At 38.3% G+C, this 230825-nt stretch overlaps 6 protein-coding genes across 9 annotated transcripts; 3 read left to right on the top strand and 3 right to left on the bottom strand.

Annotated features, from left to right (window-relative positions):
* Window positions 1-9016: 9016 nt before the first annotated feature.
* LOC124171001 (collagen alpha-2(I) chain) lies at window positions 9017-148501 on the bottom strand. 3 transcript variants are annotated; one of them, XM_046550114.1, is made up of 15 exons: window positions 148389-148501; window positions 145535-145641; window positions 145346-145440; window positions 145158-145272; window positions 134138-134233; window positions 100582-100636; window positions 99039-99226; window positions 75321-75852; window positions 55554-55655; window positions 47191-47462; window positions 36441-36635; window positions 27593-28001; window positions 26427-27512; window positions 12912-13110; window positions 9017-12778 (listed from the first exon to the last, which is right to left on the bottom strand). In XM_046550114.1, the coding sequence occupies exons 1-15, from the start codon at window positions 148411-148413 to the stop codon at window positions 10303-10305; spliced, it is 5952 nt and encodes a 1983-aa protein (XP_046406070.1). In that variant the 5' UTR covers window positions 148414-148501; the 3' UTR covers window positions 9017-10302. The 3 variants fall into 3 exon arrangements, with proteins under 3 accessions (XP_046406070.1, XP_046406071.1, XP_046406072.1); XM_046550115.1 differs by having other exon boundaries at window positions 27827-28001; XM_046550116.1 differs by lacking the exons at window positions 99039-99226; window positions 100582-100636; window positions 134138-134233; ... (2 more) ...; window positions 145535-145641; window positions 148389-148501 and adding an exon at window positions 89430-89521.
* A 494-nt stretch (window positions 148502-148995) lies between these two features.
* Window positions 148996-150278, top strand: LOC124171002 (microtubule-associated proteins 1A/1B light chain 3B-like). Its single transcript, XM_046550117.1, has 3 exons — window positions 148996-149130; window positions 149246-149408; window positions 149488-150278. The coding sequence occupies exons 1-3, from the start codon at window positions 149088-149090 to the stop codon at window positions 149651-149653; spliced, it is 372 nt and encodes a 123-aa protein (XP_046406073.1). The 5' UTR covers window positions 148996-149087; the 3' UTR covers window positions 149654-150278.
* A 9203-nt stretch (window positions 150279-159481) lies between these two features.
* LOC124170911 (protein PXR1-like) lies at window positions 159482-189143 on the bottom strand. The gene is made up of 4 exons (XM_046549960.1): window positions 188852-189143; window positions 188402-188524; window positions 166571-166730; window positions 159482-161272 (listed from the first exon to the last, which is right to left on the bottom strand). Exons 1-4 carry the CDS (start codon window positions 188922-188924, stop codon window positions 159694-159696), a joined length of 1935 nt encoding a protein of 644 aa, XP_046405916.1. The 5' UTR covers window positions 188925-189143; the 3' UTR covers window positions 159482-159693.
* A 2585-nt stretch (window positions 189144-191728) lies between these two features.
* Window positions 191729-193928, bottom strand: LOC124171636. The gene is made up of 8 exons (XM_046550839.1): window positions 193795-193928; window positions 193565-193717; window positions 193112-193252; window positions 192959-193024; window positions 192783-192848; window positions 192443-192705; window positions 192027-192216; window positions 191729-191912 (listed from the first exon to the last, which is right to left on the bottom strand). Exons 2-8 carry the CDS (start codon window positions 193680-193682, stop codon window positions 191788-191790), a joined length of 969 nt encoding a protein of 322 aa, XP_046406795.1. The 5' UTR covers window positions 193683-193717; window positions 193795-193928; the 3' UTR covers window positions 191729-191787.
* A 5545-nt stretch (window positions 193929-199473) lies between these two features.
* LOC124170973 lies at window positions 199474-201731 on the top strand. Of its 2 annotated transcripts, XM_046550065.1 has the most exons (5): window positions 199474-199654; window positions 199863-200045; window positions 200340-200417; window positions 200997-201042; window positions 201159-201731. In XM_046550065.1, exons 2-5 carry the CDS (start codon window positions 199949-199951, stop codon window positions 201397-201399), a joined length of 462 nt encoding a protein of 153 aa, XP_046406021.1. In that variant the 5' UTR covers window positions 199474-199654; window positions 199863-199948; the 3' UTR covers window positions 201400-201731. The 2 variants fall into 2 exon arrangements, with proteins under 2 accessions (XP_046406021.1, XP_046406020.1); XM_046550064.1 differs by having other exon boundaries at window positions 199474-200045.
* Window positions 201732-201804: 73 nt separating this feature from the next.
* LOC124170861 lies at window positions 201805-203686 on the top strand. Its single transcript, XM_046549870.1, has 2 exons — window positions 201805-202527; window positions 202619-203686. Exons 1-2 carry the CDS (start codon window positions 202222-202224, stop codon window positions 202664-202666), a joined length of 354 nt encoding a protein of 117 aa, XP_046405826.1. The 5' UTR covers window positions 201805-202221; the 3' UTR covers window positions 202667-203686.
* Window positions 203687-230825: the final 27139 nt, after the last annotated feature.

Here is a 230825-nt window from a genome sequence, read left to right as displayed (position 1 = left end):
ATATAAGGAATACAAGACACCATAAAATTTTCAAAACATGAGAAAAGGTTAGCTAATCACAGGTTGAAATCAAAATGGAATAATGAAGGAAACAGAATTACTCACACTTTCATCACCAAATACATTTCATACCCACGCAATTTAGCAATAACCAAGATCATTGAGACTCGTATCCTTCATCGAGCACATTCCAAAATCGTAAGGGACACTGTAAGCAATAAAAAAAGTCTGCAGTTAACACTAATGACTATCAATAAGCCTCAATATCACGTTTGTTTACAGCGAGATTCAATATGGCAGCCCCCAGTTCGTTACTGCTCAGAAAAACAGGCTACACCAGCGCCTCTATGTTGGGTAGGCCGTTGGACCACTGGGGCTCCGGAAAAATCAAAACAAAAGAGGTTTTCCATACGATATATCGCAGTTTTGTCGCCCCCTTGCTGTTACGTTCATGAGTGAATCGTTCATTTTGAACGATTCAAGGGCATGAGCCGAATGAATTGAATCTACGATTTCCATTCAAATCGTTCACAATGAACCGCCGAATCCAAATCGTTCAATATGAACGAAGGCGGTGAATTATCATTAGGTTGACGAATGACCATACAAGTTGGCAATAAAAATGAACTCTTCACCATAATTACTATTGATTTGACTCGCAGGTATATTCGGTATGTATTTTAATGAGACGGAACTAAATATAAACTGATGTCGTAGAACGTGATAAAAGCTTCTGAAATAATTGAAATGCAGTAAGTTGACAGATTCTCATGGATTCAAGCATGACTAATACATTACACACATAGGCGGATTTTGGGGGGAGGGCACGGGGGCACGTGCCCTTTCCCAGACGCTTAAAAATAGACAAGGTTTTTAACACGGATATCATTACTTTCGTTTTATTTTTTGTATTACAGAGACTCGATCATTTAATTTCATTTTAATAACTTTCATATAAAAATGAATAGGATATTACAACAGTAATTGTTACCCCCCAGCAAAAAATCCTGGATCCGCTCCTGATTAAGCATACATAATGGATACATATTCTCTATGGATTCAAGATTCACACAGATTCTAGATTCAGATCCCTGATAAAAATAAACTCCTCCAATGTGGGGAGGTCTACCCTCCTTTGAGGGCAAGGGAATGATAGGTCTACCCTTCCTATACCCTTCAGCAAGGGTAGATGAAGGGTATTTTAGAACATTGATGGGTAGAACCTCTCCTTCCTGGAGTGTAGGGGAAGGGTTGGGCCAGCCTCAATGAAGGGTAGAGGAAGGATAGGTCTACCCTTCCTATACCCTTCAGCAAGGGTAGACAAAGGGTATTTTAGAGCATTGGTGGGTAGGCCCTCTCCTTCCTGGAGTGTAGGGAAAGGGTTGGGCCAGCCTCAATGAAGGGTAGAGGAAGGGTAGGACTAATACAAAAACTAAAAATACATAAATTAATATGAAAATTAAAAAAATCGCCAAGCAACTAAATAAAACAAATAGGGATGAGTTGTATCAGTGATTTCTAATATTATAAGACAGAAAAAAAGTTAGCCTTCAAATGGTCTTGAACCCATACCATACATATTGGAGGATGATGAAGTAGCACCATGGAAGAAGGAGCACCCTCCTTCTTCCATGGTAGCACCTTAACAACCTCAGCTATCGAGGTACTCATGAGTTGATGATTCTCAACAGGACTTATACAACAAAATCTTTAGATGAGATTCGCACCTGGGCCTATGTGGAAGAAAGCTGTGACTTTTTCCTACCATACCTATTTCGTTTCAGAAAATAAGATTGGCATTCAAATATCGAACATCACTCTTGCGATGTCTCATTGTCAGCCACACAAATAGGTTACATCCTAAAAATGTGAATGAAAGAACTTCTAAATGAGCTTTTTTCACACAATTATAGAAACTATTGTGTACAGTGGCGAAGCCTTGAATTTCGTTTGGGTGGGGTTCAAAACCAGGTGGGGAAATTTTTGAAAAACAGGATACTAAGTAATGGGTTTTAAACTAATTCAAACACTTTTCATAATCGAAAAAACTTCAATAGTTAAAGAAATATTTTTTAAATTCATTATTTCTCATTATTTTGTTTTCTTTAATGAAGGAAAATGATATTTCGGGGGGAGGGGGGAAGGGTTCGGACCCCCTGGACCCCACCCCTGGCTACGCCACTGAATATGTGTATTATTGCTTTCCTTAGGGGAATTTTAAAGATTAGTTGTGCAGCCCGTCTATCTTTACTTTCAAAGACTGCTTACGTTCTTGTACAGAACTCAATACTCTTTAGCAGGTGAAAGTAGCTGAGAAGAGACTTTCAGGATTTGTTTTCCTCAGCAATTAATGCTAAGTCCCAAGGAAGGGTAGGCGAAGGATATTCCTACACTTCCCTTACCCTTAATGGTGGGTAGAGGAAGGGTAGGCGGATGGTAAGGGAAGGAGTTCCAAGGCAGGGTAGACGAAGGATTTTTCTACCCTTCCCTTACCCTTAATGGTGGGTAAGGCGTGGGTTGTGCAAGGGTAACTACCCACCATGAAGGCTACAGTTTATTTTTATCAGGGATGGATTCGATATTCACATGGATTCGAGGTTCCCACGGTTCTCCCTACTGAGAGTAAAAAGTTTACCTAATTTAATACAAATGTAAACGCCTATATCTGGTGTACAGCAAACCTAATGATTTCCCATGTACCAAATGTAGATGTCTATCATTAGTGTGCTCAGGCAAGGACATTCAAGCTCTGTAAATTTCACCTGATTGCCAGACAACGCAAGATACCATAGAGGTCCTTCAGGTCATGGGTTCTGTATAGGGTTATAACGTCCCCACATGTTAAAAGAAACTGAAATCAATGAAACAAACGATAGTCTAGAATGATGGACTGATAATAGAATATGACTTTGGGTATCACTTGCAATGAAAGATACAGGAATTGTAACATGGAATATGATTTAACCTGGAAAATTGAAGAAGCAAATGAAATAAAATTCAATTTCGACTTGGGATACTTCAAGAAATTAGATAGGAAGGAAAAATTGATAAATCAAATGCAAATGTGCAATGAATATTTAAGATACCAGAGGGAATGACCTGTACGTGCAGACTTGAATAGAAAATGAAAGAAATAGACAAAGCAAAATGGAATTCGATGCCATTGGAGAAAAGACATGTAGAATAAGGCTAACAATGAGTGCAAGATTTAGGGAAATTAATAGGAATCACAGAAACACTGATTGAGAATAAAATTGGATGTATTTTCCATAAAATAATAATCGTGATGTTATTTAGGTTTACTCATACAAATTCATTCTCATTCTCTTCAGAGACGACTAAATCACTCACTTTGTCCATTGAAACTTCTACTTATATTAGATATGCCACAATCTGAAAAAAATATGCATATCTATCAAAATAATAATGAAGAGTTTAAAAATTCCACAAAACAGTCTGTTTAAGGTAACATGATTTTAGGAATGCCAGTTTTTTAAGAATTACCAAATGAGGTCAATGCCTTATTTTTGTTAGAAGCACACAACTTATTTTAATAAACTGCTACAATCACAAGTGCATATCACAAAAACATAGTAAATGATTAACATATAAAAGCAATCCCTAGCAACCTAACAAGGTTTCCATGTGAACCCTTGACAGAATAAAAACCCTACGTAGGGTTTTTCTTCTGTTAGCAATGAGTGAGGGGTACCTATGCCAACAAGCACAATTTCCCCTAGATTCATGAGAAACTTCAATTTTCGCTGACCATCTCCACAGAAAACCTAATACACTTTCTGAAGGCAATACTATTTACTAAGTTCAGGGGAGGCATTAAAAGGAAGAATTTTTCTTACTACTTCACTTGCAACTTGGGCAAGGCTTTTATTGTAATGAAAGCAAGTACAACAAAGCATATTTTTATGCAAGCATATCTTTAACCTCAAATGTAAAGGTTGACGGCCCACAATGGACCCCAATTAAAAATTCCCTTAGTGAGGTGCATAGATGGATGCTATAGATCAGTGGTTCCCAAAGTGGGCACTACCGCCCCCTTGGGGACGTTGCTGTAGTCTAAGGGGGTGAAAAGTGCCAAGGGGGCTGCAGGGGGGTACCTAAATAGAAATTTTCATTACAGAATAACTGAGGTGGAATTATGCGCAGTATTTCTACGTGGGTAGCAATGAAAAATACCTGGCATAGAGGTGACTGGGTAGCTGCCATACTGAGGGAGGTTTTTGGGGAGGTAAAATTCTATAGAATGCAGCCTAGACGACCAGTGAACAAGAAGTTCACACCCTCTTTTCTACATATTGTGAAAGGTAAGATATTTTCTACATGAAGTACGCAAGTAATAATATTAGTTTCACTGTGATAATCATTGTTTGTTTTATAACCAGTACACAACAGAAATTTTTTGGCACAAGCTGAATACAAAGACTACTCTAGAAGAAGAAATTATTAGTATGGGGTCCTTCCCAGTGACGTAACTATGGGGGGATGAGGGGATAGATCCCTCCCCAAAGCCTCATAGAAATTAAAAAAAAAGTATTTAACACTATTGTCTGGTTTTAACATACAGGGTGGTATCCAGAAGTAGTAGGACTGATTTTTTTCCGCGCGGGCGGAAAGATTGAGGGGGGTCTGCAAGATTGGATATTGTGGTGGGGAGTCTTGGGAACAATTTCCGACATGCGGCAGTCGCCTGCGTGCATTAGTTGAGTGTGGACTACTGTTTTAGTGACCTCCTGTTTTGACGCCTCGTCGTCAGCTGCGATGGAGCAAAATTTAGAGCAGCGGTACGCCATCAAGTTTTGCTGCAAAATTGGGAAATCCGCAACCGAAACCAAGAAAATGCTTACACAAGCCTACAAGGATGACACCATGAGGCGTTCTTGATATTTGAGTAGCACAAGTTGTTTCGGGATGGCAGGGAGTTCGTCGAGGACGACCAATGCCCCGGGCATCTGTCAACCTCAAAATCAAAAGTGTAATCATTGTTGATTGTATTTTTCGACCGTCATGGAATTGTCCGTAAGGAGTTTGTACCTCCTGGACATTCTGTAAACGCTAGATTTTACGCGGAAGTGCTGCGAAATCGGATCACACGCGTGCGACCAGACCTGTGGTGCATTGGAAGCTCCACCACGACAATGCACCGTACCACGGCGCGTGGATTGTGAGGGATCTCCTGGGCAAATTCGGCGTTTCCATACTGCCTCACCCCCCTTTACAGCCCTGATGTGGCACCACCGAACTTCTTCCTGTACCCCAGGATCAAGAGCCAGCTCAAGGGGTACCATTTGGTCACGGTGGAAGCGGTCCAAGCGGCGACGACGAGGGCACTGAACAGCATTCCGGAGGACGACTTCCAGAAGGCCTTCACGACGTGGAAGACTCACTACCAGAAGTGTGTGGATTCCCAAGGGGTCGGTTTTGAAGAGTATTGAGTCGATGTATCAAAATGTTCAATAAATTAATTTTTTTAAAATCAGTCCTACTACTTCTGGATACCACCCTGTATAATAACTGCATCCGCCTAAAGTTAAATTTCAAGTACTAAAATGATGTAAAATGTATTTTCAGGCATATCATTTTTCAATAATTTTCCCGGAACCCCCGTTGTCTGGGGGAGGGGGTTCCCACTCCAGGCCCTTTCATCCCCCCCCCCAATCATATTCTAAGTTACGCCTGTGGTCCTTCCTATCAGAGCAGGCCACAGACATGGGTTGCCTAAGAGGTTTGGCAGCAGAGCCAAGCCTACCAATGAGGGGCAGTAAGACGCGGCACCAGAGGTCACACTAAGCATGGGCCAGTGCTTTTTTTTTTAAAATGATCCTATTTGAGAATTCATGGTCTCAAAATGTGCGAATTGGTGAGAAAGTTATTACAATGAGAGTTGCAGGGGTTTTTGCCATTCCCTTTGGGGTATTATTAAAAAGTTGTCAGTACAGATAATAAAGACTTTTTACTTTTCCAATAGCCCTTATTTCCAGTATGAGAGGTACCTTAGTTCACTACCAAACTTTAAACAGCATCTGCATCACTGTTCTGGAGTGCTACCTAGCGTCACGTATCTCCGCATGTGGCAGAATATCACCCTCCCTCTCATGTTAGCAGTTAATTGCATTCCAACCTCTTGAGATACGCTTGTCCTTCCATCAGCCTCTCAACGCACTCTGAAGACAAGATGGAAGAAATTTGATGCATAGAAGTTTTTACTTGGGATGTGCGAGTAGTACTTTTTGATCTCGAGTGACTTGAAAACTACTCGCCAGTATCAAGTCAAGCCTGGTAATTTCTGGACCTGCCAATACCACAGTGCATGCTCCTACACATTCTTCATTTTTCCGATCCCCATGTAAATTTTTTATTCTGGATTCTTAGCCTGATGTAATTATGGATGTAATAATAAAGCTATTAATTTAAAAAATAATTAATAATAATGGAAAAGACAATGGGGAATGTTGATGATAATTGAGTCAGGATTAGGAGATGAATATTTGTCTTAAACAATTCCTCAAGCACAATTGAAATGAATTTAACCTCTAGTCGACAATTTGATCAATATATGCATCCAAACTGTTAGGAAAAGCCCTGAGTAAAGGCATTTTCACAATTGTAATAGAGATTATACACGTTAATGAATCATGTTATAATTGATACATACTTCCAAATTCTCACACAGGAAAAAAAACAACTTTTCTACATACTCGGGCAGCAGGTTTTGACATGTTATAGTGTTACTGCCTGCAGAAAATTAACTTTTGCTGTGCACTTGTGTGGTTGGAAAAATACTTTCTTTCCAAAATTTCAAGGTTTGGGAACATTTGGAAATTTTATTACGATATTTATGGATCTTGAATATCAACGGAATTTAAGTGGAAACTCAGCCTTGGCTTGGTAGATAAAAAAGTTTTCTTTATTTATCTCACTTCATTAAAACAACCGTAGCAACTCTGTTTTTTAAGTTCAAGGAGGAAACTAACTGCAACAAAGAAATAAATGAAAATTAAAATCAGACGTCGGTAGTTCTCAAAGAGGCAAAAAGTTGGCATTATTTGTAACGTCATGCACCGGGAAAAACTGGCATTGTCCGCAAAAACCAAAAAGTTACACATTTTTTTCATAGAAATCTGAACAATTTTAATGTATTCCCTTGGAGTTTAAGTTAAGCAAGTAGGGTAGGGTATAAAAGTATCACATTAGAAGATATAAGCCATGCAGCCACTCCGATTACTCAAAATACACAGCTGGGTCGGAAGACAGTCAGCTGTCATGGATGACAGTGGCCGATCACCGCCGAATAAACCATGGATGGCAGATCGAGAGTGTGAATGAAACTGATATATTAGCTCCACCTTTTCTCAAAATATTTACTGTGGTGTTAATACACAAAACTTAAAAAAATGAGCCAGGAGAGAATCAATGCTAAAGTTTAAAATTAAGAGTTTATTAAAAGTAATTAATTAGAGTAATTAAAATTAATAAAAAAATTATTATTAAAAGTTCTTTCAATGGATCATTACTTATTCCAAGATCACTAAAATATGTGAAAATACAAGGAATTTTAGGGGAAGGAGTATCTCCAAATCTTTCAACATCAATGCAAAAGACACATATGTTTCGTACATTTCCATCACCACTAACGAATCACATATGCCCTGAGGATACCTGAACTTTGCCCTAAAATTTTTTTCTTTGGCTCCCTTTGTTTGCGCTCGGATGTTGCTTTCCCCCCTCTTTTCTTAGCCCCTTTTACTGCTTTTAACTTCCACATCCGAACAATTTCACTTCAATACCTCCACAGTTTAAGTTTTACTTCATGAATACAAATTTCTTCAGAATCTGTACGAGACTGCGGTAACAATTTTTGACCAAGAACTTAGCCACTATGGCACTTAAAATATTCATGATGGGCCTAACTTCATCCTTACCTTTTTCCCACAAACAAATCTTTTTTACACAAAATTTTCACATATAGGTAGTTGTTTGTATTTTTGACATTTCACAAACAGTGTATATTGTATATCCTTTGCATTGTTAATGTTTTCTACCATTTTTTAATATGTTTGCATTGACACTATCGAGGGGTTAGGTGGAAGAGGGGACTTCTTAGTCTCAACCTCGCCCAAATAAAGGCATTTTATTATTATTATTACTTATTCAACAGATATATCACAGCTAATCATCAGAACCACAATAACTATGTATTCAACCACATTGGGCATCAGGTATATTTTCTTAGCCATTAAAAATTACTTTGTTTTGATCTAAATAGGCAAGTGACAAACAGGGTACATTTCACAAGGGTTACCAGAGGGCACTTGAAGGTAACCCAGGAGCCCCAACGGAAAAATAGATATATATTATATATAAGTGGCGGCAGCTTAAAGTAAAGAGAGAAGGCAATGACGGGGCCATATTCGCTGACTATGCATTCCTTTCTAGACAGCAGTAAAACCGCAGTAAAGGACCAAAACAGCCTAATTCAAGCTCGCCTCTTATTTAATTTCAGTCCACATTTTGAAATAGAATCAACAAGTATAAGAATAACTCCAATTGACACCATTACAACTTCTGAGACATGTTTATTATTACCTCTAGTGACATGAATCATAGGTGTTGGAGGCTTTCTCATTTGCTCCCCACCTCCGATGGAATCTGCATCAACATCAGGTTAAATTTTACCATCAAAAGTACGGGCAACTAAGGCACTTAACACACCTCCAAGCCAATTAGGCACAATCACATCATGATAACCATGACGAGTGCCATCAATTCTGTGTCAATGATTCTGACATCAACCACAATTAATATCCATGCAAAAGCACACAATCACTCCAAAGAAAGGACATTACCACAGCATCATTGGCACTGATGAACTAAATTTTAAAGACTTGTTTGTATTTTCATCATTAAGAAATGGAGATAAAGGGACATATGACAACAACAAAGAAATTGCTTGAATAGACCAACTACAGCAAAGGAGATTTTAAATGAAGATGAACTTGGGTATGATTATACGAAGGTAATCATGTGTGTCAATTTATTAGCATAAAAAGGTAGAAATTCCATCTGTTAACACAGTTTATATAGGCATTGTACTTTTTCAGAATAGAAAAGTCACCTTAAAACGATTGATGTCAAAATACAATAACAGTTACTCAGATATCCTGAGCAATAAACAAATAGGCCCGATTGGCACTAAATACTTGCAAAAAGACAAGTTCACTTACAGTCTGTCAAGTCATAAAATAAGTGAGCAACCTCCCCTCACTGAGATAAAAATAAAGATGCAAGAGGTAGCACTAATATGCATTCAAGATCCAATTGTCAAGTGAGCAGAAATCAGTCATTTTTATGTACATCAGTATTTACACATTTACACGATAAAAATTTTTTATACTCCAGGCCAAATGAAAACTCTGACTTTGAAACTAACGTTTTGGCTTTAACCCACCAATACAAATTTTAATTCTGCACTTGTTACACAATATAATCTGCTGAACTCCAGCAGATGTCATTAACATTACTTCACAGGATTAACAGGTGTTAAACAATCCATATATTTACAAAATTACACAAGGGTTGATAGAGAAAATTAAGGCATGCTTAACTCCAAGTCTGAGTGATTCATATAAATGTGATCATGCATTCTTACTCTGCTTTTGCACGTCAACTCAGCAACACCCACATGACACTTGGACACTTTACACTTGGAAATGATAGCTATCTGCTTCACCCAATAGTCAAAGAGCACCAAAGATCACCTTCTAATGAGGTAGAATTCCACTGTTTGATACCTCATCCTCAATTAGAGCCTGTATTTTGAAATAACGTTAAAAATTTAAACATTTACAAACAAATTCTTGAATATTCAGATCGCAGGTATTAGTTTTTGACGGCTGCATTAAATGTTTAGGAGGAAAACTACTTATGCTATTAATTCAATGAATTTAAATACTTTTACCGATGTGATATGCTTACAGGCCAAAACTATTAGAAATACTACGTGGAAAAGTCAATGGGATGATAAGAAATCAGCACTCATCATTCCCAGTTATTTGTCAATATTCACCACAGGTCCTACCATGTGCTGCACTTCATTTTCATCCAATAAATGAATAAAACAACATTCTCACACAACTCAAAGGGTCACTTGGGTACCATAAAATAACATTTGTCTTTTCATACAATAATTACACTTATGACGAATTGAAAAAATACATCTTTGACTGATAAGCATTCAAAATGCTAAAGCCCAATTAAAAATCTCAAACTGTCTTTAAAGACATCACATCACTTTCCACCAAAAAAGGACTGGTTCGACGTCATTGCTTGATTGTTCATTTGACTCCTTGTATTGGTGGCATACAATTGTTGCTGGAAATTATGAAACTGCTGAGCGTAATTTGGATCGGACGTAGTGGGACCAATGAATGGAGGGCTCTTGAAATTTCCACTGGGGCCCATGGAGGGGGGCAGGGGCTGGCTGGCATCAGGGGCCAGGCCCATGGGTGAAGATTTTGCTCCGGGCACAAAGAGCTGAGTGTTGGGTGCCCCTGCCATCATCTGGCCAGACATTGGACCAAACACTTGCTCATTGCCCACCCCTTGCCCAGAGCCCCCAAACATGGGCCCAGCCATGTTGGGCCCACCCCTCATCATAGCACCGTGAGTCCTGGGCCCCATGGGTTGGCCCACCATCGAACTTCCCATCTGAGAACCCATTGGGCCACCCCGTAAAGGACCCATCACACCCATTGGACCCATCCCCATGCCCCCGGGATTCATTGACATCCCTGAATTCATCGGACCATTGACCATTGACATGGACACATTTGGGCCCATCATGGGGCCACTGGCTCCACCCATGCCACTGCCACCCACTGCATTGCCGCCGACCCCCATCGAGCCCCCAGGCCCCATCGAGCCACCCGACACACCCATGGGCCCACTGGGGCCACCCATTGGGGCCCCACCCATTGGGCTGCCTAATGGTCCCCCCATGGACATTCCCATAGGAGGCCCGCTCATGGGCCCACCACTAACACCCATGGGGCCACCCATGGGCCCCATTGAGCCACCACCCATGGCCATGGGCCCACCCGAGCCCCCCATTGGATTGCCCATGGGAGCATTGGGCCCACCAGCCATCTGCATGCCACCACCACCTGCATGCATTGAGCCTCCAGATGAATTGTTGGGCACGCCCATTTGCCCTCCACCCATTCCACCACTCGGTCCACTCATCATACCCATGCCCATCTGATTACTGTGACCCACTGAACTGTTCTGCCCATCCACGGGTCCATTCATTGAGCCCATATTGCTGGGGCCCATCTGACTACACAGCGGGCCCTGAGGCCCTGGCATCATGCTGCCCATTGGATTGCCCATGCCTCCCATTGGTCCCATGGGTCCACTCATAGAAATTGGCACATTCGATCCCCCGACGGGATTGTTAGCTTGAGAACTGTTGGGGAAGTACTGGAGATTGTGAGTGGGCACCTTGTTGTCCAAGTTGGAAAGAGGATTAGCATAGCGTTGTAAAAATTCTAAACTTGGTGGGCCTCGCGGGCCTGAACTGGTTTGGGGCCTGGCTGGAAGATACTGAATCGTGTTTGGGGCACTTGGCTTCACTTGGACATTGGCTCCATTGTAAGGGCCAGGTGCTTGGGGACAACTTGGTCGGGGCCCTGGGGGTCGACTTTGCACCCTCTGGCTGCTCATGGCTGGGGGTGAGTAGGGAACCATGGGAGGTGAGCCACGGGGTGGGGCGCCCAGCACCGATTTGGGCGAGCCCATTGCGCATGAGGGCATCATGCCCACTCCACCACCCATCATCAGTGGACTGCCACTACCTTGTGAAGTCACAACACTGCCTCCACTCATTGGGCCATATGTGTGCGGCCCGCCAAACTGGCCACCAGGGTGGCTCCCAGGACCTCCACTACCAGATGTTGGAGGGCAGTGAAGAATACCCTCTGTCCCGGAGTGGAGACTCGAGTCAAATGGCATCATCTGCGCTCCACCTACGCTTCCCATTCCACCCATCATGCTCCCATTCTGCCCAGGAGAGCCCCCCACCCCACTTGTCAGCTGCTGACTCATCTGTGCCATGGATGATATGGGATCAAAGTGTGACACCTTACCATCACTAGATCCACCACCATTCCCATCTGGATCTAGGGGCAAGTTATCTGGACGAGATCGGTTGAATGCTGGCCCAGTGGGTGAAATGTCAGCGGATCCTTTGGGAGGAGAGACTTCAGGGAAATGTGACGAGCCCTTTGACATGTTGGAAGGGCCAGGGACAAAGTTCTGCTGGGCAGGATTTCCAACCATGGGTGGAGTACTAATCGATCCAGGGTGCCCTGGTGTCCCAGAACCACTGCCACCAGAACCAGGAAATCTCGGAGGCCCCATTCCATCTCCACCTTGCGGACTTGTACTGGGGAAGCGGACCACACCATCAACAGATGATGCTGATGTTTTGGAGGGTAAACACGATTCAATGCCAGGCGTCCGCGAGCCCTGACTCTGAGGGCTACGGCCAGGGAAGCGCTGGCATTTCTCTGGTGGGCCAGGGGTGTGAGGGCTTGGAATGGGAAATCGATTCATATCAGTGGGTGTGTGAGGAGTGTGGGGCCCACCGTATCGGTGGCTCACATCAACAGATGACGGAGTGAGAGGTGTGCTTGCTCCAGAGAGGCGAGGCCCACTTGAGTCAGGAACTGTGGTTGGCAGACTTCCATCCAAATTTGAAGTTAATCTAGAGAGGAGAATTAAATTTAATGTAAACAGCAGGTTAAAAAGTTAAAAATGAAATTGTCAATCTAATCAAAAACATACAAACATTGCATTTCAGTCAATACTAAAATCAAGATAGGAATAAAGACACCTACGTAGGAGACATAATGTCTGTATCCCCAAGGCTAGTATTAGGCTGCTTTTGAATAGTAAGTTCTTGTCCCTCAAAAGTATTCAAATACTGAATTTGCTGAGGGGATGGAACAGGCATTAGATTTGGCTCCTTTGTTTGATTTGTCTGCTGCTGCTTCTGTTGAGCAAATGACTGAAGAGTTCTCCCAAACATTCCATCCACTAAAATGAGAAAGAATGTAATGCTTTAAACATTTTAAGGAGACGAAGTGCCAATATGTGACAAATAAATCTTTCTTCAATAGATCAAGCCCAACCATACAAAGTAAAATATTGCTCCTCTAATAAAAATCACCAGTTATTTCACATACACATTTGTTCAAAACTAATTTTACAATAAATTTAGATATTTTCATGACTGCTAGGATATGAGAAGTTTTTCAGTAAAGCAAAGCAAAAAAATCTATTCCAAATAAAAATTCTTAAAATAAAAAATATATGATTCACCTTATTAATAATAAAGACAAAATGACTTCCTATCTTCCCACATTCATCAAGTTTTCTACACTACAACTTTTGACACACAAAAGACAAAAAACAAAATTCCTTGTAAGACTCCATATGGTATGATTGAAAGAAATGTTCCACATCATACCCTATACATAACTTTATGTCCCTTTATTATAATTAATGTTTTGGAATGAGCTACTGCAGAGGTGATCCATCTATTTCACACCGATATTCATGCTGTGGGAGCATATTACTTTGAGTCAATTACTTTAAAGATCTTGGGGTTATTTTTAATTCAAGATTGTGTTCTGATTTATATATTTCAAACATAACATCCAAGGCATACAGAATGTTGGGTTTCATTTGCCGTGCATGTAAGAATTTTAAAAACATCCACTGTCTACGGTTATTATATATGTCTCTAGTCAGATCAATCTTCCAGTACTGCTCAATAGTGTGAAATCCATTTTATGGGGAATATGAATCATCCATGGAGAGGGTCCAACAGAAATTGTTAAGGTTTGCTTCAAACAAGTATTCTATTTCCAGAAAGAAAGGACAACATGACAGTGTAATGAATTACTTAAACCTGAACAGTCTCCGATGTAGAAGAAAACAATTTGGTGTTATATTTCTATACTATGTTTTGAACAATTACATGAAGTGCTCAACTTTATTATAATTTCTCTCTTTGGTGTACCTTTGGTGAATATCAGACAGAGAAATTTGTTTAATGCACCTACTGAATAATTACTCTTTTTACATGCCACTTTACCGTGCAATGAGAGATGCAAATGAAATCTCAAGGGACATTTGACCTTTTTGTCTCCTCTTCAAGAAACTTCAAAAGATATGAGAGAAGCAATGTTTCTTGGATGTTTTGCCCTTTTTATATAATGTAATATCTATCTTCTTATTTAAATTTGTCTCATGTCAGTTGTTACTGTTGCCATGATACTTTTATTTGAAGTTTTTACTTTATGCCCTTGATGTGCCTTTTTTTCTTTTTACTTTGAATACTTGTAATCAATGTACAACAATATAAAGGGTTTTCTATTAACCCATTAAATAAATATATTATTATTATTTGAAAACATAAAACTTCCATAATTTAGATGGGAAAACGTTGCTGAAATATATTGCATCAAATAATTTTAATTGTGTACCTAAGCACTTATGCAATTTTATAGTTTCAGCAGAAATAAAGATCAAAGTAAAAGATTGGTTAATTGGCACATTAGGAATTGTTAATCCTAATATAGTTTTGTTGCTATATTTATGATTATGTTATAATTTTTCATGTTGTTATACTTATTGATATGATTTGATATACTTATTAACATAAATCAAATGTGTACAATTAATAATGTAACTATTTAACGACTTGCCGATACATATACTATGGTTAACTAAGTCACGTTGTTTGCTGCAGCTGAGCAACAGGTCACAATTAAAATCACCAGTAAATGCCCGGACCACAAAATGTTTACATGGATTGAGAAGGATGGGAATTCTACTACACAATCATCTACCATTATCTTTTAAATCGCTGAATGACAAATCTTTTAAAAGACAAGTGAAAGATCTTCTGCTTAATAAGCTGTATTACAATGTCAATGAGTTTTTAGCTGATCCCTTGTAATGTTTACTTTGATTTAATGTTAATTATTGTTTGTTTGGTGTTGGAATGCTGTCCGCTTTGTAAATAGTTTCTACTATTATAATTCTTGACGTGCCTTATATTGTGTACAAACCTTGTAACTCAATCACTGGGCAAATAAATATATTATTATTATTATATGTATACGAAATAAACACAACCTTCTGACTGTGGCTTTAAGGGGCCACAGATATATGCATGAAATTAAGGCACATAATTCAATGGGAAATAAGCAAAACCTATTCATGAAAAAAACTTAATTTTAGCGACATGATTTCAACTGGGAAACAAAGAGTTGAAATTGAGGTATCACTAGGCATCTTTTCCTCTGCCTAGCAAATTAGCAGGAAAACACAGGAAGATTGTTTACAAGGCAAGGTTTTTTCACTGAAGATTATAATTTCATGCCAATGTTTTGGCAGCATATACAGCATGTGAGCCAAAATCCACATAAAAGAGGAAACAGAAAATAGCAAGTACTACACCACATGTCTGAAAACTTTCACTATAATGTGGCGGCCCATTCCCATGGCACAAGGCAGGGCACCTGAGCAAGGGTTTTCAGATCAAATTTTGGTGCAGCCACCTGAAACCCCAAGAAAAAAACACTCAGATTCGCTGACTATCAAAACTTATATGACTGGAGGGACAGGGAGGTGAACTAGCCATTGTACTGTTGAAGAAATAAATTCACATGGAAATGGCTCACAAGTACATTAAATCAATCCAAACCAATAAAACCAACCATTTGTTGGAAATGCCTAGCAAGTGATTAATACTATCACTGTAAAATTATTCACATAAACACTTTCCATGTATTTTCCTGACATGCCATTCCCTCAAATAAATTGTCGGAGTTAGAGGAGTGTTATCTGCATATGTATTGAACATACAGCACAATGTAGATTGAGTCTCAAAGATTCACTTAGTTCTAACAAACTTCCAGCTTTACCACCTTCACTAAAACTGTGGATCCACTCAAAACTCTCACATCATCTCTTTCTTGGGCAGCTGACCAAGGGAAAATCAAAAGAGAAAGATAGCACATAGTTCACCATGCCCTTTCCAAGGCATTGAAGTACATGGAGTTATTATAAACTATTGATTCAAAACAAAAAAATAGGCTCTGCAATGCAAAATTAACAGACTACTGCCAGTGCAGATATTATGTGCAATAGAGTTTGAACACTAAATTATGATGAGGATGAAAAACCAACCACATCTGTATATTTCTTATCCAATATTGTTGTTTCAAACAAAATTTTTGCTTTAGAAATGCATTTAATAGTTAATATTAGGGATGAGTCGATTCCACTTTTTTTCGATTCCGATTCCAATTTCAATTCCTTCAAATCGATTCCGATTCCATCGATTCTTGTTCATTCTAAGAGGTGGGATTTTGATTTATCTGTAGCATCGCTGTCATTAAAATTTAAGAATTGAATGGAATAAAATAACTAGGGATGGACGGATCCAGGATTTTTGGAGCCAGATCTTTCGAATCGGATATTTTCGAATCCAAATGCATTAAATGCTGCCACTAAATAAAGTCATTATTCAAGTTTATTGTGGGTACATACAATCAATGGAATGCTTCTTAGATTTTCATACACATTTTTATATTTTTATAAATTAAAAATTATTTTATGGGCTTTCAAGTTGTTTTTTAAAAACATCTTCACATACTCAGGGCCTAAACTGTTACACTTGGGTTTGGAAATGAAAATAGGAAAAATCTTAGGATGAACCACTGACCAGTGGCGTAACGAGAGGAATATAAATATAAAAACACAATTACTTTCCTTCATAAAAGGAAACAAAATATTTAAAAATCATGAATTTACAAAAATGAAAAAAATGAATCTTTGAAAAATGAAGTTTTTCTATTTTGAAGGGCGTTAAAATTAGTTTGAAACCCTCTCCTTTGTACCCTGTTGTTTAAAAATTTTCCCCCTGGTTTGGATCCCCCCTTAACAAAATTCCTGGGTACCCCCCTGCCATCGACTGAATTCCAATTTTCCTCACGCACGTTTCCCCCGAATTTTACTTTCTCATCACTTACGGACTTGTGTTTCATCCGAAAATGCTTCAGTATGGTGAGGTGGATTTAGCACATCCTCGGGATAACTTACGCCACAGTGCACGCACATGGCATTCATTGGTTCTCCTTATCTCAGTGGAAATGTTTACACGCAAGACATTTTTATCGGCGTATCATTAAATTGAATTGCAACTGTGCAATTAGCAACACAATTAACTAGGGATGAGTCGATTCCACTTTTTTTTCGATTCCGATTCCAATTTCGATTCCTTCAAATCGATTCCCGATTCTCGATTCCATCAATTATTACTCCTTATAGCAGGTGGGATTTTGATTTATCTGTGGTATTGCTGTCATTACAATTTAAGAATTGAATGGAATAAAATAACTAGGGATGGACAGATCCAGGATTTTTGGAGCCAGATCTTTCGAATCGGATATTTTCGATTCCAAATGCATTTTCGAATTCCTGCCATTAAACAAAGTCATTATTCAAGTTTATTGTGGGTACATACAATCAATGGAATGCTTTTTAGATTTTCATACACATTTTTATATTTTTATAAATTAAAAATTATTTTATGGGCTTTCAAGTTGTTTTTTAAAAACATCTTTACATACTCAGGGCCTAAACTGTTACGCTTGGGTTTGGAAATGAAAATAGGAAAAATCTTAGGATGAACCACTGACCAGTAGCGTAGCGAGAGGACCCCCCAAAATATAAAAACACAATTACTTTCCTTCATAAAAGGAAACAAAATATTAAAAATCATGAATTTACAAAAATGAAAAAAAAAAAATGAATCTCTGAAAAATGAAGTTTTTTCTATTATGACGTTAAAATTAGTTTGAAAACCTCTCCTTTGTACCCTGTTGTTTAAAAATTTTCCCCCCTGGTTTTGGACCCCCCCTTAACAAAATTCCTGGCTACCCCCCTGCTATCGACTGAATTCAAATTTTCCTCACACGCGTTTCCCCCGAATTTTACTTTCTCATCGCATACGGACTTGTGTTTAATCCGAAAATGCTTTAGTATGGTGAGGTGGATTTAGCACATCCTCGCAATAATTTACGCCATAGTGCACGCACACTGCATTCATTGGTTCTCCTGTTAATGGAAATGTTTATACACAATGAAAGACATTTTTATTGGTGCATCATTAAATTAAATTGCAACTGCACAATCAGCAACACAATTAAAAGTATTTAAAACGGTAATAACGTCACGTGCGACGAGGTGCTCAACCGCTCAGCATGAGGAAGGAGTGGGCAGCAAAAGCGTGTAAAGGAGAGGTGGAGGGGAAGGAGCAGTGGCGTAGCCAGGAATTTCAATTGGGGGGGGGGGATCCAAAACCAGGGGGGAAAATTGTTGAAAAAACCGGGCACTAAATAATGGGTTTTAAACCAATTTTAACACTTTCCCAGAAAGTCACTCTCCTAGCATTTGTAGTCTAGAAACGGAGAATTGAAGCAGGTAGGCCAAAAAAGGTCAGTTGGTGAGACGAGGTAGGGATGAAACACGCTTCAATTGTTTTCGTGTGATTTGATATTTTCCTTAGAAGACAATGATTTTTGGTCCGTGTGATTTCGGATGCAAAAAAAAAAACAACAGAGGCACGGGCTGATGGACGGCCGAGGGTGGTTTTCTGAAATCTGCGACATAGTTACTTTTGAAATGCTGAAAATCCTGGCCACGGCTGAAATTCTACTTGCAACCTCTGCGAGAGCTTTCAAACAAAACAGTTCATGAGTAGGACAAGAATCGCATGCGACGGTGCATTCGAAGAGAGAATCTGAAATCTTTCCACTCTTATTTACGCGTTACATTCACTGAAGCTATTATTTAAAATTTCCGATCCAGATCCGATGTCTTCCGCGACTTTGGATCGGATGAAGGGCAATATCCGCGGGTATTTGGATCTGAGGTATCCGATCCGACCATCCCTAAAAATAACAATAGCCGCAGTGGCTACATTCTCGTTTGGCCGCGGTGGCTAAACAATAATGTAGCGTTCATGGCGTCGATACATACCAGAGCAGCCTGGCGGGTGCGCGGTGGTGGCCGAATGCAACCCGTCGAGTCCGCCCGGAGGCCGCGGCGGCTTATGCCAAGCAAGTATAAACTTCCTCAAGGGTTGCATTGATGAAACTGGGCTATACAAATGCGAATGTGTCTAATTTTTTTTATTATTGACGCAGGCGCGTGTTAGTCTAAAAAAGTTACGTATATAAAAAAAACCGCTCTCAGCGCGTATTTATAAGAAACTTTTTTCACAGAAAAACTCGCTCTCTGCACGTTTTTATTATCATCAGACTTCAAATATCATTCGAAAGTAAAAAAATATATTTCGATCTATTATACTTTAAAATTGGTGGTCCAGATGAATTCTCCGAATGTGATTCATAATCGTAACAATTTGATTTGCCGTGACCAGCGGTTAATAAAAGAACGGAAAACGCATGCGTTGCTTCCCGATCCCGTGGTTTCCAATTTTTTTTCTCTGAGAGTTGCTCATGAACACTAGGTATTTCAGGGTTCGTCGGTTTGTCGCTCTTGCCGACATTTTCATGTTTCCGAGGCCACTTAGGTATGTTCGTCGCAGCACCTGCGTGCGGGGCGTATCCTCCGCGCGGGCAAGGCTGACACCGCGGCCGCTTAGGTGTGTGGCAGCATTTATGCCCCAAACTTATAGTCTATGCTCAAAACATTTATCTTCCTGGAATCGATGGAATCGGGATCGACTTTAGGCGATCGATTTTCGATTCCGATTCCGTGCCCGAGAATCGGTGGAATCGAGAATCGACATTTGGAATCGACTCATCCCTAGTTAATATCACAGTTGTAATGAAAACATAACCCATTTTAGAGCACGTCATTTTTTTAGTATTTTCTCTAGAATTTGTTTGTGACATACTAATAAGTATCTCTTGTGGGAAATGAGCTATCATCTATTTTTTATTATCCAGTTAAAGAAATTTGAGCCACAGAATTTCTTTTTGATAATGTCTTTATACCCATGTCCACAGCATTACAAATATTTAGTTGTTGACAATGTCAGTCCATGTATTTCACTTGTATGGATTGGAATTCACCTTGACCAGAATGGGTGCTTTTGGCAAGAGACCCTCTTTGGTTAACGGTATCACAGCAGAATTTTCAACTTTCCCCACTTGCAAAGAGCCTTGAAGACCACAATTACCCTGAGACACACAGCTTACCGAGCAACCCAAATTCAATGCAGGTCAAAGAGCATTGCCAGCAGCAAAACTCATTTCCCTCCGCATAAATATCAATCTACACAAGTTACTGACTTGCAGACTTTAGGGACTACTAAATATTTGTAATGCTGTGAAAATGTGAATTCCAACGCTGCTATGAATGCAATTCTTCCACTCCACAATCCCGATTTTCTCACATTTTACAAATTTCATAATAGCTCTAAAGTAGACTCGTTATTACGAAGCAAATCATTGGTCCCGACAAAAAGGCCTATCCAATCTATAGTAAAAGAAATGCTACTACGACATTTTCATTATTATAAAATTACAAACCTCAGTCCCAGTCCCGACGGTTACAAAATGAACTTTAAAACTAAGATCCAGAAATAATCAACGGCATTTATGCGGATATACACTATGCTATGTTTTAATAATTGTGCCACGCTGAAGTTCTCCTCGTGTACTGTGCCTAAGACCGTCAATAATGGTTCTTTCTTCAGTTTGCACACAATATCATATAATAAGCTTCATTCCTGTGGAATCGTGGTGACTCACTGATTACGGCTCATATATTGGACTTACAGTTAATCCTCTCCCTAGGCACATTCAAATTATGAACTTTCAGAGATACGAACATTCAAAAATTTCAAATTTGGCGCCTTTCAATTTGGCCGATGCGATGCACTGTGGAACTCACACTTTTGGGTATAATCTGAACCAAGCATCGTTGCATCCGGTGTGAAGTTAGGAATTTTTCTGCATTTTGCCCATTCTTCCTTGCCGTGGAGAGCTACTTTTTTCGCCTCCAGCTATGTCGCACGCCCAGCTAGATCAGTTCATGACAATAGTGAGTTAACTCACCATTGTGATGCAGTGTTGCATTCCTTGCATACAGTCCTGCCGGCAAGAGTTGTCCGATAATAGCACAAAAGGAGGGGCAGAAAACCCTGCGCCAGCACAGTTTGCAGCCAATCGCTGTCCCCCAAATTCATCTCACACCCTCGCCTAGTCATACAATGTTGCCACATGCATATGGAGCACCGAAACAAGCCTGAGCCCTTTCTTCGAATCACCAGAACATGGGATTCTTCCCTGGGGTCCTTCACACTCGTCATCCTTTCCAGCTCTTTTCTTCACGGAACCCTTTTGTTTCCAAGTGACGTGGGCGTTTCCCTTTCTTACCCGGCACCTTGCCCGCTATCCCTAACTAGACCCTTCTGCCTGTCATCGGACAACTCTCGGCAGCCGCAGTGTGGGTTTATCAACTTACGAACAAGGTCTCGGAATGCATCTAGTTTGTATATCGAGGACTTACTGCGTTTGGGAAGATATCAACCCTCGATTGTGTCATGCCGCATTCTTCTATTGAGAAACTGAAACGGATTTTCTTGTTTCTATACACAAATATTATACACTGTTTTTTTTTCCCCAATCATTCCTAAAAGAAACATGCATACGAACTTCGTTATTAAGAACCTTCGGTTTTTCTGTCCCGTGAACTTCGTAATTGCGAGAGTCTACTGTATTTCTCTGAAAAATAAATGTAATTGAAACTTAAAAGCATGGATAGCATTGATACATATCTAAGAAATACTCAAATTTGAAAGCACTGCATGATACAAGTGACTTTGTATGTAGTCTTGTACATGAGTTTGCTCTGAGAAAATTGCTTGATGGTGTAAAAACGCCTGACTGGCAATTGGGACATCTGGGTTTGTATCCCAGCTAAGTCAAATACATTTTTCATTGCAAACATTTCACTAAAATTTGGTAGCACAAAAATTACCTCCTGAGTTACGGGTGCCAAGTTACCACAGTGGGTGTTGGTACTCAATGACCTCAAAAATTTACACCTTTTTCATTCAAGCTGTTAAAAAAACAATCAAAATGCATTTTTTAAAGTTATTGTGCAGAGTAAAACAATGGAATAATAGACAAGGAAAATAATGGCGTGATTGTATTTTCTGAGTCCCTTTTTGTAATTTAGCAATCTAACTTTGAGTGCACATAATGTCTTCCCTAACAGAAAGTGCTTAAATATTTCCTTGATTTTGAAACCTCATAGCATTAAGAAACAATGAGGAAAATTGCATTAAAACATGAAAAGTATTACAGAGTCGCCAAATCAACAATCACTTCTCTTATGCTTCCCACTATGTATCTACAGAAAGTATGACCTCTAACTACTTTTGGGCCATCTTCATTGTAATAAGTTTATTCATTTACAATGAAGCTATTGTCCTCAGATCCACAGTCAGCAAAGAAAGAGTGATTCTTGACGTAGCTTGTCCACTTGTTTTTGACATCGGTTTCAGCATCGACAGAAGACCATTGCTTACAATACATATTAGTATCAAATTTACAGTCTCTCTCTCATCCTTCCCTTCAACAATCCTGCAGCAGTTAAGAATAATGCTCAGTGCTTGCCTAAATATGCAATTTTTTTACGGGTTCACACTGGAGCTTCCAGAGACAATGAGGACTACAGCTTCAATCCAGTAAACCACTTTGTTATTTACTCCAGTGCTCTCTCAACTATTCTCCTTAAATGGTTCCCTTAGTTAAGAATCCTCAAGCCATGTAAGTGTAATTGGCTGAAAATGTTGCCTGACATGCAACTATGAACCATTACAAATGAATTAAAAAAGAGGATGATATATAACTACCATTATCCCAGGACATCAGACAAGAGTAAGATAAATTTTTTCAGCTATAATATGAGATATTCATGAAACGAGATAAAAAATTAATCTAAATATTCAAGCAGCATTGTGCAATATCATGATAGCCCTAGTAATATCAGCCACATGAGGACCCAAGAATTAATTACACAGTACCTCTCATTTAACATGGAATTTGCTAAATACAATACTTTTTAGGAACCTATCTGTCAAGTTTAGCAGGGGTAAACTGCACCTCAATACATGAAAGGGTCCACAAGGTATCCATTTACCTGGAATATTCTAATTCAGCTCACTAACCATTCTGGAGAGAGTCTCGATCAATCTACAAGTTTTACTTAAATAAAATCCAGCTCATATTTCATGCCCCTCTCAGATTATATGGTGACCATGCAACATTTTTCTAGGCAGCACTGAGAAAATTTGAAAAAACATTCTTAATTAGTTTCTTTCACAGAAATATGCCCTTTGTCAAAGGTATGAGCAGCTGATACAAAAACTATGACTGCCAATATATGAGGGAGTACAATAATTGGAACAGCTTTGAAAGCAATCCTTGACCGTGAAAGGCAAGAGCATATAGGGCCCCATGGTGGAGCCATGGCATTAAAATACTGTTTTAAAAGATCAAAACTTGCAGCTCCCTTCAATATTGAGGTAAATAAATGAGTTTTGATATAACAACAGCACATAGCTTTCTTAAAATTTCATACACCAGATATACAAGCCAACAAGGTCAGAAATGTACCGTACAATCAAAACTTGGTGGCCCCTGAATGTGCAGAAATCCGGGCAGTAGAGGTGAAAGTGGTTGTTGTGAGGGAGCTTCAGAGGGGAGCCAAAGCACATTGGACTGTGAGCCAAGTCCCAAGCAAATATATGTATGGCCATTTTAACCAACACCTCCATGTAATGGTACTTCTTCAAAATAGCACACACCTCTATTCAGGGGCAACCAAGTTTTTAACTGATCATAACTAATCACATTACCACTTTCCACCTTGCAAGACCAAAAATTTTATGTCATTTAGATATTTACATCATTATAACAATATGAACATGTTAGTGAAGGACTGATAACCTTTGTTTCAGAGCACCAAGGTACCTAGTTCATTTTCAGTATCGCACACAGTTACCATATGAGATAAAAACTCTTTTAAAAATAAAACAATGAAAAAAAGTTCGGGTTAAAGGTACTATAGTTATCATCATTATAATAATTGTAAATTGGAGATGAACTAACAACTTGAAATGGTAGCACTGGAACATTCACTCCATGCACCTGGAGGCCAATTCAATATTTCCTGTCATTTGTTTGTTTAGAGTGAGAGTCATGGAGTGGAGCAAAGGTTGAGAAAGGTAGAGACATATTTATGAACTGGACAAGAAGTTTGAGATTGTTCAAGATTTCAGTTGAGCAGGCCATTTTGGGAGCAGCGGACAATAAGTTTTACGTAGGAAAACCAAAGGTTATTTTCCATCACCTTTTCTGTGACCCCAATAATCATCCTAAACATTTTCCCCTCTTCTTTGTAATTCTCAGTGTTGAAACATGGCACATATTGCGGAAGTAAGTTAACAGAGAGAATAATGAGGAGAAAACCTTATTTTCTTGGCCAACTTCCCCAGCCATGCAAGGGAGAACACTCCTTACATAATTTCCTCAACTGACGACCACTCATTATTTCATTCAATAATGACCCGGAAGTTCAATTCACCCGTGGAGCTGACAGTGAAAATTAAAGGACACAAGAATGGCACTTGAAAATATTTACAAAAATTAGTGGCTCTTATTATTCCCAGAGCATTCTAAACCTTAGCTCAATAGATAGTCTCCATTAATGGGTTAGATATAGATTAATTTAACATGATACAATACAATCTACTACATTTTCTTGGTCATTACAAGCCTCCAATTTTATGCTGTAAGGTAGTTAGAATTTCACATTGTAAGGCTCATATTGCAAGTATGAACTTGTTTGTCATCATTACTATACTTCCACATTTTTAAAATATGTCTTCACGTTGTTTTGTGGTTTTTACCCACTTCAGCCAAATAAAGTTCTTTGAATGTGATAAAACGAAACAATACCACCATGATTGATGACTTTAGCAACTGTAAGCTGTTTTTAATACTTTGTTTTCTGTCTTTCCAGAGATAAAAATGGTAGTGCCACCAGTCGCATTAATACTAACAACATAGCAGGAAATGGGCTACTTAGTAGACATTGTAAACATTACCTATATAAGAAAGGCATCTTCTTTAACTCCAATTTGTCACTCTGTGGACATAATTTTCACCTGTATGGCATCCTTGTTGGCAATAATTATTTTACAAAATTTATATCCTTTTTTTAATTTTTGACATGAGAGGCATTCTCAAAAACCAGTATATTTTTTTATCTGTATATAATGATTTATCGAAGGTCATTATGAATCTATGAGATGAGTGTAATCGTTTTCTTCTGATAATAATATTTTATCCTATTAAGGTATATTTTAAATGCAATGAAATTTGAGCCACATAAAAACTGTATGACATTGGAGATGGAAATATGTTGTGAATTCTCGCTGATGAGCTACAACGATTGTTTACAACCATGGATGGCAGACAGTGAAGCGCAGTGCTCTTCCATCATATATTATTAAAATGTTGAAAAGAAAACTATCCAGTCTTAGTTCAGCAAAAAAAATGGTTTCTATTTGCTTTGAAATAATTTTCATGCCAACAGCATGGGTAAAAGAGTGAAAGATGACGACAATTACATTGAAATTGTTGAGATTTGAAAGAAAACCCCTCAACTTGTGCAATAGCATTTGCAAATTTTTGCATGCTCCCATCCATGGCTCATTAATCAGAAATATGATCATTGGTGATGGGGATAATTCTTTGCAGACTAACCAAGATGTTTCTAAAAAGAACGCAACTTGGCAAAATCTAATAATTCGAGGATCTATAGCTGGCCAAGAGGTCCTGAATTTTTTGTCCTGTTCTGAGTTAGTTCCACAACTTTTATTTTCAATGAAACTTTCAACAGTTAGAAAAAATCAATCTTTCCAAACTGCCAAATTCATCAGTCAAGCAGTTCCTCTCCTCATCAGCATCTTATATTTGGAGCAACAAATGCCTCATATTGCAGATACTTTGAGAACAGAACAATAATAAATAACCATAAGCTACAAATAATCACCAAATTTCAGTTCCATACATCATTTTTCTAACACACTTATGCTATACGAACTTTGCCAAGGGTATGTTTACTAATATAAGTGGGCACACAATGGCAATGCCAACCTTTAGTGCTGGTAAGAAGTTGAACCAGTAATTTTAATTGACGACACATAAAATGCTCCATACATGAAATAACCTGTCACCATGAAGGAAAACTTCTCTCTATCACAAGGTTTCTTTGGATAGTTCACATACCTTGAGGCTGGGGACATGTTGCAGGTGGCTGTGCTCCAGATGGCTGAGTTGACGGAGGAAAATCCCCACCTCCATTTGGACCACTGTCTTTGCGGCAGGTACTTGGTGAGGGGTGGGCTGAGAGTGGTGTGCTCGGATTACTGGGATTCAGAGACCTTCCCGCATTTGGTGAGCCTAAAGGTGTGTTGTGTAAACTTGTCGGACTGGGGCCAGGCAACCTGGGATTTCCAACCATTTGAAAATGACGAGATGGCTCGGCAGGGGAGTGGAGGCCCGAAGAGGCCCTCGGAGAAGGAAGAGAGAGGTTTGACGTGGGATTATTTGGAGAATTTGGGGTAGGGCTGGGCATGGCAGTAGGCACACTGGCAGACCTTGTTGTCTGATGATAAGGTGGAGGTGGACCATGCATTCTCACTGGGGCCACTCCTCGAGGGCCTAAAGAACCTACATTCACAGAACTTCCCACGGGTCCACCCGTCCCAAGAGGTACATTTTGCCCCACTGACCCAGGAGCCATCACATTGCTCGAGGGAGTGGGCACCCCAGTCGAGCTGGGCCCACTCAGAGGCCCAGATAAGCACATGTTGCCCGTGGGAGCCATTGGGGAGCCCCCAATCACTGGACTTCCACACCCAAGAGGCACATTCCCAGAACCACTCGGCACTTTCTTTTTCCTGTCTTCATAAAACTGTTGCTGCAACTTCTGCCACTCTGCCTGTGCAGCTGGGCCAACGGGCGAGCCTTGATTCGAGCCACTGCCCATGCCCATGCTCACACCCTGGCCCATGGCCTTTGAGCCACCACCATCACCCAAAGGACTTGTCCTTAAGCTATGGGACCCTTGCCCAACTAACATATTTGGCTGGCCCGGCATCATCCCTTGAGGGCCAGGCATCATTGTCTGTGGGCCAGCGGCACTCATTGGGGGCTGCTGGCTGCCTGGATTCGATCCAGGATTCAAACCGTCAGGGTTGGCAAGCTGATGCTCAGGAAAAAGCATCTGCTGCATCTTCCTCAGCGTAGCAAGCTGCTCTTCTCGATGCTGCCTTTGCTGGGGCGTGAGATTTTCATCGGGCACCTTCACTCCTAGATAAAATGTGATCATGTCACCATAAGACACTTGAATTATAAAACGGAAAGCAAAGAACTTCATGTAAAATAGCTACCTGTTAATGATGGCTGTGGATGCCCCATCAATGGATTTGAAGAGCTAACTGAATTCATCAGAGGTGAGCAATCTGAGGTACCCTGAATCAAAGCACTGCTGGCAGGGGGTAAACTAGGACTAATTGGGCCAGCAGTGATCATTGCATTACTACTGGCAGTATTCGGTACCGAACTAGTGGGTGAACCACTGCCCATGCTAGAAGTAGTTTGAAGTAAAGGGCTCCCAAGATCACCTTTAATTGGCCGTGCTGAAGATACAACGGTGCTATTACTATTGGCATTCGCTTGTGACATTGGACTGCCCACAGAACAGCCTGTCATTACATTATTAGCACAAGTCTGCATCAAAGTATTCCCTCCAGGGCCGACAGTGTTGACATTTGTCATTGATGTTATAGGGCTGTTACTCTATAAAAAAAGGTGAAAAGAATACATAGATTAGCACAAAGAGATAGAAATGGGAAAAATGGATACATGTGAAAGAGAGAGGAAGAGCCCATATCATCTCAAATTTTCAAAAAATGTAATGTAGTTTTTTTGTATGTTTTAAAAATATTTTATAAAGGTTACCTTAAACTCATTAGTTTTCATTCACAATTTTAGTAAATAAAATACGAGGGAAGATATGAGATTAGAAATTAGCATTTGTAAAAGCACATACCAGAAGGTTCCCATTTCTTTAAAATCAAATCAAGCAGACAATTTATGGCGAGACTTACATATTAGTTTACAACTCCTGAAGTTTTCATATCCCTGAATCTTCACAAATAGTCAGCAATTAAATTGTAAATGGAATCTACTCATCTCATAAGGAAATAATTCCATGAAAATCTGAGATTTTCATAGTATATATTGCATTTTTCCCTCGTGATATATTCAATGATAAATATAACAAATTTTAAAGCTCACCGAAAACTCCCTACCCCCAAAGCCTGTAGCAAACGCAAGAAGCCTGTGGCTCCGAGCCATTTGCAGAAATCCTGGAGACTTTTCAAAGAAAACTGCCATTCATCTATGGAGATCACACCAACGCAAGTATTGAAATTGACCAATACGTGTAAATTATGTGAAAAGCCATCCAACTAGGGATATGTTGTTACAAATATTACTGATTCACTTGATATTATTAAGACGACTGTTTAACACTCGAGTTTGAGCCCGAATTGGTGGATTTTTTCCTGAGCTGGAAATTTCAGTCTCGTGGGAAAGAAATAAAAATTTGCTTGTGCAATATTTGTTTGCATACAAATTGATTATTTTAGTAAAGGTTACTATTGGGGCACTCATCTCCAGTTCTGAGTTATGCATATTTGAGGATGAGTTGGTTCTTAAATTAATTCGCTTCTCGATACTCGGTTCCAAGAATGAACTACAGTCGGATCCGGATTTAACGTCTTCGCATTTAACGTTTTTCCGCATTTAGCGTTTATTTTTTTGGGTCCCGATTCATTCCCTATTAGGACAAAGTAAAAATTATCCGTATTTAGTGTTTCCGCATTTTGCGTTTTTCCGCATTTATGGTCGTAAAAATTTGTCCCGCTCAAGATTTTTTTGCCCGATTTAACGTTTTTTCATGACGGTTCATCCAAATCTTCGAATTTATGCTCATCAACAAGAACAGTCTCATGAAAGTTTACCAAGAGTCGATAGAATCTACCGGGGAACGCTTCTTCAACTGCTTTCTTCCGCGAGCGCAGCGCTGCGACCTTCAACTCGCAAGTTGGGTGATTTATCTTCTCGTAACGTTTCGCTCCCCTTCTGATCCAAACACCAGGCACTTACTTTTTGTATCAGATCCGATCTAATGGAGCAAAGTCATCCCTTAATAACCTCGAACTACCTTATCCTTCACTTCTTGAACCTGACCTCGATGATACGTGACGACTGATGACACGAGTTATCCTCTGAGGGCCGCTACAATAATGGTTTTCTCGTTATGTTTTCAATTGATGGCTTATGCCCCTTTCAACTCTACTCACTACGGGTAGTCGATTATTAGCCCAATATTTTTTCAGTCGGCTACTTTCTCTTTTCAAAAGAGGAGGCCCAATATCAATTGCGCAGTTCACTAGAAGATTCTTTCTATAATCCATTCCAAGGTCAGTTTCCACGGAGGAACAGCGAAAGAACAGAGGAAGTGTTTCCCCTGTCATGACCGTGAGTGAGAGCATTCTTTCCCTACGGAACAACATTATTTTACATCGTAATTTAGATATCCCGGAGCCAATTTATCGACATGCGGCTGGTTGATATCGCTGTCGATTCAAAAATATTTATCTGGTGCTAATTAATGTCAAAAGAGAATGACAATCGGAGTTTTGACGAACTATCACGGTCCATGACTCTAAATAAATCGCTCATGCTGGAAAAAAAATCACCCCATATTCACGGTAGAATAGATGAGCGCGGAAAAATACGAAAATCCGGCAGGTATCCCTTGGTGGTTGACTTCGACATCATAACCCTGACGAAATTGCCAAACTCCAGAGGCACTGACAATTTTTCAGATGAAATCCAGTTCTGTTGAAGATTAAACCTTTTCACTTAACAGAGTTTAGCTAATCGTTATTCAAGGTCCAACCAAATTTTATTAAAAGCTGCCGAGAAACAAGGCGAGTCGGAGTCAAGGTGATCAGCGCGCCGCGTAAGCAACTTCTCCCGGCTCCATTCGACCTGCATAAGGCCGCGGATATATGACAACGAATCTGGTGTTATCATCGATTTGAATCACCATCGACTTGACGCATACTAAAATAAGATTCTACTTTTTTGGATGACCTCGAAATCCAAAATGTGCGCATAGGAGGCTTTTTAAAGGCTCATAAATCCCTTGTTTTGCCGAGGCAACAGAAAACGTTAGGTTGGCAAAATTCTAGAAAACCTCCCTTTTACAAGATATTCGGTAGTTGAGTATTCGGGATTAGTGATCTTCTGCTGTCCCTTTATTTCACTCATTCCTCATGATTTTTCGAGTACCTACTTACACCTTTTCTTATTATATTAGAAATGCAATAGTCACCTACATGTCACTTTTACAGAAAAAATTCTAAATTTCATCGAGACCACTGAAATATGCATTAAAATGGAATCACTAATGTCCATAATAATAATCTGTGTGGGAATGCTTTTAAGTTGATGTTTATTAGAATTTTCTTAAAATATTTCATTAAAACAATTGTCATCCTTTCATTACTTATTTTTACTACCCATTTTTTTAGCTGATTCCTGAAAAGTATTATCCAACCTTCATAGGGCAGAGAACATTTCATTTAAGAATTTTTTGCTGCATTCAGCACCTTTTAGTTACTTAAAATAATATTTTTTTTTCATAAAAAGCCATTCCAATCCTTACAGACCCTAAAACCTGAAAAAAATGCCAGGTCCTCATTTAGTGTTTTTCCGCATTTAGTGTTTTAAATTTTGTCCCCCCTGAAAAACCTTAAATCAGGATTCTACTGTATTATTATCTGAATTAATGGCAAATTTAAATGAACAACCACAAGAAAAGGGAAAATATTTTCACTAAAGAAGTAAATTAGAAGGAAAGCTATGTAAAAAAAATCTTAAGATTGTCTCCATAATTTTATTTACCAAGTAAAATGGTTTAAGTATAACATTGTTAAAGAATGCATGATTGACCAATATATGTCACATTACATCAGGCAGCCACCAGTTCTTTCTCCAGGTTTTGATGTAAAAAATTCAACAATTTAACTAATTGGAAAAGAATGCATTCTCATTCATTCATTTTCAGGGAAGGAAAACCTGGGTCAGGTTTCAAGGCATTTAAAGACTAGCTGCTAATGACTCGGAGGACTTCAAATTAAAATGATTTATCATTCATAAACTCCGCTAGCTATGAAATGGCATTCAAAGTAGCATTTGCCTGTAATTTCGATGAGCAACAAAAGGACCTGGGTGACACAATAGTTGTTTTTAGACTAGTTTGAAAAATCGTCAACTGCCGGCAATGCATTACGAACCCCTGAGATAGCATATGTTAGCCCACCCACACAACAGGAGGGAATTTCAAAAGCACGTACAAATAACACAAATTAAAGTCTTTGAATACGTGCCTACTATTTTTAAAGATACTTTAAACTATAAAATTTACATAAATATGGTATTCTAAGGCTATTTATGGGAATATATATGGTTTAGAGGAAATTAGATACCCAACACCTATGCTACCAGGAACCCAATGTTAAAACGCTCTCGTATAATGCAAATTCGTATAGCACAAAGACCCCAAGGAATGCATCCCTTGCGCTATACAAGGCATGGGTGTAATCCCTTACCGGCGGCAATATTTCAACTAACTTCGCTCCCACCCATGGAGACAGAAATACTCAAACGCATTGCTACTTCCACTTGTACAATGAAAATATTTCATGAATTTACCATGACTCAAAATAAAATAAATCCAGTTTTGCAATTATTTTATTCCCATTATTCCCTGAGCATTATATTCTTACTACCGCCTTCATAATTTTTTTGAACGATCACAGTTCACAATTTACTGGGCTTAGTGACAGTCATATTTCTGGCCTGCGTATTCATACCACAAAATCTGACTCTTCCGTTGGGAGCCCGGGAAGTCAATTTGTAGCAATTCTGAACATCACTCTACTCATGGTAATGCTAGGTGTGGTAGACAACTAAGTAGCTGATATTCGGCACTGAAATTTCTTTACCCTCGCTCAGCTCACCCAACATTCTCGCCCGTAATTCACTTCATTTAGAAGACACAGCTGATTTTCTTCGGATCCCTACGTGCGTTGTAGTTTGGCGAGAGGGAATTAGATGAAAGTGTCAAAAGTATGCTCAATTTATTGCCCAATTTTTGCAGTAGTTACGAGTTTATTTATTTTTATAATCTTTAACATGTTGTATGTTATAAAAATGATAAATAAATTTTATTACGGACATTTCAAGTATTTTCAATTACTTGCCGTAAAATATGAAAATTGCTCGATTACTTTAAGGTCAATGATTGATTCGACAAATAAAAGAAGGCAGCTACTTGACATGAACACAAAATTAGCAATCTTCCGAGCCATTGACAAGGGCAAGGTATATTGTGAGTTACCGGAAGAGATGGATGTGGAGGAAGAAGTTGATAACGAGGAATCAGTTACAGCTCCCACCAAAAAAGAGGTTCAGGAAGCTTTGAACCTCAAATTTTTTTTTAAAGCATAGAGGAATGCAAAAATGATAATATGACCTTATTCAATAGGATAGAAAATATTATTTCAAAAGAGTTTGAAAAAAAATTTAAGCAAACCCTTATCACTAAAAATACCTCTTGAGCAAGTCACTTTTTCCCTCGTGTAATCATGAAATTGCAAATAGATGTTCACTAATGCATGCATGTATGCTTAAACACATAAATATGATGGTTTAAAAGATGGTAGTGCCGAATGATATGAAAAAATAGTGCCCATCACTAAAACCTCTCCATAGTGAACCTCCATACATCAAACTGCCTAAATTTTGGTCCCTTCCATTATGATTTAAAGAGGTTTTACTGTAGTCCATATAATAGCTCAGGCAAAGAGGGCTTTCTACAACAAAAAAAAGAATCTCCTTAAAGCTGAAAATACAAGCATATAACTAAGGTTACAATTCATCAGATGGAACATTTTTCTATATTAGATAAATGCTTGGATGTTGACAGCAATAGAGAAGTCAAGAGTGGAAGCATTCAAAATGTGTTGCTACCGAAGAATGATGAAGATAAAATGGTTCGACTGTGTAAGTAATGAGGAAGTGCTAAGAAGAGTGGGCGAAAAGAGAAGCCTCCTAAAAACTTTAAGCAGAAGATAGGACAACTTAGTTGGCCACATTATGAGACATGATGGCCCCAAATGAGTTACATAGTACTGGTTATAAAGGATGTAAAAGAGAAGAAATACGTCGCTACGAAAAGGCTGGTGGATGTGAGAGAGGAATGGAAAGCTGCGTCAAACCAATCTTAGGATTGTTGACAAATGATGATAAAAACCCTAGCAACCTTCCTAAGCCAGCAAGCTAAGTTTATTCAACTACTGAGACTGATTCAAATACAACAAGATTGAAGATCGAAGAATAATAGCCACTTGGTACAGTCGACTCTCGTTAATACGAATGTTATTAAGAAGTCCTCATTATTACGAAGCTAATATATGGTCCCGATAAAAAGGCCTATCCAATCTATAGTAAAAGAAATGTCCTTACGAAATTTTTGTAACTGTGAAATTACGAATGTCAGTCCTGGTCCCTGCAGTTACAAAATGAACTTTATTAGGAAGTTCCACGAAAAAGCAATGGCGTTTAAGTAGATATACACCACACTACGTTATCATCATTGATCTTCGTTTAAGCTCTTCTTTTACTATGCCCAAGAGCATCAATTATGGTTCTTTCTTCAGTTGGAGATACTTCAACATGCACGCAACATCATATAATAAGCTTCATTCCCGTGGAATCATGGTGACTCACTCATTAATGCCCGTAAATTGGACGCACAGTTAGTCCTCTTCCCTTGCACATTAGATTTATGAACTCCCATAGATATACGGGCATTCAAAAAATTCCATCACGCCTGAAATTTTAAATTTGGCACCTTTGGAGTTTGCCAATGCGACACGACATGGCGTTGAGAAACTCGCACGTAGGAGATAATCTGAAGAAAGTATCATTTCATCCGGCGAGAAGTCTATTCTATCTTCTCATGGAAAGCGATTTTTTCCGTCCCAGCTACGTTGTAAGCTAGATCAGTTGGTCACAATCGCAAATAAATATGAGATATTGATGCAGTGTTCTTCGTATATCGAGGACTTGCGCATAATTTAATCATGTATATTATAAACTTGACTCTGAAGATTATAAGTGCGGGAGATTGAAGAGACAAGAAATTCTGACAAATTATGTTTTATTTTCTTTCGATGATTCCTAAAAGAAATGCTCATTTGAACTTCATTATTACGAACCTCTGGTTTATCAGTCCCGTGAACTTCGTAATAACAAGAGTCTACTGTATCCTGACATAAGCAAATTTTTCCAGTATGAACTATCCTCTGGCAGCCTACAATGCTGTTTAAAATATTACAGCCATGGGGCCTAAATACCACCCAGTGTGTAACCCTTGGGTCAGATTGGTATTGTTTTGAGGCCATAATTTTGACTAAAAGCCTTACTAATGGCCTACGTTGATGCATGGCTTAATTATGCGATTATGAAAATAGCCCCTAAATAAAAGCATATAAAGCTAATAAAACACCGTATCTGCAGGGTCATCAGCTATCTGGCTTCATGATTCAAAATTTAATCTAAGATAGCTACTCAAGAATCCTCTTTGTATATCTCAAGGGTCACCAGGGGCAAGCAATAACTTCAGCTACAAAGTGATGCTAATCTAAAGCTAACAAAATATGGACACCATTTAATGACACCATTCCTGAGAGGCAATGGTAGGTGAGATGATGTTAAACCAAGGGGTATGCAACTCTGAATATTGGCATATGCATAAACAGAAACAGTTCAAATATGGTCAGAAATGGTAATAAAGGAAATGTCTAGCCACTGTCTTAATGCCCACAAGACTTCATCAGGGCAGCTAGCAAGTTGGCAACATAAATGACAAAAAAATTCTTAAGTCTGAATCATAAAACCATTTTTTCCGTCCCTAATGAGCAATAGCTCCAGTGACCACTCCTATCATGGCAGAAAAATGGTAATTTCACCTGTATTCACTTTTTGTGATGGCTCCAGGGAGAGGAGTCACATCCTTATCTCCATCACTCAGCACCCTTTCCTTTTTTCCCCACTGCTGACACCATCGCTGACACCCTCTTTCAGCCAATCACAACACTAGCAGCCATTGTAATACCGTGTTTGGCTATTAATGGAGTGACAGTTGTACACACAGTAAACAATGGAAAAAGTGATAAGGATAAAGGGACGCCAGAATGACCTTGCGATACACACAATGATGGGTCAGGCAATCACTTTTTAGGTCACTGAATCGCTAGTGCAATTACTCTGACGGATGTAAAACATGATTGAGGGATTCAGGCTTAAGATATGTCCGATTTGCGACCAAATAACTGGCTCTCAGGAGATTAGGGGAGGCACAGGTCAAAGTTAAAGTCTTGGCTGCTCCCATCTTATCCAAGGCATTCCCTTGGAGCTAACTTATTGTTCAGAACTTAGTGGGCATTGGAGGGTAGAATTTTATTCCAACTTTTCAAACTGTTCCAAAACACAGGATAATGAGAAGCAATGAACCAAATTCAAGGAGACATCAGGAAAACTGTCATCACAAACAGACGGAAAGGGACAAAAATGGATGGAAATAGGTGGAGGGGCCAAACAGGGATAGAAATGGATTCATGGAGTACATCTGGATTAAAAAGCTGTGTATCACTTGCTTTCAACTAAGCATTAAATGTTATATCTATGATAGTACCCATGTGAACTTTGTTAACTGAAATGGGTACTCTCAAAATGGCTAGCATGTAGTTGCTAAGAAAGTCAACTACAACTGTCATTTACAATGCAACATGTAAAATTAGACTACACCAATCAACATTGACAGCAGTGGAAACATTAAAATTGGTCCAAGTTCCATTCTGATTATTCAAATACCTCTCACTTCATTACAAAAGCACTTTCTAAATAACTTTCCAAATCCTGTAACTCAGTGAGCAGTCACAAAGGATTACTTTCATTCCATAGGTCCATAAAAAACACTACTAATTAATTAATAGAATGAAACCTTTCATCAAAGCACTTTTTAGCTGATTAACCACCATAATACACAAGGTTGCTAATCATGTTAGTTTAAATTGCTTAGAGTAACTTTACCTGACTCCAAGTAGGTCCTGTATTCATCTCTCCAATCAGAGGCCCAGTTCCCCCAGAAAACCCAGTGGCAGGAGCATTTAGTGCATTCATATTTTTCATGTTTCCTGGCCCACCCTTCTGCTTCATTTGTGCTAAATTGTTTAGCCACTGTGCAGGATTTTGGCGTATGAACTGATTCATTTTCAAAGGATGCTTCTACAATGAGAAAAAAGAGATGATAGAAGACAATGCAATCCTACATTTAAAGACTACCCCACAAGTCCGCCCAATGGGCATGAGGTGATGAAGTTAGGACACCAGCAGTGGACAAATAGGAAATGTGCACATTAAGTTCCCCCTAGCATTTACATAAGTCCTTCAATGTTCAAGTTATTCTAAATTGCTCAAGCATTTTAAGCCTAGCACATAGCCTCAGAGCCTCAAGTGGCTCCCAACTAATTCATTTAGCATCTGTATAATACTTTCTATGCACCCATTACAGTTTTTGACAAATCACACAGCTTTGCCCAGTATTTTATCAAGTTCATGGATAAGTCTTTCTGCCCTGGATTCCATACACTTGCTGTACATTCAAGGTGTGGCCGGATGAGTGTGAAGTAGCATCTCCCTTTTACTTTTCCATCCTAAAGTCTAACCACAATACGACGAATCCCAGCCTCGTCAGGACTCTGCCACAAGTATTTCTTTTATGTGTTCCCCATGATAGGCTCAAAGCTGATTTACCTTTCAGACACTTCCTCTGTCCCATTTGTGTTAGCACCATTCACAACATATACATGGGCATAGTTGGACAACTGATGCAAGAAATGTACCACCATGCATTTGTTCCGATTAAGTTCTAGTTCCCCCTGTTGATTGTATCTGATGATAGTTTCAAAGTCAGCGTGATCACTAATTTTTCTATAGATGATAGCATCATTAGCAAATACACCTATTTCACTGCTAATTCAGAAGCAGAGGTCATTTATACATACAATGAGCAAAGGGAGGCTGATTATGATTCCTTGTGGTACACCTGATGTCAAAAACCACATCAGAAAATATACAGTCAAGAACTACAATCAGAATACTATCATTCAGAAAGTCACATATCAAGTTTACCACTGAATTGTGTAATCTGGATGAATGTCACTTGCAAGTTTTTTTTGGGGTAACACATGGGAAGTTTTTTTAAAAGTGAAGAATAATGCATCAACTTGTCTTTTCGATTCACCAGATTTGAGAATATCGTGAAGAAAAAATGCTACAGGAAAATTTCAATTATACAAAGTCTGCAGGACCGGAAAGTAGGCACTTCATAATATTGAGTTTCTTAAATTCAAACCTTTTGACTATGTCACAAAAAAATGTTTGCTTTCGTTCCCACCACCACTTTTCTGTCTTAAGTGGCCTAGTTTAACGTTTTCGATGGCTATTAAATGGGCTGCTTTTAAATTTCTTAGGCGTTGGAAACAAATATCTATCTTATGTGCGTAGACAATAGCTGCTATTTGCTACTATGACCACAAAATTCTTAGATTGAATTCAAATACAAGGTTTTTCAAGATTTTATTTGATTACGTTTCCTAAAATGGACGGAGATTTCTTTAGCACTAAGATCGCTGATATTTAACAATAAAGAATGGGAAGTCTAGGGTTGAGTGATTTTTAACTTTCTTTCACAGAATAAAATCAATAAGAAAGAGCATTTTAAAAATCATATCTTAGATAGCCATTTTATATTTTCTGTACTTGATAATGGAGTAACAGCCGAAACCAGTCAAATAATAGGAATTTTTATAAATATTTTGTGGAAGCAACAAAGTATTTGTTATTGATAAAATAGAGCCCTTCCACCACATACAAGTTTCAAGTTTCGATTTGAGCAACTACCTTATAGTCACTAAAATTGCCGCCATAATGGAATAAATAGTTTGTGAAATGCAGTTAGGAAAGACAAGGACCACAATATTGTTTTCGAGACGAAAAAATTCACAACGAAGATGCCGAGCTTGTGGCAGCCAAATGATTAGTGTGTGCCAAAAGTGCAATATTCATTTACATACTGATTGCTCTTCTAAATTTCATGGATAACACAAAGTTTAATCAATATTTTGAGTAAATTATATACATTGGTTATAATAATTAAGAATTCTAGAGTTAGGAAAAAAAACGAATGTAACGGCTCATTTGATCCGGGGAACTCCCAATGTTGCGTACACACAATGTTTCACCAACAGCAAACTAAAAACAATAAAAATTAGAGATGTGCGAATAGTATCCGCGAATACTCGAATACCTCGAATACTAGAAAGTATTCGATATTCGAGATTTCGAATAGTTATGCGAAAAGTACCGCCTCGAATACCTCGAATACTTTGAATTTCGCGTCATACACTGTCGCACGCACGTCGTTGGTAGTGACTCGGAAAAATGTAGAGAACTGTTGTCATTTAGTGCTCGCAGCGCCGTTTTACGCAAGTTGACGAATTGCATCAAATTCGTGGATTTTAGCGGTGAAAAGTGTTCGACGAGGGGAACCGAAAATAGTCGGGTGAAAAAATCCGAAAATCCCAGATTCCCCCCACCAGGAGAAACTCAGTGCCGTGGGATAGCAACCTTAGGGCATTTCCCACGATCCTCTATCCCCCTCCATTCAGCACTCGCCTCAACCACTCTGACGCTTTCCTCTTCTCCGAAATCAAACAAAAGGTCCCAGCTCGCGCAGGGATCGCATTACGAAGACCCCTGCTTCGAAAAAAATATCGAGTTACGAGAACAATAAAAACTTGTTTCACGCCCTCCCCCCTTTTCTCACCCACTGACCTTTTTCTGGCTACCTGCTTCGAAGTTCCCCATTTCTGGAGGTCAACTGCTGTGTGAGTACCGTGGGATACTTACATTAGCGCATTTCCCAAGGTCCGGTATCCCTCTCCATTCAGCACTAGCCCCCCCTCTGAGGCTTTCCTCTTCTTCAAAATAAAAAAAAGGTCACAGCTCGCGCAGGGATCATATTACGAAGACCTTAGCTTCGAAAAAATACGCGAGAACAATAGAAACGTGTTTCGGGCCCTCCCTTTCCTCCCCCACTGACCTTTTTTTTCCTACCAGCTTCGAAGTTCCCAATTTCTGTGGAGGTCAACCGCTGCATGAGTCATCTATTAGCACAAAGGGTGTCTAAGAATGACTTTCGTCAATTGATGTTACACCTTTATTGAATTGAAATATTAGTAATGTGCGCGTAATTTCAAAAAGAATAAGACCAAACACGACGTATTTCTGAGTTTATTTAAGCATTTTACGCAAAGAAATAAATGTCAAAACACGACGGAGACTTAGCATTCTGGCGAAACTCGATATGAGCAGCAGAGCTTCTCGGAAGTTGATGCGGTATTTTTTTTTCGAAAACATATATCAAGTTACAATTTATGAGTGGTGCTATAAATCTTTATTGTTACAGTCACAGACAAAAGGATATTTTCTCAGAATATTTGGTTTCTCCCTGATAGCAATTCCAATTCATCTTCTTATCTCGTGAGAACTCCCAAAGATGGACTGAAAATAATTGAAGAAAATCCGGTGGAGAAGAGCTTGTATTTTGCAAAATGCCTCAGATTGTCAGCTAGCACTTGGCAGCAGTAGTGGGGGTAAAGCGATGTTAGTTGAATTAATTATATGCCCAATTGTTTCCATAAAATTAAATTATTCATTAATCAGCTAAATTCCTGTTCGAATCATTTTAAGGAAATCAAAATTACTTCCCAAAATCTTGTGTTGCCTGCTGCATAGGCAACCGAGTCAAACATTCCAGCATTCATCATTTAGTATTCGAGGTATTCGAAATTCGAGGTATTCGAATATTCGAGCTATGATTTAATATTCGAATTCGATATTCGAATTCGAGAAATCTGCTATTCGACCCATCTCTAATAAAAATATAGAAATCGATAATTTACCTTATTTCAGTCTGTTTTATAGCTAATTCATCAAAGTATTTGGAATTTTACAGATATTCACATGCTTGGGATTTAATGGGTTAAGATACTCCTCCTCACTTTCATCTTCTTCGTTACTGCTGTCATGTCTAGTCCAGGCCCCTGCTTCTACTCCACTGTTTGCTGCTTAGACACTCGCTAAGCACCGACTGAATCCCTTCACACATTCTCCCATGAATTTAGTTCAAGCCAATACCTTATGATTAAGCGCTTCCACGAAGAAAGACAGCCAGACACCACCTTATTCTTTTTTAAATTACGCGCACATTACTAATATTTCAATCCAATAAAAGTGTAATATGAATTGCTAAAAGTCATTGTTAGACACCTTTTGGGCTAATAGGTGATCATGCAGCAGTTGACCTCCAGAAACTGGGAACTTTGAAGCAGGTAGGCTAAAAAAGGTCAGTGGGTGAGAGAAGGGGGGGGCGCGAAACATGTTTCTATTGTTCTCGTGTAACTTGATATTTTTTTTAAGCTAAGGTCTTCGTAATATGATCCCTGCGCGAGCTGGGACCTTTTTTTTTATTTCAGAGAAGAGGAAAGCCTCAGAGGGGGGGCCAGTGCTGAATGGAGGGGGATAGCGGATCTTGGGGAATTCGCTAATGTAACTATCCCACGGACGGTACTCATGCAGCAGTTGACCTCCAGAAATGTAGAACTTCGAAGCAGGTAGGCAGAAAAAGGTCAGTGGGGGAGAAAGAGGGAAGGGTGAAACACTATTCTATTATTCTCCTGTAACTTGATATTTTCTTTTGAAGCTTTTGATTTATGGTCTTCGTAATACGAACCCTACACTACGCCTAAGCTGGGGCCTTTTGTTTGATTTCGGAGAGGAGGAAAGCGTCGGAGACGCTGATGGATGGAGGGGGTAGAGGATTTTGGGAATTGTGCTACGTAGTTACTATCCCACGGCACTGAGATTCTCCTGGTGGGGGAAACCAGGGATTTTCGGATTTTTTCACCCAATCATTTTCGGTTCCCCACGTCGAACTCTTTTCACCGCTCTAATCCGCGAATTTGATGTAGTTCGTCAACTTGCCTATAACAGCGCTGCATGCACTAAACGACTAGAGTTCTTTACAGTTTTCCGAGTCAACTATCAACGACAGTGTGCGACAGTGCATGGCGCAAAATTCTAAGTGTTTGAAGTATCCGAGAGCGTACCTTTAGCATAATTATTCGAGACCTCGAATATCGAATACTTTCTAGTATTCAGGTATTTGCGGATACTAATCGCACATCTCTAATATTAACAAAGAATAAGATTTGAGGCAAGAAATACTATTAATATGCATAAAATGAGAGTAATTTCTACTGTACTTAGCGCAAGTTCATGTTTTATCAAGTCTGTTAAGGTTATTTGATTAGGCTAAGCAACATTGGGATGTTTCCCTGGGGAACAGATTTGTGCTGTTTTCTAAATTGCACTAATCGAAATTGCTCTAAGCAAGGCATGAGTGTACTGTATTTGTTCATAATTTAATCACATATATCATGCTAATGGTTATGAAAAGTTAAGACCTAATAAGGAAAAAATACTTTTTTGCTAATATAAATATTGCTATATAAAATAATTACTACATTTGAAGACAAGATTCACTAGAAAAACAGAACACTTAAAGGGATTATTTTCATTAAATTATGCCTATCCTCGATTTACATTTTTTTCATTTATCCTCCTCAAAAGTGTAAAAGAGGGGTTTTATTTTATAAGAATTAGGTGGGCTTATTCAACAACTTTGGATGTAATGAGCACACGATTTAGGGAGCAATATCCGAGGGATTATGAGCACTGAGCTTCCACAGTATGGTATTCCACAGGGAGGTATGCTTTTTCTGACAGCCACTGAATTTTGGCATACCCCTTATATATGGTGCCTGGTACTACTAGGTAGGACCTTTAGGTGAATGATTGTAGCATTTTTCAATCCCTGAAACCAGCTTATGGTTTTCAGCAATGTTTACATTTATCTTGGCTTTTTATCACGTATATTATACTATTGTGATTCAGTGTTGCATTCTGCAGGATAGCCACTCTCCCCGATACCTAGTATAGGTTTATCAACTTACAAGCAAGGTCTCGGAACGCATCTTCTTTGTATATCGAGGAATTTTAATTTAATCGTGTACACTATACACTAGACTCTCAAGATTGTAAGTCCGGGAGATTGAAGAGACAAGAAATTCTGACAAATTGTTTTTTTTTTTCTTTAGATGATTCCTAAAAGAAATGTTCATTTGAACTTATTTATTATGAACCTCCGGTTTATCGGTCCCGTGAACTTAATAATAATAACGAGAGTCTACTGTATGAGACCAGAATGCTTGTAAAATAATCCTATTTCAGCCAGGTCATCAAAATTGTACTCCAAATTCTGAAAGTAATCTACTCCATTTGAGCATACAAATATGAAATACTCATCTCTTCAAATATTTTAAGTCTGACAGGTGTTTTGGAGAAGTTTGCAGGAATTCAATTCACAGGTCAAGCACTAAAATACAGTGCACTCATATACAGTGGAACCTCGTTAAAGCGAGTACGGGCTATAGCGAGACCCCCGCTATTACGAGAGTTAGCCGATGCACCGTCAATGGACCCTATTATACGCATGTTAAAAAATTCGTTTTTACGAGGCCCTTTTGGTGTTGGCTCTCGCCATAGCGAGGGTTTCACCGCCGGAATAAAATTACATCAAGACTCCTTCATCTCTGTAATTGCTAGCAATCTGTTAGAAATGAAGTTAATGGAGTGCTCAGTCTCAAAGTTATGTGGTAAACTGTCGTTCGATAAATAAGTAGTTAATTTTGTGATAATATTGTGGCATTAGCATTCGCGAATTCTTGATCTTCTTTTGTTCCTCGGGCGGCAGAAAGCAGTCGGCAGCATACCCGCACGTTCGTGAGTTGCGTGAATAGAAAGCATTTGATGGCAGACACCATGGCCAAAAAAACAACAAACACGTCTAAGCGAGAAAATAAAAATAAAGGAGTAATATGAGAGTATCGAAATTAATTTATCTTCCTATTCGCTTTTCAGGATTAAAAAAAAAAACAAAAGCGCCCAAGGAATGCAGACTATGTAGAATTATAAGGAGCTTTGTTCGGGTGGTTTTGCCCTCTCCAATCTGCGGGAACTTCTGAGAAAGGGGCTACGCCTAAGCCTAAAGCGAAGTACAGTGGAACTTGGTTAGTACGTTTCTGAAGGGACCACGAAAAATGAACGTACTAACCAGGAAAACGTACTAACGAGGAAAGTAAATAATAGCAGTCGGGGTTATTGCAATCAGTGAAAAAGTCGTCATAATTACAATTACTATCGGTAGTTCTCATAGGATCGCCTTCCTGAACTCTTTTCACATTTAAAATCAAGAAAATGAGCGCTACATTGAAAAACAATACCATGTGAATAAAAATCGCAATTTTTCATAGATTTCCGAAGACGATTCCATGATTACGGCGTCTATCTCCCGTGATTTATCCTATATATATTTACAGAACGAGGACGAGTGAAGCTCAGACAAGCGAAGACAAGTCATTTTTCTTTCTCACAGCGTACTCGGAGAATATAACAACAACCCGGAGTAAGTCAACTGGTTTTTTAAACATCATTGGGCAAAAATATATTGACTTTCAAATTACGGCAACAGCCGTAGACATTCGCTTCTGGAATGATACCATTTCGATTGTAAAATCGATCGATATATCGACTGATGACACGCAAGATTATTAGATTACGACGTAATTACAAGAAAATTTTATATTAGACAGTTGAAATTTACTTTCAAAACTTGTCTAATGTCGTCTGCTTTCGTTCCGAGATCAAGTATTTTTAAGCTAAGCTTCGCGTGGAGATCCAGAGGACCGTCTGCTCCCGCAACAGTAGTCAAGTAAATACGCACGACGTCGAGTTTATGGAGCAGTACTGCTTTAGATAATGTGGGAATTGTCTAATACCGTTAAGACTCATTTCTTCATCATGATAACTCGTGCAATAGCAACAATTGCCCACTCGCGAAATTTGTGCGCAGCGGGCACTCCAAAGGCAACAGAAGGTGAGGAGCTCGGGGTGGGGAAAATTGGGGCTTCTTATTGGCTGTAGTTTTTCGTAGTCAGACATTCCCGAAAAATGGGCGCATTTTATTTTTCATCACGTCACAAGAATTCAGAAATGCATTTGGATAAATTACGGTAGAAGAAAGAGATGTGGAATGAATGGAAGAATGTTAATGGCTAATAATAATAAATTAAATCATGAATTCAGACGTTTGCGACCCTTAAGAAGACACTAGAGAACGAATTGCGGGTTGCGTCACGGCAAGCAATTGAGCGTACTAACCAGGAAAGCGCAATTTTTTCAAACGTACTAACCAAATTCTTTTACCTGTATTTTGTTCGGATGGTACCGGGACCGAGGGAAATCGCCGTACTAAGGAGGAAAACGTACTAAGGAGGAACGTACTAACCAAGTTCCACTGTATTTAAGGATAGATTGCGAATCAAGAATTTCAAGAGTGAGGAAGGTTGATTATACTAATGCAAAGCACCAAAGCGTTATCTCTCGTCATAATTGCTGGTGATGCTGGCAGTGCAAACCCAAAGTCGTGGAAGAATCACCAATAATAATATACATCAATAAAATACACCAATGGAAACATTTGAGGTATTAAATAACCACGATACGGTTTTATCAGTTAATTTTTGAATATTCAGTGGAAAATACCAAAATAATAGAATGATTACGTAGATGCACTAATTAAGTGCATAGAAAAACGGCTTCGTCGGTTGTGCATTGGTATAATGAGACAAAACCATGCCTTGCATGATTTTTATTCAGTACGGCGCTTATAAATTGTTTGAATAGTTAGTCGTTGTTTGAGTAAGGAAATTTAGTGATGCAAAAAAAACATCGCTTTTTGTCTCGATTTATGCTTACGTTTATCGGATAGAAACTTCTTAGTCGCCGCACCACTCCTGTTCCTGTACAACTGTTTGCAGTAGGTATATTGGCTATTATTTGCTCAACCTCCGGTAAAGCGACAATTCGCTATAGCGAGTGTTTATTGGTGCACCGTGGGGTCTCGTTTTATCGAGGTTCCACTCTACACTATATTATATACACTAATGATGGGGAGAGGCGGCACGAATAATCGGAAAACACGGATATAATGCAAACTTTAAACAGGGTTTTCGCCCCTCCTTTTGTGCTGTCATCATACAACTCTCCCCAGCTGGACTGTATGCAAGGAATCGAGGAGTATGGCTATCCTGCACAATGCAACCCTACATCAAAATTGTGAGCTACCTCACAATTGTGACAAACTGATCTAGCTGGGTGTGCGATGCACCCAGAGGCGAAAAAAATAGCTCTCCGCGGTAAGGAAGAACAGATGAAATGCTGAACAGCTCCCAAATTCACACGGGATTCAACGATACCTTGTTCAGATTGTGCCCGAAGTGCGAGTTCCTCTATGCCACACCGCGTAACATCGACCATATCGAAAGGCACCCAATTCGAAATTTGATCTCTGCAAGTTAGTAAACTGAATGTGAGCAGGAAGAGGTACGTCTAATTTAGGAGCGGTTATGAGTGGGTCACCATGACTCCACAGGAATCAAGCTTATTATATGATGTTGCGTGTACTCTGAAGAAAGAAACATAATTGACGCTCTTGGGCACAGTACACTACGAGAACTTAAACGTGGTGTGATTATTAAAACATGGCGTAGTGTATATCCACCTAAATGACAATGCTAATTCATGGAACTTTGTAATAAAGTTCATTTTGAAACCGCCGGGACCAGGACTGAGGTTCATTATTTCGTGAAAACAAAAATTTTGTAATAATGTTTCATTTACTACAGCTTGGATAGGCCTCTTTGTTGGGACCAACGATTTGCCTCGTAATAACGTTGTTCGTACGAATGAGTCTAGTAGTCATGCCTCGCACAAGTTGCCCTAAATGCAACTGCTGGACGACACAAATCTGTGACCACTAAGCCCGATCCTACACAGTGATGTTTGGAAAAGAGGAGCCCAGAGCTTTCGTGAAGGCAACGGGTGCAAGATCACACAATCGCGCAGTAGCAGTTATAGGAAAAAGGCAATTTGTCTACGCAGGCGAGTGCCTGGCTAAGACTCATGCTATCTCTACTTCCACTACCCCCTGCTGCTTTAACTTCTATTCCCTTCCTCTCCAGTTTGGCCTTGACTGGTATGGCGTAAAGATGCCCGAGGGTGACGTAATATCCAGAGACCACAGCAATAATTGCGCATTTGCTATAAAATATACAATTAAAGATCGTAGGTAACTTTTCTCTGAATTTGCGAATGATTGAAGAATCTTCTAAAATTTATCAAGAGTTTTTCCCCACTACTGATCTTCATCTACAAGGCTAGAGCAGACGTCCAAGCAAACTTAAAACATTCCTTATCAGCAAGTAGATCAAATAATTCCACCTTAAGAAGGGGATTTTAATGGAAATAATTAGCCCAGTGAAGCATTTTCTTTTTAAACATGCAAATATCAATTGGGTGCTTCAGCGTCCAATTTTATTTTTCTATAAATGTAGCAGAAAACTTTTAAGGACGGTGAACTCATGCACAGATAATCTGCAACCTGGATAAACCGCAGCTGGATAATCGGGAGTCGGCTGTATAGTAATAGGAGTGGAACTGTTTAGGCCACCTCATAGGATAGATGATAATAAAAATTGCATTAACAGAAGGCAACATTAATGTTATATTGGTTTACGGAAAAATATAATTTACCAACCTCAAGATACTTTTTTGTCCCAGGTTGAGCACAGTGGTAAGCAATGATTGATGGAAATTGCCCTTGTAAAACAGATTCAGCAGCCTTGTTTGCTAGTGTTGTAGAAAATACAAATATCTGACTTTGTTGCTGCATGTATTGTGCCTCCATAGTTCCAGGTTGCTTGTTGATGACATTACTTGGTAAAGGCTGGACACCATCACTTGTTGGAATTCCTGCAGCAGGCGTGGACATTGGAACACCCAAGCCTCCAATGGATTGGTTAGGATGATCTAAACGGAAAATATAATCCATATATACACAAACAAAACTTCATAAATCAACAAATTAAAACATCCTTCAATCCTTCATAGGTGAGAGAATAAGGCTAAGTACAGTGAGTCCTCGTTCTACGTCACCCCGTTTAACGTCATTTCGCGATAACGTCACGAAAATTTTACGACCGTGATTCGTTTATCGCCCCTTCGCTTCGCGATAACGTCACGTATTTTAAATTTCGCGCGAGAAAAAAGGCGAAGTGGCAGGCGTTACAGGTTGTTTGTTTCGTGGGCGGTAATACGGTCAGTCTATTCAAAGTGTAAAACGGTGTGTATATTGTTAATTGCGATTACGGTTTTGGCAAATTTTAGCATCAGAGACATTTCCACGACAATGTCCAAGAAAACAATGTTCACAATAATTTTGGTTCCTGTCACTGCGACGATGTTTCAGCGATGATGATGCCCAGGCGACGCCCGCCCGCCTCAATTCGCAATTAAAACCATCTCTTCGATTTCATAATCCCAGTTTGCCCGCCCTCGCTCATTTGCGCCATTTTGATTTCGCTCCTGACCGGTCCGAAAAGAAATTCTCGTAGCGAGGGTAGGGCCTATGGACCGGAGCACCGGATCCCCGGTCTGTAGCGTCTGGTAGCATTCACTGGACCGCACTATAGCGAAGCCGAAAAGCAAATGCGGGAAGATACAAAAATGGAGAAGGATTTATGTCACTGCTGCTATTGTCGTCGATGAAGACAGGAACTCGTATTTATGCCATAGTTTGGCATTCCCATCGTAAAAAATGCCCCAGATATGATACGCTAAAATTTTTTCGCATAGGAATTGTGAGGTCTAGGAACCGATATTCAATTTTTACATTGTTTTTATGGGATATTATGCTTCGATTAACGTCATTTCGTTTATCGTCACATTTTTCAGGAACGGTAGGTGACGTTAAACGAGGACTCACTGTAGTCCACATATTCCAAACATAGAAAAAAAACACTCAAGAGACGTTAATTCAGTGAGTGCATAGCATCAGCCATACCTCAGTTCACAGACAAAATAAAATGCAACGAGTACATGTCAGAACATACTTCACCAGGTGAAGAGTGGAAAACGAAGCCAGAAAAAAGGAGATTCCCAGAAAAAAATGATTCCCACTTGGGGTTGAACTGAGAGCACTAATTTGGAAAGCCCTGCCAGCAGCCTCAATTTTACAATGCTACATCTCCAAACCATGTCATTCATTGTCACTCATTCACCCAGAAAACGTATTCACTAGGATAGAGCTCACTGAACAGAGAATTTAAAGTCCCTTAGCCCAGCGAAGTGTGCAAAACTTGCTTATGTGTTTCATTATTATTTGAAGTATTCTCCCAATGAAGGTAGGTTTTAGCGAAGCATTTTTTAACTACACCAGCTAGTCACTCCTCCCAAATTGGACTACAGTCTTCAATTCACAATAAAGTCTACTCCCTTTCATTCCATTCATAAACCATACCTTCTTCCTCCCACTCCCCCTCATTAACACTCTAGCATCACCTTTTAAACCGAACTGATTTTCAACCAAATAATCCCTCCCAACCAATAATCCCAGACTCCTTATTGAGCAATAATCCTCAGCACCAGAGAAAATGTGTCCTCGTGGCCTATGACTGTAGTAATGCATTAGTTAACAACTGGCATATATCATAAGAGTATCAGTAATAAAAACGTTAACATAAGGTGCAAAAAATAAAAACTCAACACCATAAATTAAAGATGGAAAATCAAGGATCAGCAAAATTAAATTTTATCCTCAAATGTAGGCCCTTCCAAGTAAAAATTACCTGCAGCTCCCTTTGAGTGCTAAGTGGCCAAAGTTATCCAAGGCCAAGGAATAATCATGATCTAAGAAGTTCAACATCATGCAAAGAACATTTTTCACAGCTTCTGAATGCGGAGACTTCAGAAACAACCAAAACCAGTAATAGGATAGAAAACTATAAATGAGAACCAGCAGGTGTATTTTTCTCATGCTTGTAATTCATCCTTCTCCCCACATGGACTCAAAAAAGGGCCGTTATTCCCCTAGTGGAATGCAGAGGTATATGGAATAAGAGTTGGTGCTGAGTTGTCACATAATGTGAGGCAGGCTTTTTGAGGTAAGTTCTTCTTTTTGCCACGCGAAGGTGGTTCATTTTTGTGTCCAGGACTTTACTTTCATCATCTTCCACCACATTCTGTGGACAAAGAATAAACCTTCCCCTAATACACCAATTTAAGCAAGGGATGTCATGACAAGGTACATGCTGAGGACTCCAAGGATCAGGAGAAGTGTGACCACTGCATGAAAAGGGACAGATCTAGTCTGCAGTCCGAGGGCCCGAAATTCCACAGAGATCATTGTGACATTTTTTTTGAACCACTCCCATCTCCCACAGTGGACATCCGCTCTCATTTTCTTTCATTGTCACTTGCGACCGAGTTTGAAGCAATCTCATCTTTCCATCCATTGCCTACTCTCTATTTATGGTAAAAATCAATGGCATTTGCAGAAAAGTTGATGGCTCATTACTGCCCGAGTGGCCTGCCACCTCTGCAAATTCTAGACCTCACCCGTTGACCTTCCATGGTTCATTGCTCGTTTGTCACTCAACATCTGTTTCCCTCAATGAGTGGTTCTCGCTGAATAATAACAGCCAAAATACTAACAATGCCATCACCCAAAGAAAAGTGGGTAGCAACATTCAAGTTTTTCTACTTTAAAATTATGAGCGAATGAGCAAAATTTGTTGTCACTAGTTAACTACCTATCAAATTCTATCAATAAAGCAATATTTGCAGTCTGTGAACAACCCCATTACTGCCAAAGGGAAAAATCAACAGGCAATTCTCTCCTTCAAACCTTTTATATGAAGACTTCTCTGCCTCCAATCTTCCACTAAGCAAGCCCTTAACACTTCCCCCTCCCTGCTCCTATTGCAACTAACCGGCCCCTCTCCTCCCCCATTCCGTTGGCATGCATGGACAGAAATTAGAAGGACACGTTCCTAAGTGGAATATGCAAATGAGCTTTCATTTAGAACAGCAAGGAAAATCTCCAAACCTCAGCAGGGCTATTCAGTAACCCTTTATGCGGTCGCAAAGACGAAAGATTTCGTTTACATGGTTTTGCCTTGTAAACATTCAAAGATGCGTAATTTGCTATTCAGTACGCTTCAGTTAAACCTTTTCGTGCCTTCCTCTCCGAGTAGTGGGGGAAGTCAAAGATACCCGAAGTTTTCCTACAATACATCACAGGGAGCCAATCAGAGAAAATCGGCATGCAATTGTCTTCAAAAAGCAAATATAGAGCGAGATTCTGCAATGCTATTATAAATTACTACGTTGATTAATGAAAAGTATGTTGTACACTTTTGAATTTAAGTGAGAGCACAACGTGTATACATATTAATGTTGAAGGTGAGTTTGTCGGAAATGTGTATGCGTTTAGATACCAAAGATTACAGTGAATAATTGAGATAAAAACTAGTAAATGAGAGGAATTTGGCATTTGCTTATACCCAGCGCCTCTTCGATGGACGCGTTTTAATGATAATGCAAGTACCTATTTGAATTGAAGTAGTCAGTTTCCTCATATAGTTTCTTGCCGAATTGGCTAGATAATTAGTTATAGGCAATCAAAATAGTAATGTAAACAGTCCTCATGAGTGTGGTAAAATGTTTTGAAAATTATTATTAATGGCCAGTGATGTCCTAAGGATAGTTTTCCTAATTATTGGAGGACTGTAGGTAAGAAAGGATAACTTTACGGGATAAGAGCGGGTAACAGGGCACTAAGAAGACAGAAAATAAGGTGAAGAACTAAACCCCTCAAAATAAATAAAAACAAGTATCTATTTACAACCGACTGCCTATCATTACGTTGCAACCCTGACTTCAATGTTCACAATTTGTATCCTTGCATTAACATTTTAGAGCTATGCTGCTGCCGAAATGCACCACAACGTCGCTAACGTATATAAGTACACCAACTTTTTTAGAATAGCAGTGACATTAAGTTCATATTTTTATTGAATAAATCCAAGTCTTCTTCACTTTGAAGTAGTTTCAATTTAAGAGGTACCCTGGGAATGTTTAAATTATATATAAAGTCAAGTGAAGGAGTTACTACCTCATAATTTTGGATGCTTAAAAATCAGTCATGCAATAATATCATAAAGGTAGCAAATTTGCAGCATCTCAAGTCATCAGCACACCTAAAAATATCACTTTTTTACTACCGTTTCTAAGAAAAAGGAAATACTGCCATGGTAGCAATTGAAATAACTGAGCTATAGTGATGTCTGTTCTACTTTTACCCTGAAGTACCTCTCAATCAAGAAGGATAGAGATCCAAACAGTGATAATTCTTAAGGGAAATTTCTACCGGGTGGAAGAAATTAGATGTCTTCTGCAAGTAACAGAAAAATGCATGAAACAAATAATGGATGAAACATGACCTATTGGTAATATTTCTTTTCTCACTTTATTTTAGACCATCCTAATGAGTCATGTTGATGAGGTTGGTGGCAAATACAGGGTATTCTTTCTACAAGGGAACACATGATTAATTTTGAGGTGGAAAACCGTAGTTTGACCACCAACAGCAATGGTAGTGTATCAATTTGTAATTAACCATTGCACTAGGTAACCTGTTAATAATTGCTTTTCTAATAGTTCTGGCCTTGTTTACTATGCCTATTTCATTAATTAGGGACTCTGCATGAGATGGGACCTCCATAATAATCAGCCTCCTCTGGGAAGGGAAAAACAGTCCCTACAAACATATTATGAAGTGCAACACAAGAATTGATAATCAATCCTGATTTTATTGGTGTACACTCCAGCACTCAATGTTTCCACAAACATTTGAACCTAGAGTTTATAACCCCAATGAACCTCTCAATAGAATTTATAACCAGTACATCGGCTTCAGTTTCATAAGTTTTAGGGGTACTTGGACTGTTAGTATTCCAATCTGGGGCCGGTGGTATTTTGGGTAATCTAAGCCACCTGTCATTCGTTACACTGTTTTTAATATATTCAATGCTTAAGGATACAGTTATGATATAAAAATTATTAAAATTAGTAAAAAACTTGTCGCTATATGATCAAAATGAAAACTACAAAATATACTGCCATGACAAAGTATCGAACCCGGGCCCCCCATGTGAGAGCCGGTCGAGCTTACCACTAAACCAACTAACCCTGTTGGAGGAATGGTGCTATTTTGGGATTATGTAAAGCTTGTTAAATATACCACTTGGAAAATAATTAATTACAGCCAAACTAAAGCCCATTCAATGGAGCCATTATCAGTTCAGATATGTGTTCGCCATTCCGAATTCATTAAAAATACGGCATTGAAAAAGGCGGAGCAAGGTACGTGGTCTCCCCTTGTTAGTTATGATGAAATGCCACCTAAAATTTCAAAAATTGAAGAAAGCCATGAAAAACATAACGCAGATAGAAAAATTGAATGTCAGCATCAACTGGCTTTTAAAGATGATGTAGAAAAAAGAATAGGGGAGGATACGACCAATAAATCAGTGGAAGAGAGTTGGAAAACCATTGGAAATGGTCTGCAGAGCTCTTGGTAAAAGAAAAGTTATGAAAAAACTATGGATCACACAAGAAGTATCAGATCTCATTGAAGAAGAAGAAAATATAAGGCTGCGATAAGAGGAAGGGCAGATTTTTGCAAGAATTAGTAACCAGATGTAGTAAAGCAAGGATTGCTAGAGTGGATGAAAAATATCTGTGAAAATGTACAAAACAATCTTGTACAGTGGCGGAAAAAATTAATGCAAAGCTCGTAGGCGTCAGAGAGTGGCCAGTTCAGGAACTACTTGTCTTCCAAAATTTTGCCCTCGTAATGCTCTCATATAACCGGGAGTTTTAAAAGCAATATATCCCTTATACCGGGGAAATAATCATACCCGTCACATTATGACAAGGCGCAAAAGCTACGAATTCTTCGCCATATTCTCCGAAGTATGCTTCGCCCTCGACTCACCTACAATGGAATCTACTCTCGTCGGGACATCGTGGACACAGCCGACATATTGGGCATTGAGACTGCCTTAGAACCCAATCGTTCCGGTGGTGTAGTGGGTAAAGTATCATGCTTCGAATCAGAGGTTCCACGGATCAGGTCCCAGATAATTTCGAACGAATGAGTTAATATCGTCACTGTGGATTTCCAATGATAAATAAAGAGTAAATCATGTTATATTCACTCATATAACTTATCTAATCTCCTTGGATATGACTACTGCGTTGAATGCTATCAGGACCCTGAACTTCCCATGCTGCCATCACTTCTCCTATTCCCTTCCCCTCCAGTTTGACCTTGACTAGTCGCTGCACGAGGGCGACGAAATCTCAGGTTCCCTTCAGCTGATTTCAACCACATGCGAGGCCACAGCAACACTTCCACATTTGCTATATAAAGTATGCAATTAAAGATTGCAGATAACGTTTCTCTTTATTTACCATTGAAAAATCTTCTAAAATTAATCAAGAGCTTTTTCCTGCTGCTGATCGTAAATATAGTAATTCCATTTTATGAAGGGGATTCTAAGGGAAATAATAAGCCAGGGATAGCCTTATATTAAAATGCAAATATCCTGGTGCTTTTGCGTCTGATTATATTTTTTTCTAAAGATTGTGGAAATCGTCAAAATAGTGTGAACTCGTGCACGGATAATCCACAACACGGATGAACCGCAGCCGGATAATCTGGACTCTGCTGTATTTGTATGAGGACCAATTCCTATTCAGAAAAAGAAAAGGTACAAGAGAAGGAATATTGGCCCTTAGACTGCTCATAGAGAAGAGAATGGAAAAGAACAAGCCAACGTTCATTGTGTTTGTGAACTTTGAGAAGGCAATTGACAGAGTAGACTGGAACACAATGCTTGGAATCCTAAAAGAAATTGGAGTACTTCACAATATCTGAAGAATCATCCACGGTTTATACAAAAAACCAAGTAGCGGTGATAAAATCAGGGTCTAGCAGGGAAGAAGCAAGGATTAGGAAAGGAGTAAGACAAGGCTGTGATTTGTGACTTGTAATTTTCAACGTTTACATCAAGAAGCCATTAATAAAATCAAAGAAAAGACCTCGGGAGTAAATATCCATAGAGACAAAATTAGTACGCTAAGATTTGCTGATGACATAGCCCTCATAGCAGAGAGATAGAGATGGATTTGAAAAATGTTCTGGTTAATATGAGTAGGGTAATAAATAAATACCAGCTGAAAATAAACACAAAGAAAACCAAGACATAAGTATGCAGCAGAAGAGAAGAAGTAAAGGCTAACATTAAAATATGGAAGCAAAAACTGATAGAGGTGGATGAATTAATTCTGTTATATGGGAAGTATGATAACTAGCAACGGGAGAAGCAAGAAAGAAATTATCAGCAGAATAGCCCAGGCGAAGAGAGCACTCCACCAAAAGAGAGATCCGCTCACAGCGGGAAACTTAAATATGGAAGTAAGGAAACAATGCATAAGAACCTACATTTGGAGAAGCCTGAGCCTTACAAATGTGATTCTATTCATGAGAATGATGATGATTAAATGGATCGACCAAGTTAGTAATGAGGAAGTGCTAAGAAGAGTGAGAGAGAAAAGAAGACTCGTGAAAACCTTAATAAGAATACAGAACAACATTACACACCACATCTTGAGACATGATGGACTAATGAAGGCAATCGACAAGTGAATGGCAAGAATGGAAAAGGAAGACCTTGAACAAAATACATGGAACAGATAAAGAAGGATGTGAAAGAGAAGAAATACGTAGGTTTGAAAGGATTAGCTGAGAGGAGCACTGAGTGGAGCTGAGTCAAACCAATCTTAGGATTGTTGACCAGTGATGATGATGAGTGGTATTAATACTTAATGGTAAAAATTCCAGTTAATTATATTCACCATTCTAAACTAAACAAATAAACTGAATAAATTGTTCCTTTTAGTCAGGTTGGTATATCTATACGAATAACAAGTGAAATGAATGTAATGAAATACAAGAAATGGGTAGTAAATGGCTTGAACCTGAATCAGACTCACCACTGTTGAATTCATGATTGCTGGCAGCATTAATTGTTTCTTCAGTCTTCACAGAATCACAGAGTACCTGAGTGTCCGACATAATATTCTCCCCAGGTTTGGCTACATGAAAATTGAAAAACTAGGTGTTAAACTCTTGATATCAAATCTTTCATAAATACCTATTCATTTTAAACACTGCAAACTTTTAAAATGACAAACCACTATTCAAGGCATAGCATTAGTTAGACTACAATAATTTAAAAAGATGACATAACGTACGCAGCATTGAAAAAAAACTTTCACTTAAATTTTCTCTAATGATAATTTTGGAGCAGATATGCAGCTAAAAGATTATTGCTATTAATAATCATCACACAAGAAAAGAATAATCTATCTTCGCAGTCATGACTGCTAAACTTGGTTAGCTTATTGCAAGTCATCAAAGTCTTCTGCACCATATTCTCACATTGGCCGACTCATTTTAGTTATAACCGAATTGATTTAGGGAGAGTAGGGATGGGTTGGTTCTGGTACCCGGTTCTCGGTACTACTGGTTCTTGGAACCGGTATCGAGAACAAATCGCATAAAGTCTGTACTTTGGAGCCGGCTCGTTATGGCGGCAAGGATTTGACTTTGGCACCCAAAGCCAAAATGGTCTGCAGCATATTCAAAGCCAAAAAGTGGAAAAAAAGAACAAAAGAAGCATATAATTCTTTCCAATGGCGTGGCATCCATGCTGTTTTCTTTTGAGTTGCTTGCTAACACCCACATTTAATGGTTTGTCAGTTTGTCGCTCTCGCCAACATTGTAACATTTCCATAGCCACAGCTGCTTTCAAACAAGCTGACTTTTTGCCTGCTGCCGTCCACGGCATTCTTTCAACTCACCATAGGTCTCTATATCAAACGAGTCAAATCTCGCCTTGGATGGCATGGTACCCATTTCAATCCGGCCCAGTGATTCGCCGCCTATGACGTGAAATACAGACAATGCTACATTGAGGCCACTTTCAGATACCTAATATGACTTTTCACTGGCCACCATATGCGTGAAATTAAGGCGACTTTCAGACGAGACGACTCTGTAATGCCGTGTACCATGTCATGAATAGCTGCCAGCGGAAAATCGTTTCGTCTGAAAGTGGTGTTATGATTGAATCATGTACATATACAGTAATTCTTTGACATATGAGGAAGATGCATTTTGAGAGCTTATTCGTAAGCTGATAAACCTTTATCTAGTGTGTCACTATACTGGCATGTTGAGCAGTTTATTGTTGAGGTTATAAGAACTGTGACAGTGACACATGCGAATAAGTCGTCAATGAAAGTAACAATTTAAGCTACATCAGAGAATACAGAATATATTTTGATCCGACTCACAAGTTACAACAAATTAACGGAAGATGTCATCAGAAGTAAAGGGAAGAACTATCTCTATTCTCTATCAATCCTGATGCTATGCAGTGTGTAAACTGTGCTCCAAGCATACTTCGCACGGCCCTTCAAAATCAACAGCAACCACTACTGTTTTCAGTGAACACATCTTCAGTACTGCAGGCAATATTTCTGCCAAAAAAAGAATAGATTAGACCCAGATAGGGTAAAAATATTGAATTTTTTAAATAAAAACCTGGAGGAAGAACCACTGACTGCCTGATGCAATGTGACATATTGGTCCATCCCTAGCATTCTTTAACAATGTGTTATTTTGACTTTTTTACTTGGCAAATAAAATTATGGAGACGATCTTAATTTTTTTTACAGAGCTTTCCTACTAATTTTACATCTTTAGTGAAATTATTTTCATTCACTTCGTGTGGTTGTTCATTTAAATTTGCCATTAATTCAGATAATAAGAGTTCATTCTTGGAACCGAGTACCAAGAACCGATTGGGGAGAACCGAACCGGTACTGAGAACCGAAAAAATTTAAGAACCCACTCATCCTTAAGTAAGAGTAATAATAATAATAATAATAATAATAATTTATTTTCCCTGGTAGACAATATACAAAGTAAGTTATACAATAGCTCACAATTAGTAATTGTATAGGGTACGTCAAGATACAGTAAAATAAAATTCACTTAGGCAACTTTGTCTGTCAGAAATTCTCTCAGTGAATAAAAAGATTTCATTAATAAATATTTTTTCACCTTATTTTTAAAGCTATTGCTACATTTGGTAGATTTGATGCTCTCAGGGAGCGAGTTATACATTTTTGTCCCCATTGCAAATACACTATTGCTGGATATCCTTGAGTTGTGGTGTTTTACATGGATAGCGTTTTTATTTCTAGTACCATATGAATGGATGCTATTATTGAACATGAGGAGATGAAGGTTATTATTTACAACTACAACTGTGCTGAAAATATACAAACATGGTACAGTTAAGATGTTTAATTTTAGAAATAGAGGTCTGCAAGGAGCAGTGAAGTGGACTCCCATCATGCTTCTTATCATCTTTTTCTGTACTAAAAAAACTTTATTTAGTAGGCTCACAGATGATCCCCAAAATATTATACCATATGACACTTTGGAGTGAAAATTGGAGTAATAAATGGATTTTAGAACTCCTATGGAGACAGAATCTCGGAGAAATTTTGCTTGGTAAATGGCAGAATTCAGTTTGGTAATTAAGTTGCTGACATGGAGGGACCAGCTGCCTGAATGCTGAATGTGTAGTCCTAAAAATTTAGTATGTGAGGTGTAGGATATATCAGAGGAATTTAGAGACAAATTTTGTAAGTTGTGAGTGTTTAGTTGGTTGAAGAAGAGAGCCTGTGTTTTGCTGCAATTTAGATTCAGTTTGTTTTCATTACACCATTTCCATATATTATCAATTAAATGATGTGAATCATTCAATAAATTATATGCTATAAATTACCCTGATAAATGTGTCCCCATTAACAAATATTGCATGTAAAATTTAAATTTATTCAATGCAAGCTAAGAAGCTGCTTCAACCTCCTAAGTACATGTCGACACCACCTGGCATTCTATTCGTCGTGTTTTTGAATCTTACTTGGGTCAAGAGTGCTAGTCATTGTGATTCTGTAGTCTTGGAAGACATTCTACGTTTCGATGCGGTTGTAAGAAAATTCTACGAAGATATGGCACTTTAATTACAAGAAACATATTTTAGGCCAGAAATTGGACATTGAACTGGCAACATTTTTTGCAAAACGAATTTGAAATTAAGATTTAGAAAATCTCAGCAGGAGCAAAATTTCATGAATAATACATGCATAACTTCAGGGACTAAAAATTCTCCCACAATTCCTGGTTTTCCCGGTTGCTGGAGACCCTGAGCAAGCATGGCACACAAGAGAGTGTTTTTTGAGGCTGCCAACGCACAGTTGGGGAACCGCTTCACTCATCACAATGTGATTGTTTTTTTATAGCATGGGGCCTTGTTTGCAGTCATGTTCAGATAAATTTGAGAGAATTCTATCTCACCTCCAAAATAATATGCTTAAGCCTTTAGTCTCATTCCTGCAATAATGAAAAGCATTAACTTTTTTGAAATATCTGCTTGGATTCCATTTGTGCTCGTGCCAGAATTGGATCTCCTGAAATCACCTATCTTCCACTCTTGGTGATATGAGCACTTGATTATTTGCTTCAAAATTCCTCATGGTTAACGTAAGTACATGATTTTTTCCTTTACGTAAATTTCAAATCTTTTTAACATTTATAAAATAACAGGACAATAACTTCTCCCTTTCCAAAATATTTTTAATAACTGCTATGGCACTCCTGTTTCAATGTGGAAAAGTAATATGAGTTCAATTCGACAGACCTATGTCAATCATCCTGGTGTGTTCTGCTAGCTTGTGGGTAACACACATTTAACCCTTTCGTGCCGAATTCCGCACCTGTGCGGCGAGGATTTTTTTTCCTCAACTACGAATGCCACACCAGTGCGTCCTGATTGTTCTTACCCTAACCAACGAATGCCGCGCCTGTGCGGCACAGGTCGAAAAAAGTGACCGTGGCGGACACAATAGACCCATGGACGAGGTCGCCCCTTGTGATCCGCCTTAGTGCGAGCCCAGCCCCTTCTTCGGCCGCTCAGGTCGACCCTTTCCTATCCTCTCCACGCGGTCAACAACTGTTATTTGCAGTGTGTTTTCCAAAAAAATATTTGTTGCTTACTTTTGAAATCCAATGCTAGAAATGAATTCATCTTTTTTTGCTGACCACATGGAAATTTCAAACGAAATTCTAACGTTAATATCAACAGAGTTATAGAACAACTAGTAAATATACTAAATCCGTCTGTATAAACGTTAGAACTTCGTTTAAAATATCTGCACGCTCAGAAAAAAACACGAAATTCATTTTGAATTTTAAAATATCAATACGAGCAACAAGTATTTGCATATATTCTGCGTTAATAATTTAGCTAGTTGACCGCGGACTCGTGCTAGGAAGGGGCTTTTAATCCCTCTAGGGTCTGGGACAGAGGCCGAGGAAAAGGATCAGCGCCCCACCGAGTTGGGTCCAAAAATGTTTCGGGAGGGACCCAATGCCTTTAGTCGACGCGGAAAGGCTTCACACAGAGGAGTAAAGAAAACTTTCAAGAGACTCGTATTGAGGAAGAATTTCCTTCAACGAAGGTCCGGCGCGAAAGGGTTAAAGCAAAAAAAAAAAAAAAAACTGCCACTGGCTAAGTAAAACAATATGCATATCATGGATATTTCAGGGTTCAACTAAGTGATCCAGATTGGGCACCGCATACAGCGTGCAAGGAACCTGTGGAACATTTATGAAAGTGGGCAACTAGTAAAAGGAAATTCAGTGTACCTATGGTTAGAAACCTTTGAAACACATTGATGACAGCTATTTCTGCATGGTGAAAATCAAATGAGTAAATCAGAATAATCATAGCAAGTAGATTGCAAGATGCCCAGTTCCATTCACTGATGAAGTCTGAATTCTGCAGTTTTGCCTGCTCCCAGAGCTCTCTGAGAATGCAAATAAAACTTCCGATACAAATACAGTAGAATCCTGATTTAAGGTTTTTCAGGGGGGACAAAATTTAAAACACTAAATGCGGAAAAACACTAAATGAGGACCTGCCATTTTTTTCAGGTTTTAGGGTCTGTAATGATTGGAATGGCTTTTTATGAATAAAAATATTATTTTAAGTAACTAAAAGGTGCTGAATGCAGCAAAACATTCTTTGATGAAATGTTCTCTGCCCTATGAAGGTTGGATAATACTTTTCAGGAATCAGCTAAAAAAATGGGTACCTAGTAAAAATAAGTAATGAGAGGATGACAATTGTTTTAATGAAATATTTTAAGAAAATTCTAATAAACATCAACTTAAAAGCATTCCCACACAGACTATTATTATGGACATTAGTGATTCCCTTTTTATGCATATTTCAGTGGTCTCGATGAAATTTAGAATTTTTTCTGTAAAAGTCACATGTAGGTGACTATAGCATTTCTAATATAATAAGAAAAGGTATAAGTAAGTACTCGAAAAATCATGAGGAATGAGTGAAATAAAGGGACAGCAGAAGATCGCTAATCCCGAATTCTCAACTACCGAATATCTAGTAAAAGGGAGGTTTTCTGGAATTTTGCCAACTTAACGTTTTCTGTTGCCTCGGCGAAACAAGGGATTTATGAGCCTTTAAAAAGCCTCCTATGCGCACATTTTGGATTTCGAGGTCATCCAAAAAAGTAGAATCTTATTTTAGTATGCATACAAGTCGATGGTGATTCAACTCGATGATAACACCAGATTCGTTGTCATATATCCGCAGCCTTATGCAGGTCGAATGGAGCCGGGAGAAGTTGCTTACGCGGCGCGCTGATCACCTTGACTCCGACTCGCCTTGTTTCTCGGCAGCTTTTAATAAAATTTGGTTGGACCTTGAATAATGATTAGCTAAACTCTGTTAAGTGAAAAGGTTTAATCTTCAACAGAACTGGATTTCATCCGAAAAATTATCAGAGCCTCTGGAGTTTGGCAATTTCGTCAGGGTTATGATGTCAAAGTCAACCACCAAGGGATACCTGCCGGATTTTCGTATTTTTCCGCGCTCATCTATTCTACCGTGAGTATGCGGTGATTTTTTTCCAGTATGAGCGATTTATTTTGAGTCATGGACCGTGATAGTTCGTCAAAACTCCGATTGTCATTCTCTTTTGACATTAATTAGCACCAGATAAATATTTTTGAATCGACAGCGATATCAACCAGCCGCATGTCGATAAATTGGCTCCGGGATATCTAAATTACGATGTAAAATAATGTTGTTCCATAGGGAAAGAATGCTCTCACTCACGGTCATGACAGGGGAAACACTTCCTCTGTTCTTTCGCTGTTCCTCCGTGGAAACTGACCTTGGAATGGATTATAGAAGGAATCTTCTAGTGAACTGCGCAATTGATATTGGGCCTCCTCTTTTGTACAGAGAAAGTAGCCAACTGAAAAAATATTGGGCTAATAATCGACTGCCCGTAGGGAGTAGAGTTGAAAGGGGCATAAGCCATCAATTGAAAACATAACGAGAAAACCATTATTGTAGCGGCCCTCGGAGGATAACTCGTGTCATCAGTCGTCACGTATCATCGAAGTCAAGTTCAAGAAGTGAAGGATAAGGTAGTTCGAGGTTATTAAGGGATGACTTTGCTCCATTAGATCAGATCTGATACAAAAAAAGCCTGGTGTTTGGATCAGAAGGGGAGCGAAACGTTACGAGAAGACAAATCACCCAACTTGCGAGTTGAAGGTCGCAGCGCTGCGCTCGCGGAAGAAAGCAGCTGAAGAAGCTTTCCCCGGTTGATTCTATCGACTTTTGGTAAACTTTCATGAGACTGTTCTTGTTGATGAGCATATTAATTCGATGATTTGGATGAACCCTCATGAAAAAACGTTAAATGGGGCAAAAAAATATTGAGCGGGACAAATTTTGACGACCATAAATGCGGAAAAACGCAAAATGCGGAAACACTAAATACGGATAATTTTTACATTGTCCTAATAGGGAATGAATCGGGACCCAAAAAAATAAATGCTAAATGCGGAAAAACGTTAAATGCGAAGACCTAAACGCCGGATCCGACTGTAGTTAGAGTAGCAGTGATTACGAGGAAACATGATCAAAGCCAATATGTTTCACTCATGATGAGTTTACAGACCTCGGCAGAGATCTCAACCTTCAAAAACCAAATATTGTCCTTCACTGAGTAAAATATTACTCATATAAATTAATTATAGAGCTTGATGCTAACTAGCATCTATGAATTAAAAAAAACATTATTTTTTCAAGTACAGTAGAAGCCAGGTTTAACGAGGGCTCATAATCCCTTGGAATTACTTGCAAAAATGAGCACTCATTGTATCCGAATGTGTTGAATAAACCCACCGAAATCTCATAATCGTTTGGATTTACTGTTTTTCTTTTGTTTCTGTGGTATTTAACAAAGTTAAATATGTAAAGAGCCATTATCAGGCACAATGTAGTTGATTATCAACATATATGAAGAAAGAAACGGGGGATTTTCAATTATATAAAAAATTATTTCCCCTAATTTCAGTGATTTTATTCCCATTCTAATATTTTTTGATCGCCGAAGAAAACTGTGAAAACAGGGTAACTAGTCGGAACCAATATGTTTGGTATGCAGAGGAAGTTATTGGATAATTTTCCGAATACTTCATGCTGAAAATATCAGTTTTGTCGAGTTTTTGAATGTTTAACCAGTAGATCAGTCAGTTGGGAAAATTGGCCGAAAGGTTCATTGAAGTATGGCTATGGTAAAATGGTACAGCAAATTAAATATGGTGGTTGAAGATGTTTCTCCCCATTGGAAATGTAGTCAACTTTCGGTTTTAACATTGCACCGTTTATGGACAGTCCTGTAGACCTTTGCTCACAAAACCACTTGAATAGCGCAGATTCCATTTGCGGATGTTCTCCTTCCCGCAAATATTTTTACGTCTAGGTGTTCCTAGTTTGTTTACTGCTGCACAAATTTTTTCTTTCTTTAATATTGTGAACAACCTAAATGATGAGACACCAAACCGCCTTCCGATAACAGCCAGCCACTTTCACACTCGTTTACAATTTTAATTTGGTTTTAAGGTCCAAAGATTAACGTTTCTCGGACATGATGCACTCGCACAAACCACCTGATACTACTAACTGATTCAGCTATGGCTGATTCGTTACGTTCTACCTTCAAGAAGCTGCAGCAACATCAAGAGATTATATTGCCCTAGACGATTGCCCTAGATTTATCTCCAGGCTTGCGACGATGTGACGCCGGTACCTGCGTCAGAAGAAGCAGTGGCCGGGACTAGTCATAATAGCAGTGACGACAAAGATGAAAGTGAGGAAGTAATTTCACTAAATAAAAAAGAAGTACACGCTGCCCTCCAAACATTAAGATATTTTGATGTGGCTAACGATTTGGACCCCCAATTTAATTCCCATTCATGCAAGTTCAAAACCATGGTGAAAGCGGGATGGAGAAGGACAACAAGCAAAAAAAATAACAGATTTTTTTGGGTAATGTCTTTTCGTGTATATATTAGCATTCCTGAATAAACAACTTAATCTTAAGTATTGGGCTCCATTTACCACCAACTTATTTTTCAGGCTACTTGTAATAAAGACGCACTTCCAACTCTAACCATGAACTTTCTTCTCGCACGCCTCCCCGTTCTCCCATGCCGAGAGATCTTTCTTTCCAAAGCCTTTGTTTACTCCCTCCTGCCCCCTTTTGCTGATCTTGCTGACACCCACCTTACGCATCCCAAACCCCTCCTTGATGGCATTTCCCATTCACTCCCTCCCTAAGGGGACGGAGCTTGAGAGCGTCGTGAAAAATACGGCCCCCAAACATAGCCCGAGGCAGAGCTGAAGGCCCTTTTCCCACCCTTCTTTCTCCTGCCCCCTTCACCATTCGTTATGCTGACCACACTTCTTCACTCAGGCAATCCCCATCCCACTCTTATACACTCCACCCACTGGGAACGTTCTCAGACTGTGGAGAAGGGCATGGTTCAACTTTAGCAGCAACGGGGGTAAGTTTTTAACCAGAGAGAGGCTTACGATTATGGTGCTACTATTTTTTAGAGCTAAACTAAGACTGAGAGCCAAGGGAACGGGCTTGGAAGAATCAGCGGGGAAAGAAGACCCTGCACTAAGAAAACCTTTTCTCTACGTCAATGATCCTTTGCATAACTTTCAATACGGCAGAGGAAGAAACATGAAAACTAAATGAGGTTAAGGTACAGGTTTTTGAGTATCATTTTTGGAAATTCACGCAAGTGAACCAATACTTCACACACGTTCAGAAATGAAATAGCGTCTCTTGTAGGAAAACAATCAATATGGATAATAATGTTTCTCTCTTTATTTCTCTGATAATGGAAGATGTTTCTCCTGTCGTTTTCCCACTGGAACCTTGCTCCTGTCAGCATTAAAGAAGAGAGACATACTATATGAACATGGCACCTCACACCCGGTATGAAAAATATGGTCCTGATGAAGAATGAAGTCGTTTATAGCAACATCTGCAAAGATGATGGAGCACAGTAGCCGGACGGAGAACTCAAACAGAATTTACTTCTAATAATCGCCAGAAGATAATCATATCCTACGTAATTTATTATCGTAACTCAATCTCAATGAAAATAACTAGTTGAAAAGATAGCATATTCAGCAGAAAATACGGAGTAACTAGAAATATTAACTTACGAAGGTTATTTTGGAAATGGGCTAAGACCCTTGTTTTTCTTTTCTTCTCTCATCACTGAGCGATAGAGGGCGACATAAATGGCAGCTAGGCCACCTGCTGCTAAAATTCAGTGGTTGCTGGAAACAAATATCTATCTTACGCGCATTTAATAGTTGCTATTCGCTCTTTACCATACATTTATGACATTAAATTCTTATCATAAACTTTGCAATTCATTATTTGATTACGTTTTCTAAACTGGTTCAGAAAGCCTGGTGTCCTAACACCCCATGCCACACGCCTTTTAGGCGGCTTGCGGGGTATTATGTAGATGTAGATGAATTTCAGGTGTACTGTTCGAACGAGTGGCAACGTTATCATCCATTTTTCTGATAACTAAAACATGCGAAGTGAAACGCTTGTATTTCATAATCCCGATGCCGGATTATTAATATCCCAAGTAATAATCTAGGCACAATAGCAATAGGAAAACTTGCCCAAGAATAACAGAACAAAATAAAGTGACGATGAGCGGCTAAATACTCCCTCAAAACAAATTTTACACCATGCGCCCAGCGTATTTCCCAACTCCCTACGGTTGTTTAGGCACCTATGACGTCACGCCTGGCCTCGGCAACGCTCGGGTGTCTTCGCGCAGTGGTCGGGTCAGAAATTTTTCTTGATTTAAAATGCAATTTTTTAATTTCTTTTGATGTTGAATGGGGAAACTGAAGGTATTTTTGCGAGCTAATGTATCCATTTGACTTATTCAAAATAGTTTTTAGAGCAATCTACGACCCATGCAAGTTCCTCATTAAAGTAGATGGTCGTTAATCCGGAATTATGAACTACGGAATATCTATCCTCAACAGAAGGTTTTCTAAAATTTAGCCAACGCTATGTTTTCCGTCATCCCAGCGAAATATAATGGCGAAATGAGCCGTTAAAAATCCTCCCTTGCCAAAATTTTGGCTTCCAAGGTGATTCAAAAGAGATAATTGTACTTCTAGTATGGACGTAAGTCGATGGTGATTCAACACGATGGTAAAAGCAGCATGCGTTGTCTCATTCCCCGGGCTATCCCCACATCTGCAGGACAAATGGAGGCAAGGGAAAGTTGATTGCGCGGCGTGCTTATCAGAGCTGACTCAATTTGAATCTCATTGTCAGTGGGATTAAATGAAACATGGTTGGAACTTTAATAGCTAATAGCTGAACTCTGCTAGGTGACAAGCGTTTATTTTGAACGGAACAGGAGTTAATGCCCTCAGAGAATAACTCGCGTCGTCAATCGCCATGTAATCATTGAAGTCAAATTCAAGACATGAGTGATAAGGCAGTCCCTTTAAACTCAGGAATGGCTTAGCACCATTAAATCAAAATACAAAAAGTGTCCACTGTTGTTATCAGATATGGGGAAGCAAAATATTACGTGAAGATGAGTCACACTGCTTGTGAGTCGAAGGTCTCGGTGCTGAATTCGTGGAAGAATGCCGACAGAGAAGCTATACCCGGTAGATTCTATCTACTAATGCTAAAATTTCATGGGAAAATGCTTTTTTAATGCGTAAAGAGGGAAAACTGTTCCGAACTGTTAATCATTTTTTTATTCATCACTGGCCGCATGATGGTAGTTGCGAGGTTATTTAAACAGCTCACTTAAAATAAGTGATCTAAACACTGGAAAAATCTTAATTTCCGAATATCCCGGGTCCAGTGTGCTCCGTATTATCTATGGTATGCTATTTGGAAGGAGGCAGCCGTCAGCTGGGGTCATTAGCGCCATGAAGTAAGGGCTGGGGGGAACCCTATGTTGGCATTAGACAGGTTGTAATAAAGGGACCAGGACTGAATGTCCCATCTGCTGGACAGAGTGGTGCGCTGGAAGTGCCCTGGCCATATTACTCTCAAGTAAGGATAGGGCCATCTCTGATAAGTTTCTGCTACTGCCAGGACTTGAACCCAGGCCCACAGGGTGTAAAGCCTTCATGATGTATTAGCAAAATTTTGCTCCCTGTTCATAGGGTTTGTTTGGATGACTATCCTCAGATACCTCATTTCTTCAATCTCCAATCTTTGTTTGTCTGCAGGTGGTTAAATGGGTTACTTGAAAATTGCTTTTAATGAGATTATTTTCAAAAATTAGCTTCTCCACAACCTTATCACCATTCCGACAAGTATCACCATTCCGAAATTTCTCCTGGGTAACAGAAATAATCTTAGTGCCAGAAATGCAATGTTTTTTCTCTTAAGGTAACAAGTCATCTGTGGTGTTGCTTGTGAGAAAAGAAGATTATTAGGCTTCATTTTCTTGCCTCCAAATGAGTAATTGAATCCGGGAAACATATATATGACACAATTGAAAAGTATTTCATGCTCCTTTACCGTGAAACCTCACAAATGAGAATTTTTCTGGTTCTGGCTTAAATCAGGACTATACAAAAGTGTATGACTAAGCATTCTAAAAATAATGCGAAAGTGTTATCCTGAAAACTATACTCCTCCTCAAGACCAATTCTTGATTTTACACAGTGCCCATATTTCGGTCCCTCCAGCTGCATAAAATCAAAGTTTTACTGCAATAGAGTAATTACTCTCATATTAATATGAGAATGGCATAATTCATTTATCTTCCTATTCGTTCTTCATGATAAAAAAAAAAAACAAAAGCGCCCAAGGAATGCAGACCATGAAGAGTTAGAAGGAGCTTTGCTTGGGTGGTTTTGCCCACTTTAATCTGCGGGAACTTCTGAGAAAGGGGCTATGCCTAAGCCTAAAGCAGAGTATTTCAGGGATAGATTGCAAATCAAGAACTTCAAGAGTTCAGAAGATTGGTTATACTGATTCAAAGCACCAAAGCGTTATTTCCCATCATAATTGCTGGTGATGCCTGCGGTGTAAACCCGAAATCGTGGAAGTAAGGACTCAGTTCCTAAGTATCTTAAGAAGTATTCCCCACGTGATAAACATAGATGAAATGGAACTCTTTTACAACCTACTCCCCAACAAAACCCTCGCAGTATGAGATATTTCTTGCAATGATGCTTCTAGAGGTAGGTAGTGTGCCTTAGCAATGACGTAGGATGTACGATAAAATGATACTCAGCGTGAATTGTCCGGATGGGTGTATTTATTTTCTGTCAATAGTCACGATCACAATGTACTATTCACAAGGGTGAACTATTCACATCAGTGGTCGGAGTCGTACTGGCACTCTCTTCCATCACCTGGGTAGCAGAGCATCCCCTGGTGGCCGTTGAAAGAACTCACAGAACAACTGACTCTTGTTTGGCTCCATGTCGTATGCATTCGGCGCCACCACAGAAGGCATATGTGAAGAGCTGATGCTGCGCTTTGAGTTTATTTAATTTAAAAAATTCTGCATTCCTTTTTCATGTTTCTCAGTCACTATTGAGAATGTTAAATCAATAAATTCATACTCTTAAGTTTTTTTGGCCTGAGGGTCGATCAGATGCATATGCCTCTCCGTTTCTTTGTCGCAAATATTACCCATGTGAGTTACATTCGTTGCAGTTTCTTGCATTCTGCTTTTGTTTTACTAAGTGAAATCAGCAAAATATCTGCGTTATATTTTTTCGTGAAATAATATCACATTAATATCTTTTCTTATATTACCAATTTTAATTCAAATCGTTTTTATTGCAGTGCTGCAGTAAACTCAGTGTACTATTTCAAATATATCGTGAGCGTAAAACTCAAAAAGGAACTTTTTTTTTAACAATGGCAATTTTAATCACATCATTTTGCATGCTTAACAAATTTTAACCGTAGATAATGAAGACATTACATTATATGATAGAAAAGGTTTTCTGAGGTAGGATTGTTATACAATCTTCAATCGTTTTCGCCTCCAGAAACAAATGCAATACGTTATTTCACTTAACCTCCGCTTGACGTACAGGAACAATAAACAAACACCAATGGAAGCATTTGAGGTATTAAATAACCTCCATACAGTTTTATCAGTTAATTTTTGAATTTTCAGTGGAAAATACCAAAATAATAGAATGATCACGTAAATACACTAATTAATTACATAGAAAAATGGCTTTGTAGGTTGTGCATTGGCATAATGATTGACAAAACAATGCTTTGCATGATTTTTATTCAATACGGCACTTATAAATTGTTTGAATAGGTAGTTATTATTTAATTAAGGAAATTTAGTGATGCAAAAAAACATTGCCTTTCCTCTGGATTTATACATACATATATCGGATAGAAATTTCTCTGTCGCCAAACCACTCCTGTTCCTGTACAACTGTTCGCAATGGGTATATTGGCTATTATTTGCTCCACCTTCGGTAAAGCGACAATTCCCTATAGCGAGTGTTTATTGGAGCACCGTGGGGTCTCGTTTTATCGAGGTTGCACTGTACATATGTAGATTAAAGTGGCTTGGCTGGTTGTGCCTTGGGATAAGAACAGGTATTGGAGCATAAGGCAGATAATTTTTGCATGTTTTGGAGTCTGTATGGAGCTTATGCTTCGAAGGTTAGTTGATGAATTAAGTAAGGTAAATTACCATTAAAAGTTTTCCCTTCTTTTGGCATTCATGCCAGTTCCCTCAATGGAAGTAATTCCACGACGAAACCAATTTGGCTCGTAAAAAGGACAATTGTTGACAATTGGTTTCATGCACATTAATTGCTTCACGCCCAGTAAGATGATAATTTGTCATTGTGATGGATAATTTGCATTTTTAGCGAGGGTATAACTTTATAGAATTTCCACTGTAGGCATAAACCAATTTAAGCTATTTTTGCAAATATTTATTTTTCTAAGTTTTTAACAAGCTTTTCAAAGCTTTCTGGGATGGTAAAAGAATGACTGGCTGAGACTTTAATTTAGCCTACCAAAGTATGTGATAAGGTAATGTAGCATTGGCTCCATCAATTTAATGAGCTAACATAAACTAAGACAATGCCGAATCCAATAGATGAAAATGATACATTAGGTTGCCATGAAGAGACTCCCTAAGCACCACCTCAAAAATGATCGTAAAATTGCCTAATAGTCAATTAGAAACTGATATTGACATGAAATGCACCATATATAGGTCAATTTCAAACTTGGACCCCATGAGAGGAGACTCTTAGTAGATTTTTAAAGTATTAAGTTTGTTACAGAAGGTGTCCATGCATGCAGAGGGTATGGACAGGTCCCAAGGTGGGCCGAGTTGAGAAGAGTTCTTTACGATTAAGTTACAATTACACATTCTATTTATAGAGCACTGTAGAGTGCTTACTGAAAATCTACATGAAAAGAAAATGAAAAATATTTCTAAAATAAATCTGCATTTGACGAATAAAACATTTTAGACTACCTTTGTTATCTATAAAAGAGCATGAGCATATAAAAAACATGGTCTTTTATTATTAAATAAAACTTAAACAAGACCAACATTTTATATTAAAAAAAAAAATATACCCTGCTGCTTTTACTACTTTCCCAGGTTTTCATGAACACAACATCAGATCATCATTTATGCAAAGTTACATCAACTGAATACTGAAGGTAAGAATATTACAAGATTTTCCTCACAAATTAACATTTCAATTCAGTCACTTCTCCATGTTTAATGCTAATGGTGCAGCACTCAGGATGAGTCAGGCTTCGTAAAGTACAAAAAATATTTATAATCCTTACCCATACTAGTTCCATAAATGTTTTAAAAATGTACAGCACACTCCCAATTATCCAGGCTAATGATGGGGAGAGATGGCATAAACAATCAGAAAACACGGATAACCCAAACTTTCACTCTATTTCTTATAATGTTCATAATTTACATAAAACAAACAATATATTATTATTTATGCAATTACTCTGTTATTTTAGAGTGCTTCCCGGACTCATTAAGAGCTTTCTTCACCAGTTTGTGATCTTTTTAGCGGCGATAACATGGTTGTACTCGTATTCTTAATGCCCCATGTAAGACCTGGTTTAAAAAACCACACATCCAGGGCTTTGTGATCACGGGTACAGAAAAGTGGTCTGCACGAATGATTCAAAACCACGGCTAGACGTCAGAAACTACACTGTCAGGCACCACGCCACCACTCTAGCCTCTTGCACAAGTTGCCTGGGTTGCAAATGCTGCGGGACGTGTATCCATGACCATGGAGCACAGTCGTGCACTGCGAGGCTTGGAAAACAGGAACACAGTGCTTCCGTGAATGCAGCTAGTGTGCGATCCCTTCCGTTTTACTAAGGGGATTCTAACGGAAATAATAAACCCGGTGTATCCAAGCATTAACCCTTTCGAGACGGCGGAGTTTTCGTATAAGCATGACTGCTGTACTGAGCCCCAAGAGACTCTTCTTCCTCGTGGTACGGAGCATTTTTGGAGGGCATTCGTTAAGAAGGGTCTCGCTGAACCTTTTTCCACCCCTCCACACAGGGACTTCGCATTATCACACAGGGACTTCGCATTATCACACAGGGACTTCTCATTATCTCGCAGGGACTTCGCATTATCTCGCAGGGACTTCGCATTATCTCGCAGGGACTACGCATTATCTCGGACTCCGAGAGTAGTTGTGCTCCCTCCTTTCCGGGTTTACGACCATACCTGCGGCATTATTTCGCAGTCAACTTGTGTATTGCTTATATGTATTTAGCAAATGGATAATTGTTGCTTTCACATAAATTGCAGACGTTGAATTGAATTCCTCATTTTTATCTTAGCATTGTCAAATTTTAAACTAAGTTCTAAGGGCATTATTAACGCATTTAATGCAGCAACAATTTCCATGTTGATGTTTATACATAACTCGAGATATAAGTAAATATTTATCGTAGAATTTAGTTTAAAAATTGTAAACGCTGCTCAAAAGACAAATACAGTAAAACCTCCATGTAGTGAACCTCTTTACATCATAAACCTCCATACATCATACCACCCCAACATTTACATGTAAATTTATAGGCAAACCTCTATGTAGTGAACCTCTTTATATCGTAAAACCTCCACTTATCATACCAAGGAGACACCCCCGAGACGGCCTAACTACCTCCGCAACTCGTGCTGTGACAACTAGAGACCATTAATGCAGCCACGATTACAGACACGGGATGACATTTTCAGCAATAAATGTTTCACGTTTATTTTTTTTCTTATACACCTTTAATATGCTGTAATTTTCACGTTAATCATTAGTAGTGGCCATTTTGTCCCATATGAGAGAATACTTAACAGTAAATAAGAAAAAAGGTATCCAACTATCCTAATCATTTTAAGTGACTGTTAAATTAAGAGAGATCACGTCGTCTTCTATCGAATCATGGTAAAAATCATGTGATAGCACTAGCTTTCTGTTATTATTTAATAATAAATATAAGTTCATTAATTGCATGCATGTTTATTTAAACACGCAAATACAATGGTTTAAAAGACAGTATTGCGTTTCATTTCCGAAGGATATGAAAAAATGGTGCCTATCACTGAAACTTCTCTATAGTGAACCTCCATACATCAAATCGCCCGAATTTCGGTTACCTCCATTACGATGTCAAGAGGTTTAACTGTAATTCAATTCTTAGTTTATTTTTCTTGAGAAATGAACAGATATATATTTCGAAACCTGACTGGATAAACAATTGAATGACTGCTGTCCCTTACTGCTAAGAGGGGTTATAAAGGCCGAAGGGTCCGGGTACCTGCTCCCGGATTCCTAGGGTAAATCCTAAACCCCGCAGGGTTGGGTCCCGAAACAAAGACGTCGTAAACCTGCGACCGTCCTAAAAGGGAGAGAGCTAGAAAAATATATGGCTTTCGTTTTCCTGGCTAGCAAAATCTCACACGTAAATATATGGCTGTCGTCTCCCGGGTCAGGAAACGTCCACGCGTATACAGTAGAACCTCGTTAAAGCGAGTACGGGCTATAGCGACACCCCCGCTATAACGAGAGATAGCCGATGCACCGTCAATTGACCCTATAATAAGAGTGTTAAAAAATTCGTTTTTACGAGACCGTTTCGGTGTTGGCTCTCGCCATAGCGAAGGTTTCACCGCCGGAAGACTTTCATCAAGACTCCTTAACCTCTGTAATTGCTAGCGATCTGTTAGAAATGAAGTTAATGGAGTGCTCAGTCTCAAATTTATGTGGTAAACTGTCGTTCGATAAACATAATGATTGACGAAACAATGCTTTGCATGATTTTTATTCAGTGCGGCGCTTATAAATTGTTTGAATAGTTAGTCATTATTTGAGTAAGGAAATTTAGTGATGCAAAAAAAAATCGCCTTTCGTCTGGATTTATGCTTACGTTTATCGGATAGATGTTTATCTGTCGCCGCACCACTCCTGTTCCTGTATATCTGTTCGCAACAGGTATATTGGCTATTATTTGCTCCACCTCCGGTAAAGCGACAATTCGCTATAGCGAGTGTTTATTAGTGCACCGTGGGGTGTCGTTATATCGAGGTTGCACTGTATATACGTGTATAGTAGGGAAAAGGTTAATACAGTAATTCTGGTGATTTTGCGTCAGAGTTAATTTTTTTAATAAAGATCACAGAAAGTATTGAACGAGAGTGAAAATCATTCACGGATAATCCGTAACACGGATATACCACAACCGGATAATCGCGAGTCTGCTGTAGTAATTTATAGGATGTTATGCATAATAAAAACTTAGAAGTTGGAATTATAGAAGAAAATGGAAAAATCAGCAGTGGTAGAGCTTAACTGCATCATAGTTATAAAAACCCTTTACTCATTAGTGCATGAAGTCATCATGGCTTTAAATTTATTATAAACTACACCACATGCATTCCAAGGGAAAATAGTTTATGATACATGGTAAACATCAAATACCATAAAATATTACTCGATGTTCACAAAATAACCATTCTAAATAACTTGTCACCGGACCAAGCCTTCAATAATCCAGTGAAAAACAGATATTCCTCGGTACACAATGGAAGTAATTCAAGTAGTATGCAGTCTATCTCATAATTACAAAAAAATTCAATTCATAAGTGAATAACATGATTTGTAAAAATAATTCACTTCATTAATTTACCCGAGAGGAGACACCTAAAAAAATCTCAAATACTCCTATATATAATGTATTCTCTTTTGCCAAGTACTCCGGAGCAAACATGAGGATGGCTAATGAGCAGTGCCTAACACCTACTGTTTATGACATATACAACCAAAGAAGATCAATTTTCACAACCAGGGCAGATTATTACCTTTCAATAATTACATGTAACCTGCTACTTAAGAAAATAATTTCATACCAAAGAGTAATCTGCTAATGCACGATATATTTCTGTTTTGGAGAGCAGTCATTATTAAGAAAATAACAAGCACTGTTAGCAGAAAAATGCAGGCCACTATGTACATCACAATAGGATAAAAAGGCTTGGGTTCCTATAATTCAATGAAATCTTCGTGATCAAGGCAATAGAAAAACACTCAGGGTTGTTAAAAGATTATCAAATCCAAACTCCCTGACCATTTGCTAACAAAGTTCTCAATTTCCCCTAACTAGCAATATCCTTTTAATTATTATCAACCATTTTTGCTCCGCTTAGCCAATGATGGCCAACTTCACCAACGATTCAAGTTTGCCAAGGAAATAGAAACACATCTTAGCTCCCTTAGGTTATCCAGAGTAGCTATCATAGGAGTTAAATTTTCAACGAGAGAAAAATGGCAAAGCTAAGTACGAAGAAGATAAATTTACTTCTAGAATTAGCTGGAATAAAGAAAGAACAACAAATATCTGTCCAAAACGCATTCACTAAGCCATGCAATGAAATGTTATCAAAACCTTAATTTTCCTAAAACAACTAGTGAAATAGTTTAAACCCCAACAGATGTTTTTACAGAGGCAAATTTACCATATATTTCCATGTAATTGAAGCAAGTCCTCAGCCAGCAGGCACGATGGCACTTCTTGATTCATGACAGAAATTTCCCTCACCCATTTCAAATCACCTGACATTTCCCTGACCTGTAACAACCCTGATGCAGTACATCTTTGCAATGCACAGAAAGCAACCAGAAAAACCTACTAATGGTAAACACACATGCATACCTTCTCTGACTCCATCCAATGGGCACATTTCCGTCTCAGGGACAGCAGCACTCGAGTCCACGGTTGCCGCCACCACAGTGGGTAAGCACACGCCTGCCCCACTCGACACCACATCCTTTGCAGCATCAGCCACCGACACTGAGCTCCCAACAGGGGTGGCTGGGCCAACCATCTCCGAACCATCGCCATCTGCCGAAGGTGCCAGGGCGCTAGTGCCCTCCGCCGGCGCAGCATCCACACCACCTTCCTCCTCCAGAGTGACCTCTTGCGGTGCAGCCACTGCTGTTGCCGGTTGCGGGGTGGCAGGCTGCGGTGCTGCCGAGGCTGTTGTGGTGGGCTCGCTGGCCAACTGTTCCTCACACTCTGGTGCATCCACTTTAGTGCTCAACGAGCTCCCATTCTTCTTGTCCCTCTTCTCTTTGGACTCCTTTATCATGGCGACGCTTGCTGCCACCTCCAACTCTTTATGCTCTCGCTTCACAAGGTCTTCGTTGTTGGGGAGAAGACCCCTGCGACCACCCTCCCCAAGCTCCTGTGAGCACACAAAACATCCAGACTAAGTCATAGGACAAATACCCAGCAATAACCACCTAACATGGACAATACCACCACATATTTCATGAGGTACATGACTGCCAATGAGAATGGAGAATTTTTCCACTGACTTTCAGCTTACCTAACAACCACTTAGTTTTGGTTTCATCAACATTAAAGCACAAATTTCTATTACCAATACCGAGTGGTTAAAGGTAGCAAACACCAAATTAAAATAAGCAAAATAAGATAACTTAATATTTTACCAGACCCATCCAGCATATGAGTCAACACGCATATATCATAATTATTGAGCCAGTCCCTATAACATATTGAAGCCAATGGTTTTCCTAATTTTACCATTTTAAAATGATAACTGTAAAGCAAGCAATTATAATTATAAAATCAACATGGAAAATTGCAATATGCATGTCTTTACCATAAAATAAAATGACACATAACAATGAGAATTCACTAATGAAACTTGCAACATGAACCGACAGGATTTTCATCACAAGAAAAAAAATAAACGCCTCAATTTTTTCTTAGTTAGGTGAATTATACACTTGAGAGTCAACAGTACTGTGAATAGGTAACAGTAAACAGATGATGTTCAATGCAAGACCAAGATACCCGTGATGATCATTTCAGAAATCAACTCAATTCAAAAGTGACAAGAAACTCAAACATTCAGTACTCTTTCATCACTAACACACACGCAAAATATTACCTGAAAAATGCTGACAGACATTTTCAAGCATCCCTTAGTGCCATCGTATGTGTAAGCCATGACTATGGCCCTACAAACTGGCAATCACACATCGAATGGAATCTCACAGTGTAGTTATTCAAATTTTGGCTGCAAGTAATAATTCACTGGCACCACTTCAAAATTTCAAATGGAACTATGCATGCTACCTTAACACATATGTACATCTGTACAGTCAACTACAGACGTCGAAAATAATGAGTGCTCAGCATCTATGGATTATCATGCTAAAACAAAAGATTCATAAACAAAGTTTCCTGTATCGCTGGTACTAGTAGGATAGTATTTACGAGAAGGCAATAAGAATCAATGCCTAATACACATAAAGTTGACATTCCAGCTCCTTGCACACTCCACTTCCCCAATTCATTACTGCTAATCTTCCAACTATTCGATAAAGATTATCATTATTATCAGCTATTATAAAAAGAAAAAGGGATATTTTTTATAGTTACAATAACCAAATGAAGCGAGTCTTAGTACACTCGCAAGATGTTAATTGTTTCAGAATATTTTAAGGAATGTGAACCACACCTAGATATTTTTACCATAACGATGACTATAACTTGATGCTAATATTAGGCTAGATACAGAAACTCTATCAAGTAAGTCTAAACATGAGAAGGAATATACATGTGACGAAGGTTTGCTCAGATTCCTTAACCCATTATTCCTCAGACTGTATGTAGGGCTTTTAACTTCGGTTTCTTAGAATATTCCTGTTTATTTTGGCCTAATGAAGATGAATTTTCAGTAAAAAAAAATATTTTCACCATAATATATGATTTTCATAATGTTGCATTTACGCGACGCTGGGAAAACTGCGGTAAATAAAATTAAATATGTAATAAGTTTTTAAAACTTAGGTAGTATCTTTTATTTTTCATCGTGATTTGCACACTTGACATCTTCGCTGGGAGTTATCATAGAGCACATCGAGAGCACATAGAATAGAGCATTCCTTTGGACGAAATGCCCTATTCTGCCTTTACAGACATGCTGGGGTATGTTCTTTTTCCCAAGGCAATCCGCATGTGCACACTGATTTTTATGCATAACTTCATCAGTTTCTATATTGGAAACCTCTTTCTACCTCAGTAAAATTCTTAAAATCTCAGACCGGAAGTCTAACTGAGGAATTGCTTTGCCTGTGATCTACGTGCAAAATCACCACGCATTCACCACTGCTCTATCAAGCCCATTTATTAATAGAGTCCACCACCATTTTTTGCCCCTAGTCTGGGTACAGTAACGTTCAACAGAGTTACCGCGTAAATCAACCCCTACCATTCCCTAAATGTAATCGTTGATGACATCTGCTTGCGGAATCAGATCACTTTTCTTCAGCCTCCGTTTGTGCCTTTTCGTCCTTACTATGGGTTCAATATTCCTGCAGTTTGAAGCTATGGTGACGACAGAATTATCATACCATCGTAATAAAAATTATTTTTTGACCTGTCAAACGAATAGTCAAATGGTTTTTTTTGTCAAATCCCTTGGAGACGTGAGTGCGCAGTGTCCAGTTCTATTTTCTTTTTCTTTTCCCATAGCAAGAAAGTCATTACCACTTAGTGGCTAATAGACTGTAACTGTTGAAGATATTGTCAAAATACAAGGCACGATGTGTTGGACACTTACAAAAATTCAACAAATTTAGAGCATCCCTTTCTCCAAGAGGTAATGAACTATCAATTTCTGGCTCGGCCCCTCCATTAGCAAAAACTGATAAAGATAGCCTAGAGATAAGGCTAGACACCATAATTTATATCCAAATCTAATTGTATTCCCTCGGATGAACATTTTAGCCGAGAGTCCCCCAAAATATGGAACCATCAATGCACAACTTGTTAGAAATAAATCAAAAGTGAATAAAATTTGGTTTAGTCTATTGAGAAAAGGCCTGAATTGTGAAAATTCATCACTCTTGACTAGTTGACAATTATTGGAGAGGCGTAGATATTTTTTAGTCTCATCAAATCTATTCCATGTTATACATAGCCTCACAATTGGGACAGAAATATCCTCTTGGTTTGTCCAGTACAACTTAGTGTGTGGTAATGTATGGTACCCTGACTATTTTAGCATCCTAATGAATTTTATTATATTTCCCTTACTCAGAGTAAACATATGGTTACTTTTCTCCTTAGCATACTTATTTGAATGGCTAAAAATTAATTCAAGTAATTCTTCGCTGAGAAATAGGTATTTGAAAGATCTAATTGGTGAATGACCTTTGTTCTGAGTAATGAGAGTTTCTATTGCTTTTTTCTTTCAGAAATTTGAGGATCAAATGGAAGTTCTCTGTTTCTCCTGTTGGTTTTGGCCATCTTTTCCCTTCAGATGAAAAGGAAAAGATGCCCAGTTTTGGGCATCTTTCCTTTTCCATCTGAAGGCAGGGGAATACCACCGTCATTTGTGACTATCCCCACATTGTCGGTTATTTCTTCACCGGTGAGGTCACCAACTTCAGCTGGGAGTATCACCGCATCAACCTCATCACTTCCTTCACTAAGTTCTTCCAGTGCATCCAGTATTTCATCAGCTGTGGTGCACCTCCTGAAATTATCCATTTCTGAACTACTGAGATACTGTAATCTTCATTGCAGTTCCCAAGTCTAGGAAACATTATAAACGACCTCTCTTATTTATTATTATTCAGTTACCTTCTAGACACTTCCTCCATAGTAACCATCTGAGGCGTAGGCATAATATTTTCCTCACTTTTCCAGCTGGATGAAACCCCTGGATGGTTTTTCTTACAACAAACCAAGAAGATAATATTGCAGTTTTATCGATATTATTACTGGAAGAGAGATAAAGAGTAATTTCGAAGGACTATTTAACTGATATCTACCCATTTGAAGCTAATTTCTAAGCCTTACACCACCTAAGCACTAGTATAAAGTATTGTATGAACTTACAATTGCACTGAGCAAACTCTTAGGAGCAACTAAAGGAACACTCCACCTACTGTCATGACCCTGATTCAACTAATGCGTTTCTCCATTTCACATTCTATGATCTCTAAAATTTAATACATCATCAGCTGAATTTAATGTCTACTAAGTAAGACTTCCATTCAACGACACGGGAATGACCTTGTCCTACAAACGGTTTAAATGTATGAAGTACCAACTCGTAAAGATCACCAGCATGGAATTCCAAATGCCATTCAGGCATTACATTGTTTACTCCCAACCTGAGAGTAGCAAAAATGCAGCTAAACTGTCACCAGAAGACTACGTGGTCCCATTTAAAAGCTATATTGACTAGCTAGCTGCTTTCGCTTAGAGAAAAGCCTCGTGGTCTACCAGAGAATTCCCATCATTGACCAAACGCAACATTATTTACATCAACTAGATTTTTCCAGGCAACCATGAAAGTGAACGACAAAAATAAACATGATGAATAACAAAACCTAGAACTAAGATTAAACATTACCAATAGTATTCCTCAAGAAATCTTAGTAAAAAATAATTTACAATTTATAGTGCTTCAATTCCAGAATAAGGCAAATTTTGAATTAAAAAAATATAATTATAATAATGAAAAAGACAAAATAAGAACTTGAGATATTTCAAAAAGTCAGTGAACCTGAAAAAAATTAATCTGAAGAAAAGGTTTGTTCTGGGAATTACGATTCAATAATGCTGCGTTTACACAATGCTGGGGATAAGTGGGTCAAGTATCAAGTAAAATGAAAAATAATTTTCAAGAAGATACACTAAAATTCCATGAAAATAAATCTTAGAAAATTTTGGCCAAGAAAATTTAGCCCACTGCCACCAAAATAAAAGAAATTTAGAACTTAAATTAGGGACGGATGGATTCAGGATTTTTTTTGGATCCTTGATTTTCTGAGCAGGATTTTTCAGATTGGAAATGCATTTTCAAATTCCTGCTATTAAACGAAGAAATTATTCAAGTTTATCCTCACGATAATTTCACTCCACAGTGCATGCACATGGCATACATTGGTTCTCCTTATCTCAATAGAAATGTTTCTACACAATGAAAAACATTTTTATCAATATATCATTAAATTAAATATGCAACTGCCCAATCAGCAACACAACTAACAGTATTTATAACAGCATTAACGTCACGTGCGACAAGGTACTCAACCTCTAAGCATGAGGAAGGGGTGGGCAGCAGAAGCGCATTAAGGAGAGGTGGAGGGTAAGGAGCACGCTCCCTGCGTATTTCAAGCAGTGAGGCTACAAATGAGGGAGTCAAGGATGAACACGTCAGATCTTGCTTCAGTGACATCGTTAGTGAAGCCGGGTGAGCTACATGATATATGCAGTTGGTGTTTCCAATCCATCTCTACTTGTTTGAGGGGTTAATAATGCGCTTGTTTCTTTGAAAATTGCGCTGTTTGGATAATTTTGCAAATTAGCATAGTCTAATTTTAAATAGAAAACTTAGTGACAATCAATTAGAGCTGAAAAATAAACAGAAATATCATCAGGAATGCGTTGCATTTGGTCTAATTCTTATTTTAAATCTCGTGCATGTCATCTAATTGTCAAAGCTATCAAGACATCTTCGAACCCAGAAAGTCACTCACCTAGCATTTGTTGTCTAGAAACAGAGAATTGAAGCAGGTAGGCCAGTTGGTGAGATGGGGTAGGGATGTAACACGCTTCAATTGTTCTCGTGTAATTTGATATTTTCCTTAGAAGACAATGATTTATGGTCCGTGAGATTTCGGAAACAAAAAAAAAAACAACAGAGGCATGGGCTGATGGATGGCCAAGGGTGGTTTTCTGAAATCTGCGACGTAGTTACTTTTGACGTGGTTATTATCATCCGTTGCTGAGATTCCCCCGATGATTGTTCGATCTCTTGGGAAGAGTCACACTATGAGCCAGTCGTATTTTGCCTTTATTTTCCACAGCTGAAATTCTCCTACGTAACCTCTGCAAGAGCTTTCAAACAAAACAGTTCATGAGTAGGACAAGAATCGCATACGACGGCGCATTCGAAGAGAGAATCAGAACTCTTTCCACCCTTTTGCATTCACTGAAGCTATTATTTAAAATTTCGGATCCAGATCCGATGTCCTCCGCGACTTTGGACCCGATATATCCGATGAAGGGCAATATCCGCAGATACTTGGATCCGAGGTATCCGATCCGACCATCCCTAATATTAACCAAAACAAGCAAAGTAAATTCACTATCATGACTGTTCCCACGTAAGTGAATTTGTGTTGTAAATATTTTGACAATCTACTGAAGCTGTGGTGAAACGCATAAAAAAAACTTGATACAGCCTAGAACTGTATTTTACTCCCTGATTTCTAAGGCAGGGGCCTTTTGATACAGAAACATATTACAGTCAATGCATCTGAAGTTTTGTTGTGTTGGTATATAATTCTTGCGGCCAACACCAGCTATTTTCACCAGTAAATCTTTACCATAGGTACTTTCTGAAGAACCCCCAAATATTATCAACAAGTGGGTTAAGTAATAAGTGTTTTGACCTAAACATGAAACTAGATGAAAATGGAATAAACCAAATGGTACATGCTATGAAAAAGCAATGAAGCATGGAACATCCCTATAAACTGAGAAAATTGAGGCATTCATGCATAATTAAACTGATCGTTATCCTCCAATATTACAAGTGTGTTTTACGTAGTGATTTTCCACTGATGTATAGCAATAATTTGTCATCACAAATTCCTTGAGGGTCGTGGCATCAATGTCAGGTATACCATATGAACGAGTGGCAACATTATCATCCATTTCTCTGATACCTGAAATACGAGGTAAAATGCTTGTATTTCATCATCCCGATGTTGCATTTTTAATGCCCCAAGTAATAATCGTGGCACTATAGCAATAGGGAAACTTACCCAAGAATAACAGCACAAAATAAGTGGCAATGAGCGGCAAAATACACCCTCAAAACAATATTTACAGCATGAATTCAGTGTATTTCCCAGCTCCCAACAGCAGCTTAGGCACAGATGACATCACATCTAGCTTCCGCTGAGCTCAGGTGTCAATGGTCGGCTCGAAGAAGTTTTGCTCGATTTTTAAGTCAATTCTTCTATCTCTTTTGATGAGGAATCGAGAAACTTAAGGTATTTTTGCTAGCTAATACATCCATTTTACCTGTTCAAAATAGTTTTTATTGCAATCGACCCGCAAGTTTTCCATTACATCTCAACAGCCTCTGACAAAGACTGTTTAGACTACATTCGCAAGTAATGAGCAAAAATTTCATCTAACTGGAACTTGGGCTGGCTATTTAATCCCAAGATCAATAAACAAGAAGTTTCTGATCTACATTGAAACTAAGAATACATTGGAGATATACCCATTCTCAAGTAGGTATAACTTTCTTTTGTTCATAACATCTGTTTAACTGGTTTAGCAATGGTTTTGCTGGGGCTACCTAGCATCTCTGTCTGTCAGCCACCAACAACACAACCATTGTAATCCTTCCCTAACTCACTCATCCTTAATACTGGACTCCAAAGCAGAAACCCACCCTTGCGGACACCACGACTATTTCTATTTCCTACAATACCATGCATAACAGACTACAATGGGTTTCTCCCCCAACATATTCAAATTGCTATTAAGTTGATTTTTAAATCAACATGCTCTTTCAAGAATACTTGCTGTTAATTGATTTTCAACAAAATTTAAAATTTTTATCCACAAATATCTATCTACTTGGCCCCCATCATTTGGAATTGTCCCTAAAAAAACTGCCTAAATTGTCATCCTTATGGAACCACACACAGTGGTCCATGAGGATGGGTCCTCCTTATGGGTCTAAACCACAGTGGAATTTGAAGTATTATTTTTCAATGTGAAATGGACTACACCAAAGCATGGATATGAACTTCCACATAAAAATCTTTCCACTCTGCATCAATTTCAAAACTAAATCCAATCAAATAGGCACTGCAAAAACCAAAAGAATGTATGGTTCACAATTTTTTTTCACTACACTCAATGATTCTTGTTAGTTGTGCACCAATGAAAATATTTTAGCTTTCAAGGAAATGATGATACAGGATAAACATTATACAAATTTCACTTTAAAATGCTTATTTACAAGAGTTCCAACATATACTGTGGCAACTAAGCTTGCCAGCATGTTTTTTGTTTTTCTGCTATAAATTAAGTTCATGGCAAGATCTATTTATCTTTAAAGGAGACCATGAGTTTCTTTTTCCCCTATGTTTGTTTCAATTGTTGATTTATTTGTATTTTGTAATTTTTGAGTAGTGCGAAGTGAATTTTGATGTGTATGAGTGTGTGTTGCTTTTTAAAAATGACTCGAAAAGCGCGTGCAAGATGCACGATAAAGAAAAAAGAAGGAAGAAACGATAAGTGAAGTATTCAGAAAAACAGGTGGCGCTGAAGTAATACACCAAGTGTAGTTTCCCGTTCCCCCCCTCCCTTGTCACGAGAACCACAGGGAGGAGCGATCGAGAAGCGATCAGAAAGAGTCAGAAGAAGCAGGCGAGAGGAATGCGAAGTATAGATGCCGCAAGAGTTGCCACCGTGGAGGCGATATGAGACCGCGAGCCAAGGACGAGCCCTGCTGATCTGCTCACCAGCCTATGGCCAGGTTATCCCTTTTTCACAAGAGCCTGATATCTGGGTTTACTCGTGAATTGCTGAAGGAGGGCAGGTCAAGCCATCCATTGCCAGACAGCCCTTTCCGGAACCTGGAAGTTGTCTGAGAGTCTGCACCGCACCTTTCGATGAGGCCCATGAGCAACCACCATGCCCTTGCCTGCATTATCAACTCCTAAAGTAAGATCGGAGACGACATTCCCACTCAACGACCCCCCCCCCCCCCCGATTTCCTCCCTTAGTTTCCCATCAGCGCACACATATTCTTTATCAAGAAGAAAGACATAACTTTCGTAGCGCCATGTTATTTTGTGAAAATAATTCTCACAGTGTCGCCAATATTTAAATAATTTACGCGGAAGAGACTAAAAATTGCCAAAAAAGTTATTTGTGTTATGTAATTGATTGAACATTGAATTTTCATTTTTTTTTTCTTTTTTACAAGTTGCTTTTTGTTACTTTCTTTACAATCACATATTTTATTGATGCAGATATTTTGTTAATAGATTTAAGCCCCCTTACTAACCATTTCATGAATAAATCTTGCTTGCTATAAATAAAGTTATAAATGTGTTTTGGGATTTAAAATTCGAGAACGGAGGTTTCCTGGTTTCCTATCAACCGCTTCATTAGTCATAACAAGCCTATTTTTACATCGACCAGCCTTGACGTATCGCCCTCTAGCTTCCGACTGTCACATATTCGGCTCGCAACTCACGGCCCGAAGCAGACTCACAATACCTTCCACATGTCCTGAGCATAAAATTAGGGAACGGTTTTATAATGTCTGGTTAATGCTAACCATAAGATGACACTAACTTCAACTTTGCCCTGAGGCAGTTGAAAGTTCCGGTTAGGTTCTGTAAAATATCAGACTTCATGCTAACCAGAACATTCAGCCACCACCAGGAAAAGAGGAAGGCTGTATCATCTTATGGTTAGTGATACCCAGACATTATAATACCAGCAATATATGTTGTAACCTGGGTCGCAAATGACCAATTCAAAGTGAAATTTGCACAATTTTTTATATTGCCATCACGAAAATTTCACGTTAGTTTCCCTGGTACCATTCACTTTATTTTTAAGAAATATTTAGTTTCTTTCATAAATATATTAAATAACTTCATAATACAGCCATATAAGGAAAATTTTCCCAATAAGAAACCCACATTTCATTTAGGAGGCTCTATTTCCAGCACATTATGAGAGAAGGGGCGAGTTCGCCCAGGGAAAGAAACAGGTGCCCCTACCCTGAATGAGTGAAATTCACATGCCTGTGGCTTAGTCTGAGGTGAGCTCAACCACAACCTATGCAAAACAACCTAAGGGTCAAATCAATGAGTGAGTTGAATACAGAATAGCAAAATATCATTAATGGTTCAATGCATATGTTAGAAAATGCAGTACACCCATGCCTCATATAGCGCAATTTTGATAATGTGCAAATTTGTTCCTCAGGGAAATATCGCAATGCAGTGTAGCCTAATCAAAAAAATTTAACACACTCATGATAAAATGCGAAATAGCGCTAAGTAGACACGAAATTGCTATCATTTTATGCATATCAATAGTATTGCTCGTCTTAAATCTTTTTTGTTTTTATATTAATCGAAAACCATAGTTGCGCAATCGCCAAAAGCATTACTTGTAACTGGGTCCAAATAGCCAGCCTACCGAAGTAATTTATCTTGTCTCCTTAACAGAATGACAATGGTTAATTTAGATTATTAATTAAGCGTGGAGCTAGTGGAAATGGTTTTTTTTAAGAAATCCAGTTTGCGACGTAATTTTTGCCGTCATAGGTTATCGGGCGATTGACTTCCAGGTAAAGGGTCTATGCTAAAGCCTTCAAGGTCATTGGTATTCACAGGTGAGAAATATGGAGCGGTGGCCGAGTTGCGTATGAATAGCATCAACACATACAAGGGTCCACTACAAAGTCTCGAACACAATGACTTCATTCCCTCCCAGCAGTCGTAGGCCCTCTGCGTCTCAGGAACACAGTTCAGCAGTAGAGGGTGATTTTGATAGAGCCATACAGAGTAAAAACCAAGAGAGTAATGGCAAAAATAGGAATGCGGGTAGAAAAATCAAGAATTTATCACGGAAAACCATAAACCTAGAAGAGAAATTGAAAGAGGTCAATTGCTTTGAAAATGGAGAGCGTCAAAGCGATATTGCGCGGAAGTTAAAACTCACGTTGCTAAAATAGCCAATGCTACAAGAATTACGGTATTTCTCCAAATAAACCCCTGGCCTAATTTTTAAGCTTCAGCTTAGGGGAAATTTTAAGATATGCATTTAAATATAGTCCCCACTTTACTATTACCATGGGCATTTTTGGGAAAAAAGGGGAGCCTATATTCGGATAAATATGGCATTTCCAAATAATGGAGGAAACATAATAATGCACATAGAGAAAAAATGCAACTGAAAGAAGAAATCAAGTCTCCTCCAAGGCATAGCGTGGCACCCTGACAAATGGCGCAGCTGAGTTGGAACCCAGTTACTTCGAGCATTACCCACCACTACTTCCTTGGGGAAAAGTGCATCAAACCATGCTTTGATGCACTTGGATTACAATGACCCAACAGTAGTCCAAGTTTATAACAAGGCACTAACAGAAGTGCATGTCTATATACGCATAAAAGAAAGTAGAAAATTATGTTAGTTTAACCATTTATAACTCATGAACGACAGTATCGATTTTAATGATATTTGATTTTTTGGATTTGTCTCAGCCCCAGACAACAGAATAAACATTAAAAAATAGGAAGTGTTGACAAAAAAATTAATCTTTTTCGTAAGGGTATTTTTTGAAAAATTGGTAACACTGCAAAACTAGAAGATTTGTTTTGTTTCTACCAATTTATTGACTGAGCTTCTTAACAATATTTAAAAAAATAATTGTTAAACCATAATAACAATATTAAAATTGTATTAAAAACATTTAATTCGAGCTAATCCCAGCTTGATTTGACTTGTCTTTACTGCATTTGTAAACGAATCTCCAAGCAATTGTTGACTATCAGTAATATCCTGTTTCCTGGAGCAGTTTGATTTTATTTCTTCAGAATTTTGCAAATTCGTTTCATTGAAAGGTGAGCTCATCAACAAAGTCTTCCTGAATATGATTGATCACAAAAAAATTCACAATTGGTAGAGTGAGCGAGCAATTGTGGCGGCCTGGAACAAAGGTGTGGTCTCAAACTAGGCAAATCAGGATCATATAGTAGTTACTCTGCATTGATTCAAATCTATTGACTGTGTAACAAATGAAGACAAAGTCACCAACTATCTATCTGAATTTATAAAGTCCTTGGATGTACTGGGCTTACCACGGCACAATTGACAGCTTCAGGTAGGCACAGTGTTCATGAACTTTCGAAACAAAAACCAATAAAAACCAACAAAAACCATGAAACAGAATGCGTTTGGTGTTTAAAAAAGCTGTTAATGAATGTGATTCATACAACTACATTCAAAGGAAAATTCAAAGATGAGGAAGTTCTCATTCGCAGGATTCCATGATCCCAAATTATAAGCTCTTTTGAGCTTAAACCAATTCGATTTCCAATTCATGATGACGATTAACAAATCACAAGGTCAATCTTTGATTGTTTGTGATTTTTGCGCTAATTAGCTCATGAAAAACCCATGATTTTATACTTGGTATGTTCACGAGTAGGTAAATTATCTGCTTTCTCTCTCTAATCGCTTTGCTATATTTATTTCCCTTCATCTGCTTTATCTTACACCTGATAAAAAAACAAAAACCGTTGTATATCAGAAGGTGCTTGACTCAAGAGATTAAACCCAAATGTATAGGGTACACCATGGTATGTTTGTGCAGTGCACTTTTTCCCAACCGAGTTAATGGTGGTAATCGAATTACTTTGGTGTTACAGATGCCAGCCACTGACGGGTGTGTACACAAGTCTATACCACCACTCTGCCGGAAAAAATGCTCAATGGAAAGATGTGTGCACACACGATGCATGTCTCGAAAACCTTTGAGCTGAATCTTCACCACACGGAGTAAGCCTACATAAGGATAGAATGGAAGTAGTCTGGCAATGTGGCACAATGATTTCACAATCCAGCAAATAAGGAACCCACCACAATGCAGAGAATATTTTTTTGACATGACATCTGTTATTTTGAGAGCAATGCAAAACAACAGCAACAGATACATTAAACAAAAATCATGAGTCTCCTTATTTTATGCATGTAATTGAAGCTAATTTTTCAGACCTTTGATATTGAACATAAATTAAATTATTATTATCCTCAAAAGGGTCATTCATTGTCCTGATGGAAAGCACCAAAGGGCAAGTGGGAGCCAAATATTGCACATAAAAATGGCCAAGTCTAACAAGACCTTTAATTGCCAGAAATGAATCTATCCCAAGCTCTAAATAAGGATTGACTAAATGTAACTGCATGATATTAAAATTTCAGTATTGATCATTCAACAAGCCAGAAATCAATCGCCTGGCTAAAAAAAATCTGATATCAATCAAGGCTGTAAATAGGCAAAAAAATTTAAAGCAGCACAAAAATTAGCCACTGCAGTGAAGCATTGCTAGAAAAAAATATTCTCTCCAGCAATGTTAATTCCATCAAAACAATGATCTTTTCCACTATGCTTCAGGGTATTTCCTAAAGAGTCTGATTAACTTGTAATGCATGTCCTGAAAATAAACCCTTGACCTGGCACAGAACACAAATGTGAAATCTGAAAGAAAATTAACAAGAATGATAACAGATTAAAATGGGGGAAAATAACTTAGAGCACAAGTAACAATAATAGACACGAGGCCAAAGGCTCCAAATAATTCATTAATCATGCTGGTAACCAGAATATTGAGAAAATGTCATCATAGACAGGATACCATGAAGGCAGTGCCCATATAGCATTACACTTAAACCAACTGCTAATCACGAGAGGAAAGGTAGCAGGATTACAGTTAAAAATTAAATATACGTGGTCTATACTAGAATTAAAGACATGATAAAGTACATGAACACGTAAAATTACAATGATTACCTTATGACACCTTTAAATTAAATACAGGAGTTGTGTACCCCTAAGGAACTAAGGAAAAAAAGGTCAGTTAAGATCTAGCTAAACTAATGCCATTACTATGTATTCTTTAGCACAGTACGGGCAGACCTCGTATTTCTGGACTTTACCTTTCACTTTCAATGTTTTTCTTGTTTCTTGAATAGCAACCAGCTTCTCATTTTGTGACCTCATGCCCCCTTTGTTCATGGCTAAAATCATGGGAAAGGTTACACGAAGCTTTTAAACACAGAAGGAACCAGCTTTTGAGCCTGACTTAATGATGAGTCCTGAAAAATACTATCATGACATCATAAAATAATTACAAAGAATATTTATAAAACTGTAACCACAAAAACTATACAACAGCCAATGTGTAGACGTAGTTCGGTCAACATACTATACTTCAGCAAATTTATTCAATCACACATTTCATATGCTAGGAGCAATTGAACGAAAGCATTCCAAGTACCAGTTGCTTAATGCTCACACCTATTTCCTCCTCAGGAATGATGTGCACTGGTAAAATTTAGGGTGAGCTGATAATATAAATCACTTAAAAATATGTAGTTTGTTTTAAGAATTTTATTTAATTCGCAGGGAGGGCTGAATATCCACATTGGTAAAACGAAAAAGCGTAGCAAGTTTCCTCATAGCTGCATGAAAGTGCTTCCATAATGACCAGTTTCAGTCCATAGCACTACTACTGTCACATAATGCCTCAGAACACTAAAGCAATGAGTGGTATACAGTAATGGCATGTTATGAAAACAATGCAAATATTCACCAGTGGATTTTTTAACAATATTATAATTATAAGAACTTTTTAACTAATAAGAATGCAAAGAATGAAAGAGAAACATTTAGACAATGCTAACAGGGAGCTGTAATTTATTTTAGAGGATTATTTAAATTAATATCAATTCTAAATATTATAATTTGGAAAAAAATAATCTGCATCACAAATAACACTGTTACCACTGAAATATTTGTAGCTGTGGCACCCCTGTGTGAGTCACTTAGCGAGGGTTGATGGGCTCACCAATAGAGGGAAGCTGGTAGATACCCATACGTCAAGTCCAACAGTAGCCATCAAAAACTTACAGAAGAGGAATTATGAATGCATATTATTGACAAGGTATAATTTGTTGAGGCTTTTGCCATGCTGTTCCCTTAATTTACAGAATTCACCTAAACTGAATTCCTTAGCACTACCTTGTTGCAGTCCATGCATAAATATAATTTGCAACATGTCTCACAGTTGGCATCACATACCACAAGCTACCATGGACAAGAGATTTATTTCCTTTTGATTCTAGAGAGATAAGTTGGGCTCCTTATTTTAAGAGATTTTAATGAATACTTTTCAGTTTTCACACCATATTTACAATTTTAGGCTTTCAATAAGCCTTTTTCTATGTTTTGAAAAGGTCTTTCAATCTATCTACTGCTTTCCAAATTTCAAGCCACTAACAAGCTTTGTTTGTACCAATTTTGTGATATGAAGTTCAAACTAAGGGCTAACACACTGGATTCTCCACACTGCAGCATTATGCCACATCAAATATACACATACAGCGCCTTCTTTCAATGAATATTCAGTTCTAGAAGCCTACCTAATTAAGTTTTTAAATTCAATACTGTATAGAGCCCATCGTTACTTGATTTTTCAAAATGCTGCAGTGCACCACACTTTCTGCAGTTTCCTTTGTTTAATGAAGGTTGCATTTTTTGGGTATCATCAAATTGTTGTTGTGGTAGAGACAACAGTTTCTCCTGCATTCAAGCAGGTATCTTCAGGTTGAAGTGCTTGATGCTGTTTTGGCTACCCTTATATAGGCAGCCTGCTGATGTGGTATGACAAGACTCATGACATATTAAAGAGCGGCAAAAACATGGCATCAAGCAATTTTACCTGAAGATGCCTGCTGGAATGCAGGAGACACTGTTGTCTCTACCACAACGACAACATGGTGAAACCTGGAAAATACAGCCTTCATTATTATCGCACTGTAAAAGTCTTCATATTAACTTCCTTTCCAGTTGTTCACCACAGTACCAGGGATATTTTTCAGGCAAATTTTTTGATGCTTTGGTGATCTAGAGGCTAAGGCGTGGGTATTAAGCAAAATCCATATTGCGAAGCATGAATTTTTACCAACTGCAATGCCAAAAATCACCAATGAATTTACTCTTATAGATGAGTGTGCTGGAGAAGTGATTCATATTTTTGACAGGGAAAATAAAAAACCAATTGTCACGCATAAATTCTGCAACAGTAGGATAGGATGGATTCAGAAGGTTTTCTGTCAGAGGAAACTAGCCACAGCTCTACACGCAAGCAAGAAAGGTTTCCCAAGGAGCTGGACCATTCATACAACAGATTTCATTATGAGACCATTTCATAAAATCAAACTATATAGAGAATAGTCCAACTTCAACAAAACCAGGAGCATTTAATATGGCCAATATACTATTGGGCAATACAAAAAAACCATGATTTACGAAGCTTTCTCAATTATTTGGGATTTGTAGGCCATTAATTTTCGGAGATGGAAAGTTATCTAAAGTTATCTAAAAATAAGGGGAGTGAGGTAGCCAAGTGGGTTGAGTGCTTGTTCGATGATCTAAGGGTACAGGTTTAAAATCTTGGGTGAAACCTTTGAGCATTCCAAATCAAAATCCTCTAAGTGCAAATACTACAGGGAAAAGAACGGACCCCCCACCCCTGATCTGAGAAATTCAATTGCCTGTGGCTCAGTCTGGGGGAGCCAATGACTCAGAATAGAATTTTTCGGGGCTGAAGAAGTACTGTGTCTACGACAAACATGAAAAAGACAACATTTTTATTGTTTTGACTAGGCATGGACGGATTCAAATTTTTTTTTCAAATCCCGATCTGATACTTGATTTCAGGTGTCGGTTCTTTGTATATTTTCGGATCCTAATGCATTATTAATGGCCTGCCTGAAGTAATAATTCAAGTTTCTTCTTGTGCATGCGATCAAAGGAACACTATTTAGATTTGCATACACATTTTAATATTTTTACAGATTAAAAATAATTTTCATAAGTTCTCCAGTTCTTTGACAGTATCAAAATTTTCCTTACGCACATTTGCCCTGAATTTTATCACTTCCTCATCGCATGCTGACTTGTTTTCCACCAGAAAATGCTTCAGTTGAGGTGAGGTGGATTTTGTACTTCCTCGTGATGGTTTCCGGCCATACTGCACGCACATGGCAGATGTCAATAAAAATGTTTCCACAAAATGAAATACATTTTTATCAACATATCATTAACATTTTATCATCATAAATTGCAGCTGCGCAATCTGCGACACAACTGACAATGTTTAGAAAAACATTGACTTCATGTGCGATGAGGTGAGGGAACAGGACGACAATACCACTCAGCGATCTCGAGAGGAAGGGGTGGGTAGCAGAAGGGTGTAAGGAGAGGAGGGGAAGGAGCGTGATCCCTCTGTCTCCCAAGCAATGAGACCACAAATGAGGGACTTATGGACGAATATGTCAGATTTTGTGATGCGGTGGCCTTCAAAGCAAAGCCAGGCAACCGAGCGAGCTACGTGCTATATCCAGTTGGCATTACCAGTCCGTCTCTACTTGCTTGAGGGGGCTAATGCTACACTTGTTTCTTTAAAAATTGTGCTGTTTGGACACTCTTGAATATTAGTATAGTCTAGTAGTAACTAGAAAACTTGGTGGCATTCAATTAGAGCTGACAAAAACTAAAATATCGTCAGAAATGCATTGCGCTTGGGTCTCATTCTTTTTTAAAACTCGAACACGACATCCAATTGCCAACATCTTCAAGCCCAGAAAGCCACTCACCTAGCATTTATCCTCCACAAACAGAGAATTGAAGCAGGTAAGTCAAAAAAAAGTCAGTTGGTGAGACAGGTAGGGATGGAACAAGCTTAGATTGTTCTCGTGTAACTTGATATTTTCCTTCAAAGAAAATGATTTTTGGTCTGGGTGATTCATGTGCTGACGTGGGTTCGACACCCACCTGGATAGGTTGTCCCTAACCAGAGAATGGTTGAGTGTAATAGTTGTTTTTTACATGTTATTTCCCCCAATGTGAGAAGCCTTAAATGAGCTGTTTCTGGGACGATGGAGATAAAGAAACAAATTGCCTTGATCTAATGGTAACGATTGTAAATAACAAATAAGATTTTTCCAAAATAAGGTCTCTGGAGAAGTATTTTTCATTTTGAGGGAAATGAAGAGGAAAACTTTGCTATCCACATTCATTTGGGAAACACAATGGGCTTTTTAAGTAAAAGTGTAACAAATTCAAAACAAGAGTCCCACAATGGATGAGCACAATGTATTAAAATCCACAAAGGGCACATTCCGAATCCAGCTACATCTCCAATGAATGATAACACCTGTCCTGCTCACACCTCCCATTCCAATGTGAGTCACACCCTCTCTTGGCCTGGCCTCAACCTCCCCCACAAGCCCTGCGAAATTGCCCAGATGCATCACCACAATTAATCAACCAAGCATTCATCACCTCCCCACCTCATTCAGAAATTTACCATCTCACCCTCATCTTTCCTCCTTTGCTCACTTTCAAAGTTACTCCCTCACTCTCTTCCCCAGATGGACCTCATACATGGTTATTTGTCTCGTATCTGTACGAAGATGCTGCACTGCATAGTAAATTTGGTTATGCTTCATTTTTCAGAAAGTTTTTTTGCGGAATAGCAGAGATTCATTTCATCTTCTCCACAATTAAGTTTGTGCAACACAATAAAAAATACCAAATGGAGTAAAATGATAATTTATCGTTCAAGCACTTAGTATTAACACAGGCACACTTCGAACTATGAACTTGCTTTCACTTGCAAAATAAGATGTCACACAGGACAATTAAAATTGTCTTGTCACCTGTCTTGTTTTTTCATAAACCTAAACTGTTTTAATGAGAAGTCCGCTCACTCTAACAAAATAATTGTTCCAAAGGATCTGAACAGGGAGCAATATATCCGTGCGAGTCTTTATGATGGAAAAAGACGTATGTAACCCATGAAGTCGCCGATAAGTTATTTGCCGTGTGCACCTTCACATCCTTTGAATAATTTAACCCCTCACACCACGGACACTTCCAAGGATTGCCAATTCAGGAGGAATCCTCTACCCTCAACCACGCTTTCTTGATCTTATTAACACGTTGCAGACCGGTCCCGGAGATCTCCGTGTTTTGCGTGCCGAACGCTGAGGACCGGCCACGGAGATTTCCATGTTTTCACATGTGATAATAAAACTTACTCTGCTTCTTTTAATATTAGTAACTTATGTCCGCATTTGCTTGTAGTGTATTTAAGAAGGTGCTATCATTGATTTAGATTAGTTTTATAACATTCAAATTATTGATTTATAAATATTTTTTCAATGAACGTAATCCACTTTTAGAGATTACTAATGTATAGGAACAAAATGTCACTAAGCCGTAACGTGTGAAAAAACTCGATTAAACATTCAATTTTCTGTAACAGCAACTCTCTAAATTCTACGATGTTCTGAAATTATGAATTATTATATTTTAGATGATAAAGAATAATTTTGGTCGGATTTCTTCAGTCCTTTTCATTTGGCTCTAACAAAATCTATTGTCGGTAATTCTCTCATCGCCTACTTTGCGCCATACATATGTTTGGCAAAAAGTGAATAATGCATATTTCACATCTGGGTGCATTCAGCTGTCTTTCACACGTGCCATGGTCTGGATTCTCACAAGACATCCTATCTCCAGCGCTCAACGTAAACACATCAACGAGTCTCGAGGGCCAAGGACTATGAGGGTCACTTCAGTGGGACCCTATCTTTTGGTCCTTGATAGAAAAGGACCAGATGGCCACAACGCTTATCTTTGTTAGTCTCTAATGTTTCTCTTTGCTTAGAAATCATATTAGTCTCCTTTGGGACGTTCTTGTGTTCTTTACTCTCTTCGTTAGAGATCTGAAGTCACGTTGTTTAGTGAGGAATCATTTCCTTGGATGAAAGTTTGTGTACGTTTACCCTGTGAAAGTATATGCATACGTAGCCTACGTAAATTTCATTAATTTCCAGCAATAATTCCTGCGTATCTTGTCAACCAAAAAATTACTCCAAAAACAATAAGACCTCATCTATAGTAATGGCGTCAACTAGTGGTGGTGCTTGCGGGATGACGGAGAAGGATATATACGAAGAACTTTGTGTTGATGCATTATCAGACGTGCCAATGATTGTGTAGACGAGTGTGAGAGCTCAGATAGTGAAATTGGTTTTGATATTGGTGGAAGACAACCTAAAAGAAAAGCTGCACAGTAGGTTTACACTGATGATAGTGACTCGGATGCAAGTGATAGCGATGGTAGCTTAGTGAAAGACACCTCGGTGACATGGAATAAAATTGACCTTCCAAGAAGTTTGGAAGATTTTCAGGGAGTGGCAGGAATCATCAATGCTCCTGATAATTTTGAATGTGTTTTAGGGGGGGGAAAATGTTTTTTGGAGAGGATCTTCTCGAAATGATGTGTAATGAGACCAATTTGTATCGAATGCAGAACGAAGGCAGATACAAGTCTTTGCAGAAAACTGGGAAGTGGAAAAATGTAACAGTGGGAGAGATGAAAGTTTTCTTAGCAATTATAATTTTGATGGGAAAAGTCAGGAAAGATTCAATCAAGGAATATTGGAGCACTGATGAATATATCAATACACCCATTTTTAGTGATTTGCTCAGCAGGAACAGATTTGAACATATTTGGAATTCTTGGCATTTCAGTGATAACGAATCAAATTCTGAATCTTCCGATAGGCTACATAAAATTAGGCCAATGCCATCATATTTAGAAAAATTTAAAACTGTGTATATGCCTAAACGTGATCTCTCCCTAGACGAAGGAGTAATACCTTGGAGGGGAGACTGAGATTTAGAACATACAATCCAGGGAAATTAGTGAAGTACGGATTATTGGTGCTAATGGTGTGTGAGAGTGAAAGTGGTTATATTTGCAACATAGAAATATATACAGCTGAAGGAAAAAAATTAGAGGAAACCATATTGACCCTTCTAGATCCGTATTTATGCCGTTGGCATCATGTGTTCCAAGATAATTATTACAATAGCGTACAAATAGCTGAAAATCTTCTAGCGAAAAAAACTCGAGTTTGTGGAACCATCCTTGCCAACAGGGGGCTTCCCTCTGAATTTAGGCATGAAATAAAAAGTATGAAGAAAGGTGACTACACATTCTGTAGACGGGGGGAAGTTCTGCTGCTTGCGTGGAAGGACAAGAGAGAGGTGAGGATGATTTCCACAATCCATAACTTGAGTATGGGCGAAGGAAAGCGAAACAGATGGACGGGACAGATACAGAAAAAACCGATTTGTATTTTGGAGTACAATAAGTACATGGGAGGAGTAGATAAAGCTGATATGTACTTGGCTTACTTTTCAGTGCTAAGAAAAACTATGAATTGGACAAAAAAAGTGGTGTTGTGGTTGATCAATTTTGCCCTATTTAATTCTTTTGTGTTATACAAAACATTGAACACTTCTACCCGTTTGACCTTCAAAAAATTTGTTTTGGAAGTAGCCAAGGGCTGGGCTAAATGTGAGGAGGGAAGAAGTGAGTCTTCCAGCGATGATGACACAGAGGGCCAGATAGAAAGGCCGACTCAGCGAGCGCCTCGGCAGGATAACCCGGCAAGGCTAGCAGGGGGAATGATGAAGCACACTCTAGAGAAGATAGTGGGGCAAGGGAAGACGAAATATCCGTCGCGGATGTGTCAAGCTTGTACTGCTAATAAACTTAGGAAGGAAACTCGGTATATCTGTGGATTCTGCAAGGTTCCCCTGCACAAAGGAGCATGTTTCACCAAATACCATACAAAAACTAATTACTAGCTGGTAAGTAAACGCTTCAAATTTTATTAAAATGCGTTAAAAATTAAACATTTTATGAGGGTTTTCGTGTAGAAGGGTCATTTAGGTTAAAGCTCCTTTGAATGCCCGGTCCTACCCGATGAGATTGGAACTAAATACCCGGTCCGCAGCGTGTTAAGTATCCTTTGCTCGCCCTGAAATTTTAGGGTACTTCATCCATTAGGCCTAACCAACTTCACAAGCTTTCCTATTAACTTATTCATAATTCTGGACCCCATCAAAAATTTGCTATACTGAGTCCTCTCTAATTGGCTTATTCCTCACTCTTGTCTTGAATACTACATAGAACTACGTGTCAAGTAAAAAAAGCTAAAATTCGACCCAAATTATGAAAATAAATAAACATCATTGCACTGGTCTAAGAGCCTGATCAGACTATAATTGACAAGCTTAATGTACAAAAATAATGATAGGAGGCAAGGTTTTTGCTATACCTTGAAAGAGGTAAAAAATGACAAGTGATAATGATTTAACAAATACAATAAATAGAGGCAAATGAAAAAGCATTTTCAAGGGAGTACTAGGATGCAATTCTGATTTCATGCAAAATACAATGGATGGCAAGAATCATGCGGCAGATAACAGCTGGAGGAATCTGTGAGACTTATACAAATCCAGCTAACACGAATCCAGAATGCCCGCATATCTCATCAATTATTATCCATAGATGTGATAAATCGACTGTAAATGAAAAGCTAAAAAATAAATGCAAACAAAAGCTGGAGCTGACATACATGGTAACTCAAACAGCATCTTACTATGATTAATTCTGTGACCAGCAACTTACTTTTCTCAGAATTACAACAACTTACATTCATAAAATTCTTGATAGAAGACTGAATACAGTTGAATAATGAAGCATATAAGAAGTTGTGAATGAATGACCCTTCTTCCTGAACTAAGACTTCCGACAATGACTGGGGGGACAATGATAGAAAACATGAGCATATGCAGAAGAACAATTAACTTTGGGCGTTACACATTAAAATTATGTTTTAGCATTGTTATAGAACTAATCCTCATTTCCAGAATTCAATAAAACTCAGACTTATATAAAAATATAATAGGCGAAATCAGGAATACTGGCAACAAAAGCACATATCATGCAAGGATAATTTGATGACGTATACTTCCCTACACTTTTCAGTAAAGTTTTTGAAGCACAATTACGACAGGTCACTTGAACTCTTAAAACAGAAAAACATTAAAATATAATCTTCCTCATCCCTATTGATTAGAACCAAATAAATTCACCCTTCAAAGCACATAGATTCACCCACACTTCACTACTCCTTAAAAATTGCCAGCAGTCTAGTCTTCTGGAGCTATCTTTATCTCCCAGGATTAACTGCAAACAATCTTTCAATTTGTATGATGTGGTAAACAGCCCAAATAAAAGTACAAGGTCTGCCAGTACTGAATTCACATTACATCAATAAAATAACAGCACCATGTTAAACCATAGCATACAGCTTACTCTGACAAGTTTAAAGAAAAACTACAATACTGCAATTTAACTATCCTATAAGTGAATATATACCAGGCTCTATAAATAATTGTTTCACAATTTCAGATGCAAAAAAGGTAACAACAAAATACATATTTAGTAGGTAAAAAATACAACACTATAGTAATCCCAACACCAAACTGAAGTGCCTATAATCATAGTGATAAAACTCAAAGCTTAGGGTAACAACACAATGTAAAAAACTAAGAAAAATTAAAGCCTACATCAAATGACTAACAAAAACAGAAGAAATAATAAAAATACTTACTCTTAGTTGGTTCTCAATTAATGGAAAGAGCTCCAGATTAAGATATGTATATAACTCCTTTTCTTGAGGATTGTTAGTTTTGCGAAACTGCTTCAGGAAACCAACCCAATCTTGCAGGGTCACACAAACACATTCCCAGTCTTTCTTGCTGGCCTTCTTCACATTGTTCTCCCGGTACAGTCGCAAATCTGCACAAAAATTAAATTTACCAAGGATGAGTCATTAAGGAATTACCAATATGCAAGCAACTTCTAGAGCAATAGGAAAAATTGAAGTGATAATAAATAGACATAAAATCAGCTAACAATTCATTACATATCATTGACTTGGGCAAAAAATGAAAAATGAATGCAAGTTAATATGCATGATTTAAAGCACAATTTCTTCAATGCATACGGATACCTGATTCTAAATGTTCATAAAAATCAAGATCACATTAAAATGAGGTTTCACAGTGAAACTCAATTCTAAGGGTTTAAACCACACCAAGTAACTTTCCTACCAAGTAGGAAAAAAACAAGAAGAGAATAATAATAGCTAACAAAATGATGGTGTCACATAAGTACATATCTGTATTTCCCATTGTCCAAGTACAGATGTAACACTGCACAGAGCACAGAATGACCCTCATCATGCCATTATATATATTATTCCACAATAAAATGGAAAATTTAAATAAAACATGGGTGTGATTGGAATTAAATTGCAACCAATGACAACTATCCTTTAGTAGTAATACTGAAGCAGCAAAAATACAATGGTAATCATTATATCTGATGACTGTAAAACTTATTATTTCAACAAGAACTTCATACTGTGGTTTTTGCATCCAACCTTTTCAGAAAGTTAAAATACACAAATTACTGATGATGAGCGCCACAGATAAAATGAATTGAGGTTTCACTGCATAGAAACTAAAAAGTACACTTAAATTAGGTTAAACAAATTATATTCAGTTAGTTTAGGATTACATTATATTAGAAAAGCAGCAATTAAAAGTGTAAGGGGGTAATACATTATGCTGAAAAAATAATCTAAATTAACAATCCCGTACCGGAAACTTTCACACAAAATGATGCCCGCAAGACCTATAACTATTCTTCACCTCTAATTGGGAGTAATGGGTGGCACAGAGGAACCACTGATTATAATCATATGCACAAACTATATACTTTAATTGCATATGCATAGATTATGACCACATGTTATACTATTGAATTGAATTCCCAGATTACTGCATGCCAAAAATATGAACTGAGATGTTTATAAAACAAAACTTCCGAGCCACCCAAATGAACAGGCAAAAAACACCATGCACAAAACAGAGAAACTTAAGAGAAAAATAAGCGAGGTGGCAGCAAACAAAAAAGAATACACAAGATCCAGAGAAGGCAGCAATGCCCAGGAGTGGAATGAGGGGAAAGAGAGTGTGGGATAGGTTGGGCTAGGTGAGGGCCACAGAGCAAAAGCAAGCTAATCATGCAACCACTCAGCACAATCACTTAAGCAGCAGGATGATGGAGGAGGTAAAGGAGGAACTCACCATCCAAATACCAGTACACGTTATTGAAGGCATCCTGCCCAGCACATAGGCCGCGCTGAAATGGAACACCACAGAACAATTGTTTACGACTAAGTAAGGAACTCAATTACTCATGAAGGAGTTCCTTCAGGATGACTTAGAGAGCAAATTCATGGAAACTACTTGAAAAGGTGTTAAGAATATTGTAAGAGAAGACCTGAGAACAATAAAACTGCCTGTAAGTGAATCTTTGGATTCATCTTAGTTCAAAGATAGTCACACTCCTCATTGTATACATTAAGCTAATTGTATAAAGCTACAAGGTACACTACCGAACAAAAATTAAAAGCCATAGTTATTCAAGACATTGTTTAAAATTGCATTAAAAATAACATGACACACAAAAAAGCACAAGTGTAAACAGACATGCTGAAGAATTCATTTCCATTATGATTACAATCAAATTAGAAGGCTTCAACTCAGTATGTAAGTTTACCATCAAAACTTTTAATGATTGTAATACATGGTGCACTTGCATTTCCACTCAACAGCACAATTTTATACTACAGGAAATTTGGTGACTAAGGGAGAAAAGGGTTCTGATGTTTGTTATTTCACTGTCAACATTTTTCCAAATAATACACCCGTGAAAATCATAAAAAGGATTAAATTACTTTGAGAAGATGAAGAGATGAGCAGACTGAAGACATGGCAAGGAAACCCGCAAACCTTAACAGAACTTGCAATAATTTAAAATGTGTGCTGTTTCTAAAAAACAACTGAGAAAATTTAGGCCACATGTATACTGAAATAGTAAAAAATGTCACAAAAACACAGGTCTCACAATAGTTATGAAGCAAGAGGCCTCCAACAGCTTTGATTAACTTCTCAATTTATAAGTTATATTTTTGATGAATACAATTTTGTAATAAAGAGAAAATTCAAAAATTGTAATACAAAGCTGTAATTATTAGCAGTTTGCACAACCTAAAATATTTAACACATTTCTCTAAAGGACAATTTAGGTATATTCATTATCAACTCCCATTTGCCTTGAGGAAAATTGCCACCATACAAAATAAGTACTGACACTAAATCAGAAAAAAATACAAGTGAATTAAGTGGTTAGGACAAGTTTTCTGGAATAAATAATAGAGTGTAACCTTCTCTTTCTGAAGTATGTGGCTGATTGCTGATCTCAAATTTTCAAACTTAGATCGTACAAGCCCTGAACAACAACCAATCAAAGTCACAAAATCCTTCATCTTTCCAAGAGGAATGAATTACCAAGTTCAAATTATATTATGAACAACTTTTTTAAAAATTTTCCAAGCACAGAGTATATGTGAACTCACCGCTGCATGGAGACAAATGTGCCCAAAAGAGTTAATTTACCTAATTCATACAATATGCAGTCATATTTGGTCATTGTAAATGACTTAAGTTTTAATTTTAACTGATAATCACAAATGAGTCCATCACACTCAACACAGACTAACACGTATACATCCATCTAGCATGGAAAATTATGATAAATACTTCTACTAAAACATCCCCAAACACATATATTCACCTTGATGCTCTCCTCAAAAAACTAGTAAAATAGTATATCTAGAGTAAGTATTACCCAGCTAACTTGAAAAAACACTATGAAACATAAAATTATCTTAAGTAAAACCATTCAGAAACCTAAAGGAATAACTTTTAGAAAAAATGACCCAGTTTCATCAACGCATTCCGGGAAATGTAAGCCTAGCAGGATCCAATAATTAGAAAGATATATAACACGATATTATTACTTCTGCAACATTATCATGTGTCTGTGCATCTACCATCATATAATCATGAGCATTGATAACAAATCAATATTAAATTCTAATAAAAACAATTTAGCATGCAAAAAAAGCCTTTTTCTACCACCACCATGGACAACATGAGAAAAAAATAGCAGTAACAAATGAAAAAGTGGACATCTCTCTCTCACACACATTCTCATCATGCACTTAGCAGGTACATTAACTTTCAAAACATGCTATTTTTATAATCTAAAACCAAACAAGCATTTACAACATAAACATTACTACTTGGACAATATCCCAACTAGGCATAATAAGAAATACTAAATCTTTTTCATATTAATTGATTGTGTCACCTAACAGAGAACAATGCTGAGAGAGGAGAAAGGCCGTTTGAGGTAGTCCCCCAACCCCCCACCCAGACTCACATTTTGAACAAGAGCATTTTAACTGGCCAACAACAAGACAGACAAGTACATGTCATTACTAACAAAAAATGCCAATAATTTCTCATAAAAACATACCAGAAAGCAATATTTGGAGCGCTCCTAGGCTAATTCTCTCAAGCCAATGATGCAGCATTTGAAAACACTAATGGATCCAAGGTTATTGATCACAAATGTAGCATAACATTACTGAAGTAACACACTTATACAATCCAAGATGATTAACCAATTTCTTCCCAACGTTGCGTGAACGCAACACAAATTTTGCGTTTTTTTTTCTCCCTATTTGTTATTGATAAGTAGTTAATATTTTTCACATAGGTAGTTCAATGCTTTCTAAAATATTATGAATTTTTTCACGGAAGAATTTTAATAACTTTTGTTTTTACAATGGCCTTTTCATTTATATGTAAGTCGTTATTTTAGGTTTTCTTCTAAGTTTACATATTATGTTAAATCTGAGACAGTTGATGATTTTATCTCTCTGCAAATACAATGATGCATTTGTATTCTAGGCCATTGCAACAAATTGGGTGAATTTGACTAAGTGGTTTTCAAATTATTTAAGAATAAAGCAAGTGTAGCATTCACGCAATGTTGGGAGGACCCCGGTAATCTAGGGAAACGGTGCGCCGCGGCGGTAGTCGTGTAGAGCGTTTCTTTTTGGACAGAAAAATGAAAAGTTTATCAAGAATATGTTACCTTTATATGGTGAAACTTTAGTTTCAGGCAATTGTACAGTATTTTAGTCCTAAATATACATCTACATAAGTGTAGAAGGGTCTTTACTAGAATGATTGGCAGGTGGTGAGTTTTCACCGAGTTGTGACAGTTTGATATTTTTAACTTCACGTATCGAGCAAGATTAAATCAGCGTTTACATGTGCTATGGTGGAAATTTACTGTGACCTAAACAAAGGATGCTTAAAAACTTTGCTATAGAGTTGTCCAGAAAATATAATGATTTCTGTAGGAGTCTGCAATTTCAAGATATACTGGCATCCAAAGGTAAGAAAGATCTGCTTATCACAGTTGACAAGTATGCAAAAAGCAAGTGAGTATGTGAGGGTTAGCAAATAGATCGTAAATTCGTATTTACGTGGTGTTGTTGACTAGGATCCAAAGGGAAGGTAGTGGAGGGTAAAAAGCATAGCTAGGCTGGGCGGGGATATCGCGGCACCAATGGGTCTCCGTGCACAGCGGGGGTGGCGAGTGAGCAAAATGAATGGAGAGATAAGAGGGATCACATTATCGCAGTGTTTTCTGAGAAATTCATGCCCACTGGCCGCTGACGATAATGAGCTGGTAAGACTCCAAATGAGGGTGCAGGTCATTTCGAAAGAAATTTTTTGAGAACTATGAGTGACTATGAATGCACTGGGATTCCAAGAAAAATATTTCTTGGTATATTTTCTCAGGTAAAGGGCTTTATGGGTATTACGGTATATAGAAGGGGCGATGTCCCGTTCCATCTGCTTTTTCTGTATCTATGGTAGTCTGTTGAACAATCGTTCCCTCCAAATAACCTGAACTCACATTTGCAGCCTAAGTTGTTCACTATCGCCAGTGGTAATAGTGCGTGAAATTCTCAGAAAATATTCCAATAGCGTGGTTTTTCTTCTGTTCTGATGTTTAGTGGTTATTACACCATAGCAAAAAATATTACTGGAGTAAGGACGCGTTCCTAATGTGCGTCAAACGATGTCCCGGAAGCGTTTTGTTGAACCTAAAATGTTCTTACGCCTGACTGGTAACAGAAGTTTGGACCAGGGGGATAAGTTTTCTAAGATACGTCCATACTTTATATACATCGGTTCACTGCCTAAAATTCAAGTTAATGACGTAGAAATAGATTATTCTGAAAAGGTTAAAAATTTAGGCGTTATTCTAAATAAAACACTAACTTGGGACGAACACATAGCATGCATTTCTAATAAGGTAATTAAATCTTTGCACCAATTAAAATGCTTCCGTAACCTAATGCCAATACCATTGAGACTCAAACTAGCGAATGCTTTGTTGATTCCTCATATTGATTACTGTTCTTTGGTGATGTCGAACATTAATAAATGTCAGATATCTAAATTACAGAAAATACAAAATTGTATCTTGCGTTATGTGTGTAACATTGGATATTATGAGCATGTCACTCCATATTATGAGGAATTAAAAATTTTAAAAATTGAAAAAAGAAGAAAATTTCAAATGGGTCTATTTATGTATAAACTTTTAAAAACTGAAACTCCCTGTTACATTTTCCAGCCTTACATAGATAACTTTATGAAAAAAACAAGATTTACAAGAAATAAAAATAAATTAATTGTACCTATTCATAAAACAACCATGTACCAAAATTCATTTTATATTAATTCATGTCATGTATGGAATTCGATTCCTCAAGAGTTAAAAAATATCTCAACATTTAATAATTTCAAAAAGTCTTTTTCTTTTTATTTTTATGATACCTAAATTATATAAGCGTCTGCAACTTGCAATTTTTGGGTTTGTATGTTTTTTGTATGGTTTTTGATTTTGTTTTATGACTTTGGAAATCTGTATACAGGTGGTTGTTTGAGTTGGTTGGTTGAGTGTTTCATGATTTCTCCTTTTTTTTATGTTAACCTTCTCAGCCTGAGTGTTTATGATTATGTATTAATTTAGGCTCCAAAGGAAAGGATTCCTAGAGCCAATAAAGTTTATTATTATTATTATTATACTTTGCGAGCTCAACCAAATATTTCTACGGTTTGATGCAATTTCTCATAAATTATCTTTTGACGAGAAGATGATGCCATATTTTGGCGAAAGTGAAGGAGCAATTACTCATTATCAATAGCAGATACTTTGTTATTTCCACGATATTAAAATTCCTATTATTTGACCGGTTTCTTTATATTTTCTGTACTTTATAATGGTGTAATAGCCGAAACCGGTCAAATAGTATAAATTTTTATAAATACTTTGTGGAAGTCACAAAGTGTCTGTTATTGATAATATGGACCTTTTACCACGTACAAGCTTCAAGTTTTGATTTGAGCAACTACACTTTTAGTCACTAAACTTGCCATAATATGGGACATAATGGAATAAATAGTAAGCGAAATACAGAAAGGAAAGGCAAGGTTGGCCACAATATTGTTTGTGACGAAAAAATTCACGACGCAGATACCGAGTTTGTAGCAGCCAGATGTTTAGTGATTACCAAAAGTGCAATATTCATTTACATACTGATTGGTCCTCTAAATTTCATGAACAACACCAAGTTTAATCAATATTTTGGGTTAATTATATATTTGGGTTACAATAAAAGCGAATTATTTGCAAAAATAAAAGAGTTCCGAAAATAAAAGCAAAACGGCTCATTTGACCCGGGGAATTCCCAACGTTGCGTACACGCAATGCTTCACCAACCGCAAACTAAAAACCATAAAAATATAAAAATCGATAATTTGCCTCATTTGAGTCTGTTTTATTGCTAATTCATCAAAATATTTGGAATTTTTAAGTTAATAACATGCTTGGGATTTAATGGGTTAAATGAGAGACCAAATAGACAAGAAGAGAGAGAGTCTTTGAAAACGTGCAGGGCCCAACACACACTTCATTTCTCCCGACTTTACCGCCCACATATCCCTAGCTTGACATCAACAGTAAAGCAGTCAGTCATGTATGGGGATTACATGGAAAATGCAGCATGGAATGAAATTGTAGTCAAGCAGTATTAGAAGTAACAGGAATAAATTCCAAGAAAAAAAAGCAGAGCTAAGTCGGTCCCACACAGCACATTGTTGCCAAAGGACGTCCGCTGATCGTCCGGCGTGACCTCTCCCTTTCCGCAGATTTTCAGGACAGCCACTGGACGACCAGCGGCCATTTTTGCTATTCGTCCGCACACCATCTGACCTCGTACGTCCAATTAGTGTCCCATCTGTACAAAAGTTTTGAGCACACTTGAAGTCAGCAAGATCATAACTAATGTGGACAGTTTTTGTGGAAGTATTATTCAGGTCATATCCATAGGTGCGGAAGCATGAAAACTGAGTAATCCAAAAACAACTGCTAATTTATCCTTTTTTATATAAAGAATTTACATAGTGCTTATTTTCGGATCATCAAATAAAATATAATGTCACAAAGTGAGATGTTAAATGCAAATATTATGGACGTCTTGACAATAGTGTAGTTTCCTTCATCAAAGAAAACGAAAGGCATTGATTGCCATTCGTACCCACCACTAGTGTATTCATAATATAAAAAAAATTTTTGGTTTAAGAAATCCCAGTTTAGACAAAAGTTAATGGTCAATTTTAATCTCACTTAAAAAAGGACAGATTGGCGCCCATGCAATGCCACTCCACGTGACATCACAGGGACCCAGATGCTACACGAGCAGTCTGGTAATCGCGTATGATTGTGTAGTCAGGGCTCCGGGTGGTTGGAGCTCTGCAATAGTTCATAGCCTCTGCTAGATGGTAATGACGTAAGAAGCTTTCCAGGCAATCCAAGGTCGACTTTCGTCCTTTGTAAGGAGCGCCAAGGGAATGATGCAGCGATGGTGTATATAATGTTCAGGTTTTGAAAATCCTGACTGGAGCAATATGAAGTTAGGTTATTTATTCATCTCAATGAGTTGAAAAAATGAACACAAGAACGGTTGAAATGATGTTGTGCTGTTGAGCGTGAAACTGAAAATATCGCGAATCTAATTATTGCTTCCCCCCTGCGGCCTCTTGGCAAAATTTCAGGCTCCTTTATGAACACGATTATCGCTCTCAGTTCAAATTTGCCGTAGAAGGATATCGAAGCCAAAAAAACAAGACAATCACCATGTATGCTTCACTACTTTTGATTAAGACAAATGATCACTGGAGATGTGAACATTATCACGAAAGGTCCATATAATCAGTGATACCACTTGTTGCTCTTTCTTTGTTTTACTTTCCTTAGAGTGGAGACCTACCGATGGACGACTATTCTAGATTCAAGACACAGCCGCAGCGCCACTTATCGATCGACGTTGCTTACAAGATAGTTATTGTAATTACAGTCGATGGTCGTCAATCCCGAATTATGAACTACGAAATATCTATCCCTAACGGACGATTTTTTTAGAATTTTGCTAATGCTATGTTTTCCATCCCCACAGCGAAATATAATGGCAAAATGAGCTGTTAAAAATCCACCCGTGCCAAATTTGGCTTCCAAGGTGATCCAAAAAAGATAGTCGTATTTCTAGTATGGACGTAAGTCGATGGTGATTCAACACGATGGTAAAAGCAGCATGCGTTGTCCCATTCTGATGGCTAACCCCACATCTGCAGGATGAAGGCGAGAGAAAGTTGCTTACACGGCATGCTTATCAAAACTGACTCAACTTGTATCTCATTGTCAGTGGGTTTAAATGAAACATGGTTGGAACTTGAATAGGCATTAGCTTAACTCCACTAGGTGGCAAGCATTTATTTTTAACGGAAAGGGAGGTAATGTAAATGCCTTCGGAGAATAACTCACATCGTCAGTCGTCATGTAATCATTGAAGTCAAATTCAAGACTTGAAAGATTAGGCAGTCCCTTTAAACTCAGGAATTGCTTGGCACCATTAAATCGAAATATAAAAAGTGTCCGGTGTTGTTATCAGATATGAGGAAGCAAAATATTACGTGAAGATGAGTCACACGGCTTGTGAGTCGAAGGTCCCGGCACTGAATTCGCGGAAGAATGCCTACAGAGAAGCTATACCCAGTAGATTCAATCTACTAATGCTAAAATTTCAAAGGAAAATTCTTTTTTAATGGGTAAAAATTATTAAGAGAGAAGATAGTTCTGGACTATTAATCATTTTTTTATTCGTCACTGGCGGCATTGATGGCAGTTGCGCGGTTATATTAAATAGCTCACTTAACCTTTTCCCTACCGTACACGTATATATACGTGTGGACGTTTCCTGACCCAGGAGACCACGGACGTATATATACGTGTGAGAGCTTCCCGGTCAAGAAAACGAAACCCGTATATATACGTTTTCTAGCTCTCCCCCTTTCAGGACGGTCGTGGGTTTAGGTCGCCTTTGTCTCGGGACCCAACGCTTCGGGGTTTAGGATTAACCCTCGGAATCCGGGAGCAGGTACCCGGACCCTTCGTCTTTTTTCATCCCTCTCAGCGGTAAGGGACAGCGGTCATTCAATTGTTTATACAGTCAATTTTAGAAATAAATATTTGTTCATTTCTCAAGGAATATACACTAAGAATTGAATTATTCGTCTTTTGAGCAGCGTTTACAATTTTTAAATGAAATTCTACGACAAATATTAACTTATATCTCGAGTTATGTATAAACATAAACATGGAAATTGTTGCCGCATTAAATGCGTTAATAATGGCCTTAGAACTTAGTTTAAAATTTTACAATGCTCAGATAAAAATGAGGAATTCAATTCAAAGTCTGTAATTTACGTGCAAGGAACAATTATCCATTTGCTAAATACATATAAGCAATACATAAGTTGACCGCGAACCAATGCCGCAGGTATGGTCGTAAACCCGGAAAGGAGGGAGCACAACTACTCTCGGAGTCCGAGATAATGCGGAGTCCCACCGTGGAGGGGTCGAAAAAGGTTCAACGAGACCCTTCTTAACGAATGCCCTCCAAAAATGCTCCGTACCACGAGAAAGAAGAGTCTCTTGGGGCTCGGTACAGCAGTCAAGCTAAGACGAAAACTCCGCGGTCTCGAAAGGGTTAAAAAAAAGTGATCTAAACCCCGGAAAATATCTTAATTTCCGAATATCCCGGGTCCTATGTGCTCCGTATTATCTATGGTATGGTATTTGGAGGGAAGTAACCCACAGCTGGGGTCATTAGCACCATGAAGTAAGGGTTGGGGAGATAGAAACCCTATGTTGGCATTATCCAGGTTATAATGAGAGGCTCCAAAGGGACCAGGGCTTAACGTCCCATCTGCTGGACAGAGTGCTGCACTGGAAGTGCCCTCCACATTACACTCAAGCAGGGATAGGGCCATCTCTGATAAGTTACTGCTACTGCCAGGACTTGAACCCAGGCCAACAAGGTGTGAAGCCTTCATGATGTATTAGCAAAATTTTGCTCCCTATCAATGGGGCTAATTTGGATGACTATCCTCAGATATCTCATTTATTCAATCTCCAATCTTCATTTGTCTTAAGGTGGTAAAACGAAGTCCTTGAAAACTGCTTACTGCTTATTGAGAATATTTTTTCAAAAATTAGCTTCTCTGTGAGCATTTAGTATCACCATTTCGAAATTTCTCCTGGGTAACAGAAGTAATCTTAGTGCCACAATTCAACCATGGGAAACATTGTTTCTCTAAAGGTAACACATTATCTGTGGTATTGCTTGTGAGTAAATAAGATTATTAGGCTTCATTTTCTTGCCTCTAAATGGGTAATTGAATCTGGGAAATATATATCTGACCTGATTAAAAAGGATTTCATACTCCTTTACCGTAAAACCTCATATATGAAACTTCCTCACTTATGAAACTATTTCTGGTTCTCTCTCTTATTGTGTCGGAGAGCTCTCATTACGTCGACCCAACGCAGAGCTGTGAAGGCACCCCCAATCGACTGAGGTACTTACTAGTGTATATAAATACCGTATAAGCGTGTGTAAGAGGCGCACTACTATTTTGAGCATCGAAGCTATGAAGAAAAACATTTGCGGCATTTTTTTATACTATCGCGCGGTGTTGCAGACGTATGCCTGGAATTTCGACAGTTATTGAAATTTCCTCTTTTATACTAATTGAAAGAGGAAATTTTTTACTAAAAAATTTTAATACTAATTGACATAGGAAATTTTGATAACTGCGGCGGTAACAGCGGCATAAGAGGGAGTAGAAAGAGTTCCCATCCTTTCTTCGCATACGCCTTTGCTCTACGATGCTTGTCCTATTCACGAACAATTTTGTTTAAATGCTCTCGCAGGAGTGTTGCAATAGAATTGCTGCTGTGGAAAATTTTAAGGCAAAACACGACAGGCACATATCATGAACCTTCCCAAGAACTTGGACAACAATTGGGGCAATCTCAGCGCCGTAGGATAATTGCCACGTCGTAGATTTAGCGAAGCCACACTCGGCCCTCCATCAGCCAATGCCTCTGCCGTTTTTTTCCTTTCCGAGACCCCACAGGAAAATATCAAGTTACAGGGGGACAATGGAAACATGTTTCATCCCTACCCCGTCTCACCAACTGACCTTGATCTATCTCCCAGTTTCTGGAGGCCAAATGCTAGGCGAGTCATCTACTGAGCCCGAAGATATCTCGATAGCTTTCAATAATTGTATGACACGCACGAGGTTCAAAAAAAGAAAGAGATCTAACGCGACGCATATCTGACAGAATTTAAGTTTTTTAAGCTCTAATTGTTTGACACAAAGATTTATATTTACAACAAGGCTAGTAATATTAAAAATAGTCCAAACAGTACAATTTCAGAAGGAACAATCGTAGCATAAGCGCATTCAAACAAGACGAGACGGACTGAAAACTTCAGGCAACGCAAACTGCGTATATCACATTTCTGCGCCTTCACCCCTTCGCTTTGAAGGCAACGACGTCACATGCAAGATCAGACATGTTCGTCCCTTGCTCCTTCGCTCGTAGCCTCGTTGCTTCGAAGACGGACGGATCGCGCTCCTTCCCCTCGACCTCTCCTTCCGCGCTCTTCACTTATAAGCATTTCTGATTTCTTCTATCCACACTTTTGTCCAACAATGAACACACTCGTTCGATTTTTTTTAAAGCGCAGGTTTTGACACCAATATAATTTTCAGTCGCAATAATCCTCATATTAGCGTCTGAAGATGACTTTTGAAAAATCAGGTCCTCAAAGTAATGTAAATTACTCGGCAAGGCAGATATTGACTATTAACCAGGTATGTCCTTCAAAACTACGCGTTTCTCTACGTTTGATAAGCGATTACTATATGCAGTATAAATGCCGCGAGATACCCACTCGTGGCAGTAAATTTAGCGCGCCCTCCTGAGCGAAAAACCCCGCGCGATCTTTTCCATGTTCACCTCTGGGGTACTGACGTGACGGCGCTATGCTTACAAAAAAGCAAACAGGAGCATTTTAAAAATACGTCACTAAGGGAGAAACTCCCCTGCCTGCTGCTTGTTTTTGACCTAGGGTTTCAGATGACTGACTCACGCGGAAAACCAAGGCCACTCAGTTCCCCTTGGACTTGCGACCGGGAAAGGGGAGGGGGGAAGATAAGAAGTTTGTGTAAGAGGCGCACCCTCATTTTCGGCGGCAATTTCTGGGAAAAAAGGTGCACCTCTTACATGCGCATATACGGTACTCAACGGCACTACTTTGCGAGAAGCTATTGAATTTGAGTAATACAAACTGCTGGGAGTAGGTGACTTAGCGAGAAATATCTTCGACCACCAAATCATTCCGTATTCCAGTGAACATTTCGGCCAATTTTCCAACTGATGAATTTACTTGTTAACATTCTAAAACTGGAAAAAACTGATATTATCATCTTAACATACTCTCAAAATTATCCAAAAACTTCCACCGCATACCACATATATTGATTCAGACTAGTTGCGCTGTTTTAGCATATTTCTTCGGCGATCAAAAAATATAAGAACGGGAATAAAATCACTGTAAATCTGGAATAAAATCCCCAGTTTATTTCTTTATATACATTGATACTCAACCAGAATGTGCCTGACAATGGCACCTGTTTAACTTTGTTAAATAACACGGAAATAAAAGAAAAACTGTAAATACGAACGATTATGGGACTACGTTGGGTTTATTCAACACTTTCAGATGCAAAGAGCACTTGATTTTGCTAGTATTTTCCGAGGGATTATGAGCACTCGCAAAACCAGGCTTCCACTGCAATTTCTTCACAGAATCATGTCCTTTTTTTTTCAATTCAATCAGAAAAGAGTTGAATGTATGAAGTACTAAGCACAAGGTTATACTTCTTTCTAATCTCCACGCATGAAATTCGATTTTATCTTCAGGTTGGAACCAAAACCCATTTTTCTTAAAGAAAAGTTTCAAAAATATTCAGGGCCTACTATGGACAGGTTTCACAATCTTAACTTTATGATTTTAATACTTTAAGTATGTTATTCCCTAGAGTAATGAGGCTGTAGCTTCCTTGTCGTATCATATCAGCCCTTTATCTACAAGAGACGATTTCCTACTACAATGCCATAATTATATAATTCATCATTACAAGAGCAGTGCAGGAGAGCACTGCCCCTGGAAAAGATGTAGAGGTGGCCTTGAGAAATTTGATTAGGCATGCCAAGGAGTGCTTGCAGGGGAAGAAGAAATATAAGCCAATATTTCTTGTGTTACCTTCGCATATCAAACATAGAGAAACACGTAGTTTTGGAGGACAATACCTGGTTAATAGTCAACATCTGTCTTGCAGAGTAATTTCCATTACGCTAAGGACCTGATTTTTCAAAAATCATCTTCAAACGTTATTATGAGGATTATTGCAATTGAAAATTATATTGGTGTCAAAACCTGCAGTTTAAAAATTCGAACGAGTGTGTACCTTGTTGGACTAAATAGCGAATGTGATGTAGTTGCCTTCAAAGCTAAGGGGCGAAGGCGCAGCAATGTGTTACATGTAGTTTGCATTGCCTGAATTTCCAGTCCATCTAGACTTGTTCAAATGCGCTCATGCTATGCTTGTTTCTTCTGAAATGGTCCTGTTTGGACTATGTTAAATATTAGTAGCCTTGTTGTGACCATAAATCTTTGGGTCAATAAATTAGAGCTTAAAAAAAATTCTGTCAGATATGCGTCGCGTTACATCTCATTCTTCTTTGAACCTCGTACATGTCATACTATCATACAATTGCTGAAAGCTATCGAGATATCTTTGAGCTCAGTAGGTGACTCGCCTAACATCTGGCCTCCAGTAATTGGGAGAATAGAACCTGGTTGACTGAAAAAGGCCAATTAGTGAGAAGAGGTAGGGATGAAACACGTTTCCATTGTTCCCATGTAACTTGATATTTTCCTTTGAGGCGAGTGATTTATGGTCTGTGGGATCTCGGAAAGGAAAAAAAATGCAGAGGCATAGGCTGATGGAGGGTTGAGTGTGGTTCTGTGAAATCTACGATGTGGTTATTACCCTACAGCGCTGAGATTCCCCTGATTGTTGTTCATTATCTTGAGAAGGTTCATGCTATGTGCCTGACGTGTTTTGCCTTAAAATTTTCCATGGCTGCAATTCTATTGCAATACTCCTACAAGAGCTTTTAAACAATTGTTCGCGAGTAGGACAAGCATTGTAGAGCAACGGCGTATGCGAAGAGAGGATCGGAACTGTTTCTTGCTCTGTATTATGGGACATTGCGTTCACGAAAGCATTGATTTAAAATTTCAGATTCAATTTCTTCGACAAATTTGGATCCAGAGTATTAGTTGAAGGGCATTATCTGTGGATATTTGGATCCGAGGTACCCGATCCAACCATCCCTCGTAAGCATGATAAGGTTAAGACTACAAGTGAATACCTACATTTCTCCGAGCGTCATACATATCCTGTAAATTTAGCTAAAAAAATGCTGCATAAATTTTTAGTAATGAAAGAGGAAATTTTGATAACTGTCGAAAGTCCAGGCATACGTCTGCAACACCATGCCATAGGATAAAAAAAATGCAGTAAAATTTATTTTCTTCAGCTTCGATGTTCAAAGTATTTCAAGAAGTTCAAAGTAAAGATGCTGACTGATGGGATACACTGACTGGAGATGTGCCTCCATAACTGCACTGCAAGCCATAGATAATGAGGGGAGCCCATTATTGTAGAACACATTTTCAACTATTAAGATAATAATGATATCAGTAAATGCAAAAAATATATGATCCACTTCAAATACTTTTTTTCCAAACCCCACAGTGAACTCCATTCTCAACATCTATGAGAGCATCTTCCCTCCATCCTTTAATGGTACTATGTATTTATTTTACTATAATGGCGTGACTAATTTTCAGTGCTAACATAAAGAAAATCTTTTCTCTATATTAATGATATTTTGCATCATTTACAATACAATGGAGAAAGAAACATGATAACTACACAAGGTTAAGGTACACGTTTTGGGGTATCATTCTTGGGATTTCACGCAAGTGAACCAATAATTCACCTAAATATGTAGAGAAATGGTAAAACGTGTGTTCTAGGAAAAAAATGAATGTGGATAATAACGTTTCTCTCTTTATTTCCCCCATAATGGAAGATGCTTCCCTAGCTTTTCTTCAGTCTTTGCTCCTGTCAGCATAACAGAAGAGACATAATATACTAACATGACACCTCACTCCCAGCATCAATGGCCTTGATCAAGAATATAGTCTTAAATTTTAAAATTCACAAAGATGATGGAGCACGGCATCCGGACGGAGAACCCGAAAAGAATTTACTTCAAATACTCGCCAATAGAAAATCATATCCTGCGTAATTTACAATCACAACTGAATCATAATGAAAATAAATAATTAAGAAGATTGTACATTCACCTGACAACTCGAAAGGAACTACAAATATTAACCTACAAAGGTTATTTTGGAAACAGGCTATGACCCTTGCTTTTCTTTTTTTCTTGTCATTGAGCAATAGAGGGTGTCACAAATGGCGGTTATGCGGACTGCCATTAAAATTTCATAGGCGTTGTAAACAAATATGTATCTTATGCATAGATAATATGTAGTTGCTATTCGCTACTGACCACAAAATTCTTAGATTAAATCCTTACAAAAATTTTCAAGTTGTTAATTGACTTTGCTTTCTAAAATGGCCGGGAATTTCATTAGCCCTGAGATCGTCGATATTTAACTACAGGCATCCCCCGAGTTAGTATGTCTCGACCTATGTAGATCCGTACTTACGTAAGTGATAACCGTATTTTAAATGATTACATTAATTTTCGAATGCGAGTGCAAAGAAGTAGATATTTGCTCGTACAACCCATGGTAGAAAAATATCGATTAGTTATAGAGTTTTTTACATGCTAAATATAACAAAGTGGCCCAATCATTTCATTTCTCGAAGGAATTTTCATTAATTTCTGTAAAAACATCGCTTGTAAATCCCAAGTCAGCAATCAACGTGAAAATTTGCAGTTCTAGCGATGGAAGTGGTTGCGCTCACTCCTGTAAGATACAGCTTGTTATACAGCATACACACCCTAACTCCGACTTTCAACTATTTAAAAATTGTATCCTTAAGTTTGGACATTTCCATCAGTGGAATTAAAAGAAAATGAAGTTCGAGCAGAAATCTTAACTGCGGAAAAGAATTGTTTAGTACCCACGTAACGGCATTGAAATTTTGAGTGTTGACAATGAACGCTGCGAAAAAGTTAAGAAAAAGTTGACACACGATATTAAGTGCATAATTGTTTACATATTTCTGGCAGTTATCGTGTTGTACTTTGCAAAGATTTTATTAAGCTGCATTTTCTCCTTCTCTCATATTGTGTGCAAATGTAAATGAATATTGCGTCATTGAAAGCTTTTCCCCACTAATTTTGTTGCACATTAATGACTGAGTTGGCTGAATAAAAGCTCACTTTTAATTAGCTTTGTGCATTGGAAATACTCTTCGATGTTTCCAGCGAATTTAATATTCAAATGATGATATTTTCACGTTATTTTATTGAGATAAGAGAGAATGAAAGTATGTTTGCGTGTGTGAAAGATTTAGTGTATGTGCGTGTGGATGTATCTAAGATTATAGTAATTTACTGGTATTTTTTGTGTGTATTTGCTCGTAATCCTAGACTGTGACAGTGAATTAACTGTGACAGTGAAACCACCTGATTCATCAATCAACGATATATATGAAAGGCAGAAGATAATAATGATTAAAGGTAGGTAGACAATGCATTCTATGGGCCCTTAGATCGCAGTATAACATAATGAATCAATTTAAGTATTCAGTTTAGTAATGTAGCGTTGAGATACCGTACTTTCCCGAATCCACACGATCGGTCAACTCGGGGAATAATATTACGCATTTTGATTGGCAATGCTGGAGATGCAACTCTCAGACTAATAATGTTATTGATTTTGCATCTAATAACGTAAGAATATGCGGAAGAGTTAATGAATGTCGCAGTGAATTGAATGAAACTTCACCGAGAATTAACAGCGCATTTCTCCACTGATAATTTCACTGCGCCGATCGAAATCTCTGAAGCACAAACGCAAAGGTTTGACTTACTTAAATTTCGACTTGCGCAGGGTCTGACAGAACGCATCTCTTACGTAACTCGGGGGATGCCTGTATAAAGAATGGGAAGTTTAGGGTCACGTGATTATTAATGATCTTTCACAGCATAAAGTCAATTAGAAAGGCATTTTTTAAAATTCTATCCCAAATAACATCTACCCAAAACATTCAACAAATTCATTCACTGAAGACAAAAAAGGGTGGTGGGAACAAAAGGAAACATTTTTTTGCGACTCATTAAAAATGTTTGAGATTACGAAACTCAATATTACGAAGTGCCTATTTTCCGGTCCAGCTGACTTTGTGTAATTGAGAGTAGGACTCGTTTCATACAGAGACTTGGATCATGGAAATGAACTACACATCAGCAATCGGCACTTATGCCCTGTTTGCCTCTTTAAGCCTTCAAGGTCCAATTGGAAGAAATCTATACATGCATTAACATCTCCCCTGAATTGATACTTTAGGAAAGGCACTCATGCCGCATTCCCAACAACATGACCACTAACTGTCTATGATGAATGCTTAGCTTCTCATGTTATTCATGATACATCGTCGAATTCACAATTCTCTCTCCACTGATGTTACCAGCTGGTATACATTTGCTAAACCTAAGGATCACTTTGAAGCTTGTATGCACTTTCTTGCGTAGTTAGTAGCAGCAGGCACGAGTCACAAAAACATCTCTGGGCATCTGGCCCCATTACACGGTGGGTTAGATTCATAGGGAGTTTCAATGGTAATATGAATATTAATGAAATAACGACAAATTAGCATGCAATAACTTACTTTTGATCTATAACTGACACCATATGCATAGAGCTTACAAATATTGATTTCATGAGTAAATGCTACTGCATTGGGGTATGCATGAAGCAATACTGAGCAAAGGCCAGAGAGGGGTGACTTCCAAATTGTGCTACAAAGGAAGTGGGATGAGCAGAATGCGCCAATCACTCAATGTCCACTTTCCAGAATGGAAGTGAGCTATTTCAAAATGACATTCCAAAGTATTTTTTTGAATTAGAGGTTGGGGCTGGTCACAAATAAATTGGCTGATGGCAAAAAAATGTGGCCACAGGCCTATGAAAGAGATGGCTGCAACAAAGAGGGAATTCACATAGCTCACGAGGGAATGCATAGAGTATATGGGGAAAATGGCCAATTGTGGAGGTGGGTGCTCGTGCATGTGTCAATGCATTAATTAACATTTAGCATGCACTACATTACATATCATAGATACACTGGGTAAGTTACACTTCACCCAAAGATAACATTCAAAATTTATTTACACACAATCTTCACTTCAAAAACCAAATTCTTACGACTATTTACAAACTCAATAAAAGTGGTATAAGTAATCACAATATTCTAGGTGATCATGGAGTACATTCATTTCGGCAGAAATTTCTTGGGCAAACACTGGATTCATACTCCTAAAGATGGGACTCAATCAGGGTTGCTAAAACAACCCTAAATACTAATTCCCAGACTTTTTCACTCACTCTTTTCAATCATTACACAACATATTTGGAAAGTAAAAAAGTATAATTATTTAAAATAATTTATAATTAATACAAATTCATTTTTTTCACAAAAATTTCAAAATGAATACAAAGAAAAGCAATAAATTGTTAAATAATTTCAGTCAAATACAAGTAAAAAAACTCAAGTCCAAACCCAGTCAACAGCTCAGCAGTAACTTTGACTTGAGCATCAGCATAAGCTTCATGCATAAGACTCTCCGACCCATTTCCAATTCTCTATCATTACCCTGATTTGTAACAACCCTGATGCCTCATGAGTAGAGGTCCGTGAAAGTGGTTTTATTTTTTGCTAAAATTCGTTTTAAAACCATGTGATTTCAGTGTTATAGAAAATCTTGGTGGTGTTATTATAATGCTACAATTTTCCCACGTTTATAGGCGTTTTATTATTTTATGGTACATGTTTCATGAATACTTATACTTTTATTAAGCATTTTAAATAACATTTAACACAATTTCAACTGTACAAAATTTCTGATAAATCTAAATGAAAGAAATGGTTCCACTTATATTGGTTCAAGGTATATGAATATGTAGTTCAAGTATGTAGTCTTGGTGAATACAATCGGCAAACGGCAAATCCCTACTACCATATATGTGTATACTTCGAGAGCCATTCCAGAATTTTTGGATTGTCAAGTTTCTCTACACAAAATAAAGCCTTTAAAAATGCTTCAGGAGTAGCAACAACAATCTCCTCCTTCTCTTTCTTTGACTGAGCAACTGTATGTTCAAATGATAGCTGTCGTTTTGCGGGTCCCCTTTCTTTCGCACGTTTATGTGTATCGCTGCTTGGTATGAACAGTATCACTAGCTTTTGGTATTTTAGAATTCCTATCCTTCATTCAATATTTAAAGCTGGAACTACGATAAAAAAAGTCCAACCGCAAAACACAACATATCATGATGGTGTTTTCAAACAGAGTGCTGAGTAAATACAGTATAACCATAGTACTGTAAACTTACAAATCGGCCATAATGTTTCAAGTCGTGGGTTCCCTTTCGATACCCCTCACCCCAGTGGCGTAACTATTGGAGGAATGAGGGGGATAGATCCCCCCCAAGGACTCTGAGAAATATGAAAAAATATTTAAAACTATTGTCTAGTTTTGACATGTAATCACTGCATCTGCTTCAAGTTAGATTTTAAGCGACAAATTGATATGAAATATATTTCCGGGTATGTCATTTTTTTTTATTTCCGGACATCTTGTTGCCAGGGGGGGGAGGTCGCCCTCCCAGGCTCCCCATTCCCCCCCCAAAGCTTATGTCTGGTTACACCACTGCCTCACCCTGGTGTTGAGGGAAGGTAGGACAGCAGCTAGATACAACAAAATCACTTAGTTTTGATTACAGCTGTTGCTAATCGGTCAGGAAAGGCAGTGAAAGAAGAACACAAAACTACACATAATTGGATTCAAAGAAACTTGAAAAATTATTTCCCATTTATCGATCCTGAAACATCTAGGATGGGACGCTTTCTCACCTGAAGAATTAGATATTAGATTTGGCCAATGTCGAAATGATTTTTTTTGCATTGAAGCTCAGTGGAGAGCCAAATATCCGACAATCCATCCGCTGATAAGGAGAACCCCCTCTCCCCTTATCCTTTCTGTTCCTTCCTTTCCTTCCCCCACTGCTAGTGCCTGTGCTTTCAAATAACCATACGTTTCCATGGATGTCTTTAAACGAATCGAATCGCGCAGTTGACGACACGGCACCGCTGACGGCCACCGTGGTAACCACGGCACCCATTTCACTCCAGCCCGGCGGTACGCCGTCTGCGGCGTGAAATACAAGCAGTGCTACATTGAGGCTGCTTTCGGACGAAACAACTCTTCACCAGCCGCCGTTCACGTCACGACGCCATGAAATTCAGGCCGCTTTCAGACGAGACGACTCTCTGCCACGCTGTGGGCCGTGCCGTGAACGGCGACCCGTTCCCAGCCAGCGGCCGTGTTTAATTCAACAGAACTGTTACATTAAACCCACACTCAAGGTTTTCCTGCAACAAGTTATCCAATAACACTGTCTAATGCGTCGCGGTGAGTCATCGGAATTACTTCTCGGCATTGACGCATAACAGGCGCGTGAGCTTGTATTTCCGTTCTTCCGCGGCCGCGTTAAATTTCTTTCCGCACATTTTTAATTCATAATATCAAATTCTTCAGGTGAGAAAGCGCCTCATTCTAAAAATTTCAGGATTGATACTTGGGAATTGAAGAGAAAGGCTGTGATAAATTTAACGGCAAATTCTGGCGGATATATCACTACAGTGCGCGATATAATCCGTATGCGTTATGCGCGAGACTAAACGAGCCAATTGACCTAGGAATCGTAATGAGAGAGAGAGAGAGAGAGAGAGAGAGAGAGAGAGAGAGCAAATGAACGTCGGCAGTGTTAAACAATGAAGGCTTAGGCTTTAAAGATTATGACTCCTTAGATGTGATTTTTCCGCTAATCCACCTAAAATCGCCTGAACGTGAAATTTCATTTTTATTTACCAATTTCGCTTTATTTCGTGTTATTTCGCGTCTCACGAAATTCACAGACCTCTACTCATGAGGCATGACTTTTGAATGTGGAAAGCCTGAAGACAACTATCAAGGGAAATGGAAACACTTTAACACAAGAAACAAGCAATTTACATATCTCATTATATACCTCTTACATAGGGAGCCAACAAGAAGGGTTAAGAGGGAATTCAAAATTGGGGAAGACAGTGGCAATAGATACAAAGAAATCCTAAAATTCAGTTATGAATTCAGCTATGATGTCAAACCACCTCAATTCAAGAACATTTGACCCTTATGGTCTCGTGATTTGATAATTTCTGAATGGGTTCATTATCCTCTTACATTAAGAAACCCAAAACCACTTTTCAATAACTCTACTTATGAAAAGGAAATTCCAAAGATTCAATTATGCCTAAAATATTCGTGCGAACTCCAACCCTGGTGTCTTAACACCCACTGCCACACACCTTTTAGGTGGCTTGCGGGGTAGTAAGTGGATGTGGATGAACCCTTTCTAATGTAGTATTCCTATCTCCATGTTGAGAATAAGACTGCTCAAATACCAAAAAGCCATTATGACGATAAAAAATGTCTCCTCCAGCCTAGGCCTATGGCTGCAATTGAAATTAAATCAAAACCGGGAAAGAAAATGAGGAAAAAAAATTGACGTGACGGATCTACAAACACAGGTCTCAGCTTCGACAGTTGTCGACACTACAAACTGCACCACCACTCCACTTGACAGAGGCGTCGTATTTTTGAAGAATCATACAGCATGTTGAAAGTATCACATGAAAAATAATTAGTTACAGCTAAACTAAGGCCCATTCAACGAAACCACTACCCATTCCGAGAAATCTTCGGCATTCCAAATGCCATAAAAAAATATGGCATCGAAAAAAGTGGAACAAGGTACATGGTCTCTCCTTGTTAGCTAAAAACAGACCAAAATCATATTGCTATAAAATTAGCGTGAAGATATACTACGAGCTAAGCAACTAAACTTTCTTTCGGTAAAAATAATTTTTTTCTCACAAAATGGTCTTTGGGCATTTAGCTTTACATTAATATACACCCCTATGATGATACAAATCTGAGGCCATAAGGGTCAAACTTGAGTTGAGGTGAAATGTCCTATACATTATATGTACTACAATACACTCTTTAATATGATCAACCTTATTACGAAGTACACCCATGCCTTGCTGAACACAATTTCAATAAGGCGCAAATACATTCCTCAGGAAAACTTTCCAACGCTGCTCTGCCTAATCAAATAACCTAAACATTCTCTAGATAAAATGTGAACTTGCGCTAAGCACACACAAAATTACTCTCATTTTACTGTTGTTAATAGTACTTCTTGTCTCAAACCTTAATCTTTGTTTACATATTTGTCAAAATCCATTGCCCCACAATGGCCAAAAACATTAATCGTAAGTGGTCCGAGTAGCAGACTTACATAAGTAATTTATCTCGTCCTCTTTACTGAATGATACTAGTTAATTTAGACCATTAATTAAGTTTGGAGCTAGTGGAAATGAGTTTCTTTATAACAATACGATTTGAGATGTATTTTTTGACGTCCTAGGTTATCAGGCGCATTGACTTCCATGTGAAGAGTCCAGCTTAAAGCCTTCAAGGCCATAGGTATTCATGGGGAAGAAATGGAGTGGGGGCCGAGTTGCTTATGGATAGCATCAACACGTAAAACAGCCAGAGAGATTCTTAAACACATTGGCTTCTTTCCCTTACAGCAGTTGTAAGCCCTCTGCATTTCAGGAATACAGAGCGACAGTTGTTCAGCATTAGAAGGTGATTTTAATGGAGCCATATGGAGTAAAAACCAAGTGAACAATGGCAAAAAATAGGAATGCGGATAGAAAAATAAAGTCATCAAGAAAAAGATTAAACCTTGAAGGGAAATTGAGAGTGATCTATTGCTTTGAAAATGGAGAGCAACAAAGCAATATTGCACGGAAGTTTAAACTCACGTTGCTAAAATAGCCAATGCTACAAGAATTACGATATTTCTCCAAATAAACCCCCCCCCTAATTTTTAAGCTTCAGCTTAGGGGAAATTTTAAGATATGCTAATTAATTTAATTTTAAGAAGAAAAATTATAAGTTTAAGCTCACAATGTCGACAGTCCGCACTATTTTTCTGAATAGAGACAAAGTTAAAACATCAGTGACATCAGCCACACCAACTGCAGCCTAGCAGTCAACACGTATGCAAAGTTCACTGCTGGATAAAAAACTGAAAGACTTTAACTACCTGGATTTATGATAAATGGTCAAATGATATTCCTCTATCACAGGCAGTTATTAGTGCAAAATCTGTGGCTTTATTAAAACCTACAAAAGAAGATGAGGGTGGTGAATGCTCCGAGACATCAGGTGGAAGCTTCAAGACAAAAGGGCCTGGGTGACACTGGGTTTTAAGGCTTGTCTGAAATTCGTCATCTGCTGGTAATGCATTGCAAACCCCTGAGCCTGCATGTTTATTTCCTACATATTAGCCCACTTGCATATAAGGAGGAAATTTCAAAGCACCTACCAATATTTTTTTAACGAGAAAATAAGTTTCATTTATGAACTTTGAGAGACACAATTTTCCAAAAAATGAAGGGGTTAATTTCAAATTTGGCACCTTTGGAGTTGGCCGATGTGATGCGGTGTAGCCTAACGTAGCTTGCACTTTGAGCACAGTCTGAACAAAGCATCAATCCATTTTGAAGTCAGGAACTATTCAGTGTTTCACCCATTATTCCTTCCCGCAGACAGCAAATTTATTTCAGCTCCAGCGGTATCACCAGCACTGGTAGATCAGTTTTTCACAATCGTGAGTTAATTTGTTGTTATGCAGTGTTGCATTCTTCAGGATAACTGCACTTTTCAATGCCTTGCATAGGTTAATGGACATACGAACAAGGTCTTGGAATACATCTTGTTCGTATATTGAGGTTTTACTGAATTTATTCATAATTTAATCACATGTACCATACACACGACACAGAAGCTATTCCGCAACGCAACTATAAGTACAGGAAAGTAAAGAAACAAGGAATATTGGGAAGGTAAATTTTTTGGGATGATTCTTAAAAAACGCTCTTATGAAGTTCGCTATTACGAACCTCCAGTTTTCCAGTCTCCTGAACTTCATAATAACGAGCTTACTGTATTCCTAAATATTTCCAACACAAACTGTTCATTATAAGTAAGTGAACATACCTTATAAATACATCTATATTTAATAATTCCAACAAAAGAGGAAAAACAAGTTACCAATCATAATACTAGGGATGAAATTTTTTTAAGCTTAAGTGTATCGACAGAATAATCATTGAGAAGCTTATATAAATCTGAAATCAGCTATGAGGACAATTGATCCACAATTGATCCGCAGCTGATCTTGATCAAAAATATTTCAATACCCAATAACATTGGTACAGAATATTCTAATATTACACATCCATGTACATTAAATTAATCACACTCAATTACTGCCATCAGACAACACATTGGCATGCTGCAGCAAAGAGCAAGCATATATCAAGGTTAACTACATAAAAAATTCCTGTTCAGAAATCAAGAAACTCAAGGGAATTTACAGAAACATCTTCAAATGTTTATGCTTCACATAATTATCTGTATGATGCTTCTAAGAACATACCACAACAAATAATGACAGTAAGAATGCAGCTAGGTAAGCTGACTTCAAGCATAGACTCAGGCCAATCCATCTAATGGACTATCTGCTAGGCGTACTACTATTTCTCATGTTTCAGGAATTGATGTCATGATTTTTGACTTAGGGCAAACTTCTCAACCAAAACAAGACATAGTAAAGCTGGTGCAGCGGAAGGCGCATTATGCAGCTGTACTGCCCTTGCCAAAGAAACATGGTGGACATGGGCCAAAAATATGACCATTTGTGCATAAAATAATATTTCATACACCTACTTTACACTTCTAGGTTAATAATGGTTATTAAAAATAATGCATTTCTGTTAAAAATGCCTGAAAAAAAAACTTATCGCCTAATTTTGACTGATATTTTTATTTGGTGTGTGAATGAGCTTCCAAAATTTTTGACTAGATTTATGATGTTTTGGTTGAATTTCATGCATAGATGGTTCACCGTATATGTCTGAATAGTCCCCCCATTTTATCCAAAAATACCCATGATAAAAGTTAAGGGGGGGACTATATTCAAACCCATTTTTTTTTATTTTTTCCCGAAACTCAAGCCTCAAAATTAGGGCGGGGACTACATTCAGAGGGGGACTATATTTGGAGGAATACGGTAATTAAAGTGAGGATAGCATCATTTAGTGTCTGCGTTTCTTAATGCATTGATACTGTATGCAACTTAAAATACTACATGAAAATTTAAGCTCTTTGTCAATTCATTTCATCCTCCATCCCACTGCCAAATATATTCCTACAACAAAGATTCTCTAAGCAACACTTACATACACCAAGATGGCAAATCACCAACTTTATCTATAAAATTTATGTATATCTTTCGGCACAATGCAGCATTGAGCAATCTTTAATGGTACATGTAGTTCTTAGACAGCCACATCTGCATATAAGCACTTCGAAGTACACCAGTAAGTTCCAGTATGCTAGTACACCCCGAAGATGTTGTTGAGTAAGCACTAACTTTGATTTTACGCACTTTGATTTTACATCAAGTCTCGTTTTTATGTAGCAACACTCAAGTCCGGCCGGAAAGCATAGGGAATTGCAATGGTGAAACTTTGATTTTACATCTTTTCTTGATTTTAAGAAGTTTTTGGTTTTGTGCAGCATAACCCCATCCCCAAGGAGGGCGCTAATTTTGATTTAACGCAGTCCTCTTTTGACTTTGTGCAGAACAAACTCAGCATTGAAGATAATTCTGACCTCAAATTCATCTACTTATCGTCTAGTTTCTCAAAGAATAACACATGCTTACAGCAGGGTTCATTAGACTGAATCAAAACATAGGTATCACATTACAATAAGAATCGAACAAAGCTAGACTGATCACAGCGACGGAGCTTACCATTTACAAACCATGTTGCTCCAACTCATGTTCCCACGTAATTACTTCATATGTACCGTATAGTAATCTCATACGATTGCGCAGTCAGAATCCCTAGGTCATCTGACCCCTGCAACTGTTCATTTTGCCGTCTGCTAGATGGTAATGACATAAGAAGCTTTCAGGGCATTCAAAGGTCGACTTTCGCCCTACGCTGAGAGCGCCAAGGAAATGATGCGGTTATACATCATGTTCATTTTCAGCGTTGGAAAATCCCGCCTGGAGTAATACAAAGTTATGTTCTTCATTCATCTCAATGAGTTGCAAAAATGAATACACAAATGGTTGACATGAGGTTGAGCTGTTGAGCATGAAACTGAAAACATCGCAAATCTAATTACTGCTTCCCCCTGTGTGGCCTCTAAGTAATTTTTGAGCCTCCTTTAAGTACTTGTATATCACTCTTGGTTCAAATTTGCTGCAGAAGGATACCAAAACCACAAAGATACGGCAATCGCCATCTAGGCGTAACTACTTTTGATTAAGAAAGACGATCGCTGGAGATGTGAACATAATCACGAAAGGTCCATAAAATCAGTGATAGCACTTGCTGCTCTTTCTTTCTTTACTCTCCTTAGAGTAGAGACCTATCTATAGACCACTATTCTACATCAAAGATGCAGGCGCAACGCGATCGATCACTGATTTTTGCCGCAAATTGAAAGTATGCAGAGAAGAAAACTTTAGTTTTGTGCCTGCAAAGTTTGGTATTTTCATTGCCTTGCATTATTTTCGCCTCGAGTTTACTGCTTGAAAACCCATATTGACCATTATAATCGAAGCAGTTGGTAGTCCTCAGATTCATACATTGTGTTGCTGGTGCATTTTCTTGATTGTTTAGCAAAAGGAGGTGGTACATTTAGTTAAGGACATTGTTAATTGTTGGCAGAGCTAAGGCATAAATATGGAACCTCATAAAGTGTAAATAAAGCGTAAAACTCTTTCCATTGAGAAAATGATTAATGGTGTGGAGCACAATATGTCCCCTTCCAAAACGGAAATTGCCAAGTTGAATGGGATTTCATTTTCAACGTTAAAAACAATGTTGGCATCAAAGGAGAAGAGATTTTCCTCATCCTGTCATATGAAGTCATCATGTGTGTCCTCAGGAAAGTATGCAGAACTTGAAGAGACATTGTTTGCCTTTTTTAGTGATTGCCGCCAAAACAAACTCCCTATTGATGGTCCAATTTTGCAAAAGAAGGTAAGAAATTTGGACCTCAAACTAGGCTTCTACGGGATGGTTAGGCAATTTCAAAAAGAGTTAAAACCTTAGTTACTGGGGTGAATGTGGAGAAGGGAAAGTAGATAATTACTTGGTTAGCAAGTGGCATCAAATTAACGAATCAATCATTGAATCCTTTGCATCACAAGGCTGATGTAATACGGATGAAACAGGTCTCTTCTGGAAAGCTCTTCCTGACAGAACAATGCATCACAAAGGACAGAAATATCATGGAGCAAAAAGAAGCAAGGAATACCTGGCAGTGCTTCTCACAACAAACCAGGACGGTAGCAACAAATGGAAACCTGTTGTCATTGGTAAAGCTCTAAAGCCAATCTACTTTTAAAATATCAGGAAAATTTTCACAGCCAGAGAAGAATCATCCAAACTAGCAAGTATAGATGTCTGTGGAACATTTTAGGCAAAAAGTTCCATATGTTGGGCTGTAATGTGCTGGAGAAAATTAAAATGTACTGCTAAGTATTGACAATGCTACTGTTCATGAAGTGGATGCCCTTGAGCTGAAGAATGTTAAATAATTAATTTTTGAACCCAACACCACGAGCAAGACACAGAGTTAGGACATGGGAATCATATACAAATTTAAGATTATGTGTTGTAGCTACCTTCCTCAACATCATATATCAACAACATAAATAAGATAAAATACAATGGCACATTATTTCCTTTTGAATATGTGCATGTTTTTTATATTATTTCACTAGGATAATGGCTTAAGCATCTTGGAGGCAGCTCCTTGGGCTCTTGGACTTCATTATTCTGTCATAAGCATAGCTCAAGCATGGAACAATGTTTTGGAGGAAAATATTAAAAACTGCAGATTATCAGTAGGTTACTGGGAGGTAGAAGACAATATAGCCGAGGAGACCATATTAGTCCTTCATAACATGATCTATCAGAATTTTAGTGAGAGTGCAGAGGGATAAACTGCCAAATTTACGTATCGCCGATTCCCCAATTTCTTTTCAAATAGAATACCAAAGTGTCCCACAAGTTACCCATGAATGAGACGTCACCCTAGAGAAAATTTCAAGGGTTGGTCCAGCCAACCCTTGATTAAGGTTAGGAACCCAACCTAATTTACATGTATGATGAACAAAAGGAGAGAGAAATGGACAGCTACTTTCTATGCTTTGTTTAAAATGTTGATAAGCTCTTTTCCATTGTCCAATGGGGCAGTTCCCTCCAATGCTGCGGACAATGGACTATATTCTGAATCGAGCTTTGCAGTGCAGCAATGAAGTATCACATTGAGGGTGCCTCAAGCTTTGGGAGATTTCAGCTTGCATCAGAAATAATAGATGCTAAGGCAAGAAAGGGGGCTACCTTAAAATTTCTGATAGCATTTGGCATTAACCTATGACTCTGTTGGGTCCTAGAACTGAAGGAATGAGTTGAAAAAATGAAGGCAGTGCAGATATGGGAGTTTTTAGGTTAGGGAGACTTTGAAATAATTATAATTAGCCCTGATAATTAATCAGAAAATGTGAAGGTGGGACTAAATATTTGATGAGTTGAAGTTAGTGTGTAAGTAATTTGCTTAAGCCCATTAATTTTCAACACAGGCGTAAATGCAAAGTAAGGCCCAAATTTACCAGGCATAGTAATTATACTAGGGTCATTCCACGTAGGTTCATCCAGGCATGACACCCACAGACTCAGATTTTGATGAAACTTGGCAAATTTCATCCTTCCATGTGGGAACGAAACAGTGTGAAATATTTCTTGGCTATCTCTACCAGTTTTTTTTCACAACCATTTCAAGTTTGGGTTAAACTGCAGCTGTTCAATGAATGCAGTCTCCAGAGGCACTTGCACCTCCAGAGGGGAATAATTTGTCTCAGCCATACTTTCCATCCAATTCTTATGAAAATTTTCAGGTTTACTATAGAAGTCATGAGGATTTTGAATACAGTAGCATTTTGTTAATACGAACAACGTTATTACGAAGCAAATCATTGGTCCTAACAAAAAGGCCTATCCAATCTATGGTAAAAGAAACGTTATTACAAAATTTTCGTTAAAATTACAAACCCCAGTCCCGGTAGTTACAAAATGAACTTTACTACAAAGTTCCATGGATAAGCAATGCCATTTAGGTGGATATGCACTACGCTAAGTTATATTCTTTGGGCCACCTTTAAGTTCTCCTCGTGTACTGTTCCCAAGAGCGTCAATTATGGTTCTTTCTTCAGTATGCACACAATATCATATGATAAGCTTCATTCCTGTGGAGTCATGGTTACCCTCTCATAACCAATCGTAAATTGGACGTACAGGTAGAACTCTTCCTACCCACATTCGATTAACAAACATTCAGAGATACAAGCATACAAAAATTTCAAATTTTGAATTTGGCACCTTTCGATTTGGCTGATGCAACGTGGTGTGGCATGGACGAACTCGCACTTTGGTCATAATCTGAAAAAAGTATCCAAGAATTTGGTGTGAAGTTAGGAACTGCTCAGCATTTCACCTGTCCTTCCTTACTGGGGAGAGTGATTTTTTTGGCTTCGGCTGCATCACACGCCCAGCAATATCCGTTCGTCATAATCGTGAGTTAGCATACCATTGTGATACAGTGTTGCATTCTGTAGTATTACTGTACTACTTGATGCCTTGCATACAGTCCAGCCGACGAGAGTTGTCCAATGACAGCACAAAAGGAGGGGCGGAAAACCCTGCGCCAGCACGGTTTGCAGCCAATCGATGTCCCCCAAATGCACATCACACCCTCGCCTAGTCATACAACATTTTCACCAAGGAATTCTTCCCTTGAATCCTTAATGCTTGCCATCCCCTCTGGTTCCTTTCATCACGGAGCCCTTTTGTTCACCATTGATGCCAGCATTTTGCTTTCTTACCTGGCAGCCTTGCCCCCTACCCCGAACTAGACCCTTTTAACTGTCATCGGACAACTCTCGGCAGCCGCAGTGTGGGTTTATCAACTTACGAACAAGGTCTCGGAATGCATCTAGGTCATATATCGAGGCCTTATTGCATTCAGGAAATTATCAACCCTCGATTGCATCATGCCGCATTCTTCTATTGAGAAACTGAAACGGATTTTTTTGTTTTTATATATTTGCGCATAATTAATCGAGTACATTATATACAGTTATTTTTAATGATTCCTAAAAGAAACGTTCATACGAACTTTGTTATTACGAACCTCCGGTTTTTTTGCTCCCGTGAGCTTCGTAATAACGAGATCATACTGCACTAATTGAAAAATATTCTAAGGGATATTGAAAATTCTCTAAATGCAGATGTTTCAAAAGATTTTAGAAAATTTTGCATCAAAAACATGGTTCTATAAAGCATCAAATTTTGACCCGAGGCAATACATGAATTAAGCTAAATTATTTTTTTATATGCCTCTTTAGGTATGTAAAAATAAAATTGATGAATGAAAATTGTACTTTGTTTTTCCACATACATTTAATTTACATGCGACCGCGGTTTCGACGCACTGCGTCATCATCTGGTGAGATGATGACGCAGTGCGTCGAAACCGCAGTCGCGTGTAAATTAAATATATGTGGAAAAACAAAGTACAATTTTCATTCATCATGAGCAACTTCCATAAGGTAACACCTGAAACCATCAACTCCTTTAAAAAATAAAATTTATGGCTTTTTGCTTGCTTTGTTGTTAAAAAAATTTAATGTAACAAAAATCCCTTTTCACGACTCTGATAGTCAGTGTTGGGTCTTCCATTAAGTGTGATGACATGCTTGTGTTAACGTTTTTTATGTCTGAGCAAATATTCATGACATAAATTTAGTACATAATCAGTGCAACAATAAAAAATTCTTTATGTGCAGGTTGCTTTTCTCCCGATAAGAAAAATATACAATCCCTCAATATATATGCAATCCCCGCTATCTTTGGAGCATAACAAGTAATCAAATAGATCATTGTAGGTCTCCTCTATGGAGCATGTATGGAATGACCCACTATTATTATGCTTCCTTACACTACTTAATTGTAACGATTCTCGATATCAAAAATTTTTCTTAAGTGGTTAACATAAAACACTTCATAAGATTACATAAAATTTTCTTCATCAAAATAAATAATTGTGAAAGCTTTATGGAAGAGGAATATTAGTTGCTATTTTAGCGAAAATATAATAGTTTAAAAACCAATTAAAATGGAGAAAACTACAGTTAATACCAGTAAATTTGCTCAGTACTGATGCATCAGTATCACCTGCTGCAGAAAATACTTCAATTGGAGTATAAGAACATTCAGAAGTATGGTCTGAACTTGAGTCAAAAAGAACATGCATGCACACGCACTACATCTATGCAACGGTTTCCATTCAAAATAAATTATGACACTATTTGGATGAAATTAACTTTAACTTGCTTCATTGTTTGCCAATAATTTCGTAAAAATTATAAATACTACTTTAGCCTAAGAATTAGGGATGGTCGGATCGGATACCTCGGATCCAAATATCCATGGATATTGCCCTTTACCAGATACTTCGGATCCAAATTTGCTGAAGACATTGGATATGGATCCAAAATTTTAGATAAATGCTTCAGTGAATGCAGCGTCCCATAAGAGGGAGTGGAAAAAGTTACGATCCTCTCTTTGCATTCGCCGTTGCACTGTGATGCTTGTCCTACTCATGAAACATTTTGATTAAAAGCTCTCGTAAGGGTTATACAGCAGAATTGCAGCGGCAACCTTTAAGGCAAAATACGACAGGCACATGGTGTGAATCTTCCCAAGAGATGGAATAATTATTGGGAGAATCTCAGTGTCATTGGATAATAACTAAGTCAAAAGGAACTACAGCAAAGAAAAAAAACAACACCCTCGGCCCTCCATCAGCCCATGCCTCCAATATTTTCTTCGTTTCCGAGACCACACTACATAGATCATTATCTACCAAGGAAAATATAAAGCTATGCAAGAACAATGGAAACTTGTTTCATCCCTCCCCACCCTACCTCTCACCCACTGACCTTTTTTGCCACACCTGCTTCAATTCTCAGTTTCTGGAGGACAAATTCTAAGTGAGTGACTTTCTGGGCTTGAAGGTGTCTTGATAGCTTTGGCAATTGGATGATATGCACAAGATTTAAAAAATAATGAGAGCAAACGCAATGCATGTCTGACGATATTTTAGCTTTTTCAGCTCTAATTGATTGCCACTAAGTTTTCTCGTTACAACTAGACTAAACTAATATTCAACATTGTCGAAAAAACACAATAAAAAAAAACGAGCATAGCATTAGCCCCTATTAGGTTCATAATGGGCACCTTGGCGGGCCGCTAGTTGATCGGTCTGTCACTTGCTAGTGTTGGAGTGCACAGCTGCGTTGTTCCGGGGATACGTGCCACTCACTCATTCGGATGCCAGAATACCCCTTGAGGGTTGAAGTGTCAAGCTGTATCCATGAGTGTCTGATATATATTCTTACATCCGGCTTGAGTTTTCATCTTTTAACATACAATCCCGTGTCCCAACAGCCCCCTCACGCAAGTAGACGTACTGGACTGCATATAACACTTGGCTCGCCCAGCTTCGCTTAGAAGGCAATGATGTCACAAAATGGCAAGATCTGACATGTTCATCATTGGCTCCCTCATTCGTAGTCTCGTTATGCCTCGTACATGGAGATAAATGACAAGTATTATGTGTAATGTATTGATCATGGTCTCGTTCCTTGAAAGACAGAAAATTTGCACTCCTACAGCTCCACATATCCTCTACATGCTTCTGTTGCCCACCTCTTCCTCTTGCCAAGCGTTCGTCTCACTGTTCCCAAAACTCGTCACACGTTACTTTAATGTTGTTCCAAACACTGTTAGTGTTTCAGAACGTGCAGCAGAAACATAACTTAATAATATACCCATAAAACTGTATTTCATTGTGTAGAAACATTTTTATTGACATAAGAACCATGTGCGGGAACTGTGGCATGAAACTATCGCGAGGAAGTGAAAAATCCACCTGACCACAAATGAAGCATTTGCCGGCGAAACACAAGTCAGTATGCGATGAGTAAGTGACAAAATTTAGGGGAAAAATGTGATGAAAATTAAAATTCAGTTGATGGTTTATCTGAAGATTAAACCTATTTACATTTCCAAATGCAAGCATAACAATTTAGATCCTGAGCATGTTAAGATATTAGTTCTTTAATATAACTTTAAAGCTTATAAAAATTAATTTTAATTAGAAAAAATATTAAAATGTATGACAATCTAAATAGCATTACACTGATTGTACGTAGCCAGGAGAAATTTGAAAAATTACTTTGTTTTTTAGCAGGTAATTGAAAATACATTTGGATCCGAAAATATCCAAAGATCCGACATCTGAAATCAAGGATCCGATCCGGATCCACTTCCGAAAAAAATTCTGGATCCATCCATTCCGACTAAGAATACAAGGTTAAGTTATGCTAATATATCTTAATAGCAAAATTCACATTGCGCACAGCATAGACAAGAGCACATTTGCTCCCTCTGTAAATAATACTTAATACAAAATGACCACATTAAAAAATATGCAAAAACCAGCACAACACTGCAACCATAACCCAAATAATAGGGCAAAGTATGGGCTGAACGTGAGTCAAAAAGAACAGACATGCATAAAATGATTCCCTCCCAAAACAATATGATTCATTAGGTAGTAACCCACCATATCATCTGGGCGCCAGGTTTCATCCAAATGCTGTTTTAATTCCTCACCCCTACTTTCAAGAACTCGATCCACCAGCCACTTCAAAGCCAGAACCTTAAAAAGAAATGGGTTTCAATTGCATCAACCAAGAAGCTGGGACAGAAAGAACCAATTGATACATAACATATATAAAAAATTTACCAATGCCAATATGAACATTCGCTTCTTTTTTAAAACCATCAGTCAATTCCCAACATTCATTGCAAACACACATAACCAGACCACGTCTGATAGTGCATACACGTAAGCACACGATTGAGGGACTCATGCAAGCATCATAAATCAAACTTCTTGCCCATCTTTTTTGAGAGAAGAGAGGAACAGGAATCTATATTAACCTCTTCAGTAATTCCATAGACGTTGAGAAAGAAGCTGATGGCTACCAAAGCTCCAGAAGCTATTTTTCCCATGTGATTGTTTCTTTTTAGGTGTTTTCATTTAGAGCTAGTAACTTGCTTTTGTATTATTATAATGTGCTACTCACCCCATTTTGTGAAAAAAATTGTTTTTTTGAATAATTCATGCTCTCAGGAAAATATATGTACATGCTTAAGCAGTGAAAATGATTAAAATCCTTTTTGTAATAACTACATTTATCCTAAATGCAATGTAATGGAATATTATTAAAAGTGATTCACATTCAGTAGATAAAAAATATGAATTTCATACCTAAAATCTTAAATTCAACTTTTTTCATTAGGTGTTTAAAAAAACCTTCACATTCACTCTTGCACTATTTTTCTCAAACTACCAAATTTTGAAGGTGCTTCTGGTTAAACAGTCAGAGGGACCAAAATATGGGTGCTGTGTTTAATCAAGAGTTGATAAGGTGAACACAGGCTAGATGCTCCAGCCATAATTGGATATTGCTGTATAAAAACAAGAGCTACAGTGCAACCTCGATATAACGACACCCCACGGTGCACTAATAAACGCTCGCTATAGCGAATTGTCGCTTTACCGGAGATGGAGCAAATAATAGCCAATATACCTGTTACGAACAGATATACAGGAACAGGAGTGGTGCGGCGACAGATAAACATCTATCCGATAAACGTAAGCATAAATCCAGACGAAAGGCGATGTTTTTTTGCATCACTAAATTTCCTTACTCAAATAACGACTAACTATTCAAACAATTTATAAGCGCCGCACTGAATAAAAATCATGCAGAGCATTGTTTTGTCAATCATTATATTTATCGAACGACAGTTTACCACATAAATTTGAGACTGAGCACTCCATTAACTTCATTTCTAACAGATCGCTAGCAATTACAGAGGTTAAGGAGTATTGATGAAAGTCTTCCGGCGGTGAAACCCTCGCTATGGCGAGAGCCAACACCGAAAGGGTCTCGTAAAAACGAATTTTTTTAACACGCTTATTATAGGGTCAATTGACGGTGCATCGGCTATCTCTCGTTATAGCGGGGGTGTCGCTATAGCCCGTACTCGCTTTAACGAGGTTCCACTGTACATAATTTTTTTTATTTTATTTTTTTATTTTATTCTCAAACCACCGGATACAGCTCTTATTGGCCATTTTACACCGGGGTTTTCAACAAATGTAACAAGTAAACGTACACAAACGACCATGCCCTGGACCGGGGAAAACCTACCCAGGCAGGGCTCGAACCCGCGACCTCTTGTTTGGCAGGCGAGAACGTTACCCCGCCGCCACCGAGGCCGGCAAGATGGGTGAAATGGAAGTTTCACTGTACTGTACCAGACACATTGGAGGACTGTGGTCCTTACTCAGCAGACATGAGAATAGCTTGCAATCATAGTTGCTTACTTCAATAAAGGGATTGATGTTATTTTACGGGATTTATGATTCCAACAGTAAACATTTCACGTTTCAAATCTCACTATCACAAGTACGGGATAACATTAAATTTATGCTCTTGTTCGGGTCAAAAACTACCATTTGTGATCCACCAGTGGAAGTTACCCTGTGCTACTCATCAGTTCCTTTCCAATCTAAGCTTCAGACTTACATCTTTGTAGAAATTAAGTACTTCATGACAACAAGAATTGAATAAATAATTTCAATTTTATCATAAGAAGTATGACACATAATTTAGCAAGTTATTTATGGCATGAATATGACATTTAACTTTTCACATGAGTGAGTGATTTGTTGTACCATGTGGTAGAAATACAGTAAACTCTCGATTATAAGAAGCAGGACATTAGGAAAACGAATTGTGGTCCAGGCGAAAACACTATGGTAAATACATGGCGCTATTCAACAATACAAAGTTTTGATAATAACAAATGTTTTGAAGTTACGAACATCGGGCTTGATCCCCAGAATCAAATGGAATTTGTTTAAATGAACTACAGCAAAAAATTTGTCAATGAAACTAGTTATTCTGATGAAAGCTGCAAAAAAATTAGTGCTTCTGACAGTGGTGCATTTAAGTTTGAAAATGACAGTGCAACTTAGGAGGGAAAGGGTTCGCCTAAATATTTATGGTAAGAATCAAGGACAAGTAGGAGTTCAGTAAAAATATTGTGGCTGACACTGTTTCCCTATTTACGGGCATACTCCTCAACATCGTGTCAACATTACTTCGTAGTTTAACGTAGTTAGTTGTGAGGAAGGTCGCGCAGGGTATTTCTTACACTCCTACTTAAACCCTACCTAATTGAATCATACCAAGAAAATGCCAACAGTCCATAAAATTGCTCAAATTTCAACGTTGTTGCCAGTAAAGAGGCGAGATCATGACCCCACTTTTCAAATTGACAATAGGGTCATTCCCTCCATCAAAGAAAACGAAAGGGATTGATTGCAATTCGTCACCCACCAATAGCGTATTCATAATAAACAAATTATTTGGTTTTAGAAATCCCAGCTTAGACGAATGGCAATGGTCAACTTTAACTGCATTTGAAAAAGGCCAGATAGGCGCCCATGAGATGCCACTCCACGTGACGTGACAGAGACCTAGTTTCTATGCGAGCGGATAGGAATTTTACATCATCTGAGATTACCAATGCATGCATGAGGCACAGAGCTCAGGGAAACATTCCTTAATAATCACCTATTAAAACTGCCTATGGTGGGAAAGTTTCCTGCATTTGATAAGGTATAAATAATCCTTATTTAAGCCTAGCGCTACCTGCCAGCAGCCTGGATCGCAGTGGTGCACATATTGTCACCCCAAGGTCATCTCACTCGGCAGCAGTGGGAACCGGAATGACGTCACACGGGCTTTTCCCATCATTCATACTTAGCTGTCGCGTTTTTGCGCGCTTGAAAATTTTCACTTACACACTTATTTTCACTTGCACACTCATTTAATCGCGAAAAATAGATATCATCATGTAAAAATCTAAAGCGTGAAATACGTACTCCAGGAGTAATAATCTTTTGATTTGGGCAATAAAAAATAATAGGAAACCACCTGATTGGAAATATGAGGAAGGAAGACAATTAATTCACTCAATGATAGAGAAAATGTTTTGCATTTCCAAGTTTCATTTAAGAGACAACATTACATTTCGGAGGGGGGAAAGGTCGGGGAATATACTGCGATTGTACTTGGAGGGGAGGTGTAGTAAGGATATGACAGATGATATAAAGCTTTACATACGAGCCCATAGGGAGGGAGAAATGGCTCCTCTAATGCCAATTTGAATGGGGATTTGATAATTCTGTGCATAAAGTTTTCGTATAATTACCTTGATATCTATCCACAAGGGAGGCTGTGTCTGGCTGCCATTCTTCCTGGAAGCACTGAATGGTATGATATGGGCTTGAACTCAAGTCATGAGAGAATGTGCAAAGGGCTTCAGTCAGTGCCTAGCGAGACTCTAAGCAGCAAACAGTGGAGAAGAAGCAGCAGCTGGGACTAGACATGACAGCAGTGACAACGAAGATGAAAGCGAGGAGTGTCTTAAATATTGGGCTCTATTTACCAACACTGTATTTTGCAGGTCACTTATAATGAAGAGGCACTTCCAATTCTAACCATGAACTTCCCTGTAGCACTCCTACCCTTCCCCCATTCCGAGATATCTTTCTTTCCAAAAGCTTTGTTTACTCTCTCCTACAGTCATTTGCTGATCTTCCTGGCACCGAACTTATGCACCCCATACCCCCCTCCACTAGCATTTCTCCCCCTGCCTAGCATTTCCCACCCTTCCATGGTGACGGAGCTTGAGTGCATCGTAAAAAAATATGGCCCCCAAATGTGGTCTCAGTCAAGGATGAAGGCCCTTCACGCGCCCCTCTTCCTAACACCTGCTGCACCTCTCTTTATCCTGCCCCCACTCCCTTGACCACAAAGCACCCACCCTACTCTTATTCACCCTACCCACTTGGAGAAGAGGGTGGGGTAAATAAGAGTGGGATATTTCTGACTGGGGAGAAGTGCATGGTTCATCTGTACCGGCAATAGGGGTGAGTTTCTATCAGGAGAGAGGCTGGAGAAGCATTTTTCATTTTCAGGGAAATAATGAGGAAAACTTTGTTATCCACATTCATTCGATTGGCTAATATTTGAAAAGATTGAGCCAAAACCTGATGTCAATCAGAAATTATGAGCTTATTTTTTGGTTTTGTCAACCTACTATATTCAATGATCTACAAACTTAAACGATGCCAGAAATACGTCGTCCTTTGGGCTGATTATTTTTTAAATATCATGTACATTTAAAATTTTGCAATGTTTGTTTACTTTCATGACCTCTTGAAAATTATACCTCCATACATTGCCCTTCTTTAGCTTTCGGATTTCATTCTTTACTCTACTAAAAATGATGACATGTAATGCTGATATAGAAAAAATATAAATGTTAGCGCAGAAGGGAGAAAGAAAAAACTAAATACTGATCGAATTGAATTCTTCTCGGGATTCTGTCCGGGTAAGGCGCTCATTCCACCTCTCAGCCTATGATTCAATTGAAGACTTTTTCATAGCCATCAATGCCATTTATACCTACAGAGAGTGAGGTGCTGCGATTATAAAGTTATCTCGCTTCTTCTCTGCAGACTTGCAATAGAAATAAGTTATTTTCTTTGTCCTTCCCAAGCTACTATTTATTTTACAATAATGGCGCGACTAATTTTTAGTGTTAACATAAAGAAAATCTTTTCTCAATATTAATGATACGTTGCATAATTTTCAATTCGATGGAGAAAGAAACACGAAAATTAAATGACGTTCATAGACACCTTTTGGGGTATCATTTTTGGGAATTCAGGCAATTAAACCAATACTCCACCTACATACGTAGAGAAATGATTAAACTTGTATTATAGGAAAAAAATTAATGTGGATAATAACGTTTCTCTCTTTATTTCCCCCATAATGGAAGATGCTTCTCCACCTTTTGTTCAGTCCTTGCCCCTGTCGGCATAACAGAAGAGGGACATAATATACAAACATGGCACCTCACTCCCGGCATCAATGGCCCTGATGACGAATAGTCTTCTATTTTAACGTCCACAAATGTGATGGAGCATGGCACCCGGACAGAGAGCCCAAAAAGAATTTACTTCAAATACTTGCCAGTAGAAAATCATATCCTGCGTAATTTACAATCGCAATTGAATCATAATGAAAATAAATAATTAAAATATCATAAATTCACCTGATAATACAGAAGGAACTGCAAATATTAACCAACAAAGTTTATTTTGGAAACAGGCTGTGACCCTTGCTTTTCTTTTTTTTCTTGTCATTGAGCGATAGAGGGTGTCACAAATGGCGGTTAAGCGGGCTGCCATTAAAATTTCGTTGGCGTTGTAAACAAATATGTATATTATGCATAGATAATAGTTGCTATTCGCTACTGACCACAAAATTCTTAGATTAAATCCTTACTAAAATTTTAAGGTGTTAATTGATTTAGTTTTCTAAAATGGGAAGATTGTATTGTAAAGAACAGCAAGTTTAGGGTTGTGTGATTTTTTACGATCTTTCACAGCATAAAATCAATAAGAAAGAGCATTTTTTTAAATCTTACCTCAAATAACTACCGGAAATGTTAAACAAGGCCACTGAAGACAGAAAATGGGTGGTGGGAACAAAAGAAAACATTTTTTCGCAACTTATTAAAAAGTGAAGTTTGAAATAATGAAGTGCCTATTTTCCAGTCCCGCTGACTTTGTATAATCAAGAGTTTACTGTACTGATAAAATGAGACATTGCACAATAAATCCACGAAATGTATTGCTGCACAAAATGTTCTTTTTGACACTACAACACTCTCAAGTGCACCATGCTATTTGAACTTCATGATTAAACTGGTCTAGTTGCTGCAGGTAAGGGGAATGGGTGTTCAGAGAAGAGGGGGCGGATGCCTTATGCCTTCACTGCTGTCTGGAGCAATGCTATGGGTCATCAGGATGGAGTTCTCATTCTGGATGACTATCTTCTCTGGGGTGCTGACCCCATGTCCATCTCCAATCATTCATTCATGAGGGTGGGAGGAGGGTGGCTGGGTGGGATTGTATATACAGGGTTGATAGCCATGGAAAACTTAAAAAAAAACATTGAAACCTGAGAAATTTCTTGGTACCACCAGTAGGTTAGAAAGATAGGATCCAACTCCTCTTTTAAGGGAAATGGCAGGGGCTGGTGTCAACTCTCTATGGATATAGCTGACAGTTAATGATGGACTCTGTTCTTGAAATTGTAATTAGTGTATTGGTGATGGAGAGTGGAGATTTTCTTTATCAGGGGGTGGTTCCAAATCCTGTTGCCATGAATGTCTAGGATTTTCATGGAATCTATTTTTTTTTTGCATTTGGTTTCAAAGTTTCAAGACCTATCCCAAGCTATGAGCCGACAGCAATGTGCTTTATTTACTGCAAATCAGCTTCATATTCCATTTTAACCATTAGTGGGACACAGTAACACGTTGCCCACAAGCAGCCACAGTCTTCTCCCCACGCAAAGCTACAAAGGGAGACGAAACTTGCTCCGCCTTTTTCAATGCCGTATTTTTTATCACCTTCGGAATGGTGAACACATTCCTGAACTAGTATTGGTTCCATTGAATGGGCCTTAGTTTGGCTGTAATTAATTAATTTACATGAGGTACTTTTCACAAGCCGCATATAGTTTCATAATATCGCACCACTCAGCAGAAGGGTCGGGTGGGGTAGTGGTAGCATTAAAGGCTACCACCCGGGGGACCAGGGTTCGGGGCTTCGTGAAGGCTATACATTTTGTTGTCTTCATTGTGATCATACTGCGTCAACTTTTTCATTAATTTTAATTGTGACATACATAGACATGAGACTATTTTTTTATCATCACAATGGCGTTTAGGTATTTAAGCAGTGTCATTTCCAACACAGAGAAGTGAAGGCTCCACTTGCTCCTCTCCTCAAAAACATAACGAAAGATTAATGGGGGGCTTTAACAGTGGCTTTTTTTTTCGAAGAAATGACATTTGTTGGTGGTCCTCTTGTTATTATATTGAAAGGACTGCGGAAGATTATGGGAAGCGGCGAGCACAAGACACATTTGGTGTAATTGTTGCATTTTAACCCTCTAGCGGGCGCGATTGTTATTTCTACACAACCGGGCGAATGGCGTACTTTGCCCATGTTATGTGCATAAATGATAACACTCAATTTTTGTTAAAATTAAACTTTATTTGTAGAAATTAGTAAAACCTTGTACATTTATAGGTGATACAGATATAAAGGTACACCCATGTCTCGTATAGCGCAATTTCGATTAGCGCAATTTCGATATAGCGCAAATACGTTCCTCGGGGAAACATCGCAACGCAGTGTGGCCTAATCAAAAATCTTAAACGCTTTCGTGATAAAACGTGAACTTGCGCTTAGTACACACGAAATTTCTATCATTTTACGCATATTAATATTATTGCTTGCCTCAAAGCTTCTTTTATGTTTATATATTAATCGAAATCCATTGCTGAGCAATGGCCAAAAGTATTACTCGTCATTGGGTCCAGATAGCCGGCCTACCGAAGTAATTTATCTCGTCTCCTTAACAGAATGATAATAAATAATTTAGATCGTTAATTAAGCGTGGGGCTAGTGGAAATGATTTTTTTTTCAGCAATACGGTTTGAGACGTATTTTTGCCGTCATAGGTTATCGGGCGATTGACTTCCAGGTAGAGGGTCTACGCTGAAGCCTTCAAGGTCATCGGTATTCACAGGGGAGAAATGGAGCGGTGGCCGAGTTGCGCATGAATAGCATCAACACATGAAAGGGTCCGCTATAGAGACTCAGACACAATGGCTTCGTTCCCTTTCCGCAGTCGTAGGCCTTCTGCGTCTCAGGAACACAGTTCAGCAGTGGAAGGTGATTTAGATAGAGCCATACAGAGTAAAAACCAAGAGAACAATGGCAAAAAATAGGAATGCGTGTAGAAAAATCAAGAATTTATCAAGAAATACTGTAAACCTAGAAGAGGAATTGAAAGAGATCAATTGCTTTGAAAATGGAGAGCGTCAAAGCGATATTGCGCGGAAGTTTAAACGCACGATGCCTTATTCTGAATAAAGACGAAGTTAAAACGTCAGTGACCTCAGCCGCACCAACTCCAACCAAGCGGTCTACACATACGGAAAGTTCATAGAGAATCAGTACAAAAAGATAAGAGTGGTAATCGCTCCGAGACATTTAGTGAAACCTCCGGTTGGTTCCAGAATTTAAACGGCAAGCAGGTATTTTCAGTGCGGCGATATCAGGTGAATATGCAAGTGTTGATAGTGCAGTCACCGCAACATTTTCTGATGAACTCCAAGCTGTGATTGAGTGGCTCCTTTCCCCCTCAACCAGTTTTTAGTGTTGACGAGACGATATTGTGTTGGAAAAGAATGCAATCTCGTTCATTCATTTTCAGGAAGGAAAACCTGGGTCAGGTTTCAAGCCATTTAAAGACTGTTTCACGTAGCTGCTAATGACTCGGAGGACTTCAAATTAAAATGATTTATCATTCATAAACTCCGCTAGCTATGAAATGGCATTCAAAGTAGCATTTGCCTGTAATTTCGATGAGCAACAAAAGGACCTGGGTGACACAATAGTTGTTTTAAGACTAGTTTGAAAAATCGTCAACTGCCGGCAACTTATTACGATCCCCTGCGATAGCAGATGTTAGCCCACCCGCACGACAGGAGGGAATTTCAAAAGCACGTAAGAATTTTTTTTTAACGTGAATAAAAGTCTTTGAATGCGTGCATACTATCTTCAAAGATGTTTTAAACTATGAACATTTATATAAATAATGTTTTCTTAGGCTTTTTATGGGAATATAGATGTTTTAGAGGAAATTCAATACCCAAGACCTATGCTACCAGGAACGCATCCCTATCTTCCCAATGATAAAACGCTCTCGTATAACGCAAATTCGTATAGCGCAAAGACCCCGAGGAACGCATCCCTTGCGCTATACGAGACATGGGCGTACACAGGTGACATGGCCGGTCGTGCGCCGTAATTTAAATGCCACGTGTGACGGGTTCCTCTTGCTGATCTAAAAAAATTAGCTACAATACCTCAAACTTTGAAAACTCGCAATATAAACAGTCAAAGTACATTGTAGGAATACACGAGACCATTATAGCCCAGAATGTACGTACGATGTTGAAATCCTTGGTTTTCGAAGATTGACATATTTTATACGCCAGCACGACCGGTCCAGGGTCATCAACTTTTATTTCATCCTCTTTATTAATTGACATTATATTTCGGAAAGGCTATTTTAATGTCTGTATGCATGTTGTTGATCACCGCGAGCCTTTAATGGCACGTGCTCTCGCAAGAGTGGTTTTCATTTCTTATGTGGAAGTTGATCAGTATAAGTAATGAAAAAATTACTTTTTGGTGTACACCAACCCTTGCTAGTGTAGTCGTCGTATCTCCGTGTTTGAAATGACACTGCTTAAATACCTAAATGCCATTATGATGATAAAAAAATAGTCTCATGTCTATGCTTGTCGTAATTAAAATTAATTAAAAAGTTGACTCCGTATGATCACAGTGAAGACAACAAAATATAAAGCCATCACGAAGCCTCGAACCCTGGTTCCCCGGGTGGTAGCCGTAAACGCTAACCACTACCCCACCCAACCAGTCTGCTGAGTGGTGCGATATTATGAAACTATAAGCGGCTTGTGATAAGTACCTCATGTAAATTAATTAATTACAGCCAAACTAAGGCCCATTCAACGGAACCACTACTAGTTCAGGGATGTGTTCACCATTCCAAAGGTGATAAAAAATACGGCATTGAAAAAGGCGGAGCAAGGTTCGTGGTCTACCCTAGTCAGTTTAATGTTGCACATCTCTTCTAAAAAGTATGTGTCAATAGCCACGTAGCTATTCAGTTGAGAAGTTCCTAGTGATTCAATCTGTGCAGTTATACATATTGCATTCACTGTGCAATGAGTTTTAGAGGCCAGCAACATAAACATCATACACCTATTTTTGGAATTATTATTTCCCTTTTCACTGGTAAAATGGGTGACCCACTGCAAGTAATGCATACCTCTGAAGAGATATACCTCATACTATTGAGTGTATGCCTTAGCAGTGACTTTTTTGCCTTGTTATGTAAAATGTTTTTTGAATTTTCATTATAAGCCTTTATGCAGTACATAGTCAAGCACTGGCAGCAATGCAATACTATGTCTTCCTATAATAAGCTCTCCTAGCCTATTAATCCTAATTTTGAGTCAATTCCTTTTTTTCAACAGGATAAGGGTGTCTCGAAAAAATTGATTTTTCTGATCCACTCTAATGAACAGAAACAAGTGTAAGAATAAATATGAGTTTGTATATATTTCTATGACAAACAAATGCAGTGCCAAAAGAAGAAGTGACAAAATTATGCAAAAGCACAAGGCATAATTTAGTATTTAAAGGAATTAAAATCAAGAGTTATGACCCAACAAACGATTATTTGGCACTATGTAAATTATAACAGGAAAGTAAAACCTTTTTCACTAGAGAAGCATATATAAATGTGAAATACCTTTTCTTCAGGAGCAAAATTATTCCACGTCTGGTCTCCAAGCAAGACAGCAAGCTCTGGGCAGCTACCAGACTCTAATGCAGCAGTTTTAAAATGGGTCTCAAAGTTCCCAATTCTAAAAATATAATTGCCAAAGTAAGTATGAAAAAGTAAGCAAAATACCTTTCACCTCCAATAACAGTACATACATAATATCCGAGCTCCCCGTCAGAAATCTGAGAAGTCTAGCGCAAGTGTCAGCAATGAGAACACTCCCTCCATCCACCAGGGCTTCTTCCAATTCCTGGGGAGGAACAATGAAAACAACAACAGCTGACGTATGGTAAAAAATACATCTGAAGGGCTACAGAATGAAATGTTGCAAGGCAAGTAATTACCTGAGTGGTCACACAAGCAAAATTAAATTTGTACTGAAACAGCTTGAGGAACTGGGCCAAACTGGCTGCCTCCCACCTTCCTCGAATTCCGTCATATGGACTGCTGTCTATAATACAAAGCAACATCAAGTAAATAGCATCACTCATTATTTGCAAGCAGAAATAGCAAATAATTAAAGTTAAATATACCATAAAACATATGGTTCAACTTCTTGTGCAATCTTAAGGTGAAGACAAATATGAAATTAATAAGCATACAGACTTCATGATTCAAGACTGTGACTTCATATGCATCACCATATTGAAGGATGAAAAATATATATTGACCAGTAATTAATGATGACTACAATCCCCTTCCTGAAGCACATTAGTACCCGAACTGTATCATTCCACTGTCCAGTGGCAGATCCTGAGAGGAGCTAGACTTTACACAAGATAAAATGGTCATTGTGTCCAATTATCAAACATGTCAACAATGAAGTCTATGTACTTATTGATTCAATTTTTACCTTCACCTTAATATTGTACAAGAAGTTGAAGTGTGGCACAAATTTTTTTTTACCATATAATTCAGAGGAGATTCCCGAGATAACCTTTAAGTGTAGTTACAAGCCTCGACATTCTCAAAATGTTTGTAACCTTCCCACTACAGCTGGGAGGTTACTCCCGAGCCCCCGCACCTTGCATGTTCTTGTCACTATCCTGGATCTGCCACAGAACACATTTATTTTCTAGGCCATGGATGAGTGCCCATACTCTTGGAAGCACCTCCTTCAATTGCACTCATTAATGAAAAAAATTAATGCAATAACCTTTCACACCAAAGTATTGGTGTCCTAAAGCCCGCATATTGACCAGCACTAATAACGATTAACTTTCCTGTGTGAATAAAATTCCATACCTCAACCAAATTACCAATCTTTCGTGTGATTTTCTTATCCACTAAGAAGCCAGCATTGGATTTTGAAGGGAGGCAATTGCATCAGGAATTCATCAGATAATTTCACCAAAATGAACTTAATTTTAGCGGTACAAATAATACACCACAGTGAGACAAGAATGGTAATGATAATATCTAAAGTCGACCTTCTTTCATTGCAATGTAGCTAATCATATTCTACTGCGAAATAAATGAGGCCATAAGGCTTTCAAATTACTTTACATTAACATTTAATTAAAAACGAAAACACTCTACACTTCACGGCAATAAACTTCCTATCTTCATTTCATAAGTTGAAACATTGCCTATAACGAAACATCTATTCTACACACATAATTAGATAATGTCATCAATACTGAATACTTAAGGAATATAAAACAATAGCTATGCAAACAGTGAATTCGTAACCTTTTAACACGGTAAATATAAAACATTCTATAACCCATTTGAGCCGAACTACATGAACGACAGATATTATAAAGTGAATAAACTATTTTTTCTGTTCAATTGTCAAATATGTCAATCATGAAGTCTGTATACTTATTGATTCAATTTTTATCTTCACCTTAATATTGTACAAGAAGACTTTTCATAACCACTTAACGCTAATGACTACGACAAAGTCTCAGGTGAAGCCTGAATATTATAAATATATACACTAAAAGGAGTAACAGGAGGAAGAAACAAGTCTCGATGGAACTACATTCCCCCTTACTTATGAACATCCTTTAATTCAAATGCACTCCAAGGCAGAACGCACAATAAACTTCCAGCATTCACTCATAACTATTACATAGAGCATTAAAATGCAAGCACTGTAAGAAACCAAATGTTCTCAAAAAAGGCACACATTCAACACTTACCAAAACACTGTCTATCAGCTTTGAAGAGACCTCACACAGATACACACATCATGCACACTAACCAATAATAGTGGGCCAAAATGATAAAAATTAATTTTTTTAAGCCTCAAAACATTCATTTTCTGGCAACCAATAGTGACCCAAGAGGGACAGAAGTTCCCTTTCCTTTCAACTTCAATGAAGCTTACTCCGCGCGAACAATCACGTTGGATATGCAATAGCACCAAAAATAGGGTCCAAGTAAGCGTAATAACTTCATAAATGGCGCATTTGAAACCCTTAGTTCGGAATCGATGGTAAAGCTTCACCGGCCGAGGACTCCGATACAGCAGTATTCCAAAAAAATGACAACAACTGCACGCAAAAGAATGCAACCTACACATTTAATCGTTCAAATGATACAAAACCAATACATAGGAAGGGATTTGCTGAATCGTCACAAATAAATGTAAATACAGTCCTAAAACAACCTAATAGGCGGGTTAAATCTCGGGAACAATAAAAAATAAAGTTGATACCTCTAGCTACCTAAATAACGGAAACAACTTTTAAAAGAATGGCAATGAATGGCAGTATTCAGTACTGTTAGACAAAGACACTATGTAGTGTATCAAAAGGTACCAAAACAAAGCACTCCCTTAATCAGAAAGAACTGGTAGGGCAGTTCAAATCACTTTAAACCCTAAAAAATTGACTATTTAAACAGTTTGAAAGATTCCAAATGGCAAAGGTAACGTAAAAATGCATTAGTATTCAAAGCCGTTACCAAAAACAATACCATCACAACTCACGTAAGTACCTCCTAGAGACGCTCAAAATAAATGCAACCAATAACTTGTCAGCGCTAACATATTTACAACCAATCTTTAAAAAATGGATAGCGCTGTTATCAACAATTCCAGTAGTTATGATATGTTGATTGTTGTGCACATCACACATGGCGTGCTTCCATGGAGAATCTGGGGAAATTTGCTCTGAGTTCTATGGCACCAGCGGCATTACTTGCGACAAAAATGATAACGTTAAAATCAGAAACAAGAACTGTCGTTACCTTGGGGTTTACCCTTTCTTGGCATCTTCTTGAAAATATCATTAAGATATTTTCAACTTTCTTCCTTGGGCACTGCCATCAGACTCCATCTTGAAAATAGTTATTATGGTCCCATGTGACAGCCATCCACTCACGGATTGGTTACGAAGAAATGACTACGAGCGGCGCTAAACGGCTGTAAGGTTATCAACATAGGCTTTCGTCAATTTCCGCGCTTTATGAACCAAATGTTATTTATGCTGATTCAGCCGTGATTCTTCAGTGCTGATGTATTTAATCATCTACACTTCAGGTTATTTATACGTATTCTATTATGGACAAAGGTGACTTACGGTTCAAACTAAAGCCGTGAGGTAAAACCTAGAGTATTATCGTTGTTCATTGGTCGTATTCATCCGAGGCTGAACTAACCTCCAACCCTCCAACGTCAGAAACCAATTATTCCCTCTCCTTTTACCGTAGGGAAAGAAGTTAAAGCGAATTTTCTACATTCACGTAGACCTTTAAATTTAGGTACGAAATTTGATGGGCAATTATGTGGATTCTTTCCACATATATCATCGAGCAAGCGGACATAGTTCCATATCGATGACTAATGTAAACAAAGACGCAACTGCTTCTCCAGCGGAGAGGCCAAGAAAGACGCATTATCAGTGTCTGCTTAACTTCGCAGTTTGTTCTTAGTTGTTGAGGTTCAATATGAGTTTACCTCAAAGATCGTTTAAAGAAAAGCGGACTTACGGTGAGTGTGAATTTTCCCGTTTTACTAAATGACAAGCATATATATTTTGGAATATTATATTTTTTGTATTAATCTGCAAATGTAAACAAACATGTTTTTGTATCCGTTATTGTAGCTCAGCGTGTGAGGGATGTGGAGTTAATTAGAGAGCAGCATCCCAACAAAATTCCTATTATTGTGGAGCGTTTCTACAACGAAAAACAACTTCCGTTGTTAGATAAGACGAAATTTTTGGTCCCTGACCACTTGACAGTAGCTGAGCTGGTCAAAATTATCAGGTGTGTTTAGGTAAAATTAAGCGTTGTATGCAATTTGTAATGAAGAGGCTCCAATTATTTTTTCTTTTCTTTTGGACAGACGGAGGATGCAACTTCGACCAAACCAAGCTTTTTTTTTGCTGGTCAACCAGCGCAGTATGGCAAGTGTGTCCATGACAATGTTAGATCTTTATCAACGGGAAAAGGATGCTGACGGCTTTTTATACATGGTTTATGCTTCGCAGGAAGTATTTGGAATGTGTTGATGAGTAGCCAACTACAGATTTTGGCTGAGATAAGATAATGAACTTCTATGGATCAATTGGCGTAATATCAACACGGTGGCATAAATTCTGGGTTATCTTACACCAAACGATGTGTTAAGTTAGGGATTCTCAAGCAAGAGTTTGCGTGATAATATTTTGAATTGTGCGTTAACAAATTTACGTCTGACTCTCCGCAGTAAGTGGACCCGGATGCAATATGGGACTACGGTGAGAGTTGCATGGCAATCATTTATCTTTTAAGTGTCACGTGATGGATCATCTGTAAAAATGATTGTGATTATGAAGAGATTAACTCTTCGTATTTTTATGTCGTTTGGCATAGATACTTCTTCACGGTAGTATTTTTCCTGTAAGCCATGTTTCGTTGCTTTGAGAAAAACAAGCGCTCCTGTTTGACGGGGAGAAGCATTTTGCTCGATTTCTCCGAATATTTTCCTATATTAGAAGAGTTTTATGCGTTAGTTTCTTATCAGTTTTTAAGGACTCGTGGAAAAAGGTCGCATTTTTAATGGTAGTGTGTGTAAACAGCGTGATTTTACATGGAGATATTATAATGATTTTTGTATATAAATAAATATATATATATGATATGTTATTAAAATGAGTTGAGCACTTCAATTTCCCCCATTGTAATTCCAGCGAGTGCATCTGCGTTATAAATAATACGAAATTCCTCGTATACCTGCTACGATATATCCCACAGAGCACAGAACACCTATAGATATCTAGGAAATATCTTAATTGTATTGGAGATCTTAAATATCATATACATATCTAGAATGTCTTTTTTGAGTGGAGAATCTAGCTGTATATGTCCAGTGAAATTAGCTAAAAATAATTGAAAAAAAAGTGCATGCAATTGGAGCTGAATCAGCCTTCTGTGGTTCAGGTTGCAATAGAACCTGCAGTTGGATGCCTTAACAGCCCCAGAGGGTGGACTCAATTGTACGCTGTGTGATCCACCTGCTTATCACAATCTTTCTTCATCTTCTGTGGTGCTGCTCTTTGAGGCTCCCACTAACGAGTCATAGCACGTGTCAGTTGCCACTCGATCCCACTGCAGCGGGGGAATATTTCAGGGGTCTTCTGTTGTGGGTCCCTTCCAGGACAACCTTTGGAATGAAGCACTACCAGGTGTTTTCCTTTTCATTTCTAATGAATACATTGCTGCCTGGGCATCAGACTGGTGTCAGATGGAAGTACCTTAGATGTATGACCCTGGTGGCCCCAATCCGAATCATGTTCAAAATTTGTGGTTGTCAACTCCATTCTGAAGTAACCACATCAAGTGGTGTGAATGTGTTTCATGCATTATAGCTTGCAGCGACAGGGTTGCAAATGGTTGACTATTTCACATGGCACAAACTAGTCTGGCAAGAGTATGATCCACCATCCTTGAGCAGAATGAGTAAACCCCAGACCAACTCATTCTGCCCACCTTAACGTCTGGTCACCCCACATACACTACCATTAATAGACTGAAAGACACAACTCCAATTTCTCATTTCACTGATGCCAATGGCTGTAGATTGAAGAGTACTACATTTGCCATAATGTATGGTGGATTTGGGGTGTGATACATTGCAGGGTCGTGTCTTAATGAACATGTTCACTGAAGTGTCCTCCCTGGTGGATATTAGAGGCTGTGGAGAAATAAGTTATTTTGCATGTTACCTGATATGAAATGCATGGATGAAGATAGGAAGCAAGGATGGTTGCATAGCACTATATCAGGAAAATGGCCAAATTGGAGCAGTGAATAGAGTGCCCCGTTCTCAAACTCCATCTAGGCCCCTGTGGTCCTCCCCCTGCTGAGTGCTGGTCCTTCTGGCCATGGCTGTCCACCACCCTAAGAAGGGGACCAGCATGGGCCTGGCCTCATCATGTACTTGGTATAAGTGAATAAACGTGTCTAGTAATGCTGAGCTAGAGTTTTCCTGCACCTTCCCAGGAACCAATTGTAGCCTCACGCTGTGTTCCTTTCTCAAAAAAGTAGATATTCAAGTGGAAGCATCAGATTTCTCATACTCCAGCCCTGCTTTGGAGCCTATAGTCGTAAAAGGGTTGAGGGAAGGGCAGAATTGTGAGGGCCACGTGGGTAGTGACTGGCTGAATGCAAATAGGCCCCAAAATATCCAAAACTGTGCAGAAAATTATTCTCATCTTATAAGTGCCTCTCATTTCTGCACAAATTGGAAACTTTCCAGAAATTCCCTTTCACTTAACCCTTTTACTGTCAGCCCATTTCGAGTGAGATGTGCAAAGACTGCCAAGGCTATTTTCCAGAATTTGCAACATTTCAGATTTTTTTAATTTTCAACTACTTAATTTTAATTAACAGGGTAACATGGGGTACAGTGAAACATAGTTTTCCCGAAAAATATTAGAATCCGACCAGAGGCACTTTTAGTGAGTTAAGTGTGAATGCACTACCTGCTGTTTATTTAGTTTCAAACTGGCTGCTATTGTATAGTCATGTTAGATCAGAATGTTTGTTTTTCCTGATAAAAAGTAAATTTCTGACGCTTCGTAATAATCAGTATTGCAAAATTTTACTTGTGTTTATGGAATGAAGTGTTATATTTTTGAAAACAACTTTGTCTGGAGTATAGATGGAGGTAAGTGACATTAACGTTCATCAGTTTTTGTGTGAAAACGTGGTCTTTGTGACTCTGCCATGCAGGGCACATTGAAATATTAATCATTGGGGCAGAGTGAAACGTTTCACTCTGCCCCATAGGATTTAAAAATGCATTATTTTTGCAAAACTTTTATTTTTTTAGTAATTTTAACTCATTAAAGTATAATAATGTCCTTGCTAAGGCCTTAGATGCTGAAAATATTTTTTTAAGATGTGAAAAATGGTAATTTTAAGCCATTTAAGACATATTATAATGCTGCTGTTGACTATTAGCTTATGGAAGACCCTGGTCAAACATTCACAATTTATAACGATGCTAGCTGCATGAATATAGCTCACCAGAAGGCAACGACACTAATCACCATTATAGCAGCATTTCGCAGTACAGGAATTGTTCCTTTTGAAGCTTTGGTAGAGCAGGAGCCATTGTTGATGGAAAAAATCTCGAACCAGAGGCTTCATGTGCAAATGAACCCACCTCATCTACGAAAAATTTGCAGGTGTTAAAATATTCTCCCGAAGATGTCAGTGCGTATCCCAAGGCTAGTAAAAGGAAAAATGAAAGACGTGGCTGCAGGAAGGGCAAAAGTATCATTGCTACCAGCTCACCAGAAATGAAAGCATGACAAGAAAATTTCAAAAAAAAAAATGCTCGAAAAGGAAACATTGCAGTTAAGAGGACACTTTTTGGAAGAGAAAAACTGCATGTTTCAAATTCTAGCAGTGACAATGCCGATGCTATTACCCTGAATGATTCTGACAACGATGAAGACCTAATGTCATCATTAAAGCCAGATGAGTTTAAGAATCTGGACAGGGATCCAAAAGCAGATGATTATGTCTTGGTGCAATTAAAAACCTCCGGCAGGAAGAAATATTATGTTGGTGTTGTAACCAAAGAAGAAGACTATGAAGTAAGGTTTTTTAGGAGCAAAAAAAGGATAATTCATTTCTAAAGCCACCAGCTGAAGAGATAGTGCAGCATAGCCACATACAAATAATTCTAAATCCAGTTCAGCGTGGGCAAACAAAAAGACTAAGGAGCTACTTATCATTTGGAATAGACTTTTATTCTATAAACATGGGATAAAAGTCTATGAATATTTCCTCATAGTTATTGAAAAGTTATATTTATTTGGTAGCTGTGGACATCATTATTCTACTATTGTGAAAAATTCAAGTTTTTATTTATAAATCCTAAGTAGCTAATATCATTTCAGCATTAAGAGCGTAGTTATTTAAGTCGTAATGCCCAAAAAACTATTATGAAACATTTTTGTTAAAACCCCGGTAAATGATTCATGTTGATATGCTATGAATGTGTGTATCATTCTGCCCCATCACCTGTTTCAGTGTACCCCACACGTGGGACACAATCAAACAGATGCACGGTTGATTTCAAATTATAATTACAGATACTATAAAATATTTCTCAGCAATGAAATTTGTGTTGCACAATGGGCAAATAGGCATCTAATTAGCCTATGTATCAAAACATCATTGGAATATATAAAAGTGGATTTTAAACTAAATTTTGATTATTTGTTTCAGCCTCCGGTTCCTCTATATCTAGATTTTTTTCCAATACTTAGAATATATTTATATCTTATAACCATAGATAGATTATGGGAGTTTACTTAAATTACAGCCGTTGAAAAGGCTACAATCACGAAAAAACAGTCAAATAAGTCAGGCCGATAAATAGGCCCATGGCAGTTTTTGCTCAACCAGCGAGGGCTGATATATCAGCCTGGTTAAATGACAAAGTTTCACGCTATCTCAGTTTCATTTTATTCAGAGGTTTTATATCAGAAATTTGGTTTCCATCTACATTAATTCAGAGTTGTTAACACCAAAAATATATCCCCAAAAATGTAATCTCTATAATGGTGACTTTTCAGCATAATTTTCTCCCAACTGAAATCCAATTGGATGTATAAATATGGACATTGATGGATGTGGTGACCTGCCATCTGCAGATAGAAAAAGACTAATGTATTCCTACTTTTTGCATCACCTTAGTATATTAAACAGACAAATGCAAGCGATTTAGATGGCTATAACCTTCCTCTTTCTAAATATGAAGCCCATTTTATTCTATGATCATTCCTTGCCGAGTGATTCCCCTCTGTTGTACCAATAGGGTGGTTTCCTATTATTTTTTTATTGCCTAAATCGAAAGATTATTACTCCTGGAGTACGTATTTCACGCTTTTAGATTTTTAAATGACGATATCTATTTTTCGCGATTAAATGAAAAGTGAAAAATTTCAAGCGCGCGAAAACGCGACGCGTAAGTAGGAATGATGGGAAAAAGTCCGTGCGACGCATTTCTGGTTCCCCCTCCCGCCTTGTGAGGTGACCTTGATCGACGCTCTGAGCGCTGATAGGACGCAGGATGCTAGCGGGTAGCTGAGTACCTTGCTGGCTGGTAGCGCTTGGCTTAAAAAAGGTTTATTAATACCTTATCAAACGAAGAAAACTTTCCGACCTTAGCCAGTTTAAATAGGTGATTATTAAGACATGTTTCCCTGAGCTCTGTGCCTCATGCATGCATTGGTAACCTCAGACGATGTATAACTCCTATCCTCTCGTGTAGAAACTAGGTCCCTGTGACGTCATGTGGAGTGCAATCGCATGGGCGCCAATCTGGCCTTTTTCAAATGAGGATAAAATTTGACCCTTGCCATTCGTCTAAACCGGTATTTCAAACACCAAATAATTTGTGTATTATGAATACACTAATGGTGGGTAACGAATCGCAATCAATGCCTTTCGTTTTCTTTGATGAAGGAAACTACCCTATTTTACCCCTTAGGTAACTTTGGGACAAATTATTTGTCTGATTAAAACCAAAGAAAAAAATAATTGTCCCAATGTTTGATTGGCTACTTTTTTATTTAGACCAATTGCCCCCTCTACTGTGAAGTAATGATGAATATAACATAAGAATTATAGAAAAATTAAGAGATTAAACACATTAAAGAAATTGACAAACCCACAAGTAACCTCAATAAAAGCTTTATAAATGAATCATTATAAGTCCTGCAAATCAGCATAAATAAAGAATCATCTGATAAAATTCAGTCCTACACTGTCCCAAATCTTTAGGATAAAAACACCTCCACAAACAACTTGCTGGGGTAGCCTGATTCTTTAGATGACATCTTCTTAAGGATATTCTAGAAGCTCTTCTATCTGGGACCACTTCCACATATTTCCAGATTTTGCCATGGATGAGATCATGAATCCATTCATTGTTTTTGTGATCCGTCTTGGATACAGTTTACCTTCATACACCTTCCAATATGTTAGGGTATTCGTCTTAACTGCATCAATAGCCTCCTCCAAACTCTCGTCGGTATAATTTTAGTTTGCCATTTAGGCTGTAAGTCGGGTGGTAGCTAAGACCTCAAGGCTGTAATACTATGAACTGCCTGGAAAGCTGTCATAACACGGACCATATGAAAAAACACTGCTAGCTGGAGTTAAAAAAGGAATTTACGAATTGTCATTAATTACATAGCAATTTTTAAAGAAAATATGCATATACTGTGGTAGCATAAGCGGATTCAACAAGTAATGGCCAGGCATATTGAAGAAACATGTCGATTTCATCTGGAGAGGAGGCAGGATAAGGAATACGTACGTTTTGAATACAGTGGTGATATTTTCATTAAATATTTGTGTGTCAAAATTTGTAACTTAGCTAAGTAACTCATTATCTAACACCTTAAAAAAGAAGAGAGAGAATGAATTAACAAGGAGAGTTTGCAAAATCCAGGTCTGGGATTCAATCAAACTCGGCAGCGTTAGTCCATCAGGTGCTATCCTCCAATCACCCCAATGTGGTTGGTTACATAACCAATGGTTTAAACAATAAATGCACTTAAAATTTTTCAGGTCAAATGCTTCATTTTTTCCAGCGCTCAGAATTTTCTTACTGATTCAAACTTAAAACTGTTCAGATCAGTCTGCATGCCACAGGAAACCGTAGTCCAGTGGTCTCAGTGTTTGATTGCCAATTCATAACCTCAGGTTCCAATCTCATCTGCAACATTTTTATTCATTGTTTCTTTCAACCTTTTCTTTTACAGAACCCAGTGTTTCACTAATATTTCCAAGATTTTAACTGAAAATTTAATTTTTGTGGGTGTAAATATTTTACACACATGTCCCTCTCCAGATTCCAATGGTTATTTTCTAAAAAAATTTACGGCCCATTTTGCACTTGCATCCGTAACCCTGGCGCAGGAAATGGAAGGACATGACAGTGTTCTCTGTTGTCTTTTGGATCATGTACAATTTTTGAGGCTGGAATCCTGAGAGGGAAAGGTCTCTTTCTTCTGGAGCTACGGTTGGTCAACCACCCTTTCAGCGAGCAGTACACTGAAATACAAGCCAACTGCAACAAGAGGCTCCCAAGATGCATCTTGTAGGTAAATTTACTTTAACTTCTCCCAGCAAAAGAATCATCGATTCTTATGGGTAAAACATATAGCTTCAAGGTTATTTTTTTCCCTACCCCACAGGCAGGGTGCTGAAATTTTAACTGATAATGCAATCTGATTAAAAAACAAGGCTTGAATTATAAGAATATGAGTCCATTATATCATATTGCTACATAAAAGGAAACCAAATATATATGTACCGTAAAAATGCTTCGTGTAGGGATGAGGGCATAATACATATACATATTTATAGGTAGGTTTCCGAGTGAAAAAATGGCAATGCTGCATGTGCGTAAAAAATTTCCAAGCATTAAATTAACTTTTCAGGGAAAATCATGGATATAACCGTGAATCAGACTTCTGGAAAAGAAAAAGTGGAAAGTAACGACAAAAAAATGTGTTGCAAATGACACTTGAACCAGGGATTTCAGCAAAACAATCAAACACCGTAACCTATTAAAATTAACAACCTTTGTCTCTGTTCTTTCTGGTTTAGTTAATTACACATCAAATCAGTATCGGTAAATATTCATTTTGAGTTCTAAATGTAACATTTCCTGTACATTTGCAATCTCCATTAACTTATGCATTCTTTGATCACTCTTTACCCTTATTGTTGTTCCACACCTAGAAATGCTGTTGATGATTTTCAATGACAACTACTATGCATTACCTTCATCTTTTGCAGGAATTAAAGTTAGAGGTGAGACAAAAGGTACTTTGATTACTAAATCCAACTTTTTCCATAGAGTAATGCTTTTGTTGGACCCATGCCTGGCAAGAATTTCAGCCAGCTGCTGACATTGCCTCTCGGCAGTCACCTTCCCCTGAGGCCCTTGAAAATGCCCGTAAGCGAAATCAGGATATAATAATCCCCCATATAATTTATCAGCACATTAAATAGGCAGTCTCACACGGGCTGCTCTTTTCCTTGCAATATCCCCACATTTTTCCACGTGCCTAGTGCACTTGTATTAACATAGGCGTACCCAGTGAGGGGCAGCTGCCCCCCTAGAAACAAAAATCGCTTAAGTCTTTAAGCAAAATCAGTACTGAATTGAAACAAAAGTATTCAACAAATTTTCTTTAACCTTTTCCCTACTATACACGTATATATACGTGTGGACATTTCCTGACCCGGGAGACGACGGGCGTATATTTACGTGTGATATTTTCCTAGCCAGGATAGCGAATGCCGTATGTATACGTTTTCTAGCTCTTCCCATTTTAGGACGGTCGCGGGTTAACGTCGTCTGTCTCGGGACCCAACCCTGTGGGGTTTAGGGTTTAGGGTTTAGGGTTTAGGGTTTAGGGTTTAGGGTTTAGGAGAGCAGGTACCCGGACCCCTCGTCTATTATAACCCCTCTTAGCGCTAAGGGACAGCGGTCATACAATTGTTTATCCAGTCAGGTTTCGAAATAAATATCTGTTCATTTCTCAAGAAAAATAAACTAAGAATTGAATTATTTGTCTTTTGAGCAGCATTTACAATTTTTAAACAAAATTCTACAATAAATATTAACTTATATCTCGAGTTATGTATAAACGTCAACATGGAAATCGTTGTTGCATTATATGCGTTAATATTGGCCTTAGAGCTTCGTTTGAAATTTGACAATGCTAAAAAAAAAATGAGGAATTTAATTCAAAGTCTGAAATTTACGTGCAAGCAACAATTATCCATTTGCTAAATACATATAAGCAATACAGTTGGCCGCGAACTAATGCCGCTGGTATGGTCGTAAACCCGGAAATGAGGGAACACAATTACTCTCGGAGTCCGAGATAATGCGGAGTCCCAGCGGAGAGGGGTCGAAAAAGGTTCCGCGAGACCCTTCTTAACGAATGTCCTCCAAAAATGCTCCGTACCACGAGAAAGAAGAGTCTCTTGGGGCTCAGTACAGCAGTCATGCTAAGACGAAAACTCCGCCGTCTCGAAAGGGTTAAACCCACGAAAAATTACATGTTGTAGTATAAGATATGTAACTAAAATAAAACTATTTTTCAAGGAAATAATCTCATAAACTAATAAAGTGCTGTTATAATTGTCTTAAAATGTTGGTTTCATTCACCTTTTCCAAGCTAAAATGTCACAACTTGGCTGCCCCCCCTAGTTATGATCCTGGGTACGCCCTTGCCTATTGACTATAGTGCAAAGATTTATACTATTAAGAAAAAAATTAAGACAATATCATATCCACAGATAATACACATTAGAATGCTATCAGAATCATTTGGTGTCAATTTACACAATCAGTTCACCCCAATGTCTATGATTAATAGTTATTTCACATCATCCGTTCTTGTTGCCCCAATTGTATTTGCTGTGTATACTGCTTCTTCTCATCACTGATTTTTACTCTTCACTTTTTTAGATGTTTCCAGTGACTGTCGCTACACTGGTGGCACCATAAGTGAACCAAAATTATAGTACCGATTACAATTTTCACTCTTGCCTACGGAGACAGCATTAAGACTTATAGCCGCACTGTATGATATAGCTTTTTGAGATTGGAATTGATGGAGGCCATAATTTTGGGATAGGCTATACAAAACTTAAGGCCGGCCATGTGTCTATGTTTATCAGATTGGCCCTGCAACAGACCAAAATGTTAGCTTAATCTAATATTGGATTCAGAGCAAAATCAAATCCCAACATGAGATGATGGGAAGGCAATAATGTTTTCTACTGTACAACAAAAATTCTGCAGAAAATTGCCAGGCTATTGGGTTTTTATTATACAACTTTCAATGATATTTATGGTAAGAACATTATACAAATTACAAAACTTAATCAGATATTATTAAGATGATGAGTATGCAATCATTTTTTCTATTGTACTAATGAAATTCTGTAGAAAATTACCAGCATATTAGATTATGATTTGTCTTTGTCAGGAATTTACAATTAAAACACTATGAAACACTTAATCAAATCTCCCATACCCTTTTAATTTGTCAAGGTTAGCTCCACTGAAAAGTTTGCTAGAGGCACGGATTGTGACCTCATCAGTTTCCTTGTTGCTCAAATGAGCATTATATGTAAACTCATTGGTGATCTTACTTTTGTTTTTACACATGACTTTGGTATCCAATGAAATTGGTACCTTCAGCTTTCCTAAGCGTGACTCACCTGGAATTTCAGCCTCATCTAACACAACCACATCACTGTCATCAGTACCATTTGCGTTACAAGTTTCTTCACTGTCACGGGACATTTTTTTTTTGTCTCCATTACCACTCAACATTTCTATTTTACTATCCCCACTACACATGGATTTTGAAGACTTTTTCTTCTTCCTTCTCACAGCAGTGTCTGGGTAACCAGCTGCATGAACAGTACCTTTTTTTGTGTAAATAGTATGCTCCCGAGTATCACCCTCATAAATGTTTGGCTGGTACCATACTTTTTCTGAGGCTTGAACCTCAGAGTAACACCAATTTTTCATTCCCATACTTTTTTTTGCTGATGATTGAGAATGATGGGCAACCTTGTTACTCAATCCACCGAGCACCATGATCTCGAGCATTTCATCAACAGTCCCAGCCAAACTTAATTTGTCCTCCTCTTCCAAGTATGCCACACTAACACCTTTGGGCTCCGTAGTGGAATCTGGCACATTTCCATCCAGAAACTCGGTAAGTGATGGTGCAGCATCACAGATTTTGGGACTGGCTTCGTCTCCATCACACAACCTGACTCTCTTCTTCTTACACCTATATTGCTCTCCTCCACTCTCAGCAGGTACTTCATTTCGATGAGCAATGCTATTAACTTCCCCATCCAGCTCATTGGTTGAATCTGGAGTCGAGGGCAGCTTACATTTCATAGATAGAGTACTTGAACTGTTAACAATTTCCAAGTCTTCAATATTCATTTTCTTCCTTTTCTTGTTACGTTTGCCAGTGCTGCCAAAGATTGCAGAACTCTGAGATACTCCTCCTTCCACCACATTGACATTGAGCTCACTGGCAGCATTAGTAGCGGCAGAATCACATCTGCTCTTCCCATCAAGATAAGGCAAGCCCTCCAGCTCAGAGGTGGAATCGGGTGCACTCTTCACAGCATTATCTAAGGCGGATTTGCTGGCTTCGCCTAAATCTCCATGCTCGACAGCATTTACTTTACCACTATTCCCCTTATAATTTTCCCAATCACTTGCAGAACACCCAGGGACTGCCAGGGCTGGAGTTACATCAGGATTTTCCGTAGTATCTATCTCCTTAACTTCCTCCACCTTCTTTTGCTGACCACTACTCTCACCCCAGAAATCTTCATTTCCTGCTGAATTTTTAACCACTTTCTTTCTATTTAAATAGTCTGTAATGCTACCACCAATTATGGTTTTAACTCCGAAAGAGTCATCTTTAGCTCCAACATCTTGAATGGGGCATACCTCTTCATTACTTTCACCTTTTAGTTTGTCATTTGGGACACCTAAGATACAGCCCAATTCTTTGTTAGTATATTTGGACACGTCTTTTCCTCTTGTAAACTTCTTGTAACTGAAAAGAAAAAAGAAAAAAATTAAAGGACAGCACAGAGTATTTCAGAAGCAATGCACTTAAAGGAACATGTGGCAATCAATCACTGACTGAAAATACCTAGGAGTGAAGATTTTCTTTTGATATGAAAATTATTATTTTTCATTATTAAACCTTGTATTCATGATTCTGCTCCGACGCCAGGTAGATAGAGGAAGTGAAGTTTTTGAAAAGGAGAACAGGAGCAAGAGCTCACTTGAGTGCATTTTGTGCCCTCTTGCAATCACAACCATTGCATTGTACAAAACAATGATTTTATTTATGATTCATTACTGTTATCTGATATATTTTGCATGCCTCTCAGGAATACTCAATAAGTTTCTTTCTGCCAACATGGTGGGGAGCCTGTAAGACTCATAATGATTTTCAGCTGCCAATCATTCCTGCCACGCCTGCTTTTACTAGATTCCATTGCTGATTGCCTGTAGGCATTTACTACAGTCTCGAAGCACAGCGCCATCTTTGTCAACATACTTCTTCCACAATACTTAGGAAGAGCAGAATGTTTTTGAGGAAATGAAATTTTCATTTTTTTAAATTAATATAAAAATATTAATCACCAAATAAAATGAATCGTCGACAAAATAAATACCCCAGGAACTTCAAAATTTAGATAGAGACATGAAAAAATTAGAAAGTAGCCTTTTGAGAGTTTTTCTCACTCAGGAGCCACACCTTGGGAGCATTTGCCATTTCGGGCATTGAAAACGAGCGAAGAAAAGTATCTCCAGGGTGTACATAGTTAACTACTATAAAGGAAGGAACATTTGCATAATTCTGGTGCATTCAAATGACTGCTTTAGCCTAGCAATCAACACGTCCTGCAGACAATGGCCCTAAAGGTAAAGTCAGTAATCACATTTTCCAGGGCATAACAGAGCATAACCTCACTTAGGTGGTGAAAAAAGAATAGCACTAAGTAGAGGATGAGTGGTCCAAATAAATGCCAAGACACAGATTACAATTGTAAGTATTTCACATATTTTGTCATTATGGGTGGGTGAAAAGAGGGAGAGGTTTGAAATTATATGTTATGAAAATTAGTTACAAAAGTAAAAATTAAATTATCAAATTTTAAACTAAGAATCTCAATTAAATAGCAAATTTTTGGCTTTTTCATTAGAACTTCAAATTCAAAAGGGGTCAATGAGCTACCCCCTTCCAACTGTTCAACCACATGGCTTTCATAATGCATGGAAGAGGAAAGCCTGAGTCACCAAATGAGCATAATAAAACAAATTGAGAGTACTGCTTGGCAACACTAATTTCATCAAATGTAAAAATCTCTGACATGGCAGAAGAAAATGAAGGCCAATCTTAGATTCAGCCTTGAAATATGATTCAATTAATGAGGCAAATAATCTTATTACTGCAGGATTGTTCAACTATTTCTAGAATTGGATGTTTGTCAAAACAGAGAAAAACAAAATTTCAAATGGTACTCGAGTGCAACAGGAGAAAATACGGAGGGATGAAATTTGAGGGTATTTCTATACATGTATTCCAATTCGGAATAGAGAGAAAGTTCATGCATTCCTGAATAACCATAGATTCTTAAAACCATAGAAAAAATACTTTTTGCGGTTCTGCACAATGAAATTTTGTTCACGAACCTCATATTTGGATTCAGTATGCCTTAAACCACAAGAACAGGAAGAAATTTAAAATACCCAAAACTTTTCCTTATTAGGCCACTTTGGAACACAAATTAACTGAAATCATACATAATGCATTTTTAAGTCATTTACTCCGTAACATCAAAGTGGGAATGTAACAATGCCAAGAATATTTGATTTGATTTAAGCAATGTTCAGGATTTCTGTTTTTGGGGCCTTGGGAGCTGATGGTGAGAGAGGAAGAGTTGGAACAATGATGGAGTAGAGAGACGTGTGTGACATACAGTAGGGCAGATCGAAAAAATCGATTTTTTTTTCAAATCCATCTGGCCAAATGAAAAAAGTTGTGGGACTGATCAAAAATAAGGCCTGAAAATTTTGAAAACTCTAGGTGAACCCCTAACCCTCGCTCAAATGCCATGTATAGGGGGAGGATCAAAAATCAATATGGTAATTCTCCATAGATTTTGCTGAGTTACTTTGGGCAAAAATTTTGTGCATTTTACAACATTTTTCTTACTTTCGTGTCTGTCTATCCGTTTGTTACGGTGGAATTCTGTTACTCATTTCAACACACTTAACAACTAGCTAGAGCAATGAAACTTTATATCTAGCTCAGATCTCGATGGCAATGCATATTCATATGATTTCAGTCATGATTCTGGCTAGATTTCAAAAAATATTAACAAAATTAATTTTGAACGGAAATTTAATTCCACATTTTGCCACCAGTGGCGCTGAAATCACATTTCAGCAAATTTGTTGTGTGACATGTTGAATGTTGTGCAACATATAAGCACTTTTTTCAGAAAAATTTTATAAAAATAATGTATTATAAAATTTTCAGAAAAAAAATAAGAAATGTCTGAAAATTTTATTCATACTGTAAAATAAAATTGCGTACATTGATTCAATAAAAACTATTTCATTGTATTATTGATATACTTAAATCATTTAAAACTAAAAAGAAGAAAATAATATTATAAACTAAAAAATTTAAAAACAATGTTTCTCTCGCCAACTAAAAAGAAGAAAATGAATTTCTCTGTCCATATCCGAGTCTCGAAATGTATTGTTACTCAAATGGTCACATACTTTATGACAATCATTACAACCAAAAAGAAAAACGTTGGGTACGGTCGGTGAAGGTTTTCTGGCGATGGAAACTCATGCTATGGCGAGTGTTAACAAAAAGGGGCTCGAATAAACAATTTTTTTACATGATTATACATGCATGCTTTTTATGCATAGGATCAATTGACGGTGATTCGGTTACCTCTTGTAATGGCGGGGGTCTTGCAATAGCCCCTAATGTGGTTCTCCACGGCATAAAAATTGAGTGTCATTTAAATGTTGTTTTCATACAACTTGTTGAACATTTTACAGTTATTAATGAGCATTAACAGTTACTAAACAATGGGTTTCATCTCAAGCCATAAGAGGATGCAAATACACCCATGTCTCGTATAGCGCAATTTCGATTAGCGCAATTTCGATATAGCGCAAATTCGTTCCTCGGGGAAACATTGCAACGCAGTGTAGCCTAATCAAAAATCTTAAACGCTCTCGTGATAAAACGTGAACTTGCGCTAGTACACACGAAATTTCTATCATTTTACGCATATTCACATTATTGCTTGCCTCAAATCTTCTTTTTTGTTTATATATTAATCGAAATCCATTGCTGTGCAATGGCCAAAAGTATTACTCGTAATTGGGTCCAGATAGCCGGCCTACCGAGGTAATTTATCTCGTCTCCTTAACAGAATAATAATAAATAATTTAGTTCGTTAATTAAGCGTGGGGCAAGTGGAAATGAGTTTTTTTTTCAGCAATACGGTTTGAGACGTATCTTTGTCGTCATAGGTTATCGGGCGATTGACTTCCAGGTAGAGAGTCTACGCTAAAGCCTTCAAGGTCATCGGTATTCACGGGGGAGAAATGGAGCGGTGGCCGAGTGGCGCATGAATAGCATCAACACATAGAAGGTTCCGCTATAGAGTCTCAAACACAATGGCTTCGTTCCCTCCCCGCAGTCGTATGCCTTCTGCGTCTCAGGAATACAGTTCAGCAGTGGAAGGTGATATAGATAGAGCCATACAGAGTAAAAACCAAGAGAATATGGCAAAAAAATAGGAATGCGTGTAGAAAAATCAAGAATTTATCAAGAAAAACTATAAACCTAGAAGAGGAATTGAAAGAGGTCAATTGCTTTGAAAATGGAGAGCGTCAAAGCGATATTGCGCGGAAGTTTAAACGCACGATGCCTTATTCTGAATAAAGACGAAGTTAAAACATCAGTGACCTCAGCCGCACCAACTTCAGCCAAGCGGTCTACATATACGGGAAGTTCATAGTGAATCAGTACAAGAAGACGAGAGTGGTAATCGCTCCGAGACATTTAGTGAAAGCTCCGGTTGGTTCCAGAATTTAAACGGCAAGCAGGTATTTTCAGTGCGGCGATATCAGGTGAATCTGCAAGTGTTGATAGCGCAGTCACCGCAACATTTTCTGATGAACTCCAAGCTGTGATTGAAAGTGGCTCCTTTCCCCCTCAACCAGTTTTTAGTGTTGACGAGACGATATTGTTTTGGAAAAGAATGCAATCTCGTTCATTCATTTTCAGGGAAGGAAAACCTGGGTCAGGTTTCAAGGCATTTAAAGACTTTCACGTAGCTGCTATAATGACTCGGAGGACTTCAAATTAAAATGATTTATCATTCATTAACTCCGCTAGCAATGAAATGGCATTGAAAGTAGCATTTACCTGTCATTTCGATGAGCGACAAAAGGGCCTGGGTGACACAATAGTTGTTTTTAGACAAGTTTGAAAAATCGTCAACTGCCGGCAACGCATTACGATCCCCTGAGATAGCAGATGTTAGCCCACCCGCACGACAGGAGTGAATTTAAAAAGCACGTAAGAATTTTTTTTAACGTGAATAAAAGACTTCAAATGCGTCCATACTATCTTTAAAGATGTTTTAAACGATAAACATTTATATAAATAATGTTTTCTAAGGCTATTTATGGGAATATATATGTTTTAGAGGAAATTCAATACCCAAGACCTATGCTACCAGGAACGCATCCCTATCTTCCCAATGTTAAAACGCTCTCGTATAACGCAAATTCGTATAGCGCAAAGACCCCAAGGAACGCATCCCTTGCGCTATACGAGACATGGGTGTAACTTACTTTCACACGTGCACTTGTATTATAATAAAAATGAAGTCCAAGTTGTGATCCAACAATCAAAACATGCATTTACATGATTTAAAAACCTTAAAAAGAATGCGTGCACTTTTAAGACCTCCACTAACATGAATACACAATGCCTCTGGGATAAAGAAGATGGAAGGCAACACTATTGACACAAAGTGTAACATTAAAGGGATCACTATAATTTGAATGATGCCGACCACAACCACTTGTGACATGTTAGTTTAATTGTAGACAACATAAAGTCAGCCGTTCCAGCTAATGGAATGCTTGCAAGATGCGCTAGCCAAAAGTCTAACTTGTGACTTGCAAACACCCACTTTGTCCCTTCGTCAGAAAAAGAAACACTATGATATCAAAGTAAGCACCTTAAGGATCAGCATGTGAACATGCACTACATGGAGTAAAATCCAATACTTACTGCAATCTGGCCTTTGATGATTTTGAGAGCTCTTCCAAAGATTCTGATGGCTCACTGCCACCAACCCCTCCACCCATGTTCTGGCTGAGATTGGCAAGGACTTCATCAAATTGTGCCTGGTGCTTACACCAATCCATGTCCTTCCCTTTGAAACCAACACCTACAAGAAAAATTAATTGATTATTAAACACAAAATATGTACACATCAGAGAATCTACAATAATAGGAAAATATTTGCAATTCAAGATTTTCAAAACACAAAATTCAACTATAAAAATATTTTCTTGGACATGTTAAGCAAGTCCATATAAATTCAAAACTGAGTTGTTAAAATGAGGCTTGAATGTACATTGGTCGATAAAATTAGCAAAAAACTCTGTTAAGATGCATTTGGTGGGGCCATGGAGCGGTAGTCCCAAGATGGGCAAGGTACACTATCCGAAGGGTCCCTAATCCGGATCCCTTTCCTAGACGCGCTCACCCGCCCTGGCCCGTGTCGTTGACCCTTCTTGCGGGGGGCCTCTCTCCCTAAAAGTGACCACTCTGACTGCAATTTGAAAATCAATCAATCGATCTAATAATCAAAAAATGATTGATCGTACTCCTACCATTCGGGCGATCACGTGCATCTTTGAACCGTGTTTCTGCGATGAAAAATAACGATTTTGTTAACTTTGCTAACAACATGGCTGCAGACCACCGGAAAATGGCAACAGCGCTTTGGAATGGACAAGGTAGCGGGCTGTTTGAGTGAGTTTCGAGCATGATTTGGCCGTCTCGTAAGTATATACACCTACCAGGGGTGCCCTTACCGGCTCGAACCCTATGCTAGTCCTGACTGTCCCTCATTAGGCTGAGCATCCAGATCGTAATTTCCAACCTCCCCTCCATTCCCATGACCCTCCCTGTACAATGCAAATTGCTCAACCATTCTGGATGGTCATTAATGGGGTGCATTTTTACCAGCATTGTGTTGTTATCTACATTGTCACCTGTTGGTACCTACAGCAGTGTCGTTACCTACGAAGAACTTTGCCACTATGACTGAATGAGGGGTGAGTAGTAGATGAATTCATTAATATATGACAAATATCTTGCCCAATTCAAAGAATACTTTTGAATGCGATAGTTAACGTATTCTTAAGATTTTTTCCTATCATTTTTCTTGAGAGAAATACGTAAAGGAACTTGCAATCACCATATAAAACTCACACAGCCAAACCAACTCTAGGGTGTTTGGCAGTGGGTATTCCATCATTAACATGCAGCATCTTCAAGGAAAGGCACTATCTCTGATGCTTATTCCATATATACTGTAGCTGGAATGAGATCACTACCTAATGATTCCTTTGGATTAATGGAGTTGAGTTGTTTCTCTTAACAACTGTCTGAAATACAAATATTCGTTACAAATACAGCGGCATTTGCTCTTAGTCGAGTCAAGGTACAGGTGTTGATATGCTTGTCTGAAAATTAGTGAAACAATATCAAAAAAAGTTATTCAAGAAATGAGCTTCATCTCGATTGTTAGTCACTCAACCCCTCGCTCGTTTATAAGTGGAGACAATATTGCACTATTTCCCTGTACCTCTCTTATTAATAATCAGAAAGCCTTAGGGTTGATGTCTAAATATTCGCCCAATATTTTTCGTTTGAATTCATTTGATGCTTCCATAAGAGTTTTCTGTGTCTCATTTTTCGATTTTTATAATTGTCCAGTATTTATGTTATTTTCACACAAGAAAGATCCACACGTGCCTTTTTCATTTTAGTGAGAGAAATTAGCCACTTCTCCCTCATTAGACTCCATTAAGAATACACGGCCAGTGTTTGGGATCCTCATAATTAGGTTTAAAAAACAGAGCTGCCAGGTATGTGAAAGGTCGTTACGATAGTCTTGTTAGTGTAACTGACCTCTTAGATAAACTCGGATGGGAATCTCTGTTAGACCTTAGATTGAAAAATAGACTAAACCTTTTAGATAAATTCAAGAGCAGTGTCTTTTCTAACTAAGTTAGCCATATGTTACAAACGCCAACATACTACAGAAGATCAGATCATATAAATAAAATAAGATAGATGGACTGTAGAACAGACAGATTCAGAATGCCTTTCACGATCAATAAGAGATTATAACGGCAGCGATAGAACTCATAAATTGATTAGATGACTTGTAGTGTAGCCTACTAACCTATGTACACCTTAATGCTTCCTTCTTAATTTTATTATTATTTCTAACAGCATATGGCAGTATAATTTGTTAATATGTGTGGTGTTTATTGGACTATATGGTGTGCATGTGGGAGTCCAATTGCATGCCGCATGCTGGTGAATGATCACCCCCTGCCAAACACCGTAGAGGTGACTCGCAGGGTATAATGTGGATGTGGATTAAAAAATAGACTAAATTTACATGATAAATTCAAGAGCAGTGTATTTTTCAACACTGTTGGCCATATCTTACGAGCGCCAACATACTACAGAAGATAAAATTATATAAATAAAATAAGGGAGATAGACTGTAGAACAGACTGACTCAGAATATCTTTTTTTGGATAGATCAAATAGAAACTATAACCGCAGCATTAGGACTCACAAATAGATTACATGACTTGTATTGTAGCTTACTAACTTACGTAAATCGATGGCTAAGTTCTAACAACACGTATCTCAAAAATAACAAATTTTCAGGAGAGCAAAAGAAACTACTTATATTTTTAATTGTACACGGAAATTAAAAACCAAAAATTCATAAAACTGAAAAAGAAGTATACATTTGCAAACAAAGAGTTGTTTTTTTCTTGAACTGTATTTTTTAAATGCCATTACACTTTAAGATACCTGTCTCAAACTGGCCAAATTTTGAGGTATGTGTTGTTAGAACTTACCAATCAATACCTTGATACATACATGTTTCTGAATTTTCTTGTTATTACTAACAGCATGTTATGTTTTCTAGGTTTATTGACAAAAAATCTTAATAAGTAGTTCGCAAGTTTTGCCATGGAATGAATGCGGTCATATAATTTTTTATTATGCTTAACGTTTTTTTATACCGTGTGGTGTGCATGTCAGAATCCTTTTGCATGCTGGAGATTCATCACACCCTTCCAAACACCCTAGGGGTGGCTTGAAGGGTATTGTGTAGATGTACATGTAGATTATGTGGAACCATGAGCTATGAAATATGTGCCTTGTGGTTACTAGTAACAGCCTCAGTTCTGATCACACACACTGAAATATTCGCTGCCAAGAGGTCAAGGTTGTTTTTACCCCTGGTAGGTGTATATACTTACGAGACGGCCAAATCATGCTCGAAACTCACTCAAACAGCCCGCTACCTTGTCCATTCCAAAGCGCTGTTGCCATTTTCATGGGGGTGTGCAGCCACGTTTTTAGCAAAGTTAACAAAATCGTTATTTTTCATCGCAGAAACACGGTTCAAAGAAGCACGTGATCGCCCGAATGGTAGGAGTACGATGCAATCAATCGTTTTTTGATTATTGGATCGATTGATTGATTTTCAAATTGCAGTCAGAGTGATCACTTTTAGGGAGAGAGGCCCCCTGCTAGGAGGGTTGACGACACCGGCCAGTGAGGGTGAGCCCGTCGAGGAAAGGGTTCCGGATTAGGTACCCTTCAGAGGATGTACCACGCCCATCTTGGGACTACCTGCCCCGTGGCCCCACCAAGTGCATCTTAACCTAAAACTCATTGCTATCTGAATATGGCCAACCCAGGAACTACTTTACGACATAAAGTCTTCAAATTTTTTTTTCACGCAATGTTTTCATACAACCAGGAATTTTCAAACAACATGCCTCTTGTACTGAGCAAATTCAAGGATATGCATTGTAAAATGACAAAGCAGAAAAGATCCCACAACGAAATCTTCCACCAATTTTACAAATAATGCTTTCCTATCACCTAGAAAGGAGTTCACTTCAGTTGGGGCATCCGTGAAGTTCCTTAAATATTAGACATTGAATCTGCTGGAGTCCACAATCGTTCTAGTGTTGTAGGGGTCGAGTATTAGCCTATGGATCAGAGGTTCCATGGATCACGCCTTAGTGATAAATGATGAATTGCTGTACACAGAATGAGGACATTTTTTTACCACAAAAACTTTCTAGACCGGAACATGAGAGGATGTTGTATGGCCATTGAAATCTCACATGTTTATTAGTTTACTACTGGCACTTAACTCCTACCTTGAAGAGTCATTTGGCAAGTTGGCCGTTGAGTCACAATATGTTCCACATAGTCCAAGCCCCGCTCAGGGGCTCTAACCATTAGCTGCATATGCGATGTATCTCAGCCTATGATTCTTCCCCCATTTCAGGGGAAACTCCTTGGAGTTTTTCAAAGCAGAGTGAAAGCAGAATTTAAAGCCACCCAGAAACCTGAGATACATCACTTATGTATCGATTTATCTGCTTTCAATACAATATTGTAATGGGTCATTCAGAATTTTAGTGTCCGTAACTTTTCCAGAAGATTGCAAATACACCACTGAAAATACTCTTTAAGTATTAGGAAACACAATGCCAAAATGACTTGGTCTAAAGAAAATGTTGATGATACGTTAGCTCTTTCATATTGCACCTGAAACAGTTCATCAAATAATATTTATTGTAATATTACATATACTAAAGCTAGAAACTAATTCATGGATTGGGTGATTATACAAATCTCCAGCCAAAACTGTAAGGGTTGCGGATCTAAAATTTTTGGTGGTTAAACTAAAAAAAGTTCAATGGGAGGGAAAATCTCAAACTCTAAAAAGTCGATTTGGTCTCGAGATAGATCAACTACATATAATTAACATGGGAGCCTCATGGAATTTAAACTATTTGTTAATATCAATGTTTTTCAAATGTCTCAGGGAAAATGTCTTCCACTCTAGGAAATAAGATTTTATGGATGATTTTTGGCATATGTACTTATGCTTTTGAAAAACCAATTTTTTGAAAATAAATAATGCTTTTCTTATGTAACAAACTTTCGATTTTTTTACCAACTAGGAATAATTGTGGGACAAATTCCTTGAAATGCCAAGAACTAGATTTTTGGGGTGATTTTTTTGGCAACCTTATAATTTTGATACTTGATTTGATTTTATTTAGTTCTTTTACCTGGCACAGATGAGACTACAATCCGGCCCCCTCTTCCTCTGGACCAGGGCTATCTTTACAAGGTTATAGTTACAAAAATGAAGGAATACAGTCATCAGTAAAAAATTAACATGATGGTAGATAATTTATATTATTGTGTAGCTAGGCCACATTGTATTTTTTTGCCAGCAGTCGGATCACTTTCGTCCTTGACCAGTCGTGTCTCTGGTCATCCTAGAGGGCGGCGTTAAATGAGCGGGCAAAGGTGCATATAATAAGTGATCCCGCCACACGCGAGGGCCTATGGATTGGGACCAGACATTTGTTTCCTCCATGCTGCCTGTTCCATGTGTGGATATCGCTGAGCAGAGCCATGCTGTTGTGGATGAAGGATGGAACACGGTGTTCGGGTTGTGTAGGGGATCGGGTTGGTGTGGTGGCTAGAGTGTTGGCTTCCCACCCAGCGGGCTCGGGTTCAAATCCCGGCAGCGGCAGAGAATTTTCAAAGATTGCCCGATCCCTGCTTGAATGTTGTGTGGAGGACATTTCAAGCGCAACACACCGTCCGTCGGATGGGACGTTAAGCCGTGGTCCCCTCGGCGCCTTTCGTTAAGAGCAGGCTAATGCCGACGCCGGGCTTCTCTCCACCCTTCCTTCCATACCCTTCCCTCATGGCGCAAATGACCTAAGCTGTCGGTCGCCTCCTCAAAATACCATACCAACACGGTGTTTCCAAATTTTCCACCCGGTTTGCAGCACTGCAAGTGTTCGACGCTCCTTGATTTTCAGCCACCCATCACGAGCGTAAAGGGGGGTCAGATGGTCCCAGGCACCCGAGTGGAAGGCGTACCGCATGCAGGCATTTTGCACCACTTGAAGCCTCTGTAGCTCTCTCCCACTGAGGTCCGAACAGGGCACTAAGCAACAGTCAATGATGGGCTGTAGTAGGGACTTCACAAGGAGGAATTTTATTTTGCTGGGTGGGCTGAAGTGCATACCATGTAGTCTTCGGAGTCCCCAATGGACGCGTGATATTACCATTGATACTTGTCTATTCCCAGATAATTGGTTGTCAATCTCGATTCCAAGGTATTTTATGAGGTCCGAATAAGGTATAGGGTCACTGTTTTACAACATTTTTAGAATTGTGTTTAGAGAGTTTATTAACAAACCTTTTATGGCCAAAAAATGTCCCCACACATTTCCCAACGTTGACCTTCCAGCCCCTGAGGTGTAGCCATTCCCAAACTAAATGAAGGTCATCACTAACCTGTGAAACCACTATTTCGACATTTGAGTTTTCTGATTCTCGGTAGTATAAAATGTCGTCAGCATAAAGCATGACATTCCCTGTGGTCTAGAGCCTCGTTACATCATTAATGTAGAGGGAAAAGAGCATGGGGGAAAGGCATGACCCCTGAGGGATGCCCCTATGGATTACACGCCAGTCGTAAGAAGGGATTCCTGGTACCTGCAAAGTGACCATTTGCCCGGTAAGAAAGTCCCTAAACCAGTCCAACACACCAGGGCTGAAGCCTGAAGCCACCAGGGTATCTAGAAGGGTCTCATGGGGAACTGAGTTGAAATCCTTCTCCAAATCCAATGCGACAGCAGCCACCAGATGCCTTTTCTCCATGGCCTTGTGGATGGGGTCAAGGACCCCAATCAGAGCCACGTGTGTGGAGTAATGTGGGCAAAAGGCACATCGCTAGTCGCTAAGGAGTCCATTTTCTTTGACGTAGCGGGAAACCTGTTTAACACATTCAGCACGGAGCACGTCAATTGAGATGGTTCCATCCAAGCCGAGATACGGAGCACGTCAATTGACCTGCTTTGCTGGTCGGCCTTTCTCCGCCTCCGAACGTGACTAATATCCACTTCCGAGTCTTCCGATCTTCAGCAAGCTTCCCTCTTTTGATCCATGTGCGCCGTTTGTAAATAGCAGCACCTGAACGGAAGTTATGGCAAGAAAACCACTCAAAATTTTTCTTTCTTATTTTGTCGGCCGATTCTGACGACATTCATGAAAATCGAGCCCACATAGAATGCTTTAAGAATTGGGCATTCCAGGATTTTTCCTAGTAGATTACCAATGGTAATGGGTCGGCAATGATGGCATTCGGTGGGATGGGCAACCTTGGGGAGTGGAATGATGGCCGATCTCTTCCAAACACTTGCATGTGTAGAATGAAGGAGGCAGCCATTCTGCAACTCCACCATTGAGCGACCAATGACCGGAAGCAGGAGACGGATCATCTGTATAGTAATCCCATCAGGCCCAGGCATTTTAGATTGCATGGCAGAAAGAGTGGACTGAATGTCTTTATTCCCGATAGGAATAAACATGAAATAAGGTTCACCGGGACCCGAGATGGTAAGGGGAGAATCATGTCATCCCAGGGGGGGCAGAGTAGGGGCTGACACAAAGCTATTGAGCAACCCGTCAGGGGAGAGACTAGGGATGTGTGGCAAGGATTTTTTGCACCTCCCTGGTCCTTTATGACCTTCAAGAGCACGCCCGAGGTGTTCTCATCACGGATACGATTAATGAAATGTTTGTTTTTGGCATTACGGATTCTTGGCTTGGTTGCGTTTCTTGTTTTGCAATACTGATCCCAATTTGAACTCTTTTTATCTCCTATGAAGTCCTGGTATAACTGGTCCCAGAGCTTCATCTCCTCACGAATGGTAGAATCGATCCATGGAGCACGGGCCTTTCAACGGTCTCAGAACAGACTGGGGCATGTTTTTCGAAGACCTCTTGATTCATGCTAGTCATGGTCTCTGCATTTTTATTGGGGCCCTCTAGGTGGGAGATGGATCCCAGTCTGTTGAGGCAGGTTTCTGACAGTAGAGTCGATGCAAATGGCCTTAATATCTCAGAAGGTAACCTTTTTGGAGGAGGTGGGGGCGTTGACAATGGGAAGGAACAAAAAATTATATCGTGTCTTGATAGTCCGAGGGCTAGAGTTTGACCGAATCTTTCTACTAGGTGCAGATTGTTGGTGATGAAGAGGTCCGATGTATTGTGAGAAGTGGCAGTGTGGAAAGTAGGTTCACGTGACATGGTAGAGAGTCCTCGGTCCTTTAAGGCTCTGAGGAATGCAGGGGGGGAAGTGTCCGGTTTATTAATGGGGAAGTTGAAATCCCCCATGCGTATAGCTTGGTGATAGGCTGCTGCATGCCTCGCGAAATTATCTACTAATTTGTATGGTATACGGTTTTTGGGTGGACAGTAGGCCACTCCAAAGCGAATGCAGTTCAATGAACCAGCTAGCACCGTCAGTATGAATTCCTCCCTATCATTCAAGGAAGAATCAGAAAGAGCTATTATGTTGACTGCAATATTCTCACGGATATACAGGGCAACCCCTCCAGATATGTCTTATCAATAGGAGGGAACACTCAAAATTAAAAATTGGTTTTCGTTATTTAAAACCAAAAAGATATGAATGAAAAACACACATGCAAAATTTTAGAGCTCAAATTCGATTTTTAACCGAGATAAGTAGCTTTGAAAGTCCGCTAGGAGCTTCGGCCACGCCCACGGCGCGAAACGTATTTCTATTGGCTGACGCCGCGTGACGTGTGAACCTCATGAATGTCGCGAGAGTAATGCTTGAAGAAGCCGTGAACACACTGCGTTCGTAGAAATAGTGGCCAAAAGTTTATCGTCATGGCGAAACACAATGTTAATTTTGTTCTGGCAGATACCAGAAGTGTACTGACATTATTAACAGGGACTCTGGACAATTTTTTGTCTAAAAAAGAATCATTTCATTGAAATGAAACTTCTTAAGATGAAATGTTTACACCTTTGAAAGAGACAGTAATCACAGCAATTATCGTGGATGTTTTAATTTGTGGACTTACCATCACAAAATCCTTTATTCATTACTGGTTTTTAGTTTCCGGGTGCAAATTGTGAAATAAATGAACAAATGTGCTATGGCTATGGCTGTTTTCTTGCCCTCTGAAGGAAGGAAATTCAGGATTCTCTCCGTTTCTTTTAAGATTAGCATTCAAATTTCGTTGGAACACCATTTTTTTAAAGCAGATGTCTCGCTTTAGCCCACTTATGTTCCTGATAAATATTCAAGTCAGTTTCGTACTATGAAAAATGGTAAACAATTGTCATCAAAATGAAAGAGTAACTCAGAGATGGGGATTTTTCATGAAAATATCCGTAAGTTCACTTATATTTACATCAGAGTTACACGTACAGTCACTTTCAAAAGTTTTAGGACAAAGTTTGTGGCACCACTTCTGCTTCTCAAGTAAATTTAGTATCCTATACTCCTTTCGTAGTTATCTGCTGCACTCCGCTTACATTCCGCTTGTGATTATATGCATGCACACAAAGGGATAAATTATTTTGTACTGCAAATTTATCATTCCGCTTCTATTTATGTAGGGTGTAATGATTATTTCGTGAGCATTTACTGCATACTTGCACCGGTTTTTACCCTTAGTGGTTAAAGTAATTATTATATGATTTTTGTCATGTGACGGCTGGAACTCGGGTCGCCGCGGCGGCGGCCTAGTGAGCAATGCTTTGAGCTGGGATAGTGAAGATTGAGGGGTCGGGACTGTCTCAAGTAAAAATTTCCCCCTTGAAACAGAGCTGATTCTGGGCTGAAACTCCACTGAATGCGCTCAAACTGCCTTGAAACAACCTTATCACTGCACTGCACTGCCTTGTCCTCAACAAGAAAAAGAGCACTCAACTGAAACTCTGATGCCATTCTCCCTTGCAAGTCCATTGAATTTGAACTGCTTCTCCCTTGCTGTATGTGTGCTCCACTGATACTGGACTGGACAATAGCCTCAGGCCAGGTCGAATTTATGGCTCCACTGCATCTCTCTTGCCGAATGTCTTTACTGCCCTGCCACAGAGCTGCTACAGCATTTGGGTATCCCCTCTCCCTCATGAATTTGAACTGCTTTTCCCTTGCTGCACATGAGCTCCACTGACACTGAACTGGACGGTAGGTTCATAGGCCAGGCCAACTTAATAACTCCACTGAATCTCCCTTGCCGTATGCCTTTACTGCCCTGCCACTGAGCTGCTGCAGCATTTGGGTATCCCCTCTCCCTCATGAATTTGAACTGCTTCTCCCTTGCTGCGCGTGTGCTACCCACCGTAAGTTTTGCCAACATACGGAACCCTTCTACCGGACTTATACGCGACCCCTGTTTTCAGCGGCAATGTATTTTTTTAATTTAGCTTTTGGCAACACGTATATCTTTTCCCGCGCGTCAAGCTGTCGGTTGCCGTTATTTCTCTCAAGTTGCAAGGAGCGAAAGACGAGTGGTGAGCGTGGGTTTTGGCATGCAAAGATTGATGGCATAAATATTTTCCCGGTACTTCGACAGTTGTTAACGGCAAGAATTAATCGAAATTAAGGTGAAGGGGAGAACGAGGTCGGTGGTGGTGACTGCAGTCATAATTGGAGGTAAGCGTTTTAACTTCTCTGATGGCATGTTTATTCCTTCCATGTTTAGCCATGAGAACATTGACATTGAATTCGTGTTTTAATCCAGGCACGTTTAAGGATTTCAAGCTCCTTTTTCGGGGGTCATGCAGCCAATAACGAATTCTTCTTTCAACGCGTTGGCGACTGCCGTCCACTTTTCCTGCCTCATGGATACCCCGGACGAGGAGGATAATACACCGACCGGTCATCAATGCCGCGCCGTCCGTTAGTCATCTTGCGGAGGACCGGACCCAGTGAGCTCGAGCGGGCTTTCGAAGAAATAAGGAATGCGGGTATGTTTCGCTATAGTGCAATGTATATTTACTGCTTATACTTATTAGTTACTGCTGAATGTTTTGGAATCTTACGTGGTTTTCGTTTGGAGTTCACACATAGCCTAAGTAACGAGTCATCGCTTCGTTTTTCATTTAACTATGATGCAAAGCGCATGCTTCCTCAGTGATAATTTAAGTTTTGCTTTCTATAATTTGAATGGTTCACATTAATGCACCATATAACTAATTAGCCAAGTAAAGGAGAGTTTTTCATGTGCAATTTTGCTAATTTGATTTTGAGTTAAGTCGTTTGTGACTCTCATCAGTCATGTTTCTTCTCTTTTTCAGGAGCATCTAACTTCCATGACTTCTTTGATTTGGAATATTTTTGTATGTGCTTTTAATAGTTATTAATTTATTGATGTATTTTCATGTTCTAATAAATTGTGTCTTGAAAAATGTTGTGGTCATTGCAGTTATAATAACTATTGTTGATCGCAATCACCTATCCACCCTTTCTCTCTTATAATGCATGTAAAATTGTGGGAGAACTCTGTTATGTGATCATCCACTGTTGGCTGGGTTGCGCAAGTTGTTATTTACTGTGTTTCATATGATTTGACAAGGGAATTTTAATGGATTTGGTAGGGGAAATGTATTCAGCCAAACAAGGGAGTTTCAGCCTGGCATACAAGGGACTTTCAGCCTAGCTATCCAATGGAGTTTCAGTCTAGCTGGCCAAGGGAGTTTCAGTCTAGCTGGTAGCCAAGGGAGTTTCAGTCTAGTTAGTGGCCAAGGGAGTTTCAGTTTAGTCAGCCAAGGGAGTTTCATTGGAGTAGCTGAGGTTCTTAATTGCACTGCTACTGCACTGCCATCCCTCTTCCAAACTCCACTGGTTTGTTTCAATTTCAATGCAGTTTCAGCATAGAAGCAAGGCAGTGAGTTTCAAGGTAGTTTCAGCCCAGTTTCAGTCAAGTTTCAAGGGAGAAATTTTTACTTGAGGTCTCTCATAATTTTTTCTGCTCCTTTTTCTGATTATTAACAGGTTATTTATAATCGTAATTTCGCTATATTTGATACTATGGTTTTATTATTGCCGATGCGATTTTCAAAATTAAGAGAAAAATGGTGGACAAAATCCTGACGTTAGCATTAACGTACAGTTTGAAGTCTGGCGAAAGGGGTCACACATTATAATTTAGTATTTGTCAATTATTCTTTTTCGATTAATGATAGTTCAAACTATTTGCTAGTATTCATTCAGTACGCATTTGCCTTTGGTTTCTCTGTTTTGCTGTAAGATTAGAAAAGTTAAAAAAGAAAGAAAAGTTATTATTTACTACTTGCTCTTCTACTTATAGACCTGGAGGCACCGGGAGTCAAATGTGCTTCTTACTGTTTATTGTGAGTAATTCGATATCGTAGTGTTCCTGGAGTACAAATTTGAGATTATCATGTATTAGTTTGTACTATTTGACACATTACCAGGTTAGGGTCGAAGATCCTTTCCATTGTAGTGGTTGGCTTTTAATGCGCAAGATAGAAACAAAGAGTGAACACCAGGGCAAATATGCAGTAAATGCACGCGAAATAATCATTATATCCAACATAAATTGAGGTAGAATGATATATTTGCAATTAAAAAGTGAAATTTCCCGTTGAAAGCGTATATATTTAAGCACACACAAAATTTTTGCGATGTGTGGTCAAAGACAACCAAAGGAGTAATGGAAACTAAATCTCTTTGAGAAGCAGAAGAGATTTACATTAAAATGGCCCTCACACATTCTATAACAGCCTATTTCTGAAGGAATATGCAGTCTCCGTGCAGCGTCACACCACCGCCTTCCCCGGTCTGGGTCGCTTCGCACAACAAAAAATACTTTCCTGGCATTTAACGAGAAGTAAATTCACATCTCAGCACACAACAATATACATAAGGTTTCCTCCCACTCATTTAAAATTCTCCGTTTTATCCAGTATTTACTTATACTCGAAATAACGTATACGACAATGCACTCCTTATGCAAGCAATGCAGATATCATGAGGTTCACACATCATCAACATGGCGTAGCCCGAGAAATACGTTTTTGGCGCGGAATTCAAGTTAAAACTTCAAACTGCTCTAGGGGCGAAATTATTCTGCGCTCAGTGGTAAAATTTGGTGAGAGCCTTTCTTACACCCATTGCTTTATAAATGAGACAAAATATTTGACAGTGTAATCCCTTCTATTCTGTCAAACCAAACCAATTCTGAAGAGTAAGCGATTTTCAATTTTATATTGTTAATGACTGATTTCAGACTTGAGACTTGGACATGCATTTGGAATCTACGGGAAAAAATGTAGAACGTAAACACAATCTACCCTAAAATTTCAGTAACCCCCTAAGTTTATTCAGAATTTAATTCCAAAAAATATCCTGCACATCAAAATTAATTTCTGCCATTTTTTGAAGAGGACACCATTTGGATGGTCATGACTAAAATACGATTTCTTTAATGGGAAGTTTTATACTGATGCTAGAATATCATTTAAAGCTGTACATGAACTGCAAAAAAAACTATTCATTACAAACCTAAGGTATGAAAAAATAATTCACTTCGAAGATATAATACTGTAATGGTCAACCCTAGATAATCTCCCCCTTGGACTGAGAAAAAGGTTGGGAGCCCCACAGGGCCAATGACAAAGTAGTGGAAACAATACCTTAGACCATACCCAACTTTAGTAAAATCTTTGAAATGGCTGAGCAATCAAATAATAAATATGTAGTTTAATAAATAATAATAAATGATTTGAGCAATAAATGTTCCCAAAGATGAAGGCACTATTTTCTTAGATCCCAGATTCGGATTGCAAACCGGTGTATTATTTTCTTGTGTTCAATAAAATGTTCCTTTACATGAGTGAGTTTTTCAAGTATTGTTATAGCTTAATATTATCAAATACTAGTCACAAAATATTACATCAGGAGCAAAGGAGTGATGTTTTTCATGCCGCCAATTTGCGACTATGCGAGTTCGACTTTTACTCCAATTGGTGCGGATCCCGGAGAGTTAAATAACACAACACGTGAGGTATTTTTTATAAGTACTACATATATAGTTCTGTAATATTTTCTTATGTATGAGAATTCTAACTTTTCCTTTTAAATCCAATGACAGAAGATTCATATATTTGCAGGTTTTTCCTTCAGAATCAATGTATTCTTCCAATCCCATTTGTGTTAGGAGTTTCCACATCAACAATAATTATTTGCACTTAAAAGAAAATAACAGATACCATAATTTTCCTTAGGCTAGTAAAATGATTTTGCTTGTACGTAATTATGAATAGATTTCACTTTCAGGTCGCATTAGTTAACATCCTTTGATGCTGTGAATCCATAAAAACCAGTAATTGCCGTGCCAACAGGCCACATTTGACCTCGTACAAATCTGTAGTATACAGCAGACTCCCGATTATCCGGCTGCGGTTTATCCGGGTTGCGGATTATCCGTGCATGATTTTAACTCTCGCTCAATTTTTCCCGCGATCTTATAAAAAAATAAAATTGGACCCAAAATTATGGGAATTACTGCATTAATGCTAGGATACACCAGGCTTATCATTTCCGTCAGAATCCCGTTCGTAAAACGGAAGCGATCGCGCGCTAGCTGCATTCAAGGGATCACCGAGTTCGTGTTTTCCAAGCCTAGCAGTGCGCGAACGCACTCCGTGATCACGGATACACGTCCGGCAGCAGTTGCAACCCGGGCAACTTGTGCGAGACGCGACTGCGTGGCGTGGTGCCTGACGATGTAGTTTCCGACGTCGAGCAGTTGTTTTGAAGCGTTTGTGCAAATCACTTTTCTGTATCTGCGATCACACAGCTACGATAGTGTGGTTTTTGAAACCAGGCCTTACATGGAGCATTAATAATACGAGTACAACCATGTTATTGCCGCTAAAAAGATCGCGAACTGGCTAAGAAAGCTCTCATTGAGTCCGGGAAGCACGCTAATAAAGCAGAATAATGGCATAAATAATAATATATTGTTTGTTTTACGTAAATTATGATCATTACAAGACATTGGATTTGATGTTTGGGTTATCCGTGTTTTCCGATTATTCGTGCCGTCCCTCCCCATCATTAGCCCATTAGGATAATCGGGAGTCTACTGTATTTCATTCACCAAATTGTGAAGGGCCAAATAATAGATGCTCGAAGACATCGGTGGTGCAGTTGAGGTAAAACCTATGATAGGCTAAACAGAATGCTACGACATTACTGACTTATGTTAGTCGGAGGGAAACTCCCATACAGAAAACAAAGGCATCATGTCACCATGATTAGATATACAATGAGTCAATTTTTAAGCATATTGGAATTAATGTAAATATTCCCTTAGCCATTTATGGTTTACATGGGAATTTCATATCTGGTTTTAAATACCTACTAGCAACCTAAGACCGTCAGGAGTCAAAAAATGGTTAATAATAGTACATAATAGGGTAGTTTCTTTCATCAAAGAAAACGAAAGGCATTGATTGCGATTCGTTACCCACCATTACTGTATTCATAATACACAAATTATTTAGTTTTTGAAATACTGGTTTAGACGAATGGCAAGGGTCAAATTTTATCCTCATTTGAAAAAGGCCAGATTGGCGCCCATGCGATTCCACTCCACGTGACGTCACAGGGACCTAGTTTCTACACGAGAGGATAGGAGTTATACATCGTCTGAGGTTACCAATGCATGCATGAGGCACAGAGCTCAGGGAAACATGTCTTAATAATCACCTACTAAAACTGGCTAAGGTCGGAAAGATTTCTTCGTTTGATAAGGTATTAATAAACCTTTTTTAAGCCAAGCGCTACCATTCAGCAAGGTACTAGGCTAGCCGCTAGCAGCCTGCGTCGTATCAGCGCTAAGCCTCGCCTCAAGGTCACCTCACCGGGCGGGAGGGGGAACCAGAAATACAACGTACGGAGATATTTCCCAGCATTCATACTTGAGCGTCGCGTTTTCGCGCGCTTGAAAATTTTCACTTTTCATTTAATCACGAAAAATAGATATTGTCATTTAAAAATCTAAAAGCGTGAAATACGTACTCCAGGAGTAATAATCTTTCGATTAAGGCAATAAAAAAATAATAGGAAACCACCCCATTGTTGGAGTTCTGAGCTGATGCATATAATTTCTTGTCTGACCCGGAATTGGATTTCTAGTACAATGAAGTCATGTGTCTATACATACATGTATATGAGTGACTATGCAGACAGCTACCCATAAACTCATGTCTTAACCATTATTTAAATAGGTGAAGTCGGTGAAATACATCACTTCTGATCCGAACTGGAAGTGGGATAATAGACTGCTATTCTGAATGGGATTACAACTGCTCTATTCTCCAAGATTGCGAGAGAAGTCATACTATTTAGGACTATTATAATTCAGTTGCAACTTAGTATTCTGAACACATTAATCATGGCTGAAATCTCACTGAAAGTCTTACTTCTCAAGAATACACAAGGGTCATTCCATGTCAGTTCATCCAGGCATGACACCCACCGACTCGGATTTTGATGAAACTTGCCAATTTTCATCCTTCCATGTAGGAATGAAACAGTGTAAAATATTTCTTGGCTATCTCTAATAGCTTTTTTTTCACGACCATTTGAAGTTTGGGTGAAACTGCAGTTTCTCAATGAATGCGGTCTCCAGAGGCACTTGTACCTCTAGAGGGAAATAATTTGTCTCATCCATAGTTTTCATCCGATTCTCATGAAAATTTGCAGGTTTACTATAGAAGTCATGAGGATTCCAAATACTAATTGAAAAATATCCCAAGGGATATTGGAAATTCTCTAAACTCATACGTCTCATAAGATTTTAGAAAATTTTGCGTCAAAAATATGATTCTATAAAACATCAAATTTTGACCTGAGGCAATATCTGAATCAAGCTAAATTATTTTTTCTAATATTCCTTAAGGTATGAACCACCACCTGTAAAAATAAAATTCATGGCTTTTTGCTTGCTTTGTTGTTAAAAAAAAATTTATGTAAAAAAAATCCCTTTTCACGACTCTGGTAGTCAGTGTTGGGGCCTCCTTCAAGTATGATGAAATGCTTGTGTTAACTGTTTTCTATATGTAAGCAAATATTTACAACATGAATCTAGTACATAATAAGTTCAAAAATTAAAACATTTTTAATGTGCAGGTTGTTTTTCTCCCGATAAGAAAAATATATTTTTGAAATAGAATATTTTAAGGAATTCATAGCACTTACTCATCATTGCTGGGGATAACTTGATTGCTGCTTTATAAAACATATCAAAATACAGGATATATGTCGATACAAGTTAATTTATTGTAACTCCATTTTGTATTGACAAAAAACTTCATAAATGTGTTTTACTTCATTAATGTCGCACAACTTATAAATCAACAATCACAATTTATAGTCACTTTTGTCTGTGCATCAGTTTGTGGTTAAATAGCATAGAATCCAAGGTCTTCACTAAGGCCTATCTCTGAGAAACCTCAGAGATAGGCCTCAGTTAGACATATATATAGTTAACCCTTAGGCCTTAGTTAGTTAGTATATTTCAGTTGACACTAGAGTTACATTTTTTCCCAGTAGTGGTAATTCCAAGTTTTCCTTTTAAATCCAACAGCCACTGGTTCACAGGTTCAATGTCTTTCTCCAAAAAGTAATACATTCGTCCTGAGCCTCTTGGGTAGGAGTTTCCACATTACAAATGACATTATTTATAGGAACATGGCAAATATCTTCTTTCTCTTTTGGCAAGTAAAATGATCTTGCAGGCCCATAAGGATGCAAGAATTTCACTTTTATATCACATTGATCAACATCCTTTGACATAACTAGCCTAAAACACCAGTGATTGTAGTACAAGCAGGCCACAAAAGAATAAGTACAAATTTTTGTCATAATTTCTTCCCAACTTGACTTTATAAAGCAATAGGGTAGTTTCCTTCATCAAAGAAAACGAAAGGCATTGATTGTGATTCGTTACCCACCATTAGTGTATTCATAATACACAAATTATTTGGTTTCAGAAATACCGGTTTAGACAAATGGCAATGGTCAATTTTATCCTCATTTGAAAAAGGCCAGATTGGTGCCCATGCGATGCCACTCCAAGTGACGTCACAGGGACCTAGTTTCTAAACGAGTAGATAGGAGTTTTACATCGTCTGAGATTACCAATGCATGCATTAGGCACAGAGCTCAGGGAAACATGTCTTAATAATCACCTATTGAAACTGGCTAACGTCGGAAAGTTTTCTTCGTTTGATAAGGTATTAATAATTCTTATTTAAGCCAAGCGCTATCTGCTAGCAGGGTACTCTGCTACCTGCTAGCATCATGCGTCGTATCAACGCTCAAAGCCTCGCCCCAAGGTCACCTTACTTGCGGCAGTGGGAACCAGAACGACGTCACACGGAGTTTTCCGGCATTTATACTTAGCCGTCGTGTTTTCTTGAACTTGAAAATTTTCACTTTTTATTTTATCGCGAAAAATAGATATCGTCATAAAAAATCTAAACGCATGAAATACGTACTCCAGTAGTGATAATCTTTCGATTTAGTCAATAAAAAAATAATAGGAGACCACCCTATTGTGGACAGAACTGTATGTGGTATCAAAGCTAATTTTTTTTGTCGCAATAATGTTATTTGAAATTGGTAAAACAGAATGGTAGCTGTGAGTACCTGGGATTGTTTTTGCATGGCACCAGCGAGTTTCTAATTTTTGCCGATTCATTGATAATTGTTTCTTTTTTAAAACGTAAAATGAAATTTTATCCACTTTGCACTTGCAGAACTCAAACACCTTTTCAATGGAAGTCATTGTGTTACCCAGATCCCGCTGAAGGCTTTCTCTAGAAAGAATGTGCTTAACTGTTCCGCCTATCCCTTCACACGGAGATTTCCCATGACTAGTTACAAAAAATGACCAAGAAGCATGCAAGTCAAAGTCCAGGTGATGATGGCACAGGTTTATTAAGTTTTTACAGTTCTTATATTGGCATAACCATCACTGAAATTTCGCACTTTCTTTACTTCAGGGAACTTTTCCTTTAAAAACTGAGTGACTATTTTTGAGTTTCAATTACGAAAGCTACATCATGTTCTAAATCATCAGAAAATACACACAAACTTGACACAAAGAGATCTTTCTGCAGCTGTCCACGAGCATAAATTACCGCTGGATGTAGGGAACAACCATCCTGATTCAGTGATGACCCAGAACCTCATCTTGTCACATAATGGTATTTTTCACTGAAATCCAGCAAAACAATGGCTTCATCTGCCTGTAGGTTATTTTTTAGTTCTTTTATGTATCTCGCCCGTGGTTTGGCTATGAAGGAATGTGGGAGAAGTTTTTCCAGGTTGTTCACCAGACTATTGATGTGTTCATCCAGAGTCACTGTTAACCTAATTTGTTGGGTTCCATCTGTTGTCACCCATGCACTGTATGTCACTTCATTTTTAGGCACCCATTCCTCAAATTTACTTTTCAGATGTTCCTTCAGTAGTTTGTCAGACATAAATTCTAAACAGTGCCGTAACATTCAACCCCTGTTATCTTTGGAACATACCAAGTAATCAAATAGGTCGCTGGAGGTCTCCTCTATTGAGCATACGTGGAGAAGAAGTGATGCATTCTGATGGATAGCACAGAGACATACAGTATGGGTTCCAGAGGAGCCTGCCAACACGCACCATTTAGGTTGCATCAGACAGAATTTTGAAAAGCCTATTTTTACATGTGGGAATTCAAATTTAAAAGCTGCATACAGCTCATTTAAGTTACTTAGAAGTAAGCTCTTTTGCTTGTGGACATTTTTGGACACACATATCTTATCTTGCATTCCTCGCATAAGGCGTGAATACTTGTCATTTTGGTAAAATGACTGAACTAAGCCCACTGCAGTTTGTTCTGTTTTTGCCCCTCCTTGGATCTCATATGGCTATGATGCCTTTCATTCATAGAAGTTCCCTAGCTTGCTGAATTGTATATTCACTAACATTAAATTCGGTGGCTACTTTTTTCCTACTCTATGAAGTCGGAGCTAGTGTTAGTAGCTGAATTATCTTCCCCCAACAGCCTGCTGTCACCAGTTTATCTTTTACTAACCCAACTAGCACATATTTATCAAGAACTTCTGAATCATGCTCTGGAAGGAAATCTTTATCCAGTACTTTGCAAACCTTTTTGATCAAACACATTCGTGAAGTTTTTTGTCAATACAAAATGGAGTTACAATAAAGTTAACTTGTATCGACATATATCCTGTATTTTGATATGTTTTATAAAGCAACAATCAAGTTATCCCCAGCAATGATGAGTAAGTGCTATGAATTCCTTAAAATATTCTATTTCAAAAATATATTTTTCTTATCGGGAGAAAAACAACCTGCACATTAAAAATGTTTTAATTTTTGAACTTATTATGTACTAGATTCATGTTGTAAATATTTGCTTACATATAGAAAACAGTTAACACAAGCATTTCATCATACTTGAAGGAGGCCCCAACACTGACTACCAGAGTCGTGAAAAGGGATTTTTTTACATAAATTTTTTTTTAACAACAAAGCAAGCAAAAAGCCATGAATTTTATTTTTACAGGTGGTGGTTCATACCTTAAGGAATATTAGAAAAAATAATTTAGCTTGATTCAGATATTGCCTCAGGTCAAAATTTGATGTTTTATAGAATCATATTTTTGACGCAAAATTTTCTAAAATCTTATGAGACGTATGAGTTTAGAGAATTTCCAATATCCCTTGGGATATTTTTCAATTAGTATTTGGAATCCTCATGACTTCTATAGTAAACCTGCAAATTTTCATGAGAATCGGATGAAAACTATGGATGAGACAAATTATTTCCCTCTAGAGGTACAAGTGCCTCTGGAGACCGCATTCATTGAGAAACTGCAGTTTCACCCAAACTTCAAATGGTCGTGAAAAAAAGCTATTAGAGATAGCCAAGAAATATTTTACACTGTTTCATTCCTACATGGAAGGATGAAAATTGGCAAGTTTCATCAAAATCTGAGTCGGTGGGTGTCATGCCTGGATGGACTGACATGGAATGACCCACAAGTCTTAATTCTCAAAAATTCATTTCTCTAAGAAATCTGAGTGAGATATTTCCCTAGTGAAAGAAACTACCAAATAATTTTCATCCAAAAACAATAGCTATTCAAGCCCAGTAACTGAAGTTGAGCCATTATTCCAGGATTTTGATTCGTAAATAAGTAATTTTTTCACCAAGCCATAACAAAATCAGACTTGATTCTATTTTCTGATTGTCAGCCCAACAACTTGCATCAGAATCAAATGATACTTCGATATATATTTGAGCATTGAGTAAACAGTTTTCTAGGTAGGAAATATAATTGTATTTCCATTTCCATTATAAAACCCTTAAATACTACCCTAATTTATACACGTCGGCATGCCATCAAAAATCACATTTCATTTTGCTAAGGTTGAGGATTTTTACTTTGAGGAAGTTGACAGGGAGTACAGGCTTAATTGCTATGTAACAACAGTAAAAATTAACTATGAAAAGGAAATTACTATGTTAAACTGTTGAAACCTGAAAACTAATTATCATATAATTTTACATTCTCCCAGAACATTCTACACATTTTACTTATTCACATTAATATACTATATAACATAAGAAGTAGCAGAAATTTAATATTACCGTTACCTTAGCCTACAGCCCATGATTCTACGGATGATGTCCCAACATTCACTTCCAGATTATTAACGAAGAGATAACACATCAAACATTTTAAAAATCATCATCCAAAGCAGCTGGTTTATGAGGATATTATGATCAATTTGATATTAACACGGTCGACACTTGATTGGCAACGACATCCACTGCAAAATGAACTTATACATGCATCAACACTCACCTGTGTTGTCTCCCTTCACCTGAACGTTAATATGAGACGTCCTTCCTTGCTCATTAGCTCCCAGACCTTTCCCCTCCTTCCATCCCATCTTCTCCAAAAGCTTCTTTCCGTAGTTGTTAGGGTCTAGAAGATGTTAAATTAAGGGCATAGATATCAAATTCTTCGGGAGCTTATGCGCACAATCATTAAAATAAAGCCAAATATTCACTAGCAATTGACGCTTCAAGCAATGCACTCGAATTGCATATTCCAGAGCAATTTCAAATACAAGACAACTCATTATTATCGAACAGGAATAATGATAATATAAGGCTCGTATGAAGAGTATTGGCTCAATAAATTCACTTAATTTCGAAAATCCTCTGAGATAAATTAAAATATCACCAATATTAAACTTAACAACCACACATTTTAACACGATTATGATAAAACATGAGAACCACATCACACCTTCACTCCACAGTTTGCCACGGGGATTTAGTGTCCATTTCGTTTTTCTACGAGGCTCGGCGAGCATGGCCATCGTTCATGGAATACGTGATACAATTTTCACTAGCAGAGTGAAAATAAAGGTAACTGTCATTTAATTAGTGCAACTTAGGCGACGACAAGGAAACAAGTCCGTTCACCAACAAGTAACCGGCCAAAACAACCTAATCCACGGTCACACATGTGAACCCACCAACCACATAACACAACCCACAGTGAAGGCACTGGACGGGCAAACTGTTGACAGCGGGCGACACCAGCGTCAGCGCTTGGCAAGTGTGCGCCTGAACCGCCTGAACTAACGCTATGGTTTTATAAGATAGTTTTGATTAATAAAAGTTATTGCGTGAAAAATTATTTCATAACTTGTATAATGTCACTCAGTTGGTATCTTTAATAATAAATAGGAAATATGCGTGCGTCCTCTGTCTCTACCATTGACCAATCATGGATATTTGCAATCGGCCAATGAAATTTCGTCTCTTCATTTCGAAAGTTTTGTTCGTTATGAAAACATCTATTGACTGTATTCTGGTTAGATCTTACCCACACAGCACAAAGTGAATAATATGCACATAATATTCAAATATTATGCGAATATTATGCCACCACAATGGTATAAAACGTGCATAATATGTGCATATAAATGGTATAATGTCCTCATAAATTGCGATATATGCGCATAATATGCGGAATATATGCACTGATGGAATGGCATAATATTTGCATATATACGGAATATATGCACCTTTTATGTACATAAAAGGTGCATATAAATGGTATAATGTCCTCATATATTCCGTATATATGCAAATATTATGCCATTCCATCAGTGCATATATTCCGCATATTATGCGCATATATCGCAATTTATGAGGACATTATACCATTTATATGCACATATTATGTACATTTTATGCACAATTTATACCGTTGATGTGGCTATATATATGCACATATTATACCCATATATACCATTTATATGCTCCTTTTATGTACATATTATGCACAATTTATACCATTGATGTGGCTATATATATGCGCATATTATACCCATATATATGCACCTTTTATGTACATATTATGCTAAATTTATACCATGGATGTGGCCTAAAATATATGCGCATATTATGCATGATTTATACCATTGATGTGGGCTGCCATATAGTTGCATATTATGCACATATATACCATATCTACGTACCTTTTATGCACATTTTATACCGTTGATGTGTGATAATATGCAGTTACATTATATTCGAAAATTACATAAATAAAAAGTGATTTCTGGAAACAAGGAGAAATTTAATAAATCATTCATCTAGAGACACCATAGGTACATTGCACTAAAACAGGGCACAATCCTCCTACCTTCAGCGTTGTATCACAAATTTTCAAACATTCAGTTAGGAGTCCTATATCATCGCAAATTTGGTTGAAATAACATGTAAATGACATCTAAAGGCAAACATTCACCCTTCCATAATCGTTACTCATGAAATTGAGATTAAAAAGCACAAAGTATGTCACACGAATTCACTATCACAACACTCGCGATGATTCCTTCCATGACATCCGCATGGTTGAACATCTACGGTCTTTTCTTAACGAATGTATTATAAATGGTCCAAAATGTGATTCCAAACCACAAAAAGGTCTTCTTATCGCATAATTGTCTCTGTAAGTCATAGAGTTGTGGCGAGCAATCACGCAAACGATGTAAGCAAGCCGTTCTTGAAAATACACTCAGAAACAATAAAGATCATATTGTCACTAATAATCACAAATTAAAATAATTATATGCATATATCATCAAGTATGTGATATCTTCAGGGCGAAAGTGCAGCTCACAACCTGGATCAGTACCTAAGTGCCATAACTTCGTCTTTCCTTGGAATAGCCTTCCTTCACTTTTCAAGCTGGGACTCTGACTGAAAAAGTACCGTCATAATATATACATTTAGGTAATTAAAAACTGGGAATAACTCTCAAAATTAGGAGCGTAATAATTTCAGATTTGCTTGCAAACCCTATGACAAACGACAACGACTCACGTGTACTTACTTTGATTTTAAATAAAGTCCCCAGTCAACACACATGAGTCCTATGTGAAGTCTTAAAGAGCTCATACAAATTTGTATGAGTCTTATGACACAGTCTCAAATGCCTCATGAGGAGGTCTTTATGAGGTCTTATGCAATCATACAAGAGTCATGAAGGATGTCACGTAAGACTCCTAAAGACCTCCTGCATGAGGTCCCGTAAGACTCCTATAAGACCGTAGCTGCGAAGGGGGCGCCATCTGTTGATTGATGGTAGAACTACGATCTATCATCGCTTAATTATACCGAAAGATGGCGCTAAAATCGATTCATAATACGCCGGGTTGCCTATATAACCCCCGGGAGACCACAGTACCGTCTGTTAATAATATAGTAATTCCGTTGTTCTAAAACTTACTGACCATGAATATTACTGGAAAAAAGCAGTGAAAGAAACCAATCTTCTTTGTTATTAAAAAGGAAATAGAGTAGCTACACATTCAAACACACTAGGGAGAGGTATAAAAATACCAAAACATTAACCTACTCAATAGAAATAACCATTTAGAGAAAAGTTTCCAGTTAAAAAAGTAGACAGCCATCAACCAATCTCCCAAGGTTTTGGTTCCTTGGCAAATAGTATCAATTACCTAGATGTTAAGCTGGCAGAGGCTGGATTAACAAATGCATTCCTCATCCTGTTAATAAATCACCTGAAATTATAAAACGAACTGACAATAAAGGCAACTAAACCACTAATGGAAGGAAGCATGGGAAGTCATAAGTAGACATATAATTCACTTTACAGGCATGAACAATTTTTTATTGGACACGAAATGGGAACAATATCAACAACTAAACAGCAGGAACATTTTTTTTTTCGGCATACTTCAAACGGTCTCCTGCATGCTGCAGCCACTGCTTGGCTACTCTCTCCAAGCTGGCAATGTTGCTTGAACAATGGGACTCCATTACAGCAGCTGGAAAATATATTCATCATAAGGGTGATAGAAAATAACTATAAGGCTGAGGAAATGATTAAGTAGACTTCATAAGCCACCTAAATACCATTCAGGAGGAAAACTTATTCATACCAATCAATGTATCTGCAAACTTAGTAGTTCTTAAAGACATGGTATCTTGGGAGCACCCTCCTTTCTTGCTCCCATGCTGTGGACCAGTCCACGTCAGTTGATATGCTAACTCATTAGTCAGGAGGGTCGACAACACCCTCCTCAGGTGGGCATCTCCACTTGCTCCTCCAATGAGTTTTACTTTCAGCTTCTGCGAAGTGCAAGAAAGATCTCAATTAGAATGTATTGGATCATCATACCCAGTTCCTAAGGAATTCACAATGCTTATTATTTCAGGAAAATGTTTAAAATTCATAATGCTTATTATTTCAGGAAAATGTTTAAAATTCATGGCTCATTACTACAATGAAAACCTTGCATAGAAACAATATATTTCACATCTTAAGAAATATGAATCAATTGAAGATATGGCTCACCAACTGTTTCCGGGCTTGCTCATCACTCAGTAGTTTTCCCTCAAAAGTTGTAATTTCTCTGACTGACTTTAATGGAAAAGTTGGCAGAGCATCTAATGTGCTCGACATTTGGGCACCAGAATAACTCTCTAATCCTTCATTTTGAAGGAATGCCAGCACAAAGTCAAGCTTATTACTTAGCGTCTCATTCTTCCTTTCCATATTATCTAATCTGGCATGCAAATTTGCAAATTCTCTTTTCATTAGAGCTGCAATGTTATATTCTGAAATATAGTATGCAATGCAGGGATTAAACTGATTGATAAAGACATATTAAAACCAAGATTTGAAGTAAAAATACCTCCTCCAACGTCATCTGTCTCTATAGGAGAAGGCAGAGGTCCTTCTTGATTGTCACCACCAAGACCTGAAAACAAAAATAGCAATTCAATGCCAAATATAACCTCTTTCTGCAAATCACCTTCTGAATGACAAATTACATAATCCATTATCATCCATCATTAATATATTTCCTACCATTCGTTTCCACATTAATTTTGACCGAACTTGGTCCACTTTTAGATGCACAATTTTCATGAACTTCTGGAAGGCAAAGGTAAGGCATCATTATTGGGACTATTTAAATTCCTTCAACACAAACTTTGTCCATACATTATTGAGAAAACCAACCATTTTCAATGATGCCCGACTTCATAGTATTTGATGATTTTTTAATGCTTCCACTGCACTGAGGCCTTTGAATGCCTTTAGTGTGTTCTCCACGAGACAATCCCACAGGTGGAGGGGGCAACTTATCTAAAAGATCATCACCTAGAATAAAAGAACATATTTGGAGAACAATTACTCTTTCGTCAGGCTTTTAAGAACAACAAACAACTTTTGTTGTTCTTGAAAGCCTGACGAAACCAGCAGCTTAGCACGGCGAAACTGTTGCCTAATACTATGAAATTAATTGATTGCAAAACCAAAAGCCTGAATACCATAAACAATGAGCTACAAAAATCGACAAATAAAAGATAACTCCTATTGAGGCTGAGGAGCAGTAGATCCTTATCCACCAAGAATATCCAATCCTCAGTGGATGAGGAACCATCCAGTATTCATGATGGAACATATTCCTACCTTCACTTCCAAGTTCCACCATATCATCAAAATGTTTCCTTTTTCTCTGCCTCTTCCCTTTGTTCCCTTGGGTTGCCCAGAGTATATGATCCTCATCCTCAGTGCTAACCTGAGCCATTCTGCTCTCCACTTTTCGTGCTTGCTCCTCGGTATCTGGAGTGAAAGAATGAATTTAGTTTCACTTCCTCTCAAATCTGTCCACCATTAGAAAACATTTTGTATTATCATACCATAAGGCCCTAGTATTCTATCATAGGTATCTTTATGCCAGGTAGCATCAGGCTCAAGCTGACGAGAAACAGCAGTCCTCGATGACACATTTCTTGGCCACCTGTAGACTCCTTCTACTTCATTAATCCAGCTGCTGGGAATAAATCCGATAAAACAAGCCGATCCCAGGAAAAACGGGTCGAAACAAAGCCGGATCAGTAGAGCGGTCCAAAGAAGGTATGGTGATAATATTTTTTTAGGAATCCAAAGGAAGAGCAAAGAAGGATGATCCAAAACATGTCCCGATTCCGTGAAGGGTTCAACAGCAGGGCGAGAAAAAAATTAGTCACGTAAATATATTTCATTGCGAACTCATTATTATAAATTGTGCAAAAGGAATGCATACGAACCAAACTGACCTCGGAAATTCAAGACGATGTCCGGGCACGCACGCGTCCTACGACGACACTCAAGTCCACCAAATGTCAAAACAGACCCAGAAAAATCGGGCAAGTAAAACGATGCAATAGTCCGATTCAGGCAGGGTGAAAATCAAAGAAAGTCCGAAGGAGGCAGGGTCAAAATAGATTCACTGAGCGGAATGTCCAAAGCGGTGCGAGGGTCGAAAACGGGAGAGAGAGGTCCAAATTACGCGCGAAGTCAATAAAGGTTCCGTTAGGGTAGTTCAATCAGGTGCGGAGGTCAAAACAGGAGAGCAAAGTCCAAACGAAGCAGAGGTCAAATAATACAAGAAGCCGAGTCGCAAAACAAACACACCGAATCACAAGGAAACCCACGCGCCCACGCCAACTAACAACTGAATGTGTCGTTTCTGTGGTCTACCACAAGGGGGCCGATTGTGTAACTATGGTGTAACTTTCCGTTCGTATTTTCGCAATACCGCCATTTTAAATTTATTCCGCGCGGAATTACGAAGTTACAGGGGAAATAAGAATACAGGAGAAATATACCCACACCGTTGGAATGGTGGAGAATTAAGAAAAAAATGTACTTTATAATCCATTGGTCCAATCTTTGGTCTATAAATGTCTCCTCAATTTAGTATATCTCAAAGACATTATACGTCCTCTATTTTTTTTAATGTCTTACGTTCAGAGGCAAGTTCACCCTCATTATTTGGGAAATGCACTCGTACATTAACTTGTACGTGTAAATATCCGTGTAACCAGACCTTTAGACCTACTACTAGTCGAGTCGAACAAGAGTCACACAGCATGAGCCGTGAAGACCTCTTTAAGACCTCCTAGAGTCGAGTCTAAAAGAGGTCTCACGTACGACCTCTTATATGACCTCATCACGACTCCTGTGTTGACTGGGGTCCTGTTCTTCATACCATGAAGTTTATTATTCCTTATCGTATATGCGTCACCAGAATAGTACTGTGACATAAAATAGCTCCTTAAACCCATCTTTTCCTCATTAATCTTAGATTTTTCAATATACGTTCAATTCACCCAACTACGGCAATATGGCTACGGCAACAACTAACAATGACTAACAACTGCTAACAATGCTAACAACGACGCAACGTGACGCAACGGCAATATGGCTACCAAGGTTCTTGGGTTCTTGATGGCTACCAAGCTGCCTACCTCGCCAGACCGGAGTATGCCGGTGTGGAAAATAAAACAATAATAATAATTGCGGAGTATTCTGCGAACGATACGAAATTGTTAGTGATATATTAAAACATAATTTTTCACATTTTTTGATACAGAGGATGTATGATCATCGATTTTTACGGATACAATCACAGTTTACGATGGCATAATATTTAAATATTATGTGCATATTATTCGAATTTTATGAACAAGATCGACGGAATATTATGTGCATTTTATGCGTATCCATTTATGCAACTTTTATACTGAAAAGAGTTTTGAGTTTGCTGGGTGGCCGTTAATTAATGATTCTTATAAGAATCATAATTAACGATGAAATGTTACTAACAACGAAATAATATACATATTATGTCAATATTATTAATAGTTTACGGCGGCATAATATTTAAATATAATGTGCATATTATTCGCATATTATGTGCATAATCGACGGAATATTATTTGCATATTATGCCTATCCATTTATGCAACTTTTATACTGAATAGATTTTGAGTTTGCTGGGTGGCCGTTAATTAATGATTCTTATAAGAATCATAATTAATGATAAAATGTTACTAACAACGAAATAATATGCATACAATGTCAATATTATTAATAGTTTACGGCGGCATAATATTTAAATATAATGTGCATATTATTCGCATATTATGTGCATAATCGACGGAATATTATTTGCATATTATGCCTATCCATTTATGCAACTTTTATACTGAATAGGATTTTTGAGTTTGCTGGGTGGCTGCTGATTTATGATTCTTATATGAATCATAATTAACGATGAAATGTTACTAACAATGTAATAATATACATATTATGTCAATATTATAGTAATAGTTTACGGCGGCATAATATTTAAATATTATGTGCATATTATTCGCATATTATGTGCATAATCGACGGAATATTATTTGCATATTATACCTATCCATTTATGCAACTTTTATACGGTATAAATTTTGAGTGTGCTGTGTGGGTACCCTCTCGCGATATTCGTTTCTAGACTTTGTTTGTAGGTATTTGTTGATTATGATTTAATTTAATTCTCTCTACATCAAGTTTTGAAGCCTGCTTATGGTGTGTGAAATGGTTGATAACGTGATATTTTCGAAAAAGTGATCATATTAAGTAGGTAGTCATGTAAATTCATGTCATTAATGCTTATATGATGATTTTGGTTTAGCTTACGAATTAGTGTGTTTCAGCAATCAATAATTTTGGATATAGAGCATTGAAGTGGCCGCTGTCAAAAGAACTTTCTTTGTGGTGTTCCTATTCCGCAATTTGTGATGACACCGAAGAATTATAGTTCGCTGTGAGTGGGGGTGCGAGGACCTAGCGTCGACAAGAGAGGCATGGGGAGATGCAAGCCAGGCGATTGCTTGCCTTGAGTGACCCATGGCTGCCCACCCTTAAGCTCTGGGGGGAGGGGGTGAAAAGGGTATACTTGGGTGTATCCCTGCCGGTGTTTTTCTTTCATCGGGGTCTCTGAATTATTTTCAGGGCGAACCAACCCCTGAAGAGGCCTGAAATGCGGCGGGGGGAGGGATGGAAAAATTTCCTCGATCCCAGCCCCTCGACTTCCAGGATTCGGCAGTGGCGGCTCGTGAGTCAAATGCTAGGGGGGGCGCACTTCACCGGGGGTCATAATTTTTTAATATTTCGTGTATTTTATTAAGTTTTTACGACAATCTAGGAATTAAATTTTGTGATGCCATATGTTCCGTTTTTTTCAACAAAAATACCTAGTTTTCCTAATAATGCTTGATTAATAAATACTTAATGCAGAAGACTCTCGGTCATACGGATCGGCGTAGTCCGGACTCTCGATTATACTGATCAATGATCTTGAAGGATAAAAATAGATTTGCTGCGATATTTTGCAAATACAGACGAAAATACGTAACTTTCGGTTTTAGCGCCTACATTCTTTGTGCGAATATGCCCGCAATTCACTTCTGTTGTTCGTTTTGCAATCATAATGCGTTATTTGTCAAATCTATACAATATTTGCAATGATTTATGTAGCAATGACACTTTTAACACCTGAGGAGGGAGGGGAGTGTCACTGACTTCCACTAGGCAACAAACACTACTAGAATGCACGCGCTTTGCTATGGCAGATGTAAACTTTGATTGAGGTGTTCGCGTTGCTTCTTGAATACAATATGATTTAAAATCAATAATTAAACACACAATTTTAACAAAATCTGAAATACTCACATTCCTTTAGTTATATTGCAGAAGTCCATCCTTCTTTCCTTTTGTCCAGCAAAGTGATCAATTACGCGTAAACCAGCGCCGGACAACAATTTCTTTCCGATTGAACACATGGCAAAGGTACTAGTCTATAATAAACAAGGGAGGACACAAAATAGGCCGACGAAAAATACGATCAAAAAGAACAAGGTGGCTGGACACAGAATTGGGACAATTGTTCCCTATATTTCCCTAAATCAAAAACGAGCACTGTTGATTAATTAAAATTGTCTTCTTGAATGTACACACAGCACTAAGAAACTTCTTAATCGGCAATTACACACAGTTAACTCCTCGAAAATGATGTCTGAACTCATTTCACTCCGTTCTTTCCGAGAGTCTTGCCGTTACTATCATACTATAAGGACGGCTCAAGGGAGATAGAAGTCGTGGTCCACTAATGCTGATTCAGCTGAGGGACGAATTTAAGGTCAGCAAAGGCATTCAAGCAAACAGAAGACGTCACGGACCATCTCCTTGAGTCTAAGATTCATAAGTGGTAAACACACGAAACGCCAACGGGTCGCACTTGGAATAACCATGTCTTCGAAATAATTGCCATGATATAATAGAAAATAAATTCTAGATCGTAAAAGAAGACGACTCTGAGCCACAGATGGGAGCTGTAAGGATCTCCGCACCATGATATGAACTCTTTGAAGCCACTTAAATCAGACCCAAGTGGACATTTTCCGTCAGACAGCTACCGCTCTGCCGCTGAGGAATTAGGTGAACATGAACTAATAGAACAAGGACGGCTAGAAAAATGATGAATCTACACACAAAAGGTGCATTGTACGCGGCACTTCTTGGCATTCATTGAATAACTCTATTTAAAGTCACGTTTTACGGGTTAAATCATGTTCAATCCTTCACCCTATCACGCACGCACCTATTTCTTAAATTATAAATCAGTGGGGAATGTTAACTGATTTTTCCCAATACTGCAGGCCTTTTGATAAATTCATCTGAAAAATAGGTTCCGCATTTCTAACCATCGGGAAGATATGAATACATTGTTAAGGCCTAAATATTATAATATTAGTTTCCCCAAGGTTCTTGAAATTCGTAATCATAACAGAACTGTGGCAAATACTCGAGAATAGTTTTCCTACGTCAATACGGCCTTTAACTGGTTGGATTTTATGTGCTCCGGAATTCAAACACCCAAAAACGCAAGCATAATGAGATAATTTATTTTCTGTAGCAATACCTACCAGTAATTAAAAATTAAAATCGTATAGCTACACCCAGTACAGTGGCCATTCTGATTCCGTACGTCCCTTTTCTGTGGCAGCACCAAGTAGACGCCAGATTATACGCCCGCCGGCCTGCGCAGCGATGTCAACTCACACGTCGCTCTGCGCATTCTCGGACGACGTCCCAAGACTTCCATAAGACACAACGTTAGACGCGTCATAGCACCAGCGGCCCCCACCACTACCACTCTCCATATAACTGCATGGGGATGGATTGGGACGTTCTGGCCAGCGCCCCACGGCTACAAATACGAACTTCTCGCGCTATTTCTTTTCGTGTTTTTCCTACACTTTCGATGTATGCGACTGAATAAACACTCTGATTAATTAGATGTATAATTATAAATTAATGGATATTAATTTTTTTTTTACTTTTTAAAATATTTGGGAGGGGCGGCGTCCGAGAGTCCTTATGGGCAAGCCGCCACTGGGATTCGGTCCACCACCGCCTGGATGCTGCTTGTTTTCTTTCATCAGCTGGGTTCCACCTTTTGCTTTCGGGGGGGGGGGGGGGGGGGAGGAGGCGAGTAACTGAAAGTGGGTGGGGGATGTGGTTTGGTACAAGTTACTTCGGTTCCATATGCTCGTTCTGACTGTATTCAGTGTAGACATTGCTTCTGCCAGAGAGACACCGGTTCAGCGCTTCGAAGACCAACATGGGAAAAGGGAAATCAAAATGTATTGTTCGTGGGTGTAAAGACATTATAAGTCGTAGAATGAGGTATTTTTCAAATTTTTTGTCGAAATTTGCAACAAATTTTCATTTTGTACCATACTTGGGGTGAATATCTTTGTGTCGGTATTGTTCTTCTTGGCATATCAGTGGTTTTTGTGTTAATCTGACTGTGTAATTTGGTGGTGCATCAGTGACAGAAAATTCACCAATTTATTGAAAGGATTAATAATAATCCTGTTACGTCTTGTTACAGATTACCTCATCCATTCTCTGACATGTACCAAAGGTTCCCCAAGTGGTTAGTCTTGGCGGATAACCAAGAACTAAAGGAAATGGAGCATGTATGTAGCAAAGCGCATATGTGAGAGGCATTTCGCAGAGGAGTGCTTTGTGGTGGGCATCAAGAAGAATGCTCTCCCCAGCAGAGAACTTCCTGGTAACTGTTGTTTAGTTTTATTGGAAACAAGTCCATTTATCTGACTATGAATTAAAAATTGATATGTTCCATCCATAATTTTCCATTGAAAGACTTAATGGGTACCTAATGTACTTTCCCTGGTGCATCAGAGCTCGCTGCTCGAGCGCCGTTTTCGACAATGACCACTAGTGAGTGTCACTGTCAGACCTTTGTTCAATTCATGATTGAGTTGTTATTTCATCAATCAAAATAATTTCATCCACACTTGAATCGGCTTCCCCAAGATTATTTTTATTTTCCCTTTTCTTATAGAGCTAACTACCAGAAAGTTGCCAAGCACCGCTGCCAGTCCTTCGCATCCAACCACTCCAGAAGGAAATGTTTCCGCTGGTTAGTGTGACTGTATTCATCTTTCATCTTTGCATTAATGTTAGAGTTCATACCTTTGATGGACCATTTAAATTAAAATAATTTCTGCTGCCCTTTGGCATCCGTAATTAGGAAAGGAATTTTGTGGAATAATTTCATTTTTCCAAATTCATTGTGCTGTTTGTGTATGTGAATGCATTTTTATGTCTCCGATTTTATATGAATATATTTTCCTTAGTCATCCTAAAGACATTCACATGAATGATAGCATTAAATACAGAATAAAGAGAAACTCATTACTGATTAAAGTTTGAAAGTGCTACTTCCTTCATCAGAATTAAATAATGGGTGGAGGGAAGAAAATATGGGTAAATGGCTCAGAGAATGGTTTGGAAGGGAGAGAGGAGATGGAAATCAATGGAATACAGAAATGGATGGATTGGTCGGTCAGAATGGTTGAGTTTCAAAATTTTGAGTAAGATATAAAGGTGGGAAGATTGAGGGTGTGGGAAAGAAAGATTCATTTCATTTTTAAATATGGTTATTTGTAATTTTTGACTAATTTATTTGATTAATTAATTTGTCAACTGATTCTTGCAGAGGCAGAACCACCCCAAGCACCCGTCAAAAGGAGAGCTTCTGCAAGGTGAGGATGAGCTGTATTGCTTCATTTAATGATTGAATTTCCATATCTTCTTATGTTTTTCCATAATCGTTTTCCCAGTGTCTTATTATTTTATTTCTTATCCTTTGTACTCTCAGAGGCCAGGGAATGAAAGGTGTCTTACATCGTGTTGGCACCAGGAAAGCAGTGGAGTTGACTTCTAAAGCTAAACATCTTTATGAAACTGCCAAGCATTTGCAGAGGAGTGTGCAACACTCTTCCAAAAAACTTTTTAGCTTCAAAAAGAGACTTCAAGCTTCAGAGAAAACTTTAAATATTTGTCCAGGGTTTTTTGAAGGTCTACCACAGATTGTCAGTGTTTCTGCAGTGTCAAATTAGAGAATCCTCCTGCAAAGGCAAAAGTCACAGGTTCCCATTAGATTACAAAGTTTGGGCCCTTTCTCTTCTAAAAAGAAGTGGAAGAGCATATGATTTTCTTTTTAAATGGTTTGTACTTCCATCTCGGTGGACCTTACTAAGGTTATTATCGGGTTTATCTTTCTCAACAGTCATTAATAATGACATGTTTGATTACTTGTCTGTCACTGTCCGAAAGAAAGTGACAGAGATTGATCGGCATTGCATTTTAATGTTTGATGGCTGTAATTTATGTAAACCCCCATAATCTGTCTATGGTTATAAGATGTAAATATATCTTAAGAATTGGGAAACAAATCTAGACGTATTAAATAAAATTAAGTAGCTGAAAAATTTTTAAATCAGAAATGTAGCTAATTCCAGAAAATAGCCTTGGCAGTCTTCGCACATCCCACCTGAAATGGGCTGGCAGGGAAAGGGTTAATGTTTGATGAGATGGCTTTGTCTCACCAGCTAACGTTTCTCGAACACCTTGATGTAATTGAGGGTTTTGAAGACCTAGGTGGTGGAGAGAGAACTCCAAGATTCGCAGATTAAGCCTTAGTTTTCATGGTGAGGGGCCTGAGGAGGTCATACAAACAGCCAGTGGCCTATGTCTTCCCTTCAGGAACAAAAAAGACCCTTCCATTATCAAAATAATTTAAAGCTGTCATTAACAAGCTAACTTTATCTGGCCTTAAAGTCTGTGCAACTGTATGTGACCAGGGGTCAACTAATGTTGCTGCCATTGCATGCCTTAGTGCAGAGACGAGGGAATCCGTCCTCCGGTCTGGTGGGGAATACATGGGAGATTATTTTTCTGTCGGTGACATCCAAGTAATACCCTTGTTTGATCCTCCTCACCTGTTAAAAGGCATGAGAAATGGACTCCTGACCAAAGATTTAAAGTTTTGTTTGCAAGGTGAGAACAAAACTGCCTCCTGGCAGCACATCCTTCAGTTTTATGCCATTGACCACCGGGAATACAGGGCTGTGCCTAGCCTCACAGACCTTTGTGCTGTCCCGGAGAAGATAAAGAAGATGAAAGTCAGTTACTGCTGCCAAGTTTTCAGCCAGAGGCTTTCCTCTGTGATGGGGTTGCTGGCAAGTGTGAGTAAATCTTTTGCTTCATAATTTCAGTCATTAGTAATTAAGCACTCTGTATTGACTTTTCTCATTGATTATTTTTATTTTATTCCAGGTGGTGATGGTTTGGATCCCAAAGCTGTGGAAACCATGGATTTGTTAAATTTTTTGACAAATTATTCGATTGTGTGAATGGAAAAAGCCGGCAACCACCTCCAGATAAGCCTTTGCGCAGTGCACTGATGTCTTCCTTGGTACACATGGAGTTCCAGGCTAATTTCATCAAGGTCCTAGAGTCAATGGCATTTACTGATGGCAAGAGAGACAGTAAGAGCCCTTCCATAAAAAATTGGGTTAGGACACTTGCTAACATGAGGGCATCATGTCTCCAGTTGAGGTCTAATGAATTCAAATGTCTTTCTCCTAGGAATCTTATCTTATCTCATAGGATCCCTTAGAGAATAAATTTGGATACATTAGAAGCTATGGCTTTAGAAATGTTGATCCAACATATACCAATTTTGTTGGTGCGTACAAGGGATTAATTTTGAATGATATGGTGGCATCCCATTCTGTTGGAGCAAACTGCAAAGAAAATGATTGTGAGGTGCTTGACAACCTTAGAAATTACTTAACAATTTCAAGGCAGTCAGCACACACATCATCTTCTCTCCCTGGTGTGACCTCTGATGTTTTGGAGGATGATGACACCCCCACAGCAGATGAGTACAGTTGCCCCCTCGGAATTGGGTTCCACCATGGAAATTAGTTCTTGGTCAGCAGCTGATGTGCTTCACAAATTATACACTTTGCTCAGGAAAACAGTCTTCACCCCCACACTACACTCCATCTGCAAATTTCATTGACACATTCAAAGAAGCCATAAACTTAATTCTCAATAACTTGCCAACATCTGCTCATAAATTGGGTGTGGGGGCCCACCTCAGAAACATTTTAACTACTACTATTAACATGTCACGAATTGCCTGATGATCATATTTCCACCAATGGGTCAAGATTTTGTTCCGTTGTGGTGAGAAATGTTGTCACTTATTAGTGCAACAGTGTCAGCAGATATCTGAGAGGCAATCACACTGGCTGTCTGTATGACCTCCTCAGGCCCCTCACCATGAAAACTAAGGCTTAATCTGCGAATCTGGGAGTTCTCTCTCCACCACCTAGGTCTTCAAAACTCTCAATTACATCAAGGTGTTCGAGAAACGTTAGCTGGTGAAACAAAGCCATCTCATCAAACATTAACCTTTTTACTGCCAGCCTCTTTCGGGTGGGATGTGCGAAGACTGCCAAGGCTATTTTCTGGAATTAGCAACATTTCTGATTTAAAAATTTTTCAGCTACTTAATTTTATTTAATACGTCTAGATTTGTTTCCCAATTCTTAAGATATATTTACATCTTATAACCATAGACAGATTATGGGGGTTTACATAAATTACAGCCATTGAAAAGGCCACAATCACGAAAAAAAAAGTGAAGTGATTCGGGCTGATTAATCGGCCCCTGGCAGTTCTCGCCCAACCAGCGAAAGCAGTAAAAGGGTTAAAATGCAATGCCGATCAATTTCAATTGAATACATGGATTCAATTGTATTTCCATATATTCATTTGAAATTTGTCACTTTTCAATTGAACGGAATTGAATATTTCCAACAGGGTTGCCTTTGCTGAGTATTGAGTGCCCCTTTGAGTGCCCACTTTGCTGTGATGGATGCTCAGCAGTCTTTCCTGGAGTGACAGTGTCGCTTATAGCAACTACCGAGTTTATCTAAATATTTTTTTTAAATTCTTTGTGTGGACATAATGCCCATGGTGTATAAGGTGAATGATATAGTGAAGATATGTTTCATCTGCCATCTGTACCATTCAAAGATTTGTTATTGATATTAGTATGAAAAATGGATACAAAGTATGTATTTCACTTTTCACCTTGGCCCTTTTGGGATATACTCAATGGAATTATGGCTAGGACTCAACTCAACTTACCCTTTTCTACTACTAATGTATGTTCATTATCACATTGTGGACCGATCACGGAGATCTCCGTGTTTTGCGTGCCAAACGCTGAGGACTGGCCACGGAGATTTCCATGTTTTCAAGTATGATAATTAAACTTACTCTGCTTCTTTTAATATTAGTTACTTATGTTCGCATTTGCTAGTGGACATTAATGCACGAGAGACTGAAGGTACGAATAGTGTTGAGGAAAGATGGGAAAATATTAAAACTGGAATAGCTAATGCGGCGAAGAAGTCAATTGGCTACGTTGACAGCAGAAGGATAAAGAAGCCTTGGGTTATGGAGGCAATGATAAAAGAAATGGAGGAGAGAAGGAAGTGGAAGAACGTGGACACAGAGGAGGACAAAAGAATGTATAGGGAACTAAATAATCGATTACGACGTGAAACCAAGAGGGCAAGGGAGGCTTGGTGGATAAGGCAGTGTGAGGAAATAATAAAGTTCCTGAAGGATGGAGAAGTTGTACACCAAAGTTAAGTCGCTATCGGGCGGCAAAAGAGGACAAGCCATGTCTAAAATTAAGGCTAAAGATGGGAGGGTGCTAACCGAGGGAGAAGAGGTACAGAGTAGATGGAAGGAATACTTGGAGGATCTGTATGACGGAAGAAACAGGCCGGAGAGATTGAGTTTAGAGGAGGAAAGTGAAGTGGAGGAGGATAAACTTGGGCCGGGGATATTAGATTCGGAAATAGAGACAGCACTTCATGATAAGAAGGCAAGGAAAGCAGTAGGCGTTGACAATATCCCGTGTGAGCTTCTGAAGAATCTAGGGAAGGATAGTAAGAAAAGGCTTTTCGAACTAGTGCGCAGGATCTATGAGGAGGGATTTTGGCCGGAGGATTTCATGAAGACAGTTTTAATTCCCCTTCCGAAAAAGAAGAAAGCTGTGAAATGCGGAGATTATAGAACTATCAGCCTAATATCGCATGCAGCGAAAGTTGTACTGAGGGTATTGAACAGAGAATGGAGGCAAGGGCAAATGAGTATTTGGACGAAGATCAATTTAGTTTCAGAAAAGGGAAGTCAACTCGTGATACAATAGCAATAATGAGGTCCCTCGTGGAGAGGAACCTAGAATATGACCAGGACGTATATGCCTGTTTCGTGGACTTTGACAAAGCGTTTGATAGGGTGAACTGGGTTAAGTTAATGGATATTCTCAAGAGAATAGGTGTAGATTGGAGGCGATAGATGACTGATTCGTAATCTTTATATGGCCCAGACTGCACAAGTGAGGGTAGCGGACGGAGAATCTGAGTGGGTAAGCATTGGCCGAGGTGTAAGACAAGGCTGTCCTCTATCGCCACTGCTCTTTAACGTGTATGCTGAAGAGATGGTAAGGGAAGCGTGGGATGAGTTAGAAGCTGGGATAAAAGTGGGAGGAATGATGTTCAAATCAGTGAGATTCGCGGATGACCAAGCGTTGATCAGCCAGTCAGCGAGGGGGCTTCAGGCTCTAGTGGATGCGTTATACGAACGTTGCGAGGAGTATGGGATGAGGATTAATCACAGGAAAACTAAGGTTATGCGGTTTTGTAAAGCATCACGAGCGAGGAATGTGAGACTCAAGATAAAGGTGGGTGGTGAAAAACTTGAGCGGGTTGAGCAATTCAACTATTTAGGCAGTACGTTAGAGGAAAACGGATACAGTAGTAAGGACATCAGGAAGAGAATAGCATTAGCGAAGGAGGCGTTCATGAGCAGGAAGGAGCTTCTGAGAGGATCGTTGTGTAAGAGTTTAAAGAAAAGGTTAGTGAAGAGTTTGGTTTGGAGTGTAGCTCTCTACGGTGCGGAAACGTGGACTCTGAGGAAAGAAGACGAGAGAAGATTGGAGGCGTTCGAGATGTGGGTATGGAGAAGAATGGAGAGGGTGAAATGGACGGAGAGGAAAAGGAACGACGAAGTGCTGGATATGGTTGGCGAGGAGAGAAAGCTTTTAGATGAGATACGCAGGAGACAGAAGGTTTGGATGGAGTTAGTGCTAAGCGGTGAGGGGATGTTGAAAATGGTGTTGGAGGGTAGAATGTTGGGGAAACGAGGGAGGGGAAGGAAAAGAATAGGATTTTTAGATAGATTGAAAGAGAGTAGGCCTTACAGTGAATTCAAGGAGGCAGTGCTGGAAGGAAAGGGAGGCTCCCAGATCACCTCTTTAGTACTCCATGGAAACCTACCTTAATCGGTAGAATACTATAATAAATAATTAGAGGACATGACTGGGATTTACAGCTGCAATACATGTGTATTACACCAAATGTGGTGTCTGGAAAGGTTACATTAAATCTTCCTATGAGCACAGTAAAATACCATTCATTTCACAGTTCACAGTAACTGTGCATATGCTTTGGGGGGGGATGGGATGGCCTCGAGTGGTGACCCCCCCCCCCCCCCACAGGCAACTGGGGTTCAGGGAAATTTTTTTAAAAACAATATGCCTAGAAGTACATTTCACCTCATTTTGATGCTAAAAATTTAACTTTAAGGAGATGCAGTTATTACATATCAAAACTAGACAATGGTTTTAAATTGTTTTTTTATTTGTCTGAGGCTTTGGGGGTATCTATCCCCTCATCCTCCCCCTATAGTTATGCCACTGTTAGAGGAGATTTGAAACACGCAGTATACATGGGATTTACAGCTGCAATACATGTGTACATATTACACCAAATGTGCTGTCTGGAAAGGTTACCTTAAATCTTCCTATAAGCACAGTAAAATACATTTCACAGTTCACATACCTCAGGAGAGCAAACATCGAAATAGATAATTTTGACTTTGAGTGTCAGGCAGTGGACCTGGGAAGAGCCTCCCATTGTGTGGTGGCTCAAATCTTTTGACACACTTTTTCAGTCGTCACTATTCAATTCTTTGTGGGAACTAGATCTGATGCCATTATTCTGCACAAAAAAACTCTTGGTAGGTACCATTTGCCTTTTATAGCTCAGAGCTGCTTCTGGGAGAAGTTAAATTTAAAGAATTCTCATTTTAAAAAGGTAAAAATTTTCTACTCCATCATCATTATTGTGGCCACTACATATTTTTCCATTAACACATTCAGTGTGGAGCACATCAATTGACATGGTCCCGTCCAAACCGAGATACGGAGCACTTCAATTGACGTGCTCTGCCGGTTGGGCCAGGAGCCCTCTCTCCGCTTCCGTGCGTGACTAATATCCACTACCGAGTCTTCCGATCGTGTGCATGGCCTTCAGCTAGCTTCCCACTTTCGACCCATGTTCGCCTTTTGTAAATACCAGTATGTACATATTTGAATGGAAGTCATGGTGCGGAAATCTCTCTCTATTTTTCTTTCTTATTTTATCGGCCGATTCTGACGACGTTCATAAAAATCGGGCCCGCATTGAATGTGTTAATCGTTATGGCACAAATAAACACATAGTTTAAATCTTTCTTGAATAGAGCTGAAAACTTATGCATTTTTGATGTTGCTTAGAGGCGGCATTGAGATATAATGGGTTGAAGACTGTTAACCATGCAACAATTGTTTTCTGTATTGCTAAATTCCTGGTTAGCGTTTTGAGTTGAATGAATTGGAATTGAATGCATCTGGAATGTTAAGCTTTCACCAGCCATAACCTCTAGGCAGAAGAATTTGGAGCCACGATAAGCGTAGTCCATGTGATGATGTCATATGGAAACCAATGCTAAAACAGACAAGACAACCATTTCATCCCTGAAATATGGTGCAATGAAGAATGAGCTTTGGAAACTCATCTAACAGTACCTGGTCCTCAAGGGTGGGTCAAGGGGTCCTTATTTCATGAGGAAAGGCCTTCTTTGTCATGCAAATTTGTTTTGCAGACTAACCAATTAGCCAACATTCTAAAGAGTAAAGGGGAAGAAGAAAACAGTTCCTTATCAATGTAAGAGAACAGTATGTGAGGCCAATGATGGAGATGGAGAAGCAAGAAAATATCAAACAGGAAAGGGAGAAAGAATAGATGTTTTGGGGCTGTTTTAGTTCAGATGGACCCATAATCGTGATGGGTCCAGTAACACCGTGGGATTGAAAGCTAATGGCTTTTGTTCTGAATGGGAGACTGGGTGCATGTGAGTGAACAATCAAATAGAAGAGGAGGGAGATGTGCTACATTAAAGGCCAGGAAAATCATTATGAATATCTTAGGTAGAAAATATGTACCTAATATATTTGGGGACTGGTGGTCTGAAGTAGGAGAAGGTAAGGCTGGAAATGAAATCATGGTTTGGTATCGGGAGGAAGAAACATCTGGAGAAGAATAAAGGAATATTTTGAAGAGCAAACTATACCACAAACACCAAATTGGTCCCAGGTGTTGGGGTTTCATTTTGTGTCGGCTATCAGCCAACAAGGTTGGTAAGCATAATAAGGTGCTATTAATTTTATTTTTGTGTGTTTGTTGGTTGTCGCACCGAGTGATGCAATGTGAGTGGTAGATAAAGTTGTTTGTTCCTGTTTATTGTGCGTTTTATTGCCCATATTTACGCTACACTGCCAGTCAGCGTACATCTGGAATAGTCCACAAGATATAGGAAAATATTAGATGGATGTAATCATACTAAGACAGAAGTTTAGAAGTCTCAAAAATTCACGCAGTTTCTCAGATATACATGACATTAGTTTCATATCGCAGCCTAGAGCCAATGAAGGGAAATGTCAGGTTTACATATGTACCATGACAGGCAGGCAAAGGGCTTTTGTGTAAAGATCACGAAAGTCAGAGGGGCAAAGACATGGGATGTACAAGTTTTTAGAGGGTCTAATTGGCAAGACTGGTGGTGGGGAGCTCACGCACCCCTTGCAGAGCCGCCTGCATTGCAGAACCACAATTTTAACTTTTGTAAGACTGCCTGCTTGCCGTTCTCGCGTCAGCTCAGTTTCGCTCTTGGGGTAACACTAGAGCTGAGCGCCGAGTCACATTCAGGTGTGGGTCTAATATCTGACACCCCTTATGCGTTGCAACCTCTTGGCATGGAACGTGGTCATTGTGGGAAGGTGCAGGTAATGCAGAATGTTGCATCCATTCCTGCCCGATGGGAAGATGCCGAGAAGGTCATGAGATGATGCGAGTGTGGTAGGCACTTGGGGAGTGTCGTGCTGTGTGACCAAGGGAAACAATGCACCTCTGCTTTGTGAATTAAAGGTGTTAAGCCAGACCCTCGAATTGTCATCTTTCTATGCCTTCTCCAAACCTGGCCCTTTCTATTTAGCTTAGTGCTTACACTTTTTTATATTGTAAGATGGTATTGTCTTGTACATGTGTACAATCAGTTTAGATAAAACTTTCTTAAACTTTGCGCTTGATTATTTTTTATTACGATGAAAGTAAAGGTAGCTCTAGGTATCTGTTGTGCCTGCCATAGAGTTTTTTGTGTCCGCTACTTTTTTGACTGGTTTTAATGAGAAACGTGTTTTCAAAAGCGGTGCGCTGAAAAGAAATTAGAAGAATAAAAAACTCTTTTATGTTAATATTTATCTCAAAAAACTTGTTCCCGCATCGATTTACTAAAAATTGAGATTTTAGACACAAATTCAGATACATACCTTGGGGTATTCATCTTTTCATTTTAATACTTTAAAAAATACCCTCTTGTGACACGCATGGAGTCAACTTGCCGTGCGGTTCTTCTTTCTCTCCATAATCTCGTTTATTTTTTAAGTCCATTCCCTGTTAAAAATTCCCCATTGAAAATACCCATTAAAATTCCTTATAGGGAATTGGCAATGGGGACTACCATTCCCTATAGGGACACCCATTCCCTATAGGGACAGTTATTCCCTATAGGGACTGTAATTCCCCATTGAAAATACCCATTAAAATTCCTTATAGGGAATTGGCAATGGGGACTACCATTCCCTATAGGGACACCCATTCCCTATAGGGACACCCATTCCCTATAGGGACACCTATTCCCTATAGGGATAGATATTCCATATAGGGACTGTAATTCCCTAATAAAACATAATGAAGAAAAACAATTGTTCCATTGATATGAATTTAATGCTAAATTAAACATTTTTACATTGTATAACATGAATTTGTTGACAGGCTTGCTACTCTTTAACAATACAAAAGGTTAAAGAGGGCAAGATTTGGGGTAAAACTGTACAAATTATGCAATTCCAGCTATGGTTATACACATAACTTTAAAATGTATGTTGGAAATGATGAAGTAAACAATATTCCTGTTAATACAAAGGTAGTATTGGATTTGATGGCCGCGTATAATCTTATAAACAAAGGATATTAATTGTATGTTGATAATTGGTATAATTCGCCAGATTTGTTTCACAAGTTACACACCTTAGGAACTAATGTACTGTACTTTGTGATCTAAATGCAAAAATATGCCTAAAGATAGAGACGAATTAAAACTCCAAAAAGGTGAAGCCATATCATATTGCAGTAATAACATTACTGCAAATGGAAGGACAAGAAGGATATGTTACAATAATGAACACCAGGCATTCCTTGGAGTGTACAGATACCAAAAAGGTAAAGGTAAAAGGATGGCAAAACGTGTAGTGTGCTTGGAGAAAAAGATAAGAAGAGAATCCACATGGTAGTATGATGTGTGCAAAAAGCCACTATGTTTGGAACATTTCAAGCCCTAAAGAATTATCTCCAATTATGTAAAGAATTTAATTTTGAATGCTTTTATTTTTGCACACAGTAAACCATAGTTGGTAGCATATACTTCAAGCAAATGAAAGAGCAAGTAACTATTAGCAAAATATCAAAATTTGGACCGAATTGGTTAACAAATACCACTTCAAATGTCTCATACAAACCAATATTACAATTGTGTTCAAATTCTTTCAAAGTTCGTGGTGTTTGGGGTCGATCAGGGGATTGATGTGAATGGTATGCGAGTATTACAAAGGCTGACAGGGAATGAACAATCAATATCTTAGCTGGTAGCATTTGCATCCATCATCAGTCTGGATAGACATGTGAAGTATTATTTGCTACTTTTCAGTAGCTTCTTCCTTTGGTATTTAACCATGTCACAACTTTTGGTGGCAAATGCCTTTGTGATAACTTGCTTTAGTCTAGTTGGTATATCCCTTTTCAGGTTGTCATCCTGACTCCAGACTCTCTCCATTGTCCCTGCAAATAAATATAGAATATTAGTAATAAAAACAAGGTTATATCATTTGCTATGAACCTATCCTGCAGGAAATCTACCTATTTATTACATTTACACATGGCATCTTGCAAGCATATTTATGCACTCCCACTCTAACGCATTCATATTTATGTGCATGCATCAACGTGGCGAACAAAATGCTAGGCTCAACCCTATTGGAAATTTCTTATAAGAAAATTTCTTATCAGAAATTGGGCATTTTTCTTATAAGAAAATTTCTTATAAGAATTTTTCTATAAGAAAATTTCTTATCAGAAATTGGGCATATTTCTTATAAGAAAATTTCTTGTAAGAATTTTTCTATAAGAAAATTTCTTATAAGAATTTTTCTTATAAGAAAATTTCTTCTAACTATCAGTTACAAAATGTTATTTATAACAAATTTTCTGATGGAAATATTTATTATAAATATTATATCAACATGCTTAAAACACTTGCGCAAACTTCTATAAAAAGCTACATAAGATTTACATCCCTACTGAGAGTACAAAGTTAGCATTATACCTAATTCAATCCAAATGTAGACGCCTATATCTTATACAGCAAACCTAATGATTTCCCATGAACCAAATGTAGATGTCTATCATCAGTGTACATCAAAAAGGACATTGAAGCCCTGTAAAGTTCACCTGGCTGGCCAGACAAGGCGAGATACCATAGAGGTCTTTCAGGGCATGGGTTCTGTGTAGGGTTAATGTCCCCACATGCTAAAAGAAACTAAAATCAATGAAACCAACGATAGCCTAGAATGATATACTGATAATTGAATACAACTTTGGCAATCATTACACAATGAAAGATACAGGAATTGCAATATGGAATATGATTTAACCTGGAAAATTGAAGAAGCAAATGAAATAAAATTCAAGTTCCACTCGGGATAGGTACTTCAAGAAATTATATGGGAAGGAAGAGTAAAATTTGATAAATCAAATGCATATGAGCAATGTTTATTTAAGATACCAGAGAGAATGAGACCTCTACATGCAGATTTGGATAGATAATGAAAGAAATAAGCAAAGCAAAAGGGAATTTGATGCCATTTTGGAGAAAAGGATATGTAGAATATGGCTAACAATAATTGCAAGATTTAGGGAAATTAATAGGAATCACAGAAACACTGATTGAGAATAATAGTTGATGTATTTTCCATAAAATAATAACTGTGCAGATGTTGGCATACTCATACAAATTCATTCTCATTCTCTTCAGAGACGACTAAATCACTCACTTTGTCCATTAAAACACTGTTTTCATTAAAACTTCCTCTTATGTTAGATATGCCACAATCTGAAAAATATACATGTCTATCTAAATTAATGATGAAAAGTTTAAAATCAATGAAACTATCTGTTTAAGGTAACATAATTTTAGGAATGCCAGTTTTTTAATACTTACCAAATGAGGTCAATGCCTTATTTTGGTTAGAAGCACACGACTTATTTTATTAAACTGCTATCACAAAGACATTGTGAATGATTAACATATAAAAGCAATCCCTAGCAACCTAACAACCAAACAAGTTTTGGTTGTTAGGTTGCTAGGGAACCATGTGAATAGTATCCTGCAACGTATGCAATCGTAGTATACATCGTGGTTATTCATGGCCCATATCGAACTTCCATCGGTCAAGTAATCTGTAGACTCGAAACAGACAGATCTTTTAAGTCTACAATTTTTCATGTGCCCTCAGCGATATATATACTAACAAGTCGCATTAAAGAAGCCTCCGCTTCTTGGAACCATTTATGTCAAATACCATGCTGAAAAATCCAGGAAATTAGCAGAACATTACTTAAAAAAGAGTTATACATAATTTCCAAAAATTATCTTATGTAGAATTCCTTAAATAATTATCAATTGTCAACATAAGTAATGGTGACACGCCTGATGGATAAAAACCTAAAAGGTATGCGACCCGCGCAGCATTATTGTAGAATTCTATAAGAAATGTAGATTTCTTATAAGAATTTTAGTAAGACTTATAGAATCCCATAAGAATTTCTATAAGACTTATAGAAACCTATAAGAAATCTGTAAGACTTATAGAATCCTATAAGAATTCTGTAAGACTTATAGAATCCTTTAAGTCTTACAGAATTCTTATAAGAATTTCTGTAAGACTTATAAGAAATTTCCAATAGGGAACTTCCTAACAAGTATCTATTCTGTGCTCAACAAACAGGTTATTTTTTTATAAATATTTATATATACCCGTTAACTGCGTAAGGAACACCGGGGTAAGTGGAACCCCTAACATAAATAGTTGACATTTCAATAGAATTGAATTGACATTCAATTTTAGTAACATTCTATAGCAATTGATAACAATATAACTCTTTAAGACTTTCATTGCAATTTAGGCATTTGTGAAAAATGTACTCAAGTACAAATCAATACCTAAATGATAATGATCGGAGAGATTTAAATTGCGATGGCAATGTTTTGAACAGCTTCCCACACAGCACACGGACACCTTTCGGACATCCGGTGATTGTCCGCCAAGTGGCCTATGGACGTCCTACGGACGTGCGAATTCATGCCAAAGGATGTCCGCTGCAAGTCCGCATGTCAGTAAAAAAGGTGGCCTACGGACGTCCTGAAAGTGTCCGCTCCGGACACCTTGAGGACACGTTTAGGTTAGGATTGCATTTTGTTCGATACAAATAAATAATAGGTCCAGACAAGAATTTAAATAAATAAGGCATCAATTCCATGCACAATATTTATTTGGCTTCTTAAAATAATACAATGCAAGAAACTACATACATATTATTAAATTTTCTTCTTCCCCTGCAACCGCTCCTTGGCGTGCCTTAGCCAGTTTTGGATGGCAACCTCCACATCTTTTTCAGCGGTCATGCTCTCCTGCACTGCTCCTGTAATAATGAAGTATATAAACATTTCATTGTAGCAAGAAATTGTATCTTGTACGTAACAAGCAGATTACATAAGACAGGACGCTACAGTCTTATTAGTCACGTGTTTAACATTCTTAAGGTTTCAAAATTAGGAAACCTGTCCATTCCCACATAGCATGTTAGCTTATGTCAAGCTTGATTTTTCCTTGCCATTTCAAGGTTGAATTTTTCAAGCCTGAGTCCAGCCTATGTCAAGCTGCCAAACTTGATTTTCCCTTGTCATGTCAAGGTTGAATGTTTCAAGCCTGAGTCCAGCGTATGTCAAGCTGCCAAACTTGATTTTCCCTTGTCGTGTCAAGGTTGAAATATTTTCTGGTCAGAAAGCTCAGTCACTCACAAAACTCACTTACAACTCACCACTCATATATAACACTAACTCACTCACCTGTGGCTAGCAAGAGCACACAGTGTTATACCACCTTTTATTACCAGCTTGCATTGCTATGTGGGAAGGTGTCATACCCTTGATTCAGGCTTGTTTTTTCAAGCTTGCAACAACCTTGACTGGTGGAGACTAGTTAGCTTGATTCAAGCTTGAATCAAGCTAACAGGCTTGTTTTTTCCAGGTTGCAGCAAGCTTGCAGCCTTGATCAGTCAAGCTTGAATCAAGCTTGATTCCAGCTTGCATTGCTATCTGGGTTAGAGGCTGAATACATTTTACAAACTTTTCTTTGACTTTTTCTTGTTCTTAAATAAGAAAAGATTTTGAGTAAAAATATTAATATGTTAGTAATGTATATATTATGATTAAGAACATTTTTCATAGAACAATTGTTGAACTAGATTTTAATCCCAAATATGAGAAGACTGTTTGCCTGTTAGACCCTGGTGCACCATCTAGAAAAAAATTCTTTGATCCATCCTTGCCAGACAGCTAAGTAGAGGTCTCGAAAAAGATATTGGAAAAAGCATTCAAATGGAGGATAATATTTCTGAACAATTGGTCTCTGCTTGAAGATTATGACTACACTAGAGTGAATTGTGGAGGTAAAGAAAAGTGTTACATAAGCTGGAGCTAAGGAAGACTAATGCAGAGGAGCTGAATATGATATAGGAGTAAAGGAAACTAGAAAATTTAAAGGAGGAAGTTTAAGTGGACTAGATCTCTTGGGATTAGTGTGAAAACAGCCACACTGATTTGGCACACCACTTAGCTGCATTGGCCAAGATGCAACTTAAAAAAATAGAAACTTTGAAAAACTAGCAAAAACTTGCTGTAGTTAAGGCCATTCCATGATTTAGATCTCCGAATTCTTCCAATCTTAATAATTAAAATAGATCTTCTAATGTAGTCAGGTATCGAGGCAAAAGTGAAAACCTAGCTCACTGGCAATATTCACATTTCGACAGAGACATAACAGGTGAATAGCAGCTAAAGCCTGCTGTGAGCTACTGAAATTTCTATAGCTCCTACAACAACACCTACTTCAAAACATCTTAGTTAGCTAGAGCTACTAGAAAATAGTAGCTTCTGTAGTACTGTGCAACTACCATCCCTGTTGAATAAGTTATCCCATTCTTAAATTCTACAGGTGTTATACATCAAACTTTTATAGAGCATGAGATCCTTTTCAACCATGTTTTTGGTAATTATACCTCCCATATGCAGAACAAAAATTGTTTTCAAATGTTTGAATTACTTGGTAGTGGAATCTGCATCTGAAAATAATACATAACAATACTATTTTCTCTACCTTTAGCATGGAAGGGTGAACCTTGTATTACAAGATGTTCAATAATAATTTAAATTTACTTTATATGAGCTCCCTTAACAGGAGCAACTTGCGAAAAAAGTATCCAGACCAAAATTATTCCTCCTTGCCCAAACCTATATAATAATCAAACGAATACTTACACCTCTCTCTCATGCCTTGCTTTAGCATGTTCCAGCCAACTCTTCACTGTAACTTCCACACTAGAATTGGTGGCTGTATCGTCCTGGTTCAGAGCAACATCTGTAAAGAATGAAGACAAATAAGTATACAGACAATTATAAGAAGAGAGACATACAAACTTATAAATAGAGATAGGAACTAAATAAAAATACAGATAATGTATTTTTATTCAACTCCACTACATGAAAGCTATAGTCAGTAAATGCCTCCAGGTAAATATATCAGGTTCACGATACTCTACACCAAAATGTGTACCGATGGCTGTACGAAAAGATGCACAAGTTTTATTTTCTGGGTATAAGATTTCATGCAGCAGTTTGAGCAAATAAATGAACCATGTAACATAGCCGTAAGGTTTGTTTACACAATATATCACTTATAATTAGACCTTGTTTAGATTCATCCCAAGTTTCTTACAGTCGTCCTATATAGTTTCCACTAAATTAAATGCATGGATGACTAATAGCACAGTTACTTAGTTTGTAGTTAAATTAGTTTAGTAGGTTAGCAAAGTTGGGCAGAAAAAATATATTAAACGCTATAAAAGTTACGTCGGCATTGTAATTTTTTAATCCCTAAGCCTTATCTTTACTGACATAATAGATCATTTATTTATTTAGGACCTAAAATTATTAATTATTAACCTAGTTCCATCAAACAGATAAAGTGTATAAAAACTTTTTGTAAAAAGGCTAAACATTGGTGGTTATTCTATCATAACCTTAATCACCATATCCTATCATAACCCTTCGACCTGAAGACGCTGGCAGGATAGCCAGCGAAACTGTTGTCAACCAACAATCTGACGCGGAAGAAAACCCTGGAGAAATGCAGAGATCAAACCATCGCCGCGGAAACCTACGCTCTAACATCCTATCATAACATTAATGTTCTTTTTCGATGCGTGCGTGAATATACATATCGAAAGAAATCACACGGTGTAATCCGATTTCAAAGAATAGGGTGGTTTCCTATTATTTTTTTATTGCCTTAATCGAAAGATTATTACTCCTGGAGTACGTATTTCACGCTTTTAGATTTTTAAATGATAATATCTATTTTTCGCGATTAAATGAAAAGTGAAAATTTTCAAGCGCGCGAAAACGCGACGCGTTAGTAGGAATGATGGGAAATCTCTCCGTACGTCGTATTTCTGGTTCCCCCTCCGCCCGGTGAGGTGACCTTGAGGCGAGGCTTAGCGCTGATACGTCGCAGGCTGCCAGCGGGTAGCCTAGTGCCCTGCCGCCTGGTAGCGCTTGGCTTAAATAAGGATTATTAATACCTTATCAAACGAGGAAAACTTTCCGACCTTAGCCAGTTTTAATAAGTGATTATTAAGACATGTTTCCCTGAGCTCTGCGCCTCATGCATGCATTGGTAACCTCAGACGACGTATAACTCCTATCTTCTCCTATAGAAACTAGGTCCCTGTGACGTCACGTGGAGTGGCCTCGCATGGGCGCCAATCTGGCCCTTTTCAAATGAGGATAAAAATGGACCATTGCCATTCGTCTACACCGGCATTTATAAAACGAAAAAATTTGTATATTATGAACACACTAATGGTGGGTAACGAATCGCAATTATTGCCTTTTGTTTTCTTTGATGAAGGAAACTACCCTATTAATAATTTACGTGAAACCTATTAATCATATATGCGTGTTGCAAAATCCCCCGGTTACACGTAAGTACAATTCCTAGTTATATATATATATTTTTTAATATCACGAGATGTGGGTCAATTCCTAGTTATATTTATTGCCAAGAACCCTACTTGATTTGATTTAGGAACGGAACCAAACGGACCGTTCGGACAACAAATTCAGCCGTAGCCTACGTTATCAAAACAACAGGTTCTATTTTATACGCTAGCACTTACATTATTTCCTATACGTTCTCGCGTACAGAGACTATAGTACAAGAACTTCCACTTTAAATTATATCATGTAAACAAGGAACAAAAGCGAAAATTTCACCATGAACAACGGAAAAAGACGCTACCTTTAGTTGCCAAGTAACGGTTTTACCAAGACGGTCATGTTGTTCCAAGCAGAGCCATATTTTTCCTCGAGATGTTACAGGCTGAGTTATAAGATATATAAGGAGCATGCGGAAACACTATACTGCCGCCAGTGAACGCCAAGAAAAAATTATTTGGATGTCACATCAAACTTACTTGGAATACAGCTGCATCTTTGTAACCGCCAAACCACCGAAGTCTCCGGTGTTCCATTCCGGTTCCTCTGTTGGAAAGGAGGAACGGAGGAATGTGGAGAACCATGGGAGAATCTGTATCGCGGAGTAGCGGTAGATTCAAAATTCGTTCGCCACCAAAAAATCTAGAATTTCAATATAAAGTAAAGGTACGGCAGTACTTACCTTCTATTGCCTATCCTTGAATTGGACAATTACAATGTCTAATCTGGGAATGAGGCCATCGATGCCGTGATAATTTTAGGAGAATTCTTACCATTAAAAATTAAAATGAATTTAAAGCGTTATGTTTCATTAAAATACTTTCCAATCAATCGCCTCTGAGATTTTTTAATCCCTAGAGAGTAAATATTAATTAATCAATAAGTTGAAAGAGTTCATTTAACCTGTAGGAATGGAATGTCCCCGAGACGGCTACGCGACGTCCGCAGGACATTGGTACATAATATAAAATTTCAGTAAAAATCGATAAATTCCATTATTCCTGTTGTTAATTTTTGTAAAAGTTGCTAAATTTAAGTAATTTTTATAATCATGAAAGAGTACGGGTTTATTGTTCATCCAACGCTTCTCAACCGTACAACATGCGGAAATTTTTAATTTTTTGAAAATTGCTAAAATTGTTGCTAAATTTGTTAAAACTTTAAAAATTGTTATAAATAATGTAGAGTCATAAGTTCGTTCAATTGTTGTTGTTTAACCCATAAGGCATGTAGAAATTTTTAACGCTCGTAAATGTTACTTAAATTGTTGCTAACTTTGTTTAAACTTAATTAATTGTTATAAACAATGTAAAACTTAAAAATAGCGTACATTTGTTGTTCTTAAACTATAGAAGCGGTAAAAATGTCAAATTTTTTTTTTCGTTAAATAGTTTATAATTTCCTCCCAGAGTCCACACTCCAACAAGAGGATTACATTTGGTTACCTAAAATAATCCTCAAAATATCTCTTCCTCCACGAAAAATTTCCTCTTCCTCGATCGGGAGGAAGTATTCTGGCTTCAGAAACGAGAGAGAGTTTTTTTTCTTTCTCCCTTCTCCTATACTCCCTACTGGGAGGAGGATCTCGAGACTTTCTCTCGGAGTTCCTCCTTGAGGAGGTGAGTGTTTTAAGAGGAAACCAAAACTCCGAAACCCTGCATAATGGGACACTAGCTGGACGTCCGCTGGACATCCAAGATAGGACAGTGTGCGGACGGATGGCCAGGACAGCCGGCGGATGTCCTCTGGCTGTCCTGAAAATCCGCGGACACTGAGAGGACGCGACGGACGCGCAGCGGACGTCCTCTGGCAACGATGTGCTGTGTGGGATTATAGGCTAAGGACCTTAATTTAAAAACTGCTAGATTAGGAGAAAAAATGTGATTTAAATGCACGCTTACAGCACTATTCATAACATCTCCTCAACCACAATGTCCATAATTTATTAATAACATTTTCCTCGCGGGAATAAACTGCCTCACGTTTGTATCCTGGAGTTTTATTCTGCCCTCAACCTTGCTAATAAGGGACATGAAAATATCCTGACTTGTCGTCAATTATTATCGATAATAAACGGGAACATCGGCGACCAACTCCTTCTCCAACATGTTTAGCATGCTTATTCCAACGCTTTCATACCCCCTTTCCAGCCAAGGCCACGTTCAGCATTCCTTCTGTTTTCTTTTTTTCGCATTTTAATGTTCAAGAGGCCTGTTCAGACATTTTCGACAGCTAAAAAAGAAAGAATCCTCCACCTCCACAAGTTTCCAAATTGTTTACATAAATATCGTCTTTCGTTTGTTTTTTATCATAATGAGATGCATCGTGGGACAACTCCAGTCCAGTTGTATCAAAATATTTGCATCAAAATATTTGGACAAACATTTTGATGCAAAAATTTTGATGCAAATTTGACCGTGGGACATCGGCTAAGGTTGAGTTGCAAAGTTCATGAAGTTGACGAAACGGCTAATTTTTCGGTGCGCGGAGTCATTTATTGCACTGGCCGTGTCTACATTTTTGAATTTTTTTTGTTATAAAATAAATCAGATTTTCGGATAAAATTTCCTTTAAAATGACGTATAGTTCATTATTATAGCATGCAGTGAAGCCCGGATTTAAATTTGCAAAGTACAGCGGCACATCATTTTGACGCCGACAGTAGATGAAAACGCTGTCTTCTTGGCTGGCACTCGAATGCATGAGGATCAACGTTGCTCTATATTTTCATATTTCCTCCCTTGATTTTAAACATCATGGAATTTTCTATGTCCTTCCGTAATTGAAATTGAACAAGTGCCATAAATAATTTGAGTCCATCGTAACCATCGAGAAACACCTATCTCGATTTTTGTTGAGAAGTTGAGTCTTTTTATTCTACGGCGGCCGAATTATCGAAAAATCTCAGTTTCAAGTTATTCAGTCGATGAAATATGGAAATATTATTTATATTAAAGTTATCTTCGCTCACATAGCACACGGGTTTATCATTCCGTTTATTATACTCTTATTTTTCCGTAACGCTCATCCCGACAGACGGCATGCATCGAGGCTTTTCTTCTTATTTCCTCCGTGGGAATGCAGACGAAAATTTTTTCTGGGGTGTTATTGCACAGAGGAACAATGCACCACTTGTAAATTTTCCTTATTTCAGCCATGTTCTCCTTTAAACGCAACGTGGCTCTTCCAAACCTGCAGTTACAGGGCTTGGATCTTGGACTCCTACTGAACTATGACGTCACGGCCTAAGATTAGTGGGGGCGGTATTTTTTAGCCCGCGAAACTCGGGAGACTTTTGGGAGTAATTTTTTAGTGTATAAACTGAATTTTAAGCGGAAAAAAGTATATTGCGGTACTAAGTGTTTACTTTAGTATATCAGCATACTGTTCATAAAAAGTATGCAATCTCCCTATTGCCTATGATCGGAAAGATTCCTTCGTTTGATAGTGTATTAATAATCCTTATTTAAGCCAAGCGCTCCCTGCTAGCAGGGTACTATGCGACCTGCTATAGAGCGTTCCACATTTAGTTGACAGTACGGGCCTTATGGATAACAGTGTTGCCAAGCTTGCGCTCCGCCGGCAGGCATCCTAACAGCGTATGCAACCACACATAATAGAGCGCCAAAATGGTTTAGTTCAAAAAGGAGTTAGGGATCGCACGAAAGACGGCGTAAATTACGGAATTTTTTAGCGTAAGTTACAATACCTTTGCTGAAATATAAAAGGAAAAGTCTTTTGTAATTTTATGTATGTACTTATTCAATGCACAAGCTGAATAATGAATAATCTCTAATGTAAAAAATAACAATAAATTGAAGGATAATAAAAATTATCGCCTCTCCTGAATGAGACAAAATTTCTATTCCTTCCATATTATGCAATATTTTTTGGCTCTGGCTAGTATTACATGAAACGCGATGTTGTATAAGACATCATCAATCTTTTATTTTTCAAAATTTTCTCGTACTTGGTTTATTGTAAATTAAAGATCTCTTTTCAAGCTGACATCTTCAAAGCTAACTTCCTTAATGTTCTCTTTCCTCCACCTTGTCTTAGGCAAGGATTCCAATTTCCTTGAGTAATAAGAGGCATTATATACCACTATAATTGATCCTTCGGGTAAGTTTGCAAGAAGTGAGTGCTCAAACCATCTCTCGTAACAGTCGCCACCCACTTCTTCATGCTCATCCATTGAGCTTTTTTTGTACAGAAACACATGCGATGCTCCTTTTATGAACCCATTTTCCGTTCCTGCGTAATTGCAAATCGTCCTCCTAGTGAAGTGTGGGCCAAGCCCAGTATTTAGTCCAGCAAGGAAAGCTTGACGCGGATTTTCTAATTGTTTGTTTCGCAAACTAATGTTCACTATTTGTCCAGCATTAATCCAACTTTCGCCTGTGAACACACTCGTCCTGTGTTCGCGACGATATTTTTTAGCTGCCTTAAATAATTAATTGTGCCACCAACGAATAATATCATCCCTTTCGATAAGGATGATTCTTTTCCCCCTGCGTTCGTAAACGAAGCCTATGTCCAAAAGAAGACGATATAGTGTTGTCCTTTTGTAATCTGGGAGAATACTATTCATATTTACCGAGTTTAAGAAGGATTTTAAAGTCGGAAGAATATTTTTCACGAAGGATTCATGTACCTTCCTTCTAATTCCCGATCTCACAAAATCGTCGAAAATCACTGCTCTCGAATTTTTGTAAGGCTGTCTAATTTATTAGCTTTTTGAATGAGTTAGCAATGGTCCACGGGAGCTTTCCTTTCTCACTCTGTAAATAATGGACTCCTAGCACCCAGTAGCTTTCGAAGCTTCTCGGCAGGCCTCACTAATGCTGAGAGATTTCCTTAATTAAGTACGAGAAGACTTTGAGCACCAACTGTCTTTCGCGGCTTATGAGCTTCTCACCTTTTCTCCTGTTCTTTGTATCGGACATATTGATTGGGCGTGTTACAGCAGAGATAAGTGTAAAACACACTCCACAATTCTCAAATTCAGCAGACCACACAACACTTGTTCACTCCAAAAAAATGCAATGACAAACTAAACTTGCCGGCCTCGGTGGCGGCGGGGTAACGTTCTCGCCTGCCAAACAAGAGGCCGCGGGTTCGAGTCCCGCCTGGGTAGGTTTCCCCGGTCCAGGGCATGGTTGTTTGTCTACGTTTACTTGTTACATTTTTTGAACACCCCGGTGTAAAATGGCCAATAAGAGCTGTATCCGGTGGTTTGAGAATAAAAAATAAAATAAAAATAAACACCTTCATGAATTCTTCCCTCGGCCTTTCGGCTAGGGTCGATTCTGGTGCAGGTTTTATGGTACCCTATGAAAGGAACTCAGAAAAAACCCAGGCCCCCTTTTGTAAAAGGCGTGCACTGGATGAGAAAAAACCCAAACCCCCTTTTGTAAAAGGCGTGCACTGGATGGGGTAGTGTTTCGCACAGATTATGAGATTCTCTTTCTCGGTTTCCGCGATGGGGCCGAAACACCCAAGGCGAAAGCGCCTTATTTCCAAGCCGCTTGCTTACTTTCGTGTATCAATGTATTCAGATAAAAACACTGCTGTTACGACGTATGATTATTCTCTGTTAAGGATATCAAACGACTAGATAAATACATTTCATAGTATGCATTAACAAAAAACTCCTTTTCCGCCCGAGAATTTTCCCTCTGCGCGCAAGAAAAAGCAAGAAGCCCGGCCCAGCGGCGCCGTAATATTTTTTCTTATGATCAAAACCTTGTAACTCGCTTCAGAATTGATGTAAGTTAATTATTTTTTCACCAAAAATAACTTTGTAGTTTTCTTCACATTTGATACGCAGTATATAGGGATCTACGACGTAAGAAACGTTAGTTAGTAAGCGACTACTTTTTACCTTGCAAAAATCAAAATTTTCTTGTCCTGAAGCTTGTTGCGTCGGCATAACAACATTTTAACTCAATATTAGTACAATTGGATAAGACCTTCAAAGAGAATATAGTGTGAAGAATTTTGTGCAGAAGATTCAATTCAATACAAATAACGGTCAGGCAGAAATTGCGAGAAGAAGATAAAGTAAAAAATAGACGTTTCTGACGGAAATTTAAGAAAATGATTTATATAGCTTTTGTTATAATTTTTATCGAAAAACTATTGGCACCAATGAATGCAGCATCTTATAATACATTAGGATGCAATTTTTAATCATTGCATAACGCAACATTAATTTTCGTGCTCTTATTGACAACACCGCGCTCCTGGCCTTACGGAGATTAACATGGGAAACGATTCTCCACAAGATCCCATACTGTCAACTAAATGTGGAACGCTCTATAGCATCCTGCGTCGTATCAGCGCTCAAGCCTCGCCCCAAGGTCACCTCACTTGCGGCAGCGGGAACCAGAACGACGTCACACGGAGTTTTCCCGGCATTCATACTTAGCCGTCGCGTTTTCGCGCGCTTGAAAATGTTCACTTTTCATTTAATCGCGAAAAATAGATGTCGTCATTTAAAAATCTAAAAGCGTGAATTACGCACTCCAGGAATAATAATCTTTCGATTTAGGCAATAAAAAATAATAGGAAACCACCCTATTGTCTTCATCAGGCCATCATGTCTCAAGATGTGGCCTATGAAAATGTCCCGTCTTCTTATTAAGGGTGTTCTATCCTAATTCAAAAATCCAAATTCAACCGTCGCCGGATTTTAGTTGCGAAGTCGGCCGCAACGGCCAGTGGAATGGGAAACCTCCTTGGGCGGAGGGGAGTAGTCGCTGACCGAAGGAAAAAAAAGGAAAAGACGAGGGGTCGAGCTTCGCTCCGACCGAAAAAAACACCCGGCGCTGTATCAAATTTCACTGCGGAGGTGCGATATTGAGAGTGGTCGGGATTCGGAGGTTGATTTTTGCTCTCTGGTGGCATTAGTCCCATCTCAGCCACTCGGTTGGCGTTTCTTGGAAGAATCCAAATACGCACGCTCTCGACGAGGCTGGTAAGTACGGCCGGCTTCTATGAAGAAAGGCGATTACTTGCATTGTTCTCTCCTTATTCGACTCCCCCTCGAACGGGAGAGCTGGTCAACGTTCTCATCTCAAAATTGTTAAGTGTTCTTCAAAGCATCGTAAAAGTCAATTTCGCTAACCAAAATGCGCGTACTTCGTGAAACTTTTTTTTAACGTACAACTTTACATTTTTACGTTATTCCTCAGTATGAATGAAATAGTAACCACCCACGTACATTTGAAAACGTGTATTCAATACAGTTACTTTCCGAAACATGTTTATTCAGTAATCATAGCGCTACAGGGAGAACACTAATGAGAAATATGACAAATAATGAATGAACGAAAATTGATTTTCAATCATCTTTAATATTTATTGATTTATATGGTAAGAACATCATAAATTGCATATTGCATCAGACATCACATACAGCTTTAATAAAGCCAATAACCCTGAATATATCGCATCGGGTAATATTGACTTTTTCTTGGATGTTTTTTTAACAAAATGATGCCGTTCGAACTAGAGTTTTTCTGGTCTCTAATTTCTTGTAATTCTGACTGAAGTAACGTTTAATATTCAAAGTGTTCCCTAGTTTTGCTGCAACCGACGTTTTGACCCGATGCGACCGAAAGTGCTACAATTTATTCTCGCTACCGATCCATCGTGGAGACGATTAAAATTCATTCGCTCGAATTTGGCTTGATGAAATCGCCGATGACTCATCTTCCTGGAATACACCCATGTGCAAAGTGTGTATAATGAATCATCAGCATTTCGCCTCTTTTTGCGCAGAATTATTAGATATAATTGTGAAAATCACAAATCTCTACTTTAATTCTGTTTCTGGAAATTATGCAAGAGATCGTGATACAAGCAGTTCAGTGAAGATGAATAACTGGCTCTTATTAGTCTCCTTTTTCTCTCAGGTGCGTATAAAATTTCCCATGTATATATTTGGGAGATTTGGAGCAAAGAAGTCTATCAAATTTTTTCCCGTGCACTGAACTATCGGATTTGTTTTCTACGGTGCATTAGTTTTTATGACCTCAGCACTAGACTAGAAAGTAAGAAAAGTGACTAGTAAGCTGCAGTTACTGAGTTCATTAATAAAATATCCAACAAATTTGAATTTGCAAATACACCATCAGAGTGTATCACGATCCTTGAGCAACTTATACCATTTCGAGGCCGATGTCCTTGAACGCAGTATCTATCAAAAAGCCAAAGAAATATGTTATTGAAGTCATTGCTGTGGTGGATGCTAGGAAATTTTACCTAAAAATTGAAATTTAAATGGGCAGGTAGCCAGATGCCCTTTCAAAGAATCCAATTCACCTAATGAAATTGTCAAACGCTTAGCAGAGCACATTGACTGCAGAGGAAGAAATATTACCAGTGACAGTTGGTGTACCAGCATGCCTTTAACTGTAGAACTTTATCAAAAAAAGATTGAATATGGTAAGGACGATGAGTAAGAACAAAGCAGACGTTCCTCCTGAATCTCCCCCAAGAAAAAATAAAACCTTACATCATAGGCGAGGGGCAGGGAGGGGGGGCAATTGCACCCCCTCCAGAAGCAAAAATCGCAGAAGTCCTTAAGCAAAATCGGCACTGAATTGAAACGAAAGTATTCAACAAATTTCCATTTAAACCCACGAAAAATGATATGCATTAGCAGGTATAAGATGTGTACTTAACTAAAATAAAAATATTTTTTCTATGAAATGATATCAGAAACTAATAATGCGCTGTTATAATTTTCTTAAAATATTTTTTTCATTCACCTTTTCCATGCTAAAATGTCACAACTTGGCTTGCGCCCCCTTCTAGACTATGGCTTGCCCCCCCTAGTTATGACCCTGGGTATGCCCTTGTCTTACATCCTTCCCTTTTTGCTTTACTCCCGACATTTCCGCGTTTTAATACCTACGTTTCAATAATATCCATGCAGTATTTATTTCTGCCATTATCCATGACGCAAGTATTACTGCCTCAAGTGGTAACAAAATGCTTCCTGGCTTTATATCATTTTACAATACTATCAAGGGGGTGTGGATTCAAATGATCAGCTTTGCTTAAATTATCGCTGGACGGCATGAAAATCGGCCCTGATACCATTCCTGCTATTTCGTTTTTAAAATGACCTCCTAAATCCGAATATTAACTCTGTTTTTCTCCATCACCCACCATTTTCGGAAGAGCCTCCAATTTTTACCACTTTTCGGTCATTTGGAGAAATTAAAAGGATTATTTTAGCATTTAAATTTTTTCTAGGGGTTTTGAGGGGTGCAAAATTCTGAAAAAATAATATTAATGGTAAAGATGTAGATTTGAGGGGAATTAGTCTCCATCAATTGTGTAAAAACGCATTGAAAATGACCAATTTTGCCATTTTTTCGCAAATTTTCACGTATTTAAAAATATTTCCAGCTTCTATTTCACATCATCCTCCCCGAAAGATAATAATACAAAGCAGCAAGAAACAGCAGTATTATTAAAAATATTTTGCTGTTTAGCATAGCAGCAATAATTAAAATATGTAGCAATAGCTCGGAAGATTCACTTTACTACTCTGGCCCTCGCAGTGCCTCTCCCGCTCAGGCTTGGACGGCAATTTTCTTGATTTCGCAGCTAAAAAAAAAGTAATACTTTCTAGTTCCACGAAGAATGTAAAACTGAGATTTTATAATTTCATTGGATTAAAAAAGTATTCTTTCTCCTTAATCATGGAATTCCGCAAAGTATCAGCCTCTAAAATCAATTATGTTTATTGAAGTTGTCATCATCTTCCCTCGGTATACCTCTAGCGATCGCAGAGTCAACTCTTTCGGTGTTCTGGACAAGGATCCTTTTTTTCCAAGTAATTTAAATAGTGCAAAACAGTAAAAAATGTTTTACTCCGGCTTTTTCCAGGTGAATGTCAGTATGTGGGCTTGAGTTGTGAATATTACCGTGATTTAATATGTAATTAAATTACACGTGTGTAAAATCATCGTCATCGCTTCTGCTATGTTTGCGGTGAATGGACTAAAACATCACAACAATAATCTCTTTCTTTAATTCTTTAAACTGCTTATAAATTTTTCTCTGGCTGCCAAATTGGCGGTCAGGGCTAGGATTAAGCTCCAAGTGTTTGCTGCACCACTTGTTACAGTAATTTGACCAAATACTTGGAGAAACTAATGTAACATATGGTACGAAGTTGCGCCTATATGGATGCCAATCTCTTACAAAAGGGCATAAAAATCTTTTCCAGTAGGACAAGAGTGCCAAAACTGAAATTAATTTCTACGTAAGATGAAGGCTTGGTTTTTTTACTGTAATTAAATGCATTGTTGATAGAAATTATGATGCCATGTGACCGAGAAAAATGGAGACTGTTTATGGATTCGTCAAAGACAAGCTTTGAAGTGGTTCTGTTGGCCAATGGGAATGAGTTACCTTCTATCCTATCTGCATACTCTGCTGATATGAAGGAGACGTACCGATATATCAGTTGAATCCTTGAGAATACTAATTATCGTGATTATAATTGGTAAGTTTGCGCTAATCTGAAAGTTGTCGCTCTACTCACGGGACTGCAATCAGGCTTCACGAAATACTGCTGCTCCCTTGAATACGACAGCCGCGCCCGAGAAAACATTACATCTTACGGAAATGGTCTCTGCGAGAAAGCTTCACTCATGGTTATGAAAATGTCGCCCATGTTTCCCTGGTTCCGACAGAAAATATTCACTTGCCACCATTGCACATCAAACTAGGACAGATGAAATACTTTGTGAAAGCAATCGACAAGACAGGAGCTGAATTTCAATTTTTAACTAAAATTCCTTGTCTTAGTGAGGCTAAAACCAAGGAACAAATTCTTTTAGGTTTTTAGAAGACTTATTTTAATTCCCACTTTCTTAGCACTCCTTCATTACTTACTCATTCGACCAATTTTATCTTCATCATTCTTCGGTGGCACCACATTTCGAATGCTTCCAATCATTGACTTCTCTGCTGCTATCAACGTCCAAGCCTCACTTCCCTAGAGAATCACACTCCATATGTAGCGTATGATGAATTGCTTCCTTACTTCTATGCTTGTTTTCTCATATGTGAGAAGATTCATCTTTTTGTAGTAAGCCCTCTTCGCCAGCGCTATTCTACTGACTATTTCTTTCTTGCTTCGACCATCGTTGGTAATTCGGCTTCCCAGGTAAGAAAATCTCTTCTAGCTTTTGATTTCTTACCTTAATGTTTGTCCTAGCCTCCTCTCTTTTGCTACATACTAATATCTTAGTCTTCCTTTTGTTGATTTTCAACTGATATCTGGCCATTTTCCTTTCTATATTTGTCAAAGTCTTCTTAAAATTCTTCTCTGTCTCGGCTATGATTGCTATGTCGTCAGCGAATCATAGAATACTATTTTTCTCAGTCAATATTGACACCCAAACCCTTCTCCTTCCAATCACCTAAAATTATAAGGTTTTCTTCACGTCTTACCTGTTTGATTACTGCGGTGATATCTTCATAGACGCCTTAAACTTCTTCATCCTAGTAGTCCGTCGTAGGTATGTTAACATGTACCACTACGGTATCTACCGGCTTAGTCTCTAGCTTTACCATAATTATCCTTTTATTTTGGGCAGAACCTTTTTCCCTGAATTTCTATCGTATGCTCCTTATCTTTTAAATAATTAACGGAAGAAGGAATATTTCTCGCAATTTTTCAAAGTAAATTAGTAAAGGCATTAGAAATAATTTATCCCCTACGAAATTAAAGCGGGCCAAATATTGGCAAAGTCGAATCCATTAGTTCGGAATCAGACATAACTTAGTCCCAAGAAGATACATTGAATGAATAACACGCCATTTGTACGTTGAAGGTGTTGTTATATCATTGAAATCTAGGTCACAATAACTTTTCTTATAATCGTGGAAAATTGCAAGTGTTTGTTTCAATATGGAAAAATTCCGCTCCATAACGTTTGAATCTTCGGATTTTATTTGTAAGTTGAACTAAGTATATGTTTTTATGTAAAGCGTTTGAAAATCATTAATCATTCTACCAAATAAAGTTGTTAAGCATGGAACGGCAACTAAATATTATCTATCGTACAGTGGTTACAGTTATTTGTGAAAGAGGATACTCCTGCGTCACATGCAAAAGGTTTTGTGCTCTCATTCATACAAGGTACTGCGTCGAAAAAGCAACTTTGTACGCAGTCACGCGCACGAGTGCATAGTTAAATACACTAGTGCATAGTTAAATAAGTATGATAATCGACATGAAAAAATCATTTGACTAACCTGGGATTCGAACGCGGATATCCCCGATGGCCGGTCAAATATGCTACCAATTATACCTCGAAGCAACCTTTTTCCTTGAATATGAAATTCTCCTTTTACTTGTGTCTAAGATTCGCCTAGAAAAAAATTACTTGGTAATGTAGCTGACCGGAAATCGGGAGGATCTGGGTTTGGATCGTGGCTAAGCGAAATGTTTTTTTCGTGGCAAATAACAGTCTTGGTATATATGTATTCTTATTCATGTAAAATAATAGTGGAGTATAAGAACTAAAATTCCCTTCGGAATTAATAAAATGGGAAACATATCAAGTAGAAGACCTAACTTCAATGCAGGGTT

Source organism: Ischnura elegans, chromosome X (genome assembly GCF_921293095.1).
Source record: "Ischnura elegans chromosome X, ioIscEleg1.1, whole genome shotgun sequence".
Lineage (NCBI taxonomy): Eukaryota > Metazoa > Arthropoda > Insecta > Odonata > Coenagrionidae > Ischnura > Ischnura elegans.
This window is presented reverse-complemented; position numbering and strand designations above follow the sequence as displayed.

Excerpts from the sequence above, each read along its gene's own strand:
- LOC124170973 (XM_046550065.1), top strand. The coding sequence starts at position 199,949 with ATGTATGTAGCAAAGCGCATATGTGAGAGGCATTTCGCAGAGGAGTGC. Across the intron at positions 200,418-200,996 it reads AGAAGGAAATGTTTCCGCTG|AGGCAGAACCACCCCAAGCA; the intron begins GTTAGTGTGACT and ends TGATTCTTGCAG. Across the intron at positions 201,043-201,158 it reads AAAAGGAGAGCTTCTGCAAG|AGGCCAGGGAATGAAAGGTG; the intron begins GTGAGGATGAGC and ends TTGTACTCTCAG.
- LOC124170861 (XM_046549870.1), top strand. The coding sequence starts at position 202,222 with ATGGGAGATTATTTTTCTGTCGGTGACATCCAAGTAATACCCTTGTTT. Across the intron at positions 202,528-202,618 it reads TGATGGGGTTGCTGGCAAGT|GTGGTGATGGTTTGGATCCC; the intron begins GTGAGTAAATCT and ends ATTTTATTCCAG.
- LOC124171002 (XM_046550117.1), top strand. The coding sequence starts at position 149,088 with ATGAGTTTACCTCAAAGATCGTTTAAAGAAAAGCGGACTTACG. Across the intron at positions 149,131-149,245 it reads TAAAGAAAAGCGGACTTACG|CTCAGCGTGTGAGGGATGTG; the intron begins GTGAGTGTGAAT and ends CCGTTATTGTAG. Across the intron at positions 149,409-149,487 it reads GAGCTGGTCAAAATTATCAG|ACGGAGGATGCAACTTCGAC; the intron begins GTGTGTTTAGGT and ends TCTTTTGGACAG.
- LOC124170911 (XM_046549960.1), bottom strand. The coding sequence starts at position 188,924 with ATGGCCATGCTCGCCGAGCCTCGTAGAAAAACGAAATGGACACTAAAT. Across the intron at positions 166,731-188,401 it reads GGTGAAGGGAGACAACACAG|GTGTTGGTTTCAAAGGGAAG; the intron begins GTGAGTGTTGAT and ends TTTTTCTTGTAG. Across the intron at positions 161,273-166,570 it reads TCATCAAAGGCCAGATTGCA|TTACAAGAAGTTTACAAGAG; the intron begins GTAAGTATTGGA and ends TTTTCTTTTCAG.
- LOC124171636 (XM_046550839.1), bottom strand. The coding sequence starts at position 193,682 with ATGGCTCAGGTTAGCACTGAGGATGAGGATCATATACTCTGGGCAACC. Across the intron at positions 192,849-192,958 it reads AATTAATGTGGAAACGAATG|GTCTTGGTGGTGACAATCAA; the intron begins GTAGGAAATATA and ends TTTTGTTTTCAG. Across the intron at positions 192,706-192,782 it reads GACAGATGACGTTGGAGGAG|AATATAACATTGCAGCTCTA; the intron begins GTATTTTTACTT and ends ACTATATTTCAG.
- LOC124171001 (XM_046550114.1), bottom strand. The coding sequence starts at position 148,413 with ATGCCAAGAAAGGGTAAACCCCAAG. Across the intron at positions 100,637-134,137 it reads CCTGGCGCCCAGATGATATG|CGCGGCCTATGTGCTGGGCA; the intron begins GTGGGTTACTAC and ends GTTCCATTTCAG. Across the intron at positions 13,111-26,426 it reads AACATGTCCCCAGCCTCAAG|TGGATGGAATGTTTGGGAGA; the intron begins GTATGTGAACTA and ends TTCTCATTTTAG.